This window comes from Pezoporus occidentalis, unplaced genomic scaffold, assembly GCF_034315485.1.
Source record: "Pezoporus occidentalis ecotype Australia unplaced genomic scaffold, CSIRO_AGI_Poc_V1 ctg135, whole genome shotgun sequence".
NCBI lineage: Eukaryota > Metazoa > Chordata > Aves > Psittaciformes > Psittacidae > Pezoporus > Pezoporus occidentalis.
Genome location: NW_026913157.1, coordinates 637448 through 925805, shown reverse-complemented (window position 1 = coordinate 925805; position 288358 = coordinate 637448). Strand labels below are relative to the sequence as shown.

Genomic DNA, 288358 nt, shown 5'->3' with positions numbered 1-288358 from the left:
TTGTAAAACATCACAAATTATGGGATCGTGAGGTAATCTCTTGCAGTAAAATGTCTGCTCTGCTTCTTTTACTCTGCTTTTTATGATTAATTTTGTCTGTAAAGTAGTACTGTTGATCCACACATGCTCTTTGAGTATGAACATGAAAATGTAAGTTTCATTCCAGGAACTGCCGGAGGGTGGATGTTTTTCACGTCTTGTAATCCTTTGCTCTATTAAGTAAAATACAGTTTAAGTGGTCTAACTGAAACAGATTTATGTTTTAAGGTGGGGTTATGTTTAGAGATATCATTGTTAGCTACATTACTGAGAAAAACAGAGAGTGCATTTTCTTTGATTTTAAAGCCAGACAAGACACTCATAACTTATTCTGCCTCCCTAGCATAGGCTGTTGCATTTAGTTACCTACCTGAATTGTGGAATTATCTCAGGACACTTTAGAAGAAAGGTCTGCAGTCAGTTTCTCACCTTGTTACTGCAGTTTGATATCCAGAGTATTTTAATCTCAAATTCTGTATGATTTGGTTCCCAGTGTTTGACATCTGTCATTTGAAATCATGAGTGTCCAAATTTGCTGAAAACTCACCTCAGGCCTATGCATTTCATTCTGTGAACCCTATAGAAAGACTAGGTCTAGTTTTGTGGGTTCATTACAAGGATTCTACTTTGCTAGGTTTGGTGTAAAAATACTTTCAGTTATACCCTACTTAGTTACTTTCACCTATCCAATCATTTTAAAAATTGAAGATAAATGGAAATCAATTTCATGTTACATTATATTAATAATCTTTTAATCCACAAATCATAGTTGTATAATATACTTAAGTACAAGTGAAAAAAATACTACTTTCTGTCTGACTTTTTTAATTTTGACGACATGCCTGTTTTTAGCATTTGCTTTTAGGGGAAATTCATGGCAAAAATTATTTAAGTGATACTGACACACAATGCAGAACATCAGGTTTTTCTTAACTTGGATTTATTGTTAAACATAGTCTAATTATGCATGATAATATAATTGTTTGCCATTGATATCAACTTCTATAAGTCCCTGCCAATAAACAGTAGTCCCTGCTCTGATTTTTAGAGTGTTAAATTACTGCTTTTATAAATTACTTATTCAAAGAAAAATTATTTATAAAAATATGTGTGGAAAAATAATCCTTTGCAGTTTCTCACAAATCCTGTGACAACAAACTAGAGGAATATAATTGCCCTCTTTCAGTGCTCAACATCTTTGAGATTGTAGTTCGTTATTTTATCTTGCAGCATTTTTCTGGTATATAAAGCAGGTATTTCCTCAGCACACTGCCTGGAGAACAAAATGGGAGTTTAAAGGTGAAACCTTCCATTTTACAAAATTGATATAGACTACACAATAAACAAGTAAGTACTAGAAGTACCCACCTCATGCTATTACATTATATATCAGATGGTATAAAGTACGACTTGTGAGTGAAAGTTGCCCCCTGCTGTCTGATGTAACATTTGCATACAGAATAGGAATTCACAGAATTTGAGATGAATTAATTTGTCTACTGTTTGTCTAAAGAACATATTCTAATTCTAAATTTTAGAATTTCATGTGGACATACAGTACATACAAGATCAGATGTTACAAAAAGCAAATTTGCTCAAACTGTGCACTAGTGAAAGCCGAAGAAATAAATGTATAACTAATGAAGATGTTACAGAGATACTGATTGGTGTTTCATTCTATATATATAAAATTGGTATTTAAAAAAAAAGTGTAATTTTGAGGGAATCTTTCTCCATGCTGTTGTTACAAATCTTTAATGGGATTTGGTTTAAAATATGTATGTTCAGTGTCCAGCTGGTTGCTGCAGACTACCATTTTCTGACCTCTTGTTTCAGTTATACAGTGATCATAGAGTGTCCTTCTGTGACACACCATGTGGTTGAGTAATTATTTTTGTTTGTTAAAATCATTGCAGACATTAAGAAAAAAACAAATATACAAGTTTTTAAATTTCTAAAACACAGTTTTTCAGAATACTGTAAATTTTTATTTTTTTTTTATCCCTTAAAGAGTAGTAGTTAGTTCAGTTTAACTATCCATGTTTGCTTACTGAGAATTTGTCAGCAATGCAAATTAGCAGTTCAAAATCATAAATAATTTAAAGACTGAGGAGAAATAAGTCACAAATGCCAAGCTTCTGGGATGCTTGTAAAGCATTGTCCTAGTCACAATGTGAATATGTATTCTTATTTTACACTGCACAAATGCTACTTGAAAACAGCTACTGTGGTAACAAAACAATTGCCAATGTTTATGCTTTCAAATTATGACTGTCAGAACAATTTGTATGTAAGGATCTGTCCTGGGTTCAGCGGTAGCAGTCATTATTTCTCCTTCTTAGTAGCTGGTGCAGCGCTGTGGTTTTGACTTTCGGCCTGGGAACAGCGCTGATAACACCGATGTTTTTAGTTACTGCTCAAATGTTTGGTCTGACCAAGGACTTTGTGAGCCTCATGCTCTGCCAGGGAGGAGGGGAAGCTGGGAGGAAGCAGAGACAGGACACCTGACCCAAATTAGCCAAAGAGGTATTCCATACCACAGCGCATCATGCCCAGGATGTAACTGGGAGTTACCCAGAAGGGCTGCTTCACTGCTTGGTCAGGATGGGTATTTTCAGTCGGTGGGTGGTATTGTATTCCCTTCCCTTGTTATTTCCTTTATCATTATTATTATTGGTGGCAACAGCAGTGATTTGTGTTATACCTTAGTTACTGGACTGCTCTTATCTCAACCTGTGGGAATTACATTCTTTTGATTCTCCTCCCCATTGCTCCGGGAGCGGGGGGGGGGGGTGGAAACAGGGAAGGGGGTGAGCAAGCAAGACTGCATGGCTGACAGAGTTTAAACCAATAAACGATCTTAAATGATTCAGTAACAAATGCCAAACATAGTATTTTAGCAGATTGCGACTGATATCACACTGATATTATTAACATTTATTACACTGTTGTTGTTAAGTTTTTGGTACAATTTTTGTTGGAAATTTTTATGAAATAACAGTTTTTACAAATCTAGTCTTTGATCTGCAGTTTCCAACAAGGGATCCTTAAAGGATTTTACGAACTGTGTAGCACATCATACAAATCATTTTGAAAGGAGAAAAAGTAGGGAAAAAAATGTCTGGAGGCAGTTGGTGGGAGTTAAGGATATGACAGTGGCAAAAAAGGCAACACAACTGTACAAGAACTGCAATTGCACGGATAATGGAGTGGTTTTGAAGGCAACACACTTCCTTTACCTCTCAGTCCTTCTACTTGTTTTTCCCATCAGTACTACTTAATTTCTGTTAGAAGACCTTTTGTTTCTCTTCTTGAGGATTCTCTTTGGATGTTGTTACAAATGTTATACTTCACATGCCTACAAGGGGGCAACAGGGCGAGATTAAGAAACATGCAGGCTTACTAAATACTTGGAAATCACCTGTGGCTCAGAAAAGCCTCAGCTGAAAATAGGTAGAGGGTGAGAGGATGTTAGTTATTATTTACGCACTTCTTAGACATCGCAGCAATTAGGACAATCAGTTAAATGGACATTTGATTTGACTCCATAAGACAAATTTTAAGTCGTATAAAGTCCAATTTATATTGGAACATGAAATAAGCCTTATGTGTTAGCCTCTTGATTTTTAGGCTTTCTACTTTGTGGCTCAAAGAGCTCTTAACAGTATACTGCATGCAGCATAGTCCCACTTGGGACAACAGTACAGCAGATGCTTTTAAACTAGAAAAAGAACAAAAAGTGACAGGAACTGACATTATGAAAACTGAAATATGATAGGTCATGTATGCTAATTGCTCAGGTTGTTTTTCTTGAATTCCTTGCATGCCAGAGGTTCTGAGCTGTACACAGTTTTAAGTTTGGGGTCACAGTAGACTAGCAACCAAATTACCATCCTGTGGTTTGCTGACTTGCCACTATCTCTGTTCTTCCGGCCACTATTATCATTTCAAGAATCTAGGGTTTAGTACATATGCTTTGAAGTCATTAGTATATGTCAAAATACATACTTGAACAAGCAACCACTGTGTTGCACAAGTATGAACTTCCTCTCATCTGAACTGTGATGTGGTCCCAAAATGTTCAGTTCAATGAGGTTTCACTGTAACCCAAGCATACACTGTAAATTTATCTGCATTAAATTAAAACCAAAAAGAACAATGTCACAACCATATTCATAAGAATTCACAAACAGGGTCATGCCAAGTAACAGATCAGTATTTCTGAAAGGATATAGAATGGTCAACCTAAAAAGCAGGCATCTGACAATATTACAGATGTTTTTCCCAGAAAAAAAAAAAAAAAAAAGGAAAGAAAAAAAGAGTATTTTAGTCCCAGAAATTAAAGAAAGGTTGGCCAGATGTTTGAAGAGATTTTCCTGAAGTTTCAGGGTTTTCCTTTTTGACATTACTATTGCTGTTCAGATTTGATCTTACATGTGAATGTTGAGTCACTCCTCAATTTCACTTTTACATTGTTACCTTTACATCAAATCTTACTCAGTTCATTGCTCTTTTTTGTGGCACAAGCATAATTACTAGCACATTTATTTTATCTGGTCTATATCTACCATGTTCCTGCTGAGTAAAGTGACCAGAAGTAAACCCTGCCATTAGCTGTATCCATAGCTGTGCATGTTGGAGACAATATGTTGTATAAATTTAAAGGCATGTACTAATATGCAGTATAAATGCAAACGAGATATAGAATACTGACTTTTGCATTTTCCTTTATATTTTCACACTACAGATTATCAATCTTACATATCCCTTAGCTGTTATAGCACAAAAAACTGACTAAATTTTGCTGTTGGTTGTGCCTTAGATCAGCATAAAAGCAGCAACAAAGAGAGCTATTACACTGGGCAATCTGAAGTATCCCAGGGAAAGGGCTGGTTTTTGTTTTGTTTTCAAATGCATAGCAAAGCAAAAATCAATCTTCCAAAGTAAAAGCAAGGTCCTGTTTAATGAAATAAATTCCTACCTGTGTCAGTACATTTACTGCAGTTTCACATTAAACCTTGTTTCAATTTATTTCCTTCTTCACTAGATGCAAGATTTGACTGAAAAGTAGTTGCAGTAATGTAAAGTTTTCTGGGAAGTCATGAATACCTTATGGCAGTGGCAATGTGTTCAGTTGCCTGTTGCTCGGCAGCCATTAATTTGATGAATAAAGACTTTCCACATGGGTTCAGTCAGAGAATTAACATCTGATTTTACATGGAAATATTTGAAAGAAAAAGTGCACCATAGCCTCAAGCCTGTTAGAAAGGTTTTGAGAGATTTATTTAATGGAGCTCCTTGCCTTGGTTCCTATTGTTTACTTACGAAGGAATGTTGTTTTGAAATGTAAAATGAAAGAAAAGGAAACAATTCAAACAGTGCTTCTACGGGACAAAAAAAAAAAAAAAAAAATTCCCTTACCTCAGACACATACAAAACCTGCCAGGTTTTATTACTCATCTGTTGTTCTACTATTTCATTATCTACATTAAATCAGATGATTACCCACCTCTACACTGGTGCTTTGGAGATAACATAAAGGGACAGGAACTGCCTTCATTTATCAACATGAAATAACATCAGCAGTTGTACTGGGATAGTATTTATGTCAATAATTTATTTTTAGAACAAAGAATGAAAAGAATTAGTAGTTATTGCTTCTCTCTGCGGAGATAAATGCCTGATGCAGGAGCTACCAGTCATTTGAACATCTTAAATTACAGAGCAATACTGAATCTCAGCTTGATCTTAACATGGATTCTAGTTTCCTGGTGAATTCAGGAAATCATCAAGCATAATTGTGTCCCTGCTTGCTGCTTCAGTTATTACTTCAGAATTTATTGACTCCAGGATGTTTCTTAACAGTTGGAGAGAATGTGAAATAGGTTGGTCAGCTCTACAAATTTGCTGAATATCCTTAGGAAGATTGTAAGTATTCAGCCTATGACAGTCACCTCACTGTTTCCTTACATAGTGCACTGGATGCGGATGATAGGAATAATACTTGTTTAGGATTTCCCTTGTTTCTTCCCATAATGTTTTTTAATGATGTTGCAGAGACTTAGAACATGGAGCTAACTCTCATGCAATCAGAAATTGCATTGCTTTTACAAAGAATATGTCATGCTGCATTCATATTGTGTACTTGGCTTTAAAAGCAACACTAGATGTGACACCTGAAAATATTTTTGTCTTCCCCAAATTGCTATTTAAGATCCTTTTTATCTATTTTTTTTTAGATCTAATTTTAGAATCTTTTCTGATCTGTATTGGTAGTCTTAAACTCATTTTGATACAAAATGCCGCATGAAATCATCTGTGCTGTGTCTAATGTCTTTAGTCTAAAATCTGACATTTGCTCATTTCTGAGTGAATTCAATTTCTTAGTACAGTTGTATATACCAAGTTTGGGGGGGGGGGGGGGTTTTTTTTAGAGTTAAATCTGCTGACTCCTATAGATTTTCTGCTTACAAGTAACTGTGAATTATACGTAATTGGCAGTGTCCTTAGACTGTAAACATACAACATTCATATTCTGATCTGTGCTCCGCTGCATATGTGGGGTTGCCCATATAGACCAGCTGGCCCATGTGCCTGCAAGATAAGCCAGGACTGTTTAGATAGTTCATGACCAAACACAGAGAGCCAAAGGTAAGAAAATGAAAGCTTATTTCTTTACTTTTGGCTGCTTTTATAGATAGAAAACATTGACTATGCACAAAAGCCTCAGATCCTTCAGACACTACTAGGGAAGTTTGGCTGTGACTTGTCTTCTAAAAAGCTTCCATAGGAAGGCTTCCTTTTCTTCCTAAATCTTCACAAAGCTTGCTTCAGAGCAAACTTTGTCTTCATTTAGATTATTATCTTTGGAAGATTATAAAAAGATACAGACACAGGCTGTGTTAAAAAAAAAAAGGGGGGGGGGGGTTTGCTGGCCTTCTGAAGGGTGAAAAATAAAGCCACAAATTGAATAAGAGTGGAAAGTGAAATAATGCCATTAAATGAAGTGGTGGTGGGGGAAAGGTCTTTAACTCTGGTCTGCAGTTACATGTTATAGTGCAATCTTTTGTAAGATAGCTCCAGAAGCAACTTATTCCAAATGGGCCATCATTGAATTGAGATGAAATTATTCCTATATTTCTTTTCCTACTGTCTGAGAGATATAACAATAGCTACATACACTCAGGGTGTTTTTTTTAAAATGGGATATTGACACCTATCAGCTCTTTGTGAAAACTTCCATCTGTGCTCCTTTGAGTGATAAGAAAATATGCTGTTCACAGATCATACTGTGTTGTTCTATTATGATATGATAAATGAACTTACACTTGGCTTTCCAAAAGGAATCAAATGCTCTTGAATGGGTAAAACCACTGTATTTAAAGAGTATTCTGAGTAAGTAAATTCTTAAACGTCTTAATGTATACTGTCCAGAACAATAGGAGCACATATGGCCTGGAGTTAATATGTGGATGTGTGTGGCAGATGCAAGGCCTGCATATGAATGTTAAAATCCACATCAAGGCTTGTATCAACTCTGCATGATACAGCAGTTGAGAATGGTTGTTTGTAGAGCTCTGGTCAGCATTAGCAAAAAAAAAAATAGGGTTTGCATTCCACAGTGGTGGTGTAAGTCAGCCCCTGTAAGCCTGCCTTCATGTGGGTGCACGTCATTCTTCAGGCACATCCTTGGTTTAGTCTGACTGTGACTCACATGGATAATGTGTTAATCTGACAGCTAATCTTACTAAAAAAGGGATTAACTACTATGTACACATGACAGAAAATATCTAGCAAGAAGCATGATTTTGCTTTTCAAATACTCTATTCCAGCAGACTCCTCCTTTTGTTCAAGGGGGCCATCTGCTCATCAAAAATGGGTTATACTTGCTTATACTTCTTGAAGAAAGATGGCTCCTTATTGCCATTTAACCTCTGAAAACTTTCTGAGGTTCTTTTTTTCTCCCTGATAATTCTTCTTGACATTTTCATATCATCAAAGTTAACTCTTTTGCCCATAAAGCTATTGAGGATTGAAAAACATCTGCGAACCATGCCCTGCAGTTAAATACTTCCCAAATCAGGATTAGCAGACACTGTTTTGTTTTGCTGGGGTTTTTTTCTCACCAAGGAAAACAATGCATGAGTCTTTAATTAGAGGATGGATTTCTGATTAACTGAAATGACACCTTCTAATTATTAGCTTTGTCTGTAATAAAATGTGAAAATAATTAAATCTTACTTTCAGAAGACACTAACTTCCACAGTATATTGTTTCTAATAGGCTCTGAAATAACTTGACAAGAGTCTCACAAAACACATTGTAAAATCAGAATGAGGTAAAGGTCATTCCACCTGCTGTGATGATACTAAAACTAGCCTTGTTGGCCTAAGAGAAATTCACAAAACAGTAGGTTTAGGACAGAAAGTTGAAAACAGTACTGAGGTAGAATATTCACCTTTTATTTTTGGAAGCAGCAGTATGCAAATTGTGACCCAAAAGAATGAATGGAATTAAAATTATTTAGTTGGTAACCAAAGATTCAGTCTTCGTCACTAACATTCAAAACCGTCATCTTCTAATTATTAACAATATGAAAAAGTTCCCAAGGTGTTATCCTATAGATAAATTACAAAACTCAAAACCCATTATTCAAAGTATTGGACATAGATATTGCAATAATTTTTTGATTTTATTTCTATTGTTTCAGTTGCAGTAGTTTCTGGAACCAAATAAATCCTAATCTAAATTTTACATTATCTTATCACAGTAAATGCTGCAGTGTACTGGTTTGTATTTTAATCATCAGAGGCTTTCTTGCACAAGGCTACACACCCATGTGTTTGGAAATTTGCTTATGTATTCACTGCCAGGCAAGGTTTTGCTTCTTCAATAGAGATCAGATATTAGTTCAACTGTGTGTGGAAATGTGCAGTAAATCAGTGATGAATTTTTCCATATGTCTTGCATAAAGACAAAAATGGTTGTCTAATGTAAGCCAGAACACCAGAAAACAAATTCTACTGTCATATATTAAAAGCCTTATCAGAGTTATGAAATAAGTAAGTATTGTAACATGTTGATCTTAATAATATGAATTGTTATAACTGTTTTAGTTAAAGGATTCTTTTATTTGGCTAACAAATTTCTTGAAATATGGTGTTATCTTGTTACTCCTAATTATCTATTCCAGGGTTTAGAAGCTGCAGATGCACAAATCAGTCTGTGGGTCAGAAGTATCAGTTAAATCCAGTTTCCTTACTTTCCATATGTGATCCAAGTCATGGAGTAGAAGCTCAAGTGCTTTCAAAAACTCGAGCAATAAGGGTCATTCTCTGAACAATGTAATGCTGGTTTAAATGTATTGATTCTGTCATTACAGAACAGAACTGACCTATTTTCTCTTTGCTCATTTCTTTGTTTATCTTTATAAAAAGAGAAAGTTAAATAGATCTCTTAATGTTATATAGCGCCTACCTCTATTAGACAGTATTGTATAAGTGATTATGGAATTTATTTGGCACCTTTTGGACAGGTTAGCTTTGAAAAGCAACTTAATTTTATTTAAATTAAGTAGAATCTGAAAAATTGTGTTTAAATAAAACAAAGGGACATCTATTCTATTTCATACGATATAGCTTTGAGCACATTTCAGCATCTGGATAATCTAAATTTGATGTCATTCAGCTCTACAGACTGCTTTTCCTTGAGTTAGAAAAATCATATATAAAATCTACCAGATATCTCTGTTTTATGACTAAATAAAGAAATTGAAGTAGCTGAAGATGGTTATTATTAGTCATTGAGGGAAAGTTTCTAAGGGATGAGAAGGTAACTGTTAGCTTATTGGTTTAAAAAAAAAATATACTCCCTATAGACAATTTTGCATTTTATAAATTACTAAAAAATATTTGATTCCAAAATGAGGTAAATTAACAGAATCAAGCTGCAAATCAGTATAGTATAGTATATTCTTAACCTTAAGTACATGTATAGTCTGAGTCCAACTGAAAGAAACCATTTATAATAAATAGGTTATGTCGTATTTCTCTTCTGAGAATCCTTTACCATGCAATAAACCTAGATATTCCCAAGTGGTTTTATTATTAACATAACACATTAATTAAATCATTAAATAATTTTCAATCTGAAAATAATTTTCATGGCAATGATGGATATTAATATACAATTTATATGAAATGCATAGGGTGGGTAATTGGCTCAACTAACCAGTATTTTCTATTCCAGTTTATATTCAACTTCCACATTTATATTTAAGGTACATGTATTGAACCTGGAAGCACTGGCTATTTCACACTGAGATACCTGCCCCATCATTAAGTTATTGTAACATGAATTGATAATTGTACAACTTTATTGTACAATCAGACATTCGCTTTCATGAACATGTATTAAAAAAAAAAATAGTATTTTTTTGACAATTAGTACATGGAAATCTGAGTTTCACAGATGTTTACCAGAAGTTAACCTCTGTCTCAAAATAAACTCATTTACCTGCTTGTTTGACATAAATTAAGGGATATAAAGTATTTGTGATCAAGTGCTATCTCCTCAATCACCTGTGGCTCATATGTATTTGAGTGTTGGTCAAGAAGTGTGTCACGTGAATATAGGAGGCAATACATAATTTGTAATTGCATGGGCTTGGTGTAGTACAGTGCCCCATGGTGTAGTACAGGGTCCCTATTTCTACTTTCTACTTGTAAGCTATTCTGTGCCTCCCCTTTTCTCTCTCTGGCTCTCCTGAGAGTGAGCTTTGGCCATGAGAGCTTTGTAGTATGCAGCCTTAGAACCAGAGAGATTTTCAAACCATCATATGAAATAAGGGGTTTTATTAACTTTGTGAAATCATAAGAGGAACAACTAGTATTAGTAGTGCTATGAAAGTGTTTCTGGTTGTTACAGTTCTCCATGTTCAGACCTGGATTCCAAATACCAACCCAATACCAATAGCCCCTGCTTATTTCTTTTGACTTCCAAGACATCAGTGATACCAGTTGTTTCTTAGAGCTTGAAACATGTAAAATACCTTGAGAAGTAGGAAGAAATGCATTGTTCTGTTTATTTATTTAGTGAAGGCTTGGGTTTGTTCAGCTGCAATGAATCCAGAAATATCTTGGGTTTTGAACATGGGAGTTATAAGAAAGAAAGGATTAATTATACTCATGAACCCTGTGTTTTTAGCCACAGTGGTAACTGTAGACATATTTTACTCCTATAAATAGCTTGTCTTTTATCTAACATCTTTTAGTCAGATGGTACTGAGATCCTTCCTACAGTCCATATTTCAGAGGTATGTTTTATATGTAATGCAATGAAATCCACACAATGTGGTGTTGCCTTGCCTTTTAGTACAGTAGCACAAAATTATGAAAGGAATAATGGGTGTAGGGGATGAATAAGAATATTCAGGTTTAGATTTCATTTTCTAAATGAATTCAGCTGGACTGACAAGCCTAGAGGTGCCCTTAAGCAGAGAAATTGTTAGAGGTCGGATTAGGTAATAATTGCAGGACAGAGTGAATGTTGAACTGTTTTTCTTTTGTTCTGGATTTTTTTAGGAGAACTGAATCAGTATGGAATATTGAAAAAACAGTGGGTTTCTCACATTGTTTGTCCTGAAAATTAAAACCTCAATAATGTAAAAATGCTGAAAAGCCTCTAGATGTATCTCATAAGATTCCGAACTTGTACTGCCAAGAGGGCATTTACTTATGTTAGGGCTCCATCTACAGTCATGAGGAAGGAAATCTTAACACTGATGGCAGCTATTTCTGCTCCTGGGGCTTCTTCACTGATTCACCATGTTTAACATAACAAACTCTCTCCTTCTATTTGGGTCAACATACTTCAAGCTGATTTGCCACCACAGTTAGAGTCCCGTCTTTGATTATTTCCACAAAGTAGCAAAAGGTTATATTGACTATTTCTTTATATGCCAGTTTTCTGGTAGGGGTGGCTTAAAATTCAAGTAGTTTTATTATCAAAAGGCTACCAGGTACAGAGAATCTTATCATATAATCTCGCTCACACACTTGTCAAGTTCCATTTTAAAAATTGGTGAGATTTTTACCCCCTCACTATTTCATGTTGAGAGGCTCTTCAAGAACATGGTTTCTCAGATGATGAGCACCATTACAGTACTTTCAGTCTAAATGTATTAATGGGCTTCTTGCATGCCTTTGATTTTAAGACAGTATTGACCTTGAGTCAAAGTAGATTAGATGTCATCCTCAGCCTTGATTGAAGACAACATTTAGAAACAGTTATAGTACTTAATATAACTAAATAACTGAAATAGTGCTCGTTATTTGGCACTTTTTGACATTCACATATGAATCAGAATTTTACTTAAGTCTTCCGTTTCTTTGGAACAGTCAACCAGAAGAGAAAACAGTCACTTGTGATGAAAATGGAAGCTGAGCAATATGTACGTGCAAGTATGTTATTTCTCTACTGCTGTCTGTATGCTAAACTACTGAATAATTAATCTTTTATAAGAAAAAAAACAACCAAACAAAAAATACCCAAATTGTCCTTAACATATAAAACCAGAAGGAGGAGGTAGTAAATTAGGGGAAATAGTTAAATATCAAAAATGAAACAAAAAAGAGTGATAAACATGGGACAATACAAAGCATTGGAATGGCTTAATGAAAGTCACACACTTAGGCAATACACATAAAGCTGATAGGACAAAGCTTAGAGGCACAAGGATTAGTCTCACAGGTTTTGTACGTTAGCAGTCAATCTGTACTAATAAGAGTTTTGTTACCAACTGCGTAATTCTAGCTAAGAAATACATGGAACGGTGGGCATTTGCTTGAGCATGACCAAGCATGTTAAAGAGTTGTAAGACTCTAAAAGGAGTGTTGTTTAAGAATGTGACAACATTGAACTTTATAATTAGAAAAGGAAGACTGAGTAGTTGATATAATGGATAATCAAATAGTTATTTAGTGGGGGGGTTAATACTGAATAATTTTTTCATTAAATAGCACACAAAAAAAAAACCCTAGTTCTCAATCGTCTTACAAAATAAAGCTCACACAAAGTGGATGCTTTCTCCCACCCAGTTGCAGCACCCCCCAGGCAGTTGCAGGAGTCCTAGCAATAGCTGTCTAGTGAGGGTAAATTTAAGTTGTTTACTTCCAGTCACAGAGAGTACACTACCTTCCTATTTACTGGAGGGGAGTGTACAGTAACAGAATGCACACATGGCTATTGTGGAGGAATAGTACCCTCTGGTAACCTGTATGTCAAAACAATTATTTGCTAATGTTCTTGTGGGTCTGAAACTGCAATGAGTGGTGTCTGTTTCATGGATACTTGTGAGAAGCAGGAAATATTGAGGAAAGAAACAAGAGTTGTAAACTGAGAAGCAATTCTAGCAGATACTGCTATAGGAAAATATTGTAGAGAAAAGAGAGTTGGAAGTGAGCACAAGAAATCTCTCTACCAGCTTCTTCCTTGCAGTGCTCCCCACTTAAATGAGGAACAGCAAAATAAGTAAAGAAACTACCCAGTTAAAAATCAGGAAGAGTGCTCTAAAGCAACAAGACTGAGCTAATGTGAGTTTGAAAATATGGGAGGAACAGTTGTTATATACACATATAACAACAGTTGTTGCAGTTATCTTACATTTGCCAGTAGAGCGAAGGGAAATTTCTTTACAATTCTTAGAGGCGTAAAAAGTGCTTGCAACTCAACTAAAGGAAAAGCCTGCAGTAGTAGATACTTGGCAAACTATATGAAGTTCAGTAACATAATTTTGAAGGGTCTGTGTGTTGGGTTTTGTTTGTTTGGGTTTTTTTGTTTAAATCATGAGTAGATGATAACCTTAACACTGTTGCAGGTTTCTGCTGTTCCAGAGTGTATTGTAAAAAAGATATCAGCAAATAGAAAAGTATGGAAGACAAGCAAAAGCCTGCTTACAGAGAAGGACAGGGTCTGTGGTCATTTAAAGTGATGCCTTTTTGTCCTGTGCTGTGACACCATGTTTTATAAGCTTACAGAATATTGTTGCGCTCTTTTTTTTTTTTTCAGCTTAACTAAATTGTATTTTGATGCATGCAAAATTTTGATGAGCAGGAACCAACACATTTATAAGCACAGCAACCTTAAAGTATGGATTTAAAATTCAATCTGAAGAAATGTGAATGTGTTTTTAAAACAAGCAAATTATTTTGAGTATACAATCAGTGAGAGAAATTTTCACAATGAAAAGAAAGCTGAAGTAGTCCAAAACTTGCCAGCTTTTTGGATGCTCACATATGTCCAGAGTTTTTAGGCCTCCTATTACAAAAAGTTCATTTGTAGGTTGGCCAGCACAGCAAAGCCACTACATAAGCTGGGTGAAGAAAGGAAACCATTTCAGTGATCAGCAGTGTGTGATTTAGCATTTTGAGAGTCAAAGAGGCTCTTGTGATCGCTCCTGTTTTAGTCTCCCTGTGTTTCAAAAACCCTTTCATATTGTGCACAGCTGCTAACACTTACAGTTTGGGGATAGTGTTGACACAGGAACACAAAGGGGTTGAGATATTGCTAGCTTATTACCAGGGTGGGAGGTCAGAGGGAGGACATGTGGGTGTAGGGGTTTTCCAAAGACAAATTATTGCAAAAGTAACTCATGACTTTGGTTAAAGGCTATTTTCTTAGTTGGAGATTTATGATCAGGACAGATCATTCAAGGATTCTGTAAATTCAGGTATTCTGAGGTAGTTACACATCTACCACACTGTGCTGCAGAGTTGAACACGATCTTAGCAATGCCACTGTCGCATTCCTGTGGTGTTTTGATTACTAGTTACAAGTACTCCTATAAACAGGAAGGAGTGAACTTGGTAAAAAAAATGAGAAAAAAAAAAAAGAAAGCCTTTTTTTATTCTAGACACATGAGTTCCTGAACCTGGAAGTAGAATCTTGAAATTCATGCAATATATGAACAAGTCAGAGATAAATGTCTTACTTGAGCTATCACAATAAAAGATTATTGTTCACAACATGAAATATGAAGTATTCTATGGGAGATGAAAAGCAGGTGATGATGGCAAGGGTAGGGCATTGGTGTGCACAGATAGATGTGGTGGATAGGTCAGATCACAGGACATTTGGAAAGATGATGCAATCTGGCACCTCTAAGTGTGGGGTCATTTTTAATTATGGTGTTTGGGCCTCTCCAGTGATGGGTACCTGTAACATCAGACTGTACTTACTTTTCTGAGAAGAAGGAGATAACATCATGGCTTTTAAACTGCTGGACTGCAGTAACCTTGGCATTTTGCACATTATACCCTTGGAGCTGAGTGAGGTTCTCGCAGTCTAGCTCCTGTGGACATGCCCATAAAAAAGAAAGTAAGGAAAAGCTGCTTGCAGTTGGGCTGAGGTTAAAGAATTAAATTGTTTTAGTCAGTTTGCCAAGCTCTCTAGTCTGTAAGGAAAGACAAGGTGTTTGCAAGTGTCTCAGATCAGGAATTTTACCAAACCTTCATGGACCACCTTTTGGGTGGAATCATTTCTTCCCAGAGAGAAGAAATTGAGAGAGCTTAGACCATAAGGTTAAGCAAAACCTTTGTAAATACCTTCAAGGGAAGTCATGTGGTGGTTGGCAGTGAACTGAAAAAAATACTGTTCTTTCTTATGGATGAAGTCCCTAACAACAAGAAAAGAATGGATGGTGTAGAAAACATAAAAATCATGCTTATTTCTGCAAAAAATAAAACACTCTAGTGGGTAAGGACACTTGGTTGTACCTTTTATAAATTCTCCAAGCAAGATTTTATGATCCTAGGGGAAAGAAAAGCAGGACTCCTTTGAGGGATCCTATAAAATACTGATACGTACATAAGAAGTAATGAATGGAATATATTGGGTCCCAAGACTTTATTCAGAGTTGCTTATAACAAATAGATGATGTGATAACAAGTATTTCAGTAAAATTGCCTCAACATAATGATTGTATGATATGATGGCTAACGAAGACTTTGAAGCAAGAAGCACAGAAACAATGTCCATCTGTTCAAAAACTATTGTGCATTCTTTCTACACACACAGGATTAAAGGAAAAAAACACCTGATTTCAGCATCTGTTTCTTTTCAAATGGAAACAAATTAAGGTTAGTAAACTTTTAGTTGTTTGAGTTGTTTTGGTGGGGTTTTTTGCTTGTTTGTTTTTCCAAAACTCAACTAAAAAAATGGGGTGATAGTATGTCCAATAGTAACAACTTGGTGTTGTGTTCACAGAAAAGAATTTGGATTCCTATCCAAAACATATGTTTCTCTGTAAAAGTCAGATGGGGTGAAAAAAAAAAACAACCTCAAAATTTTGTACAAAATGAACATGTCGGTGTGCTTCAACTGGCAATCAATGAGCTGCCTGTAACCTCCAGGCTGTTCGTAACACTGCATGACAATCACTGCACATAGCTGCAGTTTCACCTGATCACTTATGTGTTACAGGTGAGATCTTCACAATTCTTTCCTGCTCCAGCGTTATTTCTGTGAAAATTCTACGTGCTGCTGATAATATTCTTCTTGTGGTAACACTGATTGTGTGCTAAACTGTGCAACTGGATTAGTTAATTTTAACGCTCACTGAAAACTGATAAGTTGGAGTTGAAAAAGTAGGAAAAATTTTCTTCCTTGAGGTATTTTGCTGATTTTAATCACCATCAAAATTCACACTTGAACCAGCCTGATTCAATCTACCTTACCACCACCAAAGTGCAAGGCAACCATCTGAAGAGAATGCTTAAAGCCTTGCAAGCGAGGTGTTTGACTGGACTTCCTCTTCACTCTGCCAAACCATCCAGAGTAATGCTGCTGTACAAATGAATTCATAAAAGTCTCATGAGAAAGGTCAGTCCTCAGCTTTATCTCTTCTTTCATCTGCTCTCCTGACCTGTTGCCTTACAGTGCTAACATGTCAAGCTCAATTACTGTTGTTTGCAGCTGTCTGGATGTTTACTAGTAAGCTGTATTTGCCCTTACTGGCTTTTGTCCTCTGCAAGGAAATAAAAAAAACAATCGGTAACTGATGGAGAAGGGAGGAACATATATAGCTTTAAAATGTTGCAGGGAAAAGGGGGGGGAAGCATTACGTTGTACAGACTTAGCCAGAATTCAAGCAATTGCATATTTGGGCTTTATATTTTTAATTTGAATTTAGATTGATGCCACAGTGAAGCATAATTTTAGCATGCATATGTCTTTATCACTCTTTTCCAGTCAAATGTTTTACAGACAGAAGTTTAATTGTAATTCGTCTTTTCAGGATAAATATATATATATATGTATATAGATACAGAAAATAAAGGGGACAAAATACAGGTTTGTTATGACTGAAACCATGAGACATTTGTATCCATGGCAGGCAGAGATACTATGTACAATGTGAACATTTTCAACCTTGTTTATCAACAAACAGAAGGAAGTTCTGTTTTTAACAATACATATTCTATCTACTTTGTTTTGTGGTTGTTTTTTTGTTGGCTTGAATGTATTAGCCAGCATAAGTTGCCTGAATGATAGCTGTATGTGGTAGAGTAGAAAGAGCTAATGTAAGAGTGTGTAAACATCAGTGATGATGTTTATTTAAATTGCTATAAGTGATGAGGCTAGCAGAAAGCAGATCAAACTTGTTAAAGACAAGAAACTTTGAGATGATGAGATGTGTAAAGTTGTAGATTAAGTTTACAAATAGGGTTAGGGAATCCCCACTGCTAAAGTTGTTAAACTATTCCAAACATGATGCATGTTCTCAAGCATATTCTAGGATAGACAAAAAAGCTGACCTCTGAATGACAAAGGCTCTGACCCCATCTCAGCACTTAACATGCCACCGTATGACTTGTAATAATCAGCGATATTAACAATTTTGAGCTATTGTGAGAATTAGTTCTTAAAAATCTCTGTTGTGATTCAAATAATATGACTTTATTGCTTCTTACACTGGAAGAATCAAAAGGAATTGTTCTAATATTCCCTTAACTTTCTAAGGGTTTATTTGTGTTCTTTGAAAACATGTCTGTATTAAGAGAGTTTAAGGGCATGAACATGTGAATAGATGCTGCTCCACACTTGGAAGCTGTGCCTATGGTATTAGTTCTTGGTAAATGGAAGTAATTTGCTAAACTTACCAAAAGACCATTTAAGTTGCCCCACGCCCATAGATCTTTCAGTCAACTTCCTCTGCAGCTCATGTTATTGCATAGCAGCAGTGCTGTCTTTCTTCTTTAAACTCCATGTGTGAGACACATAAAGGTCATTTGTCCTCCACTGACAGCGGAGAGCTATTCTGCATGGGGCCATAGACTATGAGAGAGGTTGTGGTGTGGGTCTGCAGTGGAGAAGTGCACTGTTTAGGAAGGTACCGGTTCAGAGGAGTCCTTTACAAACACAGGCGTTAACAGTTGCTGATCAATGGCACTCAGCGTACTGTGTTTGACATGAAGTACAAGTGTTTGTGCAGGGAGCCAGGTCCACATCCACCTCACCTGAGATCCGGAGTAAGCCGTTCTCTCCATGCATTTTCTAGCTTAGGGAGGCTACAGTGCCCTGCTGGGGCCTAACCGAGGTGTGGTAAGTAACTACTCTTTTGTCAATTCATACCCAAGTTTACTAAATAATGGTTTTGTTGTTCAACTGATCTAGTTTTCCTTGTTGTAGTATATTTAACAAGATGATTGGTTGTGTCAAATGGTTATTTTGTCAATTGTTAATTTTTAACTTGGAGTAACTTGATTTTTGAAAGTACAAATATTGTGCTTAACAATAAAAGTTTACAATTGCACTTATGTACCTGTATAAGGTTTGTTTATTTTGGCATTGGTTTTTAAGAATTACACTGGAAGCTACTGAGCACTTACATTGCCATTAAGTAAAGTTATAGTTTTATAAGCATTTGACTTTTTCTGTACTTTTACTGTTGCATTTTTAATGAGGTCTCACATTATCTATCCAACAATGTTGCAGCTTCATTTTGATAATCATAATAAATCCAATGAAGTTGTACTAAGCTATAATTGCCATTTTGCTTGAGAAAGTTTAGCTAGAAAATAGAATGTGACTTGCCTAAAGCCACACAGCAGCAAATCTTTAAGAAAGCCAGGGCAGGTTTGGATTTATTCTATCTTTTGTTTTAAATATATTTCTTTTCCCAAATGCGGTAAGGCATGTAGGGAGAAATTATCATGGTTGCATACCCCAGAAAAGAACTCAGTTATGCAGTAGTGAACATTAGCATATATGTTTGCACTTGCAAGTTAAAATTAGTCATCAAAAAGTTCATCGGAAATGAAAATTTTAATAAGTATGTGCATTTGAACAACAATACAGCTCTATTATCTGAACTGTGGCTTTCTCTAAAAATGCATAAATATGCATCCGTTTGAAAGATTTATAATATTGTTACATGAAAATTCTTATTATCAATAAAAAAAAAAACAACTGTGGAATAACAAATGATCTTCCTATGTGCAAAAATCTTTAGAACTGTGTGGTCTAAAAATGAGACATTTCTAAATAAAATTGAGCTATGTAGAAGAAATTGAGGGAAAAGTCCTTAAGGTGACTTTTAAATGAAAATTAAATGTCTTTTAGTAAGTTTCAGAGGTACAATATTACAGACTAGTAGAATTGTATCTCATTAATTTCAAACATAGATTTTATGTGAGGCTATTTGATTATAATTTGATTATCTGACCCTGTAATTAAAGTTTATTGCCAATTTCAAAGCTTATGTGTAAAGTGAACTGGTTTTCTTCAAAGCAATATACAATCCATTGGACTCATTGACTGCTAGTTTTGCATTTAAATCGAAAAGTCTGTTACAACATGACAAACAGGTTCCGTTTTTGATCATTAATCCTGCTAAGCAATATTCATAAATTCAATTTTGAATCAGTTGGAATACTTTTCTTTTATTAGTTTCTGTGTTATTAAATGAGATTGTTTCTGACTAATATATTTCTGGACTCAAACTGTAGCTCCAAGCTGTTATTCAAATCAAATAACATGCCCCTTACTTGTGCCTAGCACTAATAAATGCCAACTTGTGATACATTTGCAGGAGACTGTCACGAATATTAAAGGAGGCAATAATGCCACTAATGTCTCATAAGTAAGCCTATTTTTCTAAAGGGCTGAAATTAGTCATCCTACTAAGGGGGGAAAAGGGGGAAGAGCCTTTAAGACTTTAAGCCTAAAGCATTATTTTACTCAGCTAAACATTATTATTGAGGAGGTAAATGACCAGGAAATTACCACTAGAGAGAATGAAAAATGTAACATGTAACTTCTGGTGCCACCCTGAGCAACAGAAACAGCATCCACTGGCTAAGCGTATGCTGGGTGTAGTAGAATTGCATGTTCATTGGTTTGAAGGCATGTTTTTCTCCCTCTGAGTGTTTGAATTAGAGAAAAAAAAAAAAACACCCTTTTACTGTTATTGTCAACCACCTACTTCAGATCTTTTGAGATATTACTGGTAATAATCAGGGGGGTTGGTATAGAACACATGTTTCACATGTTGACATGAAATTATCCAGATAGGATTGTCTAAATCATCATCCCACGGTCTGGACATCTTGGGAATGAGTGTATGGGGTAGGGCAGAGGGTGCAACTGAGACTGACAGATGTAGCATGGGCCCTACCCATGCCCATGCCAAGATTTTGACACAAACATTTTACCTAGTTTGCTTTCTTCTCTCAGAATATTCCTGCTCTTTTGCTGGAGATAAAATATTGTTAATGAATGTCCATTCTGTGGCTCTGTTTGCTTTCATATGCCACTTAGAGCCATGCATTCATCCCTTTGTTTCTCTCGCTTTACCCAAAAGTTCAAAACTTAATTTAAAAAAGGGGTAGTTGTGGTTTATATTCTGTACAGTATCAGTTCTCAGCTCCTACTTTCTCTAAAGTTCTGCATGATAACCTTGTATTTTCTTCCCAAAACCAAAATAAAATAAAAATCTCTTGTCTATTTCAGTTTACTAGTGTCAGTATCATTGAATGTACCAATAAATGATGGGTTCCAGTAGAGTGACTAATGCATTTGTGTACGGTTCACTTTTTTGTTTTTTAAACGATGATTCCCATATTAGAAGTCCATTTAATCAGAAAGGATGAAAGGGTTGAGACATAATCGGAAGCTCTGTTTTATGAGTGCCTGTCAGTTTTACAAGCTGTTCTGTGTGGTGCAGGATGTATTGCAGTTTGACTAAGCTTACAAATTACCTGTGACCACTGCATTAGTTGTTTCAGAAAGATGCTCTTTCTAACAGACATCCCTGAGAATTTTGGAACAGGCTGGAATGCCTGTACTGCTTATACATTTTGTTATGGCCTCCAGCCATACCACCTTACCTCAGGCAGTGATCTTGTCAGAGTCTGTAACCTAACAGGACATACGAGATTAGTTATGAATGGGATACCCATAAGGAGGCATTGCTTTACCCTCTGAGCTAGCAGGGAACCCCAACCAGCACTCGACTTTTACAATTTCAGGTTTTTGTGTAAATCAGAAACTAATCATGGCTTCTTATCATCAGAGATACTACTGGACTATCTGGAGTTGCGGTGGAGCTACAGTTCACAGAATACTTGCCTAAAAAGTGCAATGTAATTGATTGATTGATTGATTTCTATTCTAAAATGATGCCTGTTTAACAAAGGCTGTGATTCTCTCCAGATAGGGGAATTCATGTCAGTGCCTCCTCTATCTGTAATATCTCATGATTTCTGAAGTGCAGTGGAACCATTTGGCTTGAATGTAATTTTTTAAATGGCAAGTTTTGTTTGGCACTTGTTATTATAGACAAACTTAGTTCTTACAGTGAATACAGTACAGTGACAGACTGTCATATATAATGCAGATCATGACTGATTGCATGTGATCCTAAGCCTGGATAGCATGATGCAAAATGACTTGGAGCATATTCGTATTTCCATCTTCTTGTGACCAAGATTGTGACCAAGATTGGACCTCAAATTGTGATTTAAAACAGCATCAGCCTGCATGGTAAGAAAGACACCCATTCAGAAATGACTTTGGTATCTACCTCTTTTAACTATGTAACAGTAGTTAAGCTCTTCAGTCTACTGTTAAAACTATGTTATATACTGCCCTGGTTTGATTTTACCAGAGAAACTAAATCTAGGCCAGGATACAGCGGCCAAGTCCATTTCAACATGTAGTTTTCTCTAATAATTTGAGTACTGCTTTTCTTACTAAACTATGTTTCAGATTTTTCAATTAAAAATAAGGGGTTTTATTATTTGATACCTGGATTTAAGAACTAACAAAATTTTGCTTGTTGTAACAAAATAAGTTGTCTGATGCAGTGACATCTCTAGGGTGGAAGAAAAAGTATTGCTTAATCTTAAAGGTAAACTGCTTCCCATAGCATGTTCATCCCAATTTATATATCTAGTGTCATTATAAATTGTAAGGTATAACAAAAAAGCCCTTGACAGTTATTTTTTATATTTTTGGTTTTAAGAGTAAACTTCCTGACTTCAGCTCACACCTAATTATCATCTTCCATTTTTGAAAGATAACACAAGAATCAAGAAGTGTGATAAGGCCCACATCTAACATAGTTATATGAACAGCAATAACAAAAGCCAATAATAGTGCATCACTTGCTAGGGATTCTCAATAAGCTTTGTAAGATCTCAGAACAATTAAAGCTTTTGCTTAATTAAAAGATTAAGAATCTGAGGCCAGATGTTTTGGCAAGTTGTGGTTGGGTTTTACTGCATGTTTACTGGTATGTAATACATGGCTTTTATCTCTAGAGCCATCAATTAGTTGATACAACCATACAGCCCAGAACATGTTTTGGTTTAGTTCATATCCTCCAGGTTTTATAGAACAGTAGAAATTTGAAATAACACATAATCTATGCTTACTCTTCAATATATGCTTAAATACTTCACTGAAGAAAGGTGGGAACACAGAATGTGAAAATTCACACCAATGTGTTTTCTTAAGGGAAGTCCCTAATTATTATAATTTCTTAAGCAAATGAGTTTAATTTTTTAGAAGAAAAATGAAGCATCTTCAGATGTTTGCTGTGTGACACTTAATAAAAAATTAATTAGGCATGGCGTGATTGTTTAAACATTGCTTGGGTTCCAATTCTGCTTTGAAGCCTTATTTTAGGGAAACATTATGGTTATCTCCCTCAAAGGTTCCCTGAAAATAATTAGGAAATAATATTTTTAGAAAATAAATGTAAAGTGGTTTTCTTATTCATATTATAGCTCTGGCAATAGTTCTTTTGCAATACTGTTATGTTCCTCATAAATATTGTGTTAATAAGATAGATGAGATCTTAATAATACAAAAAATGAAGGGTCAGTGAATGCTACTTGCTACACATTTAATTTCAAGACCCTAAGTCTCTTGGATTAGGGTCTAAAATCTGTCTTCTGTTTGTTTGATTGATTGAATTTTTTTTTCCTTTTCTTTCCTTCCATGAGGGCCCTCCTTACTACACATGAGTATCAGTTCTGATTCCATAAAAGCAAGGAATGAAGACTGTATCCCCAAAGGACTACCTGATATTTGAATACCTGAAAAGTAGGTTTACAACGTGAGTCAACCTTTTAATATGCCCAGTAATTATGTCTATGTTGTCATGGCCTGTTTTTTCTCAACTCACACACTTGCATATCCTTATTCGTTTTACAGCCATATGATTTTTTAAAACAAAATTTAATTGTTTCCTTACAGTGATCAGACTTATGTTGTCTTATGCAAAATTTCAGCTCTCCACTTTAAGCACCTATATTCTTCTTTTTTTTTGTTTTGTTTTTTTTTAGAGGGATTGTAAGGCTTGAATAAAATTCATTCATCCTCAGTCATATTTCCCCAAAGGTAAAAACTTTGGGATTTTTTTTGTTTGCTAGATCTTCAGAAAAAGAACAGCTCTGTGTGCGTGTACATCACTTAAAACTTCAATTGAAGATATGCACAGCTACCTTTTCATTGATGCTGCTGAGGAAGCTTGAAGATTAAGGAGGGACATGTGAACTTCTAGCTATAACAGTGGAAAGTAGTGCTTCATCATCCTTAACATTCGGTTCTTCTAAGAAGAGGAATTACTTATTTTCATTTCTATTTTACGTGCGATAGAAGCAACAAAATAATATAAAAGGTTTGATTGTTTTGCTTTTTTTTTTACCCCACAATGGTTGGCAAAGTCTTGAGACTGTGTAGTACTGCAGCTTCAATATCTCCCCACATTGTGATGGCAACAAGAGAACTTATTAGTACGATGTCCTAATGAATTTCCATACCCCTTCCATTTCCTATAATAACTCTTTTTTGGGGGGTGTACAGTTAACAGCATCTCAGTAAAATGAACAGAGATTTATACTATTTTCTCAAATCCACTCTGTAGTATTAGAAAATATCAATGTGTCAGTTAACTTTGAGTATGTGATTAGTATTTTGTTTCTAATGGTTTAGGTCTCTTCAAAGAAATTTTTCAGTTTAGATGATACTGTGTGCTATTTTTGAGGTGAGAGTTATGATGTGACTATAATTTATACCAGAAAGCCTGCAAGCACCATAAGACAATTTATAAAACTGTTTAAAGGAGTTAGTATTTAATTTAGCTATCAAATAGTTTACTTCATATTTAAATATTAAAATCTTAAAAATTAATTTTGTGTAAAATATCAGACTTTCCCCTACAGGAAAATTAATTTTTAGATTGAGGTGGCCTGGACTTGAATTGACTTATTTGGATTTTATTTTTTTTAAATAACTGCTTTATGGCAAAAAAACCCCAGCAACTAGGTTTTGAAGATGATCAAGATCTGATAACCAGAGTATTTGCTTTTAGATTTAATGACCAGGGTGTATCAAATAGGATACACTTTGAAGACTAGCAGGCACTCTACAATTGCAGAGGTTGTACTGTTTCTTAGACCTGTTTACCAAAACCAGACAAAAATAAAACAAAAGCCAGCCCTTTAATAATATATTCCAAGTATTAAAAATAATTACAATTGCACCAAAACCACAACAATCTCAAATAGGAAATTCTTATCCTGACAGTTTTTTCCTGTTGTGTAGACAGTGCTTTCTATAGTTTTGCTTCATTTTACACTAAAACAGTGAAAAAGCTGCAACTGTATGACATTTCATTCTGATTTCCTTATAAACCACAAATTACTCATTAATTCCAACAACTGTACTAGGTTAGTCCAGTAACTTGTTTTACTGAATACTATAATTCCTTTTTATGGAATTTATACCATCTCATGCTTTTAAATGACAAATTGTAATGTTTTCATAAGTACAATTTTTATTACAGCAAATGAACTATACAACAAATTATAACAAATATTATAATAAATGTTTTTTGTACTAAATATTCCATTGTTATTTTTTTTCTTAGTTCATACCCCTTGGATTGCTCATTCGATTTTGGAGGGCTCCCATAATGGAAAACATAGCTGTCATATCTTTCCTGTAAGTAAGTTTTAGAGGGATTAAGTATTTTTCATCAAGCCTCAGCTATTCTGAGTATGTCAGCTCTTGAATGCCTTTGCGGAAGTTTACTTGCCTAGTTAAAGTTAAGCACAAAATATACAGGAATCAGCTCAGAATATGCAGAACCTTGCGAAGCTGGTCTCTTTGAAATATGTCCAAATAGCTACTAAGATCAGTATTACGGCATAAATCAGACATCCTTTCCACATTTGACAATGTACTTCATATGACAAGAACACTTCCCGTCAGATATAACTCTTTTTCAAAGAGCAAAAATCTTCAAATTGATGGTTCTTGATGGCAAAAGAATGTTGACTGAAGCGTGGCATAATCCTGCTGCTTGTTCACATTCACACTGAAAATAATAATAATAATAATAAAGAAAACTATTTATCACATGGTTTACCCACTAAAACAATTTCAACTTGTAAGCCCAAATTTATTCATAATGTTATTGCCATTACAGCACAGGTGATTTTATCCCCGCTGCTTTTCTTCCATGGGCTTTGCTGTCAAAGCTGCCCCGCCACCTTGGTTAATTCATTGCATGTGCCAAAAATAATTATCCTAAGTTCCACGCTGACTGCAGCGATGTGAAACTTTGGAATTTGTGCAGCTATGATGTCATACAGAAGTTATTAGTGTAAGAGTGGCTTATATGGAGGCCTGAAGCCCCATGCCAATTAACCCCATTCCCATATGAAAGGTATCGGTTTAATCGTTCGGATGGCAGGTCTGTCAGAAATGTGAATGTCCACTGAAAGTACAAACAGGTAAATGGACATTGCAGCAAAAGGCAGTGATCTGTCAAAGTAATGTTTTATATCGTTCAGATCACTCTGCTTGTTTTCCCTCTCCTCATGCCCCCAGCCTGAGTCTGTTATTGATATAAGGGTTGAAGCTCAGGCAGCTTAACTGTTATGTGGAATGACCTTTACTTTCAATATTAATATATTATTGTAAAGTCTATGAGACCCATAAATGCAATTTTAGAATTCATATGAAATGCCATGTGCTGAACCTATTGCAACTTTTTGTCTAGTCCTGTGGCAGGTTGCAAACTATGCGAATTAATATGCATCAAATTCTTTCCCCTTTATTTACTTAGAGAGGTTTGCCAAGCAACTTTATCAAGAGTAACATTATCAAGAGCTTTCCTGCAAGCTGCTTTATCATATTCACATCCGTGTCTGCTAGACACTTGTCACTGTCAATCAAATCGCAATAATACGCAGATGATTTGCTCATTTGGTTTAATAAAATCTCTCTGCTTATTTGCACTGCAGTCATTATGCCACATAATTGCTCTGCCGCTGAGGTGAAAGGCAGCCAGTTGCCTGGGGGATAAGAAGAGACTATTGCTATATGAAGGATTTGTTTCTTTGCCTCTGTCTCTCCCTAGTCACTCATATCCCTAAAATTAATATTGTATTTGAATCCAGTCCTGCTATTCTTATGCAGGCTAACATTGTTATTACTTATTATTTGGATGTGAAATCATTTATTTTTCGTTTTGATGTCCAAGCTGTCAAGCTAAATTTCATTGTGTACTGCCACATACAATTTTTAACTGCCATTTAAACTTGATTCAAAATCCAAATTATGAAGAGAACATGTTCAAAGGAATGGGCTGACAGGAAGTATGGCTACAATTTTTATTTCCCAGGAAATCAAAGTATAGATCTTGTTATTGTTCTGTGCTGGAGATATGTGCAGTTTTCATACTTCATAATCTTTTTTGTATTGGCTGGACACTGTGATTCAGAAGCAAAAAAAAAGATGGCTATTTATGCATATGAGCAGCCCTTAGGGTGCAAAACAAAGGCATTCACTTCCAGAAATGATATAGCATAGAACTAGCTCAACTTGGTGGTGTAAATTCATGAATGATTTCTACTCTATTTTCCAGTGGATTCTACTATGACAGATGGTGGAAGTAAAAATGAAGAATCTGTCCACATAACACAAAACATAGCTCGTTCACTGCACAGGTATCTGTCACTGCCATTTGATAATAATCATGATCCCATATTTTGAGAGTGATTCCATCTCAGTGGCATACTCCTTAGGAGCCTAAGATACTTGTATTTTTTGTATGCATTCCAAACAGCAAGTACTTAACGGTTTATTTTAAACAAAATGAAAAAACAAACTAAAATTGCCTAAAAGAGAACAGGTCTATGCTCAGCTTCCCTCAGAAGTCCTGCATTGAGATCAAGTGGGACTCTCTTGGTAGGCCAGAGGAAGTACTAATATTTTAAGGCAGATGAGGACATCTTTTCTACTTGTATAAGTTCAATCTAATGGTTTTCAGGTATAGAAGGAGAGAGTGATTAGTTGTAACATGGGAATAGTTTCTTTAGCTGTCTGAATTCAGAAAGTCCACATTTAAATAGAAGAGCCCGTTAATTCACAGAAGTCCAGAAAAGGACTAATGCATCACCTCCAGCCTTTGCAGTAAGCCATTACATTTCATCAAATCAATGTGATATTGAACCCAGTAGCTAGATAAAACAAATTTATACTGTGAATTTTCAAACTCACTTTGAAGAATCAAGAGATATAAAATAACTCTTTTCAGTAGTTAAAGTGGTTAATCTCTCTCAGTATTAAAATATTTACTGAATGTCTTGTTTGAAATTGGTTCTTGTTACGGCTTTTCACACTAAATTAAAAAGATATTTATCTCCCAGCATTTTCTCTCTGTTTTCTTTTGTCTTGTAATTGAGTTCTTTCTCAGTAGTTTTTAGCAAAATTAACACATTCCTTAACATGGCATTTTGCCAGCTTTTCATGTGTGCATGCCTCTTTCTTTTTATCAGAAGTAAGTAATGACATCAGATATCTGAGCAGTGCTTGGTCTGACATTAATCTTTATTTGGGGGACAGGGAGGCATAGCAGATGCAGTGGCCAGGTAAATATTATGACTTTTTAGTTCTGTATTAATTTTTTTCAATATAAGAAAGGACTGCACTTCTTTTCTACTTCCCTGTATGATTTAGTATTCAGTTTGCATTTTTGTTTGAATGAGCATACTTATGAAACAGTTGTGATTACCCTTTGACTATGTATCTTGATCATTATTTACCCAAATGTGAAATGTGAGGTGTAGATCTTGGGAGCACACTCTAGCTAGATGCCACAATGCTACTTGCCTAGGCTGCTTCTGCTAAATAAATTGTCTTGGGTACTCCTATTCTAGAGTACATATAGCAGTGCAGATTTATTTGAACTCAGAACCCTCATTATCCTTCCCAAATAACAAAATGTTCATCAAAGAAAACAGGTAAAAACATATAAATTTCCTTCAGCTAGTTAAACACCCACAGATGGAGATCTAGTGTATAGGAAGGGGAGATGAGAGATACTTCTCTTCAGTTCAAGACTACTAAAGACCTTTTCACTGGTCTGCATGGCTGTTAATAGTTTACACAACATTTTGTTTCTTTAGAACACAGTTCCTCATCCTGTCCTCTTCCATATTTTACCTTTCATATTGTGTGGACCCAAACAGCTGTTCGCTACAGACCAGCTGATACTGCTACACAGGTTGCTCAGAAAGGTTGTAGTGTCTCCATCTCTGGAGAAGTTCAGTACTCAGCTGGATGTGCTCCTGAACAACCTGTTCCAGCTGACCCTGCTCTGAGCAGGGGGGCTGGACTAGACAATCTCCAAAGGACGTTTCCCACCTCATCTGTCCTCTAAGTCACAGATGCAGGAGTGCCGTATGACTTGTAACAGTTCTTTATATAAATAATATAAAGGTAAAATATTAGTTATTGTTAAGGTTTAGTAAGGATAAATTTTATAGTGAGATCAAAATGTTAATCTGCATTATGAGTCGTAAAGAACCTTATTTTGCCTAATTGGTTGGGGTTTTGCTGGTTTTTTTGTTTGTTTGTTTCTGAGGTTTGAGTGTTTTTTCTCATTTTATGTCGTGGGGTTTTGTTGGTTTTGTTTGGGTTTTGGGTGACTTTTTAATTTTTTTTTAAATACTTAACTGACATTAGGCTTAATCAATTCCATGTCATTTTAGTCAACAGGAGCAGATTCAAAATATTTTCTGCTATTAAAGGGTAGGTAGATTTTGATCCAGATTTATAAAGAGGACAGCCATAGAAAACTTCAACACCAAGCCCTAAACACTGTTTTGAAACAAAATCTTACTTCAGATTAATCACACAAACACTCACAGAGGAAGGAAGGAGAGTTTCATTTTCCCATCCTTATGGCTGTTGATCCTTTCTAATCTCTAATATTAAAAAGTTCTTAATTTTAAATATGCTTATTTTGTCACAGTGTCTGATTTGGCTTTATGAAATGTAATGAGCGTTCAGAAGAAATGTTGTATGCTTATTGCTTTACTCATATGGAAGCGCAGCTGCTGTGTTACCATTGTTCTAATGTTGGCTCACTTTCTTCTCTTTGTATACAAACCATTGCATGTTCCTTTTTAAGAGCATGCTTATGCAATTTACAACAGGAAGTAGCAATAGTCTTAAAAAGAAATTCTTGCCTGTACTTTTTTTTTTTGTGGAGATATGCTAGTTTCAGACAAATTTGGTTTAGAAGCGGATACGATACTGAATCATGTATTACAGAAAATGAAAATAATGAGCTTTTCTAAAAAGACCATGCTTGGTGTGCAGCTGCCATAATTACTTAAATGACGTATTGGTGTGTTTGGACTAGCACTCTGCATTGGTATACACAGACGTGTGCATACACCTACACAGAGACTGAGGCTGCCATAAATTACACATGAGGGGAATTTCTGTCCAGCCCACAGCACCTGCCTATGTTCAAAACTTTTGTGGGCAGGAGTTTCAGAAGTACTGAAAAGGAAAATTAATGTATAATTACACAGTCTGTACTGAAATAATGAAAAGTAATTCAATTGTGACAGTAGCTCTTTACTTGGCTATTGAATAACTTACTTGACAATTTTCAGCAACATGCTCTGCCATAAATTGGAACCAATATATAAAATAACACAAAAATACTGCATCAGGGAACAGCCTATCCTGGGTTTTCATACGAGAGAGAAATCTAATATTATACCCTGGCATTAATTAACATTAGACTTACTATCTGAAAGGTGTTTAAAATTCTGCAAAATGAGACGTTTATCTTTGTATAGTCTCTTTCTCATAAACTTCATTTTCCAAAGGCATTAAGGGACCTTATATTTGCAAAATGGAAATTATTAAGGATAATTAGGATGAAAGCTTTATTTGATAGAGGAATTCTCATGATGTTTGGAAGTAATCAGTTTAAAACTAATCTCAGTTCACACTCTTGCTTTTTAGAATGAAATGCTGTGTAATAAGGAGAAACCACAAACAGCTGAACCACGTTTTGAAACTGCAGAGACACTACCTGTGTCCCTGAAAAAAAGGAAGAAAAATTAAACTTTCCAATATTTTGCGGCTTTGGTAACTGTCAAATGGCTAGAAGATAGGAGTGAATGAAATGAAAATCACAGTACCTTGAGGATACAGAAAGAACTGAACTGGAAGTACAAATTTACAATAACCTACAAAGAAAAGGTTGCAAGTAGCACAGAAAAACTACCAAAATTCAGCTTAAAAATAAACCGTTTGAAACAGATGTGAACAGAGGTATTCTACTGGTGATTTGCAAACAGAAGTTCTTATTCATAGATTAATTATCTTGACTTAAATGCTGTTGAATTTAACAAGAATTTTGTCACTATTTTGCATTAGTCTGTAATGTCCCTAAAACATTAGATTGTGACTACTTAAACTGGTTGTGAATAGCCCGAATTGGGAAGCAGACAAATTTCTGTACCTTGGTCATGATGCAGTAGAAGCTAACAATAACCTTATTTGACTCTGCATTGCTTCCTACTGAGCAGATATTTGATTTTCTATCTACTAATGTTTGTTTCTCTGTGGCTTTTCAGCTGCAACTAAAGTTCGGCAAATCCTGAATCCAACGGCACTTACAAGAAACTAGCTACCTGAGTTAAGTGTTCTCCTTTCTTCCCTCTTGCTCATTGCAAGGGATGCATTAGGAATGGAACCAAAATGTTCCTCTCTTTTTCCCAAAACACCCATCACAGTTCAGCTTGTGTTGACTAAAAATCTGAGAACAAATCTCAGACATAACCAGCTCCTAGATGCTTGTTTCCAGTGGAAGAACAACCGTGCCACATTTACGCCAGTGCCGGGCTGAGGAGGCTGTGGGAAGGTGCTGTTAGTTTTTTATTCCTCTTTGTGTTCTGTCTAGCATTAGAAAGAGCTAGAGGTCGCAGTTGTTTCCTTTATATACTGTCTACTAACTATATACTATATACTACACATTATATACTAAACTGATTAGTTTAAGCCAGAAATATATATACAGAATATAGAATAAAAAAAGACAAAGGGGATGAGAGGGGTGTTTCTGAGGTTTCAGTCAGTTCTTTATGTTTGCTTCTCTGTCCAAGTTATAAATTCTGAGCAGGTAGCATGGGCTGTAGGTTCTGTTTGAAGGGATAGAGGGACGAGAAGCAATCTTTCTCACAAACTTTTCATTTATTGGAATACTGAGGTCGTCAACCTCACATTAGACTGCCTGGCAGGGCAGCTGGTAATCAAGACTGGCTCTCCGAGGGGTTGGATGAGTCCTAAAGGATACAGGATGTTATGGCATGGATTGGAAGCATGGGGTACAAGGTGCTGCTAAGTGGCATGTTATTTATTTAAGCACATTTCTTTCTGCATGGGGATTTACTAGATGACGTGTTCATATCCTGCTTTTTTCTGCCTTCAAAGCAGAAAGCCCAGTACTGTTTCATATGGTTGAAATGTGGTTAGAGTTTTTTAGCTGAAGAGAGATAGAGGGTGTAAACTTTTAAAGTCTCATATTTGAGTTGTAAGCCTTAATTGGTCTGATGTGATACTCTTTCTCACATAGAGAGGACATTCTAAATTACTTCTCCAAGGATCAGATCTCGCTAATTCTTACTGAGGTGCTCTGGACTGGAGAGCCCTAAATCATCCCTCTTTGGAACTGTATTAGTTGAGTTAGGCAGCCACAATCTTTTTGGTAGCTTTTCATAGTTGTTTTCTATTGAATGTGATAGCTCCTTTGCATAATCACTCTCTTTCTTGAGTCTTTACTCTTCATATTCAGTTCTTTGATCAGCCATACACTAAGTTTTTTAAATATGCAGCTTTTTAAAATTACCAACCACTTACATACCTGCTTAATATGTCACTTTACCAGGAAAGTAATAAGATGATGAAAGGAGGAAAGTGACTTTTGTGCAGAAATCTGGCTCAAGGTGTGAGTGGAGAAAAAAATAGTCCTACTTTATTATGTCTTATCATCTCTGAAATTATGTAGCTATTTTTCAGTCAACAAATTAATTTTCAGATGGAAAATCAGTTATGAATTGGTTTTGGTCTGCCTTTCACTCATCATCTCATACCATTACAGCAAAAACTGGAGTTCATAATGATATTGTGGAAACCGCTGATCAAAGGTTGTTTACACGGCCTGTGTTCACTGATTTGCCAGAGTTGTCTCATACAGATGCACTTTAATGACTATTCTCTGAAAAACTGAGTTTTCAAAAGATTCTTTAATCTCATTACTCTGTAATCTTAGTTATTCTTGAGTGTGAGATTACATACATATTTTTTGAAAGTATGTTTACATGATTATTTTCCATGAAAGAAAGGCAAAAAACAAAACAAAACAAACCAACCTAATCTAATCTTATTCATAAGGAAACACCAATTACACCTGGGAGTGTAATTAACACCTTATGAAAAAACATCAAAGAATGGCTGTGAAATATCTAAAGTGAGGAATTCTAATTCATCAGTAGACATACATAGGTAAGAATTAAATATAGGCTCTTAGCCTAAAGATGCCTCTATATAAATAAGTTGTAGTTTTTAGATTAATTTCATGTGTTAGCATTCACAAGGCAGAGGATTCATACAATACCCACAGAACACATTTTGAAAACTTGTGACAAACTAAGGGCCTCTCAACCACTCACCTTTTCTGGGGTGTTTTACTCTATAAGCAAGTATTCCCATAATTAGAATAATTGGGATCTAGGACTTCTTTAATGGGATTTATTCTGACAATATAAGCCTCTAGTCAGATTCAAGTATCTAACTAAAATGGTTAATATATTGATAAAATAGCCCTTCCTCTCCTCAAAATGGGAAACTGCTTCCAAAAATCACACTGTGCAGAATCAAAATTCATTATACAACTTTTCTCACCATTCAAATAACAGCTACCAGGTAAGCAAATAAAAAAAAGAATTAAAAAAGTACTGTAAGTCCGCTTTGTAAGTTTCATTTCTGAATTCTGCACAGTTGGACTCACAATAACCAAGGCTTTCAGCTCATACATTAAGGAATCTGAAACACATTCAGATTTAAATGTTTAATATAGTATTTCCACAATGTGAGACATATTAAAGAAAGCTTAGTTAGAAGTCTACAACATGATCTTTAATTAGTCATTGATAGCTTCAGCTATACAGGAACCATTAATCTCTCATGTTGTGAAACACATTGACAGCCATACAAACATAAAAGTGTCAAATATTATATACATACATCTAGGTGGATGGGAGGCTTCCTGAGGGGAATAAGTGAATTTAACGTTTCTGCTCCTGCGTTACAATAGTGAGTTTGCTGCTGACTGAGCAAAGACCAACAGTAGATCCTGCAATTCTACCCTAAGAACTAAGTAACAAATTTTGATGATGCGGTTAATGTTGTTTTGTCTTATCTATTCCTCAGGGATAATAAATACACAGTCAAAAGCATTTTTATGTTGGTTCACTACAGCTACATCTATTCTAGCAATTTTATTGTAATAAAAACATTAAGAAAAATAAGTACAATATCTTTAACTGACAGTACTATAACGAAGTTTTCAGCTTATGTTTGGCTTTAAGAAACTGGAGAAATATCTCACTGTTAAGTGTAAGCTAGAAGAGGGTTTTGTATTTGATTTGATCTGATCTTTGTTTCCAATGTTGCTCCTAAGAAACCTGAACTTCTAATGAATCTTTTCTAATTTAAACGTCTTCTTTCTTACACTTCGTTAACAGGCTTGTCTTGTGTTGAAGTGAAACTGAGTAAAACAGTACGTACTGTCAAACAAAACTGGAGCGCTGTGCCAGCGCTTGAGACCCACACCCCTGCATGTGTGACAGCAACCATGGATCTGGACAGCACCTTCTGACAAGATATAATGGCATGCATGTGAACTAGCATTTCAGATAGTAAGTTTTGGGAAGGCCTTCCCAGCTCAAATCCCTTTCTGCATATACCTGGCATTACCTAGCAAGAGGGGCCAGCAACATTCAGTAGCTCCAGTCTCACCAGAAACCACCTGCTCCAAACAAGTCAGATATTGCTTGTACTATTGTCCTTCAGAATGATGACAGAACTATGACACAATGTATTCCTCCTCATGGACAGCTTCCATTTTTGTGCACTGGGAAATAACCTCCTTCCATTCACTGCTTCATAGATGTATTTAAAATGGAAACATTGATTTTTCTATATATTCTTGTATGTTTATTAATATATTTTAGGGATATAATTTCTCTCTTTTGGTTTACTGGAAGAATATTACTGTTATCATCAATCATGCAACTAGAGACCAGCATGGAGAAGTTTAAAATAATCCCTGCATCATTGTGCACCATTTTCACAAGGCAAAAAGTAGTAAAAATATAAATTGACAACTGCTTTATAAAGTGTTCATAGTATGTTCTTCTACTACGCAAATCACAAACGTATTGCATGTGAAAGTACAAAAACAATGTTCAGGGGTTCAGGTTTTTAACCATATTTGTTATGCTGTTTTTTAGCTTGGAAAAAGCAAAAATGCCACATTTCACCTTTGAATTTTTAGCAGGAAAAACTGATACTGGTAGCGTGCATCGAGTAAGGTACCGGTTCTGTGCAGTTATACAGGTTATCCTGTTTCTAGGCTTCCCTCGGGCTGCTGGGGACCTCAGGGGCAGCAGCCAGGGCTGCGGGCTCGCAGCAGGACCGACGCCTGGCCGCTCCTCCCTGTAGCACCGTGGGCACGGCGCTCCCGCAGGGGAGAGCTTCCGCCGCCTCCGCCCGGAGAACACCGGCGGCGGGTGGGACGGCCGCGCAGCGCCACCAAGCGGAGCCGAGCCTCCCGCACGCCTGTCACAGCCGTGATTACCGTACTCCGGTCTCTAGCTCCCACTGCTCTTCTGAACTGCCGCACCACAGTCACGTTCTGCCCCAGAGGAAGCCGGGCAGAACTACCAGAGACCCTCCCTGCACGCTGAGCAATTAAATCGGGTGAGGCGCCCATGGCAGCGGGCTGGAACTAGATGATCTTAAGGTCCTTTCCAGCCCAAACCACTCTGCGATTCTATGATGATACTCAATGTGCCTTAAACAGTACAGCCACCACACTCTACAGCCAAAGATACAGGTAGGAGCTTGGCAACTTTAGGTTTGTCATCATGGTTTGGGGGTATGAACATATGTACTGTGTGTGGAAAATTTTGGCTAATGTGGGTTTTTTTTTCCTCTGCTAGCCCAAAGCATTTTTTTCAATGAAATTCCTGTATTTGGACTTCCGGGTGAAACAAAGAATCTGAAGGCAAGGAAAAAAGAATCTAAAGGTAGGGGAAAAAAGAACAGGGGTCAGGGAAGAGGGTATCTGAACGTTACTGAGACTTGTATTAATCTTACAGTATTTTCTACAGATAGCAATCCATTGGGAAAGCAACCTGTCATAAGATAAGCAATACACAAAGAGTATTCTGGGCTAGATTATTCTCTTATATTGGTCAAAATACAAAGATTCTGTGGAGTAGAATTCGTTCAGATCTGGTATGACTAAGAAGTGAAAAGGAAATCCAGTATACCATGTAATATTTTGAAGCTTCTGTATTTTAGTTCAGCTTGCAGGCCAGCTTTCTACATTCCCCTTCAAAGTCATTACATTTAAGTTTAGGTTTCAGAGCAAAAGAGGGAATAGATTTTACTACCCAGCAGTTGTACAATCAGTGCTGCTACATGAGGTTTATGCACACACCCAAAGCTATACTGTCAGATTTCCTCACCTAATCATACAAAGGACAACATGATGCATCAAATCCAAGGACGTAAATCAGACTGCTTTGAGATTTTAGGAAAATATTTTGCATTATGAGCACAGAGATGCTATTTTAAGTGATGATCTTGTGGCCAGGTTGTAAACAGACATTGTTTCACAGAAATGATGGTGGTGTAGATCTGTGGTTCTAGTAGGAAATGACAGAAAGTGTTTTCCTCATCAGTGGTTCACAAAACATCATTTAAGAAAATGCATTAGACAAAAATTAGCTTCTTTCTTGTTGAAGTATTATTTCTGGAGTTGGCAAAACAGGGCTGTAGTGGGGTTTGGCAGAGTAATAGTGTTGTGTTCAAAGAATTGGTGAAGTATTCCTCTCAATCCTGTGTATCAAAATATTAATCACAATTGTGACATACTTTTGCAACATCTTGAACACACACACACACACACACACACACACACACATATACACATATACACAGACAACACTAAAATGTTGTTCAAGCCATGGAACTTTGCAGTTTAAGATCTGATGGAAATCTGCATAACCCATCAATGAACATGTAATGCAGTCCTCAGCAAGACTGGGGCCCAGTGCAGGCATGGTTCTCTGAGGAAGGGCTGGGTCCGAGACACCCACTGAGGGAGGCAACCATGGGAAAAGGGTTTCTGGAAAGATACCTGGCAAGGGAGGGATAATGGGAAAAGAAAGCAGCAAATAGTATATAGAGAGAGCAGAGGTTAGGAAAGAAATGGAGATGACAGGTGACCGCTACAGCGTGTGGTGCTACAAGGTAGGTAACGTAGGGTGTGAATCGTGATAGAGGCTGTACAGCACTTTGAAGGTGTGGGCAAAGACGGACGAACAGGGAATTGCAAAAGGGTCCTGAAGCTGAGGCAGTGCTTTGGCCAGGACTGTGACCATAGTAACTTGAGAGTTTGAAGTAGCATTTTGAGGACAAGGAGGTCAGAGGTTACACACTGAGAGAGTGATAGCCTCTGCATGGTGGTTTTGCTCATGGTTTAGGGACACCACAAAAACCCACCCTGCATTAACTGAGTTTTAATTTTCTCTGTAATTTTATACTTCAGCTAGCATGAGTTTTGTTGTCACCTGCCAAACCTTCACAATCTACTTCCGGCACAGCGTTTTTGAATTGGTTCTACTTGTTACAGAAAGTGTAATTACAAATAAAAGCTAACTCCTGGGTTTTGTTCTTACCTTGATCCTTCTCTTCAGCAGCACTACACAGATTTTGTAAGTATACATACAGGTAACACTGTACGTGTACCTGGCGGATCGCTTCAGGCACGCTTCCGGCCTGCCCCCCATCTCAGCCCCGCTGAAGCCCGCTCCCGCTGCCCGCTCTGGCTGGGCCAACTCTCGGACCCACGACCGCGCCCCCACCATCATTCTCGCCCCTCGCCCCTCCCTGGGGCCCGGTTCCGCACTCCTCAGCCCCGCCGCCAGATCATGGCGGCCGCGGCCTCAGCTCTCCAGCCAATGGCATGCTCCCCTGCTCCCACCGCCGGCCAATGAGAGCTGTTTGTTTCCCTAAGTTCCAGCGCGTTCTTCCTGTTGAGAGAGTGACAAGTGCGTCACAACCGCCCCATTGGTTCTGCCCCGGAGATGGACAGGCCCTCAGGCCAATCCTCGTGCCCAGGGCGGAGCACTCAGCACCGCCCACCCTGCGATCACGGAGGGGGCGGGCTTTAAGTGAGGCTCGGCGGGTCAGGGAGTAGTGGTGGCGGCGGCTGTCGGCGCGGCAGGGCCGTGCGTGCAGCGGAGCGGCGGGAGCCTCAGCGCGGGTGAGCCCTCCGCCATCACCTGCCTGCGGGCCGGGCCCGCCGCGCCCCTTGAGGAGCTGCTGCCGCGGGGCCGCTGCCGGCCCGGCCAGCGCTGTGCCTCATAGGGGAACCGGCCCGGCCCGGCCCGGCCCGGCCCTGCCCTGCCGTCCGTCTCGTAGGGCATCCGCGGCACCTCTCCTCAGGGGACCGTGCGGTGGGACGAGCAGCGGCGCTCAGGGCGCCCTGCGAGCGGCGGCATCCTGCGGCGCAGGCATCGCCGGGACTGACGGGGGAGTTTCGCTCGGGGCTCTAGAGAACCGTCTTTTTAGTTCTCCATCTGATAGCCCCGGAGAGCCAGGTGTCCGGTGGGAGCCGGCAGGTCACTCCTCGCGTCTTCTGCTCTGCTGGCTGTTGAGTAAGGGGCGGCTTCGCTGGCGCAAGTTATGGTTCCTGTAGAGGTGGGTTAGGGGATTGAAGTCACAGCGGCAGGTGTGGGGCTGAAAGCTGTAATCCAGCTGCGAAGGAAAAGTCGGCAAACAGGCTTGACTGGCCAGCGCTCCTGCTGCTGCCAGCGTGCCTGCAGCCTTCTGCGGCCGCTGCCTGTCCGGTGGGCCCGGTGTGGGCTGATGAGGTCCCTGGACCCGAAGGAGACCAGGAGTGGATGTGCTGAGGAGAAATCGGTTCTGGTGCAAACTGACAGTTACAGTTGCTGGGCAAGTAGTAAGGTTGTTATCTGGTGCTCTGCCTTGTCAGCTCTCTTTGTTCTCAGGTGTAGGGGTGGCGCAATTCAGGGAATAAAATGCATAAAAACGTACATGGAAACTTTATATTGTATGTTTATCTGTATTTTCTTGTTTGTTTTCTTCTCGAGGAATTGTTTAGGGGTTTTCCAGAAAATACTTACAAAACTGCTGTGTTCCGGGCAAGATGAAGTTTTGTCAAACTGATTTAGTGTTGTATTTAATCTAATGACTCTGCTGATGATAGGGGAAAAATATGACACGTGATATGGAAGTAGGTGTAAACAGAGGCAATCTCTGATGAGAATACTTAGTGGAGACAGAGTGTGCAAAAGCAGAGTACTTAAAATGCTTGGTTTTATTACTAATAACTTTGGTTTGTGAAGTATCTTGGAGACATGATGAAGCACTGCATGAGTTTAACTGGTGTCTTGTCCTGTGTATGTCAGCGCTGGTGAGGGTCAGCATAAGGCTGTTCTTGGTGACAAGTGGCTTTCCTGGTCTGGTTGGCAGGACCTGAGCAGTGCAGTGCTGGGTACAAGCTTGAAGGCCTTTCAAAGGAGGAGTGTTTGAAATCCACGTTTGTGTTGTCTTTTTTAATTGCTGTTGTACTAGAAGTAAAACACTAGAGAAAAAGATACCCATAAAAAGCCCATGGGAGGAGGGTTGCTTAGGAGGGTTGCTATTACTTTCTGTTCCTGAAGTAGCAGGAATTAGTAGAACACATAACTGAGTGGCACACTGTTAAGCCTCCTATTAGTTGATGCAGTGTGACTGACGACTGTGCAAGGAGGCAGGGTGGTGATTTTGAATGTATTTATTCCCTTCTCATAAAATGAGGGGAGTGTTTTGGGTTCTGTTGGGAAGCTGGTGGATTCAGTAGTTACAGCACAGTAAGATGCTGTACTGATAGGACCCTTATAGTAGATGTTGTAGCCCTGTGCAAGATTGAATGGCTACCCTGCCTAGAAATTCCAATTAACCATTCTGGGACTTGGCTCTCTTTGTCTGCTGCAGACCTTCACCATAATGAGAAGTAGGATAAGCAATCTAACTTAAATGTGTTGTTACTTGGTAATTTTTTAAATACATATATTTATTCTTGTGATTAATGCAAGGTATTAAATTGGGAAGTGAAGGCACTAGAGAACATAATCAGTTGCAGGTAAGTTTCCTGTACTGATACCATTCTCCACTTCCGTGTAGCATGGCTGGAAGGAGTGAGTGTGATTAGAAATAAACAAGCTCTAAAACACCTTGAAAGGCTTTTTAAATTACCTTCCTCTGGGAAGCTGGTACTCTGAGGTTTTTAGTTTTTCATCATAAGTAGTATTTTAACAGGCGAATGAGACAGGAGGCAGTGTTGACAATAAATTTAGGATAACACCAATGCAGGACTTATTACTGGCAAGCAGCTGGACAAAAGATCTGTGAGTAGGCAAATCTCTGGAAGTTATTCTGTAGTTGAACTAGAACTAAATCAGTGTTTTATTTGGAGAAACAAACAGCTCTTAATAGCCTGTAAGTAAGCAGCTCTGTAATAAAAAGCTTCTTGACAATGCTGGAAGTGTGCTGAGATGCAGAGCTGCTTTCTGCAAGGTGGAGTCAGTGACTGAATTCCATCTAGCACCAGTTATCAAGCTTCTAAATCAGTTCCCTGTTTCACTGGTATGAGGCTGGGCTGCTTTTTATGTACGTATTTCACTCTTTGGCTTGCTCAGACTCCTGTATCTCATATCTGTGATTCTGGAATAATACAATTTTGTATTACTTAGTCTTAAAAAAAAAAACCGAACAACAAAAAACACCCAAAAAAAAACACCAAAAACCAGAACACCAGCCCAAAACAAACAAATGAATTATACCCAAACCCCATAATCAGTCCAGATTCCAGTTAGTTGTCTTCCAACCTGTATATCAGCTTCCAGCACTTTTCTCTCTTGTCAGAGCCATAGCACTTGGTGCTCTTGTGCGTCAGCTCCTTCACCCTCTGGTTATGCTGGAGTTTCCCAAGGAAGTGTCTTGCACCTTCCTCGCCCAGCGTCTCTGCCTTACTTAGTCTGGCAGGGTTTCATGGAAGAGAAAAGGCCCAGGGCATAGCCCTCTGGCATGGCTCTGTTTCCCAGACATGAGATGGGGAAAAGTGAAAACAGCTCTCTGCTGTCACAGGGCATGGCCAAGTAGCAGCCATGCTGTGACTGATTTCAGTGGCTTGGAATGATGTGAGACTGGCTGCTGAACAGGAAAAATATCTGGAGGAATTGTGTACTGGAATGTTTGAGGTCATTTTGGAGTGGAAAAATGAATTATTTTTCATCACTTTTCTGAATGGTGCTTGCATTTTTTGAATGCTTGGCTGATTTATAGTCTAGAAGGATACCTATGATTTGTTCTAAAAAAGACTTTACCGTTGCTAGACTTTCTTTGTATAAATTGTCTGTCTTAAATTGCCATCTGTTTCCCTTTTAGGAAGATCTTTGGTTGTTACGTTACTATTTTTTTTCTATAATTAAAGCAATGGGTGAACAGGTAGTGCCTTGCTTACGGTAGAAAACCTTAGAAGCCTGTGCCATTCTCTCTCTCACATCCTGTAAATTGCATTGGTCAATGTTGTACAACTTCCTATTAAAGAAATTGAGTACACTGAATTGCTTCAAAACCGTAATGTAGCCAGAAGTAGGAGTGTAGAAAGAGGGGAATGGAAACTAGGGGAACTGGAGAGTGTGAGGGGAAGAAGAGAGAGAACAGTGGAGGAAATAGGCTGTGCTAGACAAGAGGTCTTGTAGAGAAGAGTTCTCGCACAAACAATAGTAAGATGGAGCGAGAAGAAAAGGGGAGAAAAGAAAGAGAGCAGACTAAGACCATATACAGTAGGTGGCACACTGAAACTCTAAGAACTTCAGGTCCTTGATACTGAATTGCTGGAGCAGTTCAGTAAAAAGCACTACGCCTTTGGCTTGTAATGAAATCATTAAATGAGCTACAGAAAAACTTCTGTGTTCTGTGCCTTTGTCTATTCCTGGTGGTGTTCCAGTGCAGATGAAAACAGAATGACACACACATGATGCAAACTCAATAGGAGGATCATCTCTTTCACTGGGAATGGGCAGAGATGTTTTCAAACTGAAGTGCTTCAGAAGCATGCAAAGTCAGCAGCGTGTGTGAGGGACAGCATTTACCCATGCAGCAACAATAAGCCGTTCTAGAACTGTCTGGGGCTGGATGCAAATAGTGAAGTGGCAACTTCTTAATACTCTTATGTATAGGGGATCTTTCTTGACTGTGCTGAGCCAACAGATGGTCTTTCTTTCCAGTTGACAAGACAAAACATGGGATGCAGAATCTGGAGTGTCTTTCTAGCAGAAAGGAGGCAGGAATTCATGTGTGAAAATGATTTCATAGACAACTGTGTTATTGTCGTGGAGTGTTAGATATAATAGAGCTTTGGCAGTTTTAACTGTTGTCAGTCGTAAGTGTGTAAGACTTTTGCTGAAATTACAGAAATATAAAGATGGCTGCAGAATTAGATCCAAATCCTATTTATATACTGAGTCCTGTTTATCTGTTAGAATGACTATCATTCTATGTTTTTTTTTAGGGTATAAACCAGAGGAGCCTGAGGATACTCTGAAGACACTGAAAAGTTGTGGTTCTTTATTTGGAATACACGTTATGAACCCTTTCTGGAGCATGTCTACAGGTTCTGTGCGCAAGGTATTTAATGAATGGATGGCATGAGGTGTTAACATGCATTGAGGGGTGGCAGCAGTTCTGGAAAAGACCATCAGACAGTCTGCAAATACAGCTGGAGTGTGTCTTTTATCCCCAGGATTGTGACCTCTTTGATAAAAGTGTAAGCTAGCTCTGAGCAACACTAACTGGAATGTGCTTGTGGATGGAGTTTGCTCCAGAATTTGTTGACTTTTCTTGTCTGAAGCATCTTGACATAAGAAAGATGAGACAAACTTGTTCAGATGTCCTTGTTTCTTAGGACATTTGCTTACTGTCTTCTATAGAGCTTAGCCAGGTATTGCACGTGCAGTGAGCATTGACAGAACTGTGCCTCCATAATGCTATTGCAGGCTTAGATTGTAGCAATGATAAAAGCATGATAGTTCCAGGGTTGGTCACATCTCTAGCATTCAGTGCTAGGGCAAACTCTATAACTGTGTTGATGGTGCTTGTGACATAGGTATTGTTACTAGTCTAAACCTAAACTGCTTCAAAACACTACAGCTTAAATCGTGCCTTTTGTCACCACAGCCAGCCTAATTGTGAGTCTGTAGGCTGCAGGTTTGTCTTTGCAATCCATAGAATGTTTCTGAGGTCTGTACACAGTACAGTGTTCTCTAGCACTGTAGCACTGACTGAGTAGAAATGTTTTGGGTTTTTTGTTTATATAAAAGATGGTATAGGCATGAAAATGTTCCTATATCCTAACCTCTGCTAGGATTTACACTTGATATTGCTGTCAAATGTGATTCTCTTGCAGTGGGAATGGGCTACATAAATCATTTCCAGGCAGGATGCTGGTGCCTTACGCACAGGCAAGAAGTGAAATGTGTTAATTTTTCTGTGGAAAGTTCTTATTTAATCTCAGCATTACTAGCCTACTCTTAAAGACTGGAATGCAAGGAATTGTGTCAGTAGAAATAATTTACCTTGATGCACTGTGTGCTAGAAATAGATTGACTTCTAAGCTGTTATATGTTGTTTCCAGTTTCTAGACGAATTTAAGCCTCCTTAATTGTTTGTCCTAATCTGCAAATTTCCTGTCCAGCACTGACAATTTTTGTACTTGTAGGCTAGGTTTGAATGAGTAGTCTATTTAAAACCAGAATGTAAAAGAGACACAACCCCTGCCCCAAGCACTGAAATCCAAGGTATATTTTGTTGGCCAAACTTGTAATTAGCCAGGTTGGGTTTAAACTTGTATTAAAACACGTTCAAATATTAAATGTTTATGAAATATAACCTCTAATATGTCGGTTCTCTTTAACAGAGACCTGATGCTGAAGAGAAAGCCTTGAGTGGAGAGCTACGAACCAGTCCTCTACGAGCCTCTGCAAAGAAACAATTGCCTTCTATTCCAAAGAATGCTGTGCCAATAACCAAGCCTGCTTCACCTGCCATGTCGTCCCAGTCAACAAATGGAACACATGCTTCCTATGGGCCATTTTATTTGGAGTATTCCCTACTTGCAGAATTGTAGGTTTTCACTTTTTTGTCTTTTTTGGGGCACTGGGCTTATGCTTTGGTGGGGGGGAAGCATGCAGGAATCTAGTTTTTGCATCGTCTCTGCCATAGTCCTTGAAGAAGGCAGTAAATCTTAAATTCCACAAAATTATTCTTCTGGAGCAGCAGCCCCATTATCTTGAGATAGAAGAGGAGCAGTAAGTGAGATGAGATTTTAAGGGGTGTGTTTAGATGTTATTCTCTGAATTATTATATTTCTCAGCCTTGAAGTAAACACATTTTAGGTTTAGGCATCCTGACCAGTTATCCTGATAGATGGTCAGAACTACTGAAATTTTGAAACAAGTATTAGACTAGACGTGAACAGCTGTCTAGTGGGAAGATGGTTATTAATGTATGGCTAGTGGAGCTGGGATTTGGGAACTTCCTTCAGTTATTACATGGAACACTTGAATGCTGTCTGATATGGATATTAGGAAGACTATATTGTCTCCTGTCTTTCAGTGATGTTTAACATCAAACTTATGAGGGATTTAAATAGCTTTCTTTGGATCAGCTGCGTTTGATCCAATCTAGTAGTTTCTGGACAGCTGTGGGAGCATACAAATCTGTTTGTCTGGAAAACTTTCTAGTTCTGTAAAGTTACATAAACTGTTCTGTGCTACAACGCTAAAGGGACTTCCTCTGTAATAGACATACTGGATTCTCAAGTATGTAGTGCCTTTTGGAATGAAATCCCTGGAGTCCTTATGCAATGCTAAGTCTCATTTCTTGCATTTAACCATTATATGGAAAGTGAGAACTCTTCAAACATTAATATTCTTTTTCAGGGAACTGACACTGACTTCTTAATTCAAGAAAGATGTTTTTCTTCTGCACTGAAGGAGTAGGAAAAGTGAGAGGGGAAGAACATGGTTTCACTAGTTTTCTGCCAGCTCCTGTGAGCTGTCTGCCCTTGGGAACTCAGTGTACATTTGTGGAACGAGTTAAGCTGTGTTAAGTTATTGGTAGTATACTCTGGGTTTACTGTTGTGCTTACTGCTTGCTGTGAATTTAGTGTAGTTGTGGAGCTGTTCTAAATGCTGATTCTAATTGCAGTACCTTGGTTGTAAAGCAGAAATTGCCAGGTGTCTATGTGCAGCCATCTTACCGATCAGCATTAAGTAAGTTTAATCTTAACTTTTTAAAGTTTATTTATATATGTATTAAAATTCTTTCACTCAAGCAAACTTTCTCACTTGCAGTGTGGTTTGGTGTAATATTCATAAGACATGGGCTCTACCAGGATGGTGTGTTTAAATTTACTGTCTATATTCCTGATAATTATCCAGATGGAGACTGCCCGGTAAGTGGTTGTGTGTGTTTTGAGTTTTTCTTGTTTCATAGTGTTTTAGTATGACTTTTTGTTAAAGCTAATAGACCAGTTAACTTCTTATTTCCTTGAACTAGGATTTTTTTTTTTCCAGTTGGCTGTGCTCATTTGCAATGTCTTACATGTATTTCCTAACATCTGTGGAAGGATCATGTTTCTCTGATTACTGAGGCTGGTGTAGAGTGGACTTCCTGAGGTTACATGCATTGGAGTATTAAGTAATCAACCAGTTTTTTTACCTCAACTCTTGATCTGCTGCTTCCCCAGCAAGGCAGTTAAGATTGAAACAATGAAAGAAGTATTCAGATTCTGAGTAGCAACAAAATGGAACATAAAATCCAGGCACCTTTGCTGTGCTTGCTGTAGTACTGCAGAATTTCTTGCCTGTCCCGCTTCTAAATTATGTTAAAGAAATAAAGAACTTGAGGAGAACATTGGTGAAACAAAAGAGGAGGAGATCGGTACTGTGGTGTTACCTACTTTCTTTTTCCCTTGAGGAAAAAGCATCCAAGTTACTACATCAGTTAAAAAATTTTGTGGCAATCTTACTGTACAGAGCAGAGCAGCCAGCCCTTTCAGCCAAATTTCTTCAAGAGGAACACGGGGTGTGTGTAGATGCTGTAGCTGAGAACAAGTTGCAATGCTGTGTGCTTGGTGTCAAGTTCTTTGTAAAGCTGTCATTAAAAGAACGTAAGTAGTAGGAAACAGTTTCTTTCAAAGATTAGACTTTAGTATGTCTCATACAGCCATTGTTGTTTTGCTCCCATAGGGGTTTCAAACCTTCCTGCTGAAACTAAGTTTTGTTTTGGGGGAATACACAAACATTGGAGGAAACTAGCTGTACAGAACTGAAAATACTGTGGTAGCACTGCAGAGCTTACTTAAAGACATGTAGGACAGAAAAATAATTGATTGTAGCCCAAGTATATGAAAAGCTTTCAGTCACAAATAACTAAATGATAGAAACTCCTTTAATCTGATCTTAATCTGCTATTATTACCTGTGTTGGCACTAGTGTCTGTGCAGCTGGCTGGATTAGTTTCCTGATTTGGTGATAAGCATGAGAGAGGACAAGACCCTGCATGTAATGTGGGTGTGTTGGATTACTGTTTCACATCTGATAAAAATCACTTCAAGTTGCTTTCTTTTAGAACAGTAACAATTAATTAGTATGTGGAAGCAACATCTGACTGACCATCAGCTGGTGGTTTTAGCATTAGGATTGAAGTTGTCATAATGAATTTCTTTTTTTTTTTTCTTTTCCCAATGCAGCGCTTGGTTTTTGATCTGCCTGTCTTCCATCCACTAGTAGATCCTTTGTCTGGTGAACTGGATGTGAAAAGAGCATTTGCAAAATGGAGGTTAGTGGTAACATTTGATACATGATTTGAAAGACACCTGTTCCTTTCTTCATTGTGTTTTGTTCTTTCTAGACGAAATCATAATCATATATGGCAAGTATTAATGTATGCTCGCAGAGTCTTCTACAAGATTGATACAACTACTCCCCTGAACCCTGAGGCTGCAGTGCTGTAAGTATCTGCCATGCATATAGGCATGATCTCTTAAGAGTTTTTTTGCATAGATATGCAGAAGCAAGAGGTTTGTATTTGGTTTCATTTCTGGAAATTATCAGTTCAGTCTTTACCTCCAGAGTTGGTTGCACTAGGAACTAAAGTTGAGGTTCTCTCAAGTCTTCTAGAGCTTCTAGAGCAAACATGTTCCAGCTTGCAACTACTTAACATTACTTACTGCCCTATTGCAGGTATGAAAAAGATATTCAGCTGTTCAAAAGTAAAGTGGTGGACAGTGTCAAACTATGCAGCAGTCATTTATTCGATCAGCCCAAAATAGAGGATCCATATGCAATCATGTAAGTACCATGAGCAAATTCACTAAATTCACTGTGTCGTAATGTTTCAAGGTTAAGTTTTGATACGGTTGTTGGTTTGAAGCCCTTGTCTGCCAAGTTGATTGAACTGTTTTTTTTTGTTACATTTATAGCAATACTTGGAGTAGTCCTACCTGCCCTCATTTCCTTCTGTTTAGTATTGCATAAATCTTAAATACAATCAGACACTTGATTTTACTATGTCTTTCACTAAGTAACCAGGACTTAAAAATGCCTCAGCAAAATCCCACCCCCCCCCCCCCCCCCAAAAAAAAAGCCCCCAAGCACTCCACCTCACTCAAGTAGAGATAAGATGGAGTAAATACTGCTTTTGGGCTTTCCTGAATTCAGTTTGCGTGACTGTAGCTTTGGTCATACTTTTAAAATACTTGTGACTGTATGGATGATGGGGCAGTCAGCTCCAAGGTGAATATGAATAGTATCTGATGTAATTCCTGCTGAATTGCAAGTTCTCATGGCAAACAAAATGAAAACGTAAATATTTCTTGTTGAAAAGATCCATGATAACGTGAATTTAGTTCTTAACTGTATGTTTTAACACTGAAAAGTCAGACTTGTGATTTACGTGAAAGTGAACAGACTAAGTCAAGGAAAATGGCTGTTTTCTGCTCTGTCAATTCTGTAGTCTGCAAAAATGCACAGTTAAGAGAGAACTGTTCTTTCTCCAGTTTTTCTCCATGGAATCCAGCTATACATGATGAAGCTAGAGAGAAGATGTTGTCTCAGAAGGTATGCACAAAGTCCAGATTCTCACAATAGGAAGAGTTTATTGCCTGATAAGGGAGGAAAGGTTGTTTGTGCTGAAAATGTAGTAGTCAGACCTTATTCCACCCCTCGTTTGGATCAGTAGGCATGCTGGAACTGATTTGGTCTCCTAAGTACTTACGTCACTGTTCTAACTTCAGTGTGTTAAGCAGTTAATCACTGAGCCAGCTAGAAGGCTTTGTTAGTACAGTTGTTGGCACACTTCGGAGATTTTTTTTTTGTTTAGGGATGGAAGGGAGTGAAGAATGGGAAAGAAAAGGTTTGCTGACTGCCTATTAGCTTGTCCTGCACTTCTTGTGGCCATTACTACTTCTGTGTAACCCAGCAGTCCCCAACTTTGTTCCCTTCTGCTGAGAGATCTTTTGTTACTGAAGCAAAGCTTTGGGGCTTTCTTCTCATTCCAAACTTTCTGAAGCAGAGTACCTTGCTCACACCTCTGACACTACTGATTTCAAGTAAGGGAACATCAGGGAATTGAAGGGTGCTTAGAGTGACTTCTGTCACTAAGCACTTACACTAATATGGCAAGAATGTATTGGTTCAAAGAGTTGAGGTAAAAGAGTTCTCACCTGAGTAACACCTTTGCTTTGTGGGGAGGGAAGTGTTTGGTGGTTTAGGTTTATTTTTTTTGTTGTGCTTGACAAGAACTGTCACACAGTGATCCTGAGTGCCATGACAAGTCAATCCACTTGCAGAGCCTAGTGAGTCTGAAATGGTGGCTGGTATCTTTGCTGGACTGGCAAGCAAATGCACACTGAATGCTTTAGTTGCTGACTTAGCCTCATTGCATTAGTACTGTGGGGTGGTTTGCTGCATTTTTTGTAGTTAAATATTTTTTTTTAGTAGTCCAAACTTCAGTCTTCCTCATGCTTTAACTCAAGTACTTCCATGTCTTCTGGCATGAATGGCATTTTTGAGTGTATTGATCTTAATACAATACACTGCCAGTGAGCTCAGTGTAGCTATGTTTCCAGCTGCAAGAGTCACATCAGGGCTTGAAGTGAGGTGGCCTTTCTCCAGCCTTAGAGCACAAAGGAAAATATTTTGATCAGATTCTGACTTTTTTGTGCTCTTAAAAAGAAATTTTAAAAATACTTTTGACTACTTTTCCCCTTTCTCCTTCATTCTGTACCTCCTTCATTCTTATCCTTTGAATCAAAAACATACAGGGAAGGGACAGGTTGAAGTGCTTGAAATGGAAGGGATATGATATTGTCTGAGACTGATAGCAAATGATGACTTTGTTTTTTCTTTTTGTCCTTTGGAGATGCATGTTAATTCCTTTTAAAGTGAAAACGGACATCTTCAACTACTGCATGTGTGGTACAAGTAGTTTGCTGATAGCAAGAATGGCCCAGCTTGTGTGGCTTAGGAGATTTGTACCAAACGGTCAGTGTAGCTGAGAACTTGAACTTTAGCCCAGGGCAGGCTGTGATGTCCCAGATCCCTGCTGAGCACAGGGCTTTTGCTAGATGATATCCTTTGTGTAACATGTGATAGGCAGATGCTACTTTGCCAGGTTAAAGTTTAACTGATCCTTCTCGCTTGCTGCTGTCTGATGTGTTACGGCAATTCTGTCATGCACTGTCACCTTTTACAGAAGACATTGAGAGGGACAGAAGTGCAAGATCAGTTTTCTTTCTGTCTTGATTTACTTTGTCAGGCTTCCCATAGTATGACAAAGTGTACTCAAACAATTACTGCTTTCTAGAACTCGATGCATCATTCCAGTTTGATGTAGTTGGCATCTGATGAGCCTCTAGCAGTGTGGAGGCAGGGCTGGCTCCTGGTATGCAAAAAAAAACAGCAAGCTATTCTGTTTCTTTGTGTTGGAGAAGGTGTCTTATTTACTGGTCATCTTAAACTACTTCAGATCTACAGATGCTTGAAGTTACATCTTCTTCCCTCAACTTGAAGCCTGCCTTTTTTTTCTTTGTCTTCTAAATTGCAGTAATTGGTCTGAAGTGTTCAGTGCATTGTGTTGAGTAGAAATAGTTACTGTTGAAATGTTTAACCATGAGTGCTCAGGGAAGGGAAGGACCATCTTTGGAAAGCCTTCAGAAACTCCATGATATAGGAAAAGTGTCACTTGCTGCTTTGCCGTATTAATTTGTATTTGGAGGACTTCAGTGGGGTGGAGTACTGCACAGCATGCCAGCACACTGGGCATACCCAGCATAGCAAGGTAGTATGCTACAGATATATTGTCAGGTTAATGATGGAAACGTTTTGATTTGGATTGATGCTCCTTTCTGTAGAACCAAGAAACTTGGCAAACAGCAGTGCAGTGGTGCTGGGTTATGTTGTTCAAGCAGAGGGCACTACTCAAAGCATGTCTTTTGATCCTTACGGTGTGATAGGGTAGCAGTACATGAATTAAGTCACTGAAACTCTCCTGTAATGTCAGCATGGTTCTACAGATGCCAGAAATGAAGCCAATAGATATTTTTCTGCCCTCTTTGAGGAGAGGAAATGATGTTAGCCTCTGCTATGCTTGTGTTTGCCAATGGATGGGGAGGGACTTACAAGGGACCTTACTTATTAGGTATCTGATGATTCTGACTTGAATTTTCTTCTGCCTAGAAGAAGCCAGAAGATCAGCACTGCAAAAGCATGCATGTTTCTGGCCTCTCCTGGGTAAAGCCTGGCACAGTTCAGCCTTTCAGCAAAGAGGAGAAGACAATGCCTACTTAGCTCTTCTGGACAATGGCGCACAAAACACTTTCTGTGGGTGGAGGGAATGTAACAGAAGGAGAAACAGCAAAGCAGCGGTTTCCTCTTAACTATGGATTAGTAAAAACTGAATGGTAGCAGTGACTCCAGTAAACCTGTTCATTGGATTACTGACTCTTAAGGTTTTACATATGCATTAGGTTTTAAAGGCTTGCCTGGAGTTTGGAAGTCTCTCTTGAACACTGACTGACTGCAGTGCTTCTACTTGAAGACTGTCTATGGTGGGTAGTTCCTCAGGGCTCTGAAATGCCTGGAGGCTTTGGGTTGGTTTTTAAGCTTTTATTTTTTCCCTCCAGGAATAGCAGGTTTTTTTTAAATCTTAAATTACTGGCAGAAATATTAGTATTGGAGATATGATGCCAGAGGTAAGCTGTGTTCATGTAAACTAATATAGCAGAGTTAAACATTATATTTAATGGTTTTAAATACTTTTGGTTTCTATTGTAAATATATTAGGATTTGAAATTGTAAATAGGCGGTTCATTGACTTCATTTAGCACTTTCCTGAGATAAAGCTGGGGATGATGTATGATATATTATTGATATGTAAATGATACTGTCACTAAAGCGCACATTAGTTTGATAGCATGAAAGCAGAATGACAGGCTTCTTACTTTTATTACATTAACACTAAAATCAAAGCTTGTAATGATGGTTTCTTGAGCTAATAAAATCATACAGAATTTTAGATTCCCTAGCTGTCTAGGGGTAAGGGGATTACTTAGGATAGCTTGACTAATGTGTGTTAATAGTGACATCTTAAAATAAAAAGAACTTGTGATCTTGCTTTTGTCCCTTTCCTTGTCTATGTTGTAGATCTTTAGCAAAGATGAGCTGGTACGGAAGCACCTGGTTACATATGCATTCACTTGCATTGTGCGTTCAGGATGTTACTGGATAACGGGGTGTTACATACTGAAAAGACTGGATAATATTTTTGATCCATATACAGGGAAACCTTTCTAAAGCACATGTGAGCTCAGGGAGGCTTCCTAATGCCGAAGCCTAGCATAATGCGTTATTCTTGCCTAATGGGATTTTCCTATCAAAACTTGTAATGTTAACCCTTTGCAGCTGGGCTGCCTTTCTGCTGCTCCTCATGCCCGTACTGATGGTGTTAATGCAAACCCTGCTATCTAGTAACAACTAGCAATGACTTCATGTATAAATGCGATGAGGTGTTTGGAGAGTTTGGGGAATGGTGTGCTGTGCTGTGTGTTTTGGGGGGGTTCTGTCTTTTGCTTTTATCTGACAGGCTAAATCTACTTGTTGTCAAAGGGAGAAACTTCTTAGCCCTTAAGGAAACAGTTATGTCACAAGTAATGTGCTCTCACACATCAAATGAGTAATTTCATGTACTGTTAAGGATGACGTAATTTCTGTGCAGCACTTAACACTGTATAAAAGAAGTACTTTACTCTGTTTTAGGTAGTGTTGAAATTTACTGCGTGATGTTGCTTTAAATCTTTTAGAGCTTCTGCCTTTGAGGTGCATCAGTTTCCTGGGGCTGCCTGGAGTGTCTCTCCTACTGCTGGAATTCCTCTTAAGGCACAAGAATTCAGAGGGTGTGTGGAGAGCAAGGAAGGCACAGAAGGAAGTGCATCCAGAGGTGCATTTATAGAATCATAGAATAGTTAGGGTTGGAAAGGACCTTAAGATCATCTAGTTCCACCCCCCCTGCCATGGGCAGGGACACCTCACACTAAACCATGCCACCCAAGGCTCCGTCCAGCCTGGCCTTGAACGCTGCCACCTCCTGTGGTTCGTCTTTCCTCTTTAACTCCTCTCATCTTTTATAAAGTGTCTGTTACAGGAATGAAGTTCTTGACTGAATGCTGAAATGTTCTTTCTAAACCTTCATATAGGTTCAGGCCCTATGGATTAGTACAGCAGATTTAAACCTAATTTAAACGCACTGGGGTATTCATTGTAAGCTGTATTGACCGTGGTGCAGATCTTCCAAAAGGCCATTTTTTGCCAAGTTTGAATGAATCACTGGGTAAGATGTCTGTGACTTGGCATGGTTTTGTAGGGCAATTAACTGAGAGTAAAGTCAGTTTCTAGTATCTTCAACACAGATCTGTCTCCTCTAGCTTGGAGCTTAATCCAACTTTGTTATGAGGCTGAGAAGAAGATGCATTGAGGCAGTGGCATTTCAAAATGGGTATAGCAAAGCCAGCAGACTTGGTGTAGGATGTTGTGCTGTTTGAGTCCTGAAAACAGTGGCTGCTGTGAGGAGGAGCACTGTGATCTGTTTGTGCAGCAGTGCTAGAAACCAGCACCAGCTAGATAACACCAAACTAAATGTTACTTTCTTGCAGGTGAGGATGACATGTTGGAACAAAATGTTCAACTCAAACCTTGAAATAACCTCAAATCCATGATTTCCACAGGCTTTTCTGGTGATTTCTTCTTCTCCTGTTCCAACCCCTTTGGAAGGAAGGAGCAGGAGAAGACCTGGGACTGGAAAGAACTTTGCTCTGAAGTGTTTTTGAAGGGAGGATGGGGGTGGAACCCACACCAAAACCAAATCAAAACAGAAACACACACCCCACCCCCCCCACCCCAAACAAAAAAAAAAAACAAAACCAAAGTTAAAAAAACAAATCCACAACATAATAAATGTTTGAGTCCTGCTTCAGATCAAAGCTTTCGTTCATGTTCTCTTCCCTGCAGCAGGAACTTTCTACCCCTTTATTTAAAGATGGTTTTTCTAACATTGTTTTTGCATTCTTCATCTTTCATGCTCAGGGTAGTTAGTTATTTTGTAAGAACAGGACTGGAGTGGCAGCCATAACTCTTTCCCAATTGTTTACGTGTATTGAGCACAAAAGGAAAACTGCAGATCTCGGCAGGAGGCAAGTGATCCTCAGCTGTTCTTGTTGATAGTTCCGTGGTGACACACGCAGCAGGACTTTGTCCTTCCCTCTCCTCCTTACCCACTGTGAGAAAGCAACAGGAAGCACACAACTTCCGGAGCCGTTGCTCGGTGCCACAGGTGTATCTTGAAAAGCTGGTAATGGTGCTGGGAGTGTGTGTGCACACAGATGGGTTCCCTCCTGCCTTAGCAGGGCAATGCATGGTGGGGCACAGCATGTCCCTGGTGCAGTGATCTCTAGGGCACTGGAGCAGTGTAGAACAGCGCTTTAAAACTTAGTTGCTCAATCACATGTCACAAACAATGCCACTTTTGCTGTGTTGCCCCCATCAGCAGCTGCCTGCTGTGGCCGTGGGGCTGAGTGTGCGCTCAAGGCACAGCGTGTTTGCTGCCTGAGGTCCTGATGTGTCAGCAGTACCTGCGGCACCTCCTGTGCCAGCACGGCCCTGGGCAGCTCTGCAGAGACCTCCTGCACGGATCAGGTCAGTTGTCCCTGGGACCTCTGATGAAGAGCTGGAATATCACGTCTGGCCCTCCTGGAAAGGGTGAGCTCACTTGCTGCTATCTGCTCCTTTGAGAGGGAAGGGAGTGGGAGGTGGTGTGGGGGGAGCTGGTGTCTTGGTTGGCCTCCCTCCTGTTCCAGCAGAAAAGCTGGTGCAGGACCAGGCCGTAACTGTGGCTGCCCCATGGGACCTCAGCTGTTTCCTGTGTTGAGCGCTTGGTGAAAGCGAAGGCTTTGAGTATGCATGGAGCAGGGCTGGAGACAGAACTGTCCAAAGACTCCTCTGTTCTTGGGACACTTTGCACACTTCACTGGTTTTCCCATTGGCAGTTCTCCAGCCCTGAGCACAGTGCACATGGGAATGCATGGCTCAGGCAGGAGTTCAGCTCTTCCCTCACTCTGGCTCTGATCCCTCCCATGCCTCTTTCTTGCTGTTTCTTTTTTGCCATGGTGCCTTAGGAAGGGTATGTGTGGGAAGTAGCTCCCATTCAGCTTGCAATTCCACAAGCACTTCCATTACATGTTAAGGGGGTAGATAATAGCACAACACTTACAGGATCGTTTGCAGCAGCTGCAGGTAATGTCTCATGCTTAAATCCAGCTATTTGTGGGAGCACAGGGTGGCCAACAACCTCTTAAGAACTAGCCTAGTATTTGGAAAACGTTTCTTTTGTTGCTCCCCTTACCTTTGTCTTCATTCTTGTGCATCTGATTTGCTACTTAACATCCTCTGTAGAGTTTCTGGCTTTGGTTATTTGCATTCTAGAGAACAGATTTCTGATAATCCTAAATACATTTGTTCAGTTCCAGTCCATCCTCCATGTTGTGTGCCACTGCTTGGAGAGCCTTGAGAAGTACATGGCTTCAGTCAGGCATACCCCTGCTGTTGCGTAGTTTGTGTCCAGTAGTGCTTTCTGCCAGGGAGGTCTCTAGGCTGAGGCACAGCGCAGCTGAGGTGGGATTCAACACTGTGTTGGACTTGTGAAACCTGGGGCAGCAGCAGCCAGCTTCCTTGCAGCCCCATGCAGAGGGAAAAGGCCTGGCTCAGTCGCTGGCCTGCAGCAGTGTGGCATCGAGGGCCCGTTAGCCGGTGTGTTTTGGAAACCTGGCAGGATATGAGGAATTGCAGGTGCCTGGAATTGCCGAGTGGGCACCAGAAAACAGAAATGGAGGAGCTGATCTGAAAGCTGAGCTTGTGTAGCTTGGGAAGTGGTGCCGTGGGTTTTCAAGGAAAACATGAGCCATCAGTGTTTGAGGTCTCATGTACCAGCCTGAGTGCAGCCACTAAACTGCTGTGAACATTAATTCTCCTGCTGCTGTCTTTCCTATTACACTTTTCTCAGGAAGGCTGAAATTGGAATTTAAATGCATTGGGTTGAGGGTTGGAAAAGTTTAAAGGCCTCTTGGTGTGAAGCAGCAAATGGGCCTGGCGCAGTGACTGAGCAGGATGCACCGGCTGGGCAGGGAGGCAGAGCTGGAGCTAGGCAGCACCTCCTGATTTATTTGTATGATTATTCAGAAGCCTTTGTAATAAATCAGTGACTTGCAAATTCCTAAGCCACTTAGCAAAGGGCTGATGTGTAAGTTTAATCCCTTCTGGTCTTGGGCTGCTCTTTCATCTTGGCTGCAGCTGGGCAGACACAGGGCTGACCCCACAACCATCACTGCAGGAGTAGGAAAGTGCCCCCCCACCCACGGGGCAGCCTCAGGTACAGAGCAGCTGTGGGGAGTGTTATGTTGGGACTGCTCAGAGATGAGGCTGGGGCTTAGAGAACAGCACAGAAAGAACAGTGACAAAGAGTGATGGAATGATGCATTAGAAATGATGGTTATCTGAGTGGAGTTTGTTTATCTTCGAGCTGTTTGGTCCCTCTGTAGGGCTGGGGAGTAGGCTGGGTTCCTCTAAGCTACATCCGTGCTGGGAGCAGTCTGCTGGAGAGAAAGTGATTTTATTTAGTTATAACAGTGGGGAATGTTGTTTAGTTTGGAATGAGTAATCTGATTTTTGTTGTCGTTACTAGATTGAGAAAGGGGAGAGGACAAGGACTGTGTGTTAGAAGCAGCTGTTCCAGGAACAAGGTGGGCGAGTGAGAACTGAACAGATAGCACTGAAATCAAATCCTTCCTCCCAGTGTAGCACTCACCTTTCCTGGTAAAGCTAAATCACTAAATTAAAAACTAAATCCAGGTCCTTGCCAACGCTGAGATGAGGGGGTGTCTTTGAGTATCAGCTTTCCAGCTCTAAGCTCTGTAGAGCAGGAGAACTGCAGGTGACCCAGACAGCCTTCAACAGTTAATCTGCAGCTGGAGTGGGTGGTGGCTGTAGAATCCCAGACTGGTTTGGGCTGGAAAGGACGCTCAGCTCATCCAGTTCCAACCCCCTGCCATGTTCAAGGACACCTCCCACTAGACCAGGTTGCTCTAAGCCCTGACCAGCCTGACCTTGAACACTGCCAGGGGTGGTTGTAGCCCCCTTTGTAACTGAGCTATTCTGTGCCAAGTTTTTAAATAATATGATGAAACTACTGCAAACTTTTGGGGGTTTGGTATGTTTCTCCTTTGGAGCACCTCTGTGGCAGGAGCTCTCTTAGCATTTGTTTAAAGCACAAGTACAGGCTGTACCTCTGTTAGGGATTACAGCTGCGGGTGACTGCACTTTGGGTTCAGAAAGAAACAACAGCAGCTGCTGGAAGAGTGCCAGGGCCACCAAGGCAGGAACTCGGGCACGTGCTCGGCAGTGGGAATACAGCACCCGGCTGCCAGGGGCTGAACCAGTTCTTAGCACCTTGATTAAGAATTCTTGGAACTTTCCCCGAGTTAGCTCAAATGTGAGCAGAGAGGAGCCAGTGTGCAAAGGGGTCTCTCGGCGCTGGATTACAGAACAAGACCACCAGAGCAGGGGTAGTCCAGGACCTGCCCATCCCTTGGCACTCAGTTCCAGGCCAGCAATGGGAGGAAGCATGTTCAGAAGAAACAGAACGACTGAAAGGGGGCAGAGAGAATCCCCTGCTGTGGGACTGAAGTGTATTTTATTAATATTTATTTTATTTTTTTTAGGGTGATCTTTTTTAAATTGTGATTATTTCAGTTTAGTTTAGTTTTAACCTATCATCGGTTGCAGTGTTTGACTGGAGTTCCTGCAAGCTCCAATGCATCAAGTGACTTAGGGAGCCCAGCTACAGGGCTGCCTTGGTATTTAGGTTTTGCACTAACTGGTGCTTGAGGGCCACAGCCTGTTTCTAGCTGTGCATGCACTGCTTTTTCACACAAGAACATAGAATTGGGAGCTTATAAATTCTTTATTGAAAAATAACTTGCAATATTTTCATACAAAGTAATGTAACTGATACCAAGAATTGTCTGACAAGTTCATAAATATTTTTTACAGAAACATCTACACGATTTCTTAGCTTCAGCCTTTTTGTTATGCAGGCAAGAACAAAAGATGCTTTTATTTTACTTTAACTGAATTTACAGTGGAATTAAGTCTTAATTTTCTCATTATTCAGAGGAGTAGGAATGACTTGTAACTCAGAGCTTTTAATTTCTGCTTTCTTACAAAACCTGCTAGAATCTGGGTGGGCTGCATGGTGCAGTAAAAGCACCCCTGTGCCTTGTACACCAATGTTAAGGAGTCAGTGGGTGAATGGTGCTGGTTGCTGGTGTGTTTAATACATCTTGGAACTATTTTAAATGAAACTGACAGGAAGTCCAGTGGATGCACCGCTTCCTTACCCTGCTGGAGTAAGCCTGATTTACTTCATTTAAAAACCCAACCCCACCCCCTGAGCCCTGCCATTTAGAAACAAGCAAACAGCCCAGTGGAGTTTTCCAGAGCTGGACACCACCATCCTCCTGCCGTGCAAGCCAGGGGGCAGCTCCCAACTTCCTGGGAACAATCTGGAGGCACATTACAAACATACAAAATTCCTTGACAAAAGCCAGCAGGCTGAGTGCGCTGCAGTGATTTTCAGTGCCCTTCTCTGCCACAGGGAGCTGCAGGCTGCCCATTGGAAAGTAAATACAAGAGCGAGCTCACTTCACTGCAGCGAGCGCTGCAGTCAGCCTCAGAACAGCTATTCACAGGGCAAAGAAAGCGCCATTGCCAACGTACAGCTGAAGAGTTCTGCCTCACAGGCAGCACTAATGCTCGTAGCCTGGCCCCAAGTACTGTCTGCTGCTCACATCTCAGTCCAGAGCATCACCTGGCTCAGCCAGTGACTGACACAGCAACAGCGGGGTGGCTTTCAGAGGCACAAAGAACATCCTGACTATGGAAACAATCCACTTGGAGCTTCCTCTGGAGCTCCAAAAGGCTATTCCCCATCTTCCCTCTCCAAGCTGAACTGGACTTTCTTCTGGATATCACTTTTAAGTCATTGGTTTTGTGGGGGTTTTTATTTAAAAACAAATGCACAGCATCATGGGAGGGCTGCACCCAGATCTGACACATGGTAACTTCCCAGTCCAAAGGTGAAGCACTGGTAAAAGCAGCATGAGGGGACAGGTCAGAGCAAATGTAGGTAAATACCTGCCCCAAGGTAAAGAGTGGAATTAAGGGTGTGTTCTCCAAGCAAGATAAAGCTCTTCACTGCTCTGTAGCCAAGGCCTAGTGCTGGGCTGCTTGCCTTGGGATCGGCTTGGCCACAGTGCAGAGGTGAGCATGGCTGAGGACATGTGCCATGGCCTGGTGACCCCATGCACTGGGTGACACAGCCTGGCTGGTGGAGCTGCAGGGAGGGACGGAAACAAGGAAGGAATACCTGTGCTGGAACACTGGGCTCAGTGAGAGCCTCGGTCATTTGCTACGTCTTGTAGCCGCCTTAGCAGAGCAGTGTGATTCTCCTGGCAGATGCGCTTGGCTGGTGCTTCAGTTCCATCTTCCAAGAGAATGCCTCTCTTCTTTGTTGGAGTTTCTCCAGTTCTAACCATGCTGTTAATTTCCTTTAGCCTCTGGAGGGAGAAGGGGGGGAAAAAGTAGAATTAATCTCTCATTATTGTGACTACCTGAATATAAGGTGAACTTGTTTTAATTGCATTACAGTGGGGTCACATATGCTTCATTTCTGGAGATCTACACTGCAAAATGTGCTTCCTTTGACAGACCAACCTTCTTAATCACTGTCCTGTTCTCTCCATTACCAGAGTATGCTCCTGTCTTACTCAAGGAAGGTTGTTGTTCCAACACATAGAATCATAGAATAGTTAGGGTTGGAAAGGACCTTAGGATCATCTAGTTCCAACCCTCCTGCCATGGGCACAGGGATGCGTCACTCTAGACCGTGTTACCCAAGCCTCTGTCCAGCCTGGCCTTGAACAGTGCCAGGGATGGAGTGCTGACAGGCCTTCCACCCATAGTTATGTTATCTTATACCATAGGTACATGATCTCTATGAAGACTGAAGATGCTTCCCAGGGAATATTTCTGCTTCATTTGTGGTACCCAGGGATGATAGGACTCAGCCTATTACACATTCCCTTGGTAAATCCTCTCGTGGTAAGAGCTGGGGGACTTTTTCCCCACTAGGCAGGCAAGAGGATAGGACTGTACTTGGTGTTCTCTTTGGACAGTCTCCACACCAAGGAACCCATCTGAAAGCACAGGCTACCATCACTGGCCTCCTGAGTCTTTCTTGTGTTGCAGTACAAAGAGTAACTTTAAAAAAATACACGGTACTCATGGGCACCTGATTGCTTTACAACTTCTTAGATGCAGTCGGAAGAGGGTCAGATGAGAAAGCATGTGTTACACCATGTAAACAGAAGGGTGCACGGCACAACCTTCTCCAGTTTCACTACCACAAAGAAAAGGTAGAATTAAGGATTTACAGAAGCAAATGAAGACCCTTTGGCCTCACCTTCGATGGGCTGCTGCTGAAGTAGTAGAAGATTTTCTCCTGAGGAGAGAGCGCGGACTCATTTTTGTGTGGTGAGATGTACACGGGGTATTTCTGGGACAGCTGCACACGGCGAGGGGAGCCCAACCGCACAAACGGGTAGGGCGAGAGCGGAGGGGAGTCGGTCTGCAGAGAGAGGGAAAAGCACACTGCAAAGCACAGCTTCTGTGAGGTGGTCACTTTCAGCGCTGTTCAGTTTTTCCCACTGCTGTCACACTGTACATATTTAGAACAGACCTAAGCTGTGCCAAGTGATTTGGCCAGATTGGTGGCTTTGGGGGTTTTGATTTACTTTTCTAATGCTGTCTGAGGCTGGCAGCTGACACTGTTCAGTGCTGTCTACTGCATACAGGAGGAAACAGCCAACAGGGGCTGACAGTCCTTGGTGTGTTAGCAGCAGAGTGTGTCCTTCAGGTGAATTGATGTCATAAAAATACAATCCCTGGAGTTTGCTTGCAGTGGAGTTAACTAAGAGCACTTCACTGCAGGTACAGTAAAAAAAAAATCTCGTAACAGCTGAAAAGCACAGAATTTACTTACTGCATTTGAGGTGTACTTCAGGGCAAATTCTTTGATCTGCTCGATATAGATGTTGTTATAGAACTGTATGAGGTCCCCTCGCTCCTCCTCCTCAGTGTCGCTGTTGGCCCCAGTCAGCCGGGTTGGGGTTGGGGGGGCACTGCTGGGGTGTGGGACAGGCAGGGTGCTACTGGATCGCATCACAGGGCTGGAGTCTCTGCTGCCTGCAATGAGGAGCAGCTCTTGAGCTCAGCCACATCCCCTTCACCCACTCCAGTCACCTTCACCCTGGTGTTCAGCCCTGTACAGCCACTGCCTTCCCCACCCCTAAATCACAGCATAGCGGCCCTGAATCCAGTCTTGTCAGCATCAGCAATGCTGATGTGATTCCCTTAGCAGCTTCCCTTAAAGAGAAGCAGTATCAGCCCCGTAAGAGAGTAGTGTGGTGCTGAGGACATGTACACAAACACATTTGATTTCTAACTTCTTACTGGATAAACAAGTGGCTCTTCTGTATAAGCTCAGTCCCGTTACAATACTAGCAGAGCTACAACTCCACATTTGTGCTGCACTTTTAACAGTAGTTCTTTCTTGTTGAAAACTGGCACCATTTCAAGTTGGGAACAGTATGCTTTTTTTTAGCTCATAGTACCTTGAAAACTGGTGGTAGGAATATACAGTATTACTTCATTAGCTTTTCTTTATAAAGTTTAACTCAAGGAAAATACGTGGGTTTGAATGTCAAGGAAAAGCCTCTGCAGAGCTATGAGATGTGCTGTGGGTGCCTGGTTTGTCCTTGTCTCTGGAGACAGCCAGCTGCTACAAAAGAAACTACTGCAGCTCCATGACTGTGGTAAGTAAAAGAGTACCTGTGAGTACACGCTAGCACGGATTTTCTTCCTTTCTTCAAAGGGGTGTTCTCTGTACAGACTGAGCTCAAAGAGCTCAGGCCAGCCACTGTGGTAAACTCTACAGGGAAGCGTATGTGGTGATGGATTCCAAACTGTCAAAGTGATGTAACACTAACCCTGAGTTACAGCAACTCGTACACGGTATCAATATATTCCTCAATTGTGTCCAAATTTAGCAAAGAAGAACTGTCTGGGATTGAGTGACATAAAATCCAACTCTTACTTTATACACACAGTTTTGGAAATGGAATTAAACCTAAACTTCTAGACTTCGGAATCACTCACTTCTTTCCTTATTCCTCTCTTTACTTCTGTCTGTAGGTGAGTTCTGCTGGCTGCTGCTGTCGCTGCTCCCAGAGCGGCGTCGACATCTCCTGCCCTTTATCAGTACGCTCCGATATACCTGTAGGGAGAAGGAGGAGCACAGCAAAGGCAGGATGGTCAAGTAGGAAGCTAGTACTCAGGAAACAACTGCCTGCGTGATACATGGGCTTTTTAGAAACTCATTATGGTATTGCATTGATGCTTATGGGGGAAAAGACAACCTCCTGAGAGGAGTGTATCCAAAAGGCACTACCTCTGCAATTTTAAGTGAAGCTATTTTCTATTTGAGGTTTAGTCTAGCATGAAAAGCTTTCAGTAGTGCAGGATTTTGGATCAACTGCTGTCTGGTAGGAATGGCTCACAGTCTGCATTCATTGAATGCTCTTCCTTCAGAAAGAGATCCATTCCTAAAATAGACCCAAGGCATTTAATAAACCATGCTGTTTAATATGAACTGTACTTACATGACTCTTGGCTTGTGGTTGTGTCCGATAGCAGCGCATAATGTTCTGAAAGGATCTGTCCTCCTTGGTCACCTATAAGAAGGACAGAAAAGGTTAATGGTTTTTCTGTAGGTGTTTTTAGTAGTTTGGGGGTGGTTCTCTGTGATGTTTGGTTGGTTTGGGGTTTTTCAGTTTTTGTTTTGGTTAGTTTGGTGGTTTGGGTATTTTTTAGGAATTGTAATGTTTGGAACATTAAGTCCTAGGAAAGTATTTTGTTTGTTTGGATTTTTTATTCACACCTTACCTTAGCCATTATGTAGATGGCACACATCAACAGCTGATCCAGGTGTCTGTCCATCATGATTTCAGGGGAGTGTACCAAGGAATACTCAAAACAGGTCCAGATCTTTTTCCGCAGCTCATCGGTTACATCGAGCTTGACACAAAGATCTCTCAGGCGAACGCTAGCTAAATGGTACACCTGTGGAAAGGGAGACAAAAACAGTAAATCTTTTTTCTTTTTTTTTGCTTAAAAGAAACAGATGTTCTCAGTTCTGGAATTGAATCTAAGAAAACATTCGTTTTAAGCTTAAAATCTGAGTTGTCCCAAGCACAGGAGGGGCAGTGTACAGCCTACATCAACTGCTGTGTATTTGATAAAACATAGTGTCTAAAAGGTCAATTTCTTTCTTTTCCAGAGCCTTAAAGAAAAAGGACACCTTCAAGTACCTCCTGGATGAGTACAGAATCTACCTCACAACTGTGGTCTGAGAGTCCACTCCTTTGCTAGTGAGAAGTTGCCTGCATAAGAAAACTACTCTCCAGCTATGTGTATGGATAGAAAAAAGGTACAGATTAACATTGAAATGGAATATTCCCTTAGTAGTAGTAGTAGTAGTAATTACATATTTTAAAAATCACTGAAGACTTGACAAAATACTAACTAAGCAAAGCATGAAGTGGACAGAAAATTACCTTTCTAAAGAAGAGTGAAAGCGAGCTCATCTTCCGTGGTCTGATGGACGTGGCAGTGGCAAAGGGCTGGGTTTGCCTTTGCTCTCCAGGAGAGATCTGCTGCACAGTGACCTGGCTGGGCAACTGCAGCGTAGCCCCTGTCACCTGGGTGTTCAAGGTACCTGTAAGCGCCTGGGCACTGAGGGGCTGAATGGAGCCAGGAACAGCCTGAGCCTGGGTACCCACATTTACCTGGACTGGGAAGAAAGTTATTCCTCCGCTTTCATTGGCGATACCTGTAATTTAAGGAAAAGAATCTGAAGTAAGAGGAAGTTCTGGGTGTGTAGGTGTTTCTGGATGGTTATGGATTTGTTGTGGGGTGTTTGTTTTTTTTGGGGTTGTTTTATTTAAATTTTATTTTTAAATTCAGTATTTTATAAGCAACTAATTTTATTAGTTGCTTATAGAATAATTGTTATATATATATTGTTAATAATAATAATTGTTATAAATAAAGTTGCTTTATAATAATTTTATTAGTTGCTTATAACTATATATTTAGTACATTATATATGAAATTGTTTCATCAAAATACTTTTGACATTTCGTCATAAAAAGACTAGAAGATAATGAAATTGAACCAAGTTTTTTTATACTAATTCAACCTCCATCCCTTGCCAGTTCAAGAAGGCAGGCTGGCTGAAATAACTCAGTTCTAGAAGGAATGCTAGCAGTGAGAACATCCTTGTATACATGTTCTGTCTCTAACTTCTGCTCATCTATTCAAACAATTTTTCTGCAATTAGGAATCCTTTTTCTCCACCGGTGTACTATTCCCCCCTTCTCCTTACTGTGTACTAATACTCTGATGGGAGCAAGTCCAAGTAATGCTATGGTAGCTTTTCTCTCACCTTGTACTGGTATTGTCACTGTTTGCCCGTTGTTGGCGGTTACAGTAGCAGTTGCCACTGTAACCAGTGTCTGGCCAGGCACTGGGGTTACTGACATCGCTTCAGGATTCATGTTCTGCACAGGCACCGTATTCACCACAGGCTGTTGGGAAACTCTCACTGGAGTGCTGCTCTCAGAGGTATTATCGTTATCAGCAAACAGCCTTCTCCTTGTAGGATTGGCTGTAGGAGAGCTGTATCTGTCATACAGGGTGGTCGAAGGGGATGAAACGCCTGTGCATTAAGAAACAACAAACACACACACACACATATATTTAACTCCTGTTGTATAATCCCATATTATACAAATACATGACAGAAATCTACGGAGTACCAAAACATGTCATGCCCAGCAATTCATGTGTTTGTGCCCTACAGATTGCTTTTAGAGATGACTTCATCTCAAATAATACTGTTTCATATTTTTCTAAGCTCATGAGTTATGTTTTATTTTTCAGAGAACAAGTTTGAGACTTCACATAACTAAGTATGTAAGTGGAGCTGTGATTGTGGTGTAACAGTAAAGCAAAACTGTTCAAGTGCTAGCAATAAGGATGTAAGCATATATGCTTAAGTATTACTTAACACATACGTATGTATGCAGATATACATTCTGTTCATATACATAGCTTTCTGAAAACAGCATTTTGTTCATGCTGAACTTAATGAATGCATCACATATCTATATGAGCTGAACTAGAAATGCCATGTATAATGTATTTGTAATTAACTATACCTTGACATTAAAGCAGATTCCTTGCTGTACACTACTTACTTAGATGAAAAATTAAAGCCATGGTTTAAGAAGTGCAAGTATACTATACTTTCAAAAGCCTTACCTTTCCCTAGTCCTCCAGTTTCAGCACGGACCTCATTTATTCGTCTGGGTGTCAACGGAGAACCCACAACACTGTTCCCAGCAGATCTCTCAAAATAGTGAGGTGGCATTACCTACAGTATTCATAATGTTACTAGAGTGTCTCTACCACACAGTGACTACGTAACACATTTTTAAAAGCTTCTATACTACAAATTCTGAAAAGCAAAACTGCATGGAAAAAAAAAAATGCTGGAAAACTTACCATCAGCCTAACTAAAACTTTGTAGCCATTGTCCTACTTGGGAAGATACAGTACTGAAACAATCTTTCTGTGACTAGGATTAAAACTCTACTTTTTACCATGTTTCCTCTTGTTTAGTAACCTCTTCAAGCACAAGTGACTGGTCCAGACCTTGCCTCCTTGGCCATTTTGTTCCCTGTTCCTGCTATACTGTGCAAATACTGGGTGACAATCACCTTGGCTGCATTTCTCCGTTTTGGCCATCTCTGTAGTGCTGTACATGAACAAACCAGAGCACACTACAGTTCTGTGTCCTCAGCACTGGGCACCTCATAGTTTGAAACTAAGATTTGGACATGTAGAGCCTCTTCTTCAGGGTGTAACATTCCCTCTCTACTGTCCTGTCTGAGTGGGAAAACTACGTAACACATAGAAAGAAGCATTTACCTCTTCACAAGTAGGAACCCTGTTTTCATTATCTCTGATCCTGTCCCACACTATGGATTCTTGTTTCCAGGCCATGCTTTCCAAGATCTGCTCCTCAATATGATTGAGGTGTTTTACTACTTCCCGACAAAGGCCATCCTCTGCTCTGATGAAAACCTCAATTACCTGCAAGGTGGATAATTATGATCAATGTAATATATATGTTTTATGCATTTCTTCTTGCAGAAAGATAGAACTCCTGATTTTCAAGGAAGAGGAGACTCTTAGAAACATTAACACTGCATCACTATGACTCAAGGAGATGCTAGCTTACACTTTTATCAGAAGACAGTTTTATCTTTCTAAACAAACACTTTAAGCACTATTGCAGAATCACTGCAACAGCAGCTTATGATACAAGGATAATCCAGCAATTACTATACGGATACATGGATATTGCTGCTGTGTTAAACTGCTAACACTGTGTTAACTGTTAAATGTACAAAACTCCAGACTACCTGCAGAGTGTCAGACACTTGTGTAATATTTTTTCATTATGAGACAAGGCAAAGCTGAGCATGAAGAGTTAGTGTGTACATTAACATGATTTACTCATGACTGGATAAGCATTTCTAGCTATCAAACACTTTACCTTATAAAAATGATACACTGGAATGTCAAATATTTCAGGGATGAATGGGAAGTTTCCAGGTGGCTTGTATGTGAAGGTAATGATCTCAAGGCAACATGCCAGCAGCGATCTATGAAACACATCCTGCTCCAGTATTGCCTGCAAGAGGGTGGCAAATTTTTATGCTTAATTTACAGTGTGACTATAAAATACAAAAATACTTTCTATTCTTCTTCAGCAGTGAGATTATCAAGCTTACTGAAAGAGATCGTATTTGATAAGAGACAGAACAGACTCCAAAATGAGGCATCTTCAGTCATTAAAAATACCATGTATCTTTGTCTTTACACACACAAATGATTGTGCAGTTTTCTTCCATTACTTCAGAGATTTACGCTCATTCAGCATTTCAGATATTTAACCTCATTTTACAGAGCTGTATACTGTGCTCTACACTTGGTTTTCTCTTCTGTAGGTCCAACTTTAGAAATGAGGTACAATTTCTTTAGTTTGCCTTACAGATAAGTCAGTGTCTCCCAGTCTCTTCCTCTCTTGCTCAATGATAGACTCCAAGACCTTGTAGTATAGCACCTCAGCACGACGAAAATGCTTACTGGCAACATCTGCAGGAATTTTAAGTAGAAACAGTACTGAGAAATGCAATAAAAAATATCTTAAGCTACAGAGATACAACTATTTAGTAGTCTGAGTAGATTTCTGTGCTGCTGTGGCTACACTACTTTCAGGACTAAACCAGTTAATTTAAAGATAACTTAGGAATCCCTCTCCTGTGCTGCCACTGACTCCTGAATGCAGAATAACTTTTTACTGAACTCAGATTTTGATGATGACACCGTCTATAAGAACAATCCCTAACATTGCTCTAATCTACATATTTCAAGCTAAGAAATATGTTGGAAAGTATATTTAAATGAATCCAACTTGCTGTAGGGTTTGTAAAGACTACAATTAATTACTGTCACAGAAATCCATGCCATCACAATTATCCTTATATTTGATCAAGAAGGTGCTCCCCTTAACAGTGCTTTTCATTTCTTCTGTTGAACTGAAAGTATCATCAAATTCCAGTGATTTAAGCTAATGCTGATGATAAATTTGCATGCAGGGTTGAAATTTGTCAAGTCTCAATACAGGAAAAGACAAAAATAACAGAGAAGACACTTGTGCTAAAGCATAACCTGTAAGGTAGTTACAAGAGATTAGTGTACTTACTTACAGGCATTTTAATTCTTATCTGTATAAGTAAAATGTTTCCCACCTTTGGAAAAATTACTGAATTCTCCTTCAGCCTGCGTGCTCTGGCAGTATACTTCATGCATTTCTTTTACTCTGTTGGCAATAGATTGAGAAGGATCTCTGGAACATGACCTGAAAATAAAAACAAGGTTAACATACTATTCCTGCTAAGAAAAAAACAACCAATAAACAACAACCAAACAAACCCAAACCTATAATTATTTTTACAATATGATGAAAGTTTGTAACTGTAAATATCTTGCAGAACAATATGAATACACCCATAGGTGCCCTAACTGCATTTGTCCTGTAAAAGGGCCACAGCATATTATTATTATTACTGTATATGCATGCTTTGTTGTAAATATACATATCTTTTGTTGATGCGGGACAAATATTTAAACATTTTCCACATGATATAAAAATTGATTTTTAATATATTGTACCTGAAGCAATAGTTTATCTACATGAAGAATAAATTTTATGTTGCATCTCCTACAGAGGGAAGCCATCTGCTAGGTGGTGAGATTTGCTAAGTACGAAGAAGAAAAGTCTTGACATTTTGTATTAGTAGTTTGTTGTTAGAGACACTCAGAACTGCTGGGTTTTAAACATGGTATGTTTTTACAGCCATCAGTCCCTTAAGGACAAGTGTATCTAAATAAAGAGAACAATGTCCTTGATATTTAAATATCTCTCTAGGTCCTATTTTACTCCGAAACCTTTCAAGACTGACTCACAGTTCAAATCCCACTGTTCAGCATTAACATTTGCTATTAAAACTAAACTTTTTTAAAGAATAGGTTTGTTTGGTAGCTAAACATCAAACTTACCTGAGTATTTGCTCCAGATTTTCACTGGGGGCATTTTTCAGCCCTGCCAGCATTGTGTGAAGGCGGCTTAAGCTGTATGTTGCCATTGAAACAGGTGTCACATATGGGTTGCTCTCTTTAATATATTTGCGGCCAGTTAGCGGAGTTGTAATCCTGAGTGATTTGGACTAAAAAGACAAAAAACTAAGCATATAACTGTGCACTGCCAGAAAACTTAAGACACAGGCCATAACCACAGAAGTGGCAGTCTGCATAATTCTTACCCTGTGTTAGGATATATGCCTGGGAAAAACGGTTGAGTATCAAACAGCCCAAACTAGTGATGTCTCAGAAAAGAGCCCCCAGTGACAGGTGTGTCTGTATCGAGCAGTACTATATAAAGGTGAACAGGGAGGATGTGACTTCACACTGAAATCCAAGTACTGGGTGGGAACTGAAAAAACAAGGCCAATCAAAAAACCCTAAACACCCAGCAGTCCCCTCCTACCCTGAGTAAGTAAGGCAGGTGTAGCTCATAGGTAAAGTGTACTGAGCCAGGGTTTCCTTTCAGCAGGTTTAATGCTTAACATGAACAGTCCTCCCAATTAGCATTTTAATTCATTTGCATCATGTCAAGCCATCACATCAAAACTATTTAACATCAAGGATGTTCCTTCAATGCAAACCCAATGCATCTTCTAATTATCTAACCACACAATCACTTAACCAAGAGATATTTTCCTTTTTTTAATAAATGCATTACATTTTGCCATCTTTTTAGCATGAAGTCTAGCTCCCAATGCTCCTCATGTTTTTCCTCCACACTCATAAGTGTGGTTTATTTCTGCCTCCACACCCTGTCAGAAACATGGCTCCCCCAGCCCCACCTTGGACACTCAAAGCACGCAACAGCCTAAGCACTGCAGCCGCAAGCTGCTGTGTTGTACAGGCCACCCTGTGTCAGCACTACAGAAACCTACATGAGTCTGGCATGCAGTGCAACTTGGTGGTTGACTTTTTCTTATAATAGATCAGCAGCGAAGAATTAGCTATTTGCATTATTTTTGCCGATATGGTTACTCGGACCTTTTCTCACCAGAATATTGAAAGCCATTAACTAGCTCTCCCTCTGGAAAAAGATAACATACCTATTTAGTGACCTAGGCTGTTTCACCCTTTTGCTCTACATCTTTTGCTAATACAGCTTACATCCTTCTTTATGTGCCTGTCTTGTCTCCTTCCTCCTTTAAGAGAATTTTTCCATCTTTCAAAACATTCTGATATTCTGTTTCCATAGGCGTATGTGTCTGCATTCTGCATTCAAAGCCAATGCCTGTTTTTCAGAAGCTGCTCTAGTCACATGGAGGCTCTGGTAATATTATAGGTCTTCTTCACTTTATTGCTCTGAAATACATAGTGTTCTTTATCCTCCCAAAGACCATATTCTGTGCTACTTCATTACTCATATATAAAGACGTATCTGTGTATCACACTTGTAGGCAAGTGAGGTGAAAACCATTCCCTAAGGCTGAGAACGATGTAACAGTTACACCTGAAGGACATTTGTCAAAAGAAAACATCACTTTGCATGTGTTAAGCAACTCCGCATATGAGACAGAGATCTGAGAGAAGGGGAAGCTACACAAACAAGTACAGAGAGCCCCAACAGCTGCAAGACAATTCAGTATTGATGAACACCTGTGGAGAATTGTCCCTCCTATTGTGCTTGAAAATCTTCACCTAAAGGTCTACCTAAACATCCCACTTTAGATAATTACCTAAATATTCTCTATAGTGGATTTTATCAAAGCAAGCCCAAATGCATGGAGAAATCCTGTCCAAACCGCCCCAAAGTAAACACTATTTCTGATCAATAACAAAATCTAACTCATCTTAAACAATAAATACAGTAATTTTTCTAGCTGCTTCTTGTGATGACAGACTAACTCATTTTATTCTCCATATAAAACCAGCAGCACAAACCATGTGATACTCACCCTGTCAAAGTGCTGCTGCAAGTTATGCTTCACTTGTACTCTTTCAGCTGTTTCCGTTCCTGAAGCTGTATTTAAGCACCTTGTGAGAGTTCCAATTTCTTCATCTGCGTCCTCCCCAAGAAATATTCGCTCATCAAGATTTCCTACTGACAGAACATACTCCTCATAGGCCTTGTTGATGGCTTTGCTACAGCAGGAAGGAAAAGACAGATACAAACCCCTTTTTATTTAGACAGTATTTGGTCACCTGCTTACTGATCAAACACAGTTCCAGCCTCCTGAAGTCTACTTCAGGACTTCCTTTAACCCTGACTTGCGCATTGTAGCTCTTTTAAAGTCTACAATATCTTCAACATGACAGTGACAAGGACATTATTTTCCCATTAGGTCTGATGGCTTTCCAGTCAGTATAGCTCCAGGTGGAACATAATAAAATACTGAGAGCTTATATTTGTCCTGAAACTCCTCAAAACTTACACAGCAGCACAAAATCAAAAACTACACTTAATATTTTCATACTATTTAAAAGAAAGTAAGTCTTACTCACAGACATCTCTAAGTTTATAAAGAAAAAAATGCCACCAAACCCATTTTTTCCCTCTCACTTGTCACTCAATGTGCTCCCACTGAGTTCTATACAAAAAAAAAAAAAAATACAGAAACATAGAAAATGAAGAACAAAAGAAGAAATCAAGTAATAGCATCCTGAAGAACCATTCCTGTTTCAAACAGGCCTGTAATGATGCACAAATATTCATTAATATGCAAGTCAACTAGTTGCTACTACTGCTGTTGAGACACAGATCATCCTGCAAATGCAATGTGCTACTGCACAGGGATACTGATGCAAGCCAAACCACAAACCCAGTGACTCACAAGCTATCCCCGAAGTTCCCAGGATCAAGAAATCCAGTCAGATTTTCATCTTTTCCTTTCAAAAGCTGTAAGACAATGAAAAAAAGGATGGACGTTTCAGTGCCTAAAAATGTTCTGAATGATCTGAAGAGAAATTTTTCTACATCACAAATTTACTGGCCAACCTTTTTGTCAAAAAGTTTCCGAATATATGGCTTCCAAAAATGTTCCTTTATGCCTTTTGCTTCTAAAACTAATCCGTAATGTAATGAACACAGTTCTTCAATGATGCAGGGAGGATCAGATGATACCTTATAATCCTTACTGTGAAAGTCTTCAGGTAGACCTACAATTAAGAATACTGTATTATTTAATTCTGCAAATCCATAGCCTGTTTCCTTATTAAATTCTACGCTGTGTAGTCTACACAGTGTGAAATTAAAATAAGCAAATTCATTCCCTTGAAAGGATTATTATTATATAACGCCCACTTAATTTGATATAGTTGTCAAAAATCAATTTTGAGTCATAGATTTAAAAAAATTAGATACTGAGTGATAAAAATTAAATATGTCAGTTCTAATAGCAAGTTAATCAAACACTTGTGAACTGCAATATTTAGTCAAATAAATTTGAGATAATGGTCCCAGTTCACATCCAAACCACTGCAAAGCAAATGCAAATACGGTACAGCACTGAAACTGAACTCTAAGTCTGGAAAGAATTACATAAGAAATTCAGTGGGAACTTCTCACCAGTCATCTGCAGTTGCGTTTATCAAATCAACCTACATTTCCATTCTCTTCAGAACAAGAGCAGTAGCAATCCAGAAATGAGAAACACACTGTCACTCTCATTTTTTAGCACTGGGTCTTCCCCAACTGCTGCCTCACGGGAACTCTCCAGTCTGACTGTCCCCAGCAATCCTGTGCCACTACGTGCTCTTTCACTGACACCAAAATGTCATTAACTGGCATTTTTTACTTGGGAACTCCCTTCAATGGTTATTGCCATAGTAAACTAAGTTCTTAACTTACTATATTATTAACAGAATTCAGCAGTCTGTTATGCTACAGGAATAGAAATCTGTATAGCCAGATGCAGAAAATCTTAATTCCCACATATTTCAGATCAATATTGTTAGATTTTCTCTATCACATAGATTCATACTCATCTCAGTAGCCTTAAACGTTGTTGGAGACTTTAGATAAAGACAGGGTTTTTTTCAACATACCGTTAAAATTAGGATTCAGAAGTTCTTTACGGTTTGGACACTGGAGAGCATTTCCATACACTAGATCCAACGCACATAACAAGAGATGGTACGAATTGACCAAGTCATCACTGATCATAGGAAAATTACCTTCAATATTAGAAAGACATAAACCATTAATTAAAATTAGCATAGATTTAAAACTTTTTTAACCAAGAAACTGTTGATATTTTTATTGTAATCAATAACAAGAGTCTTGGAAACACAGGCTTTGCTGACTGTAAACATCTGGATAGAAACGCACGTAGTAAAGCAGACACAAACTTGATGAAATGCAGCAAAGAGAATAGTGAAACACTTTTGTTTTCAGGAACTGCAGCAATTGTGTAGAAACTCAAATACATAGTTTTGAAAACAAACCTCCCCAAAATATTCATAAATGTGATATTGCAGACTCCTTCGCTCACGGTAATCTGATAATTCAGTGCATAAATAACTTGAAGCAGCATGAACTGTATCATGCAACTGCCTCAAGGGAGAAACAATTGTTACCCAAACAAGCCCCAGTCTGGCAGTGCTACATCCTTCAGCAGATTCTTACTCTATCTGCCTGAAGGAGAATCTTGGTCTAAAAGTGTATGACAGGGAGAAATGTGCTATGACTGAGATGTCCCTTTTCCCCAATTTTGCACTGTGCACAGTGCTGCAAAGAACTTTAACTTTTGTCAGACTACACCCTCATGTCCAGATATGCTAGAACAAGTGCTGCCCCTCCTTCAATTTCTCCCATTCTCCAGCATGAATCTATATTTCACTCAAAGTCATGAGATTATTTCTCTTTACCAACCTGTTTTCTTTACAAGATTTTGGTGGGGGCATACTCATCATAAACAGTAATAAATTTAACTTCATTTCTCTTGTGCTTTATGAAAGAGTTAAAATGTATATCTCCCATCTGGTTTACAATGTAGCTTTGTTTCATATAACTCTAAAGTGTTTTTTATTTATTATTTTCCTGTAGAAAAGAATCCTTGTAACCTCTTCACTGTCTTACCACCTTTCCAAAGGTTATATGCAGATTCATTACTCTCTACCAAACTCATTTAGGTTTATGATATTCCTTTAGAGCAATGGCCACAGCTAAAAACAGGATTAAAACAAACTGTACTATGAATTAATGCCATAAATCACAAACCCATGAATTTATATGTACAGCATGACTTTCTATCACTCTTTCAACACTAATAACTTTTCTACTCTTTCCCCTCACCCCCTAGGTATGATCCAAACCACTTAGCTGAGCCGACTATGAACAGGTTTAAATCCTTGCAGAAATCTATCATATTGTAATAAACTCACTTAGAACACATTAAAATGTATAGATGATTAAAGAATTTTTCTAATTTACTGTTACTTTTCTACCAGTAACATAGCAGCTTGTTCAAATTTATATTCAAATTTCCAATTCCATGCTTGTAAAAAAAATAAAAATTAAAAAAAATAATTTCAATGCAGATAATTGGAACTATTTAAAATAATGAAGTCTACATGAAATTTGAATTAAATATACACATTTGTCAGTTATTTCCAAGTCATGAAAGGTTCAAAACAAAACAATGGAAGTCCTAAATACAATAGCAAAATTTAATCTATAAAAATCTTAAAGTAACTCACATAACACAGGTTCACTTTCATAACCATTAAGTCTAGCATGGCAATCATCACTGTCAGTACAAAATCTAATTTTACTGTACCAGTAGTTTCATAAAAATAATTAGTGACATTTCAAACAGCTTTCTTCCACTTCCCTCCACAACCTAGTGCCAAATATTAAAACAGCTAAAGTACTGCTAACCAAACCTGCTATTTTACTTCGCAGAGTACACCAGACGTACGAATGAGACCTGCACTTTCTGCATCTGAGAAAGTGAGCACAATGATCTTCAGGCTTGCAGCAATATCACAGAGACAAGCCTGAACTTGCCACTGATGTGCGGTTGCCATGATAAGCATTACTGCCAACCACAGCGAACAAACCAGGAATGCTTAATGCCTTAAATGGTTGACATCTGGCTTCCATTTTTGTGCTGCCACATTTTAATAAATTTACCACTAGTCACTTACTAATTTTAAAGTCTGTAATTACTGTAAATTTCCCTTCTTCATGCAAAATTTAATTGGATATGTTATCAAGATGGCATTCTCTACAATGTTAATTTGTATGCCTGAAACTGCTCACTAATTAACGTGTAGTTAGTTGGTTATCTTGTTACTCAAACATATCAGCCAATAATTTAGCAATAACAAGATGCCTGAAGACCCTTTGCACCTTGTCAACTCTCCAATCAACCCAAAGAAATGGGGATTTTATAGAAGGGAAAAGCAAAACCTGTGAGTTTTCAGACTGACCTACTTATTCTCTCAGCTGCCTAACTGTGCTGAAGAAGTGAAGTCCTGACTGACTGGAAATAGAGTACAGTACCAACTCTCCTCTGGACTCAGTGGATATGAATGGGTATTTCATACTACTGGAGAGAGCTACTCTGGATGAAAAGAAAAAAAAAAAAAAAGGAAAATCATGCTGTATTTCAGGGTTTCAAGCAACACACCTCTTCAGGAAAAATCTCTCCTCCCCAGTAAAACAGAATTTCCAGCCTATTGGAAAAAGGCATCTTCTATGTAAGATAGTGTTCAGTACACTCGTGCAATACCACACGATATCTGTACAAAGATGCGATGTTGGGGTCTGATAGTATTATCAGTAACTTTTCCACAAAGGAGCTGCTAACAACCCTCTGCAATGTGGCACAGTGTAGAAAGAAAGGTTAATCTCTGTTGAACAAATAGTATTATTATTTGCAGATAACGCAGAATTATGTCAGCCAGCTCTGTCCTATCCTCAAAATCAGCCAATTATGGAAATCACAGCCCACTGCAAGGATATTAGCACCGATTCCCTTTTAAACTGGAAAAAAGCCACCCTACCCCATACCTCAAACCCAAACCCAAATTCCTTTTATCCTTTTCTTTGTAGAAATTAAGCTATCAGTTTTCTTCTACTAGAAGTTATCTTATAAAAAATATAAAGTGTCTCTGGAAATTTATCAATGGACCTGAATGTACAAAGACTTTCTTTCATTGAGGAATACAAATCTTGTCTTTATTTCCCTCAAAACACTATCTTACACAGAATTCCCAGTGAACACTCATCCATGCAGTATATGAATAAAGCTCCAGGTATGCAGAAGCTCTTTTTAAGATGCACATTCTATGAGGAAAGACTTCATACTATATGTGATATGACTAAACAACTTAAGCCTAAAATAGGACTTAATCCTGTTTCTTCCTGAGGCTTTTTCTCCCACCAGTCATTACCGAGGAAAAACTGGTGAAATCTGCTGCTATTCTTATTAGCTTTAAAACTGTTTTTACAATAAAGGTTATATATATATTACAATGTATTGTTTGTTCATCACATTATTTCTACATAGTATCTAGAAGCATATTAACAGAGGATCCCCTTAAGTGTTCCAAAGGATTCTGAGTCCCCAAGACAGTTGTTTATATATATACTGCTATGTCTAAATGCAAGGGAAAATCACCCTTGCCAGACAGGCATATGCAGACGTATTTAGTAATGCATATGTTCCGGGTGGAACTCGTTTTCTTGGCCGGTGGTATCGTATTCTCTTCCCTTGTTATTTTCCCTTATCATTGTTGTAGTTGATAGTAGCGGTGGTGATTTGTGTACATTGGTTGCTGGACTGTTCTTGTCTCAACCTGTGGGAGTTGCATTTTTTCGATCCTCCTCCCCGTTCCTCCGGGAGTGGGGGAGAACCCCAGTGGGGGGGGGGACACGGACCTCGATTGTTGTCAGCTCGGCACCACTCACTGGGAGTGAGTGAACAAGTTACCTGACTGGGTTTAAATCACGACAGTTCTTTTTGGCGCCCAACGTGGGGCGATACAGCGGAAGAAGTCTTTGAGAAAGGAAGGAAAATAATCCAAATCCTGCTGAAAGCCAGTTTTGCCATAAAACGGAGTAAGGGCAAGGGACCTGCACAGGAGATTCAATTTTTGGGAATAAAATGGCAAGATGGACGTAGACAGATCCCCACAGATGAGATCAACAAGATAACAGCAATGTCTCCACCAACTAATAAGAAAGAAACGCAAGCTTTCTTGGGTGCAGTGGGGTTCTGGAGAATGCACATCCCAAATTACAGTTCGATTGTAAGCCCTCTCTATCGTGTGACCCGGAAGAAGAATGATTTTAAATGGGGCCCTGAGCAACAACAAGCCTTTGAGCAAATTAAACGCGAAATAGTTCATGCAGTAGCCCTTGGACCAGTCCGGACCGGGCCAGATGTAAAAAATGTACTGTACACTGCAGCTGGGGAGAACGGTCCTACCTGGGGCCTCTGGCAGAAAGCTCCAGGGGAGACTCGAGGTCGACCCCTCGGCTTTTGGAGTCGGGGATATAAAGGATCTGAGGCCAGCTATACCCCAACTGAGAAAGAGATACTGGCAGCCTATGAAGGGGTTCGAGCTGCTTCGGAAGTGATTGGCACTGAAGCACAGCTCCTCCTGGCACCCCGATTGCCCGTGCTGGGCTGGATGTTCAAAGGCAGGCTCTCCTCTACACATCATGCAACTGATGCTACATGGAGTAAATGGGCTGCACTAATTACACAACGAACTCGAACAGGAAATCTCAGTCGTCCAGGCATTCTAGAAGTCATCATGGACTGGCCAGAGGGCAAAGATTTCGGAATGTCACCAAAGGAGGAGGTGGTGCGTGCTGAAGAGGCCCCACCATATAATAAACTGTCAGAAAGTGAAAATCAGTATGCCTTGTTTACTGATGGCTCTTGCCGTGTTGTGGGAAAGCATCGGAGATGGAAGGCAGCTGTATGGAGTCCTGGACGACAGGTTGCAGAAACTGCTGAAGGAGAGGGTGAATCGAGTCAGTTTGCCGAGGTGAAAGCCATCCAGCTGGCCCTGGACATTGCTGAACGAGAAAAGTGGCCAGTACTTTATCTCTATACTGACTCATGGATGGTGGCAAATGCCCTGTGGGGGTGGTTGAAGCAATGGAAGCAGAACACCTGGCAATGCAGAGGTAAACCCATCTGGGCTGCTGCACTGTGGAAAGATATTGCTGCCAGGGCGCAGAACCTGGTGGTGAAGGTACGTCATGTAGATGCCCATGTACCCGAGAGTCGGGCAACTGAGGAACACCAGAACAACCAACAAGTGGATAAAGCGGCTAAGACTGAAGTGGCTTAGATGGACTTAGATTGGCAACATAAAGGTGAATTATTTATGGCCCGGTGGGCCCATGACACTTCAGGCCATCAGGGCAGAGATGCAACATATAGATGGGCCCGTGATCAAGGGGTGGACTTAACAATGGACACTATTGCCCAGGTTATTCATGAGTGTGAAACGTGCTGCAATTAAACAAGCCAAGCGGTTAAAGCCTCTTTGGTATGGAGGACGATGGTTGAAGTATAAATATGGGGAGGCCTGCCAGATTGACTATATCACACTGCCACCAACCCGCCAAGGCAAGCGCCATGTGCTTACCATGGTGGAAGCAACCACCGGGTGGCTGGAAACATGCACTGTGCCCCATGCCACTGCCCGGAACACTATCCTGGGTCTTGAGAAACAGATTTTGTGGCAACACGGCACCCCAGAGAGAATTGAGTCAGACAATGGGACTCATTTCCGGAATAACCTTATAGATATTTGGGCCAAAGAGCACGGCATTGAGTGGGTATATCACATCCCCTACCATGCACCAGCCTCTGGGAAAATCGAACAGTACAATGGGCTGTTAAAAACTACACTGAGAGCAGTGGGTGGGGGAACTTTCAAGCATTGTGATACACACTTACCAAAGGCCACCTGGTTGGTCAACACCAGAGGATCTGCCAACAGGGCTGGCCCAACCCAGTCACAACTTTTACATATTGTAGAGGGGGACAAAGTTCCCGTGGTGCATATGAAGAATTTGCTGGGGAAGACAGTCTGGGTAATTCCTGCTTCGGGTAAAGGCAAACCCACTCGTGGGATTGCTTTTGCTCAGGGACCTGGATATACTTGGTGGGTAATGCGGGAAGATGGGGAAGTCCGATGTATACGTCAAGGGGATTTGATTTTAGGGGAAAACAGCCAGTGAACTCAATTGTATGCTGTTGCCTGCTGTGTAATGCTTTTATAGCCCATCAACTAGATGTCTTCAGGTCACCAGCGACTGGCCCTGATTTCCCTCCAGCTGTCATCCCAACAGAGAATGAACTTTGAACATCATGGACAGAATGGACTCGGCAGCATTATAGGGATTGGTCCATGCACTAAGAAAATGATCTTTTCCTCTTGGTCTGTATGTATATGGATGTATATATATGGGAGAGCGATGGTGTATTGAAAATGTGGGATCTGAGCACAACGTGAATGGTATGGAGTAAGGGGTGGATAATGTCCTGGGTTCAGCAGTAGCAGTCATGTTTTTCCTTTGTGTTAGCTGGTGCAGTGCTGTGTTTTGACTTCCAGCCTGAGAACAGTGTTGGTGAAGTCGATGTTTGCAGTTGTTGCTAAGTGATGTTTACCCTGACCAAGGACTTTGTGAGGCTCATGCTCTGCCAGGGAGGAGGGGAAGCTGGGAGGAAGCAGAGACGGGGCGCCTGACCTGGGCTAGCCAGGGAGGTATTCCATACCACAGCCCGTCATGCCCGGGGTGGGGGGTGACTGGGAGTTACCCGGAAGGACACGGGCTTCCGGGTGGAACTCGTTTTCTTGGCCGGTGGTATCGTATTCTCTTCCCTTGTTATTTTCCCTTTGGACTGTTCTTTTCTCAACCCGTGGGAGTTGCATTTTTTCAATCCTCCTCCCCGTTCCTCCGGGAGTGGGGGAGAACCCCGGTGGGGGGGGGGGGACACGGACCTCGATTGTTGTCAGCTCGGCACCACTCACTGGGAGTGAGTGAACAAGTTACCTGACTGGGTTTAAACCACGACAATACAGTTGCCACATGCTCATTTTTTAAAAAAGGCAGGGAGACAAGCTATTAAAAGAGTAAGAATGCTCTCTGTGATACTAGCATGAAGTATTCACACCCAGAATTGTATGATGAATTTACAGTAAGTTATAGGAAAAAAAAAATCAAGTATGTGCAGTACCCCAGCAAACATAAATATACACCTTATGCTAAAGGTTACATTATATTACCTTATATTAAGGTTACACCTTAAACTAAAATTCTAAGCTATCTTTTTCCCTTGGAATTACAGCATAGATCTCCACAACACTGGAAACTTTGTAAAATACTCCACATAAAAGCTACTAAACTATTTGGATGTATAACTCACTTGTAGTGTGGTAAAATATACAGCTGGGGAAATTAAGACAGAATACATTCTGTCTTCAGGCTGTTCTATGAAGGCCCTTTCTCCATTTCTGAATTCAGAAATGCCCGCACCTAATTCAGTGTTTAAGGACTGATATAAAGCAATAAATAACAAACTAGATTTGTTATATTTAATCCCTTTCAAATCTCTTACCTTTTGCATGAACAAACAGCAACCAACAAAACTGGAAAACTTCTGTCACAGTACATGGTTGTCGTCTTTTGGGGAAAAATACAGCAAGAAGACAGCCAATAAGCTCAACGAATTAAGACAGATAGAACATCATACAACATTCAATCATTCTAAAAGAAAACTAAGCTTCACTGCAGTGTGGCCAAAATCTTACACCCTTCCCACAAAAACCTGACTAAAGTTAATAAAGTAAGCTGTGAATTGGTTTAGTACGACACAAGTGGAACCCCAGTCAGCCTGCATGTAATGACCCAAATGTCACTACGACAGACCAACAGAGCAGATTCCACTAAAACCAGGCCAAGACCTAACCATTGTAAAGAAAATCATTGTAAATTTAATGTTACACATGGCTGGCCTAAATGTTTTCTTTTAAGGCAAAATTGTGATCTTATTTCCAAAGAACAGATAAATATCCTAATTTAAAAACTACAGAAAACATTTTTTCTGCTTTTTCACACAACAAATGGTACACAGAGTCAACTGAAATATTTTGAGAGCCGGCGCTGAAATTCCTTCTTCAAAAGCATTCTGAACAACATAAGCAGGTATATGTTCTTGGAGGAACACATTACACAGTGTGTTGATGTTAATACACTTGTCACAGGCAAAACTTTCAGAACTATGTGGTCACAAGAATATCATCTCTGTACTAACAAAGCATTTTGTAAAGGGTTTTATACAGTATACAGAGTTTTGAAATACATTAAATGATTATCAGAACCAAGTTCCTCTGCCGGTCTTTGTTTAAGACTCCTTCATAAATGAAATGTTTTGTACCTCTTGAAGATTTGTTATTTCTTAATACTGCCACATACACCATACTAGACTTCCTATTTCACACTTATGGCTAGCAAGTTTGCTTTGTGTTCTTGGTAACATAAAAATCTTGACAAAGTAATCAACTCATCCTAATTTTTTTATTCCACTTCCCCCACCACAACTGGAACCTATGCTCAAGTATTTACCACGTGGATTTAAAAACAAACAAAAACTCCTCCCCTAGCACCAATTTTTATGACTTCATGGCATTCCTTGTTTCTATGTAACAGGTTACTGGAAGTGCTACTTCATATACTGCAGCTCATCTCCAGAACAGCAAAGCATTAGAGCAGCAAAGGCGGCATTAGAGATACGTTGTGTCTAATATCGCATTGCTTTTAAACTGTAGTTGTTCAATGTTCACTGTGAAATAGGCATGTCAGCCTCAAAACCAAGTAGTCTTCATCACATTTTCTCTGTAAGACTGTATTTAGTATTAAATTCTTTCATTCAGGCAAAATCAATTAATGGTGAGGATATTCTTTTCAATTTCTCCAGTGTTTTGTTCAGCCTTAATCTTTTATTTTTTTTAATTTAGTCACTCCAGCAGGTTATGTAAAGAATGGTTTAAATGTCAAAATTAACATATGCTTCACCCAAAAATTAGTAAGCAACATCTTCCAGCTTAATCTTCAAGATTACTTCATGACTTACCATCCAAGCTAGCCACTAGAGGGGTTTACTCTTCCAATTATAGAATAGTATAAGCTGTATATTTTAATGAAAATGCACTCAAAATACAACTAAAAACCCCAGGCAATTTCATTACATTTTTGCTCTATTCTGCTCTAAAATCAGTCTAGAAATAACAGGAACATACCTCTGTTTTCTCCCTCTCTGTTGACGAGGTTGATCTTCTTGAGGATATCTGAAAATGTCCTGAAAAATGGGCTCATATTTCTTAAAAATGACAGCAGAAACAGTGAAGTTTCTCTCTAATCTCTCAGTTCGTTCTCTGAATTGGGCAGGGAGATTTGCCATGTCTTCCCATTTTTTCATCTTGTTAAAAAACTCGATCAAGCTGAAAACACCAAACAGATTAAATCTGAAAGTTCTGGGCTATTTTTGCAGAAATATACTGTTCGCTTTCTAACAAAATTGCAATTTCTACTTCCTAAACTACCTGCAATCATGATAACGTACTCAGAGCCCATCCTTCACCCATAAACATGACAGCTCACAAAATATTTTTAGATCTTCACTTGATTACTATGTTAAATATGTTTCACAGCTCTGTTTTTTCCTCACAAAGACACAATCAGCTACAACAGTCACATTACTCTAAAAGTAGATTTCTTTCATTTTTCTGAATAATTTATTAACTTAAATAGAACAAACTCTTAGTTCTACAATGCTGAGAAGATCCTACAAAGTATGAAAACCCCTTGAGTTTCAGCACATTTCACTTCATAAATTTGGCTTTTATTTATTTTTCAGTCCTTTATCTATCCCCACTTATTTCGGAGTTACTAATCTTTGACAGCCCATGTCACAGAAATAATTTATCCACATTAAATTCCTGAATTTCTAATTTTTTATGAAAAAGAAACATTTCTGTATTATGTAAATCAACAGCAAAGCTCCAACAGTAAAGGAGATGGGGAGCAAGACTGCATAAGAAGATTCTTTTTTAGTTTTTATCCAATCTGCTAAATTGTTACAATACAATCAGACTGCTAATAAATACAGCAAATAGTTTCAGGAACATTTTACTCAGTGCTTTATGGACATAAACATTTGATGGCAATTTTAGCAGATTCTGACATCACTTTGGTTTCATAAAGCAAGAACATGTAAAAAGTGAAGTCTTCTTCCAAAAAGTATTTTCACAGCCAATTAGAGATGGTTTCTCATGTGAGAAGTTCACACTTTGCACACTCTTCCAAAACAGACTATTTTTCAAAGAAAGGCTTCTTTCGCCTTTAAGAAAGAGAAGTAAATCTCTGATTTTGAAACCAGTGTTTTTACAACATAGTAACAACCAAATGGAATTGTTCTACTTCCATGGCAATGATCTGATAACACAAAGACTCCAGCGATACAAATTCTATCTTTAAAAGCAGGAAACAAGACAGATGTTTAGCATTTGTTCTCAATTTCTAGATTTCACAAGCTGATAAGCAGTCTTTGAGATCTTGTAAGTGTTTAAAAATGAGAAAAAAGTTACCTTTGTTCTGAACAGCGCAGAATTCTGGTTAAAGATACGTAATTTCCCTCAGCTGTCCCTTTGCTCACTGTGGGAACTGCTTTTCTGCAAGCCACGTACAAGGCACACGCTAGCCAGTGCAGATCATTGCCCTGTGAATTAAACCATCAAGCATTTAAAAGACTTCATTGCAAAGAAAAACATCCTCTTCAGCTATGCACCCAACATAAGGAAAAAGGACAGGACCGTGTCCTACATGAATGAAGTTCAAGCAGTGACAATGTTGAGCTGCTGTTTTAAAGTTGAGCTACTCTGTGATTTTAGCTACAACAAAACTAAACTGATACTTAACACTGAACTATGTCAAACCCAAAACTGCAGTTACTAGTTACCTGTATAAATGTCACTCTTGATCCAAAGTCAACAAAATCCTTTTACTGTGGCTCTTTTCCTGTCATAACATTCTGTACGGCCTTGTGTTGAAAAAAAAATATACACAACAGCTACAGTTCCTTACAATCAGAACATTTTTCCCTGAACAGACAGTAGGAACAGAAAATCATAGTTTCAATTTATTTTTTTTTTCTGTATTGCACAACAGAACTGTTACTCGACCTGTACTTCACGGCAGAAATTAATTCCAGTTAAAACTTTTTAAATCTTATGCTCTCTCTTCGATTAAAACCCAATGTTTTAACTGGAGAAGGCCAGTGAAAAAGAGGGCGTGTGGGCACAGAACACTGAATGCGATGCTGTGGGTTTCTTAAGCCTACATGGTATCCCGGGGCCAGATGACCACACACTTTAGAGACGAACACAAATGCTCTTCCTGAGCTTTCCAGCCCGTTTCCGATGGTTACAGGCAGCGTGTAACAGAGGCGCTTTCAGGCCACAACACTTCACTTCCTTCCTCCACACAGCTACAGGCACTGATGGTTCATCACCCACTCTCCGCCCTTGCGGAGCCTCCTGTAGCTCTGCGTTGAGAGCTGCCGGCTCATGGGATGGGGAACCCTGAAGAATTCCAGATGACTCCAGAATTTAATCGTAACAGCCGCCTTGATTTTGAAAAACCCACCCGGTAACAAGCATCTCCCGATCGCAGCGGGTGCGCCACTTGCGTTACCGTTTTAAGGAGCCGGCACGGGGCCGTGTGTCACGTTCACAGAACCAAATTTACTGTAACAGGGCTGAAAGCAGCTACGTGGGCAACTGAACAGCTACTGACAAGCGTTGACTGAGACAACCAAAGTGCGCTTGTAAGCGGGCAGCCGCAAGACCCCAGCGGTACGATCGCTTTTAACACCTTTTCACTGCAGTGACTCAGGATGTTATTTTCCCACTTGCAGAGCCAGAGACCGCCGCTGTGCGGCTCCCCCGCAACTCCTGGCCGCGGCCGCCCCTGCGAGTCACAGCTGGGGCCGGGAGCTGGGCAGCTGCGCTCCCCGGCGGGCGGGCACAGCAATCGCGAGAAGCGGTGTCCCTCAGCGGCGCTTGCCGCGGCTCAGGAGCCACCTCCCTGCGGTCCGCGGGCTCAGGGCCGGGCCGAACCCGCGCTGCGGCACAGGGGGCGGAACGCACCCGCGCTCGGCTGCGGGGTAACGCCCCGACGGCGCCTCAAAAGGGACAGTGTGAGGGAGAGGCCACCACGCCTCGAGGGCCGTCCCCTTCCCTCCCCCCCACTTAACCCTCTCCCTCCCGCTGGGCTACCCGCCCAGCGCCGGCTGCCTCCGCGCTGCCCCCACGGCCTGGCACGCCTCACCTCCAGGGTGTAGTTGCGCTTCATGCTCTGGTAGCTGAGCCAGGCCTCGGAGCGGGCGCGCTCGTCCATGTTGAGGCTGCTGCAGAGCTCCTCGTAGCGCTGCCGGGTGTCACCCTCCTCAGCCGGCGGGGAGGGGGCTGCGACCCCCCCGACCCCCTGCTCGCCATCCTCCTCCTCCTCGCCCGGCATGCCGCGCCCCGGCGCTAGGGGGCAGCGCTGCCTCGCCGCACACTGCGCCTGCGCCGCCGCCCCTCAGGGTCGCGACGCGTATTCGAATCCAAACACCCCGGCGCCGGGCCCCGCCCCCACCGTCCAACGCGGCCGCTCATTGGGCGGCGGGAGGACACAGGGCCCGTCACCGCCCTCAGCGTACGCAGGCGCACGGCCACAGCCCCTCGCCCCGCCCCTCTCCGCCCCGGGCAGCGCTCCCAGCAGGCAGCAGAGGGGAGCATGACGTTCCACTGACGTCAGCGCGCACACGTCGCGGAGCGCAGGGTGGCGCGGAGCTCGCAGCGTGGTGGGTGCGGGACACGCCCTGCTCAGTGACCGGGTGTGCGACACGCAGGGGCAGCACACGCATGGTACCGGTTAGCCGCTCATGAAAACCAAGCACAGTGGATGCAAGCTCTGTTAAAGGCTGCTGCGTAGAGCTTTCACACAGCCAAGTGTAAAAAATACAGTGGAAGAGTTGTAGGCTGTTGGGAAAAAAAGCAACTTTAAAACAAGGGCACAAAATAATAAAGATTGATTTGCAGTATGAATCACTTGTGTCCAAAGCTTTCAAATGGCTGTGCACATAACAAAGACAACTGGGTACGAACGGGTGAACAGCAACACAGGTGGGAGAGCCCCTGAATTTAAACAGAGGACTCCGCAACACCCACCTTAAGGAGAGATGGTTGTAGACCAGTAAAACACTCTCTACTGTTAAAAAGAGATTTACTGGCTGTTTCCTTTTGTTCTACATTTCTAAGCCACCAACCATTAGAGCTTCAGGGGAAAAAAGACACGTCCCAAATGCTGGTTTGGCTAACCTGTTTCCCAGGTCACCAGCGTGCATGTTTACGGAGCAGTGACAGTACCAGATGGTGCAGAGCCTGCACTGGAAGCTGCCGCCCCTGAGCTGCCAGGACAACCTGGGGGTCTTGCCCATTCCAGCGTTAAAAACTGATGGTTAGTTAGGCTGTAGGTAATGTTGATATAAGGAAAGCAAGTGGCTGGAAAACATAGGGTTAAGATACTTTTAGGTCTAAGACGGGGAACAATGTTTGAGTTGTAAGTCTGTGGTGTGATAACAGAGTTTAGTAGTCTTACTAACGAGAGTGAATTACTTCTTTCCATCCTTCTAATGAGTGAATTATTTCTTAACATCACTTAGTTTGGAGACAATGACTGCTAAACATCTGCTAGCTTAGGATACTCCTTGTCTGCCCATCCTGTTCTGCTTACAATAAATTTTGTAGGAAGGTCACACTGTTCTAAATCTTTGCCAGCTATCAGAAACTTACAGATATGGCTGGTTTCAGCTAGTTTCCTGATTACTGGGGCATCCAGCTCTGCCAAAGGTGAGAAGTGCACCATAAGGAAGACTGCTTACTTCATCTTGAACACCCCTGCCCATAACCATCAGAGGGCAGTGTGCAAGCATCAAAAGGGAGGAGACTTACGAAAATGAGTACCTAAACTAATTGTAATATCCCCACCACTCTCTCAGGAACCTAATAAATATGCACGTTTGTGTGCAATAAATATCTGCTTGCTTAACCCCTCAGTGTGCAAGTAATAAACATACCTACTTTATAACTCTCTTTGAGTCGTAGAGTCTGGTTTTGTGCTTCAGTGTCTTAACACCTCTTTTTTTTAACATGGAGGAGCTGTGAACTTTGCAGCGAGGCAGTGCACTGATGGGATGCCCTGTGCCACTCAGAAGTCTGTAATACTGCAGGGCTTTCCTGTAAAGCTGCATTTACAGTATTTGTTAAAGCAATAACTTATTACAGGATTTTACTTAATACTGACAAACATTAATCTAGCAAAATCCTTTGGATTAAAAAAAAAAAAAAAGAAAAATTAACAAACCCTCACAGTACGAGAAACAAAGCCTAGGTTAAAGGTGAAGTTGTTATGCTTGATTACGCCCGTATTCATCCCTGTTTATATGCATCCAGACTTTGTAAATAAATGGTTTGACAATTCTAGCATAGAAGACAAACTAAAAAAAGTTGTGTTTTTTTCATTTAAAAAATGCTGCTGAAAACTTTCACAAGGAACATTTTAGAGACATACCCTGAACGCTTTCATCCCTGAGGACTTAACTTTTTCCTCCACTTGATCTCTCGTTTTTTTTTTTCTTTTTCCTTACAAAGCTGTTAGGATTTTATTCAAGACCATAGCAATGTTCAACATCAGTACTGAAATAATGAGATATCCTCACCTGGCATGTTGATTGCTTGAATTGTTTCCACTACTGGATTCCGTAATTATACCTGCCAACACTTAACAGCCATTAGCGCTACCACCAGTGTAGAACTCTCAACAAGAATACCACAGACATCCTCAGTCAGGTCCTTGACTGCTGCTAGGCTATGCTGCAATGAAATATATTTTGAACCATTTTGAATTTTCAGAAAATTAGCTTATGAACATGCTAGGGACTTTCGTATGAACTGCAGCATCAAAGGGCTTCACGGCTACATATTTGTCTTGTGCCGCCTCCACCCAGGTAATGTCACACTGGGGAAGGCAGCCATGGGAAGCTGAGCAATTCAGACAGGCAGCACCTCCAGAGACACAGGTGCTTTTTACAGCTCAGAACAACCAGTGAACCATTTCAAAGTACGGCTGCACAAAAATACGGCAAATGGCTTCAAATTCTACCCTTGTGATTTTGTTAATAAACTGTAGTTTCCTTGCAAAATACGAGAAACAGGTAGCAAAACTTGAGGCCAAACGCTGTGCAGTCATAGCGCAGGCCCAGACTTCACTGCCTTCAGTGAAGGTGTGACAAATTTTTGAAATACTAATATTGTCTACTTGCAGCAAGATGAAGTGGCCTCCTTTTTTTTATTTTTTAAGAAGTCTGAATGTTACCTAATGTACAGAATACTGTACAAATTGAAGCTAAAATTTATTTAAGTCAAAGTGTTTTGGGATTGTAACTGTTCTGAACAGAGATACTTACCTGTGTGTACTTCCATTTCAAGACTTCAGCCCCACCCTGTTTGACAGAAATTTCTCCTTAATTCTTCGTATTTATTTCCAGTCTTCCTAGAATGCTGGGTAAAAAAAAATGAAATACAACAATAAAAATATTTTTATAATTTCTGGCAGGCTGGAACTTTAGACAGTAATAAATGATATAATTTACTGACACCATGAGAGGTATAATGCATGTCAACATCGTTCCTCTGTATATCGCCAGTATTTTCAAAGATTTCTCTCACAGGTACTTAATTACTACAAGCTAGAAAAAAATATCTCCTGAAATAATAGTTTTTCTTAGGGAAACGTTAACTGAAACTTACCTTTGTCATCAGAGACTCTTAACCATCAGAAGTCCTTGCTGTATTTTAATAGAAAAATGTCATTTTACGAATAATGAGTGATTATAAAATACAGTGATTGAGATTTTCTCACTGTTTAGTTCTGGAATGATAGTATTTTTATTTCCTTTTCTCTGACTGTTGGCATATGAATGATACCACCTGCCTGTAGAACATGAGGGACATTTAGGTGAGGGAGGAGAGTAATTTTGTAGTCTCCCACAGCTACACTTGTATAATGAGTCTCGTCCACAGAATGTTTCAGAAATGTAGATGTAAAATATGAAATGCCGGTCAACTACAGCAGTGTAAATCCCCTATTACACTGATACAGCTTTCTTATCTTGAGGATAATTACAAGTGTAAAAGAACTACATCAGAAACTGTTTATACAACTATTAGTAACTTCCGCTTCACAAGTTTAACAATATGCTGCAGATTCCTTTATATTAACCATGTACAGCAGTTACAGTTCATCTCACTACAGCTTAAATGAAGGCATTAAGAAGTACACGTTCATTCTGAAAGTGTAACAGTACTGTCAGACAGACCAAAAACCTAGAAATATATTACCAATTATGTCGGAAATAATTTTCTTGTAGACAAGATATAACAAACAGAACAGGAATTTGGCTGGGACACATTGTTAGTAATCTCATCTAATCATCCAGCTACTGTTTCCAAAAAAATTCAAAGGAGTGCAAGAAATGGAACACTAATACTGTGCCTAGATTGTCTGTTCCTTGGAAAAAGTTTCACTGAAAAAGAAGTCCTGGTTATATTTTTCATTTACAGACTAAGAAGATTTGGTTGTAAAATTAGAAGACATGATTTTCCTTGTTTTTGTTTTTTAATTGTTACTATTTTTTAATCTATGATTTTTTATGATTTTTCTAGGAGACCTGCTAAAAATACTTTAAAAAAATACTATTAGGGCACCTGCAGGACTTCCAAGGAAAAAAGAAACAGGAGAATGCGAGAACAATGCTCGTATGTGTATGTGTGTTTATATCACCTGTGTACAGATTTGAGAAAGCAGCAGCTCAGACAGGATTATCACCATCTGAAGACAAAATTCAGACAGGAGTGAGAAGGATACCACTGAATCACTGAAGCGCAATGACAGTTTAGAACAAGGCAGCACCTGACAGCCAGAAGACAACTTACTCTCAGGAGAAATGTCCAGGCCTGTATAAAATAGATGAAAAATACGAGTAGTAAGTGCTGTGTACATAATTGAAAGATTTAGTAATGCAGAATTTTAAGAGAAAGATTCAAAAGGTACTCCACTGCCAACATCCTCACCCTGGAACATCAGGTGCATCTTTATTTCACATTAAGTCAACTTTTAGACCAGAACCTAGACCATATATACTCCTTTCTGACTCTAGCTACGAAAAGGCTGGAATAACTGCTTACATTGTTTGTATGACACCAGACTAACAGGGAATTGATTCCCAGAAAAACATCCTTGGTTTGATTTTTCTAAAGTCTTAATATTCTATTTTAGAGCGTAACACTAAAACTTAACTTTTGCTGCTGAAAGCCACAGGTTTAATCCTTACACAGACAGCATTATTTTCATATATTGAGGCCGACATCATGGGTAGTCAAAGAATATGTTTAATAAAAAATAATTAAACTTCCATTTGCTCTATAGAACATCATAGAAAGTAATTCAATAAATTACAAATGACTTTTTAAGACGCTTGTTCAACTACAGAAAGCAAATTCAGACTACACAGAACACAACTGGCAAATATTGCAAATGTCCGAAAAAAACCTGGACTAAGACTTGGATCATGAAGCCTGAAACAAGGGATAGAAATACAAGGCAATAACAGCTAAGGTTCTTTTAGTAACTACCAACACACACTTTATCATCACCTTTGATATTCTTTTAACTTCAGTATTAGTGTAATTCTACTGAGGTTTCCTTATAACCCTTAACTTTATACAACCATATTTGCATATAGTTTAATTGATAGTGGGACATTTTTTCCCCTTCTGGTTCAAACCGATTAAAAATAAATCCAGTATATTAACGTTCAAGTCTACATCAGCCTTCATGACTTGAAATTGTAATTGCCTTACTACATAGAAAGAATCACTAGAATGATAACCAAACTCACTTGACCATAATTAGGAAAATACTTTCTTTCATAAATCTGATATAAATTAGGGTTTAGCCACAAGATTTAGGATTTGTTTTGAGGGGGAGGGGTGGGAAGTGATGGTATTGTTGACATACTCCATCAGCAAACTGAGTTAATAACTGTTTGTAAAACTTTGGCTATTTCATAGATGAATCCTAGTTACTTAAAAGTGCTATATTACAAAGGGCAAAATATTAAATAAGTAGGTTTTGTTTTTTTTTCCCCATGATGAAGAATTGCTACCCCCTTCTCTTGGCAGTTTTTAATTTTCACTATTGCTAAGACACTGCGTGAAGGGCCAAAAATCAGAATATTATTTGGGAAAATATGTAACCACCACAATCCAAATGGTACTTGTATAGCTGTGTAATTACATGTAATACTGCTTCTAATCATGGGGCTAGTTATTTTGCACATAAACTTATATTTCATTGGTAAAGTTCTTGATAAAAAACAACACAGTTGTTTTACTGTACAAGCAAGCAACAGAACTATATCAAAATATACAGTTTTTTAATTATTTTTTAATTTATCCCTTTGTAAAGCTTTTTCAATGAACTTCTACTAGTACCTGTATTTATTTTCTCTTAACACTTTCCTATTCTTGGACCACGAACGATGTGACCAAGGTCAACTGAAGTTTCAGTCAGTTCAGAACTTCCGTAAATGTGAATCTGGGCCTCAACTGTGTCAGAGTAATAGCAGCTTAAGAAGAAGGAGGAATCATATCACACATCAAATCTTACACAGATCTTATACAGTAAAGGGTTCTAAGGATTTGGACTTAGACAGATGCCTTATGCCCCGTTACTGTGGTTTCTAGGAATAATTTGTCTTCCTTACTATTCAAAGTGCTTTTTCTTCAGTGGGTAACTCAGCATAACATAGGAAAGTGATATCCCAAAAATGATTTTGGGTAATATTTAATAGTCAGATTTAAATCTGCAGAGAAGTTTAAACTCAAAAGGAGTTCAAAACTATCTATACTTTATTTACCATTACTAAAACTGGTAACTGCAGGAGGCTTTATGACATAAAACACAAATAGAAATCTACACAAACAAAGCAAACAAACAATTTTTACATGAAGTATGCAGTGTTGAAAGTTCTTTTCAGTGGCACTTTATGAAAGTTTGCCTCTTCTGAGTCTTGGGGAAACTACTCCTCATTTTGGGACTTGCAATTCTGCAGAGGGGACCCAAAACTTTGCAAGGTGTAAACTAAATAGATCTACATGGTGCCAAGTAGCATGAGGTAAGACAGTTTTTGCTCTAATTTCCCCTTACTGCTGTCAAAAAAGAACAGCTGTAATAAGGGGAAAAAAAAAACAAACCCAACAGTCTTATCTCAAGTAACTTAGATTTTAACATGATATACAGGATGTCTTTAGAAAACAAAACAAAACCTGAAAACAAGTAATAGAAACCAATGTAAACTTCCTAAACTAACTCAGCTGAGGTAACAGGTAGCCAGTTTAATTGGCTGATTGGGAAAAATTTATCTTCGTTTAAACACACTTGTACCTGAATTGGAAACAGCAGTGCATCACAACACTAGAGCATTTTCATGTAATTAAAGCAATGGATGGTGATGTAGATTCTACAGCTTTCATGACATTCATTAGCTGCCCAAATTATTGCTGAGTTTTGATCTGTAAATTATAAGTGTCGAGGAGGCTGTAAAACTATATTCAAATTAAATCAATAATATGCATAAAGTATTCTGTGTTCACTGCAAATATATTAAATATACAGCTCTTACTTGAGCATTATTTTCATAAAATTAACCCCCAACAAAATTATAATGCCTTTTGTTGTAATTTTACACCATTGTGTATTTGATAGTACATACAAGTTCAGAAACTTATGAACTTCAAGAAATATTACATGCAAAACGTCTCTGAAAGCAGTTTGCACTTCTAAACAAATACTGAAATGTTCGGTCAGTAAATCATTGATGCACTCAACACTGGTTATTTACAATGAAATAAAGAATAAATTCAAAATCAGTTTATAATTTAAGTGCAGAGTCTGGGGTCAGTCTTCATCGCTAGAATCTGAATCCTCAGATGAAGACGATGTACTATCAGATCCAGATGAAGCATCTGCTTTCTCTGAACCCTCATCTGTGCTGTTTTCATTGTGAGAGCTTGGCTCTGTTCCCCCTTTGTCTTCCTGATCTCTAACCCTAGAATTTTGCTCCTTTTCTTCTGTGGGCTTCGCTGAGCCTTTGTCATTGCTTTCACTGTTCTGTACATCAAAAATATTAGACTGAGACAAAGCTGGGATATGAAGATTAAGGCCTGGAGTGAGAAGCATCCCTGGGTAAAGTATGTTGGACAGAAGTAAAGGGTTTAGAGAGAGAGGATTGGCAGCTGCAGCAGCAGAGGATGTTGAGGGAGAACTTGAAACAGAATTTTCACCACCAAGATCTGTATTTTGATCTTCTGTCCTTTCTTTCCTTGTGTCTGCCTCCTTTAAATCACTTCCCTTTTTTTCCTCTGAAACAGATTCTGTAGACTTTGTGAGAAGTCCTCCCATGCCTAGCAAGTTTGGTAATCCAGCCATCCCTGACAGCAGCATGGGGAACATGGCAGCCATGTTCTTTGCTTCTCTTGCAGCAGTTAAACCAGCTGGCATTCCCATTAATCCTGCTGTCACTTGCAGCGACTGCAGGTTTTGCTGTAAGGCCTGAAGACTGGACAGATCCACTCCGGGAAGCAATCCATTAGCTAGCAGAGGGTTAACTGGTACGCCCGCAGCGGTGGCAGCTGCTGCAGCTGCTGTAGCCTTAGCAATCTCACTCTTGGGGCGCCTTCCTCGCCGGCTCACTTCTTCCCGCACAACAGGTCCAGTGAGAATACGGTCAAACATGCCTTCTGGAAGAAATCCCTGCAAGAGACACATTGAATATTTTTAGGATTTTGAGTGCTTACGAATGGAAAAGGAAGAGCAAACAAAAGACCCCAGCATGCAGTAGCATGGTCAAAGATAATGCTGGTATGTTAGCATAGCAGCTTCATCTCCAGACAGCTCACTGGAATTTGTGGTGACTCTGGGCTATCAGGTCTCAAATGTCTGAACACCCATTTCCACAGTGAGGTCTACACAGGCATCTTCTCAGACCCTCTGCTAATTCATCCCTAGAGGTTTGTTTGCAGAACAAGCCAAATACAGCTAATGACAGGAGTAATCTCAATTCAAGATCTAAACCAGAACTACTTTACGGTATTACCACACTGGAATAATCTGTCAGTTTAATGAAAAAAAAAAAAAACCAACCCAAAAAATACCCCTCTATTTAAAGTTAAATATAAATGTGTGATTCCACACAGACCAACAATCCCCGAGCTTTTTCTATTACTGCTAGTGTCTTTTTAACATCCTCTTATTTCACCTCATCCATAAACTTAATGAACACTGAAGTTCTATTAAAATAAAATTTAGAGCACTTCTTTTTAGGGCTTGCGCAGTATTACTTCACCAGTGTAAGCCCTCCTACCTAACAATAAAGAAAGATTTGTAATGGACACTAATACTCTCTTTGAAATGCACCATCTTGAAAATTTCTGTTGTAAATGGCAACAGCAAGATCAACTATTACTCACCTCCATACTACAGTAAAGATTTTTTCATCCCCCCCCCCCCCGCAAATATCCCTAATTTAAACTAGCCTAATGAAACTAGAGGAATTCACAGCTCACGCTCTGTTCTTCTGTTTTGTGGATAACCACTAAATTCTAGAAGTAACTCCGATCTTATTTATACCTCTATTCACTGCAGTCTAATCCTGTTCCTAGTTACCTATTTTCATACCAGAATGTCCCACAAGGGTACTGGAAAGACTGGCATTTAGAACTGCACAGAAAGATTACAGGTTCTGCTGACAACAAACTAGAAAAAACATTTAACTTGGTAATTTCTTTGCCAGAGGCTGAAGGTGTAGCATAAGTATATTTTGTAGCATAAACTACTACACTCGTAGACATGTTAGTAGTCTATGTCTATTATTTAGTTATTAGTTATTTAGTCTATTAGTTACTAATAGGAATATTAGTATTATACTAATAGACATAATTGACATGTAAGTAGGCAAGGAAATAGACTTCACAAGGATATTGACAAAACCATCTTCACTTCTGTTAGACACATAGAATGAAGGATTAACTGGATTACGAGAAACCATTATTATACAATATAACTTCTTAAAATTCAGAATATGCTCTTATCTTCAAAGCAAACGGGGAATGAACTCAGAACCATACACCGTATTTGAGCCAATGACACTTAAGGAGATACCAGCTATATAATAGTAGTAGAAAATAGCTGTATTAATGCCTGCTTTAAATTTTTACTGAGTACGGTAATTTATTAAAGGTGCACAATGAAAGTTAATGAATTAAAAAGTAAAATAAATATTTAAAATTATATTAATCTCCCAAACCTTCAAGGCTACATTTAAGAGATGAGAAAGTCACAGTATGATAGTGCTTTCACCCAAATCTCTAATTTGGGGTTGCCCGCCACTGTCCCTCCCTTCCTCCTACTCACAGCTGTGCCAACAACCCAGTTTAGGGAATTGAGCTGGCGGAAAAAAGCTAACCATTGACTCACAATCCATATTTAATATAATACCAGAAATGCCTTTTTTCCTGCTTGCCATGTTTTTAAGATACATTTCATGTCATTGTTATCTTGTTCTGCAAATACTCACAGACTGTTTTACAACTTCTCCCCATTCAGGAGCCACTCCATACTCTGGATTTTCTTTCAAGAACCTGCACAAATCCTTCAGAGGAGGAGCAAAGGCACCCCCAACCTGGGAAGCAGAAGACAGAAGTCAGGAAATACTCATTCATAAGAAGAAAAGGCAACAGTCACACCTGACACCATTTAATTTTTTGCCTTTTATGCAGAACAATACAAATAAAGTCTAACTTTAAATTATCAGTGAGTACAAGACAGCTTTTCAGTGATTCCTCATGGTATATGTGACATATTCTTGATTTGTTCCAAACCTACTAAACTCAAACTCATCTATTAAACTTGTACTTTGCAACTTCAATATTTCACATTCTGACTAATGTTTAATATTAGACATTATTCAGACATGGAATAAATGGAAGAACAACCCCATAAATAGAGAACAATAGTGGCCAAGTCTTAGCAAGAAGGTTGTAACTACAATCCGGTTAAACCTTTCCTTTATCCACTAAACAGTCATATTCTATCCTCTCAGTCAACTTCTAAAAATACTTAAGAGACTGTGCTTCTCTTGTGAATTTTTTTTTTTTTCATGCAAAAAAGGCCAAGATTGCTAGGCAGGATGTCCTAATGAAAGCTGACTTTCCCAGGAAAGTCAGCTTTCAAATTAATCATATTGTTAATATCCAGAAAGAAAGAAGAAATGGTAGAAAAAAAGAAAGGAAAAAGAATTCCAGCTTCTACTGTGTTCTCTCTATGAACTGCAACTTAGCAGCTCACATTTTCTAGGCCACTTCTGGTCCCCTCATTACCTGCTACTAGATGTAGAACTGAACTTAGAAAAGAAAATGAATCAGATTGAGTCTGGTCATTCAGAAAAGTGCAGGACAGTTTATAAGTGCGAAAATTAAGATTAATAAACTAACAAGATTCTCAATTATGGAATGGAGATTTATTAGAGAAGAAAAAGCCATCATGAAAACACAGACTTTTAGAGCTAGCAGGGATCAAATATCTCACTACTTGATTGTCAATTTTGAGAAGAGTCCTCAGGGCATGGCTTATTGTAGAGCAGCCCAGGGGCTGTTTTTCAAGAGACTAGCACCACACAGGTTCCCCTCTAGAGCTGCTGTCTCACTGCACTGAAGAGATGAGAGACTCTCAAAATTCTGCTTAACCCTCCTCTACAGATGCACAAAGCTTCTGACCCTAATACAGCAGCATATAAACATTTTCTGCTTTCATCAGAACATGTATTTCACTGGCCGCACCTCAAGGGCACAAATCTTCCAATATATTGTTTTCAGTTCTATTTGAACATAAACTACAGGGTAAATTTCCAGCCATATCTTACATATTTGCATAGTTGCAAAACATTTACAGAAAGATTGTGACTTTCTTGCTCTGTGCCAAAACTTTAAACCAAAACCCTTTCACTTATACACAGTATTTTAGCAAGTGTAGTATACAGGGGTTCTTCTTTTTAGGTAACTTTTCATCTGGGGAACATCAGAATGGGAACAGTAAGATAAATACCTTTCTTGCATTTCTTCTATTTATGAGCTGAACACGTTCTTCACCAGTCAAACTATTAACATCCAGTTTATTAGGGTTTCGACAACGGTGTCTTTTTTGTTTGGGCCTCCCATCATGCAGCTGCATCCTCTGTTATAAAGAAATAAAAAAGCCCTCTATCTTTCTGGTATAACTTTAAAAAAATGCAAAGAAACCCGTGCATTCTCTTGAATCAGGCATTTGAAGTCATCATTAATTTCAGAAATATTTTAGTAACAATACTAATTTACCAATCTCAATCATGCAATATGCAGCCCAGTAAACATCACTAAACCCTCGCACTGGTGCCTCTATCCATCGCTTTATTTTAGTAATTTTCAGTTTTCAAAAGTGCTTTAATTGTCAGGAATGTTGCTATTGTTTTGTATTGTAACATGTTTATGGAGAAATAAGGTTATTATTCCAGACACTGTGTACACTGTTTTCTTACATTCTGTTCAACATTACCAAATCTCAGGTTCAGAGGTAGCATGATGAGAATATCATACCCACAGAAACATCACTACCATAGCACCATAATGTAGGTATGAGATACGTCCCACAGTAAAGTCTTTAATCCCCTGGCACATCACTGAAGATGCTATTACACATTTTCAGCTCCCATCATTAGTACCAGGGTAACGTAAGTTTTCGTATCTAGATGATTTTTTTTTTTTAATCTTGGGTGACGTTAGGCAAAGATCAAGTGTCTTTGCTTAGTATTGCTTTTTTTGGCAATTATTTCTTTGAAGGTGAAGGAAGGCTTTTGGAGCTTAGACTATGTAAAAAGAAATTAACATTCTCCCTTTACTAAACAAAACAGAAGTAATTTCACCTAACATGGAATAAAATCCCAAACACATTCTGTGAAAAATGTTTTACCACTTAGCTGGAGCAGAGCTAAAGGAATACTCACAGGAATACAAGCTCCTGAATCTTCGACATACCCAGGATGCTCTTTAAGCCACCTTTCCAAATCTTTCCTTTTTGGGGCATCATCACCTGCAAGCCTTGTTCCATCTTTTAGGTTAATAACAGGAACTGGACTCTCTGCATCAAGCATGCCTTGGGACTGTGTGTGAGTGAGTGCTGGGTTTATTCCTGAAGCAACTTGACTGGAGTTAATCCCCGGATTAACCTGGAGAAATTCAAGACATTTGATAAAGTTCTCCAAAGAAAACAAACCATCACAATTATTTCATATACGATACAATGAAGGTCACAGTCCTGCAGATCATTATGCACATACTGAAGGACTGAGACTACTCGTACCATAAACAGCTCGCTTTAAGTCACTGTACAATCAGGTCCTGTGACAGATGTTAAAGATGTCAGGTGTTGCTAGGTCAAACATCAAGTTTTTAATAACACATTAATTACAGTTTGTCAAAACTAGAATTTACTTTCTAAAATTGTTACAAGTGTTGTATATATCTAATATTTAGTAAAACTCTACCAGTTCTCATTTGTGTAGTCACGCACTGTCAGTGGACAATTTCAGAAAAAAGACCAAACCCAACAGTTTTGAATAATAAAGTTTTTGTTGCATGCTGACAGCTGGTTATGCTCAGTTAAGGAATTAACAGTAATTTGTACCTTATTCTTGGATACAAAATCAAGCTTACTTACATGGTTAAGCTGTTTATTTCGGTTTATAAAGAGAACATCAACTCCTTCCACATTCTTCCTCCTTCCTCTTCTCTTTTTGACTGGAGGCTGACTGTCGGCTATGACTCCATTGGCACTGGCTGTTAAGTGACTTGAAGTGCCTAATTAATAATGTGATAAAACAAGTGTCAGATGCTTGAATTGTTCATAACAAAGAACTTGGCTGAATAACAAAAGGAAATTAAATTACTTGATATAGTGCAAGTGCATATAGTTTCTACATGTTATATATAACAGAAATTGCCTATGGTTTTATGACTGTTTAAAACACTGTTAGTATCAGGCGCTGAAAAGCCATTTTACCACCTAAGTTTCCTACTACTGTCCTTCTACCCCCTTCAAATAATCTGTACAGGGAGGAGAGCTGATGAAACCTGCTGATATCACACATGCACAGAAGCAGATAAACCTCAATATATGTTTATAACAAGTTGGGGCCTACAAGGATGCTGAGGAGGGACGCTTCATTAGGGACTGCAGTGACAGGACAAGAGGTAATGGGTTCAAACTTAAACAGGGAAACTTTAGGTTAAATATAAGGAACAAGTTCTTTACTGTAAGGGTGGTGAGGCACTGGAATGGGTTGCCCAAGGAAGCTGTTAATGCTCCATCCCTGGCAGTGTTCAAGGCCAGGTTGGACAGAGCCTTGGGCAACATGGTTTACTGCTAGGTGTCCCTGCCCATGGCAGGAGGGTTGGAACCAGATGATCTTAAGGTCCTTTCAAACCCAAACCATTCTATGATTCTGTGTTGAAAAAGAACAAGAAAGTACAAAATGCAGGTGAAGGGTAGGATATTTGTTTAAATGAAATCTCATCCATGTATGTACACAACCTTAATGAACTGCACTCTTTTAATCAAAAGCTGGCTTAAATCAAGCACCCAACTCTAGTAATTCTGAGTATTTTAATCCAAATTGTAGCTGCTTACCTTAGGTTCATTTTCACTTGTCAGTGTATGCCTACTAATATTTTCAAAGAAAATAAGATACAAGCTTTGGCTATAAGCCAAAACCTGATTCTGGACTATTGTCCCCTACTGCTTTTTTGCACAAGACACAGGAAAGAATATAAAGAGTGCAAACTGGCATGGGCATATCTTTACTTAGAAGCTAGCCACAGTGAGTTCAGAATTAAACTGATAACTGTGAGTGTACAGTGATGCACTTCATTATCCAGTCTTGTGGGAGTGACTATAATACAGAAATGAATCATTCTAATAAATGAACATTACAGTGACTGACACTGTGAGACAGTACTCATGTGGTCCAACCTCATGCCTCAACTCAGGTGCCTAGTTTCCATAACAGAATGGAGAGTATTTTTCCACACTGTGGTTTAGAGTAAGCAACACTGCAAACACCCCACTTTCACTGCCTGCACAGGGAGATGAGCTGAAGAACCCAGGAGATATGATTTGATACTAACCCTTATTCCCTCTGACATTTTACATACCTGATTTGGGGAGTGATTTAGGGAAGTTGACAAGGCTGGTTTCCGAGGCATTCTGGAGTTCACGTAGTCGAGCCAGGTATTGCTGCTGTCCCAGTGCACCTTCCTCACTTTCAAATGGCCTTTTCTGAGACAGTCCCTGCTTCTGAAAAGTCAATTTCAAACCACCTTCCTGTTAAATAAATGCCAGGGTTAGAAGAGTCTCTTCTGAAGCAGAAATGACTACTTCATAATCAGGATTCTCACATACAAACAATTACTCCAGAAGAACTGAGGAAGAATGAACTTTAAAACAAGCCTGGCTTCTCCTCCATGTAAAAAACAAATCTGAACAGAAATTCCATGGAATTGCTTCTGTGAATATACATTTTAAATTATCTACTATTGTAACTGAAAAATCCAGACACTGAACAGCTGTCTACCTCAATAACCCAGTCTTCAAGAAATGCCAAACCCAATTACAGGAGGAAATTTTCATACATTTTTATGTGCTGTGAACAGGTCTCCAACTACAGATAAGAATAATGTTTGAAGCTTCTAGCCTGCATTTAAACTGGGAAATTTACATATAAGTCTCTTAAAGGCCATGAAATAGCAAAGTGCTTGCTGGATAGGACATGCTGAAATGTCTTAAAAAAAGCCGAACAACAGAAGTAGCTTTTATTACTAACCAGACTTCTTAGAAACAGTGTAAAACAGGCTGTCTGAGGAAGCACCAGAATGACAAAATCTCAATTCAGAGAGAGAAATAATAGCGATTCCTTCCAGTGGCTTATGCAAATTAAAAAAAAAAAAAAAAGCGGGGGGGAAGGGGGAAACCAAAGCAAAAAAAAAAAAAAACACAACCAAAACCACCAAATCAAAAAAGCACCGCCACCCACCAAAAAAAAAAAAAAAACCAAACCCCAAACACTCAATGCCCAGAAGCAGCAGACCCAAATACCCACAAACAAGTGTGTGAAGGAATTGAGAGTGAGAGCAGGCAGCCACTTGCAGGTATAGCATGCCGCACACCGCAATCGCAATCAGGTCCTAGGGCAATAAAAATAAACATACGTCATTGATTTTCACTGTAAACTCCTTTTCTCGTACATGCTTCTTCACCTTTGACATCTGTGGTGATTGATCATATTCTTCTTTAACACCTGCAAGAGGGGGTGTCGATGCACTTGGCTCAATGTGATCTGCAGCAGCACCTGGGCTATCCAGAAGCTTGGTTGTGTAGAAAGAGGCCACTGTGTTACTGTCATAGCTCCTTCTTGATGAAGGCCATTTACCTTTCAACACTGTTTGACAAATACTGTCAAGTCGATTAATCATAACTCGATCCTATAAACCAGAGAAAAATTTTCTGAGTAATGCTTACCAACACTGTACATACTACATTTACGTATTATCTTCCAATTCTACAAAGAAGGGAAATTATAACATTCTTAATCACTGGACTTGGTCTTAAAATATTTCTATTTTTTAAGTTCCTGTATTTGTACCAATCCCCTGTAAAAGTTTGTGAAAGTCACCTCTGTACTTAAATTTCACCACCTGTAAAAAAGTATGCCACTGCTTTCATCACTTAGGCACTTAGTGTTACCATCTTTTCAAAGTATACTTTAGAAATCTCATTAATTTCACAAATTCCCTCATGGAATCGTATAGTTAAATTTTAACACAGAAGCTGTTTCACACCAGTGCTTCAGCTAGCCTATACTTTAACATGACTTAAGATTTTGCAATGTATCTGAAGGAGTCCTACTACTATTCAAGAATTTTTATTTTTTTTTTTAATATTTAGCTTAACTGATTTCTTGCTACTTCATTTTTACATTCTTCTGGATTACACTAAACAATTCTTCTCACAGACTTAAGATCATGCATCTTAAATAGGCTTCCTTTTCAGTTTTGTTTCCTATGTGCACATTCTTTTACAGATACACCTGTACAACTGATGAACAAAATGCTTTGTGAAAATTTTATTGTAAATTTTATTGTAATTCACCACAAACAAAATCCTGTTTTCTTTTTCCAAGATCTTTCTACACCTCAGTGTATGGTTTTAACATATAATGGAATACTAATGTCACATCTCACCTTCACCTACAACTTTGGTTTTCAAAATAGTACCATAAACTTGCCTTTGGCCAATAGGATGCAGCCAAAACGTATCCACCTTGTAGGAGATAACTTGAACTCGGTGTCCCATTGTTCATCTGGAAACTATCCTGTGTCTCATCTTGTGTTGTACTCAGAGAGGCTACACTCTCTTCATCATATGCTTTTATATGTGGGGTTCCTTCTGCTAAATAAAAACACTAACATCACTTGATGTCATAAGGAAGCTAAACACTCATTTAAGAAGTTCAGGTGAACGAAACACACAACAATGTTCAGAGAGAGTCCAAACACAAGTGAAACTGAAGAACTAATCTGTTAGGTTTTTCAGGATGACTGTTGATCCTTTACTAGGAATTTAAATTCCACTCATACGCCTGTTTATTTGTTAAGAGCTCAACATGTCATAGAATCATAGAAACATAAAATAGTTAGGGTTAGAAAGGACCTTAAGATCATCTAGTTCCAACCCCCATGCCATGGGCAGGGACACCTCACACTAAACCATGTCACCCAAGGCTCTGTCCAACCTGGCCTTGAACACCGCCAGGGATGGAGCACCCACAACTTCCCTGGGCAACCCATTCCAGTGCCTCACCACCCTTACAGTAAAGAACTTCTTCCTTATATCCAATCTAAACTTCCCCTGTTTAAGTTTTAACCCGTTACCCCTTGTCCTATCCCTACAGTCCCTGTCAAACATTTATCTATTTGGAAACAGACATGCTTCACAGTAATCTGACAGACAGTCCTTACTTACTTTAATATACTTCCTTTGTAAGCCAACATGCATTAAAATCACAGAATCATAGAATAGTTAGGGTTGGAGAGGACCTTAAGATCATCAAGTTCCAACCTACCTGCCGTGGGCAGGGACACCTCACACTAAAACATGTCACCCAAGGTTCTGTCCAGCCTGGCCTTGAACACTGCCAGTTACAGAATAAAACTGAAAGGAAAGATGTCTATCACCAGGAGATGGCAAATCAATTGGGATGCTACTTTAAAAAGATATTCAGGATAGAATCCTGGATATTCCACGTCTTGGGACACTTGTGTTCGTATCATTTCATTTTTAAAATGTTAATGACCAAGGATTTCTTCTTAGCATCCTTCCAGTGTATCCTCTGTTATACTTCTCATTGCTATTTTACTTTTGCCTCCACCCAGAGAATAGTGCAAGTTTCACTATGACATAGGAGAATAGTCAGGTGCTACCAAAAAATGTAAGTACTACCTCAGCAGAGTACTAGTACTGAGGGACATTTCTATAGAACTCAAATTTGCCCTTAACAGTAGCTAAGTATTGAGCCATTTGATATAATTCAGCTCTCGTTAAAACATGTTTCAAACGTGAGAAGTATGCCAAGGGTCTGTTATCATCACTGTACAAGTTATGAAATAAAACCTGGTCTTAAAATTAAGGTGCAGATGATGTTAAGAGAGTTTTCCAGCATTTGCCAATCTATTGTCAACACCAACTTACAGCAAAATAGCCAAAAGAAGAAGGGCTGACTGATTTGTAAGACACTGCACTCTGAGGATGGCACAATTACTTGCCTGAACAGACTGAGCCGGCAGAAAGTAAGCCTAATATTTGGACTTGTATCACATGTTATAGTACCCACCATCTAGATCTAAATATTTATGTTGAATAAGCACCCTTTTTCTCTCACTGTTTTAATGTTTGCATATGACTGTTTCCTCTGAAAAGGTCCTTACACTGCTACAAGCAGTGGCATCTTAATTATTTTGTTTCAGTGGCATTTTACTTGCCCAGTAATCATTTTCCAAGTAATTAACCCTATAGTTTCCATTTGTCATTTCCACAAACTAGAGGATCCATCTGATTAACAGAATGTTTTTTTCCCTGAGATAGGGGGAGGTGGAGGGGGGAAGATTATTCACTTCTGTGTAATGTCACTGCCTAAACTTTCCTCCTTCTCCTTTTTCTATTCCCATTTTTCATCACAGTAGAGAGATCTTTCCACATTCTAAGTTTCAAGGGGCAAGAGTAGAGGAGACTTCATAGACTTCATAGAATAAAAATAAGGTTTACTAAAAATTTTAAATCACTTCACTGATGACAGGTTTTTGCTTCTACTTTGAAGCTTTCAAGAGCAGTTTCTGGGTTTTTTGGTCCTGTGCTCTACAGTCACCTCAGTCTTTTCTAGCCAGGTACACAGTGTTTGAAAACACTCAGTGCAAGTAAACTGCTTGGCCACTTCCAGTTTACAAGAAAAAGCAGCTCGTGTTACTCCATAGCCTGGCCAGCAGGAAACCTGCAGATAACATGAAAGCACAATGAGTAAGCTCCAAAGACAGGTGAGCAAAAGCAAAAAAGCAAGGAGGGAAAATCAAAAGAATCTCTGCATTTAAGAAGAAAAATAAATGGGAGTAAGGAATACACACAGAATATATATTTCCAGAAAACACAGCTGCTCAACTGCCCTCCTAGATGTGAACCACACGCATGGTGAGCTTGCTTAGAGAATCAGTCAACAGATCTCAAGTATCTCATCCAAGGCGCTGATATGAAGCAAAGAAAATGCTGTATCCCTCAAATTCTTCCAATTCACTTAAAGAATCAAGAAAATATGTTTATTTGTTTCCTTCTATGGGATTCAATATCTTTTTTTTAGACATTTTTCTACTAAGAATAAACTTGTTCAGTTTATACTGCAGAAGTAAGACTACATACACACATACCATGTTTTTGTGCCTCCTCTTCATCACTATCACTCTCTTCAGACGATGATGATGACGACGATGACGATGATGAGGACGATGATGATGAAGATGAAGATGCTGAAGAACAAGATGAAGATGATGAAGAGCTAGAGCCTGATCGGGAGTGTGAACAAGATGATGAAGATGAAGAGGATGAAGAAGATGACCTGGAAGAACAGGATGATCTATCTGAGTCAGAGTCTGAGTCAGAGCTAGATTCAGATCCCCTTTTGCTGACTCTCTGTTTTTTAGAGGCAGGGTTTGGAGCTAGAGGCTCTGTCCTTGCTGCCACCATGCGCCTGTCTGTTTCAGTCTTTACACTAGGTTTGTGGTCTGTATTTTGTATTGCTGTGCCGTTCCTTGGACTCAAAGGTTCACATTTCATTATTGTTTGTGTCTCCTCTGTAGACATAGATTCCTCTTCAGAAAACTGAGGATCCTCTTTCGGATTGTCATTTTTAGCTCTTGTGTCCTCAAAAGCATTCACTTTAGCATCTGACAATCTTGACTGAGGTGTAAGAGGAGAAGCAGATAATGCCATCTGGTACTGTTGGAGAAGTGGAGTAGAAGTCCTTGAGAGTGTCACTTTATTTTGATTATAGTTCCTCTGGGCAGACATAAATGAGAGTTCAGGATCACGGAGAATATGATAATCTGTCCTGCTAACTCCATGTTTAGCAGCTCCAATAAGTAAATCCCTATCATGAGTCCCGCATTCCCACCAGACAGGTAAGTCTGGGTTTGGCTGGCATAGTTTTAGCCGTTCAAACAACTGTGGGTGTCTAAGGGCCTGTTCCCGCACTTTCCTCAGGAGTTCAATGCGATACAAAGTCCGAGAAGCACGCTCCTCTGTAATTGGTTGGATAAAGACGTTTGGGTCCACGAGTTCTGTATTAAAACAAAGGAAAGAAGACAATTTGGAAAAAGCCTGCACTACAAATCAGTTCTAGGAGGAGATGGCTTTAATTGGTTAATACATGTCTCCCCATTATAAGCTTTCAATTTTACACTTAACGTGTTTCCTTATTTCCTTCCTCCCCTTTTTTATATTGGAACACATGAAAGAAAAGCCTTCTGAAAATAAGCCCTGGCAAGAGAAGTTACAGATAAAACTAGAAGTAAAATATATAAACCCACCTTCTTTTGAGGGGAGACGACAGACCCTACGGCACATTGACATAAATGCATACAAATACTTCTCTAAGCTCTCATCTGTTTTCTTATGTAGTCTAGCCATTGCTCTAAATTTGGTCCAATCAAATCGCCCCCTTTCTGGATCAAACACGACTCCAAATGTGGAAACAACTCTGTAGAAGTCAGCTTCTTCTCTTCTTGTCCATCTTGGTCAGCAAGAAAAAAAAATAATTGAAAGTTGCGTCATTTTCTTCACTATTTCACACAACTAACAACTGTTATTTGTTTGCTATTTTTAATTTAAGTATGTATTAAAAAAAGTGTATTTGCATGCTGCACATACCTTTGCTGTCTTTCAATCTTAGCAGCCATCTTTGGATTTAAAGCAGCTTCCTCATATGGAGGCTGCATCATACTAGGTTGCACTGAGAATGCTGACTGGATCTGCTGGGCCTGCCTATTTTTACTTGTTCGCTGATAAGCTGTTATAAGGCGGCGAAGACGTGTTGTTAAGGCAGACTGAGTGGGCCAATAGATTTTGTCTCCTTCCATCATTTGCCCATCTATATTAAAACAAAGTCACAGCAAAAATAAACAAGTTAAACACTGCTGGTTCCTATGGCTCTACACTAAGCAGTCTGAATACATTTTAGATTAAAGTCAGCAAAATTGAACAATTCAAGATTGACTGAATTAGCTCAGATTTGAAGTTTTATGTCTTTACCTCCATCTGCTATTACTAGATCACCTGGGGATGAAACATCATCCTGTAGGAAAACAGAAGTAAAGCAAAACTTAAAATGTAGCCCTCTCCAGAGGTTTAGGTTAAACTTGCATCTTATAGTCAATTTACAAATATGACAAAGAACAAGAGTAACAGACACTTTGGACAAATGGCCAACAATGCAAAGAGAATTACACAGCAATTCCCTCCCATGTCTTGCACCCACACAGCTGAAGAAACACTTGGAATAAGTTCTACAAATTTAGCTAAATATAGAAAAATGTAGTAATTTTCTCAATGGAAAGGTGGAAGAATTACATTCAAAGAGTGTTAAAAGGAGCTGTTAATAGGTGCCTACTATACCTCTATGTCATCTTTAAACATTGCTGGTGCTGGTTTATATTCTGGATCTTCTACATCCCTGTTAGAATTTCAACACAAAAAAACATCTTAGTAATATTTCAGAAGTCCTCAAACTCTCTTCAACTAAGCAAAACTCATTTAAATTTAGCTAGATGGACTGTACTTCATTTTCCATTTGATATTAGGAGAATACTTCATGGCAGCTTTGGCTTGAACCTTGCCCCCTGCCCCCCCCCCCCCCCCCCCTTTCCCCAGTTCACTGTCTCATTCAAAGATATTCTTTATGACCACAGCTGCTAACCTCACTGATGAACCAGTGAAGAAATGCAGTTTTCTCATTCAGTAATTATTAGTGATATTCAAATTGATCGACTGGGGTCACTGGTTAGCTATACATGCCAAGCTTACTGACCTGAAGTCAAGTTAAAAAGGTCTGTAGTGCTCCATGCCTGGGAAGGCTTTTGCACTTCAGTGTCTAAGTAATACTTCTGATACAGCAACACAAGGTAGAGTCTTTGTTAACAATTAGTTGCTCCATTTTGTCTTTTAACTGTGAAATCCCAAACTTCAGTGGTTCTGTTACACTGTTCCTAACTCTCTTCCACTCTCTGCAAGTAAAATCAAACTAGAATTCTTCACAATGACATCAAACTAGTATAAAACCACTTCAGGAGAGAGTAATGTTCACCACAGAAATTCAGTCTTGTTTATTTCAAGGTCCTGAAACATTAATGCGCAATTTAAGTGCTCATACCCATCCATATAATCATTTGCTCTTTGTTCGGCAGCAACAGCTTTCTCATCTGGCTTGCCAACCCTTTCCAAGAAGCACAGTGCTGGGTCTGCTCTGATAGTGTTGTATTTTTCATAACCTATTAAAAAAAAAAGGTGGCATAAGTTCAACTTCCATAGTAAGTTGTAAAAAACTGAGCGTCGGGTGTTTGTATTGAGCAGTGGCAAGCACACACGTAGTCATCCATGTTACTTACCATGTTTAAAAACGCCAATTAGAAGTGATTTATCTGCATCTGCATCCCACCACTCAGCAGGAACCTCAGAGTGATCTGGCTCAGGGACCCAAACATCAATTTCACTAAGGAGAATCACCAACAGCACAACATCATCAATAATATTCAGAGGAAGAAATGAAGTTTTATATTCATTTTGTACATTTCTACTTTATGTGGGATTTTTACACTTCTCCAAGCATACATATACAGTAAGACCCTAAAAATAGCACTACAAAGCATCCAGACAGCTTTATATTTTGTATTTGACAGAGACCAGTAACAGGGAAAAAATACGAAAGCAGAACCAGCATAAAATACTCTTCCTCTCTCAGTAAACTCTGGCAACTCCTGCAGTTTGTGCTTGCAAAACTTTGCAAATCAGGGATTATCTGTGTTTGTGTTTAACAGCACAAGATGGGATTGTTCTTCCACAAATGTCTGTAACACTTTTATAAATCAAATTAAAACTTTCTATCCTCCAGAAGCTCCTGCAGCAGAGAGGTAAAGAATTTCCAAATGGCAATACTTCCAATTAAAAAAAATTAAATAAAAATTAATGGAACATGCAGCACTTAACCAAAAGCATATATAAAGAGACGGAAAACCCCGATAATTAGAATGTAAAGTAAAAAATTCTGTTTTCTCACTCACTTATACAGTCTATTTGACTTAAATAATTTTACTTTATATAACTAAAGTCATAAATATGAATCAGGACTTCCCCATGTTGAATCAATACAAAGCAAACAGAGTAAACAAAAACATTTTTCTCACAGCCTAAGGATACAAATATTTGGGTTTAACATTTCCTATTTAGGTCCAGAAAGATTTCAAAGTTTTCATTTGATAGTTCACATTTGAAATAAGTAAGCAAAAAACTTCTCTATAGTTCACCTGGCATCAATTCCATTAAACACCTTTTGGAATTCATTACCAATGACTTCTTGTTTTAAGTAATACAGCATTCTTACACGAAGTAAGACCCTAAATGAAGAAAAAAGAAATACAAATATTAGCACTCTAAAAGCTTTCAATAGCTGCGCAGGTGGTTGCATTCTGTTATGATATCATAAAGCTTTCAAGTGATTTTCCTAAAACTTACTTTCTCCAGTTGTAAGAGGACATAATCCTCAACTCAGGTCACCCAACACCCTTTATTGCAATCCCTTTTACAGATTGCCTCATTGTGAATTCTAGGCAAAGGCCAGAGCCAGCACAACACTCCTCACTTGCTTCTTAAAATACTGCCAAGAACAAACTGCTATTTCCCTTTTCCTACTTAAAAGATATCTTCAGAAAGAATTGAGCAGCCTGACAGCATCTTTCAGGTCACCTTTTCATTCATTCTCAATTATAATTTGATGCATGACCCTGATGGCTTCGCCATGCTCTATTCCAATTCTTGACTAGTCATATGAAATTTTTAGGCAGAGTATGAGACGTTTTGCTGCAGAAAAATGATTTCTCTAAAACAAGCTCATGGCTATGAATGGGCTTTCAACAAGCTAGTAGCTCAGATTCCCAGAAGCCTAGAAAACATGCTAGGTAAAACAGCACATAAGACTGAGGGGGCAATGACTTTACTGCTTTCTGTTTCTTTGCTAAGTGTTCCCAAAAAACTTTAAGTGCTTTGGCTGCTGCAAGACTCCCCAAACATCCTTGCATCTCTTTCTCTATATGGGCACACACATGCAGAATTATTTTAAGTATTCTGAAATATTCAATTAACCTCCTAATATACTGCAACCTATTTATTCTAATCAGGCTAACACTATTAAACTTGTTTCTTTATAGTTCTGCAAGTATTCTGAAGTCTAAGAAAATAAGCAATTAGAATAAAAGAAGAATCTTTACATAGACATTGAAAGACATCCATGCTTCAGCTACTGCTTACTTGTTGCAATGGTGTTTTATGTGCTTTTTGTATCCTTCATCTTGCAACAGATGCTCTGGATTGTATTTTCGAAGCCATTCTGCTTTGTGTATATCAAAAGTGCTAGCCTGGGTCTTCACTTTTTTTCCTTTTCTTCCTCTAGGCACAGGGGCTGATAAGCCTGTATAATTTAAAATACAATACAGCAACAGGTAGGTATAGATCCTATGATACTTATATTTCCTATATCCTATGCCAGTATTGGGACCTGCAGTGCAGAAAATATACTAGTGTCACAGCGTCTGGATTTGAGGGTTTTTCCTCTGCTGTTTCTTAGAGCATCTCTGGAGTACATTTCATCAGCTAAGGACAAAGCAGGAGAGGGGGTATGAAAGCAGAGTGTGATCTCACCTACTCTGAAACAGAGCAGGTTCTTATCAACTGAAACAGAAATAAAGCTTACACAGAGCACACCAGTCCATTTGGGTAAGCTATCAAACAGATATCCTATCAGTTGAATTGCATAGCTGGAATATACTTCCTTTATTCAAATTAGGACACACAGAATTCTTAGCTAATTTTATCTCAGTGCCACAGACATACTATATGAAGGTACTTCACTGCAGAAACACAGAAAACCTTACCAAGGTGATTCTGCAACTCTCGTGTCTGCCCGTCCTCTGTTGGTGTAATAAGATCCCATATAAAACTTTTTATTTTCTCATCTCCTCTGTAGTGAACGAGACAATAGGCTAATAGAGCTCGGCAGATTATCTCCACATCCTGTTCATTCAGCTGTCTCTTGAAGCGGCCATGTGACAAAATTTCTCTCCATCGACCCCACCTAGTCCAAAGTGAAACACAGATCAGCACTTCAAACTCAAAAACGCTTGGACAGCCTATGTATTTCTATTACAAAAGGGAGTCTCTCTGTAAAATATATGGCTTTCCACTTTTTTTCCTTCACCTTAAGCTATTGAGTGGAAACATGAAAATAACATTTGTGACAAAACTCCGACATATTTAAACAAACAGTTTCAACAAAACCTGCCTGTTAACAAGAATATGGATTACTGTAAAAAAAAATATGGCTTCTAAGACCCCAAACTGATGGGAACTCATACTGATAAGCAAACACAAGGTAGGTAAGAGAAGACCTAAGATTTTATTTCCAACACAGCATGCCCAATTTAAGCATGTTTAAAATAACTGGTTGGGATTTCAGTTCCTATCTGCATCTCATGGGAGGGCAAGATGTTCTACAATTATGAACATTAAGTCACCTCCCAAGCTTTTATTTCAGATGTTTACAGTTCTGAGCCTCCTTCAGCATTTACTGTAATGATTTTTAGAGAGACTACTGTAGTGCCCATGTTAAATATCATTATCTCCTTTGCAGAAGTTTCCACCTCTCTTTAACACTTCTTCAATTGCAAATTGTCAGAAAGATTTATACAGGATGCATGATAAATTCACATAAATTTATATTCTAGATAATTGTCACTATAGCTAAAAGTTACTCCAAAATAACAGTCAGGACATAAAAAAATAGTACTTTTTAAGAACTTCCTAGAATGAAGAAGGATGTATACAATACCCGTAGACCAGCAAGTTTTTTTCCACCCGAAAGCACTCTGTTCTTCCATATCCATTGGAACGGTCACAGGGCCTGCGGAGTTTTGGTTTTTCATCACCCTCACTCTCCACCTCAGACAACTCTGCCAGCTCATCCTTCGTAGCACTGAAGGGCCGTGTTTGTTTCCTAATTCTTGGGGTATCAATAACCAGGCTGTTCTGCAAAATTTCCAACAAATCTTATCAGAAGAAAAACTTACCAATTGTTTCTAAGCAGATGGCTTCAATTCAATTTCAATCTAATGTCAATAAATACTGATATTATTGTCAATATTCGACAATTGAAAAATTGGCATTAATGTCAGTAAGTATTTTGTAAAGAAATCACATTAAACACCCATAAAGCAAGTAAAACGTTTTGTGGTATTTAAGGCAACAAAAATCAAGTTTCATACCATGATGCCAGTACATTAGTTATAAGCAATACTGAATACCTCATCTGAGCTTAGTATTTACACAGACCATGCTGCAGTCTCTGTAAATAAAAAGGGGCAAAACCTTTTTAGAGCCAACTACATGGGAATGTCTTAAAGTATAGCACACAATGTCCAGTATTGTAAAACTGACAGAATTATTAGTCAGCTATTTTGCAGATTCCAGCACAGAATTTACAGACAGAAACGGCAACCAGAACATTTACACACTTTCAAACCATTTCCAGTCCTTCATCAACAACCAAAGACCCCCAAACTCTTTCAGGACAGGAAGTAGCTAGGAAATACTAAAGCTCTCAGCAGGTTGATTACCCATGCACCAGCTAACCAGCACAAGAAGTCTGATTTGTTGAAACAGTAAACAAAAAGCACCAGAAATTCTATACCTACTATTTCAGAATTCAACAGCAAGCACATACTTGAAAAAACGTGTTAAAAAGAGAAGTACTTACTCTACCACTGATGGCATCTATATCTATTTCTGCTTTTTTGGCCCATTTCTGCCAGAAGTTGGGATCATCTAGTGAAATGTCAGTCCTGTTTCCAGAGGCAACAAAACTAGCCTGTAAGAAATAAAAATAAATCTTACGAACATCATACACCAAAAGTTTGTCAAGTTTGAATATTTTGGTGCTGTGAAGACTGTATAACCTTATTTCATCAAGTCTCTCAAGCAGCTGTTAAGAGTTCAGACCCTACTTACAGTGCCAAGAACTCCCCCTCCCCCTTATATTATGCATCTGATTTAAAAAATTATCAGAAAAATCTAATGAACTCTTATGCAAAATCAGGAGAGAACATTAAGCAGCAAGATTCTTCTAAGTCTGAATCTAAATTACTTCAATGGAAGAAAACAGAATGTTTTGAAGAGGCTTATCAGCATTTGGGGATTTCATCTCATGCAAAAGTACTCGCTTGAGGGAAATTTCAAAGGAGTGTTTAACCCACCAACAATCACAGCCTGAGAGCACAGAACAAGCGTAATTTCAGAAGGCATTTTAAAACCCTTAATTCACTGCTTTTGGAAAAGAAGTAGAAACATGTAAAAATTCCTAAGTCTTCTGATAACAAAGACAGTGATGATGATCATCTTTAGAAGGCTGTTTCTTATTTAAGCCACAACAGGCAAGAGACAAGAGAATCTAAGTTATAAATACTATTTTAAATGTGATAAATATACATTGCATTCTTACAAGGTTTTTTTTTGCTTTGCCTTTGACAGGAGGTAGAACTGTCACAACTGCATTCATGAAGTACCTCCATTACAAGCTAAGTTATATTTTTTTTTATTTTATTTTTTTAATTTTCATTTACCTGAATTTGTTTTTGTTCCGATTCATATTTATAATTACTTTGGGAATTAAGGAGTCCAAACTTACCTTTTGTTCTGTTCATCCAATTTTCCAGCATAGGTTTTTTGAATGCTATGATATTACTGTTTTTCTCCTCCCCAACAAAAATTACAAAGTGTCAGTCCAATTTTATTCTAGACTATTGCTCCTAAGACCTTACACTCTCAGCCCTCCCCATGCACACACACGTATATATATATATATATAATATATACGTATACACACACTCTCTCTACCCTTTACTATTTCAGAAGCTTTTATATTTTGCTTTTCAAACTCCTACCACAAAGTTCAAGATTCAAACTATATCCAATGCGTAGGCATTTCTAAAATAAGCCTGACAATTTTTCATCTTATTATTGTCTTACATACATTTTCCCCTACTTAATGTACTTGAATAAAAACAGATCTATAAACAAAGCTGTTTTAATAGTCTTGGTTAATGCAGTCCATTTTATCTAACACAAATCCTAGCCTTTTCAAAAAGCAGCACATCGCTATTACTCATCTTTGCTCAAGTGTGCTCTTTGCATCTGGCATTTACATGATCTGTATGTGCATCACTGACTTTGCTATGTGCATGTTAGTATAAACAGATAGTTGTAAGAACGCAAAAAAATGTGTTTTCAACACACACACACACACACACACACACATATATATATTAAATACAAGTAAACATGACTTTTCTTTTTCGAAAGCATAAGCCTTACAACATTGGTTACATTTACAGCTCTGTACTGTCAAAGAACAACTTGCTGCTCCCACACCTTGGCAAATGTGGAACCCCTTCCTTCTGATTCAATCGTGATAGTTTTAGTACGACGCTGCAGAATTTGGTCAATGTCTTCCTCACAAAATTTAGAGCCTTCATCTTCTTCATCCATAATGGCACCATATGCACCTCTTCGAAGCAAGTCTTCAATTTCTTTTTTAGAGAGTTGTTGGATCTGAGCAAATAAAATACGTTTTAGACAGTTAGGAAAAAAATTCCCCCCAGTCTTTTCTATTCCCCTTTTCACTGCTTCTGCAACTGAACTCTGCCTTACAATTTATAAACTTAAAATCTGGATCATTAAAAGCTAAGAGAACAGTCTGGTTGGCAGCTGAAATAACTTCTGTGGTTACAGTTCACATTTTTACAAATATGTGTCTTTTTTGTTTTGGCTGTTCCAACACAAATTTAAGAAAATTACCTATTAGTACTAGATGCAAATCTCATCTTAAAGTAACATAGTATGTTAATATGAGAAGATACAAGGAAACAAAGCAAAACTTTTCTCCTTGTTTTTACTTTGACATTATCTACATTGGACCTTAAGAAGCAAGAAATAGCAAGATTTATCAGAGTAAGTGACTACATATAAAATTATGTCAATTACACTGTTAGTCTGCATAACCCAAATGCAAATGACAGAGAAATGGTAGCTTTTGTAATTTAAAATAGTTCCCACATGATTACCAAAGCAAAAAGAAAGTTATTTCAAGAAACATCTACATACACCACCAACACTGTTTTCTCTTCCACTCATACTCTGTAAGACAGCTTTATCCAGTCCCAGTTTCAGACTCGCTCTGTCAAACATCTCTCTTTCATAGGAGTTCCGGGTTATCAGTCTGTAGACCTTCACTGCTTTGTTCTGACCAATCCTGTGACAACGGGCTTGAGCCTTTTGAAGGGAGAACAGAACGGCAGCAAGAATTTAGACTTATCTAGGAATAAGACACTATTAAGAAATTTTTTCTGTTGTAATGCAGATGAACATCTGATGAACAACAACATGAACTCAAAATGAAGACAACTCACATAAGTACATGAAAGCTACCAGACATTTTCTGCATTGTGAACAGTTTTCTAAAAACAGTGCGATAAGTAAATGCAGATAAATGATCTGTGCTGAATGCTACTGGATGGTATTTCTCTTGCAGTAACACTACATAAAAAGACATGCTAGTTCTTAAGTTATCTGATCTCCAAATATAAATGGTAAAGGAGTTGTGACTTGAGATTGGATTCAATTTCAGCAACCAACTCCTAGATTTGATTAATTCAAATTATGTTTCTTAAAACATATTATTCCTATATTTTAACTAAACAGCTCTATTTCCACGAACTGTGTTAGTCGGTATATGCAAAATCTAACCCCCCAGTTCAAAGAGTCAAAGTCTTAGGGGTTTTATCAACTCACTGACTTAGTTTACCTGTGTTGCGCTTTCCCAGAGTAATCAAAATGAAAGAAAACGTTAGAATACAACCAAACCAAGAAGACATCTCCCATCTAAGCAGAAAGTATTCATCAAGAAACACTAAACATGGGCCTTAAAAACCCTGAACGTTCTAAAATGATGCTTGTTCAAAATGGAGACAATATTCCAAGTGACCAATTTTTGTTTCAACTTTTTAAGCTTCACTATTACGCTCAAAGGAATTTACCTGCAGATCATTTTGAGGATTCCAATCAGAATCAAAAATTATACATGTATCTGCTGCAGTCAAATTAATGCCCAAACCACCAGCTCTGGTACACAGAAGGAAAACAAAACGGTCTGAATCTGGTTTGCTGAACCGGTCAATGGCAGCTTGTCTGAGATTGCCTCGTACTCGCCCATCAATTCGCTCATATAAGTATCTGAAAATTGCCACAGATACACACACACACAAACACACAAAGAGGGATTAGAACAGATCTCCTGCTTGCATATTTATTCCTTACAGTGAATAAAACTGTATCAACTAACTCTGATTATCAGAGGGTAACATAACCAGGAATCACGACAGAACTTGGATGTGTGTAGTACCAATACACATCAGCATGTCCAAACAGGGAGCATTTTAAGAATAGTTCTGAACTTCCTTCACTAAAGTAAGTACCTGATTAGACATACTAGGAAACACATATTGACAGGCTAGTTAACTGCATTAAAACACACCATCACCTGAAGTCCCATGTGGACACTTACAAGTTTTTCCCATGCTGCTATGATTAGATCCCCCCACCTTGAGATCACGCTAGCAGAAAAGTAAACTTTTGTATTATATACCAAGTTGTCTGCATGTGTTAGCAGTAGCCAAGTAACCAGCTGAAAGCAGTCCCTAGTGAGCTGTCACTGGACAAACTGCATATTGATTCTGTCAAGATTAAGAGAAATGGAACAAAAATGACATGACAGCACCTCTAACAGCCTTTATGAAGGCATCAATGAATCCAGAGCTTCCTAAAGTAAAACCAGTAAATTTAAAAGCCTGAAATAGAACTGTCATTTTTCTTATCTTTGATAGTTACAGAGACTCCCTTGAAACTTCTGAAATCAAGTGAAACACTTAAAAAGGGAGCAAACACTTCTGTAAATTGTATATGGAATAAGATGCTGAATGTGTATCTACTGGTCAAAAAGCCTCAAAACCATTTTCCTTCTAATCTGCTAAAAAATGGCACAGCATCCACAGGACCACAGGTGTTCTGGCAATCAGCCACCTCCTACAGTCATGAATTCTGTTAAGGATGAAGTCTAATCATGTGTGCACTCTAACATTTCTAATCAAACAGTAGCACAGAGAAAGTTTTACCTCCTATGGATTTCAGAAGATTCTACCTGCAGATATGATGCACTAGTCTAGATGTTACTATTTTACAGAATATTTTCCATACTAGACACTACTATAAAATTAGTCTATTAAAATCAAGCATACAAAACCTGTTGAGCTCACAGTTGAAATAGACTGAAACAAAAAACATAGAAGCATAGAAGTTATATACATTCTTCACAAAAGGAGATTTTACTATAATCTACTAATACATTCCAGTATCCACTGCAGGAAGGCTTGACATTTTCACTGACTTTTATTTTTTAATGTGTTAACTCTATATTACTAGGTAGTTTACTGACAAATACACACTTCAAAGCAAAATGTACATTCCAACAATTAGACCATTAAAAACCCAGAACTGTGCCTTTTAATATTTTTTTCAACTGTTGATATAGCAACAGTTGATTCTAATCAAGGTTAAGGTGAGATTTTACATGCTAAAGCTTTACATGTATTATTTAGTCACGTGTTTAAATTTAAGCTCTTAGGTTTCTATAGAGTCAACAATATAAACAAATGGTGCTATTGTATGTGACAGCAAAAGCCAAGCTAAGGAGCTGCTTTACGGCTAGCAGTTCAGTTGTGCTCCAGAATTCAAAGCAGTAATAATTTAGGAGAGTTGGGAAGCAAAATTTTATTTTTACATTAATAAGAAGCAAGCCTCCAGTTGTTTACCATTTTGTACTTAAATTCTGCTAGGAATAAGGAGCTGCATTACCCCTGTTTGGTCAAAGTTCAACAAGATGTAAATGAAAAATACATTGTATGCTTTCCAGGGTTTGGATGAGCAACCCTGAGCTTGGACTTACTTGCCTTCTGACAGGCAATGTATAAACAGTACATACATAGTAAAACATTTAATAGAAAAGGAAACAAACTGACGGTTTTGCAGATTATCTTAAGTTTTACTGCATCTTTCTATGTTTTGTGTTTGTTACAGTTATCTAAAGGAACATCTTGATTGAAGAAGTTAGCCTTTATATCAGCATGGTGTGCTGTGTTACTTGAAATCAGATGCTGTGTTGCTTTAAGTCCCTGCTCTCTGTGATATGCTAGCCTTAGTTCTTGCTCTCTAGAGCATAACCGAAGCACCCAGAGTCTATTGTATATGAGTTATGTGACAACCTGGCAAAGTAGAAATCTAGCTAGCCAACTTGGCAACAAAACTTACTTTAAAGGTGACCTGATGTAAGCCGCCTTCATTATACTACTAAAAAACACACCCACAGATTGATTAGACCCTTGCCCAGGTGAAGACCCTTCCTGTGCACAAGCGTAGTAACAGAATGATGCTACAGATATAACTGTATGCAAATCACTAACCAATCATTGTAACTGGGAGTGTACTACCTTGTAATTTTTGTGCATAAACATAACAATGAAATTGGCACTGGGTGTGCCTGATTTGTGGAAATTCCACCTAGCACCTGACTGCTTCTACTGTTACACTGGTGTTAAGGAGTTTTATTCTCCTGATGTGGAGACAAAGGCACATAGTTTACTCAACAACCTCTCTTTAGTTTTCTGAAGTTTTTAATTTGTTGGTGAAAAAGTGGGAAGCCCCTACAGCAAGTTAACAGTGATTAGTCAGAAAGAAAAATTTCCCACCTTTGGTGTGGTGTAATCACCGATCCTGCACTAATATTCAAAGATATGCCCACAGAGAACAGTATAATATAGGAGACAGAATATGCAGTATCTTACCTTTTATGTATAAGGTAATCCTCCAATATATCAAGGCAGCGTACCATTTGAGAGAAGATAAGGACTTTGTGGCCTCCTGCTTTCATTTTTGGAAGAAGTTTATCAATAAGAACCAATTTACCAGCAGACTGGATCATTGCTTGCAGATGGAAGTCTGGAGCACTTGGGCTGTATGTTTCTTTAAACTCCCCAAGGATTTTCTCTTCAGCACCTATTAAAAAATTTATTTCTCTATCTATAGGTGTATCTACACAAATACTCCATATATTTAGAAGGCTAGGTTACCTAAATCAGTGCTTATACTCTAAATATCATCCTATTAGTCACTGCTGGAGACAGAGCAAAGTTCTGGATGGATATAAAATCTAGCAAGAACACCTATTTCTATAAGTAGTACTTAAGTAGTCTTTAAGTTTTTAAGCAGAGCACCACAGAGCATGTTCTACTACAGCTAGAAAGAGGTAACCCCCACAACTACAAAAATGAAAATACTTGTTCTTATGCGTTGTATAAAAAAAAAAAAAAAGAACCACAAGTTCTTTTGTCTCTGTGATATTTTAAATGGGACCTGAATCTTAAGACAATATTTTGAATACTGTTGGACTTCATGATCTTAAAGGTCTTTTCCAATCTAGTTTATTCTATGATCTTGTGATTTTTCTGAAGTCCTACTACAACTGAAATCATAGCAGGAACTTCAAGAGCTTAAAGTATATTTTCTTGCAAGCAGGAAAACCACACAAATTGGGAAAGGCAATAAAGACAGACACAGACCATATCACTTCCAAGAAGCATTTAAAGTTAGCTCTAGGAATTTTTCATACTGCTTTCAAAGAGATGTAATATTTCCATGAGATAACTGCTTCTAAATATTCTGTGAAGTCCTACAAAACAAGTTCACATTTCAGGCTTCGAATATGCAACTGCCTCACAACTTTGCCTTATGTTTATAAAAAACATGCTTCCACCTAATCCACTCCTTGGAAAGTCTGATGAAAGCATTTAAGAACTACAATAAAAGTTCTGATATATTTTAAATGAATGTACAAAAGTAGTAAATTCAAAAATAAATAAAATAAATGAACTCCATCAGTCTTTAGCATGTATTTACCTTTGATGAGATAAGGGTGATTACAACACTTTCTGAGTTCCATCATGGTGTTAACCAGGTTGGGTACATTTGCTTGTCCTGCTCCTTTGGATAAGAAAGCAAAATTTTTCTCCAAAATCGCACGATAATATTTCTTCTGAATGTTAGTTAGTTCTACTTCAATTATAGTTTCTTCTTTAGGAGCCAGCTTTTTTTCTACATCTTCCTTTAATCGTCTGAGCATCATAGGTTTCAGGATAGCTTGTAGTTTCTGAACCTAAATGAAATACAGCAGTTTGTCAGAACATGAAAAGTAATAGCGTAGTTTAATGAAACATTTTGATCTCCATATCATTAATTTTTTTCCTAGACTTGCATAAAATAATTGCCAGGTGGCATCTTACCTTATTTTTAACCTCAAATGACTGAAAAATGTTTTCAATGTACTCAAAAAAATGTACCTTTTTAACATTTGTCTGCAAAGGCTCTCCCTGCAAAGCAGAAAACTTCAATTTTTATTATTCTCACTAGTTGCCAAATTCGCAAAACTGGCCCAAAAAAGTAAAAGTAATTCTTTAATATAAAATACCATACTTCACTGATTTCTACTGCCTGCACAGTTTAGAGGAACTGCATGACAAAAGATCTTACAGATGACACATGGCAAGTGAAAGGGAGGGTAGGAATCAAGAACCATTACTATCCAGAACAAAACTTCTGCCTTCAGGGAAGTCACTTTTACACACTGAAGCTCAAAGTGAACTTATGCACCATGCAATACCTGTTCTTCTGTTTTAAGGTCTCCAAATTCTTGCATGAATGTAGATTCAGCAGGAAACCGCAATGGTTCAAGAAAATGAAGGAGGCTAAATAGTTCTTCTACTGTGTTCTGCAGTGGGGTACCTGTTAACAGCACTTTATGCTCCTACAATAGGAAACAAAAAACTTACATGACCATACGTGCACATATTTGCAAAAACTTCTGTGTTAAGTCTGAGTGTCAAAACCTGAAAATACCAGTTCTGCATGTAACTAAGTACACACATAATACAGATAAACAGACTTATCAAGAACAACAGTATTTTCTACTAGCTTTTCTTTAAATCCTGACTTCCTACATCTGTAATGAAGAAATGACTGAACAACTGCACCTGTAATATTCATGTATGTATAATCCTCCCTACTGTGTGGAAAATATACATGCCAAGCATGTATCAGAAAGCAAACAACTACTGAGAACATTTAGCAACAAGTGTATCAAAGTAATAAAGTCAATTAAACAATGCAAAACTAGTCACTGTGGATCCTGTAGTAATGCAACAGAAGCCTCAAGATTCATGGCAGTATCTGCTTTTTTAAACATTTCACTAAGTTAAATAAAACCTTAACTACAGGACTAGACAATAATTCCTCTTTAAACTCTGCTACTTGCTTTTATTGTTAAAGAACTTGTTTAAAACTTCCACAAAACTTGTCATTTATTATCATATTGTACTTAACAGGAATCAAACCCCAAAAGTGAAATGTTACTCACAAGGTTCATTAATTTTAGTCCTTCCAAGAGTTTGCAGTTTTTGTTCTTCAGTCTGTGAGCTTCATCAATAATAACGCACCGCCACTCAACTGCATTTAACTCTGGGCACCCACCAAGAATCATTTCAAAAGTTGTGATAATGGCTTGGAATCTGTAGGTACCTCGAATGATACGTCCCTAGAGATTCATCAACACACGGAAGTTGTTACATTACTTCAAATGTATTTAAAGATTTTTGTTGTTGAAGTTTTATCAACAGATGTGGGATTTTATAAGTTGTTTTGTCATTCCATACACATGTATTTTATCTCTGTAACTCTGTAATTAATACTAATGAGTAATTATCCAAAGCCACAAATCCAATATTGTCTAACCAACCATAAACTTTTAAGCACTTTTAAATTACAGTTACAACCATCTAATAGAACTGTCTCAAAAAGGTGTACGTAAATAATATCACTTTTTTAACCCTGGGAAAATCTGAAAGACTGTATCACAGGAAAAGCCTTACATTCAATTGAAACATATGACAGTGATACATTTAGCATTCATACAGTAAGTAATATAAGTATCACCTGAGGACTAAATGAACGCTTTTTACCCAGCTTATTCGACTTGGTTGGTCTGACAATGAGAATATGTAAGGCCTTCAATACGGCAGTACACAGTACGTCACTGGAGAATGAGGATGTCGTTTTAATATTTAGTACTACTTAAAAAAGAAGAGCTTTGAGTGTTTTGAGCCCTATCAGTTCTGTAGAATTACAATGTTTCAGTCATGATTTATAAAACCTTTATTTATACAGAGTATACAGAATGGGAAAAAAAAATAAACAACCAAAACCAAACCCCCAACGTTTTAGAAGAGTCAAATTTCAAGGGGTTTTCCATGTCATTTAATGTGAAGTATTCCAGGCAGTAAAGCAAACTGTACACAGACAAAGACAGGAAAAGGAAATCAACAGCTACATAAAGGTGATGTACAGCTTAATCAGCTGTACTTCTGCTCTCACTGCTTTTCATATTCAGGACCCAACTGCAACCATCTGTGCACATTTTAATCTCCACACAAGTACCAGCATCACTGCTATTCAGTTGCAGAATTACTCAGCATACTAAAAACAACCTGTATCTTGCTGCAACCACTTCCACAAAATTTACTCAGTAAGGATATGCTAAAGATTCTGGCATGTAAAAAGCTTAACTAACACATGTAATATAAAATGACCTTCAGTAAGACGTATGTACGGATAACGTAAAGTATGATTTCACTACTACTACCAGAAACAGGTTTTGGGTAGGTTACAGCGTCCAAGTCTCATTAGATTACCTGTGAATCCCTGAAGTACATTTCATACTGCTGAATCATCTGCCTGCTGATCATGCTTCCATGATACACTACAACATTAAGGTCAGTCCACGTGCGAAATTCTCTTTCCCAGTTTGCTATGGTGGAAAGCGGAGCTATGATCAGAAAAGGCCCTCTTATACCAGCCAGAAGGATTTCATAGAGGAATGTAATTGACTGAATGGTTTTGCCAAGACCCATTTCATCCGCTAAAATGCAATTTCGCCTGAAAACAAAATATATTTGTGATTAGCATCAGAGAAAGTACAGACACTAAAGATATCACTCAAATGGGCAATTTATAAAAACAAAGTCAGGTTGTCAAATCGTCAAAATTGGGGCACTATAAAAGATGCTTGCAAACTTTCCCTGGTTAAGTTAACTCAGCACACAAAATTACAAGTTTTCAATCATGTTTAGCACTGGCAAAACCTGAGAATATTCCATTAGGTTCTCCTAGAAAAAGATTCAAAAAGTATTCTTTCAGAGCTGTACTGGTCCTAATTAATGGAGTTCAAATCAATCAGATTTCCTATCTTTAACACTAACCTTGACAAAACTGCTAGAAATTAATGAAGATTCCCTGAAAGTCACAGATGGAAAGTATTTCAGCTACACTCATGTAAAAGGAACACATTATAGCATTACTGCCAAATTTCCCTTCTTGTTTCCGGAACTCAGACAGATGTATATAACCAGATTACCGTATGAAATACCACTAGGTGCTCACCCTCAGCCATACGTTCCAGCCCTTCAAGCTATTTGCACACCTGCTCGCACAGCTATGTAGTGCCTGACTAAGAATTAAAATAAACAGTATGGTGAAATCATATGCTCTCTGACATCATCTCTACAGAGGACAGGCAACTGATATTTAGAAATAAAGCAAGCAGGAAGATTCATGAACAGAAATCCAATTTAGATACAAAGAAAATACATTGTTCTGGGAAAAAAAAATCTTGAAGGCTATTATATTCCTATTAATGTATCACAGCATTATTTAACAAAAGTTACCTTTAGTTTATAACATAGAAAACACAATTATTTACTAGCCTTAATTTTGAAGAAACATACCTTTATTTGGGTAATTTTGAAGAGAGATAACTCTATTAGAACTTATCCTAGAAATTATTTTGAAATACACAAGAGTTTCCTAACTGTTCCAAAAATTCTGAAAGCTTGTACTTTGGTGGAAGTTGGTTTTTGCTTTAATTACCTCACAGGCCTTGAAAATGTATTTTCAATTATGTTATAGTCTTTTAAGATTTCCTTTTTGTTATTCTTGTGGCTCAAAACATACTTGTACACCCAAAGGAACAGAAATTATTTTTTTCCAGTTACAACCTTTGCACTGTAACACAACCTTTGAGCTATAAGCAGAGAGGTTACGATAAATTTAACTCAAGCTGTACTCATCCTCCGTAATACTGGTTCACACCATGCGGTTTAAAGCTTACATTAAAAAACATTCCATGGATATACCTATTGTACCAGTTGAATAGGAGCCAGTTAAGTCCTTCCAGTTGATATTCCCTGAGCTGATTGCCATTTTTATATTCCCTGGAGTGTTCTATCTTCTTCCAGGAGTTCGGAGGTGGTCGGTCCTTTAAGGGAAAGATTAATACATGTGCAAATTGGTACATGCTTTATTTTCCAAAATGTTTTAACCCATTATTTCCAAAGTGTAACAACTTAGATTTAGAATGCAATTATTCAACCTTAAAACTGCAAAGGTGTTAACATTACTTACTAATTTAATAGTCTGTGGAAACCTGAAATTTGCATTTATTTATCAATATAAAGTAGTATTTTTGAAATTAATAATATCAAGCAACTTTCTAAAACTAAGAATGCAAATAGCTTGGCACTGGCAATTTGAAACACTAATTCACCTATACAAGAAACTTCAAGAACATATTAAGTTTCACTCTGGAAGCTCTAAGAAAAGCTGTCCTATAACTGAGTATCTGCAACTACCAAAATCCTCAAAGTCTGAGTAATGCTGGCTGCTGGCACTACCCTGAAGCTGTATGGGCAACCTGCACCGAGTTGCTGTGATCCTGCCCTTTCTTTCTAGCACTTGCCATGGTCACTTCTGATCACTCCATCTCACAGTCAGCCGATTCAGGAAGCCAACACCAAGAATATAAACAAGTATACTTGTGAGTGGTTTAGTTCCCTGAATCTACTTCACCGTGAGACTGGATGGAAGACGTTATAAGCCCATGTAAGATCATGATGCAAAGGACAGGATGAAACAGACTGTAACAGTATCACGGTATATCATCATAATGTCCCTAGCAAGCTAACAGAAAGCTGAGAAGCTATATAAACACACACAAATTCCCAAGCCTGGAGACTCAACTGCCTGGCCATTAGCTTAGCAGGCAACTTAGCAGAGAAATTTTGAAGTTCTTGACTGATATTAGGTACGATTTCTAGTGGAAAACACTCTCTTGGAATAGCTTCTGCTTTGTACCTTGAAGAAACCCACACATTCAAGAGAAATATTTTTAGTTATGAGCTTTTATGATCAGCTGCACTCCCCCCATTTCTCAGTTTTTATAAAGGCTTGCATTCGCTCTAGACTCATGTGGCCTGATCTGCCAGCTCTGAATTTCAGAGTTTTATACCTCTTTCTTGCCAATGTCAGCATCACCTGACACCCATCTCTGAGCTGCAGCTGCCCCTCCCTAGCAGTTGTGGCTTCCTCCCCTCTCTCAAAACACCCATCTGTCCACTCCCCCACATCAGGAACAGCCATGCTCCTACTCGCACAGCTGCTGACAGCAAACACTTTCTTGTAGTTGCTGGAGCCTGGAACAGAAAATACTTGTTGTTGATGTTAAGATGACTGTCAGTTGTACAGGTGCACTTTAGCTCTTTAGTCATCTTTTTCTCTCAAAGCCAAATATGGCAACAGAGAGGTATAAAAAGCCCTTCTTCCCACATGCCAAAATGGCAGGATTTAAAATAAATACTAGAAAAATTAACTAAATATAATGTGAACATGTTAGTCGTGACTACTGTCATTATCCATAGATGCAAAAACTTAAAAAAGCCGACAGATGAGAACACTGTGAGTATTCAGTTGTATAAAGTAAGTTAGAACAAGTGTGGTACTACACCACACACGACACTCATCTCACTCTGGCAATGACATACAGGACTTCAAATAGAAGTATTTTGTTTTCTCCTGCTCTGTAAGACAGAAGATTCATAATTTAAAGATAAAACACATTTATTAGATGCATTTTTCTTCCTTTCAGCTAGCCATTTATGACAAGAAGAAAAAAACAGGAAGTAATTACGGAATCTGTTTGACAGATCTCGTTTGCCAATTTCTTTCAGTGTCAAAGCACAAGACTTAACCCTGTTCATTATGTAAAGGATGTTTATTCTGTTTCCTCATCTTAATACTGTTTAGAGTCTGTGATAACCAGTTTCAATGTACTGCTCCTCACTCAAAGTGAGTTATAGCTATATAGTAATATTTTTTCCTAAACATTAACAGAGTAACAAATTAGAGTATTTATCTATGCATACCTGAAAATATAATTATTCATAAGTAACAAAGCACAAAAAACCTTTACACAGAATGCCAAAAAGCCTGATGTTTTAACACAGAAGCTTAAAGTTGGAAAAAACATATCCAATTTGCTAAGACAGACAAGTAAATTAGGTGTAATTTTACCAATCTCCTGGAGTCAGGCCGGGAAGCTTGCAATTGTTCAAATTCTTCTATTTTTGCTTGATCTACATCTTCTTTCAGCTCCCACGTACTGTCTTCATATGGCAACGAACACCATTTTACTAAATAGTAAACAACAGGCTGCAGAAGAAAATTCTGAATGTTATCAGCTTTTAATTTAGTATACAGACTGTTAATATGCCTTAGTATTTGAGTAACTAGCTAGCATGAGAGCTGGGGACAGAAGCACATTTCTGATAATATTTAAAATACTGTATCTTGTTATCTACTTACTTACGCTTAGTTTCTCTGTTACTTGTTGTAGACCCCTGCAGTACTTTTTAATTCCACTTATCCACAAGCAGATCTTAGTCTTAGGAAAGATAAATTACTACATTTGTGATGTTTTCCACATTTCCACAAACTAGAATTTACTAGACTAGAGAGGTGCTACCCAGAACACTTCCTCCACTGTTAAAACCAACCTACCTAAACCAAAGAGCTTTCTTAAGTTTCAAAAACAAAAGTCTTCTCGACAAAATAGAAAGCTTTACAGGTCAGCCAGAATTTCGGAAAAGTCTCAAAAGATGGAACCAATGCAGATTATTTTATTTAGATTCAGTAAATAAAATGTTTAAAAATTAAACAAAATTTGAACTTCCATGATCTTGGGCAAAGTCTTACGATAACAATACACGTTTTCCTAAAAAGTGTAATAACAGCAAATTTGCTGCATACAATGAAAAATAATTTCAACTCTCAACCCTGCTTTAGGAAGATTAACACAGAAATCACTGGATAAAAATCTATTCATTCTGCTGTCTAGAAGAACAAAATAAGCATCATAGCTATTCCAACAGGCTTAATCAGCAACTGTCAGTTTTGTTCTATGCCTGCTTCAGACTCTTTCTGAATTTAAGCAGTTTATTTGCTTGATTTGCTTTTCTGTTTTAATTTTCTGATCTTATGTGTTTGTTCTGTAATAGCCTTCCAGAAGATGTACTTCAAGTACTATTGTATGACCTATTAATACCAATACAAATACAAGCTGATTTCTATTGCAAAATACATGAATAGCATAGCAAATGGGAAGATTGTCATGTATCATTAAAAATATTATGGAAGCTTGAAATCATTAAGGTGCTACTCTGAAATCTGCTAGAAAAACCCCACTGTTATCAAAAACTACTTGGAGGTGTACCTTCTTCACTTGCTCTAAGATTTATTTACCTCACCAGTGTCCTTATCTTCACAAAGAGATACTTCTAATACCCGATCTACTTCAACATAGTCAGGATTAAAAGGTTCTTCTTCCATCTGCAATGCAAGAGCAGTAAGATCAGCAGAGAGAAAAAAAAAAATGCTGGTATATGACCAAGTCTCATCGTATGCAAAATGAATTTGGCAGTTGGAAACAACCAAGGCTTTTGCACTTGCATTTTTTAAGATACTCCCTCCTCAGGGCTTTTTGGCAATGGGCACTGAGGAGGTATCTGGCATTGAAACGGAAAATGTAGTCATTTAGGGATTAAGTGCTGTCTTGTAAAAGTCTTTCTTGTAGAGAAACAAGCCCTACTAACAATCTTCCCCTCCTTATCGCTTTTAAGTAGTTACCCAGTCACAATTTTAAGCATGCATGTCAGAATAGTCCAGCAACTCCAGAAAATCCTTCTCTTTTACTTGAAACAAAAATAGCTCAACCGGCTGCAACCAAAATCAACCCCAATGGCTAATTTCTACTGATCAACATCCAGCTGTTCTACCTAAAAGCAAGCCCTTAATCACAATTTTACAAGGAAAAAAAGCTTATTTAGTTATCTATTTCATACTCACATCTGCAAAAAAGTGAGCTCTTTGTGCTTGCCTTAGTTTGAATCGTTTTATTTTCTGCTGGATTCTTTTATCCTTTAAAAGCTGTTGTTCTGTGGCCCACTCACAGTGGAGATAAGAGCTAAAATTAGATTAACATCAACATATTAGTGAAAGCAAAAGCTTACTATTTTTAATATAAAGTTAAAATAATCTATTTTATAAACCAGATTTTCACTGTAAGAACATTCTATCATTTAAGACAGAATTCACTGTAAACATCAAAGATTTATTCTTCCAAATAATTGTCTTAGAACATCTAGTTAAGGCAGTGCTTTTGGGCTAGGATCCATAGAACTCTGTGGATTCACAGATTTATTTCATGCGTCCTAAGCAGAGAAACGAGTGTGAGCTTAAATAAATCAAATTTAAAATTTGACAACTCTATCAGAAAGTAGCCAGAGATACAAAGCACTTAATATACTGGATCTTTTTCATATACTACATGTGAACATCTCTTCACAGGTACTGCTGCACTACATAGATAAGCCCATGGCAAAAAGGAACAGGTCATAAGATTGGGCTGGGAGAGAAGCACAAAGTAATAGTCAAAGGAAGGAGGGAAGCATGAGCACCAGTACCTACGCATCTAACTGCATCCAAAGCAAGCCTTCCTGAAGTCAGATTGGTTTGCCAGAAGTACAGATCTCTCTCCCTCACCCCACTCTTTTTAATATGTTTTCACCACGTTTTAAGCTTTCTAAAGGTATGATAGCAATAAAGAAGGGCTACTGCTGGGTGTTACCTATTCTCAGATGGAAAGACAGGCTTTACAATTTCAGAAAACAAGAGCTAAATGGTCTCCAGAAACATGTGAATCCAGACTCTCACAAAAATCACATTTATTAGCAAGAATCCAATGAAATTACTCACATATGTAGAATTGAAAATGGGCTTGTATTTTCAACATCAAGAACTGAGTAGTGACAGCAAGTTAGGTATAAAATTTAAAATAGGAAAACATGGCAAAAATTCCTTTTCTTTATTCTATTTCCTGTTTCTGACATAAAATCATTTCTATTGTTACGAGGTTTTTTTCCTTTTTAAAACGGTAAGACCAACTTCTACATCAACCTCTCCTAAATGTATGACACTAAATCTAATACAGGTTCACAAAATAGCTCTGATTTAAATTCATGAAATTAAAATTAGCCTGAGGCACATAGCCGCTGATGAATTTAATAAAATTGTCTTCTCTAAAAATTCTGTTGTTCTCGCAGTAATGGCTGACATCTTATTGGTCAGCGCTGGTTTCACAATCCTGGTAATTCTGAAGGTATTACTAAGAATCTAATAAAGATTCTTAGCAATTTTAGGATTAAATTTATAAAGAAAAAGATCTAAAGATGACAAAATCTAGTTATAAATTAATCTTCAACAATACAAAACTTTAGAAGATGTGTAAGGTACTTATTTCAGACAATACCTCCAATGAAACAACTTTTTAGTACTTACTAGTTCTTGTATTTTACAAAAAACTCTTCTGTTTCTACTGTCATCCCAGCAGATACCTAGGAAAGCAAACCCATGGTAAATGTTTAATGACAGATACAAACCGCTTCTTCAAATAAGCAGTTTTATCACATGATAATCACTTACTTCTTTTTTTATTACCCTGGAGGATAAGATTTTGTCTACAATTGCTGCATCTTCTTCACTTGGATTTTCCTGTAAATGCAGGAAGCAATAACAGAAATTGCAGTAAATGCCCCCTCTTCAAACCATTCAGGCTTAAACCAGGAAAAAAATGACATTATAAATTGCAGTAAATGGCCTCTCTTCAAGCTGATCAGGCTTAATACCTTCAAACACAAGTGGCTTGTTGGAAGATCAACAATAAAGTTGACCAGGAGTGTTCTCTTTAACAGTCTGGAAGTAAAATTTAAAAGCCGGGTCTATATGCATGCTAAAGTACAGTAAGTCTGGCACTTCCAAAGAGCACCAGATGCAATAGTCACCGGCCAAACACAATGTACAAGCAATGGTGATTGATGCTTTCCAGACATAAACTCACTGTAAATGACCTGCTGAGCTGACCTGATGCAGTGGACACAGCTACAATTCCATTATAAAGATATGGAAAAATAAGGATTTTGGCAGACAGGCTAGAAAAAAAAAAAATTAAAACAAAACCAGCATGTGTCAAACTCAATGCAATAGGTTTACTCTGAACACAGATAACAAACACGCTGCCAAATCAGGTAGATGAGGTCATGCCTGCGAATTCCAGTATGGCTTAGGTGTGACACAGATAAAGGTTACTTGGCTCTGCCAAGACTGAACCTGCGGCTCCACATATAAAGAGCTGATCTTTAAAGGTTGCTTCTAGTCAGGAGTCACCTTCCCTCTTGTCTGATTTGTTCCCAACCATGTTTTCTCCTTCCTTAAAACTTTGGCACTCCTCCTAACATCTCATGAACACTTTTTCTCCTGTTTCTTACCTGCCACTTTATTTCCCTATAATGGCTCAACAGTAAGTTTGATTATCGTAGGTGGAACAAGCTGAACAGTGAAGTGGAAACCCAAAGGTGGCAAAAAAAGAGAGGAGTTTCCTTTTTAAAAAACCTCAGTAAGCAGAGATCCCCATAGGCTCAAAGAATTTTATACTTCTGAAAAGTCATGATAATAGTGGCATAGAGCTTCTTCATATGCCTACACAGCCTAACACATTATTTAAAATATGCCTAGTCTTAGTCTTATCCTTAACTTTGGGTAGGTCAACAAACGTTTAGAACAGAAAATCATAAAAAAGTAACAAGTAATTTCTTCCAGTTTTCAAGCTCTTAGCAAGATGACACATTAAATAAACCATTACTTAGTAATCGCAATGTTTTCCTTCCAAGTTACGACCTTTATTCACTGAACTACTGGAGACAAATGTAAAGTTCCCACTACAGACCAAGCCAATTTTCACTTACAACAAACAACTGTAAAGGCTGTTCAGCAGGTAAAGGGGCAGAATTCTTTTTCATTTTCGCAGAAACTTTAGCTTCTTCTTCTGATTGTTTTCCTTCTCCTTCTTCTGCATATTTTTTCCTTTTAACTTGACGATTTGATCGTCTCTTCTGCAAACAGCAGGGGAGAAAAAAAAAAAAAAGGGGGAAAAATAGGTTTTACCAAAAAATGCCTCTAACATGAATTGCAAGTCTGGGGACACTCTAAGTAATACTTTAGATACAGCTAAAACCAAATGCCAACATTTGGTAGAAAACATGAAGCATGTGAATCACAGAGGGACAGAAGTAGCCATATGCTATTTGTGATAAACAAATCCCCCTCCCCTCCCATTCCATATAAACATTTGATGCTTATAATTTTTAGAGTTCAAAAGTAAACATGGACCAATGTTTTCATAGTATGGAAACAAAGCCGATACATAACAGATTTCCTGTAGCATCAGTAGTTCAACAGCAATTTCATAATGCAGTGTAACAGCAGTGTGTTAACATCCAATTCAATTATCCCAGTGAGTGACAAAACATGCTTAAGTGTCTCTACTAAACATCAGTACTATTAAAAAAATCATGAACATTTTCATTAGATCATATTGATCAGATTGCTGATTTGATGGCTAATGAAGTTTGTTGCTTGTTAATGTATTTGTTTTCTCCTCCACCTTAATCAAGCTTGTTTAACAGCAGTATTTGGCTTACTTTGCGGTTTCTCTCTAATCTTCCACTCTTATTTCTGCAAGAATCTGAAGACACCAAGTTCCAGCTGGAGAAATAATGTTCAGTCTAAGAGAGCAATTCCTCCTGACTCACTGTTTAAGTTTCAAGAACTTAGATTATTAGGAGACTGCATATCCTTTCCACTCCTCAGTACCAATATATTTAACCATGAGATTAATTCATAAGTCTGTTGGGTAAGTAACGATAGCAGAATCAAACTAGTTAGCTAATGCTTAAAAATACTGCAATCTGCTTTAGAGAATTATCATTACAAAAATGCAATCAGCAAAATAAAACAGTCTATAAAATAAATTAATTCTACTGTGTTACACGGCAAAGCATATTTTTGTTTAAGAAAGCACCGCTGCTGGTTGCAATACACTGTAGTAATCAGTTGGGAGAAAAGTTGTGAATAGAACCAACCCCAAAATCCTGTGGTCATACTGGCTTCTGCAGAGCAGATATTAAGTAACAGAAAGACTGCAGCAGAGGAACTTTCTCCCCGACTGTTAAATTCAGCCACTAGCCTGGCTATGTTTTAACAACTACAAGTAGGTAGCTGTTAAAACAAGCGGAGTTGTTAAAAAAAAGTAGAGTAGTAACAGTAACATACACAGTAAAAATCAAAACCAGGCATCACCATTCTTATGTAGAAGCCGAATAAGTGAAACTACTCAACCAGCTTTCCACAATAATGTAGCCAGACTAGCTCTTCTTCACTAAAAAGTGATTGTCACATTACAGCTAAATCAACAACAGTTTGCTAACAGTACATTTTAATTTTTTAGATGCCAGCTAATAGGAGCAATGTAAAATGATGTATGAATTACGAAAACAAGGATTAAGAATCAGGTTCAAGTTTTATTCATTATTTACTGAATTTTTCAAAACCTAATGAGGCATTAACAGGTGTTTTCAATCCTTCTCATTATGTCTTGTCTCGAAGTATGAAGTGTTAACAAATCATCAATAGCTGTATGTTCTCTGACATATTAATACATAACCTGAGTTGTTTGAAAAAAAAACCCTTCGGATTTCCCTAAGCTAAGAAGTGTGGTCATAAAAAAAAAAAACGCTCCAAAGCATACAAGAAATAAATCAATGTATTTAAGGAAGACACTTCCTGTGAAACTAAACATACAAAACGAATTACAAGAAAAAAAAAAAAAAAAGAGACCTAAAATTGCCCCCCTGAGCTTAGAAACAACTACTTGCAATAGGAAAAGAAAATAATGAAAATGTTCTAGAACTAGAGGGAAAGAATCAGTGAAACACAGCAACTTACAACTTTCCTCTTACAACTCTGCTTCACTCAAACTCCTTTGAAGATAGGGCAGTGGTATGGTATTTGGCAGTGTAACTTTTTCTATCCCATGCCACCCCGTATTATCTCTACCCACTGTTGCCTTCACACCATGATCATGCAATTTGATGATATTCTGTGTCTAACCACACTAGAATTAAAAACTACCCTTGTCATGCTAAAACTCAAATATCCAAAACAGCACAAGCGATGAGAAAAAAAAAAATTATCTTCAGTCTTTTGTATTGTATTTGTTAGCCTACAAATTTATACCTCATTACAGAGCACTACTGATAAGTTACAGCACTTCAGAACAACCAAACCTGCTGTCAGCTCCTTCAGTGTACTGAATAGACTTTCGATACCAAGACAAACTCCCTGAGAAATAAATTCAAGAATCCTTTCAGTAACCTCTACCTTAGAGAAAATACCCCTTAAGTTAATATAAAATCATTCTGGAAAATGGCTTCTGATCCTTTTTCCTCACAGCATTATCATCTGTGAAATAGTAAAGGTCAGCTTGGTATCTTGTAATTGTTTTCTGACATTATAATCAAATAAAGGAATTAATTTTTACTCAACCTTGTTATGAATATTGATTTAATCTCTGCGGATGTCACAGGATATAAAACTGTGCACTTACATGCATAACCTTACTTTTAATGGATTTTGCCCTAAAGGAAGAAAGCTCTAATTATGCTACTAACATACACATAATAGGAAATAATCTCATATTCATACTTTTTTGTGCATTGTTTTTGTAAATAATTAGCTAGGCTACTATTATACCAGAGCAATGTATAAAATAAATGCAGGAAAAAAGTTACAAGACAGATATTCCTCGAGGGAATGACTCTATCACTTTGATTCTTCATCTGGCACTTATCCTTTAGAAGATTCCACAAGCAACTAGAGCCTATCAGTATGTTGATCACTGCTCCCTTCAGATCTAACACTCCAAGAAAACAGTTATGTTTCTACAGAAGCAGAGCACAGAAAAAACAGTAAAGTCCGAAACCAGCCTTTTAAAGTGTTCTCCAGAGCCAGTTTTAACTGAAAAATGTTCCTTCTATTAGGCAATCTCTGCATTCTCCCCACAAAGTCAACGAAAGCAAAGATCAGGTCTAACTACCAGCTCAACAGGTATTTACTGTCTCAAATCTATGGACTTCTGTACTAAAATTAAACAAATACAAGCAGGGTGTTGATGTCCCATCACAGACAGGGGACTCTAAACTGTAGGATTTTCTGATTTTCAACTGGGAGAAGTAGCTTATAATGTAAATGTCTACCTATGAAAAAGAGATAGCAGTGAGAGAGGAACTGACACTGCGTCAAAAGGAGCGTAACTTTCGGGAAGGGAGTGGAGGACAAGATCTGTAGAAGTAACACAGAAATTTAGAAGGGAACTGAGTACTTACCTGCGAGTCTTCATCTTTCAGTGCCCGCTGCACAGTCTGCTTAGCATCAGACAACTCATCTGAAGATTCGTTTTTTCTTTTCTGCTTCTTACCCAGTGTGATGATTAGCTTTCTGTTAGGAAAAAAGCCCAACATCTAAGTGAATGCATACACTAGTCTACTTGACTTCAAGATTAAAAAGCAACATCACATCCACTAGCAATTCCCTTATTCTTCTTAATGTAAAACTCAGGAAGCACCACTATCTGAAATCTGTGCCTCACAACAAAAGCTACAACTTTACAGAAGGCAGTATTTTCTACCACTGTTACTGAGTTTCTCTACAGGCAACAGTTAGCACTGAAAATTCTTCTGCTTCGTACACATTTTAAATCCACAAATGCACAAGAGATGCCAAATCCAGTATTTAAACTAACTGACAATGGTAAACTATACAAAGTTAGCATAAACACCATCGGCAGATGAGGACAGTGTATCATTCATATAAACCATTTGCCAATTGCAAAATACACCTCTTACACAAAACAATTACCTATGGACAACAATCTAACATTGCTCAGAGCTTTCTGACATACAGAACTTGCATGTTTAGGTAAGTCACTCAATGGTAAAAATGAGAGAACTGCATGAATCCTTTAAGCCCTTAAAAAAATAAAAAGTCAAAAAGAACCTATTTTCAAAACTCCGTAGTTTTAGCTTCAAGAAATCTTAGAACCTCTCAGAATAAATTAAGAAGCAACAATGTGCTGAATAGTTATATTCTGATGAAAAAGCACTAATTATCTCTTGTAAAGATTTAAAGGTTACACTGTAAATCACAATACCAACAATTTGTTTTTAACTAAAGAGCATCAAAATATTTATTTTTTCATATTTGAAATGTGCCAAATACGCCTTTTGAAATATGTTTTCAGTGGCTTAACTGAAAAATGATGACAAGCTATCCAGTAAAATCACAGATAAAGTGCTGTCCTTAAATAGGTATTCTATACAGTATCTAACCATCAGATCTGTGAAAGAGAAAATGCTGCATCAAACAAACCTCTTTTGCCATTTTACAGAACAAATGAAAGTCTTTATACAAATAAGTTCTTTTACACCAAAGCAGCATCAAATACACTGATCACCTAAAAACCCACTGATGAGAAGGTAGTGGTTGAAACACTTGTATCTCATTTGCTTCTTTTTGGGCATGTTCAAACAGAACTATCACATGCTACATCCAAATGAACAGTTCACACAGAAAAGGAAAATCTTAAATTACAGAAAACTTGGGGATACTTTAAGCAACATGGCCTACAGAAGACTGTAGGCATATTTTCAGAAACAATTACCATTTCCATTGGTTTTTAACATTTAACCACTAGGTATGTTCAGTGGAAAGGCTTAAAAAAAAACCCAAACATTTTCCACTCCTACATTTTTTACTTCTAGTACGAAGTGAATGGCACTGGCAAATGCAAGCTGAAATGAAGCTGCAGTAAGCACAATCACAGACCTGCTTGTTCACAGAGCTGCTAGTTCAGAAGTAAATTCTGATCCTCAAGTCCTTACTAGGTGTGTTCTCAGTTTAATTAGTCCTCAGAAAATATGTTTCATAATTGCAGGAAATACAATTAACACATTGGTTTCCCTGCTGTCTTCAGTAGTTTGTTGTCTGTCCCCCCACCCTCATTTTAAAATGTCCCATTAGTTGTGTTTTTTCGATTGTTTTTCAGTTGTGGTTTTCGGAGGGTTTGATGGTTCCTTTTTTTCTTTTTTTTTTTTTTTTGACTAGGTTTTTTTTTTTTACTATTGGAATCTCAGGTATTTGTCTAATATGACTCTGGTGATGGACTTCAATAAACCACTTTTTTGATTTTTATCTCACTTGTTTCACGGAATATACGTGTTACATTAGCACTTGTCACCTAACCTGTTTTCCCTGCCTTGAACTCCTTCCATTGCAGCTGCTTCTGGCCATTGCTGGAGAGAGGACACTAGGTCAGATAAAACTCTGGTCTCAGCTGGGTAGGAACTCCTCTAAGCTTTGGACACATGTGAAGTGCAACAAGCTGTGCTTATCTGTACCTGTCCCTTCTTGATCTTTTAATTTAAAGAACTGGACATAGAGCATATTCAATCCAGTGAACTCACATAATTTAGTTTTTCAATTATTCTTTTTTGACCGATAAATAAGGCTCAAAGTCTTCTCTGATTTGGAGAAAAGTCATTAAAGGTCTGATGCACATATGGCATGTAGAGATGACTGTGAATGTGACACACATTTTGATTTTTAAGTGAACAAAAAACTACTAGCAACAAAGAAAAAGGATCCTTTCATCAAATAGGTGTTGAGATGCAAGTCAAGCTGGAAGGGATCTCTGGAGGACATCTGGTCTCTACTCAAAGCCAACTTTATCCACCACAGAATTCTTTTATGTTGCTGAATTCAGCCAAGCTCTGCTTGTCTCCAAGGCTGACACCTCCCTGTGCAACCTATTCCAAATTTTGATCCTCTTTTGCGTAATGGTGTATTAAAATGCTTCATAAATGCATGGTGCTATGTTAAGCAATTGTATCCGTGCAACCATAGTTCATACTCATTTCATGCACTACTGCCTAATATTTTAGACTCAGGTTCCTTTTGGATTCGAGAAACACAGTATTAAAGAAGGTCATGACTATTTTTCTATGGATTGCAGTGGCATCCACTGAATAGCAGAAGATTTTAAGGACCTTCTGTTTTAAAGCAGATTGTGATTGTAGCTCTAGCTACATCTTTCTTTGCACGATTTTTCCTCTCCTCTGTAGTCGTAATCTCTTGTGTTCACCTCTCGCTCTGCCCCTGAAGTCTTACACATAATATTCCATTTCCCTGTCAGCTTTTGTGCCTTATCTCCATCTTGTCTTCACTACCCCAAACACTTCTCTTCACAAGCATCTCCCTGAAATTTCCTTAACATCTCTAGATGATGCAGATCAGAATGTTTCATCCTCTATATGGATTATGGTGCCAGTGAGAGGAGTAAATGCAATTTCACTTCTTTCTGATCCAGTGCCCAGAACCACAATGCTCCTTGCTATCAAAAGTGCTGAAAAGCAGTATGGTGCTAAAGTCACGCATTTCTATTAGTAAAAATGCAATCTGCTCATATTTTGACCAAAAACCTCTCAAAATCTGCTATGTGAAAACAATAATTTTCAGAAGCTTGTAAACTGGATCAATTCTGTGAAATTTTTTTCACTGGAAGAGCAAGTTCTCTTGCCAGTTTATAAATTTCTATACGGAAGCATAAAGATCTTGGCTAAAATCCCTTTTTCCTCTCTGAAACAAACTGTTCTGAACAGACACTATCTATTCTGTTTCTATGAAAAGGAAACAGCACGCTGTAGACACAGAATAAATAGTAACACTAGACTCCATTCCAACTGCACTTACTCTTGCCTTTTAAAATTTAAAATGTATCTCATCCCATATTATCTAGAAATACTTAATTAGTGTAGACTTCTTCAACATATATTTCCTTCTTTTTTAACAACAAAGATGTTGAGAGACTCGCATAAACAGAAAAGGCTCTAAAGAAGACATCTCATGAGCCATTAGTGGTTTTGATCCTTAGTATAAGCTTCCTAATATGGTTTAGATCACAACTGAAAGAACTGAAAGGATCAGCAAGACCACCAGGAATCACTATGTGATGAGCACTGCAATTTCTCTGCTTTAAATTAAGAATCAGTAATAGCAGATAGCAGAGAATGTGATGGGAGAATTGTCAGCAATTTGAACACCTTGAGAATTATAAAGAACAGTTTTCAAAAACCTTCTAAGTTAGTGAATATGAGGAAGGATTAAAGAGGAGGAAAAAAAAAAGAAACCCAGCTATTATGAAATACACATCAGGCATGCAAGAAATAGTAAGTATTGCTGGCCTTCAATGCATACCTTTAACATTTTACTCCAATTTTCCCAAAACAGAGGATACCAATTGACTCTTTATTAGTGTCCAAAGCCACTTCCCAGATATTTTAATTTGTAGTCAAAGCATTTTGTTATATTACCAGCAATAAAACTCCTATGTCACCAACAGTGTAAGTATTTATCACTAAAAACTTAGCTAAAAATCTATTAGCAAAATACAAAAGTAGGCTTGCCCTTGAAAAGACTGCTTATCTTCTTGGAATGAGAGTTGAACTGGTGCTATAAAAACAGTTGCTCTTATCCTTTGAGCATATGTGTAATAAATAATACTAACACAGTAATATTAGCTACTGTCTCCTTCTCCAGTTATATTTCAAATTAGTAATTGCTGGATTGTGCACAGATTTTTAAAACACTCCTTCAGTCAAGAGCCATTTCATGCTCATACAACACTGGAATAATAATGCAAGAGAATAAACAAGTGTTTGGTTAGCTGTTCAGTAAGACCACACTACTTTGCATTCATATATTTTGCAGTAGTAACTTAAAATTATGTCACTTAAGACCTAACTTATGCATCAAAACTAGAATCTGAGAGCAGAGAAAATGCCATCAGGGAGTCACAGCTCAGGGCATGAAAGATATCATAGAATGGTTTGGGTTGGAAGAGACCTTAAATTCTATTTAGTTCCACCGCTGTGCCACAGGCAGGGACACCTTCACTAAACCAGGGTCCTCCAAGCCCCATCCAACTTGGTCTTGAACACTTCCAGGGCCAGGGCAGCCACAGCTTCTCTAGGCAACCTGTGCCAAGGCCTCACCACCCTCATAGTAAAGAGATTTTCCCCAGAATGATGATAAAATTTGGAATTTGTATGCCATTTCTGATCATGACAGAAGCTGTTTATGATCCAACAGATCAAAAAGATTCAGTGAGCATCCCTTTCCTTTTGAGTACAGATCTATTAGCCAACCCCTGCCTTACTTACACAAAACATAAAAGACAACTCACAGTGCCCTGCCTTCTGCGAAATCCACTTCAAGTTCTAGGCATTTAAACTTAAATGATACAGAGGCAGCAGAATCACCTCCTTCCCCTATTCTGTCAGGGTCCTGGGTCCTAAAAATGCTCTTGTAAACAAAACATGTGAGACCTACTCCAAGTCAACAAGGACATTTACTCATTCAAACAGTAAACGGATCATACACAACTGGCTACATAATTTAAGGGTTAATAAAAAAACCAAACGCCATCATTGTTGTTCTAGCACATGAAACAACACAGCCATTTCTGGTAACAGGAAATGGTTTTGAACTTAAGGAATACCACCTGGAATTAAACTGGAAGTCAAATTCTTAGGATTTGTGTGATTTATTTATTAAAACTATGTGGTGATAAAAAAAATCCCCAAAACCTAAATCTAATCTACTGATACTGTCCTTTATATCACCAGTGCAGAGCTGCTGCTTTTCATCAGAGCCATGATATTTAATTTTATGTGTGAGTAGGTGGAAATACATCGAGAGCTATAAAACCTAAATGCCAATCTACTTTTTTGAACAACAGAACGTTCACAAATTCGTAATTCTTCTATCCTTCACATCAAGTAGCAAGAAGTAGACTTTTTAGTTCAAATATGCATCACCTTAAATGGAAGAAGTAGAATTACAATCAGTTAGAAAAAGCTTATAAATGGAAACATAGTTCTATGCAAAAATAGGGTTTAAATGGATTCCTGAACACCAATGGATCTTGGTAAATAGCCAGGATATGAAAAGTGGTTCTGCAGTCCTCAAAAAATTGTAAAGTAAGTTAATTTTAAAGAATTAACTTGATCAGTAATCAATGCATAAAGCAAACCGGTTAGTCTATAACGCTGAATACAATACACATGCATTCTCCTAATAATTTCTGTCATATGCTTACAATGCTTTTGGTAGTAAAAGGATTTAGTCACTGATCTTTACCAATGCTTATGTCACAGAAATCTTACCGATTAGTGAATCCAGTTCTAAACTATCTGACTGAAATGAACAGGCATTAATTCTTTTGAGTACAACAGGTCAGAGGATTAAAAACCTCAATGACCATCACAGCCTGCCTAGAAAGTAACTGCTAGTGATTTCTAACAAGCAGTAAGCTGGAAAAAATCACGCTTTAATTTTTTTCTGTACATACATATCAGAAGAATCACTAAGGAAAATGTAAATAGTTAATAACATGAATCCCCAAACACATACCTATCATATGCAGTGAGCAAGCAAAACAATCAAGATGGTTTTAAAATCATCTTGTCCCTTAAACTGAGATACAGAAGTGAAAACTCATCTTTATGCTAGATGAGGGCTACTCAGTTTCAGTAAAAGCTGTATGGTAAGACATTTAAAAGGGTTTTTTTGATTGATTGTTTTTTAGCTGATGGCTACCAGGCCATTTCATCACGGTCTGTTCAGCAACTAGTGTTTTGTGTTTCAGCTCCATCAGAGCAGTGGAGTAGATCATTTTCACAGATGGGCAACTGTGTAGCTCTGCAAATCCTCCTCAAGAGCAACACAGGATGTGCTAGACAGATGGAACCCTTGTAGGATCCCAGCAAAGTTTATGATCATGATTAAGAATTTACTGTTTGAGTACACGACCACAGAAAGCACAGCTGTGCTAACACTGAATAGCCTAGGTTTGATGCTAACAGAGATGCGAAAGATCAGATTAAAACCAGTCTCCAAAACTTCTCAAAAATGTATCTGTTCATAGTTTCTGCTCTTGCAGCTCTATGCTTGCCTGCAACTCAAACAGGAGTCACCTGAAACATTCATTTGACCTCAGACCTTCCAAAACACACATAATGGACACCTCCTGAACTGGGCTAGCTCTTGGAATCCAAACTGAACCAGCATATTTAACAGTTACTGCGAGTTAAATGTGCTTGCTATAGAAAGCACTGAATGAAATTAATCATCTGGGATGGACATACCATAGTGAAACTCCTTCTACAAAGGAAAGCAGATGCAGCCAAACCAAACTATCCACCACTGTTAAAAACACATACTAAGCTTATGCTTTTTTACTGTAGATTTTTCTTGGCTGTAAAGTTTCAGTCATGATTTTATTGCTTATAGAAGAACTACAGTTGATAACAGTTTAGAACAATTGGAAACTGATCTTTTTAATCACAAGGAGGGAATTTTTACTTTCTGCTTAAATGCAAGCAATGTCATACATACAACTTTGCTTTTTTTCTTATTTCCAAATTTTTCTCCTTATTGAGTAAAAAAGAAACATAAATAGTAATTTTTTCCTCTTCCAATTTTAAACAGATCTTAAACCTCCCGATTTCCAACATAAACAAAAACTTTTCATAGAACTGAGGTCCTCCTTTTCCCTTCTTCCCCAATACAAGCACTTAAAGGTATTGTTTTAGTATTGCAAATTTTTTTTCCCAAGATTTCTTCCCTAAGACTTAGAGTTTGCTTTAAGATAAATGAGAAAACCAACATAGCAACCCACACATTTAAAACCCCAATTCTATTTTGACATCGTAATTTCCAGGATATGCTAAGATGCATTAAGAAATATTTTCTTAGGAATGTAATTAGAAAAAAACCCTTGCAAGAATTATTTGGCTTTCTAAACCCCTTATTAGCTCCTGGATTTCATTTTCTCCTTCTCTAAATAAACCAGATTTTATCAATTGCATGATTTTTCTTAAATCATGTTCGAAAATGTAAGTATAGCCATTCTCAAGTAAATATTCTTCTCGTGTAAGATCAGTAGTTACATCTGCATAGAAAACAGTCTGCTGAGATTATTCTTTTCCAAAAAAAATCAAGGCCTTTTTTCAATTACTGCTCTTCAAAACCACTGTAATATATTCTTCACTAGATAGGCAACATTCAAGGTATTCACATAAATAACATAAAATAGTGCTAACACAACATAACAATATGAAGCTGTTTGGATACAAAAATGAAGTATGTGGATGCCTCAAAGCACTTGATTTACTGCTGTGCATCAAAACACAGAAATTCTGTGCAACCTGTAATACGTGGTTCTAGAAGACTCCCTCCACTGCTTTTTAACAGGATCGGACTACCAAATCTTTAGGTATGCATTCCATGTAGTTAAAACATGGTAAGTTAAAAGCATGATTAAGCTAACAAATGTGCTACTGAGGCATTAGCTAATTAAACCAGTAAATAAAGGGGAGGCAAACCTCCACAGCCCAACACAACATTATGACAAGCTGACCATAATTAAACAGGAGTCTCCCTACTAGCTTCAGTGTACTTGGGATCAAGAACAACTATTATGGTTTAAAACACAGTTTGAGAAAAAGCTCTTTCTCAACTGATGCTGTGTCATGAAAACTCGAAAACTGATCCTAACCCATGTGCACAGCTAAGCATTTCATGAAGACAAAAAAAAAATGTTTAAGTATAAATCAAAAGTAACAGTTCATTTCACTTTTCTGATTAAAAACAGTAAAAATACTAAGGGAACTATGTCTTATAAGGATAATATTTTGGCTGGTTTTGTAAATTATCTGAAAGAATGCATAGGAAACACACTAAGGGCAATTCACATGAATCTTCAGGAAACTGACCCTAGATGACCAACAGAGTGTAAGTTTTCTGCTTAGACAGACCCACAAAATATTTGTTATAGGATGTAAGTAAATTCAAAAACATGAAAGTGAAATCAGCCCTGGAAGTACACATCCAAAACTCCCCTTTAAACAAGATGGAGGTAAAAAAAAAAAAAGGAAGCAGTATCCAGTGCACTAAGGAATACCACTAGCAGCATTCATATGCCAACCCATAGCCAGAAAAGAAATAAATCAAGGCTATAAAAGTTCACATTAAGTGTCAAGTTTAGATCCTTTACAGTACAGGACAACTTCTCAAGGAAGTTGTTTACTTCACACGTATAAGAAAAGCACTGATGTCTAGGAAAAAAAAAAAAAAAAAAAGAAAATGCAGAGAAATGGGCTGATTAAAAGAGCATTCATTTCTGCTCTACATACATGAGAATATACATATGTATATGAGACATTTAAATTTGGAGAGCTGTGCCAGTTAATATTTCTGCTACCGCAAAAATAGCATGGATTTAAAAAAAAGAAAAGTCAGACTGTAGGTAAGATTTTTATTTCAAGTTCTGACTGACATACTTAACAGTGGAAATTAGGCACTTTCCTTTGTAAGTATACAGGAGAACTAGTTTAGATCTGGAGTTAGAAAACGTGACACCTACTGAATCCCTTGGAGCATTCTAGCGCCTAATACCTTTCAAAAGCTCCTTACCCGACAATATCCACCCAGTCTGACCCAGCTGAGTCTGCAAATTTTTTATGAGGGCAGATTAAATTGCTATGACTGAAAATAACAAAATGCTTGTAATACATTTTTTTTAATATGCACTTAACTTTTATACATGTGGTATCTATAGGAATATTCACTTGCTAACAAGTTCATTTCAGTTTCATTTAGTTCTCCCTATGCAGTTTATCACTGCACACTTTCTTGAAGACACATGCCAAAATTGTTGACAGCAGCATATATAGCACAGATGAAGTTAATTTGGGGTCAGAACTCATAACAACACTAGATGAAAGATATGTTGGTCTTGTCTATGTTTCAGAGTAAGCACAGAATATTTCAGGATATGAATTTAAAATAATTCCTTTAAGAAGGATAGTCCTAAAATGATTTTATCTGAAGGAAAAACAGAGGATTCTTGTTCCTGAATGAGAGAGTCCACACATGGACTTGATCAGAAAGAATTTTATGTAGGCAGTGGAGGAGAACAATTTATTATCAGTAACAGTTTTCATTTTAATCAAGGACCTACAGTGTGAAAAGAAATGAGACCTTTTAGTCTACTTACCCAATTTTTGTTCTCTCTTTAGTTTTAGACAAGGAACCAGTTTTCGGTTTTTTGCTCTCCTTCTCCTTTGGTTTGGATTTAACTTTTCTACCCTTCTTTTCCTCTTTACCTTCAGCTGAAACACTGGGGAAGTTTTCAGGACTCATTACCCGTGGAATGTTTCTCTCTCCTCTCTCTTTTGCTTTTGCAATCGCTTCAGATATTATGCGATTTGCCTTCTCTTGTTTACTTTCCATGTCTGCTTTTTTCTTCTGCTTCTTTTCTGACATTGCCTTCACCTGTGTATTCTGCAACTTAGTATATGATCCCGAACCAACAGTCTTCTTGGAGGAAGGAGGCTGTAGCAACAGACAAAAGGAAATAAAATTACCTTATTTTAACAATATAGACATTTCCTGAAAGTGCAAAAGTTTTCGGTCAGGATATGCATTTACAAAAACCACATGAAACTGGCAGGGACTCAAGCAGACACAAAAAAAGAAGGAATTTTGTTGATCCCACAGAATGGCGTGGGTTTCAGAATAACTGTATCAATTGTGGGTTTTCAACAAGCAAGCCACAAACTGAAAAGCAGTAAAAAAATATCATTCTAAAATTCTCTCAGCCTTCTTTCTGTAGTTAGAGAAACTAATCCTTAACCTTCCCAGCATTCCCATACATTTGACATATACCTCCAATAAATGCTGTTCTCATAAAATCTGAAAAAGCAAAGAACTCCCGAAGGTAACAGCATCAGTACTTCACCTTTTGTTAGATACCAGCACCACAGTTACCTTAAAGCAGACAGCACATCTTACAAGACTAATTCACTGCTGAACAGATTTTTGAACAGAATCAAGATTAAAAAACCAAACAAAAGATAAAACCAAAACTATATTCACAAGAAATCAGAAAGCACTATTTCTTTCATTTAGATCAATGTACAGTCAGTGCCCTAGTCAGAAAATGTAACTTGTCCAGATTTTCGGGGTTTTAATCACCATTTTATCGACACAGGGTTGTTTACACCACGAATGCAACGTTCGGATTATCAGCCTCCCTCTAACCCTGCTAGGTGACATGTTTTTGCTTCCCTCCCCTCCCCCTTTGAGGAACGGGAAGAATTTCCTACTCAGACAAAACCCAGCAGATAACAGTTATGTTACGTTCTCACCCGTACACGCGCCTCTGCCTACAGCATGAAGAAGAGCCACTGGGGATTTCCAAAGCCATTTTGTGGCCAGGTCCGGACCCCCTTGGTGGGTGCATCTCCTGTGGGTGCTGTGGCGGGGCCTGGCGGCAAGCACGGGTCCCCATATGTGCAGAGCAGTGCACGGCCTGCGGGTGCTGCCACTGCCGGACCCGCAGCACAGCAGCCAGCTCAAGATGGCGATGCGGCGCGGCTCCCACAGCAGCAGCCAGTAATAAGGAAGGTTATTCAATCCCATTAGCCTTTTAGCCCAAAGAACCCCTCCTCCTCCCACTCATTCAGGCTTCCACTTACCCTTCCCCTTGGCCTCTTCACTGAAGACATGTTTGGCATCAGACAAAGGCTTGCCCTCTGCTTTTTCAGCACCCCGAGCAGTGCTCAAGAGAAAAGCATTGAGAGAAGATTGCTAAATGGCCTATTTAGCGAGCTGCAGCCAAGAGATGTACAACCCTCCACAAACACGCGTTGTGATTTATCAACATATTCCTCCCTGGGCGAGCACAGGTCCACGGGTGCCAGCCAGCTGCCTCAGATGGGGAGGGCTGCCTGCTGCCACAGCGGGGCTCAGCACCCACCGTAACCGCGGAGCCAGGTTCCAACAAAGCACGGGAAGAAATGAATGCACAAAGCATCAAAATGCATCAGCATGAATATTAGAGATGTCGTTAAAAATACTGACTCCTTCTGCGGAAGTAGGCCAGCAGATGGTGCTACCCGTTATTATTCCATTAGGCTCTGCAATTTAACCCCCAACGGGCCACTCTCCCCTGCATGCGGTGTGGGCTTTAACTCCTTCCTGCTCCTCCACCAGCGCTGTCAGCAATGCCTACTCGCCAGGATGGAAAACCCTGGTTGTTCAGCGTCCATCTGGCTTGACTTCACTGCTACTCTGCTGCTCCATTTCCCATGCTGGAGCGAGGCCAAAAATACCAGAGGGGAGAGGCACCAAAACACAAGCCCATGGCCTCAAACCCATCTTGCTCTCCAACACTATTTCCTTTTTTTTTTTTATTATTTTTACCTCATTTCTATAAACTAGCAGTAGTGACTATACAAACTCACAGGCTTGCCTGCTTCCTACAGAAAATGGAAGAACTCCTGAACTTAGCTGTAACCCCCTTCACAAGGTCCATGGATGCCTTGTGGTGAAGACCTGGGGACACATCGCAGTGGTAAAATCCTCTCCATCACAATACTGATTCAAAGTGCTATTTTCAAGTATCAGTCAAGTTTTCCAAGTATGTATTGTCAACATATCAAATAAAACCAAAAAGCAGATATGATCAGGTTCTTGAAAGGTTCTTAAAAAAAACAAGAAGCTTTTGACAGCATCAGTCCATCTAGCAACACTCTTAAGTCACAGAAGCCCATTAAAGAATGAAGAAGAATCAGGATTTGATTTCTATTTTGCTTGATGCATACTTTATACTTTTGTGATAAGTACGTTTTTCCATAGAAATTTTTAATTTTTGCAAGAACGTTAAGATTAGGCCTTACACTTACTCTGAATTTCACTTCCATTTAATTTCAAAATGAAGCTCACTGTCCATTAAAAACACTAGCAATACGAGTATATCAAATAGATTATTCTTTTGACAATGCCACTTAAAGATCTTTCTGTAAATATTCCACTTCATAACAAGGACAATTATTAAATTTTAGTTTTACTTTTTGAGAACTCTAGCCAAGATGCTGCTACACCATAGTTACAGTTATCTGTAACAAATGGCAATGATTTACCTTTTAGGACTATTATTTTGTAATTTAGTAAAACTGCTAAATCACATACTATTTTCCACTTTGAGATCAGCTAAACAAAATATATTCCTGACATACTCTTGGTGTAATGTCAGCTCTAAGCAAAACGCTACTAAAGCCAGTACAGTCTGAGGAGTCTTAAAAGAAATTGGTACATCCTTGAACATTCACGGGCCAGAAACAAACAAAACCCACCTAATAATTAAGTGGGCAATACAGAAATTGTGGCTTTTCCCTGATTCTTTTGCAATAATCTGCCTAGTTATTTTATTCCTTTAAAGCAAAGTTTCTTACGCTACAGAGCATAAAGTAGTTGAGGACAACTTGGGAAGCAGCTTTATCACTCTTATTGTGAAACTGTGAGTATGCTGGACAAGGCTAAGCTATGTTTTAATTCCTCAGGCTGACCCTCTGCTTCCTGCACTGCACTACTGCTTCTGTTTATAAGTAGTGTCTCCAGCACTGCACAAACAGTAAGCTATTTGTTAGGAAACCAAGGACATTTTTTTTTAATTTTGATATCACATTTCTAACCATATGGAAATGACATTCATCAAGGCGCAGGAAGGCACCAGCCAGCCATTTTAATCTAAATAAAGCTGTAGTGAAACCTTCAACAAGGAAGTCACCATTGTCACAAAACCCAAAACTGGAAAGCAACACAAGTGCTTCCAGATTAGAAGAACCAGTACAGAGGACAGTATCTGCATGTACTTAGCAACCAAAGCAACACAGATCATGTAATTCAGCAGCAGTCTTTCATTCTGATAATCATTTCATACTGCCAAAAAATGCACGGCCATAAAATAAAGTTAGCTCTAAATCATCATGCACACCAAAAAGAATTTCAAAAACTACACGGCAGCTACAACAAAAAGGACAAAATCTTTTGCCACAACAAAAATACCCCTCCCTTTTACTGCGCAGGGATCAAACATCCTAAGGAACATATTCTTCAACTGCTTACAAACCTATTCCACCTACCAGCAGTACGAAAGCAACTCTTAACTGACAAATGCATAGGAGAAAGTGGGAAGAAAACCGTGAGGCAGCCATGTGTTTAAAAGCTAGAGATTTGGAAAAATGTGTTTTCACTTTCCAAGGTTGCAAGGATAATCATCCAAATATAACTGAACATAAACCAATGAAATGTTGTCTTGAATCTGCACAGAGAGAGCTCCAGGGTATCTACTCCTGCTAATAGCTTTGCCAAGCAGCAGCCAAGTGCACCGAACAAGCCTCCTGTCCCTTTCCCACTGCTCCCCACAACCCTGTGAGCAGCAGGGAAATTGGCAGGAATCATATCAAACTCGTGCTGCTGCTGCTGCTGCCTGCAAAAGCCATTAACAGCAGCAGGTATCAACCATACTGCTGCTCACATGGAAGAGCTAGCCCTAAAATACGAAGGGTGGAACAGATAACAGCTGTAGGCTTCCTCACATATGCCCTTATTCACAGCAGCCAGGGGAGCATCTTCTCAGCAGCGTTCAAAAGAATTTGACATGCTGTCTTGTAGGAGGCAAAGGTGCACTACAAGTCTGAATGACATCTTAATTAATGTAAAAGCAATCAAGTTAACAGACAACATCAAGAGACAGAATCATGATAGCAGCGTTCCCAAGAGCTCCAGTACTTTGCTGAGCAGGCTTTTCATAGAGAGGCATTTCTCCAACATCCTGTTGTGGGTTTGCATAGGACATGCATTTGAAGACCTTCACAGTACTTCCCACGGCAAGGACAAATCACTGTCATCAGTGCTTACAGCTACTGGGATTTTTTTCCTTCAAGGCCTAAACACGTTTTAATTTGCTCCACAACAACTAACAGTTTCTTCACATGCTTTGCATACCACTATACACGAAGCCCCAAGAAGTGAAGTTCAGCACAGAAAAAGCTTCTACCTCTGAGAAGACACCTTCCCAAATCCTGCCTTATTTGTTCCTAAGTAAAACATTGCTTCTAAGGTTAAGAATGCCTTTCTTTAAGTTGATACAGTCATTCATGATAGAGAAGTATTACTACCAATTTTGTGTGCGCACAAAATCTTTAAGACTCTCCCAAGTTGCATCCATTCTTAATATACTCTAAGGACTGGTAATGCCTTTCCCTTGAATTTTAATGAGCCATATATTTGTGAATTAATTACATAAATCACTTTTAAAAAGCACTGATTTTCACTTGTGGATCTACTCACCCAAACACTAGCTACCAATAAGAACTGTATTCTGACCCTTACTAATCTAACAACAGAAAGCTAAGGTTTACGTCTTCAATGCCTTCAACAATTCTTGACTTCTACTGCTGGTAGCGCACCTCTGCAGGAAGATGCACAGATTAAGCACCATATGCCTTAAGAGCGTAACAAGCTCTTGCTTGTCTACTAGGTCCTTACAAAAAATCAAGATGACCTTAATATCAACTGCCCTGAAAGCACCTAAATCAGCCACCTGGAAACCTGATCTTCATGCAATACCACATCATCTTTGTCAACGTTAATTACTAAACAAGAAATTCCTTTGTGTAAGTCAAATCACCAAAACAGTCTCAATATCGCAACTATAATACAAATAAATGAATCATGTAACTAATGATAATCAATACATTTCGGGTTTTGTCCAAACTAGGTTCTAATTTTTTTGCATTATAATCACATCAGAATTTGAAAACTACAGTTGCTTTTAAGGAACTGTAAGAACAAGAACAGTGAGAAATGTTTGAACTGTAAGAACACAACAGTGAGAAATGCTAAAGGAATTCATCATCTGAGTTATAAAATTGTATTTACGAATGCAACTTTGAAAAAACAAATGATGAACCCAGTGACTTCTGAATTCCATTCTAGTACTCTGAACCTTTTTCCTCTAGAACAGTCTGCATAAATAACTCTCCCAGTGATTTTTTAATAGCAGTTTTATAATTAAAAAGTGTACCTACTAAAAACGAAAAAGGTGAGCTCACACCCCTGGAGCTCACACCCCTGACAGAATCAACCTGTAAAAGATTCCTTACAGTATGAGTATGTGTCACACCACATTCATGCAGAAAGGAGACTCCTTTGCTGAATGACAATCCCAGCAAAAGAAGCTATTTTATTTGGATTATATACTGAAATAAGGCTTCCATGGTTAACCAAGCTGTTTCCTCACAACTGATGGGAAGGTCACCTAAACATGCAACATTCTTTTCTCCAGAAAGTATCTTCCCTTCCCCCCCCCCTTCTTTCAGATTTACTTCTGAATTGCTTTCTACATTCTTTTGTTCAACAGTTACCCCACTCCATCTATGGGGGCTAATCTACAAAGAGCACTGGAAAATGAAGATCCATCAGGTTCAATCATTTCTCCATTCTCTTTGATGCACTATTTGGAACTATTAGGAGAGCCAAAGGATCATCCCAAGTTACAGTTCTTTCAATATGCTAATAATATTCTTCCTTTTTTTCCTTGCTTATTGTCACTGCTAATGAATGTTTCTGTGTTTAAGAGACAGAAAATCTCACAACATACATATGTGAGACAACCTAAATTAAAACAGCTATGCCACAGATAGATTAAAAACGGAAAAAGATATGTGGGGGAGGGGAGAATATCTGTCTTTTCCATCTCCCATATTTCTTATCTGTAATGTTAGTAAATTAATGGCTTACAACTACAGCAGCATGGACAAGCAACGGTTTTCATCTGTGTAACAGTCACTTCAGAACGTAGATTTGGTTACTAAGATTTGTACTCAACAAGGTATTTAATGCTAGGCTTATGGCCAAATTTCAAATTTCTGTGGAAATGGAAACATTAATGTAAAGGTCAGCAACCTTAAACTAGTCATGTTTCTACGATGAAATATGCACCTGCTTTGCACGTCACACACTCAAGTATGGTTTTGTTTCTCATCTAAATGCTACAGAACCCAGTAATATCACCACTAAGCGAGTTTCACCACTTCTATAGCTAAGATAACATAGCTGTGATTAGTAGCAGCTGCTTAACCAAGCCTCTAATTTACCAGACCATTCACTGGGAGAAGACCAAGTCATTGCCCATTCAAGCCACTGTAAGCAGATGCCCCTAACCTGGGCATGCTGCAAAAGCAACACTGGATGTCACAGAACGAGTCCATAGTGCATGTAAGCTTCTGTTTGGAAGCCAGTCTCTGATACTCATACGTTCTTTGACTGAAGACTTGGAAGAAAGATTTAGCTTTAAAATATTCCGCTAGCTTGTTTTTCATCTCTCAGGTTACAGTTATCCGTGTACAATAAACTACAAGTGACAGCTGTTCAATTTTTATGCAGCTTGCTTTAAAAAATACAAACAAGGCTATACAACCATGCCATACAACTTGGTGCATACATGCTTCCAAGCTCCTACTGATTTCTAGGTCAAAGACAGTTAAAATAGAAGAACAAAAATCTGTGAGTTCCTATCTTACAGACTGAAATGAAACATGAGCTCAATCCTTGTTGGACCTCTGTAAGTCTACAACAGACATGACCACTGCAGTAACCACAAGCTGCAAAATCCAACACTTTGACACCACATGATCTACTAATACTTTCTTTCTCCCTACTTACATAAAGATTCTCATCTGACAAAAGAAAACCCAAACAGAAGTTCCTTCCTGTTCCCTACCTCCTCCCTTCCCTGAAGGAATTCAATGCCTCAAAACCAAAGACCTGTGGAAATGCTACCGGCACCCCTATCTCTTCAGACGAAATAATTTCTTTTGATAAAGTGGCCAAAATATCAGTTTCTTACACCTCCAGTTTTATTATTCTTGTTTTAAATTAATGCTTAGTATAGTATCTTGCCTTGTAACTGCTACTTTTTTCATTCCTACGTGTGCATCTGAGACCCTTAAATGTGCACCTATTGGCAGGACTCCTGTGGCAAACTATTACATTATATAAAGAAATAGCTGAATAATTATTCCTCTAAAAGGCAAATGCTGTGGAGTGTACTTGTACTCCATTTATGACAATACTAAAACTGTTGTTCCTCCACTGAAGCCTACACATAATATTGTTCTCAAGTGTTAAATTATGATTGAAAAATAATTTTTCAATGTATAAATTAAAATGTATTTATTTTGGAATACATAATCTGAGGAAATTATGTATTTGCGGAAAAGCGGGGTTTATCATTCTTCCCTCCTCCAGTAAGTTTAATATAGGAAGTTTAAATTTTAGAGTAATATATCCTGAAAACATTTCACTGTGCATCCATTCTGATTACTCAAGCCTGCCTTCAATACCCTATGCATAACAGAACCAAAAAAGAGAAGACTGCTGTAATAGTTTATATTTCTAACCATCAATTCCAGAAACTACTGCTTAATTTGCATACTTTTTTTCCTTTTGATATTTTAAAGCTCCTGTCCTGAAAGACAAATTCACAAGTTTGGTTGCCTGAAGTCAGTAAGATAATTCACATACTCAGGCTTAAATGTAGAAACAAATCTTACAGTACAATGGTCAAAGTAAAACTTCTAAAACAATCTTTTCTACTGACACAAACAAACTTAAGTCTCCAATGGGAAAGTTTCTTTCAGAAACTGCCTGTCTGGTAAAGATCAAGATTTGTAGTAACACAGCAGCTTTACTTTAAAGCCTTATGAGTCACAAAAGGAAGTCAAGTATCAGCATTTTCCCAAAACTGCAAGCATGATAAAAAAAGCAAAACAAGGACCACATAAAATCCGCGCTTGTGTTTGCTTGAAAATACAGAACATTGGAATCTTCTAATCAGAGTGGTAAGAATCATAATTCAAATCTGTAATTAAAAAGGTGAAAAAAATATCAGAAATTAAATATGCTCCACCCACAAAGTAAGTCAAAAGAAATTAATTTTGCATACAGGATATATAGAACTTTTCATTGCTGTTTTCTTAACGTATGTATTTTTTTGTAACACCTGAAATATACTTATTAATACACTTACTAATCCAGTGGAACTCTGTTGCTAATTTGAGTCAAGTACACAAATATTATTAAATGAAACTCCAACAAGCAGATGCAGACTAGGAGTACAATAATTTAAGGTGTACAAGTGATGAAACAACATATGTATTTTGTATACACAACAGAATGCCCATACTGACCCAACACATTGAAGTGCTATTTGTCATCCAGAAAGCAAAATAACAGCAAACATCTGTGTCAATTACCTGATACTAAAATAAATACAAACTGCAATGCATTGTGAAACAAATACTGTGAAAACAAACCACACAGCCGTGCTTGATTATTACAGCTATATGCAGTTGAAATACCATATCTATCAGTTGCATATACAAAATCACCTATTAAAAATTGGAAAGGGGGAACGGGGTAGAAGCAGGTGCACAAGCTCAATCTAAATAAGTTAAAACTTTAGAAGCCACATTTTTCCTACGTTACTACAAAGTCCTTCACACTCAGAAAAACCTAACAATTGGCTGAAGCAAACATGCAGCCATTTCACCTGCCACCTCAAACTGCCAGGTTTGAGCTCACTAGGAGATACCAAGACACGGGACAACTCTTTCACACAGTAGATATAGACAGAAGATTCGAAATAAAGGGTTTACTTTAGAAGCTGCATAAAGCTTTATACTCATAATGGCAGGTGAAATTTGAGTTTATTAAGGACAAAGGAACATTTAAGTAACATCTACATGCCACACAAACTAGAGGGGCATGAAGTTAATGTGTTGAGATAGCTTTTATCCAACTTCTTCCCTACACCCCCAAATTTAAATAACATATGCTCTATTCAGATGTACAATCTTCAGTAAAAGTCTATATTATTTTAAAAGCATTCACGTTTTAGCTACTCTTTTCAAGTAGTCTTAAATTAAGTGATTTCATTTACCTTTTGGCAGCAATCATGAGTTATACAAGATGACAAAATCCTTAGAGAGTGATTTTTGCATGGTCCTTACTACCAGAGAGGAATACCCAAAGGACACTCAAAACTCCACTAGAAAGAATACCACAACAAGGTACTTTCTTTACACCTTATCCAAACACCCGAGATCAGCTTCAGCTTGCCTTTTGCAAGTCTGCTAAAGCCAGCAAGATACATAATCTCTGAGCAAGGAAAAGCAATGGGACCTTAGTGGTAGCTAGTTCTTGTCAAAACTTAATTTCCGTTCAAGTGCTCCTCATACATCCCTCATAGGAGTGGTCTTGTTAGAAAACATTTGTATAATAAAAACCAAAACCCCTTTCATCCTCATGAAGTTTACTACTGTCACTACTTCCTTACACTATCCACCTGGAAACCCCTGGTTTTTGTCCCAGAGTCAGCCAACATTATAGTTACAAAGAGTTGCAAACTGCAACCACCGTCTATTTTTTGTAACTTCTGCTGCTTAAAGGAATTACTTAACCTACTGAAGTGATGAAAGTCCAGGGCGAATATGCAAGAACTATGCAGAACTAGCAGGAACCTGCCCACCTTTTGTCTAAAGGCCTTGCTTTTGTAATTACCTACAGAAAGGACAGCAGGGCTAGCTCAGAGGAACAACCACAGATTAAATAAAACAGACGCATTCTCTTGCACACCATATTTTAACAGCGCAATTTAACAAATTCTACTCTAATTTTGTAGTACATTGAGTGCAATCGTAACATAAAATTTACTTCATCAGAGTATGAAGGCTCCTGGAACAACATGCTGCAGCCAAACATTGTCATTCTATGCCAGAACCTCCAATATAAGAGTACTTTAGCATATATGCAAGCTTATTGAAAACACTCCTGCTGAATATAGTTTTCTCAATTGAATATTCCTGAACAAAATCCTCCCCACAATGAGAAGGAAAACCAGACACATAAAAAAAAAATAAAAATCAAAAAATGTGATGGTATGAAAATAAACGTCGCAAGTCAGACGACAGCTACTACTGGGGACCAACAGGACTGAATTTGGGGCAAAGGGAAAAAAAGAAAACAAAACCAAAAAACCCAAACTGCTTTTTCCCAGAAGTCTCCTACAAACAGCAGGGAGCATAACCTTTTGGTAGGGATCAAAGAGAAAAAGTTGCAAAAGAGGTCTCCAGAAACAAAAGCAGAGCAGTAGCGTTTTATCTCAGCTATGTCTTGCTACTAGCAGCAGAGGCAGGAATAGACCCAAGGTAAAGTTCAAGACAAGAAATTCTAACAATCTGTAACAGAGTTCAGGTGAACAGAGCCTGCTATCAACACAGAGCAGAGCAAGTCAGGTTAGAGACCACAGGCTGTTGCCAAGGATACCCTTGGGCACAGCCAGGAGCAGAGCACCTTCACACCTCTGCCCCCATCATGCAAGGCTGGGTCACCATTTCCGAACATCTCCTAAAATAGCTAAAGCCTATGCACATCTGCGATTGAACTTACATTAAGCCAGAAAGCACATTCCTGTGTATTATCTGAAGTTGATGAGATTTCATAATACCATGTGCCTGCAGGTCAAAGAATCCTCCAGAGGATGATATAAATAGGGCCTACAACACAGACACATCAAAATAAATTTGCCTGATCTTTTGAAAAATTGTTCTTACTGAACTCAAAACCAGTAAGACACATGTCCAATTCAGTCACTCATATGTTCCTTGAACTACTTGACCTGCCTTCCCCGTGACAACCTGTGCTCTGCCAACAGCTGATCACTGCTTTTAAGACTTGCAAGAACCAAAGTTCTTGCTATAACAAAATTTACATATCAAGCTAAGCCATACCTGGGCCTCATGAGCAGCTGCTACCAAGATTTAGCAAAGATGAAAACCAATGCAAATGTACCGATCTTCTGGCACTTTTTCTTACATGACGTATAAAAACAGGTACTGTAAATCATAGTGGCTACAAGTCATGAAAAGCACAATAGCTGTGTTTTTCTAGCAAGTTTCTCTAAAATACTATTAAAGAACTCTCCCCCTACATGTACAGTACTCAGTAAAAAAGAAGGTACAATGGAAGAATTGCTTTTAGGGTTACTCTTGGGATTATCCTAAAAACCTATCTATCAGAGCTCTTTCTAAAGCAAGGTTTCAGACTGCATGAAAACCAAAATGCTCAGAACCAAACTATTTGCAATGTCTTCTTGCAACTTTTCTTTCCAACATAGGAACTAAAACTAAATTGTGAAGTCATGACTGTATCTTTAAAGAGGCTTTCTTATCAATCTATGAAACTGATTCTGATTTACAATTCAATATGCTATTGAATAGCATTATATCTATAGATACCTAATGCTACTAACATTAAAATTGCTTTCAAAAGCAGACTTAATTCCTCAACAGGCAGTATGTAAAATAGGGGAACAATTTCATAAGATACAAATTAAAATGCTAGCCTTCACAGTAAGGCATCAAGAGAGCAGAAGCCAAATAACACACACAAAAGAAAACTTAACACATTTATGAAAGAAAAAACAATCTCTACTACAAATTACACAGCCCTCAAAAGTGTAAGACTTGTCAACCACTTCTAGCCTAAAGCAACATTCCTAGCTTCATTTATCAAACTTATTCAAATCAATGTAAGAATTCTCAGACACATCATCCTAGAAATCCATGATTGTATTTATTAGCTTTAAGAGTTCCCAAATTCATTCCACTCAACACCTGAAGATAAACACCGCCTTAGAAATCCATGTAACCAGGAACTTTTGCAAATGTTTCAACCTCATAATGAACAAAGAAAACAGTATCTCTCTACATGTAGGAAGCTGTTAGGTGGACAAAGTGCTGGAAATTATTTTGATCTCTCTATACCTTTAGAATTAACATTACATCTAAAAGAAGCTGTAAAACCCGAGTGCACACAGACATCTGAACAAAAGCCACGTGAATTCCAAATGTACTTTAGATTCTTTGGCTTCAAAACCATACTACTGGTTAACATCTTTCAAAGTTCTGCTTCTCATTCAGTAATAGCACTTCACTAACACTTTTAAAGCGCTGATTTTCTACAAAATGTCTAAAGATGAAGCACTGTTCTGGAAGTTTTAGAGGCAATGCGATGTTCAAAGCCACTCAAAATATCAGAGTTTAGGTAACTGTTTTAGACAAAGCAGAAGAGTGGTTACTGGTGCCAAAGGCCAGTCCTATACAACAAGCCCACTTGCACTCTCTTTGCATTTGAGGCTGTGGTTCCATGATTTTGCGGGACAATGATTTTGCCTCTACTGCAGCAAATGATGCTTTCCACTCGTTCCTCTCTCCCCACAGCAGACTCCATGGTACACAATTCTGTGCAGCTAAAAGGAGAACTAATTCAGGAACCTGTATTCCTGAAAAACACCCTCAACAAAAACACAGAAAGTTTCTCTCACCTGAGTTTCCCAGTTCAGTTCATCACACAAATGCTGCATTAGCAGCATACAGTGGATAGAGGCTTTTTTCATAAACTTTTTTTCCCCCTTAGACGAATTACAATTTAGGCATAAACTGAACTACAGATTTAACAGTCTATAGTATGGGTTGCTGTCTTTAAAAGACAGTTTAAGGTTTGTCTTCTGTTTTCTCTGTAGTTATGTACCACTCCTTCCCAACACTAAGCTTGCACAATTGTATCAGTATTCTCACATTACTGAATTGCTTTATAGTTCTTCAGTGTTAACAAGACATCTGCTTGCAAATAATTAATTATTCAATCACACTTGATCTGCAGTATCATTAAAAAACAGTATCTATTTTACTTGTTTTTGTCAACTAGTCTCGCCTTGATATCCAATAGAATCACTGCTGTAAGTTGACCCCCAGCCAGAAGCTTCCTTTCTATGCCTGCCATGTTAACTACTTTTTACAAAAATGCTTCTCTTTTGGCACATTTTAAAGACAATTATTGCAGTCATTTAATGAGTGTGCAATTATCTCAGGAAAAATTATATTCTTAAATTATAACTATTACAACAGCAAGTACTTCATTTTAAAGAGGAAGCATACACAAAGAATAGGACAGCCTAATTATTTGACAAATGACAAAGGGTTGAGACTTAAGGAAAGCATTAGTGATAGCAAAAAAGATTTAAAGAAAGAAGAATGATGAAACAATTTAACTGTATCCAGAGATGGTAACGAGTAACAAATTCATAAATCTTTTAAAACAGTAAAGCAGAGAATCTGCCGCATTTTCCCTGTTCTTGGAAGCCCAACAGTTTTTGTCTTTCCCTTACTATACAGCTATATTTTGAAAGTAAAAACAAGGCAAATAAAAAATGGTAGAGATTATAAATTGCAATAAATACCCATGAGTAAATGTGTTACAAACTAATTTCACAAATATGTACTTCCCTTCTTCAATCTTTGTCTTTTTAAGAGACAAAACATACAAAATGCTTACATAAAACTTAGATCAAAAAATAAGCAAAAGGAAATGCTTCATACACATTCAACTATAAATAAAACTATCTAAATATTGCTATTTTCAGTGATGAATCCATCTTTGTCAAAAAGCCATAGATTTGTCATAAGAACATTATATACAGCTCTAGTTTAAAAGATTTAGTTCATTCCAGGAGCTACACTACTCAAGCTCAGAGATGCTCTCCTCCTCCCTCTCATTAACTGCACACAGCTTCACCATTTGGACTCCCCCCATCCGTGCAGGCCTTTCTGAAAAATCACAGAATCATAATAAAGACAGCAAAAAAAAAGCTGCAAAATATGGCACAAAGAAGGTCAGTGGAGAGCCTGCTTTCCTTACTTGTACACACATGATAGATAAACCTGTTAGGTGCTGGGAGATGACAACTGAATTCTGCTGCCTCACTGTGGTAGATAATTTATTAAGCTCCTACAAGGAAGGTGAAAATTCTTCCTTAAGCACATATAACTAAATCCATACAAATCCTAGAAATGTTTAAAAGGAAAGCTCAAAGATTTACATTTGCTAATATGATGTCACCCATAAAATTAACCATAATTAAAGAAACAATAACAGTATCGATACAGTGGATATGTTTAATGCGAGCTATACCAGCACTATTAAGCATTTTAGGAAAAAGAACAAGGTTTTAGTTGCTCTTTTAGTTTGGGAGTTAATTTGTTGGGGTGTGTTTTTGTTACATTTCAAGATTTCAAAATAAGACTTTTCATGCTTCCCCCCTGCTTACTGGAACAGATGTCTAGATTGCAGTTTTCAGATGATACAAAGTAGGGCAAATTGAGGCTCATATCTTACTATGCTCAGTCCCACTCAAAACTGTCATCCATTGCTTCACAAGCAATATATAACAGCATCATAATTTTTACAATCTTGTATCGTAACAATACTTAGGAGCCATAACCTATATACTGCAAAACAGCCTGGCACATTTACATAGAATTTGTATGTAGTGTGATCAATTTATTACTTTAAAATATTTCTCATTACAGGCTCACTTCAAATTAAACTACATAGAACGTATGAAATACACTCTGACAAATACTATCTCCTTGACATTTATACACTCTCCATAACTGCTTAGATCAACTAATTTGCTTGCTCCCATAACTAGCCAAGAAAACATATCACTGCATAGTATTTGTCATAAAAACTTTACAGCTCAGTATTTCCTCTACAAGTAGAACAGCAAACAATGGCAGAGTAAGAGGTTTACAAGAGGAATAATCCAAGGGATACTTGTCTACAATGAATTTAGAGTTGATAAAAAGAGGCATCTGCTAAGAGAGTCAGAGTTGAAAGACCTGTGACAATTCAAGGCATGCACCTCAGCAGCACAGATGCCTGGACTTTGATGAGGTGAAACTTAGTTCCATCTCTGATGATACGCTCATATAGGAGGTTATGCCATCCTGATCTATACAGATATCCCAAGGCACACCACCACCAAGCAACCATCTACGATATTCAGACTTTGCTAAACTTTCAATGAGGGCAAGACAAATTCTCTCCAAAACCAGTCTCATCTCTTGGTATAAAACAAGTGGTTGGAAACCTCATGCTTCCAAGGGTAAAAGCAGGTTTCAAGCTGGGTTTTACAAAACAAGTCAGACACGAGATACTGGAATTTACTGATATCCTTAAGGATCAAGTTAGGTGCCAAACACATAGTCACAAAACAGAAAAGAAGATTCATCAAAGTTAGGAACTAACACTACCACCTTGCCCTACAGCACACAAGATTATTAACTGAATATTACTTTCCAGTTTAATCTCAGTTATTCTGCTTTCATGTATGTAGCCAGAAGAGGTTAAAACATTTATTACAAAAAAAAAACATATACAGCAAGAGGGTTGTAAACTTCTCTTAGGACAGGTTATAGTTCAGATTATCTTCCCAACTTTTTTTTTTTTCCCTAAAGATGCTGAACTGAATGTTGAAGTCTTTATTTTTGTCATCTTTTTTCAACTTTACAAAAAAGTGAATAAATTATTTAGCATTAGCAAACTTAAAGCAGTTTTAAGTGGAGTTAAAGGTTACAAATGTATTAGTCGAAGCTGAGGCTACATGAATCTTCAGTTTACTTCTCCACTTTGTTCTCAAACTAACTCTAATGAAAAATGCATGATATAAAATTAAGAGGCACAATTTATTTACCACTATAATCTAATTATAGCAGGCACTGCAAGTGTAACAGCAGTATAAGACATTCTAGATGGTTTTTATTTCTGCAGCATTGTTACACAGAATAGATATATTAATTTTGAAATTAATTTCTATCAAAAGAATAGCTGTATAAGTAAAAATGTTTCATTATCTGGAAGCAAGCATGCTCATCAGAACTGTTTAATGCTCACCCTTAATTTCAAATAACCTCAACATAACTGTAGTTGAAGATCTCTGGTTGTCTAATGTTGTGTTTATTCACATAGCTACAGTTCATTAATTATTTACTAAAATAAAAAGGTTTCCTGTCTGAAATAACACTCAACTGTGATCAAACTAAGATTGATGAAAACAATTTAATCCACTGTTTCCACAGTGTGTACAAAAGCTGGTATGAAACACTGCCTTGTTAAACAATGAAGATTTCACCTTAATTATTCCAAATTAAAATTATCAAAATCCCTTCTCACCTAACTCAGACAAAAGACAGATCTGAAACACTTAACTTCAGTAATTGCCATACATTTCTGTTACTATTCATATTACATAGACTACTGACTTAAACAGGCCTCTCTACATCATATGCTTCTGCACTCCCCCATCAATACATTCCTGTCAACGGTTTGACAGCTACCACTTCACAATGAGTTTCTGATGAAAACATGAAACATCTGTCTGATTAGACAAACTCTATGTCAGAATCCAATTTATACCATTTATTACATACCCTGAAATAATAAAAACCAAACCAAGCAGTTTTTATCCATTTTCTGTCTCATTTCAAATTTCCAGGGTAAAAAATGTAAAAAAAAAGTTTAAATACTGGAAAGTTGCTTTGTATTTACACAATAAAAACCAATCCCAAACCCCAAGAACCTTAAACACTCTCCACAGGTCTCAGAACTTTCCCTCTATTCCTAGCTACAGAACAACTGATGTAGCAAGATGGAAGTAAGACTTAAATAGTTCTCTTGAACACAACAGAAAAGTCACAGCACCGGAGAATTTTCTTAGAATTGCTTTTTGCTGCCTGGCTTGTATCCCAAGGCTCCTCACAATGGCTGGATCCCAAACCCTGGATTTCTTGCCACCCCCACTTTTCCCGGAATCCACTTCCTCTTCACCCTTCACCCAAGTATGCTCATGGGAGACCAACAGTCTCAATGCTACTGTTTATAGCTTGTGGTTCTGCTGCTCCACTTCCTGGCAGGGAATTTGGGTGCTGTTCCCCCTGCATTACTGTACACACAGTAATAAACAGCATCAAATTTCACTAGGAGCTACTACATGTGTCTTTAGGTTGCAGAGATAACTGACAAGTAGCTACTTAGGCTGTGCCCTCTTCTTCCCCTTCCCCAACCTAAAAAAATAAGAAGTGTTTACCAAAACCAATGGAGTGCATCTACTGCATCATTCACTTCATCACGCTGATGTCAAATACACAGCTGTATACATCTCCATTAATGTCACACCAGTTTTACAGGAAAAGTTTCACTGGTAGAAATCTACAACCACACACTCCAGAACCATAAGCCGAAATAGAAATGGAGAAGCAATCTCTACTGAACCAAGACTGAAGCTTAAATGTATAAAACTCTTATCTCTACACTAATGACATAAAATTAAAGAGAGGAAAAAAGTGCTAGACTGCCTCCTTCACAGGCTTGTGTCCTGCAAACTGTGTCATGGTTTCAGCCCAGCTGGTAACTCAGAACCCTGTAGCCACTTGCTCACTCCCCCCTTCTTCCTCCTTCGGCTCTCCACACCTCCCTCCAGCCCCAGCTCCAGGCAGGATGGGGAGGAGAACCCAAAGAACACAAACCCCATGGGGGTTGATAAGACTACTACTATTGACATAGTAGTTGACAAAACTACTACTACTACTATTAACGATAAAGGAAGTAACAAGAGAAGAGAATATAAAGTTAAAAAGGAAAGGGAAGAGAACCAATAAACAGCAGTGATGCCGAATACCACTGCTCACCACCCACCAACCGATACCCAGGCTGACCTGAGCAGTGATCTGGCCTTCCGGGTGTCGTGGTTTAAACAAAGTCAGGTAACTCGTTCACTCACTCCCCCCCCCCTTCTTTCCCGCTTCCTACTCCAGAGGGGCAGAGAGGAGAATCGAAAAGAATGCAACTCCCACGGGTTGAGGTAAGAACAGTTTAGTAACTAAGGTATAACACAAATCACTACTGCTACCACCAATAATAATAATGATAAAGGATATAAAAAGGGAAGAGAATACAACACCTCACCACCAGCCGACCAATAACTCCCTCCCCCCCCAGCCCGACCAAGCATCGACCGATACCTCCTCCAACCCCTCAGTCTCCCAGCCCTTCCGGCTAACTCCCAGTTACATCCTGGGCATGACGTGCTGTGGTACGGAATACCTCTTTGGTCAGTTTGGGTCAGGTGTCCCGTCTCTGCTTCCTCCTGGCTTTCCCTCCTCCCTGGCAGAGCATGAGGCTCACAAAGTGCTTGGCCAAACCAAAACATCGTTATCAGCTCTGTTCCCAGGCTGAAAGTCAAAACACAGCACTGCACCAGCTACCACGGAGAAAAATGACTGCTACTGCTGAACCCAGGACACCAGGTAACTCCCATCAGTTTATATACTGGGCATGACATGCTGTGGTATGGAATACCTCTTTGGCTAATTTGGGTCAGGTGTCATGTCTCTCCTTCCTCCCAGCTTCCTGTGCCCCTCCTCACTGGCAGGAGACTGAAAAGTCCTTGATCACAGTATGCAATACTGAGCCACAACTAAAACACTGGTGTGTTACCAGCACTGCTCTCAGACTAAGGCCAACACACAGCAATGCACCACGTACTATGAAGGAGAAAAATAACTGCTACAGCTGAACCTAGGACACTAAGTAGAAGCAAGTCAGTAATTAAGTTCCTTTCTTTCTAATTTTTTTTTCCCCAACAAGACAGCTTTCTATATTCTCAGGTAGAAAGAATATTGGCTGCAAGAATATACAAGTAACACAGTAATTACAACCTTTTTCAAGATGTCTGCAGGTTTACATTTGATGTCAGAGTTGCCTCTATTTTGAAATGCAGATTGAAAATTAGAAAAAATTTCTATTTCATCACCTTTCTCAAATACAAGCTAAATCTCTACTGGAAAAAACAGTTTAAAATAAAGATTCCTACTTTCAACTGTTCGTATGTACATGGACTTCAACAGTCTCACAATTTTGAAAACCCCAGATAACCAGCCATGACAGCTGAACATGAGCATTTAGGCTACAGCAGTATCTCCTTCTGCCAAGCCATTTTACTGAAGACGTTTCAGTCATTCCTGTCAAATCAAATACGGACTGGAAGCTACCGAACAGATAAAACTATGATAAGATTAAGGTACTGCATTTGCTGACATCACTTTTCAAGCATTAACAAAGAGGACCACTAAACCCATCTCGAAAACCACAGCAACAGCTTTAAAGATTGGTAAATCTTAAGAGCTGAAAGAATAATTAATTGCATTTGATTAAGTCTTTTCTATGTTCAAGAAGTATTTTCCTTTGATTTAGGAACTTTTTACACTGAAAAACCTGCAAGAATCTCACATACACTGAGGCTTCCAGCTTCTGTAATAAAAACATCATTTTTGCTGGTTACAATGTTGTGGGAAAAAACCAACTTTACTTGCACCATTTTGTTTGGTTTTGAAAAGCTTAGCTAGTCTTGTAACAGACCAAAGCAATCCAAAAGTGCCAGCCTATATTTCAATTCATTGATGTTTACATGCTTCCTATAAAAGATGATGATATAGATGAAGATAAAGGTCAGGAATTTTAAAAGTACACTTAATATTGAGTGTTGTTCTCCACGTGGAAGGCTTAATACTTGCAGATGGGCACATTACACTAAAACAACTGCAGTGTTTTTTTGTTTAGCCAAAAGTAACAAAAATTAAACAACAGCATAGCATTTTATATGTTTCTATTATTACTAAGCACACCAAAACCAACAACAAAAAGACTGTATTTTTAGCCAATTAGCATAAGCACAAAGATACCAAGCAAAGGACCAACTAACAACAAAACCAGTGCAATTTCTGAAGTAAATCATCTACACAAGCCTTATCAAAGCTCTTAAAAATATGTTGCTGTAAGTACTTAAAAAGACAATAAGCCATTGTATTTGCACCAGAATCACAAAACAACCAATTTTCTCTGCTGTACTTAGGAAATATAAGCAGCAGAAGGACTGGCACCATTTTCTCTAAATATTTCAGGTCATGTACATCTTATTTTCTACAACAGTAAGAAAAGGAGACAAAAAGGTCTGCATCAACAGGTTGTTTTTTTTCCCCCTAAAGTAGCCATCACTTAAGACTTCTTCAGAGTCAAGTAAGAACGGCTGAGAGATTTAAGTAATCATGCTTTAGTACAAGAACCAGTCACTATTATTCATTTCACCAGATCAACCAAATCAAGGACCTCAACCTCCACCCCCAAATCCCTACACACCTGTCCTTGTAAGGCTACACGACTTCTGTCTTGCAGATGCTGATTAGAAACTGGAGAATGCCAAGGACGGATCTGACTGTGAGACTGTGCCCGAACAAGGTCAGATGACTGTGTTACTTGCTCTGGGGTTATATGGTGTTCTAGGTCATGCTCTAAAACATGGCTTGTGCTATCCTGAACAAATGCAGAATCATCGAACTGTGGCAGAAGGTCTTCCTGAAGAAGGTCATCTGGATCAAGTCCTGTAAATGGTTCATTATGAGTGTCGACTTGATGAAGTAAGTTCTCATCTAAAGATGTAAAACCGTTGCTTTCAATTGGGTCAGTGAAATGGCTTATCTGAGATGCAGAACCAGTAGAAGCCGAAAAACTAATATTTACAGGAGAAAGTTTTGAACTACTAAAGTTGCCCTGAGGATGTGCAGAATGCAACATTTGAAAAGTATTTGAATTCAGAGGTGTATTAGGATTCAACATGTGATTGGTTGTTTCTTGCTTGGTCCCCGTTTGAGATGTAAAGGCATCGCTTCCAGTGAAGTCAGAGATAGAGTGTGTCTGCTGGGTAGTAGAAAGAGCTGTTGTAGACCGAAGAAGGCTCGTAGGGGAAATGTGGTGATTAGAGTAAGAAAAAGGAGATGAAAATTGTTGGCTATTACTGACAGAACATGGAGTAATAGTTGGAGACTGTCCATCAAAATTTCCTTCTTGATTCCCACAAAAATGTAGTGAAGCACTTCCAGTTTGAGAAAACTGCTGAACAGACAGAGGCTGCTGTGAAGTTGATGGATTAGAAACTGGAGATGGGTGGTTGACACCAACTCTGAGAGAAGTAGATACATTAACTTCCATGAAGTCTTTTGGCTGACTCAGAGCATCTTGCCCCGTGTTGTTTCTGCTTTGTTGTGACTGTAGCGAGGCACACTGATGCTGCGGCTCGTTAGCCTGAAATAAGGCAAAGTCATGGTGTGCTACAAAGCTTTTATTTTGCTGCATAGACTGAGAATGTCCTTGGTGAAAGGGGGACCCATTCTGATTTGAAACAGTTGTGGCAGTTTGATGACCCCACATAGGACTACCATCAGCCACATCTGGAAACATCCCATTAGACTGGTTCTGTGGATGAACTGGTGAACAACTGAACTGAGAGTGTGGTGATAAGACATTGTCAGCTGGGCTATTAAAAGACTGATTTACTGAGTGGAGTTTCAGTGAATCAAACTGATTCAGCTGATCAAAATCACTCATCTTTTGTTGATTTTGAGCATCTTGCACATGGTTTAATGAGTCTATGTGCAAAGGTTCAAATTCTGCACCCAAATTCAATTCATCAACAAGTGAAACAGGTCCAGGTTGAACAAAGGCATCATCTGACAAACCTTCTAAGGTCTCACTAAAAAGATTGGCATCATCAAAAAAATCCATCATAGGATCAGTCATTTTGGTAGGCCTGTACTGCTTTTTCTCTCAACTCCAAATGGAGTCAATTTTGGCGCTCTGCGGTGAACAGAAACGAATGACATCCAGCAGTCACCAGATTATCCAAGGCATGCCAACGTCCATTAGTGCTTCTGATGAAACGTTCATCTCAAAACGTTAAAGGATCCTACGGGAGAGAAAAAAACAGAGAAAGAAAAAAAAAAAAAGGAGAAAGATTACTTTTATGGCTTTCCGCATTGCTCCTTCACCTCCACAATACTTTTCCAGATATGTGGTATTTTTTTCTTAACATCAGAGTTTAGTTAAACCACAAATCAACTAAGTCATTTTTGCTTCTACTTGATGCTTGGGTAGCATTTATCCTCTTCATGCTTACACAATTAAAGTAATATTTGATGTTTTAAATGTAATGGTTTCATTTTTTCATTCAGTTTCCTCAATTACCCAAGTTTTAGATTTTTTCTTTACCATTTTCATTAAAACTATTGAATTGGAACAGAATTGTGGCTTTAGCAGTCCAGAATTAAACTGGTTGTAGGATAAGAAATCAGACATAGCACATAAAATGTACACAATTCTGTAGGTCTATACAAGAAACTTAACAAGGTTATAAACTACATTTAAAAACAAAACTACCTTGACTTCACTGGAAAACGCTGAGATACTCCATTTCTTGTATTTATGTTCAATTAAGGAAGTTTCTGAAAAACTGTATTTTACCTCACTTAAGAGACGTAACAGAACTAAAGGCATCTCCATGTAATAATAATTCCTTTGTCCTGTCAATACGTATATCCAATTAAAAAAAAAAAAAGGGAAGGAAATAAAACAGCCACAGCTTTTAATTCCTGACCCTACTACTAAAGCTCACCTTCATGCCCTCCTCCTCCATTTGAACTGCAATTCTTCATTAATGAATTCTCCTAAGAATAAAATGAACATGGGATCCTTGCAAAAATGGATACCCTGAATGGAAATCTAAAAATTTCACTGATGAACAAGGTTCACATTGAACCTATTAAGTACAAACTAGTCTCTGACAGGCTGATGAAAACCTGTTCTCATAACCTACAGATGGTGTTGGGACCATAGTCAGAATAATAACCTAAACTAATAAACCTGATTGAAGGTTTGGGTATATAACTTCTGGTCTACACAGAAAAAAGATAGATGGATCCTGTATCACACTCAAAAATCACCAGTCGGTGACATCTAGCAAGTATGGATTGGTGTAAGTGTTAATTACCATGACTATAGAGCACAAGCATGCTATAAAAAAAGCACAGAAGCTTAGGAAGGTGACAGCTTAGCATAGCAAAACAGCCATGGTTTCCAGGTGACACATGTATAATACACTGCTTGAAGTTAGGACTTCCTGAAGTCCCAAGTTAAAGGAAGCACTAACATAAATTAGGCCCCATTATCTTCTAGCACTGATTAAGTTGCGTGCTTATGATTGAAAGCAACAGAATGACTTTCCCAGTATCAAACACCTTCCAATAGACAATAAACCAACATCAGGATTCAGGTAGATGATGTGGCATGGGTTTAGTTTTTTGTATCATTTCCAGTATAATCATCTCCCACCTTAGGACATTTTAACTCAAAACTTAAGTCAGGGAAGAGCTATTATAGCTAAGAGAAGACAATTAAGTCAGAATAAATACAAGGACATAATACTGCTGACCCAGAACAAATGATCTAATTAAAGAAACCCCCACGCAGAGGGTGGAAAGATTAGATGAAAAGGGCAGCAGCCATATGTAAAATGTCATGGTCCAGGCAACCAAGGACTCTACTGGTAAAAACTGAAATTTGAAGCCTTTATCAATAGAAGTTTACCTAGAGACTAAGTACAATTAGCTCAGCAGACTACAAATGGGTCCTTGGTTATGCTCAGCGATAAACTGTTATTTCACAATGACTCGTAAGGGAAGCTACTGAAGTCACGCTATCTTGAAAGGCAGAAAAAGCAGAGCAATTTCTTCCATCTTTAGCAATACAGATACAATAGGATGCACCACTTTTTTCAAATTTATTTTTTTTTTTTTTTTAAGTGACATACAGCCAGCTACTCTATGGAAATTTACTGCACACACTCTTGATTTTGACTGCATAGTAGCCTAGAAATATGGAATGAGGCTACAACTGTCCTGCACTGAAAAACACATACTAGAGAGCCTCTTCATATTTGATTGTGTACATTTGTAATACAAAATGGGAAAAAAACCCACATATAACAGCTGTTATCACTGCAGTCATGGAACTGTAACTCTGAGCCTCACAGGAATTTGCTGCCTTGCTTATAATCCAAGAAACACTTTTCGCCTTAGTTTTTCCTACTTATTTTCAGCATAAGGAAAAAAGAAAAAAAAGGCACAAAATAAGAGACCCTCTTATTAAAATGCAAAGGCATTATAAAAGCACATAAATCTTAGTAGGTTTAAAAAGAAAATATAACCTGAAGATCTCAGCTTCACTTCAATAATACCAGCACAGATGAACTTGTAAAATGAGACATCTGAAGGCTAGACACGATAAACTTCCTAAGTATACCAATACAAATTTGTTAAGAAGAAAGCTTAAACAACCCAAGCCTCTTTTTGAAAGGACACCGCTGTCGATAGCCTGAGCACAACTGCTGCAAAGACACCTTGCTTTTTTGTCCAGAGAAGTACTTTTACCTCTAGTCTTTTACTCTAGTGTTTACAAAATCCATGACATATTTTCAACCCAAAGAAAAGTGTAACTTGGAAATACAAGGAGATTTGATTTGGAGAAACTAGACTTTCACACAGTCATTTTTCAAATTCATTGAGCAATTATGCTTTTTTATTTCTCTCTGCTGTACTTGATTATGAAAAAGTTAGATGCTCAGCCTGGAAACTGTGAAGGCGTATGAACACAAGATTGTGACACATTTCTGAACATAACTGAAACACACATATTATTTTCTGTCCCTTCCTTCAAAAAAAAAACCAAACAAAAACCAAAACCAAAACCAAACAACAGACACAATCCCCCCCCCCCCCCCCAAAATACCAAACCACAAAAAAAAGTGCTCACCAACCTCCCCCCCAAAAAAACAAAACCAAACCTAAACCTACGTCATCACATCCAACTTAATTAAGCAAAATAGTTCTGATAAGGAAATTTTTTACATGCCTTCTGTATGTGAGTCTCTTTTCCACATCTTTACTCCTACTTATACAGAAAATGATGGCAGCTACAACTGTATTTTAACACAGTTTTACCCAGCTTTCTCCTTCCCCAAATAGATCTGTGGTACCAATTCAAACTTTGGACATGCTTTTACCTTCAGACAGCAGAAAAGCATTCAAGCAAATAAACATTTGGAACACTTTCATCTATTTGACTTGACAGCTACAAGTTTAACAATGCAATGGCAGCCAGTGTTTTATAGTACTAGTTCCAAAATACTTCTCATGGAAGCTCCCACTGAAGTGGCATTTTAATCAGAATGGGAATTCTATTTCTCATGGCAAATACAACTTGACATTTGTGCCCTTTTGCATTGAGAATTTGTGATGAAATTAGACTTCTCATAAAAAATAAACTACTTTCTGTATAAAACAGCATGGTACCAGGAAGTCCCAGGGCATATGTTTGGGCCGTTTACTATACTTCTTTAAAGAGATCTATTTTAACATTAATTTTTAATTCAAGGTAAATTCACAAAGTCTCAGAATAATATTTCAGCAAGCAGTGCTTAACATATAGAAAGAACACATTACAATAAATTCTGTAATGTATTAAGTTAGCTGATTTATTTAGAGACCTAGAAAAATTAAAAAAACAAGTAGTATTTAGAAAAATCCCTACTTTCTGCTAAGATTCTTGTGGTTGTTTTGATTCTACTGTTTTGAGGTGGGGGTGTGTAATACCACAAAGTTGCTTCAGATGAAATATAGTTTATACTCTTGAGGAAAGTGTTCAACTGCACAAATATACACCCTGCCCTTTTGTTGCTTTCCACAACAGAATTTCTTTCTTCCCAAAACTACCAATTCAAAAGATGTATGATGAGATGCACAATTAAGCCTATGGAACTGTTGTATATACCAGAAAAGGAAACTCAAATCACAGACCAATTTTAAAATGATCTACCTATGTGAACAACCATGCTGTTTCTTGATCTGTCACACTAAAAGACAAGAGCTATATAGTTACAACCTTGATACTTAAGATACATGAATTACAAAGTTTAATAATAAGCTTGGGTCAAAATTAAGAGATACTACAAGCATCTAAAGGACCCTGTACTACAGAAGTACCTGATTAACCTATAAAATATAAATTGCTGAAATCTCCTAAGTTAAACTGTATCACAAGATATTTAAGAAAGGGGTCAAAGATACATAAAAAAATGACCTTACCCATGAATAAAGAACGCATCTCTAATGAAGAATTAAGAAGCTCAGAGACATGCTTTAAATCCAGATGGATATCTCATCATCAGAGACCTGAAAAGGAAACATGGTAAGACAAGTCACACAATAACCAACTTCAGGAGTGTACATGCAACAGTTTAAACTCAAAAATCTGATACCATAAAAACAAGAACACCAGAATTAATACACAATCACTAGCAGCCATGACACTATAAATGTGTGACAAATAGCCAAGTGAAGTGCTGATTTTGTAGGACCACTGAAAAACAACCCAATCTTACAAACCTCTCAGGTTGAAGGGTAGACTGTGCAAGAAAGCTGAAAGTTTTAGGGCATCTTTAAGATAAAATGAAGACTAAAACCAAATGTTTTGAGGTTAAGTTTTAAACCTGTCAATACACAAAGCTCTGTAAATATTATCTTTTAGCAGCAACACGCTTTTACATACTGACAGATGTACTGGCCAATAGGAACTGACTCTGCCCTTCTAGGGAATATACTTGTATGACCAGTTTTATCCTACTCCTTGCCATAACAGTAGTCAGAGGAAGAAGTCTTCAAAGCATTATACAGTTTAAGGGAAAACGTGCAAGAGGCAAAACTAAAGGCTTCTTGGGGCCTGTGTGTAAAAGCCTCAAAGCAAACAAAACCTCCCTCCAACACCAAAAGACAGACATCCTATTCCAGTGTGTTATTCCAAAATTATGCCACCCTTTCAGAAACATCATCTTTCTCTCAAAGGCACAGAGCATCCTCCAATGCCAATAAACACAATTTCCCTGTCCCTAAATACAGTTTATTAGTGACAAACTCTTCAACATCTTTCCAAGACTATTAATACAATTCAACATTTAATCTTTATTAAAATATAGAATGGGATATAGAATAGAATCATAGAATAGTTAGGGTTGGAACGGACATTAAGATCATGCAGTTCCAACCCCTCTGCCATGGGCAGGGACACCTCACACTGAACCATGTCACCCAAGGCTCTGTGCAACCTGGCCTTGAACACTGCCAGGGATGGGGCATTCACAACTTCCCTGGGCAACCCATTCCAGTGCCTCACCACCCTAACAGGAAAGAATTTCCTTCTTATATCCAATCTAAACTTCCCCTGTTTAAGTTTGAACCCGTTACGCCTTGTCCTGTCACTACAGTCCCTAAGGAAGAGTCCCTCCCCAGCATCCTTCTAGGCCCCCTTCAGATACTGGAAGGCTGCTATGAGGTCTCCACGAAGCCCTCTCTTCTCCAGGCTGAGCAGCCCCAACTTTCTCAGCCTGTCTTCATACAGGAGGTGCTCCAGACCCCTGATCATCCTCGTGGCCCTCCTCTGGACTTGTTCCAACAGTTCCATGTCTTTTTTATCTTGAGGATACCAGAACTGCACACAATACTCCAGGGGAGGTCTCATGAGAGCAGAGGGGAAGGATCACCTCCTTTGACCTGCTGGTCACGCTCCTTTTGATGCAGCCCAGGATACGGTTGGCTTTCTGCGCTGTGAGCGCACACTGAAGCTGGCTCATGTTCATTTTCTCATCAACTCCCAAGTCCTTCTCTGCAGGGCTGCTCTGAATCTCTTCTCTGCCCAACCTGTAGCCGTGCCTGGGATTGCTCCCACCCAGATGTAGGACCTTGCACTTGGCATGGTTAAACTTCATGAGGTTGGCATCAGCCCACCTCATAAGCATGTCAAGATCCCTCTGGGTGGCATTCCTTCCCTCCAGCGTATCAACCAAGCTACACAGCTTGGTGTCATCGGCAAACTTGCTGAGGGTGCACTCAATCCCACTGCATTAAGCAGCAGATTTTAAGACAAAGGTTATTTCTTCTCCTCACATCTTTGAGACAATGTAACATCTGTCAAAGATATAAACTGGTTATAACAGCTATCAAAACCCTGCAATGTTCCAGTAAAAAAATTATTTGTACTAATTTTGTACATAAATTATTACATTTATTCTAATTTTATTATTCAAATAACTTCCAAGACTTATGCCAAGATTGCTAAACTAAAATGCCTCTGCTCTGCATTAACAGAGACACTGAAATACTATGCAGAGACTTCTTTTTAAAATTCATAAAAAATAAGCATGTACCCAAACACATACTTAGGTGAAAGCTGCTAATACTTCCATCTTTGCCACCTATGTGGTGAAGTGATACGAATTTTGTATCAGAACAGCCAGAAAACTTCCTAAAGTTGCTCTTTTTTCTATACTGAACTCCTAGCACACAAATAGAGCTCCCACCATGCAAAAGTCCTCTTCACACCCAGAAACTAGAATCAACTTTGAAATTATTTAACTGTCAGGTTTTATGCAGCATTTCAGTATTTTTAATTCCTACACTTCTGTTTATTTAAAAGTTCCTTGCTAACTAAACAAAATCATAGCATACAGGTTTTTTTATAACATATATATTTACTCAATAGAGGCAATCCAACATTTAACTTTATTTGAGAAAAAACAAAACAAAATCAATACTGAATTAAACATAATATTTGAAAACTTGCAATTAGTAATTTATCCTAGCTGTGAGTGTTCAACAATAAAAAAAGAAACATAGTTCCTCTGTAGCTACCATATAATAGAAGCACTATCTGAAGTTCCTGGCTATCCAAAACATAGCTATTTTGGATCCTTCCTCAACTGTACCTTTGTGAATCCTCAAAATAAAGGGGAAAAATAAGTTTCTAACTCTTTAGGACAGTGTACGCTTGCTTCCAATATGGAGACAATTGTGGAGTACCTATAAGTTTGCAAATACCTGTCGTAAAGAAGAAAAAAAACACCACCCATATATAACTAAATAGACATTCACCAGATCAACAATGCATTATTCTAATGTAAAATACACAAAGTACTTCAGGCAGCAGAAGAATCACTGATGATTATATTAAGTGCCAAAGAGACATCCACACAAAAGGAACTTGAAGCGTTCTCATGAAGCAAAATGGGATCTATCTCCACAGGTTCTCAAATAAGCTATATGGCATGTGACCTTTTAATTACATATATATAAAGATGTGTGTGTGTATCAGTTAAATGCAGTATGTTTGAAAAATGTTCTGTATTTGTCCTTCTTTGGAAGAGAGCCTTAATGCTTGCTTTTAAATCCTGAATTGGTAAAACTCACTGATATACAACAAAGCTTATCCTTTATTAAACTGAACCAGAACTAAATTTGTTAGAAGCATGCCTGGTCACATAATAAGCGTAGAAAAGTTTTTAAAACTTATCTTCCACAGCCTAACTAATATAGTATCGTCTTAAAATGCTTCAAGAAAAATACACATTTCCCTAAATGCACATGGATTTCCTTGCATTCTTGATGGATTCTAAAGAATTACTATTATCAATAAAAAATTCTGAACTGTAGCAATCTTTCTCATTTTGGACACTAAAATGAAAACTTCTGTACTTTATAGGGCAGGTTTATATTTTTTAGTGTTAGTAAAAAAATTAGGAAACAAACTATTAATTTCAATTTATTTAGAATAGCCACTTTATCCTAATTTTTATTTTTAAAAACTTCATGCAAATTTATTAAAAAAAATAAGTTTTGTGCAAAATCCTTGTGTGCTTTTACATCTTCAGTGTTTTCAAGTACCCTTAGAAAATTTAACAGCATCAGTTTAAGAAGTTATTATTTTCAACTACCTTCTTCACCTCTCTGCCAAAGGTTATTGCCCTCAAAGCACAGTCTGCAGAACAAGACATGTAATGTGCATTCTCATTTTAATTTTAACCCTTCCTCTTGTTTCATCAAACCGACCCATAAGACTGTTCATTAAAATGGATGAGGTGTGTACATACATTGTATTTTTGTGGGTGTTAATTACAATGAAAAGAAAATAATAATACAGATAATGACAACTGCTCAATTTGCTACATTTGATTGTGATCTACAAAGATTACAAAAGTTTGGAAAATCTTTCTGAAAAGAACAAAGTTTATCCCCAGGTCAGTTCATTTTAGTGAAAGTAGCTGTTAAGAAGTTCAGGGGAGTGGTCACAAGGCTACTGAAGGAAGCTATACTTCCAGGTAGAAGCTTGTTCTGCTCTTTCAATATTATTGCTATTTTACTTCTCCAAAGTGTATCTGTAAAGACTTTCACAAATTTCAGGACTTCAGTGACTTCCTGATTATTTTTCCTATACATGTACCAAAATTTCCCACTGTTCTTTTCCCTGGGTCTGCATACCTCTAAAACCAACTGTACAGAATATGAATGCCTCTTTCTAGCCTCTTCAGTTGTCAACAGTTTGAATAACATATTCAGTGCATTTGTATCTGTAACTTAGAGTTTACTTCTGGTCACTACAAAGATGGGTAGAAAAGCCTCCTTGCAATTTTAAAAAGAAAATCCTCCAAGTGCTGTTCAGATTTCTGATGCAAGCGTTATAGGGTTTCCATACTTTAGTCATTAATTTCAGCGCTACACCTTAAATTAGACTTACCAAATATGTTTCTGAATTCTGGTATCTTTCCTGAGGAACTACACTGCCATTTTAAGATGCAGAGAAACATCTGCACTGAAAACTAGAAAAAAACCCACCCCATTTTCACATGTGGCCTAAACCAAGATTTCATTATAAAACATCTGAGCCAAAAGACTTTCAATTCACAATCTGGTAATACACAACTTCCAATAATTCTCATGTTCTAGTCTGATAAGCATCTTTGTGAACTACTGCAGATTTATAATCTGGAAGTTATCAACTACAGCAATGCAAAGGCTCATGCCTATTTTATAGATGCTTAGGGACTATGATCTAGGAGTTCAGACTACCAGTTGTGAAGACCTGACACTCACAGGTAGCAGTCTTCTCTGTGAAAAAAGGAGCACAGCTTCAAGTCTTGACAAAATCAGATGAGGATACCAGGATGGTACTCTACCGAATGGAGCAGGTTCAGACTTCCCACTCCATACTAGATTAGCTGGCACAAGGTATTTCATCAACAGAAGTCTATACCTTTCTGAGAAAGGTGCATACAATTTTTCTCTTGAAAATAAACCCAACCTATTTCTGTTCTGAGGAGATTTGATATCAAAAGTTTCTCCAAAACTTTCCTACCAAGCACATGATAAGCAAGACACTCTGCACTTGCAATTTCTTCAATGTACTCTTCATCAATCAGGAAACCAAATAAAGTGGACTTTTAAAAAACCTTGCCTAGCCAAACAGAAAATACTAAGTTCCCTCAAGGGCTATCTATGAAGTAGGTATGTTGAAAACTTACCTAAAAAGCTGGCTCTGAAGCTAAATTTTAGTTTAGCTTCTGAAAACAAGTAAAACCAAGCAAACAGCAAAACCACACTCAAAACTACATGCTGAAACCAGCAACATCATATCATATGGCATCAGGCCCCTTGTCTTACCTACCACTGTTCTTGATGTTGGTGGAGCCTCTAATTACAATGGCTTTACTACAGGGTAACTGAAAACAAAAATATACCCTATTTAATTCCCAGATTTCCTCTAACTTAGAGAATATCAGACGGGTAGATTTTCTTGCCATTATACATATGTACTCTTTCTGAAACTGAAAAATTTCTTCATTAGGGCATGAAGTACAATTATTTACTCTTCAAAAGCCATTTGCACAATAAATTTTAAAGGAATTCCTGAATTTCAGTGACCCTCATAAAAGAGTGAACCAACCTTTTAACACTGCTCATGCAACATAAGGAAAATAGCCCAAGAATGCATTGCAGAAGGAAATAATCTGGTAACCAGAGTTACATTTTCTGATATGACTCAGATAAAGAACAAGGTAAAAATTACTATTTGTTTCAAAAAAAAGATGGGAACATTTTTCCTGTGAATTTTAACTGTTGATTTATGTAATGGATGGGAACCTAGCTGAGAGCTGATTCCCTCTCATGACTGAGAGCCATAAAGTACATTTTTTTGTCAAAGTGTATTTCGTAGAGTATATATGTTTATGTTCATTGTGACTGTTGGAGAGAGGTAAGAAAACACAGGTGTGCAGCTGTTCTATGACCTTCATACTTGGCTGCACTGGGGCACCATGCTCTCGGCATAGACAATACCAAGATCATGAGAAACTGCAAGGCCCCACGAATAAACAATTACAGAGCTGGCATAAAGCCGGCTATTTTTCTAAGAATATAAAAGCAGGACCCTCTTGTGGCCAAATCCAAAGCCTCACCTATGGGTGGATACACCACACAGCAATTTTCTCAATTACCTGAGGCTCCTGGCATCGGCTGCAACTGGGCTTCCTAGCTGGAAGCCTGGGCATGGATGATGATTCTGTGGTATCTGGTCATGTATTTCTTCATAATCTTTGTTCTCTCTAATGCAGTAATGATTTGATGCATTGCTAATTTTCCTCTGTATTTCACCGTCTCTATATGGAGATCTCTGTTTCATTGTACTTATTTACTGTATATATAGAGATACACACCTGATTTGTGTTAGTGTGCTTGTTTGCTTTGGTGTGCTTATTCGCTTTATTGTGCTTGTTTTATAAACTGTGCATACTATACAGCTAGTATGTGGTCACTTTGAAGCACACCCTGCCTGTGAGCAGAACAATTTCAGATTAGAACAAAAACATGTATCTTCAGAAAGAAAGATGCATGTACACTGATGGCCTAAAGACATCAATATTTTGGTATCTCTTTGGTAATCTGTATGAATGAAGATCTCAACACATCTGCTCCCTGACAGATGCCATACAATACCAATGTATTTCTGCTGAATTCCAAGTTTAAGAAAAAAAGAAAAAGCTTCCTGCCTTGTAACTTCTTTGTTGCAGTTTAGCAAGTGAATGTAATGTAAAGGCAGCACCAAAAGAGGAACTCAGTTCGAAGGTGCTGCCAAAAATAAATTTTATTTGATCACTAAAGCTCATTCCTACAGGTAGCTGTGTATCCATCTGAATACTACTACATACATGTTTTGAAAACACTATTAGGATGCTAATGCTTTTTAAGTCAAAACAGCTTCACCAACCACACTGTTAAAGTCTTTGATTTAGAGCTGGTCTCCTTCAAGTCTCCAACACTGAAGTTGCTCAAAAACATGATCACTGCAAACCACATTACACTTTTTTTGCATAATACTTTAGAAAAAAACTCCTCACAGCTTAAAATAAAATAAAAAAGAATCTCCTCCCTGCACAAGAAAGTCACATGTTCAGCCTCTTTGACTTTTGGCCAGCATGCCCTCTCATTTATGAACTGGCCAGACAGATAAAATACGAGAATCCTGATACTCCTTCAGCCAAAGCAAGAGCTGCAAACTCTTTCTGGCGGCTGTTTTACCAGCAAAAGAACTACTCAGTGTCATAGTTTCTCTGCTGGAGGGGAAAGGGAATACTTCAGTAATATCCTAAAATATTTCCAATGCTGCTTATTATTAGTCCTTGAATGTTTGACTAAACGACCAGATGGTTTCTACATCACCCCTTCATGTGTGTGCAGATACCTGGCATTCCTGAAACACCTTTTTTATATACAGGAAGAGCACCAGAAAATAGGATAAGAGTATGTGAGCCCAAGTAAATGTGAGATTTCAAAAGTGTTCATTAAGCTCACAGCCCTGTAGTTTGATGGAATCAAGACCATTAAAAGGACAAATATAGATAAGCCAGTGGAAGAAATTAAAGTATCCACAGAATTTTTTTTGTTAGAATAGAAAGAGAGTGCCATGGGTCATCAGATTTCAGTTAAACACAGAAAAATATTTCAACTGGATGATCTGTGAACCTAAGTACTGAATATTACTGAGAATTTAGTACATATATAAGGTGGAAAGTATTAGAATACTGCAATCCAATGATGAACAGGATCATGCCATTTTACTCCATCAGATCCAACTTATCCTCACCCTAAATTGCATGAAAAGTATCAAAGAAAGACAGTGAAGCCTATTTCTACAAGGTAACACAAAAGAAAAGAAAATGTACCCTAAGTAACCCTCACCCATAACATATACAATTGTCCAGCTTATCTGTACTTTTTAAGTGTCTGAAGGGCATGTATACTCTGATTATAAGGAAAACTTGTAAAATCACAACATATGCCAAAAAAATACATATTCTTACAACTAGCCCTATAAAGCAAAGAAGAACAAAAGTGTAATTATTTACTTTATAGGTTCCACAAAAAAAGGAAATTTTCAAGCAGCATATCAGTCTTTTTGGTTTAATCTGTCCGCATCACTAATTTGTTTCCTTTTATGAGAGCAAATGCCTGGTTTAGGGCCTCTACAGTCTCTTAGTGGTTCATGTCATACAGCTTTCAGATAACATCACTAATAATACTTTTTAAAAAACACACTGTACTTTTATCAACATTTCTCCATACTGAATTCTTGGACTAATCTTCAGGAGCACTTAGCACCAACAGCTCACATGAAATGAGTAAGTGCTGAGATTCCTCAAAATTCTTGAAAAGTTGCAATACTTAAAATTCCACTTTTTTTTTTTTTACCGTAAAAATGACAGCTTTACTCAGCCTGAAATAAGCTAATACATCTTTATCATGAAGAGCAGCATAAATTCTTAGAAACATAACTATTTGATTAAACAGAAACAGGTAAGTTACCACAACAAAAACCAGCACAGAGGCCTTGTAACTACCTGTGTGCTTGCCCTTATCATTTTATAAATGCTTACTCACCAACGGAGGAATAAAAAGAGAAAGCTACTTCATATTTACTTTAAGGTTAAAGAGTTCATAATGGGCAGTAACCACAGAGTTGTTGATACCTGAAGTTACATCCTACCTTACTCCCCACCAACTTCTCTGTGTGGCACTGATTTATACATAAGGCCTGGCACATGGACCCCTGAATTGGCAACCTTCAGGAACATGTACATTTAATTTTTGCTTTCTGGTTTACAACAGCTGGGCACTGAAGTCCGTGGGTATTCTGGAACCCTCATCTGCCTCATAAGATGCAGGAACAATGAAAAAGTCATTATTAGTTGGTGGTGCGAGGGGCTGGGTGTGTAACAACTTTGTGAGTAGGTAAAACCAAAGGATACTAATTGCTACCCTTTCTTTAACAGCTAACAAAGTGTAAGACAGGAATAATTACTAATTTTTAAATATCCACCTTGTGACATAAACTAGCAAAAAGTTGACCTATGCACCAACTGAAACTTGGAGCAAGGCTAAAAATCCAGATATTGCTCAAAGATGACCGAATGTAGATATTCTGTCTTGAAAACTATACACATGCATAACTGCATATAAATATTACATGTAAAACAAGGTGAAATCATTATTTCAGGCCACACCTGCCAACTGGGAACTCGATGGTGTCAACACAGGTTTAAAAACAGATGCAGACTGCTGTTAAGACCGATGGGCCTAGTTTTCCTGAAAAAGGAGAATCACTTTTTACGGCTGCTTCTTACAAAGTCTCAAAAGACACACAAGAGAAGAGCTGGGAATCTTACCCCTTTCCACAGACTGTTACTTTGTCCTCCATGAGCATGTACTGCAAGACTTAAGGGTTCAGATCTCTTCTACATAAAGGACAGAGACTGAGCTGTGTTTTCTCACACTGATGAAGTTAAACAACTTTCATGAACTGAAGGAAGCTTGTAGTTGCTAAATATTCAAGGCACTTACATTACAAAATCAGTGAGGAGCGCAAACTATCTCTTATGTACTCAAAGTGCATGCATCAACCTTAATGTCAAATGAGAGAATTCCAAACTCTTGGCTTGTTTTTTATCCCTGTTCACAAAAATTTGTGTGAAGAGGCAATAAAAAGGTTTTACCATTTCACTGCTTTAAGCCTCAGCAGGAAACAGCATAATTTCTCCAGTAAAATAAAGACGCATGCCACCTAACCACCCAGCATTACACAGTACCAAACTAGCCTCAAAATCGTCTCCTGGTCATTCCCAAAGAACATCAGCTTGAAGCCCCTATCTGGAAAATGCTGGTCCATAAATTCCCACCTTGCTCTTTCACAGTCAAGTCCCTGTTTAAGTCTCCACCCATTCAGTAACATTCTGCAGCCATGCGCCACCAGTTCTCCTTACCCCAAAAATCTTTCAGCCCGGAAGAACAGCAAACTGCATGCCCATCCATCTCCACCTCTCCTGGACACACCTCACCCAGTGCCAATCCTCCCCTTCTATATTCCTTTCCTGGACTCCCACGTTTTCTCTGTTATAGATCGGTGACAGTGGACTGCCAAACTCGGCTCCTCTTCTTCCTTCTGCTTCGCTTGCCCTGGGAAATTATTTTAATTCCTCTCTCTGCCCACCTGTACTATCTCGCGTAGTGAGAAACCAGGTCTAACATTCCCACCTGCCTACTTGGGAGGGTGCCACCTCCTCTCAAGGCCACGCAGCCCCCTTCCTTAAGGACACAAGGTGGCTAGGCATATTCTTGGCTCTACGTTCCTCCACCCAACCCCTTCCTCCCACTGCCACCTCCTCGCTGGGGGCCAGAAAGACATGCAAGCTCTTTCTCTGACTTTCCCGAGGAGACCAGCCCTCTTTCCTTCTCCCTGCCATCTTACTTGAAGGAGGCCGGGGACACGACATCCAGCCTCTCCCCCTCCCCATTAACTGGGAAAGGCCCAATTCCCCCCCTCCAAACTTTGCCCCACCCGACCCTTCGCCCGAGGGCCCCGCGCCTCCACCTCAGCTTCACTGCCGGGCCGGGGGGCCGGGAAACCACATCGCCAGGAGCCTCCGCCCGCCCCATCTTGCCCTGCTGCACCCCCGCCGCCCCAGAGAAGCTCGCCTAGCCACCGCCTCCCGCCCTCGCCCTTCCTCCTCCCACCTCCGCCGGAGAGGTGCGAGGGGCCGGCGAGCAGCCCCGAACCCCCGGCTCCACCGCCGCTGCCGGCAAGGGGCGGAAGCAGGTCGAGGCGCGGCGGCGGGGAGAGCCCGTGCGGCGAGCAGGCCGCGCCGCGCAGTGCCCCGGCGGGAGGAGGGGCGGCGGGTGGCTGACGGGGCGCCGAGGCCAGCCGGTGCCTTCGGCACCTGAAGCGCGGCCTGCTCCGGGGGTGGCGGGGAGCAGCCCGTCCCTCCGCACGTACTCACCGCCGGGTTCGCCATTACGCGGCGGCAGCAGCAGCACCGCCTGGGGCCGCCGCCGCTGCCCGGCAGGAGGCACACGCGCGGGAGGGAGGATCGGGGGGGCAGAGGGGAGGAGGAGGAGATGCCCAGCTCCTGACAGCTCCCCGCCGGGGCGGCCTCTGGCAGTCGCGGCTGCTCTGAGGCGGCGGTGGCTTCCCCTCCCCCTCCAGGGGATTCCCCCCTCTGACTCCCCCGCCGGGCACCCAGGGAGCCGCTGGCCGAGGGCGACACTTACCGGGTGGCAAGGCGGCTGGCGCAGGCCGGGAGAGGCGGGCGGCGGCGTCGCGGGCGAGGGCGGCGCGGCGTGCCGAGCTCTCCTCCCCCGCCGCCCACAGCGCAGCGGGCCAGGGCGGGCCGCGCCGGGCGGGAGGGCCGGCCGGGCCCCGGGCGAAGTTTCACTCGCGCCTCAGCGCGACCCCAGCGCACCCGCGGGCAGAGGCTGGGGGGCGCATTTGCATATCTGTCACCCCCGCGTTGATTGGCCGCCGCCGCGCGCTGACACGGCGCCTCGGGCAGCGCGGCGGCGGGCGGCGGTTGAGTGGGGAAGGGGAGGGCGGGGTGAGGACGCGAGCAGGGGAAGGGGCGTGCGCTGGAGGGGTGTGCGCGGCAGGCGGGCAGGGGAAGCGGGAGCGTGCGGCTTTCTTGCCCGAGACACCTTCACCTCCCGTAGCAGGCCCCGCGGGAGGGGGCAGCCGCTGAAGTGGTGTCTGTGTATGCGCGGCAGGGCCAGCCGAGCCTATCCAATATGGCCCCTGCGCCGGTAAAAGCCAATCCCGGCCGCGTTTACTCTGGAGGCTCCAGCGGAGGCCAGGCCCGGGATGCTGGGCTGGCCGCCGCGGCGCTGACCGGAGCGGCGGGGGGAGCCGGGATTCTCTGGAATCTCCAGCGCGTTTCCGCGAGGCGCGGGCGCAGCCGCTGCCGGCGGTTTCCTCAGGAGCAGCGTGGCGGGCGGCCCGGCGCCGCGGGGCACGGCAGGGCAGGGCACAGCTCGCTTAGCCGCCGGGGCCGCGGTTCCTGGCGCGGCGCTGCCTCACGGAGGAGGATGAGGAGCAGGGGAAGGGCTCCCGCCGCCGCGGTCCCCTTATTACAATAAAACTTCTGGCGTTCGTGTAAGACCTCCACCGAGATACCGCTTGTGGGCGAAGTCCCTCCGGGGAGAGCCCCTGGGGTCAGCAGCTCAATTACTGAGTTGACCTATGAGTGGCATCGCAAGATGTTGCTTTGCAGCCCCAGTGCCAGCAGGGAGAGCAAAGAGGAAACCCGCCTTTCAGGTAAATAAAGGTGGACACCAGGCAAGGCGAGCCCAGCCTCAGGCGCACCATGTGAAGCCATTTCCCGGTGGATCGCATGACTATTTTTACAGGGAACAGATTCCTACAAGTTAACTAGAAGTCTTTCCCGTTGCTTTTGCATGTTTTTTTTTTTTTCTCATATAAAGCAAAGTGCTTTAAATGCCGACTATTAATTTTTAAGGTAGAAATTTAGAAGTAGCCGTTTGCAAAACTTCACATTCATACTCTCCGAGTTAACGTCTGTTAAAATTACTGAGCGACGAAGTTCCCTGTATCAGGAGACCACAGCAGAAGGCTGGAGGAAGAAGTTCCTAGCTTGGTTGCAGAGAGCATCACTGAAGGGGCTTGCATGCAGTTTTATCTATAATTACATATAAATAGAAAGAGCTCTTTAGGTTAGAAGTTACATAGCTCTTGCCGAGTTGACCTAAGGACTAAATTAGAATTCCACAAACATGAGAGGATTCCCACCCAGATTTCCCTACACCTGGATATTGTGTCTGGGAGGACTGTATGTGCAGCGGCAATGAGAAATCCCATCCTAAGGCTTCCTGCTGTAGTTTGCTAGCAGGGAGCTAAGAATATACTTCTATCAACCTGTTGCTTATCTATTTAGCATACCATTTAACATAAGAATTTGTCATTTTAACCAATAATAAACTTCTTGGGTATGGCATGGGGGTTGGAACTAGATGATCTTAAGGTCCTTTCCAACCCTAACTATTCTATGATTCTCTGATCTTGTATACTTAATTATACATTGCAATACATTAATTGATTCCAGGATTTCTAAATCACTCAACTGAGCTATTGTAGGTGCAAGCACAAAGTAGATTCTTACTCCACCTTAGTTCTGAAGGCAAGCCTTTAAGCAGGCTAGTTTAATGTTTTAGATTTACAGCACTTTTGTCTTCCTCCTTACCTCTTAACTCTTTCATGGCTAAAACTTGTTCAGAAAGTCTGCTGTTAACAGTTATGGTAAAGTTCCTGTATTAATTCTTTTAGCCAGTCCAATGTTTTTTGTTTGTTTTTTTTTTTATTTTCCCAATCTTTCACTAATAACTGAGAACAAATTCAGAAAATGAACATACCTGTGGCGGTTTGTTTTTTTTCCACCCAGTGGTATTTAAAGGAAAAAACATATGTCTCTAGTCCTTCAACCTCCACAGACAGAGTAGTAACTGCTTTTATGGAAAAAAGGCCACCATCACCCTTTGATTAGAATTAGCCACCCAATTGTAGTACTTCCCTAATAAAGCTATCAACACTGCTGTAACATTGTGAAGGGCTCTCAGCTGTAGATGTATGAATGGCAGTGCCATAAGTTGAGAACACAAGCTTAGAATGATAATATCACATGAATGGCTGAAAATAGGACCATGTGACTGGTTATTCTGTTGCTCAAAAGGACATTGAATCTCATGAATGCTTAATGTCTGGATGGATCCTCTTAGTCTTTAAAATACAAACAGGTTGATTAAATGTATGGAATTGCTTTTTGTTTGGGGCTTCATTTTTTAAATGTGTCAATATCGCATCAGTTTCAGTGATAGCTTTTGCAGTGTTGAATTTTCTTTCCATCAAAACTTCTGCCACTGACCCAAAAATCCTACTATTGTTTCAAACAATCGTAATTGTAATATGTTTTACATATTTTATGAGATCTTTGTTTTCTCAGCACTGCTGCCTCGCAATGTAATTACATTGCCTTGATCCATCATGGCATACAGATGACTTTTCTAAAATATTGGATTTAGTAAGTGGCAGAATACTTTGTCTCTCCCCTCTCTTACTTTCCATAAATATCTTTCTTCAGATGTCCCATGTACAACAGAGTTAGAACACATGCATTTTTATGTTCTTCACTCCCACAGCACTATAGCAATTTATTCTGCCTTAGGATTTACCATATGCGTGCCTTGTAACACATTGTAGTCTATAGAGGAAGAACTTCCGTGTACTGAAAACAAGAGCACTCATCCTGTATCCTTCAGTGAGCATGGGGCAAAATTTTCCAAGAAAAGACAACAGAGGAAAATAGTGGCTGCACTTGCCTCGTTTCCTGTGCTTTGATTATCCATGAAAGTTGCTGCAGGGGTATTGAGATCAGGACTGGGATGACTCATAGAAGGATTAAGGTTGAAAAATACTTTCAAGATCATGGAGTACAACCCTTACCCCAGCATTGCCAAGTCCACCACTAAAGGATTACACTAAGGTCTACATCTACGCATCTTTTAAGTAACTCCAGGGATGTTGACTCCACCCCTTCCCTGGGCAGCCTGTTCCAGTGCTTGACAACCTTTTTGGTGGAGAAATTTTGCCTGATTCCCAGTCTAAACCTCGCCTGATACCCGGTCTAAACCTGGCCTGAAACTTAAGGCCATTTCCTCTTGTCCCATCACTTGTTACTTGAACGAGAGACTGACCATCACCTCTTTTCAGGTAGTTGTGGAGAGCAATAAAGTTCACTGCAACTGAATCAGCTGCTGAGATTCCACTGTTGCCACAGTGACTGCTTTGATTCTTCTCAGTAGCCGCTCTGCGGGGCTTGGGAAAGCAAAGAGCAGCTGTCTGCACAGATTGCTGCTATTAGAGCAACTCTTTGTCTGTCTTTGTAGATACATTCTAAAAGCTTGGTAGGAATCTGTGGTGCAGGTGAAGACTTGTAGTGCCATGCAAACCAGACACTTGCTGAGGTGTTTCTGTGCTTGGTGCATTGCCTCTGTGATATGCAGCATGAATAGGGAACAAAATACTTTTGCTGTATGCCTTCTGGAGGCATTAACAAATCTGCAAGGTGAGGGAAGCTCATGTGGTTTAGCTCTGAATATATTCAAAGTCGTAGGTTCCCAAATTGGTAAGCTTTGCTTGTTGTCAGCTGTTGGCTGGCAGTTTGTAGGCTGGGTTGATCTGGAATATTCACTGGAACTCCTGCAAAGAGTAGCTATGTGGTACACCTGCAGATGTGAAACACTACAGATGCAAAGTAAGTGCACGGAAGCAGATGGTTTCCCTCATGGCCTAGCAGAGGCAGGTGTAAACAAGGGTAGGGTTATAAATCCTTTTAGATTAGGACAAATTTTAATGTGTTTGAATCTCTGGGCACAATTGCATCCCAGTGTATAGATTAGAGATACTGGAATTCTGAACCTTTTATATTGTGATAAACAACTACAAATAAAAAGCTGAGTGCTAATTAAATGTGCAAATAATCTACTTGGTCAGATGGAAATCTCTTGGCAGGTGGAATGTTTTACTTGCAGGATGAGATTTCCTTAAAGTGTCCCTGGCAGCTGGATACTGTTGATGTAAATGGAGTAAACCTGCAGTTAGGGTATCAAAATGCTGATTTCTAAAACTGCTTCTACTGGTGTTTACTCAAACACCTACACCTGTAATTTGATTGCCTGCTTGCCACAGTGACAGCCACAAGTATGTTGTTAACAGATAAAACTATATTGAAAGCATTAAAATGACATCTGCCATGAAACAGGCAGTGTGCAAAGAGAACATTTAAAATCAGATAACTGAAAAAGTTTCCTTTTTTTTTTACTAAATTGTGTTTTCATTAAGAAATTTTGAAAGTGTATTTTTTAGGGGATTGCTGGCATTAACCAGTTTTAGGTTTTGGTGACGTTTTGTTATATTGTCTTTTGAGATAACAGAAGTTCGTATCGTGATAGGCTGAGGCCAGTTTGTGAATCTGGGTGCTGAGGTTTAAGAGATCTATGAACGGGACTTTAAAGTGTTGTCTGTAAAGATGAGGTTTGAAGAGCAAAGGTGATACAGAACTTCTTTAAGCACTTGTGTTAAAGAAAACAGCCCTTTAAGACCAGTGTTGGAGGTGTTGATGACTAGAGGAGGTGCAGAACTGAAGGTCATCCTACTGTCATCACGTTATGTAAGACAACACTGAAGCCTTGCCATAGTTTTCTGCAGAGTAGTTGAATGTGGAGGAGTTTTCACAAAAGGAGGAAAACTAAGTTTTAGAAATAATAGGTAAGAGGTTTTAGTAAAGAAAAAATACATTGGAGATGTTTTGCTGGTTCTGAAGTGTGAAGGAAGCCTAGAAGTGGCTTAGGTGATCTGTTAATAGAGTGTTTTGAGTTGTGCTTGTAAGTAGGATGCCAAAAGTGAATGTGCTAGTCAGCCTTTGAAAAATGTATCTGTTTTCAATTCTTTTCTGTTTGTTTCTAGCTACAGAAATTGAATGGATATGGTATTACTTTATTTTTTTTTTTCTGGTCATGTAGAGCTTGATATGAGTATTCTCTTTGAAGTTTTGTGCTGCTAAATGTTTCTTTCAGATCTATTTACTATAAGAATGCTTATCTGTGTTTATTGTTCCTGTAGCTGGAGTTGGGAACTGCTTTTTGATTTGGGATAATTTCTAGGACAGTTGTAATTAAGGAGTGAATAGCTTTGAAGAGGAAGAAAAAGGTTAATATATGAGGATTCTGAGGTAGAGGAGTACTTCTTGGGTTTTTGCTAAACAGCTTCTCTGGAGGTGCCTGGCTCCTGACTGTGAGACACTAGTGGGTCTGCTGCTAAAAATGAGTTCTGTTCTTTGCTGTTGTTGCTTTTTCTTTTTTCTTTGATAGCAGAACATGCAAAGAGCTGTGTTTGGGTGTTATTGAGATAAGATTGTCTACTGGAAGGGATACTTGAGGAGCTACAGCCATGGAATTTTTGTAAATATGTATAGAGCATTAGTAATAATCTCTATTCTCTGTTGAAGGTTTTTGGTGCTGTTACTAATGTGAAAGTGATAAGCCCATAATATGGGAAAATTTTATATATGTTAAAGATTCAAAGTATCTGGTAGAAGTCTGGTAGGTAGTAGGAAGGAAGAGTAGCATTAGGGTGCTGTTTTAGAGTCATAGAATCACAGAAGAGTTAGGGTTGGAAAGGACATTAAGATCATGTAGTTCCAGCCCCCCTGCCATGGGCAGGGACACCTCCCACTAAACCATGTCATCCAAGGCCTCGTCCAACCTGGCCTTGAACAATGCCAGGGATGGAGCATTCACAACTTCCCTGGGCAGCCCATTCCAGTGCCTCACCACCCTAATAGGAAAGAATTTCTTCCTTATATCCAATCTAAACTTCCCCTGTTTAAGTTTTAACCCATTACCCCTTGTCCTGTCACTACAGTCCCTAAGGAAGAGTCCCTCCCCAGCATCCCTATAGGCCCCCTTCAAATACTGGAAGGCTGCTATGAGGTCTTCACGCAGCCTTCTCTTCTCCAGGCTGAGTGGCCCCAACTTTCTCAGCCTGTCTTCATATGGGAGATGCTCCAGTCCCCTGATCATCCTCATGGCCCTCCTCTGGACTTGTTCCAACAGTTCCATGTCCTTTGTATGTTGAGAACACCAGAACTGCACATAATACTCCAGGTGAGGTCTCACAAGAGCAGAGCAGAGGGGAAGGATCACCTCCTTTGACCTGCTGGTCACGCTCCTTTTGATGTAGCCCAGGATACGGTTGGCTTTCTGGGCTGTGAGCACACACTGAAGCCGGCTCATGTTCATTTTCTCATTGACCAACACCCCCAAGTCCTTCTCCGCAGGGCTGCTCTGAATCTCTTCTCTGCCCAACCTGAAGCTGTGCCTGGGATTGCTCCCACCCAGGTGTAGGACCTTGCACTTGTCATGGTTAAACTTCATGAGGTGGGCATCAGCCCACCTCACAAGCGTGTCAAGGTCCCTCTGGATGGCATTCCTTCCCCCCAGCGTATCAACCAAGCTACACAGCTTGGTGTCATCGGCAAACTTGCTGAGGGTGCACTCAATCCCACTGTCCATGTTACTGACGAAGATGTGGAACAAGACCGGTCCCAACACCGATCCCTGAGGGACACCACTCGTTACTGGTCTCCAGCCGGACCTTGAGCCATTGACCACAACTCTTTGTGTGCAGCCTTCCAGCCAGTTCTTTATCCACCGAGTGGTCCATCCATCAAATTGATCTCTCTTCAATTTAGAGACAAGGATGTCGTGTGGGACAGGGTTGAATGCTTTACACAAGTCCAGGTAGATGATGTCAACTGCTCTACACCTGTCCGTCAGTTCTGTAGGCCCCTGTCCTGGGTTCAGTATTAGCGGTCATTTTTCTCCTTAGTAGCTGGTTCAATGCTGTGTTTTTGACTTTCAGCCTGGGAACAGTGCTGATAACACCGATTTTTTTAGTTGCCGCTCGGTAATTTTTAGTCTGACCAAGGTCTTTCTGAGCCTCATGCTGTGGCAGGTAGGAGGGGAAGCCGGGAGGAAGCACAGGACACCTGACCCAAGCTACCCAAAGGGGTATTCCAGACCACAGCACGTCATGCCCAGGATGCAGAACCAGGGGCAGTTACCCAGAAGGCCTAGATCACTGATGGGTGGGGGCGAGGTATCGGTCGGCAGGTGGTGGGCAGTGGTATTCTCTTCCCTTGTTATTTCCTTTATCATTATTATTATTGGTGGTAGCAGTAGTGATTTGTGTTATAGTTACTGGACTGTTCTTATCTCAACCTGTGGGAGTTGCAGTCTTTTGATTCTGCTCCCCATCCCTCTGGGAGCAGGGGGAGGGCAAGAAGAGGGGAGGTGCTGTGAGAGAGAGACTGCGTGGCTGACTGCTTTTAAACCATGACAGTTCTTTTTGGTGCCCAGTGTGGGGCACGAAGGGTTGAGATAACGACAGATCTGTCCGGAGTGTGTTTAATCATATTTGTGATAAGCATTCATTGTTTTGTATTAATAGTCACTTGTCACAATGCTGATTTATTGGCTCTCAAAGTTGTTTCTCTTGATCTCACAGTTTCAGCATGTAGTAACTTACTTACAGCTGGTATTTGATGTGTTAGAGTTTATCAAGTGTGGGGCTTGAGCTAAGGTTCTTGTCTCGCTGTACTTTATGGTAATGAATTGTAATAGGGGGGGCTTTGGCAGCAGGGCGGGATGGACGTGGCCATGGACTTGTACCTGGCCGTCCGGCTGCTCTTCATCATCCTGGCCCTCGTCCTCGCCTCCGTCTTCTTGAGGCTGCGGGGAGCCGAGGAGGGCGGCTCCGGGAGCCGGGGGCGGCCCCGGGAGCCAGCAGCGGCCGAAGTGTCCCGGGAGAGCGGCCCTGGGGACCAAACAGCGGCGGCAGCGGAACCGAAGGCCGGAAGGGAGTGGCTGCCGGTGGAAGAGGTCTGGGCGGTCGAGGAGCGGGGGGAGACGTCAGGGGAGCCGCGGCCGAGTCCAGCCCCACGGCAGCAGAGCGCATCCCCCGGCAGCTGCCCGCCGAGCCCCAAGAGGATGTGGAGAGCAAGGTACCGCCTTTGGGAGCCTCGGCTGAGGCCAGCCTCGAGCACCCGGGACAAGTGGAGGATGCAGGAGACCACACGGCATTTCCCACCAAAGCAGAGGAGGAAGATCTGGACTCAGAAAAAGAGAAGCTGGTGGTGGGAGAGCCAGCAAGCACAGGAGCTACACCAGCCCCAGTGACAAGTACAGCAGCATCGTTTGAGAGTGCTGAAGGTTTTGAATGGCCTTTGGGTACACCCTTGGGACCTGCCTGCTGATTGTGATGGGGATCAGCATGGTGACTCACATACAGAGTGTGTTTTACCCACTACCATTTCGTCTGATCTCTAGAGTTAAGCACAGTCGGGTTTGGGTCTCGTCTTTGGGTGTGTGGGGGGTGTGCTGTGAGAGAGAGACTGCGTGGCTGACTGTGTTTAAACTACGACACCCCCATAGAAGGCCACCAAATTGATCAGGCAGGATTTCCCCTTAGTGAAGCCATGCTGGCTGTCACCAAGCACCTTGTTGATTTTCATGTGCCTTAGCATGCCTTCCAGGAGAATCTGCTCCAAGATTTTGCCAGGCACAGAGGTGAGACTGACTGGTCTGTAATTCCCCAGGTCATCCATTTTCCCCTTCTTGAAAATGGGGGTTAGATTTCTTTTTTTCCAGTCGTTGGGAACTTCACCTGACTGCCATGATTTTTCAAATATGATGGACAGTGGCTTAGCAACTTCATTTGCATTAGCAGCTTCATTTGCCTGTTTTAGGAGCTTTAGAAACTCTTCATGTAGTTTGAATCTACAAAATAAAATACAAGAGTAAGTTACTAGTTTGTCAGATGCTGTATTCTGGGTCTGTAGTAGGGAAGGGTCCTCTTGAAGGAAAAAATTATAGTCAAGAGCTGCACTATAAATGGGGTTGCTAATCATAATTAAGAGATTGTGGGTCTTGCCCGTGTACCTCTGTTAAACTTCTTTGGGTTCTAGCTTCAGGTCTAATTTCAGTCCCCAAGTAGCTGTGAAATCAGGTAGTGTTTTAGTCCCTTCAGTTTGTCAGAAAATGTAGTAACTCAAGAGTATGATTAATGTACTGGGTTTTTTTAGGTGCCTTCGAAAATTTGGTTTCAGAAACTGGTTTATGTAAGGTGGATGTTAATCTTAGTATGTGTAGTGTCATAAACTGTGAGCAGCATATGTAGTAAATCCCTAAAATGTTAAGTTTTAATGTAGTACTTTAGTGTAAAATGCTGCTTGTTTCCTGACTTTGTATCATGTCTGCTGCCACAAAACAGGTAGCAAACTGTTAACATTATACTCTGCTTTACTCTAAATTCCCTTTTACTCTTTATGTGATAATAAGCTAGTGAAACAAACCCTGGAAAGTCACTTGCTTCAGCGTAGCACGCATGTATTGCCTCACAAAGAATCCTATCATTGCAGACAGGTGTTTGAAGAGTTGGGGTTTGATACCTTAGTTTTGTGTGAGGCATTCATTTACCTGATATGACTTGATAAAGCAGAGCATTATCTGCTTAAACTGCTTTCATACTGCTCATACTCAGTGAGCAGTATGAAAGGGTGCTCAAAACCAGTCATGCAAGGCTAAACTTTTTTCTACCAAGTATAGAAAGCTTCTGCTGCCCTCTTCTGGTGTTTCTAGATGTATTTTTCCTCTGAAGCTGAGCATTACTTTTCCTTTAAAGGGGAATTTTTAGCTGCCAAAGCTAATGTTACAGGATATGGAGTGTTTTTCTATGATAAAACTACTAGCTTTGTGGATGACAGGAAAACAGCGCATGCCAGTTATCTCAGTTATTGCAAAGCTTTTCACATCTTCTCTCGCAGTATTTGTATGTCCAAGTTTGCTCTGAATGGGTAAAGAGGCGAGTGGGAGATTGGATGCTCGGGTGTGGAGTGTGTAATAGTCTGTACAAATGATGGTAATGGATAGAGTATATCACAGGGATCTGTTCTGAGACTAGTTCTGTTTAATGTCTTAATCAATTGCTCAGATGAGTTTGCAGGTGCCATGAGAATGGGGGAGGACCTGATGACATGTTTAATGACAAGACTGCCATTCAGAGATCTAAACAAGCTGGAGGGCTGGTAGGAACTGGCTTTCCTGAAGCTTGCTTTTTAATACCAGATTCCTAAAATGTCTTCAGAAATCTCCTCTGCAGTCTTGGACATATTCAGAAATTTGTTTTGTAAATCTAAATAAGGTAATGTGCCAAACAAATGAGTCAACTTCTTGTCTGATGAGAAATGTGGATTATCATTGGTTGCTTTACAAAACTTAAAGCTATGAAGCAGTGATTCAGTCTCTTATCTGTGTTTGCTTCAATAAGTAAACCTTAAATTTGTACTGAAGTAATAGCCAAGTGATCATGAACCTGAAAACATGGTTGTGTTTTTTACAATTCTGAATTATTAACTTGGACTAAAACGAATCTTCTCTTAGCTAAATTTTTAAAAAAAAACAAGGTTAATTTTTTTGGTCAGTCATGTGTTGTATTTTTAAACTGAGCCATCTTCCTTTTGCTTTCAACTTGATATATGTAGAAGCAAGATTTGCAATTCATGATCTGTGTAAAATGAATTTGGAACTGTGTAAACATTAGTACCATGTAGCTTGTGCAGATTGTTGTCTTGTGAGTTCTTAAGGTATTGTGGAGATACTCCTAATACTACTGATTTCTGTAAACTGTGTAGTCGAGCACTCAGTATGTGCACTGCAGTAATCAGCTTGGAACATCTGCTTTAGGCCAGAGGTTTTACTGGTCTGTACGGTACACCTCTGTAGCGGCTTTGTGTCACTGCTGTGCCTGCCATACAGTTTTCAGTGGGGTTTTGATTATCAAACTACTAAACCAAAGGAGCTTGTTATCTGTGTGCCCCGAAGTATCTTCTTCTGAGGACAGATTCAAGGTAAACTTTGTGGGATTCAGCAGTCACTTGGCTCAAGTGATTTGGACAATCGCAAGTAAAGCCGGAGTACTGCAAGAGCCACACTGAGCAGGCTGCTGTCTGCTCTTCTGCAGTACCAAATCTGTCCGACAGGGAGCTATAGGCAGAACAGATGTAGCTGGCTGCCGATGTCTTTAAGAAGTCACAGGGGAGAGGTTTTGTTTCATTGGGGTTTGCAGCAGTTTGGACCGGTGTGCCTAAATTCAGTTGAAATAGTTCTTTAGATCTGGGCCTGAACAAATGAAATTCCTTTGGACCGTGACTGTATGGGCTGAAGTAAAATATTTAACATCTGCTTACAAGTGATTTTTTTTCATTGTAAGATGAACTCTTAAAGACTTGGGAATGTTCTGACTTGCATTTCTTGTGTTACGCTTAATTTCTGTGTAAGTTGTTTACCAGTCACAAAGTGCAAGGAATATGGTGACATTAAAGGCCTTTTAAATATTTCCTGTGGAAACCTGACTGAAACAGCCATGTGCAGCTTAGCCTACTTGTGATTGTCTTTGTTCGGTGGTTGGCTTTTACTGCATACAGTAAACCCAGATCTGTGGGGCAGAAATGAGAAATTTGTGTCTTCTAACAAAATATTTATTGGAAGGTAACACACTGTCACTTCTCAAAGTTAATTCTAACATATCCTTCCTAGGCAACAGAATCAGTTGTATAGTACTGTTTCTGATCCTCCTGTGTCATGTGTTTAGTTTTTTATCAGTGCCATAAAACCTTAGTAGATTTCCAGGTATTTGTAACTGATCTTGTATTTTGTAATGCTGCAGGATATGAAAATTAACCTTGGGATGACTGACAGCTAAACTGCTGACTTGAAGCTAACTTCTAACTGTAGTTCACTAAAAATGTAATCTTAAATATGTGTTCTATCCAACTAGCCATGCATTGCCTGTGCAGAGTTTTATCACTATCTTCTGATTGTTCCTTGTGGACGTCTAGGAATTAGGATTGCATTTTGGCTATACTGTTTGATCGTCCAACTGCATTATTGGTTTCCCTCTCCCCTGTACAATCAGTTTTCCTTCCTTTTTTAACTTCCACCAGTAGTAACTGCTCCCTCCACTCCTTCTCAGCCTAGATACTTAGTTGTAGGCCGGTTTCTTCAGTGTGTGTACGCATATATGTAGTTTAGTATATGGTTTGTTTTTTTTAGTAGCACTTAATAAAAGATAGTGATTCATGATAATGGCTCTAACAAACTGGTTTCTGGTTTCACCTATATGGAAGTTAGGAAAAAAGAAATTAGTCAATTTCCATTTCGACAGATTTAAATGGAATTTAGTCTTTCATCAATTTTAGAAATTACATGGAGGAGGTGTGCATATGTATATATATATATATATATATATATATATATATATATATATATAAGTAATCTTTTTACCAAGTGCCACACTTCAATTTAAGAAAAAACACTTAATAGCACAAATACTGCCCAACCCTCACATCAATCCTAAAACTACTGCAAAAATGAGATTTGGCACTGCTCACAAGAGGGCTCTGCAACTTTGTGTATATTATTGTGTGCTATGAAATCTAGCAACAGAAAGCCAAATAATAGTGTCACTTTCCAGTGTAATTAATTTCAAAACCAAGCTCTTATGAGTAAGGATTCCCAGCTCTTTTTTATGTTTTAGATTAAATTATTGAAACTAATACAAAAATAGAGTTGAGAGCTTTGAAATGGAATGTCCTTTTGTCAGCTTCAGGTGAAAGTATTGTAGCTGGTCATGACTAAGGCAAAATAACGTGAAGAAACCCGTGATCTCATTAAAAAAAAAAAAACCCACAACAAACAAAAACCACCAAAGAACTGGACACAGTGAACTAATATATTTCCTTAGCAAAGCCTTAAGTGTCATTAGAAAGCTCAGTAGGCAAGTCATGGTAAGAGGAGTGTTCACTTAGTAAAGATTAATTATAGCCTCCAGCATATCAAGTTTATTATGTCCAATAAGTATGGCAAACAGCTGGAGGAACATGTTTGTGTTTACACTTGATAACATACCTCAGGGTCTGACTCCTGAAGGAAAGATTAGTTGTTGTAGTTGAATTGTTCCCGATTCTGCAAACTGCTTTTTTTTTTTTGATATGTTTAATTCTGTGCTTTAAATAAAACAAAATGAAGGTATTTGATACTGAAGTTGTCAATACATAATTTACTAAATAGTGTCTAAACTCTAAAGCAGAGTGTGTGTGGTTTGGTGGGGTTTTTTGTATTGATTAATCCATGCATTATTGGATTTAAATTTTGTTCTAGAATGGTTTTTCTCAGTGAAAATGTGAAAGACAGGTAACCTACAAATGGTTGGACTTTTAAGGGTCTATCTGCTGAAGAAGTTATCATATGCTGGCTTTACAATTTTCCTTAATGGCTCTCTGTTCTGACATTACCTCCCATTGCATAATATTGAAACTCATTAACTCCAAAGTTATATAAAAGCATATATCAAGGCAGGTTTGCAAGTAAACCCTGTAAATAGCTAAAGGCATCACGTACCTGGCTCAGCAGCTTACCTGTTTTCTCCATTTTCAGTAGTTTTGCCTGTTTTCCCTTTTGAGTTGTCTATTTACTTCTGTTTTGAGAGCATCTCTCCACATCCTAAAAAAAATGCAAAATGGATTGTGAAGTGTATTCTGCTTGGCTCAAAGAGCAAATATACATGAACAGACTGTCTGCCAAAACGGGGTTCCTGTGCCTCATGGGAAAAGTCTGTTCTCTAGAGAAAAAGATTAAGGACTTAAACAGAAGGTGTTTCATTGAGAGCTGCATACTGGGACTTAGATTTTCCAGTTTCTATTGACAGAATTAAGTAACTGGACTGTATCTCACAGAAAAATACGTACATTTGAGTGTAACTGATGGGACTGTTTTTTTTACCTAGGATTTTTTGCAGAGTTAGGGTCTGGTTCTGCACAGCTGGAAAGACTGATTCACTGCATCAACAGTCTACTACAAAATCTGTTGGTCACATTATGTAAGAACTTGCTAGGAGATGCAAAATTACTACTAAAGAAGCTAATTCTCAATTGTCTGTGTCCTCTCTGGTTGAAGGAAAACACCCTATTACTTTCTGGTAGTAGTGTGAAATCACTTTCTGAAGTTTATATTTCTGAAGTTGGTAGGTCAGCTGGAGCTTTCTTCCCCCCCAGTACTTTCTGGTTAAAATATGATTATCTCTGAAGTAGTTACCCATGTGGTGATAGAGCTTTATTGTATCATTGAAAAGTGAAAGAGGTACTGTGGCCGTAATGGTTTTGAACTGCTGGTTGAACTAATGGTTGAACTAATGGTTGAAATGACTAGCTGGATTTATTTTTAAGAATTAGTCATACTTCAGAGTAACTGAAGACCCTTCTATCCTGGAATACATTGTTTATAGCAGCCATGACCTGTCACAGTGATAAAGGGCTTGGCAGCAGCGGCACACTACTGTTCTGTTTGTTTATCTGACACCTGGAGCATGTCACTGAAGCACAGATTTCTTCCTTGTCACAATCTCATACTGCAAGCTCTTCTTATGTGACCTTTGCAATCCAAATTGCAGACCTCTTTCAGTAGCTTTATTTGAAGAATTGTTCAAGGTTGTCTATGGCTAGAATATGTCTGTATTGTAACTTCCCCAGCGGGAAGATAGAATGACAGGACAGTTTTTCTTTGAAACTTAAGAGATACAATTAGGGACTGTTAAAAGAGTAAAACTTCAGAATGCAGCAAACACGCACTGCCTTGTATGGCTTTCTGCTTTTTAGCTGTGCTGTTTCTGAATCCAGAGTGTCAGGCTGTCATTGCTGTCTGTCATACCTTGCAGACAGGTGGTTACTGGCAGGTGCAGAACTTGTCTTCTCTGATGTCAGAATGGGATTCTTGCAAGATTCAGAACATACATTCAGCAGAATTTCTATGTTTTATCTTCAACTGACCATATGAATATAGCAACCAATAACACCAATTAAGTAATATCAAACTGTTTTAGTTGCATAAAGTTGAAAGTATGAAGACACAGAAGTACTTTGCTGTGTTTTATTCTTATTCTTTGAAGTTACTTTCTGTTCAATTTTGTAACAGTTTTAAGTATGTAAACTTGTTTTGTAGCTCCTCTAAATCTTTGCATCTAACTTACAGAATCTAATATGTGTAATAGCACTATATATCCAATCGTCTTGTTAGGATTCATGATAAATAGGTATAATTCTTATGGCCAGTTGAAGCTTTTGCATGTGAAAGAGCAAAAGGTGGAATGTATTATGAAAATAGCTACATGAGACCAAGCACAGCAGAATGTTCTGTGAGGAAAAAATGGCAGTGGGCTGAAAAATATGGTTGGATAACTCAAAGTGGGTTTTCAGCCTTGCCTTTCTGTTGTTTATGAAGACGTAAAAGAAAATAATCCTTTGTTCAGAAGGGTATTGTTGACTATGTTGACTTCAGTTTATTTTTTAACCTACATTGACAGCACTTCTCTAAAAGCCTAGTGTATATGTCCAACATATGTGTATTTTTCTTTATTACCAGTCTCATTGTGAGGTTTGAACTTGCTTATTTATTTCCAGCTACATGAGTTGACCTCTTTAATTCAGAAGCTGCTCCTTTTAGAATAAATTGGATTGAATACTACCCTGTTCTAGCTTTGCCATAAAACTGCCTGCCCCCCCAAAACAAACCCACCAACCCCCCCCAACCCAAACAAACAAACAAAACCTCAACAAAACCCAACAACAAACAAACAAAAAAACAAAACAAAAAAAAAAGCCCAACCCAAACCCAGCAAAACGTGGAGAAAAAAGATGGTTGAGGTATTGGCCTTGAAATTAATTTGTGGATGTTTATCATCTTGATACTGATTTTTAAGGTACCTCATCTTGAAATGAGGGCAAGGATACTGATCCTTATGTGTGTTTCTAGCTCCTTAAATATGCCCAAATTTGACTTTGCAGTTTTGTTTTTAAAGTTTAGTTAACTTACAGCCCTGTGAGTTCATGGCCAGTCTTCTGATCTCTGCTAAGTTAGTTAAAATTTCTACTGTGTCGAAATCTTAGGTGAATGAATACGTGATTCTGGATCTTGGCTACGACTCGGAATAAAAATGATGGCCTTGATAGGAGGAATTCATGGGTGCATAGGCATTTAAATAATGGATTACAGTGGCTTAAAATAATGAACTCCAAAAAAAGCTGATGAAAATAGAGTCGAGATAGCTGATGAGATGCAATGTCTGGAGTGGCTGCTGTAGAGTAGCTTATGTCTGATCTTAAGTTGATGAGGAAGAATTATTTTCAAATTACAAAGGGTATTTTAAGTTAGATGCAGAACAGTGAAGCTTTCAAAATACTTAAAACCTTGGTTCACAGTTTTCTGGTAGCTTGGCTGTATCAAATTTGGTGGCTCCATTTGTTTATGGAATAGTGTGGTACGATTTTTTTATTATTACTTAAAGTTTTTCATCAGCTGATGGGCATCTGGCTGTGTAGGAATGCTGCTTCCAAACTATAGGTAGTATGTTTCATACAGCTGTGTATCTTAATGACTAAAGCTCAATCTCTGTAATAATTTGAAGTAATGGAGCAACTGGAGCCACAAATAAGCCTTCCTAGATAGCATACTAATATTGAGACCAAATTTTAAAAGCTCTGAATAGACTAAACTTGTGGAATTGATCAGTTGCTTGTCCTAATGGTTATCGAGTTATTACATTATTTCTGCAGACTGTTAACTATATAGGCCTGCCAGATAATGCTTTGCAGCACTTTGTTAAAAAAAGTGGGGCTTGTGGATGAAAAGACAATAATTCTTGCTATATCTAAGGTAACTACAGCAAAACTGACATATGAAATAAAACTGGGAAGTTGCTAGAGACAATTATGTGCTTTTATTAGAACACAGAATGAGAATCCTTGGCTTATGAATATGTGGTCAAAGATCCTGGTATGAGTTTTTTGGGTCTTAAAATACTTGGGATTTGGTTCTTCCCAACTGGAATTGGTAAGCTGCCCAGCTGTTGCATGAGCCATAGGAAAAGATGCTCTTCCCCCTCATTATAGGTAAACGCTTTAGCTTGACCTTTCCACTCTGAATTCTGCTTTTTTTATCCTTTTCATTATTTATTCGGGCAAAACTGTCTCTGATACTCAAGGACGCAGAAGACTCCTTGTACTAGTAAATCTAGAAGGAAGCTGTATGTGATCTGGCTGATAGAGAATACTTGTCAGATGCTTAATGGAAATAATTTTTGTTTTGCAGTTTAGGCTATGAAACAAGACTTCCAAAAAAACCCAGAAAACAAGTTATGGTAGATGATAATTTCGTATAAGGAATTTCTAGTGTTTGTGATTTTTTTTTTTTGTTCTGTGGTTTTGGGTGTCTTTTTATGAAGAGTTAACCTTGTCTTCTGGTAAGATACACACAAACTTAGAATCATAGAATAGTCAGGGTTGGAAAGGACCTTAAGATCATCAAGTTCCATGGGCAGGGACACCTCACACTGAACCATGTCACCCAAGGCTCTGTGCAACCTGGCCTTGAACTCCGCCAGGGATGGGATGTTCACAACCTCCCTGGGCAACCCATTCCAGTGCCTCACCACCCTTGCAGTAAAGAACTTCCTTCTTATATCCAATCTAAACTTCCCCTGTTTAAGTTTTAACCCGTTACCCCTTGTCCTATCACCACAGTCCCTAATGAAGAGTCCCTCCCCAGCATCCCTATAGGCCTCCTTCAGATACTGGAAGGCTGCTATGAGGTCTCCACGCAGCCCTCTCTTCTCCAGGCTGAGCAGCCCCAACTTTCTCAGCCTGTCTTCATACAGGAGGTGCTCCAGTCCCCTGATCATCCTCGTGGCCCTTCTCTGGACTTGTTCCAACAGTTCCATGTCCTTTGTATGTTGAGGACGCCAGAACTGCACACAATACTCCAGGTGAGGTCTCACAAGAGCAGAGTAGAGGGGCAGGATCACCTCCTTCAACCTGCTGGTCACGCTCCTTTTGATGCAGCCCAGGATACGGTTGGCTTTCTGGGCTGTGAGCACACACTGAAGCCAGCTCATGTTCGTTTTCTCATCCACCAACACCCCCAGGTCCTTCTCCACAGGGCTGCTCTGAATCTCTTCTCTGCCCAACCTGAAGCTGTGCCTGGGATTGCTCCCACCCAGGTGTAGGACCTTGCACTTGTCATGGTTAAACTTCATGAGGTTGGCATCAGCCCACCTCAGAACCGTGTCAAGGTCCCTGTGGATGGCATTCCTTCCCTCCAGCGTATCAACCGAACCACACAGCTTGGTGTCATCGGCAAACTTGCTGAGGGTGCACTCAATCCCACTGTCCATGTCAGCGGCAAAGATGTTGAACAAGACCGGTCCCAACACCGATCCCTGGGTGAGGGACACCACTTGTTACTGGTCTCCAGCCAGACATTGAGCCATTGACCACAGCTTTTTGTGTGCGGCCATCCAGCCAGTTCTTTATCCACCAAGCGGTCCATCCATCAAATTGATGTCTCTCCAATTTAGAGACAAGGATGTCGTGTGGGACAGTGTTGAACGCTTTACACAAGTCCAGGTAGATGACGTCAACTGCTCTACCCCTGTCCATCAGTTCCGTAGCCCTGTCATAGAAGGCCACGAAATTGGTCAGGCAGGATTTCCCTTTAGTGAAGCCATGCTGGCTGTCACCAAGCCCCTTGTTGTTTTTCATGTGCCTTAGCATGCCTTCCAGGAGAATCTGCTCCAAGATTTTGCCAGGCACACAGGTGAGACTGACTGGTCTGTAATTCCCTGGGTCATCCATTTTCCCCTTCTTATAAATGGGGGTTATATTTCCCTTTATCCATCCAAGGAGGTCTCCTGGCCCTCCTGATGCACTTCCTTCTAGTCCAGACAGAGCACTCCTGAGCTTGTAGTAGGTGATCCTTGAATATCAACCAAGAGTCTTGTGCCCCCCTGCCCTCTAGGGCTATATCTCATGGAACCTTACTAAGCAGGTTCCTGGAGGCCAAAGTCTGCTCTCCTGAAGTCCAGGGCAGTGAGCTTGCTGCACGCTCTTCTCACTGTCTTGAGGATCTATGAACTCAACCACCTCATGATCGCTGCATCCAAGGCTGCCCTGGAGCGTCACATTTCCAACGACCCCCTCCCTGTTGGTGAGCACGAGGTCAAGCATGGCACCTCTCCTTGTCGGCTCCTCTATTACTTGCAGAAGGAAGTTGTCTTCTACACAATCGAGGAACCTCCTGGATTGCTTGTGCCGGGCCGTACCGTCCTTCCAACAGATGTTAGGGTGGTTGAAGTCACCCATGAGGACAAGGGCTTGCGAGCGTGAGGCTGTTCCTATCTGTCTATGGAGTGCTTCATCCGCAGGTTCTCCTTGATCAGGCGGTCTGTAACAGATCCCCACAGTAATGTCTCCCATAGCTATATTCCCTTTAACCCTGACCCACAAACTCTCTGTTCACTGCTCACCTGTCCCCAGACAGAGTTCCATACTCTCCAGCCTATCCCTAACATAAAGAGCAACTCCCCCTCCCCGCCTGCCAGGCCTGTCTTTTCTAAAGAGCCTGTAACTTCCATTCCAATACTTAAGTCATAGGAGCCATCCCACCATGTTTCTGTGACGCCTATTATATCCCCATAGACGTGCACACATCTCTAATTCCTCTTGTTTGTTCCCCATGCTACCAAGAATCTCAGGTCCTTACCTCTTAAGATGTCATACTGTAGGCATGCTGTTTCTCTGGGTCTTCCTCATCCGGCAGATAGCAGAAATTTTGCATTCACCAATTTAGTGAGATACATTTCTTAGTGATGTTAAAAGAGCATGCACACGAAGCTTAGTGATGTAATTCACTGAAGAATTCAAAAAGCTTGGTTTTTAAACTTAGTTCATTAAATTGTGAAGTACTAAAACATGTTTACTAGTTCGACAGACTTTTTTTTTTTTAGCCAGTCAAGCACAGCTTGTGTTTCTAAAGAGAGCAGATTGTCGTGGTTCCTTCTCCTTATTGTACAGAAACATGGGTGTATTTGACAGTAACTGAGCAGCACATTAAGATTGAGACACAAAGACAGGCATATATGGATGAATTTTCTGTTGAGCTATTTACCACCTTAGTTTTTTAGGTTAATAAATAGCAAGTAGACGTTACTTTGAGAGTATACTACTGTATTAATCCTGGATATCTACAAATTAAAAATGGCTAGAAAATAGCCCCTTGTCATATTGCTATTTGGAGCTTAAACAAGGGTGACTTGACATATATTTCACAGCAAAATCTATTAAAGTTACTTATCTGAGGTAGGTAGACCACTTTTCAAAGAACAGAATTACTGTTACCAGTTGCAAATCTAGTTTAGCCATTCAAATAGAAGCCTTTAAAGTTTGTTTCTTTTTCTTTAGACTTGTAAAAACCATGATCAATTAGAACAAATCCCACTGAGAAAAGCACATATGAAAACAATCATATAGGTCACTGCAGGTTCATTAAGAAATGGAATCTATCTAAAGCTGTTAAGATTTGCAGAAGAGATGTGCTAAGTGAATCTCAGAATCCTAGACTGGTTTGGGTTGGAAGAGACTTTAAAGCTCATCTAGTTCCAACCCCATGCCACGGGCAGGGACACCTTCCAATAGACCAGGTTGCTCCAAGCCCTGTCCAGTCTGGCCTTGAACACTGGCAGGGACACTCCTCTGCTGCTTTCAGGGTGCTTCTATAAAGGTAATTGGCAAATAATGGTTTGTCTAATAAGAAATAAGTTGTCTTTTAGTTCATTTATAGGAAGTGTGTTGGTTCATTTATTCAAGCATAGTGGTGTACCTCATGGTTAAGTTTAGAATATGTTCTCATTTGTCTGGCTATGACATGCTTCAAGTTTTGAAAAAGGAAATATAGGATGAAAAAGCTAATATTGTTGCTATGAGAACAATAATTTGCTGCAAATAAATTAGAAGGCAATTGTTGCTATTTCAGTTTAGGCAGCAGCTAATGAACTGATGTGCTACAGCTATTAAAACAAAGTGCAGCTAGGCTGTAGTAGAGGGTGATCAGAAACTTTGAGAACGGATGTAAGTATAATCACCGTAAGCCTTATTCAAACATGTGAAGTGCTTCTGCATATATTGTCCAGTTTAATATATAACACATGCTGTCTGAGTTGCATCGAATCTTATGCTGCTAATACAAGCAGGGCAATTAGTACTTAAGCTGAATGATTTTTTTTTTTCATTTTGACGAAACCTGTTTTGAAATTTTTCAGTATTTTGGGGGATGAATAAAAAGCCTTACAGAAAAATCATTCTCCTTCAACAGAGGAAGGAAATAAATGTGTTAAATGAAAAGACACTAATAGAAAAACAGCCCTGTGAAAGCTGACAATGTGTTTGCCCACTATTGCAAACAAAACTGAACTAAGTGAATGCAGTGAGACCACAGTAGTCTTAAGTAGTCTTATTTAGGTACCTCTAATCTTTAAAAACTTAGGCATGGTCAGAGATTACACTGTTTACTTTTATTAAAAGGTACTGTGATTAATCCTGTAAACCTGCAACATCAGGTGCAGTGCTTGTGGCTAGCATAGACTATAATCTGCACAATCAACATGGTGTTCAGCTACCATCTAGTGGGGAATTTGAGATAGTGTTCTGAAAATGCACACCGGTACGTATTCATTAGTGCTTATACAGGGAAACCTTGTACTTTAGGGAACTGCTGAGATTTTTGTTTATCAAATAAAAAATGGTCCTTACAAGTAAGACCATTCTGCCTCTTAATGCCTACCTGATTAAAATGAGGGTGGATGAAGTGGATGTAGCATACAAACGGATGAAATGCAGAAGCATAGAATTGTATTCCTGGGTTTTCCTTATAAAACCAAAACCACCCATGTCCCTTCAGAGTATGAATGCCTCCATCTTCCTCTGTTTTTATAACAGGCATGCTGGGTTAGGGCAGTCTGACAGATCCAAATTCCAGAGTTCAGTCACAAGGTGACAGTTGCTTTGGCATCTAGATTGTACATACCATTAAATGCAAGAGTAAAGCAGTATGAAATAAGTTTCCCAAACAGATATGTTGCATAAACCTGTATGTTTTACAGGTATTTTTTTAGTGAAGTATGGAGTTTTTTCCTTGCTCCGTTTACTTAGCAATACTTATAGAGGTAAATGGTTGAGTGGGTGTTCCTAATGTTAGTTGAATAAAATGGAAGGTAGCAATGGTGTTAACAAAATGACTCTTTGTTAACAGCAGCTATGTTTTAACAGAGAGCAAACAGCAAACAATGTGAGCCTCAAAGCAGAAAGTGATGTTGCCTCATGTTTTAACTGGACAGAGGCAGCAACCCAAGAAGCATTAGGAGTTAGAGTCAAACTCAATGTGGACCTGTTTTGACTTCCTGCAAATTGGTGATCCTCATTAATTTGGGACAAAGAGAGTGCCTCCTTCACAGAGTCTTAAACATCATGCAGTAAATTCAGTAGTCTGTCCCTCAGAAGAATTGTGTTTCTCTCTTTATTTCCATCGGACATCTGAGGTACCTGTTGATTTTGTTCTTCCACATGGACTTCAATCTTCCTTTCACACTAAACTCATCTTACTGTACCCTTATAAAAGTTCTAAAGTGAATGTAGGGAAAAGTGTCCAGTTTAGTATCTAGTGATGAAGTTGACTGATACCTAGATAAGGGCCTTCTTAGTCCCATACAGACAAGCTAAGTCACTAATCATCAAAGAAGCAGTGCATGTGTATGGCTACAAACTATGTGTAACTTTATGCCAAGCTAACTCCCAAAAGTCCCTTACACTGGATCTTCCGTTATGGCCAGTAATAGCCAAGATTGCTAAACCGAGGTGAAACATCCGGGTTTAGACGGTTTGGCTGAAATGCACTGATTTTGTACCGGGAAGGAAAAATGTGGTCCTGGTCTGTGTTTAAAAACAGTGAGGGACTAATTATAAAATGTTGCACCGCAGCTACAGTTCTCCTCTGCTTCCACCCCACACTTCTATTAATTTCTCTCTTTTTTTTTTTCTTTCTGGAGCTGGTGGGTGCTGCATGCCTATTGATTGACTGAGATTAAACTACCTCTAGCCTTAGAATGAAAATTATTCTGGACCTTCCCCCCTAAATTCTTTCTCTTCTACTTCTGGATGGATCCTAAATATTACCAAGTTCTTCAGAAGTTCTTCTCTCTTGATCTCTGAGTACACTATGGAGAGTTGCTGCTCAACTCAAGTGCATTGCTGACTGAATGCTGTGTGGGAGGGAAGATGTTCCTCTATCAAATATGTGTTTGTGAAAGCCTGTGGGATATGTGTATGACTATAAAATCTGGTACTGTTTGAGCACTTGTCCACTATGCAGTCCTGTGAAATACTGGCATATTTTTATCTAGCTAAATATCTCTGCAGTTAGTGGTCTGTAAAATTGAGAGGGTGTTTTTTTCATGGGGAAACAAATAATTGAGGCCTACCTGTATATGAGGGTATTACTAGCTTGTAGTTAGTTTGTAGTGGATAGGTGATAGTATAGCCAGTCACAGTGAACTCATCATACACCATTTAGAAAACTTGGCTGGGTTAGAATGTAAGGTGGTTTATTGGTCTAGAATCTGGTATTTGACATACTTAAGTTCTGAATTTATGCATTGTCTTGCTTTTCAACTGAAAACTTCAAGCTGTTCCAGTGTTGAGAGATTTTGGGGGAATTTTTTGGGTTGTATTTTTGAGGTCTAAATTTCAAGCTGATACTTGAAGAGGGTTTGGGCATATGGACTTCTCTGACTTTTGAGTGTCTCTTGATCAAGGTGTCTCCCTATTCTTGGGGCTTTTTCTTGTGGCTGGTAGTAAACTTGAGAATATCAAAAGTTGTTACATGGTACTAAAACAAGCTCTATAAAATCCCCTGTTAATGATACGTTTAGTAATCCTTCTGCTACTGTTTCTACACAGCTGTGTTGAAATGGAAGCTTAATTTTTCAACAGGAAATACATGTTAATAGTCTACACAATAGTTTTTAGCTACACAACTCATATTTAACATGAAATGATAATTTCATGACTTAAATGAGGAAAATGGATTATATGAATTGAGCAAACTATTTCTCAAGGAGTGATCAAGGAGTTAGAGTAAAAGTAGCATTGGAACTTGAAAGTTACAGACTCAAAACTATTAAAGCAATAGGAACAAAACCATGGAGGTTTTGCTGTTTATTTAAAATACTTGGTAGATGTAGTAGTACAGATTGTGATTCTGAAGATGTTTAGATGATTGTACAGTCTTGCTAGTTTAACAACATAGATTTTCCCTGTTTCCTACTACTGAGCTTTAGAACGGTTAAAAGTTACAACAAAGCAGACTTCTTGGGTAAGGCAAGAGTGAGTTATTCTGTTAGAAAATAAAATTCTAATGAAGAACCGTTTCCTAGTCTGAAAGCTTGCCTTCTGCTGCCTGCAGTAAGCCATAGCTCTTTATGAGCCACTGCTTGATTGGCAGGATCACTGGGTTGTCACAGAAACCAAACACACTTGCTCTTAACAATACAATAGGGAAAGCTATTTAGCTTGGAGTTCCTTTCCTTGTTCTTCATTCCTGCAGTGCAGGGAGCCTTCTGTAGACATCTATAGAAAAAGGAGAAAAATCCTTTCATTAACTGTTTAAAACCGAAATGGGCTGCACCAGTAAGAGCACAACAGTTCTGGAATCTGTCCTTAAGCCTGAAGGACAGCCTGAGGAAGAAGGAGAAAATGAAGACCCTGGCAGAGAAACAACTGCTGATGCTATCCAGAATTTGGCTATAAAGGACAATGCATGTGGCAGACCTAGCTGAAACTGGATGTCGATGTGCTCCAAATACATATTGTAACTATGAAGTAAGCTACTTAATTATTGGCATTTGTGCTTGAAAGGATTGATCTTTGTGTTACTGACACTGTGGACCTATAAGCTAGTTTCATATTGGATCTAAAGGAACTCTGCATTTACAAACACTGGTGTGAGATTGCTGTCTTAGCTTATGACTTCCCTGTGTGAATACTGAAGGAACATGATATCTGTTGCATGAGAAGCCCTACTATCAACATAGCCTCCTGGAAATTTGTTCTGGATTCAAAGTTATGTCACTGAAGTCAGTGAAGCCCTAACTCTTACACATTAACTGATTTAAAAACAAAACCCAAAGTGTTCATGTATGTATGTGTGTTAATTCTCTGAAATAGTTTCTATTGTGATGACTTCCAAGTATAAATAGCAATTAGATGTGTTGAGTAATCTGAAAATGTTATCTAAGAAACAACACGTGGTAATGTAGTATTTAAACTGAAGTACTTATTAAGTTCTGTTAATTCTCAACTGTAAAAGTAGATCCCTTGACTTGTCATCATAGTTAATATGTAACTCCCATGTATCTGATCATAATGGACTCTGCTGTAGCAGTGTAAGAATCCTAATTATAATCCATCCTGACTGCTCTTGATGCAAAGACTTGCAACACTTTTCTGCAGTTCTGTGCTTAAAGTCATAACTGAAGTAAATGACTGTTCTAATAAGGCCTGTACCATTTGTATTTTAGGTTGGTGGGAATCTGGCTAAAGTGTACATGTTAGATATTTACTTCTCCCATTACTAACATTTGCACTAGAAGGTGCATGTATGCCAAGACTGTCACTGCTAGGCGTATATATTTTTTTCTGGACCAACCTATATTTCTAATTGATTCTTCTAGTAAAAAGAAGTCTGATGGTTCTTCAAGCCTGTTCATTAAATGCTTGTGAATAATGCTTATGTATATTTGTTTTGAGAAGGTGAAATCTGATTAGTGTATTAATTAAAAATGTTGAATTGTTACCTCAAAAGTCAGTCAGAGAAACTCTTTAAGACTCAATTTGGAGTTTTAGAAAGCAGGCATTCTTTATGGCAGCTCTGGGTGATTAGTTCTGCAAAGGTGAGTGCACCTGATACTTGCTGCAGCAGCTCTGTATTTATCATATTTGTGCATATTTACAGCTTTTTGAGGAAATTATTTACATATTCATGAGATTTCCAGGAACTAATTATGCTATTTGCATTCTAATTACACATGCGCTTTCTTGCTGAGTGGGGGTCTCTGCTGGTCCCCGATAGTCTTCCTCGCTATGTTTACTGAATGACCTCAGTGCTTGTGCACTCCATGTTGGACACCACTGTTATCTTGATGGCCAGCATCCTTTTCTGTCTCCTTAGTTGTTATCAGTCCCATGATGTTCCTTCCCCTGTCAGCTGAACATTCCTTTATCTGTTAGCAATTAGAACAGTTTGCTGTATTTTACTGTTAGTTTAAAGCCACACACACTATTGCTAGTTTAAACCTATGATTTAAGCCTACAGAATGGTGTGTATTTCTTTAATGGAGACATAAAACTCAAATATATAACTACAGCTTTTAGCTGATGTTTTCAGAGCTGAGGGATTGCTCTGTAATAGCACTGAAATTCTGTTTTTTTTTCTGATAGCTGTATATACTAACTCAAGAACAAGAAAAAAATTCTGGAGACCCTGTTTTTATGAGTATGGCTGCTTTTGTTTGGGTTGCATATTGTTTACCTGAGGCTGGTGTCTGGTAGATAAGCTAGAGTGAGGTAAACCTATCTTAATTGCTTTGAACTAATGTAGGAAACCTGCAGGGCAATTAAAAGTGTAGTGAGCTGTAAACAAATTTGTAGCTGTTTCTGAATTCTGAACAAGCTCTAGTTCAATCATGGGACTATGTATCTTTGACTACCGAACCAGCATATACGTAACATGCTTGGCTATCCACTTAACTATTTGAGTTATTTCTGAGTGATGGTAGTATATTGCCTCAAACTGAGCAGAGGACAAAGCTTGTTCTTTAAAAGACAGGTCGGCTTGGCTGGGAAGAGGTTACTAAAGACTAGAGGGTTTTTTGTTTATCAGCTATTGAGGATTTTTTTTTGGGGGTGCCCCTCTTGATCTGTCCTTGAATGATCTATCAGTTTAGAGGTAAAAAATGATTCATTGGGTTAAGTCCACTAAGAAGTAAAATCCTATAGATGAAAACACTGCTTTTCTTAAATACTTTTAAATACTTAAGAAGTGCCACTCGTTTGCCAGACAGAATAGTATTTGTCTTGTTTTCATGTATCCAGACCTCATTAACTTATATATGTAAAGGACAAAATCTGCCTTTGGATAGAGAAGGGAGATTAGAAGGTATGCTTCTCCAAAGGATCTGTTTCTTGCTATGCTGGATATCTCACTGCTTACTCCAGTAAGCAGTCTGTGTTCAGTAAATGGTAATTTAGTACACCTGTTGGAACTACCTCAGTTTGCACTGAAGAAGGGATGAATAGGAATGAGAGATCACATTTGTTTCTACTTACTGTGACTTTTTTCATTATACTCTCTGCTGTGGTTTAAGCCCAGCCAGTAACTCAGAACCACACAGCCACTCGCTCACTCCCTTGCCTTCCTCCCCCTGTTCCCAGAGGGATGGGGAGGAGAATTGAAAGCATGTAACTCCCACAGGTTGAGATAAGAACAGTCCAGTAACTAAGGTATAACACAAATCACTGCTGCTGCCACCAATAATAATAATGGTAAGGGAAATAACAAGGGAAGAGAATACAATCGCTCACCACCTGCCGACCAGTACCCAACCTGACCCGAGCAGCGATCTAGCCCTTCTGAGTAACTGCCCACAGTTTATATACTGGGCATGACGTACTGTGGTATGGAATACCCCTTTGTCTAGTTTGGGTCAGGTGTCCTGTCTCTGCTTCCTCCCGGCTTCCCCTCCTCCCTGGCAGAGCATGAGACAAGTCCTTGGTGAGAGTAAACATTACCGAGCAGCAACTAAAAACATCGGTGATATCAGTGTTGTTCCCAGGCTGAAAGTCAAAATCACAGCACTGCACCAGCTACTAAGGAGGAGAAAAATGACTGCTACTGCTGAACCCAGGACACTCTCAAAAGCCAGTGAAGAAAGTAGAATTTAAAGGTGGATGGTAGTTCCAAATGAGTGCTTGTCTGAATTAAGGTGTAATGATCAAATGTAAGAGCAGATTTAGAGCCTCTCTTGACTCAAACGCATGTTTGTTGGTGATTTTTTGTCTGCATTAGGGCATCTTGTTCTAAATGCTGGCGACATTGACTTGGGATATGAAATATAGCTGCAATCTCTGTAAACTGGAGCAGCCTAGGTGTAATTCTACTGCTAGTGAATAGGGTAACAGATCAGCTGCTACACATCTACCTATGTATACATAGCAACCTGAAGCTCATGGGAGTTGAATCCAGACATCTGTAACAGGAATTATTCTGTCACTGAATAGCTGCCTAGCTATTAGTTTTCATGAGGTAGCTGGTATCTTATTTTAGATAAATATTGGACAACTAGTTTGAGACGTTAATCAAGTGGCGCAAGTGTTCCTCATCCAAGTAACTGGTGTGAGCCCAACTGCTTCAAGTTTTGTGCAGCCTGGTTGACAATTGGAAGTGGCTGCTGTTAGCAAAGCTGCTTCTTGCTGCTGATGTGGTATGCATACATTCTTTCTTTCTGTTCTGAACTGGATCCTACTGTTCTTAGTTGTGATTTGGGACATCAGGTATTCAGTCTGCACATGTCAAAGAAAGTTTGGTATCCTTCTCTTTCACTGGGGACCCAGTGCAGGATACACCCTAGTGTATTGAGAGCTCCACTCCCTTATGGGAGGAGAAAGCTGCAGTTCCAGGAAAAATTGTACTACTTGCTTTTGACGACCAGTTTAGTTTCAGCACTTTACAGCTGGCAGCTCTAACATGAATTTTTAAAATGGCACTTGATCCTCAAGTGCTTAGCTTAAGGCATTGACTGGATAGTTATTTAGCACTTCTTGAAAGAGACTTGAAGTCATGGAACTTAGTAGTTTATAGTGTATTTGTAGTAAGAATAGATATTGTTCTAAGCAATTTTTTTTTTTTTTTTGCTGTTTTGTTCTGTTGGAAGTTAAATAGAAGATGGCTTAAGGTCTAAAGCTAGTGGTACTAAAGCTTATAGTATCTTTTATATATTGCACACAAGTCTCTTTTTTTCTACTGTTTTCAAGAACATAATCCTACGAGCTGCTTTTTGGCTTCCTTTAACTCAGACTTCTGCAGTCTTCATCAGTCTCTTCCTTTACCTACAAATAAGGGTTATCTAGCATTCATCCCACTGCATTCTTCATGACATCTTCTGCCGTGGCTGATCTGTGCATGTATTGGAAGTACTGCTCTTTGGACCTCGGGGGGTTGGGTCTAGCTGTTTCAACAGATTACCTCTAGAGAGGTAATCCACTAGAGAAGCAGATGGAGGTGCAGATCAGTTTGTTCATATCTAAAGCAATGTTTTAAATATGGCTCTACTAGATCCACATGCAGCAGTGATGTTGTGGATCCCTGGACAAGGGCTAGTAAGCTGTGTGTTGCTAGCTATCAATGTGTAGATCTAACTCAAAAGCATGTTATAGCACAGTGCTTCACAAACACTACAGAAATGGAAAATAAGGTGATAGGCACAGGCTGTCTTGGGTCTTCTGGTGTGAGAGTATTCAACCTCAAACATTGAGGCTTTTATTGTGGGTTTTTTTTGCTTGCACTCTTCCTTTCCCAATACCCCTGTTCTATAGCTTTTGTTTGGTTTGTTTGTTTGTTTTGGTTTTGGTTTTTGGTGTTTTTTTTTTTTTTAATTCTGGAACGTTTTACATGCCCTTCAGCTATCTTCTTTTTTTGTTGGCTCTGTGTGTGCCTCTTTTGGGGGAAGAGCAGTTGATACCTTTTATTCAAAGGAGGAAAACCGTTGCCTCTGCAAAAGCTGCTACATAAGTATTAAGCAACTTAAATATTGCAGAGTCCTGGTAGTGCCTGTTCTATTAAAACAAAACAAAACAAAAAAATCAACCAACAAAGCAACATCTTTTGAAACGTGGCTTTTAAATCTATCATCCAGACATCCTTAAAGGAATTCGCTAGGGGCCTGGAAGGGATTAGGCTGATGACTGAACTGCTGGGGGGTACTCGTTTCTAGCTTTGTGGGATACAGTGGGACTCATGTTTAGCGCTTGTTTTCTCCCCAGACTACTTCTGGTTACCACTACCATTTTTCAAGAAATTACCTCTATCTTGAATGCTTGAGAGGCTGCATGTCCATCTCTATGTAGAAAATTTATTAATAAATAAATAAACCCTTTACTTTTTAACTCAAAAGTGCTCTATTCTGTGAGAGAATTAAAAGCAACGCTTAAGCTGCCAACAAATTTGTGATATGTATCTTATTCTCCACTTCAGCAAAAAAAATGGAGCGACAGAGGTAAATCAGTAGTGTGAACTGATTTACCTCTGTAAATTTGTAGCAAGGTCTGTGCACTAGGCTTTTTTGGAATGAACAGTCCTTTCCATCTGCAATTAAAAATACTTTTTATAATTAACTGAAATGCCAAGAAGGTTGGGTTAGATGAAATGAGACCTCATCTGCATATCCTCTCCTCCTCTCCCAGCTGTAGAATGCTTTTTGCATGCAAAAATGCTTGGTGAGACCTATTACCTTTTTTTTTTCGTTAGTACTAAATCTCTGACGCAAAGAAATCGAGCTACTGTTAAGGAAAATACCTGCAGGAGAAACCCACTAGAGGGCAATGTTGTAAAAGGAATGGCGAGACGAGACGGGACTTGGGAAATGTGGGTACCCAATTTTTGGCGCTGGTCAGGAGGGAAGAATGCAAGACAGTGATACTACATAGCTCTCTTAAATTTCCCAATCAAAAAGGCTGTATTTTTTTAACTATCCAGGCTTTTATGTGATTTTTTTTTTTCTCTTATGAATTGAATGCTTAATTTTTTACCTAATGTTTACTTTCTAGATTATTTATTGTTGCTGCTGTGTAATGAGTGCCTGTTGGCTGTGCTTGGGCATCTGCAGCACTAGGTTATGGAGACTGGCTGTAGGGGCAGACTCCACTTCTGAATGTGTGAGAGGAAAATATCCTTGAAGTACAGTTAAAAATCATGAGTTTAGGCTTGCTGTCACTAGATGCTGATTCTTTACAAATTGGAAGCAAAGAACTTTAGGCCTCCCATTTAAATTTTAAACTTTTTATTTCACTCCCTTACAATGCAGTAAGAAAATTAATTGTTCTTCAGTATATGGAGATATTGTATGGCTAGATGATACCATTGGGAAGATAAATTCTTCAAATGAATTAATTACGTCAGAGGAAAATCATTTTGTTTGTGGGTTTATGCATGTAGCTCTAGAAAACTCTAATGAATCCTTGAAGCAGACTTCCTGACTGAAAGCTATTTCCTGTGTCTGTTGCACAGTTCTGCAGTAACCAGAAGTGGTCTCAATTTAAATATTTTTTAGTCATGTACTCAGTTTATGAAGCCTGTCATGAAATATTTTGTTGCATCCTTGATTCTTTCATGTAGTTAATTTCTGTAGCTTTGTCATGCCAAAATTGCCACTTTCGGATAATTTTATTCTAGATTTTCTACCAAAAATGTCTTGGATAAACAGATATTTATAACATCTGGTTAAATTCCTAAGCCCTGCCTTGATGGGAACTTCTTATTCGAAACAGGTCCTTCAAGAGAAGCCTGTATAAGACTTTGAGTACTATGTCTCAGCTGCACATTTGCTCTTCACTAACACTGATATTAGCTCCCAATTCCTGGCATCATTTTTGTCTCTGTAACTGTCTGCTTCTGGTTCCTGATCTGTCCTGGAGTTGGCTTCCTAGACCTAGGCCGTTTTATTTAAACTTTCTGGAACTTGTGCTGACTGCCCCTCTTTCTGTCACAATCCATCTTACCGTATGTGTATCAGAATACGGCAGTCTCTTGGCTTGTACTTTTTTCACTTGACTTGTTCTGGCTGTTTGCTATCTGCACTGCTGGCATCAGATTGCATCTGGGTAAGCTTAAATCTTCTGGCAAAATAATGTTATAACAAAGCATTGTTTTCTTTTTTTGTTTTTACTCAAGCTGGTCATGTGTTACAAAGCATTTGTTTTGATAACATGAATTTTTGGGGTGACCGTCACTTGAAGATCAATAGGTTAGGACTCTTCTGATATCTAAAATGTGAGGATACTGGGTGATTCTTTAAGTGCAGTCTTAAATGCACTGAAAAGTTTTTTAAGATTGCAGTGGAGTTTATGGTTACTGCCAGTTTCAATAGTAGTTAGTTACATGGTGAGAATGCTGAAGATTGTCCTCTGTTTTGTCTTCTCTTGCAGCTAAGAAAACATAACTGCTCTTCTTCCTATTTAAGACCACTCTTTATAATCAGGACCACTACGTTCTACAGGTAATAAAATATGAAACATTGATTTTTTTTTTTTTTTTTAATAAAGTACCAATTATTTTCACACATCATAGGTGCCAGCTTGATTAAGCACCTGTGCTCAGTAGGGGGCCAGACCTCTGGATTCACATGAGTTGGGGCCAAGCTTCTGTGCTTAGTTTTCTCCGAGTGTATAGCAACATTTATACCTATATTTGTATTTTAATTCATATCCCATATTTGCATTCTTCCTTTTGTAGTCTCTTGGTACTGAAGCAAACAATCTGTACCCAATTTTCCTGGTCCCTGCACTGTGTCTGGTATTTGAACACATGTTCAGAACACAATGTTCTTTTCATTGTTCCTCAATTATTATCACTTGAAAGACTTAATTTTGAACTTAAATCTAATCACTCTGAAATCTAATCACTCTGTTAGTTCAAACATCTGCTAGAAGATTTCAATAGATAATGGTACTTTGAATTTCTGCAACTTGGATTTTGTTACTGATAGCTGGCAAAAGTCTTTAATATATTTATTGACTAACAGTCATAGGTGAAGAGTTTATACAGTTGAAGAAGTCCAAGAGACTTGCTTAAAAATTATTCTGACTCTTCTGTGTTTTAAAGAGTACCTTCTGTTGACTATAAATTTTAAAGTTTAATAGAAGTTAGAAACTTTGGAGGGTTTTAAATTCTGCAAAGCCATATTAAAGCTAATCAGCAGTCGGGGCCAAAATAATATTGGAAAATCATTCTTATACAAATGGAAACTATTATAATTTTAAAAGGTGCAAATGAAATAACATTTTTCAGAAAGAGATCAATGAAAAGGACTTTATTAGAAAATATAAATCACTTCTTAATTTTAGGTGCAGTAAAGAAAAACACTTCTTCAGTTTCACTAAAATTGATTGGTACACCTGCTGAGTAAAGCAGCTTTATCATGTCATCAGTTAATTAATATTCAGTTCTAAATGTGACTACTGTTGCAGTTAACTGTAAATGAATGATTTTATTCAAGTCTTAATAGATGAGAAAAAGTAGGCTTCTGCTGTGCTAAATGAGGTCAGGTGGGGAAAACCCACGATTGGGTTTTTTAATTCTGTTAGGGATTAAATTTTTTTAAGTGCTTTCACTTTTTAAATGGACCGTTGTTTGAAGCAAGCTTCCATTTTGATCATATTGGGTTTCCTTACAAACACTAAAATCCCTTATACTGGTAACCCTCCATGCTTGGAATTGCTGATATTTCAAAGTGTAAAAGAATTTTCTTTGAGTTGGAAGAACAGATTTGCCTACACTGCACTATCTAAATGTTTATCAAACTCTTGTACTTGAAATTGACCTTGGACTGTTCTTTCTCCTTGAACACATGCCTTGATAGCATTTTTCTGGAATAAGTGAGAGGAACTTCTGATAGGGAAGGAAGTATGGGAATGATAAAGTCTTTGTTTACCATGGAGTTAACATTCTCCTAAACTGCCATACCTTGCTTCAGTTAATCCTTGAAAGTTGTAATGGTATAAAAAGGGAGGAAGAAGTCAGCTGATCACAGCTACAGTTTGGCTGTTTCCCTGTAATGCAGTTGTTGTCTTGGGCCTGGACATGAATTTGGCTTTAAGTTAGTGCTTTCAGTGGGGTTGAAGTGTGATAAGATCTTTTTTTCCGACAAAAAAGGGGTGAAGAGCAGATGTTGTAAGGATTTAAAATGGAATTACTTACACAGGAAAAAAACTATTAGTATCAGTTTAGGTAGAACTTTATGGAGAATGCAGTTCTTGGATTTTCTTTTATAAACTAGTATAGTACTTCTAGGATACTAAATGTTGTGTGTATGTAGGACAGAGCATTACCCTATAGGAGGGCTGGAGCTGCTTCGAATTTCAGTAACTTTTGGTGCACTTGGAAGTCAATAAATATGTAGTTAAGGAAGAAAGAATTCTGCTTGGGATAGAAAATGACAGTAACACTCAGCTTGCTTAAGTTGTAGTGTTCCTTGTTCATTTAAACTTGTTGCTAAAAAAAGGGGAAGATATTGGCAATGAGCATTTGATTCAAAACAGCTGCTCTGGAGGTTCAGAATGCACATTGTACTCATTGTTCAATAATGCATAGATGATGACATTATTGTTTGGCTAACTGCTCAGTAAAAGCTTGCACAACAAAAAAGGAGCTTGCTAAAGCATAAGTAGGAATCTTCTTGCACTCCAAGATCTTCCATTATGGGCGAAAGTATGGGGAAGGAGATAGTTATCTGCTTGGTACCACGTTTGATGACAGAAAGAAATTCTCAGACACAAATGATGGGAATTGGTATGAATTGTTTTTAGGTGACACCTCATCAGGGTAACTTGAAGGGTTGAGTGAGTGCCTGCTTTTGATTTATTTTGTTTGTTTTGAAATAATAAGGAATAAATAAAATGTTCTTTAAAAAAAAACAAGCCCAAATAAAAAAAAAACCACAACACTAACACCCTCCTCCCCCCCCCCCCCCAAAAAAAAAAAAACCAACAAAAAACAAACAACCCCAAACTCAGGATGAACAGTGAATTTTCTAAGATTTCATAATAATCAAAGTAAAAGCACTGGAGTGAACAGATGGCTCAAATGATAATTGTAAGTTAACTTGCATTTTTTTAAGCAAAAAACTGTTCTGAAGCACCAAATACATTATCTTAATCTAGAAAATGTGGAACTAGTTTAAAACTTTATAAAATTCAAAAGTAGTGTTCTAAAATGTTTTTCGGGAGCAAAAAGTTTCTGTTGGGGAATTGCCAGTTATCTCCATATTTTATAGTTTTCTTCCTCACTTCCCCTGTGATTTAAAGCTTTGATGATCAACCTATACTGCTCTCACTGTCCCCCCAAAACACAAAACACCCCCCAGGCTGCTAGCAGGTTATTTCAGCTGTGTTTCTGTGGGCACTGTTTTATAGTCAGGAGGAACCTAATTTGAGAATATGTGAGTATTAACTTCCTACACCTTGTTTTAGTTGATTACTTTCAAGTGGTTAATGAGCTGGAAAGCCTGCTCAGGTACTGCTATTACAAAGTTGTCACTTGACTTCATACATTCTGCCCAGAGAACAAAGTATCCTGTCTATATGCTAGAAACCCATGGTCTTACATATTATGTATAGAAGAAACTGATCCACTCTTTCAGTTAACAAAAAGAATTTACAAGTAAAGGCTTTTGCGACCCTATGAGCAACTTACTGTCTTAAGGGGAACGTGGTTTAGTGTATGATGCTCTTGAGTCATTGCAATTTATCAATACATGTGTCAGTATGACTACCTGTTTGTTCTCTAGGGTGCTTTTATATTTGAGAAATATATATCCTTCTGCTGAAAAATCAGTTTTACTGTCAATTATTTGAGCAGATGCCTGATATCTGCCAAGCAGTGTATGTTGGCACTAGTTATATTTCAGATATGAAAAATGTTAAAAGGGAAGGCAAATTGCTCATTGGAATATAATGATTCACAAACATACAACTGCAGATGTAAATTAGGTAGAACTGAAATGTGTGGAAAGGGAGTACAGAGAAGGTTGGTTTGGTGTGTGCTTTAATCATTAGCAAGCTTTTCCCCATGATCCTTAATTATCTCATTTATCTAATCTAGTGAGGCATAAGACACTAACTGCTGCAGAAGGACCAAACAAACATTAATAGTCAACTCCTATGGATAAGATAGGTGGAGTAAGAGTATGAACTCATAATAGCCCTTTTTAGAGACAACCTCGGCAGTCATCTGCTTAAGGAGACTATTACTGCTGATACTTTCCACAGCTGCTTTATTTTTAAATTGCTCCAGCAAATCCAGTTATTGATTGGAAGTTCCTCACACTCTGTAGCTCTATTGAATGCTCATCAAAGGGAACTATATCATCTGCAAAAGATTTGTCTTCATGTTTTCTTCACTTGAAGCTAAGGCTTTGTTGTCTTTGTGCTGCATTTGGTCTGACTTCTGATAACCTGAATTTTTTGCACCAGACTAAAAAAGCATCCTATACCTGATTTACCCATACATAGAATGTTTGTGCTTTTCTTCTATTTCCTTTTCCTGCCACATGACTCAATGTTACATGGCTAGATCAAGTGACTATGTCTCAGTCTTGTACTAGCTGAATACTGAAGATGAGATAAATATTCCAAATTCCTCCGCAACTGTGAATAGGATATTCTGTACAAGCATATTTTTCTTTCATGTAAGAAAGTGAGATGTTATTTGAAATATTAGTATTCAATGTTGGTATCTGGTCATATTTAGTTTTGAATGTTTGAGTCTATAGAGCTGTTTCTCTATTATATGCTATCCTTCTGTCAAAAAATCAGTTCTAAATTCCTTTATCTGTAGTATATTTAACAGAGTTTCAGTGTAATTCTGTGGAATCTGAACCAGCAAAAAAAAAAAAGAGCCAGGGGCAAGACTACTGTTATTGTTTGCTTACTAATTAAAAGCTCTCTTTAATGAAGCAACAGTGAATGAGATCTTTGATTCCAGAGTTCTTGTTTGTCTTTTCATTTAAATGCAAAGGGGATGTTCCTGTCATTGTATTAGTAAACATATATTTACAATTCATATCTAATGATTTTCAATAGTTTCACAACTGTTACTTGCAGAACTAAATAAATAGTCAAGAGTTTCTCTTGGCAGCAGGAACTTAGGGGCCTACAATCACATTTCCCTTTGTCCCAGGCCAATTAAGTGCTTTGACTAAGTAATATAGGCAAAGCCAACTTTTCCTTTTAGAACATTTCTTGTGTCTATCAGCTGTAAGTGGGGGAAACCCCAAAACACAAACACAGAGGCTGGTGCATGGTAGGGGATGTGATATACCCACTCAATGCCGTGCTCTTTGGCCCAAATATCTATAAGGTTATTCCGGAAATGAGTCCCATTGTCTGACTCAATTCTCTCTGGGGTGCCGTGTTGCCACAAAATCTGTTTCTCAAGACCCAGGATAGTGTTCCGGGCAGTGGCATGGGGCACAGTGCATGTTTCCAGCCACCCGGTGGTTGCTTCCACCATGGTAAGCACATGGTGCTTGCCTTGGCGGGTTGGTGGCAGTGTGATATAGTCAATCTGCCAGGCCTCCCCATATTTATACTTCAACCATCGTCCTCCATACCAAAGAGGCTTTAACCGCTTGGCTTGTTTAATTGCAGCACGTTTCACACTCATGAATAACCCAGGCAATAGTGTCCATTGTTAAGTCCACCCCTCGATCATGGGCCCATCTATATGTTGCATCTCTGCCCTGATGGCCTGAAGTGTCATGGGCCCACTGGGCCAAAAATAATTAGAATCATAGAATCGTAGAATAGTTAGGGTTGGAAAGGACCTTAAGATCATCTAGTTCCAACCCCCTGCCATGGGCAGGGACACCTCACACTAAACCATGTCACCCAAGGCTTCGTCCAACCTCGCCTTGAACACTGCCAGGGATGGAGCATTCACAACCTCCTTGGGCAACCTATTCCAGTGCCTCACCACCCTAACAGGAAAGAATTTCCTCCTCATCCAATCTAAACTTCCCCTGTTTAAGTTTAACCCATTACCCCTTGTCCTATCACCACAGTCCCTAATGAAGAGTCCCTCTCCAGCATCCCTATAGGCCCCTTCAGATACTGGAAAGCTGCTATGAGGTTTCCATGCAGCCTTCTCTTCTCCAGGCTGAACAGCCCCAACTTTCTCAGCCTATCTTTATACAGGAGGTGCTCCAGTCCCCTGACCATCCTTGTGGCCCTTCTCTGGACTTGTTCCAACAGTTCCATGTCCTTTTTATGTTGAGGACACCAGAACTGCACACAATACTCCAAGTGAGGTCTCACAAGAGCAGAGTAGAGGGGCAGGATCACCTCCTTTGACCTGCTGGTCACGCTCCTTTTGATGTAGCCCAGGATACGGTTGGCTTTCTGGGCTGTGAGCGCACACTGAAGCCGGATCATGTTCATTTTCTCATCGACCAACACCTGCAAGTCCTTCTTGGCAGGGCTGCTCTGAATCTCTTTTTTGCCCAACCTGTAGCTGTGCCTTATGTTGCCAATCTAAGCCCATCTGAGCTACTTCAATCTTAGCAGCTTTATCCGCTTGTTCGTTGTTCTGGTGTTCCTCAGTGGCCCGACTCTTGGATACATGAAGTCTTGGATACATAAAGGTACACATGACGTACCTTCACCACCAGGTTCTGCACCCTGGCAGCAATATCTTTCCACAGTGCAGCAGCCCAGATGGTTTTACCTCTGCATTGCCAGGTGCTCTGCTTCCATTGCTTCAACCACCCCCACAGGGCATTTGCCACCATCCATGAGTCAGTGTAGAGGTAAAGTACTGGCCACTTTTCTCGTTCAGCAATGTCCAGGGCCAGCTGGATGGCTTTCACCTCGGCAAACTGACTCGATTCACCCTCTCCGTCAGCAGTTTCTGCAACTTGTCGTCCAGGACTCCATACAGCTGCCTTCCATCTCCGATGCTTTCCCACAACACGGCAAGAGCCATCAGTAAACAAGGCATACTGCTTTTCACTTTCTGACAGTTTATTATATGGTGGGGCCTCTTCAGCACGCACCACCTCCTCCTCTGGTGGCATTCCAAAATCTTTACCTTCTGGCCAGGCCATGATGACTTCTAGAATGCCTGGACGACTGAGATTTCCTATTCGAGTTCGTTGTGTAATTAGTGCAGCCCATTTACTCCATGTAGCATCAGTTGCATGATGTGTAGAGGAGACCCTGCCTTTGAACATCCAGCCCAGCACGGGCAACCGGGGCGCCAGGAGGAGCTGTGCTTCAGTGCCAATCACTTCCGAAGCAGCTCGAACCCCTTCATAGGCTGCCAGTATCTCTTTCTCAGTTGGGGTATAGCTGGCCCCAGATCCTTTATATCCCCGACTCCAAAAGCCGAGGGGTCGACCTCGAGTCTCCCCTGGAGCTTTCTGCCAGAGGCTCCAGGTAGGACCGTTCTCCCCAGCTGCAGTGTACAGTACATTTTTTACATCTGGCCCGGTCCGGACTGGTCCAAGGGCTACTGCATGAACTATCTCGTGTTTAATTTGCTCAAAGGCTTGTTGTTGCTCAGGGCCCCATTTAAAATCATTCTTCTTCCGGGTCACATGATAGAGAGGGCTTACAATCAAACTGTAATTTGGGATGTGCATTCTCCAGAGCCCCACAACACCCAAGAAAGCTTGTGTTTCTTTCTTATTAGTTGGTGGAGACATTGCTGTTATCTTGTTGATCACATCTGTGGGGATCTGGCAACGTCCATCTTGCCATTTCATTCCCCCAAAAACTGAATCTCCTGTGCAGGTCCCTTGCCCTTACTCCATTTTATGGCAAAACCGGCTTTCAGCAGGATTTGGATTATTTTCCTCCCTTTTTCAAAAACTTCCGCTGTATCGCCCCACACAATAATGTCATCAATGTATTGCAGGTGCTCTGGAGCTTGCCCCTGTTCCAGTGCAGTCTGGATCAGTCCATGGAAGACAGGAGGGCTGTTTCCACCCCTGGGGCAGTCACTTCCTAGTGTACTGGACGCCCCTCCAAGTGAAAGCGAACTGTGGCCTGCACTCTGCTGCAAAAGGAATTGAGAAAAATGCATTGGCAATATCAATTATGGCATACCCCTTGGCTGCCTTTGACTCCAGTGCATACTGAAGTTCTAGCATGTCCGGTACGGCAGCACTCAATGGTGGTGTGACTTCATAGCCTACTGTTAGTCTTCACTCTTCGTCAGACTTTTGCACTGGCCATATAGGGCCACACAGGACGGCACCAGCTACTAAGAAGGAGAAAAATGACTGCTACTGCTGAACCCAGGGCAAGCATCCAGCTATTGTAAAGCCAAATTGTTATTGACAGCTTTTGACTTGTGTTTTGTGGCTCTGTACATGGCTTGTTTTGGTCCAAATTCAAGTTTTGGAAGTAAAAATCTTACTTTTTTTGATGGTGGTGTACTGCTCTTTACAGTTGACTCAGGAGAAATCAGGGATAATTTGTTTTAGTAGCCAAGAGATGAAGCAAATGTGTTAAAGGCAGGCTGTCTGCAGCAGTGGCATTTATGTGAGATGTACATCTTGGAAATGTCTTTTAAATTTTGTATTTTGCTGAAGTTGATTATTTACTTTAGAGAGCTTGAGCTGTTAATAGATCTGATATGTATTTCACAGAAGACTTTAGATTACATCTCTTGAAGTTTATACATAGAGTTTAGGTGAGAGAATGTTTCTGCTTCTCTTATTTAATTTTGATGGTTTCAGAAAATGTTTGTTTCCTCCTCTCTCTCATACAGCAGATAATCTGGTGGTAGAAATGGATATTTTCTGTGCTAGGTATAGGTTTGCATATATTTCCAGAAGCTCATAACTGTAATGGTTACTTTATTCACCAAAAGCAAAACATACTCTTTTTTTTCCAAAAATGCTGCCTTAGTTTTCATTTCTTATTTCACTGTCAAGCAAAAAGATAGGATAGGGGTGAGAATTTGATAACATGGTATTTAAGAGTTGTATGACAGATGAATATCGGTGAAAAATGTAGCATGGATGCTTAGAGGTTTATCAACTGTGAGGCATCCATTTATTACTTTAATGCCTGATAGAAAGGTGTTAAATGATGGGACTGAAGTATACTTAAAGAATAAGACATCTGTAGGTAACTGGCAGAATATTAGACTGTTTAAACAGAATGAAAACAATGCTATTTGATAGGACTTCTGGTTGTTATTGTTGTATAGATGCAATGAATTTGTTCATGCTGAGGAAGAAATCATCAATTTCAATGCTGTATGGTTTTATGTGGATGTTAATAGTGTGAATCTTGGCTCTGATCTTTACTTTTGCAAATTTTGTATTTGCAAGCAATATAAAATTAGTCTTAGCAGTTGAGTTAATTGGAATGAAAAATTACATCAAGCCCAGAAATAAGCCTAATGAAATCCATTAAGTAACTTAATGATTACATAATTATATTCATTTAAATTCAGGAACTGATCCCTTCGAAATTAATTTTTGCTATCTTTGTGCATGCTTAGCACACTTATCTTTGAAGTGGGGGATCACTTTCATTATATTGGCATTTTGCCTTTTATTTTTATAAAAAGAATATTATGTTTTGAAGTAAAGTTATGTGACTATTATTAACCTTTTAAGGAAAAGTCTGGTCAGTGGGGAGATTGCTGCAGTTTAATGGACTTGACAATAGTGACCTGACCAAACCGGAAAACGGAATGAGCCAAAATGTATGGATAAAAGGCCTTCAGTGCTTATGTTTGAATAATTGATGCCAGACTTTTGGCTGACCTCCAGCTGTTCTCTAACCGTACAGATTTTTTTATATGGGTAATATCAGGCACAATCCTGTGTTTCATACTTTGATTATCATTCTGTTTCCATTATGTAGTTTTATTATTAGTGGCATTTTTGTATTCTTTTAATAAGTTGATACGGAAAGATTTTCTTTAGTTTCTTTAATTGTAGAGGTTTTGTAATGCTCTAAACGTAAGATCTGATTAGTGTAAGATCTCTCAGTGTCATAATGACGTAGCACAAGAAATTTTAACATGGCTACAGCCCATGTTCTCTTGTATCCAGCACATGAAGGCCCTGACCACCTCCGTTCCTTGCCTGGGTTTAGCTGCATGTGCTTGAGGCCAGCTCTGATGTGGTGTGACTCTGGCCTTAAATCAGATGGCTACATTAGCAAGGGCTGTGTGAAGTCTACTGGGGTCTGATTCCTCAGCCTCAGAAGCAGCACTCAGATTCAGGTCTTGGCCCTTCTTCTGTGCCCTGACTATGTTGCAGGTGCGGTGGTACCCGGCTAGCAGACCTGAGCTAAGGTTGGTTGAGGTGGTCTGAGGCTGACTACCCTGACACCCATTGCACTGTTACCTGACCACAGTTACTGTTGCGAGACCTGCTCTGCTCTTCTTTTTGACTCCTGAGGACTTCAGCCTTTGATGGTGAGGACACTGTCCTGTGCCTGCTTTGCTGATGTGCTTGTCTTCTCTTGAGTAACGGCCTGATCCTGCTGCTTGCCTACTCATGGGTTCTCAGTGCAAATAAATAATGACAGCTCAAATTGTGCTAGATAAGTAATGGTAAGGGGTGGGGGGGGAACCATCCAAACCTTTGTGAGATTTCTTTACTGGCCTCAAAAGCTTCAGCTAGGCTGAGTAGAAACTCCCAGAATACATGTAACAGAAACTGTGTGAGTTTCTCTACTGTGCAGGGATTTTAAATAGTCTGTCAAGCCTCACCTTAGCAGATGAATTCTACAGGTCTCAAGAGGAGTGAAGAGAATATGCCTGAGTCAACTAGCAAGTTCAGTCAGAGGAGGTGTTAGTAGATACTGGACTTATTTAAATGTCAGGTATTAATTAGCAGAGGTTTCTGACACTGTCCAAAGAGCACTGAAGAATTAATGTAAAGTGGATTCAAATTGGGTATTATTTCACAATCTTCTCATACTGCTGTTGTACTTTTTGCCAGAGCAGTGTTGTCTACAGTTTTAGACAAGGGAAATGCAGAGTATCTTAGAACTCTTTCAGATTTGAAGTCTGCCTCTTCCTGTCATTGATGAGGCAGCTTTTTAGAGGAATAGAATTTCCTAGAAGATGATTTCCTAGCAGAGGTATAATTTAGTGCTGTATATTTAGCCTCCTTGGACCTCTAAGCTAGTATTGTTGCAAAAGGTTGCTGAGTTGGCTTTTTTTTGTTTGTTTGGTTTTTGTTGTTGTTGTTTTAACATGCTAGCATGCTGTACTTTCTCAATATCCTGTTTAGTGCAATGCATATATCCTTAACTTTTAGTATTGAGGCATACAAAACAAATCCATCCTACTTTAAGGGAGTCTACATTGCAACTGCATCATAATGCTATATTGCTGTATTATGGTGCAGAATTATCATGGCAGAGTGACTTAAAGAGAAAACAGACTAATGTGATTCCCTTACCACACCATTAGTAGTTAATTGTGCCAAAACAATGTCAGCCCACCTGCATCGAGTGTGAAACTTGTGTTGCCACTTTGATACATTACAATTTGAATTAACAGTTGTAAAATTACTTTAGTATAACTTACTGATCAACTAGTGATAATGTCTTTTCAATTATCAGATGTGTTCAGTGACAAGTAAACTTAATTCAAAAGTAATGTCATTGTAATACAAGGATGTGGGAAGCATGTTGTGGTAATACCATGATTTCTGATTTGGATCAGGTCCATCACAGAAAAGTAAAAGTAATTTCTAATTTGTTAGTGCTTCTGGGGAGTTAGTTTAATAAACGAAATCAGAATGCCAAATGACTGATGGTGAGATTTTTGTTTTTAATCTTAAACATGGTTTAGGAATCAGTAACTTAATGGATTCCACTTTAGCTGTAAGAACAGCATATTTATTGTACCTTTTTGTTTTACTGTGTATTAAAGTAGTTATTTTTACAGAGTATGTAACTTCTGTTATAAAACAACAGAAAAGCACTTGTTAACTAGTTATCTGGGATTTTTCACCCTTCTTGTGGAGACACCTAATGTGAAGAGCTAGCAAATGACTTTATGTTGTTGAGTTGGCTACTTGGCAGAAGGTCAGATAACTTCCACAACAAGAGCTCTCTGCACTGAGATAGAGGGGGGCAGACCAAGATCAGAAATTAACATTCTCAGGGGGCATTTGTTAGTGATCAAAGAGGAAGCACGGTAAAATGAAGATACAAATCTAAACTAAGCAGGGAAGGCTCTGGGCTTCTCTGCATTGCACTTTAAATCACTTTGCATGAAAATTGCTGTAAGTAGACAGAATTGAGGTGAAAAATTCAAATAGTTCTGTGCATTCTATGCACAGGTTTAAGATTTTTCTCTGGTGAAGAACTTAGTAGTTCTTGTATTTTTTTTTTTATTATAACGTTGACTCTTTAATGGAAGACTCTCAAAATCCTGAGACATAAGATTTTATAAACAAAACCAGAACTTAAGTTATTTTCCTGCATGCATGCATAAATATTTTTGGGAGGGTATGTGTATAAAATTGCACTATTGAAAATGTCAATTTTGAAAATTGCAATATTGAAAATGAACTCATTTGTTTAGATGTTTCAGTTTTCTGCCTTCAAGACCAGAACTACTTCTTTCTCCAACACTGCTTTCCATCTCTCACTCTATTCCTATAAACTCTGTTCCTGTGTTGTGAGGGTGTTCCTTTACTATCAGAAAGTCTCTTAGGACTGATGTTTTCTTTTCTCCCTGTGATTTCTCTCTTACCCATCTTCTCTTTTTCTTTAAGCAATTTTTCAAAGCAGTACAGTACTGCTTGTCTCACTGCCCTGCTCAAAGTCTAGGGCAGTTGAGATGAAATTTAAGTCTGGTTGAGGCTTCAGAAAATTTTTTTCTGTCCTCATAACAGCAGGAAAATTAGCAGTGTTTGTTTAATGACCCTCCTCTCTTCTGGAGCATCCAGCACTTCAGTATGTGATATGCTTTGATTCTTGTGCAAGGGGCAAGGTTTAGAGAAATTACTATGGAATGGAAGACCCTTTCTGTGGAATACCTGGAAGGAACAGTGTAAAGCTGCCTTTCACTTAAGGGACCTTGGCTGCTTCTATCCTTTCACTAACTCTGTTTAGAAAAGTTGCACGTTAGTGTGTATCACTTCTGCAGTTTTTGCTGCCTACACTTGTCATTTTTAAAGCAGCTGATAAGGATACTCTGTATCAAGGCTTTAAATAATTGACTCCGCAAAAAAACCTAAGCTGCTACGTGGAAGTATGCTAGTCACCTGCTGCTTCATCACCTCCCTGTACAATGTGAAACTGAAGCCCACCTGCATGTAAGTGAGAGATACCCAATGTCATCTTAAGCTCAGGGAAGAGAGTGCTTTTTTTTTCTTAGGTTTCAAAGAGCTGTTGAGAGAAACAGCGATGCATTATGTTGGGGCAGGAAAAGGCTTTCTGCTCAGCCAAAATCTGTGGAGCAGAACTTCAGGAACTAAATAGAACCATAGATCTCACTGTCTGATTTACAAATGCAAGGAACACCTCGTTTCACTTTTTCACAGACACAAGTTTATGTATCTGCAATATAGTAAAGGCAGAAAATGCCACCAAAATCTATATTGCTAGTATAGTTTACTCCTTGAGTAACAGATGAAACAAAACAATTTCTTCAAGAAACTGTTTGCAGCATATTTTGCTATGCATAACCATTATTTAGTCGTGACAAATTCAGTATTTAATGATACATCATGAAATCATCATGTATTATGGTATTAGCCAATTGCTAGCTAAACATTGGTAGTAGTGGATGCTTCATTCTGGAATTAATTGCCTGTGCATCTTCTGTACCTCAGGTGTGAAAATATTTGTTTCTCATCCAAGCTGTCAGTTGTACTTTTTCCACAAATTCTGCCTCAGATGTTTTCTTGAAATATTGACAGAAGGTTGAGCTGAAATACTTAAGATTTTGATCTAGGTAGAAGTGGTTCAGGGGAAGAATTCAAGGCAAACTATGGCGTTTTTTTTTTTTTTTTTTTTTTTTTTTTTTTAACGTCCATTCTATCTCTTAAATAATAACATGAAAAAAGAGAGACCACCTTTACCTCTTTAGTCTAAATGTTTTTATTCAAGCAAAGTAAAGTAGCAGTTAAAGCAGCTTCTCTGCTGTTTAGATGACATAAAATATAATGAAGCCAAAATCAACAAAAGCACATAGTCAGTATTCTGAAATCTGCTGTTGTTTAAAAATACCAGACTCTGTGTTTCCCTTAAGCAGCACTAGCAATGAGATTGTTCAGTATTGTGAAGAATTCTAAAATAAAATGCTACATGGCACTCAGCATTGCTCTACCTACAGTGGTTAAGCATATGCACAGGTACAACTATATTGTATCACACCTGTTTAAAAAAGGACAAGTTAGTTGCAAGAAGTGTTCCGAGGCTCAGTCACTACCTCTGTGATACAGCATTCACTTCTATAGAATTTAAAATGGAACAAAGTGAATAACTCTCAAAAGAATAGTAACTTTGTGTTGAGAGAAGTAAAACTTGCACACAATTTTGCTACTTTAGAAAATTGGACAGCTGGAAAACAACAAACTGAAGTAAACAGCCTCGTCTTTCAAAAAGGAAACAAACGTGGAACGTCAGCAAATGTCCTTCTGTGTAGTTTGGAACATTGCTGAAAATGGCCTAATGCCAGTATAAAGAATTGCTGGAAGTTTGAAAGTGCCCGAGCTATTAAGTTGGATGTATTCTGAGCATTAATAAGATGTAGGAGATGGAAGTAATGAATTCAATATTGACTGAAATACAACTCTGAGTCATGCTTTGGGTAGCCAGTGCCTTTGAAACTAGTCTGTTTTTTATCAAATTATACATTTGAATGTTTCCATCAAATGTTCTTTCAAATCAATATAAATTATTGTATATAGCTTGTATGCCTTGATCTTTAGCCTCCATGACAACAGGATACAGATAAATATATTTCCATAACAATTGAAAACAATGTTTAGTATCATTGCTGCTTTCTGTTAGTGCTACTTGCTGCAAGAAGAAAATAGCATCACTTCAGATGACTTGAAAAGAACTTTAGTGGTAATTGAAGAAAAATGTGCACAAAGATGATAATTTAGGGAAAACTGAATGACAGTAAAAATGATGCAGAATAGGAGAATGCTATTTTGTAGTGATTTAAAGTTGTTTCTCAGCCAACTTAATTGGTGATGTTGTTTGATAGACTTGAAGGAAACTTAATTTAACTGATACAATACTGAGTATACACATTGGTTAGTATACACATTGGTGTATACTAAACATCTGAAATGGATGCAAGATAACCTCCTAATAAACATCAGCCGTTAGATTTTTATTTTTTAGAGAGCTACAGTAATTTTCAAATTCAAGAGCCACAGCCTTCAGTTTATTGGATGTTACCTAAACTGGTACTTGCACAGTAATGAGCTGTTCCATCTCACATTCAAACTATGGAAAAAATGCAATCACATATTAAAAGTTGTGTTTAGGAATACTTATATTTTATACACCTTAAACTGACCCATGGTTAACATAATGCTGGTATAGTATTCTGAAATTGAGCATGTTATAACAGTATATAATAATCTGAAACTGGATTGTACCTTGTAGGTGACTGCATGCTAAATTCAATGTGTCTGAATTAGAGGCCAAGCACTGAGCATTCACTGTTTACACAGGAGGAAGCTGTAAATTGTTATACAAATTTACAATGATATTCAAAAACAAAGCATGAGATTTAGAATATTTTTGTTCCTTTGTGATTTTTAAATTGAAACAGCTCTTACTTTAGAGGTACTACTAGCAAAGTAGCAAAAGCTGGGGATCCCACATTTCATCCAGTCATGATTGGCCGATGAAGTGAACTTGTTTTTTTTAATGAAAGTACTAAACAAAAGTTTTTGCTTTATGGATAAGATTCATTATTCTTGCTATGTCTTATAAGCAACCTATACTACTTATTTTCTTAAAGTTTCTCAGTAAAACTGTCTAGAAAAGTAAAAGTTCCATAAACAGGCAGTTTTCCTCAGAATAAGAAGTGCTAACTCCAGCAATTTTAATAAAAAAGTTTTAACGGGGCTCTACAACTCAAAGGGTATGTTATTTACTTGTAAGTCTTTCATTGTTGTTCTGCTCTTGTTTACTGTTCTGAAAAATAGATGTTGATGTCAGCTTCGTGGGCAAATATCTAGCAACTTGATATATAAATATGGACCTTGGGTTTATGAAATGTAACAGGTTATTACTGATTTATAAGTACTGATTATAAGAACTCTGTGCAAGTAATTAATTAATTTTCAAATGTTGAAGCTTCATATAATTTTGTAAATGATTTGGCCATTGGAGTCAATAAACTGAAAAATTTTTTCCAACCTTTTCTTAGGGGAAAGACATTTTTTCACTGAAATATAATTACAAGACTTCTGGATGTCTGAAAAAATCTCAGTGCTAATATGTTCAGTAGCTTTCTCTTGGTTAGTATATCTAGGTCTCAGCCATCTGAAAATGAGCCTTGTAATGACTTTACTAGCTTTTATCAAGGTTTCTGCTTGTTGAAAGAAAAGTAATATGAACAACTTTTTTTTTTTTTTTTGCTTTAGAAAACTGGTCTGTCACCTCCTTGGATTTGTGTGCTTGTGAAAATTGGAGAAAAAAATTTTTCTTATGTTTGTATTCTTATAATGAGAGCAAATAATCATTACTATGTGAGCTAGTGCTTATAAAGAGAGTAGCATCTGAGGTTAAACTATTCCATATCTTTGTAATACTCATTGCTTCCTAAAATAAAATATATTTTAATTCAGATTTGACAGTGTTATTCTTAATTTTAAGTACTAGCATCCATATTTCAGAATTTTTTGTAACATCAGTGCTTCTTGCACAGAATGTTATTTCAATGACTAATATTAAAAAAATGCATCTCCTTGTTCATCTGCAGGTCTCTTTTTCTAGGCTCTTTTATAATAACCTTGGCCTTTTCTGAGAGTCAGATGTACATTTGCAAGCACCTTAAGGTGCTTACAATTTGCTCTGTATTTCTATGTCGCTTATAAATCTTTGGAAGTTTAGAGGTGTTTTTGTTTCTCCTACATGCATTTTTTTTTTTTTGTGAACATTGAAAGATGAATAAAAAAATACTATAGACTTGCATTAACTTTCACTCTTACCTGTTAGACTATTATGAGGCAATATTTCAGTCTTTTTTCTTCAGATAAGTTTGGGAGCTTTACTGATGTGTTTGTATTCTAAATTATTTTCTTTGTGATGCAGTAGTACTTTGTGCTCTGCCCGTATGTGCTTGATGCCTCAACAGCTTAAGGGAGAATGGTATCTACAAACATGCTCATAAATGATAAATATGGCTTTCAATAGGAAAAAAGAAAAAAAGATATTTTAACTGTTACCCTAAGCATTCCTTGTAAATATTTGAATGGCTGCTTTAAATGGGCTTTATAAGATCAGACTGACTAGCTTCAGTATTAGAGTGTATTTATTCACTTTTAGATAAGTTTCTCTACTCAGTGAAATAATCTCTATTGCTTCTTATGTGGTTCATCCTTTACACATTTTACACTTGCAGATAAGTGAGCAGCTCTTTACAAAAGGGAACTAACTGATTTGTTTTAGTCGAGTGAGTATAGCGTTCAAATAACAGATGTGTAAAACGTGGTTAAATTGCTCAGGGGATTCTATGGCTTAAGTGAAGGAAAAATGGAGTCTTGTCATTGAATTCCATATCATGTGAGCATAAACACTGAATATGTGTAATATTAATACTAAAAACCTGAATTATCATCAGAAATAATTTAAAACCACATAAAATATTTCACTCAGTAGCTAAGAATGAAGCAAGTATGTAGTACTACTTTTGTGTAAATATAGTCATGTTACAACATTGAGGAAATAATATTTTAGTGGAAAATACTCTTAATTACCTGAAGCTGCAAAACAATGAAGCAAAAGTGGTCTAGAAAGATAATAGTTTGAGAAGGATGAAAAGCTATCTGAAAGTATTAGTACAGCTTGAGGAGTGGTGCATTTACTTAGCTCAACAGTAGAAGTATTTGAGCCAGCAGTTCATTGCGAGGATTGGGGCCAGAGGTAATCTTATTTTTTGTGTACTGTCAGATTTCCATATGCATGATATTCTTGTGTAAACCCTGCACATTGCTTAAACTGTGGTGGAAAAATCTGCTTGGTAAAGAATCTAAACTTCCATTGATGGAGCAGGATGGTGGACTAGACTTCATATAAGTGTCCTCAGGTGTCCTGGGTTCAGCAGTAGCAGTCATTTTTTCTCCTTCTTGGTGGCTGGCGCAGCGCTGTGGTTTTGACTTTCAGCCTGGGAATAGCGCTGATAACACCGATGTTTTTATTTGCTGCTCAGTAATGTTTACTCTCACCGAGGACTTTCTCAGTCTCATGCTCTGCCAGGGAGGAGGGGAAGCCGGGAGGAAGCAGAGACAGGACACCTGACCCAAACTAGACAAAGGGGTATTCCATACCACAGTACGTCATGCCCAGTATATAAACTGTGGGCAGTTACTCAGAAGGGCTAGATCGCTGCTCGGGTCAGGTTGGGTACTGGTCGGCAGGTGGTGAGCGATTGTATTCTCTTCCCTTGTTATTTCCCTTATTATTATTATTGGTGGCAGCAGCAGTGATTTGTGTTATACCTTAGTTACTGGACTGTTCTTATCTCAACCTGCGGGAGCTCCCTCTGGGAGCGGGGGGAGGAAGGCGAGGGAGTGAGCGAGTGGCTGTGTGGTTTCTGGGTTGCCGGCTGGGCATAAACCATGATGCCAGCTTAGCTGACAACCCCATTTCCCTCCATCTTTATTGTACTTTGTTTCAGGCATGACAATGTAAATATTTTGTGCTATTTGTTTTAGTGGTCCTCTGTATGTATGTGTGTATATATGTATATGAGAAGCTGAGTATATATACTAGAATGTGTATATACTTGTGTGTGAGATATATGAAAAATATATATGGAATAAAAATTACATACTCTTTTATGTACATTACTTTGATAACTTGAGAAATCATCTTTGTATTAAAGTGGATAAGATGACATTTTAAGGTCATGCATGCATGATCAAACATGCTGCTGCTATTTACAATACATCTCCGTTTTTGGACTTGTTCTTTGAGTAAACATGGGGTTTCTCAATGCTTTAAAAATATGTTGATTGCTATGATTGTATAATTTGGGTTTTGAATGTCACTTGTTTGTACCCTGTCTGTATAAATATATAACTAGTTTTTAAAGGGTGATGCTTATCACCTCATTGTTTTATTTTTCCACTACTTGTAATATGAACATTAATATAATATTTGCTGTAAGCTATCCCTAGTACTTTGCACAGAATGACAGTGGCTTTAACCTAGATTAACTGTATTAATTCAATGAAACTGACACTCCTGTTGTTTAGAACTTAACTGGCAAGAGCCCTATAATTTAGATATTCAGATCTTTTTCTGAAAGCTGTAACTGCTTTCGAAAATTCAGGTGGTTCTTTAAATTATTTTTGAGACCAAAGAAAATTGGCTTTAGTTTTACTTTAAAAACAAACATATTTTATAGCAATATTATAGTAGCCTGCATATAGACAGATTACTGTGTTCTGCCCCAGTTGTACTTAAATATATTTTTTAAAAAATATATCTGTCCCCTGACTTTATCCATTCTATGTGTTGGTGCTAATAATGTGTTTGTTTTTGTTGTTGTTGTTGTTGTTTTGTTGTTTTTTTGTTTTGTTTTGTCTTTTTCTAATTACAGTAAGTGAAAGAGAAACAGCATTAAACTGCAGGGAATAAAGATGAATGAGGTAATGATACTTTTATTTAGATCATATAAATGTACTTTGAGGAAAACATTTGTCATACACTGTGATTACTTATCCAAGAAGAAAAAATTGTTGAGAAGGCATTCGCTTTCACTGACTGGGGTTGAAGAAACTGTAGTATATTAAGTCTTTCAATATAGACTGTATTGTTTAATCAATGTAACTTTGTTTCTAATGTGTTGTTCAACAGTAACTGTAGCTCAATTAGAAAACATATAGAACATTCAGTGGCCAGGCGTTCTGCCAAACAGAAAGGAGAAAGTAAAAGACTTTCCTCCTTGAACAAAATCACAGTCCTGCTTCCTTACTTACAGAAGGTGATAACAAACTGAGCTTCTATCAGGAACAGGTCATGGACCGAGTCCTTCAGGGGGCAACGTCCCAAACTTCTCTTCCCCTGTTGGTGCTGCTGCTGAAAGAAAACACTGCTTTGTGAAGTTGTTTGTTTGTTTTAAATTATTTTTTCCTCATTTCATTCAGCTTAATTAGAATTTTGGTGTGTTTCCTGTAAGGAGTCTTGCTCTGCAAAAGAGGAAGTTTGTGTGTAAAAATGATTCACCAAATTGCTCCTGTAACATAATAATTTACTGATTAGTATCATTATTTCTCTTTTTACTCAAATATTCCTAGCTTTGATACAAGTTCGTCACCTCAACTGTTCTTTACTATATGAGGGGAGGAAAGGAAAATTCCAGAGCAAGTAATATCTTTACTTCCAGGGCATATCCTACACACTGTGTCTTTGAAAAATATTATATTAGCTATATTTAAGAAGTTCCTTAATAAACTCTCCAGTTTGGAGGAAGCTATTCATTATCATGCTTTCTCAGCTTGAAAATTCACGTGTGGCACTGTCAGTTTTGATCAATAGAATGCCCCAGAGGTCAGTTAGCACTTTGCTTCCACTGGTATACAAATTATTTTAGGCTTTTTTGATCCACTATCATTCACAGTTAAAAATGTCAGGGAGATTTTTGTCCTTAAGGAGGATTTTTCTGGCTTTCTAGAGTAAACCTTTAAAAGTTAATGTGTGCTTGAGTTTTGGTGAACAATTTCAAGGAATTCCAAAATAACAGGCAAAAGCAACACTTAAAAATACTCAGTGTTCCTCATATGATGACACTTGTGTACACTGTCAAACAGTTTCTGTACTGTACCAGGTGAGTTTCCTATTAGTTTCAGTCATTGCTTTCTTCAGTTTTTGCTGTTAATGTTTTTAAAAGTACTTTCACAGTGTCCTGGAATTTAAAGGGCACAGAGATGCTAAAATGGGATTAGAAGTTATAACCATGCGTACTGTGGGATTACTTCATCTTGCAGTTACACACCTGTAATGCTTTTTCCCTTTTCTTAAAATTTACTCCTTTGGTGATGGCTCAAAGTATCCTGACAGGAGTGGGTCCAGTACTCTTACTGTACAGGTACTGGGAGAGTTTAGGGTTAAATATTTTACTTAGTGCCTGGTGCCAGGCATTTGAGTGCTTTTGGTAAGAGAGACCTTTCTAAGAGTGAAGATTAGCACAGTCTAGATTTCTTCACATTCTGAGGCTTTCCTTATGATATCATATTAAGATTGGCTTTTTTTTTTAAACTTATTATTATTCTACCTATTACAAAAGAAGTAGAAGATAATGTTGAGAGAGTTTAGCTCATTTTCCCCTTCAGCCATGTGCTTGTGTAATCAGGACTCTTGTACTTGCTTATACTTGTAGGTTTGTGTTTGAACAAATATCTGGCTCATAATAATGGAATTTAGGTGACAGATTTCAATTTCTTTATTTATAATTCAGCGATTGACAGTCTACTGGGCACAATCTAAAGATGGTGAAATAGGGATTTGTAAGAAAAGCAGCTTAATGGAAATTGCACCAGATTACAGTACTGAATGTGACTTCTCTTTCACAATTTACACCATGCAAAACTTAGCTGTTTATTTTTGATGTGAAATTATTAAGTGCTCAAGAGGTCATATGTTTCATGTGATTGCTTTTTTTTTTTCAGAAACAGATCATGATTCTTAGGAATTCTCAAGTCTTCTGTTTTCCAAATATGTTCTGTGAAGCTGTTTCTGTATTTGTAATATCTGCTGTATTACAAGAAATATTAAGGAATCTTGCACTGCAGCATGTTTTGTTTCTTGTCGAGAAATATTTTTGTATCATTGCAATAAGACAATTTAAAATGGCGAGTTATAACATGATCGCTTTGTTTGACAATTTATACTCATCATTAAGCTAAGCTTTTGGTGTATTTGAAAGGAAATGATTCTGCAAAATCAAATTAGGGGAATTTACTGAGAAAAACATACATTTCTGTTGTACTACCTTCTTGTTTTTCAGTTCAGCTTCAGGTAATATATATATTCAACTGTTATGAGTTCAGATGTTGCTTGGTGTAAGAAATTGGCATTTCTGGATTTCTATTAGGCTATTATTCTGGAGCCCTGCAGTATGTTTCTGCAATGCTAATTTCGATTGATGGACTTGTGGTATTTTGTTCATTGCATCAGAGCATTGTTTCAGGGTTTAACTCCACTTGTTCTCTGTATTAATCCTACATGTGTTCAATGTGTGTGATTTCACCTACTTGACTTCTAATATTCAGCCTCCTGCCTAGATTTTACATGAACCACTTAGCTTTAAGCATTTGGAAGTTGTCATTAGCCTGGAGACTAACAAGTTGAGAGACTTCTCACAAGCAAGTGATTTTTTAATATGGACTTAATTTTTCAAAAAGTTTGGAATTATTCTCATGCTCTGTATTTGACCAAAGTAATTCCCTGTTACATTTTGAAAGGAACCATGTGTATGTAAATCAGAAGGGAATATGAGCAAAAAACCTGAGTGGTATGAATGTAAGTTCAGAAAGAACATGTATTTAGCATCTGTCCTCTCTAACTTTTCCAGCTAATTTGTTTGTATGTTCACCAATGAGAAACTTCTTGTCTCCATGACAAATCTTCCATTTTGCCCCTTCATTTCCTAATGTGGAAAACAAATTTTCATGTGGAAAACGGGAACAGAAAAACAAAACACACACCTACCATTCATTTCCTCTTTCTGTTCTCTCTGCCTATGTCCTTACCTCCAAAATCTGTGTAGAACTGTTTGTCTTGAAATACCTTCTCTTAGAGGTCAAACAGCTTTATGCCTTAGATAATGTAGATTTTTTGTATGCCCTCACTTTGAGTTGTCTCTTACCAGATTGAAGGTCATCTGTAAGAGGCTTTGAAGAGTGGAGCCCTGAGAACTTTTCTTTTGACCAGCTTATCCAAAGTAGAAGGTAACAGGATGTCCACTTCCTGCTCCCTGATACCTAATTTGTTGGATTTGTACAAAACCAGTTTCAGCTAGGGTTAATGCATTTGTAAATAAGATATAGCGTAGTTAAATAACTCAACATGTATCTAGGAGATAGTGCTGTTAGAGATTAATCTCTATTTCTTTTCCTTAAGGGAAGTCTTCTCTTCAGTCACTGAAGAGAAGAAACGTTAGGAAAATTTGTTACTTTTTTTGTAACTAAACACAAGGAAAATATTTTCTGGTATTCCTGTGGCAGTATCATAGAAAATAGATCCATGTGTTTTGTACTAAGTCATGTATTTTCACTTTCATTTAGACAAAAGCTTTTTGATCACCCAGATGCTATAAACAGTTTACATTTAAATGTATATGGGATAAACAAAACGTGATTGTTAGAACATTTTGAAGATGTTCTGTGCATTAAAATATCCTGAATAAAGTATTCTTAGGCCAGTTCATGAAAATCTTATTTGGGTTTTGAGTAGGCTTGAAGACTTTATACTGAATGAATTAATGTTATATTTATTTTGTATATAAAGACTAAAGTCTATCTGACCTTCTGATATGTAAGCTTACATAAAGAGCTTGTGTTTAGGCACTTGCCATTTACTTCATGTAGGGTTTGCATGTAATAATCTCATCCTAAAAATTCATAGGGTCATTGGTGGGCAGGGGCACTGAAAAAAAACAACAAACCAACAAAAAATCCCCCCACAAAACCAAACCAACATGCACAACAAATGAGAAAGACCCAAACACTCTAATAAACCAATTCCTCTGCTCCAAACCTAAGGTGTCATTTTGTGTAACAGTCATCATTTCAGGTGAGAAGCAAATTACCAAAGTGTATACAAAGAAGTAATACCTATGTAGACTTTTCTATCATATACTCCTGCCAAGGAATTTAAATGTTTTGAGAGAATCAAAGAAACTAGTTAAAGTAGATATGTTCTATGGCAGTTTCTGTACTGGGACAGATCTAAAACTCCAGAGGAAGATATCCCCAGTCTTTGGAAAAGCTCATTTTCTGCTTGTGTAGTGTACCTGCAGTTGGGGTTTTGATAGGATTCAGTATTTGCTACCTGTACACCTACAGGAAACCTTCTAGTCCTGCTCAGTGTTTTGCTTGGGCATTCAAAATCAAATGGGGTATCTGTCATGCATCTCACCTGGGTGAATTTTAAGTCTTGAGAGTGAGAAATTTGGTCAATAAATGAATCCTAATCCTCCACTTGATACTGTAATTCAGGTATCACATCATCATATTTTTCCAACAGACTGGTGGTGGGTGTTTTTGACTGGCTCCAGCATCACTTTCCCTGACAGCACAAACAGTTCTTTCTAAGGAGTAGCTAATTTTGACCCAGGTACTTTGTAAACCTCATTTCTACAAAGCTGGATCACTGCTTTATATCAGGCCTTTGAAATACAGTGCATGTATACATGGCTGACTTCTTGTGTGCTGATTTTCTTGAGTTAACATTTTTACTTGCCATTTGTGCAGTTTTCTCCTGCTGCAGTTCCCAAACAACTTAATGGCTCCTTATTGACTGAAATGACTGCAGGTTTTGCAAGCATCTGTTGTAAAATGATAATCTTGTAATTCTTACAAAATGCCAGAGTCTGCAGTTACAGACAGAGTAAAAATGTCATGTATGACTAGCAGTCCAATACTATACCTTGTAAACCATAACTACTTGTAGCTTTTGTGAGGGGAGATAGAAAATAAGGGAGAATCTCTTGAAATGTGGTCCACTATTTTCTTTGAATTTGTAGAATATCTGGGTTTAAAATGCAAGTATTGTTGAATTAAGTGTGAAATGGCAATGTCTCTAGTGCTTTGCACCCACCTGGATCCCAAAGCATTTCATGGTGATTGACACAACATTTACAGGCAAGTTCATTCTCATTGAAAACCAGCAATTATGCATAGCTGACTTGGTTCTGAATAGGATTAGAATATAGTGGACCCTGATCTTATGTTCTGAGTTTTGCTAAATCGCTTTGGCTCTATTTACACTTGTTTTCTATGTTGTAGTAATAGGAACATCATTCTTAACTCAGACTAGGGAGATAACCTTTTTTAATGTAGTATACTTCTGTAAGTCCAAGTATTTGTAAAGGTCATTGGTATGTAAGTGTGATAAACTAGTATATACTTTGTGTACTTTTTTCCTTCCTGTGTGGGAAACGTAGACATACAACTTGTTCATTTTTGCTTAAATAACAGTGAACTCTAGCTTCATTTAAGCTTATACCTAATATGGTCCAAATGTAGTTAAAATAACATAACTTTAAAGTCTAGATAAGGAAGAACAGCATCCTTGTGTTGTGAGAGCATGGGCTATCTGCTGGAACCCAGATTTTCTTCAGCATTCCTCTAGCATACCTAAATCGTGCCAATGATCCAAACGAAAGTGATGATGCTCAACTGAATTCAAGTTAATTTCTTTCCTCTTTGAAATAACTTTTTGATGTGAAAGTTCAGTCTTAAGTGAAACCTCTAAAGCTTGAGGTTCCACCCCTCCCGTCCCAGTTTGTGTATATGCAAGTAACATTCTCTTTCTATAAGTATTCTTGTTAGGTAGTTTTCATCTCTTTTCCTTATCCACACTAAGCCCCCGAAGGAACCATACAGTAGATTGAAGGAAGGGTTTTGTAAGAATCCGATTTAAACAAATTTTCAGACAATTGTTTTTCAAGTGTTGCGTCATCACAAGTACTTCATCTTGGCAGACGCCCTGCCTTTTAAAGATGAGAGCCCCTGCCTTTGAAAGATCCCATCAAATACCATGGCTACCTGTATTTCCTTTCCATGAAGCTTTTTTTGCACATGTAGGTGCATATGAACTTTTTTAACTTCAGATTTATGAGCTAGGAGAAGCCACAGCTAACTGGTTGCGTAGTCCTGCTTTGAGTGGGAGGCTAAACTCTGTGAGCTGCTCTTGTGTCTTCCTACCAGAGCTTCTAAACTGAATCCCCAAGCAGCTCTTCCTGTTCATATAGCCAAGTACCATTATCCTCTCATGCCCTACAGGCAGTGTTTTCTTTTAGTAAAACTGTGGTACCTGGAATTCTGTCTCTGAATGTCCTAGAAGTAAGTGTGCAAAAGGGTGACTTAGGATATTGAAAATGTGATCAAGGACTTAAGGAAAGAAACAGCTGGGGACATACTGGGCTTGCACAACAGAAAGGCCTGAGTGCCTACAACAAAGATGCCTTGAAGAAGCTGAAAGACACCTGCCTTTAACAGGCCCCAGTTCCCAATTAATGATGCTCTGCTTGCATTTCATAATTTTATTTTGCTCTCTCCTTAAAGGGGCTTGTTGGAAGGTGAATTCAGAAGTTGATTTTTCTGTACAATGTTACTGGGTTTTGGAAGCCTCATGATCCTAGTTTTGCCTCTGCCTTGAAGGCCTAACTAAATTGAAATCACAATTTTAAAAGTTTAGCATATGACCGTTCGTTCTTACTGTGACAATTTTCTGAGAGTGCTCTGCATTTGATTGTACCACAGTTATTAAGCTTGTCCAGTACACTATTGAAGTAGCCTTGCTTCTTGATGGCTATAAGCTTGTGTTGTTCCTTAATATGCTGAAAAATGAGGTTTTTGAAATTTACTCCTCTGCTATATATGCCTTACATGGAGGTAGTTTAATATGTTACTACTCCTTTATTAGTGTTTCTGCTTTTGTTGTCACTCTTCACTCTTTTTCTATTATTTCTGAACAAACAGTTGCATCTCTACTAAATTCTGTAGTTATAGGACATGGTTGCTTCAGGCTATGTGGAATCCGTTACATGTCCTCTTCAAGGGCTGTGCAGGTGACGCTACCCAACCTGTGCCCAGCAAGCTGAGTGTGAGCAATGACGCCAGCAGGCTGGATTAGTTTGTGCAGGTCACAGGATGTCTGCGGCATGGCCTAACTCTAAGGCTGCTAATTCTGACAGCATTCCTCAGCATTTCTGTTGGAACCAGGGCAAATGGTTATTCCCCACCAAACTTCAAAAAACGTCATGAAAATGGCAAGATTTCTTGTAGTTCCTGTTAAAATATTTTTAGACATGGAATTGTGTTTTATCCTAAGCCACTTAAATGCCAGGCATCTCCAGCAGATGGCAGTTTGATCCAATGTGTGTTGATTGGATTCACTAGGACTCTAAAAATGTTTTCTTGAATTTGGATAAATAGTTAAACTCTGTTCATCAAGTCATGTGCTTACAGTTCTTTAGCGCAGTTTCAATGTACTGAAATGTAGTCTAGCTTCCTATAGTGTTTGATTATATAAAAGCTGCTATTTTGAGTCTTGACTTAAACCTGTAAAACTAGGCTGAAAATTTACCAGTTCTTACAGGTACACTTAGGGAGTCTAAAACCCTCTTAAGACTAAATAGTGCAGTTTTGTTATGTCTTTTACTCAGTATTTGTGAACTATGTCTTCTTGTACAAAAGCCCATTTGTATTTGGGATAGCTAAAGAACAGTCAGAAAGTGAGTTAATTCCTGCATATATACAGCTACAGATAGCTGCATGTTTGTACATGTAAAGAAGTACAAATTATAGTATTAAAGCAGTGACTGTTTCATGCCTATACCTCTCTAGTATAAACTGTGAAGAGAACTCTTCTTGTATCATTTTGCTATAGATGAGCAGAGGTGAATGTGGTATGCATACTGAAACTTTAAAATATGAAACAATTCATCTGCAACATGTGGTTAAATACTCTACTGAAACTCTGCACACCTGTGTGATTTGATTTTTTTTTTGTTCTTGTTATTAATTACTATTTTTTCTGTCCATTTTCCACTTAAAAAAAACCCCAAACACAACAACAACAATGCTGCTTGCTCTTGTGATTCTTGTGAGAATGCACATAAGTTTCTGTGTATGTACTCGTAAACCTCATAAAACGATTCTTATTCCATGGTCACCTAGTAGACAGAGTTCTACAGTGCTCTTTGTGATCCTATTAGTAGTTACTGAGGATGTGGAGAGGAAAATGATATAAAAACATAGAGGCAGAGAAGCTACGTCACTTCACTGTAATGTGGTGCATTGTAATTATTATAAAAGCAGTACAGTATAATCAGTGTAGCAGTCAAAGACTGTGAAAAGCTGTTTTTTAATGAATGCTTCCTTACCTAACTGTAGTTTTAGAATAAATCAAAGTAGTTAATGTGGTCACCTAAATATTTGGTTTTCATTATGGTCAAACTGTTTCTCTTTCTTAACAACATCAGTTTTCACGTGCGAATATTTTAAATTCTGAAAGTTTCTTATTCCTTTGTAGAAGTCTATCAAGCTGAATTTACTAAGTCCTTTAGGATGTGGCTTTGTATGGTCTGTTTTCTTGGGTTCTGTGTTTGTTTCCAAAAAACATGGTGTTTAAATATTTTCCTTAAAACTATTCAAGTATTTATTTAAAATAGTTCAGTTACTTAAATGTAAGAGGCATGGGGACCCCTGAAATAAACACAGGTCCTTCACCTGAAGAGGAAATGTCACACTTTTTAGTAGTTGTGGTATTCACCCATGGTCCTACTTGTGCATAGATGGGAAACATTAAAATACTGGTTTGACAAGTATTTTTTAAAATTATCACCAAAGAGGACAGTAATATTGGATAGGGTTTTTATTCTCTGTTTTTATTTGCATGTTATTACTGAGGTACAATTACTGTCCAGGCCAGAAAGGAGTCTCTGCATTCCTGCTGGGTTTTCTAGAACCTGGCCAGGAAAACCCAGCCTCACCTCTAGTCATCAGTTATCTGGATATCTTCCTGCTTGATGCTAGGCCGCTAGATTAAAATGTGCTTGGGGGAAACCACACAGATGTTTTTATTACCTAATTTAATAGTTCCTGGCTAAATGCAAAGAAGAATCAAAGGGGATATCCAATGCTTTTATTTTCTATTTTCTATTTTCTAGCTGGAATTTTTCTGCCATAGAAACACTTCCAAATGCTGCTATTTCAATGGTAGTTCTTCAGTTTTTATGGAAAGACTCAAAATCTTCTTAAAGCGAAGAGGAATACCTTACTTGTGTTAACAGACTCCTGGACTGAAGCAATATTGTCTGTTGTGTTACAGTTTGTAACACTTCCGTTTGGCACAAGAGATGTTAATATCTATTATGTGAGTCTTACACTTGCAGTTTGTGCCTTGTATTTTGTTAATCCTGCACAGTTTCAGGGGATGGAAGGGAAGGGTTTCATCACTGGAATACATACAGCAAAGTAATATGGTCATACTCATGCTTGACACACTGAGTAATCTGTGATATGCTAACATTTTAGTATCAGGTTAGTATTGCATTAGACTATGAAACTAATACAAAATGACAGGAAAAATGACTAATACAATAAGACCTTCACATATTACCTTAGGGCTGCCATATCTGTCCTTTTTAATTCACCTGAAACCCTGCTTAAATGCAGAATGACTGCTGCATCTACAGCATAGCTGGGGAAAAAACCCATTTTAGGAAGAAGGCCATTTCAAATATTGTATAACAACAAATCCAGAAATAATCTTACAATACTTGTGCTTTATATACTAAGGATGATGCCAGTTTTCCAAAAAAGATGCAATACAGCAGTGAACTGGAATAGTTTATTTGAACTGTTGGTGTCTGCAGTGATGATGGACCAAAATTCCCTCTCCATTTTAAATGGATGATAAATTATAATTTCAATAGCAAGGACCCAGGATCCTATCCTGTGTATGGAAACTCTCCCATGAAGGATTGGTTCTTATAATGAGGGCGATTTTGTGATTTTTTTTCTTTTTTTTTTTAGTGCATGCAGTTATGGTGAATAAAATAATCCTTTTCCCAAATTTCCATGCTTTGATAACTATCCTGCAGAACTGCAGTTCCGTGCGGTTTTATATTTGCAATGGATTATCTTAAGCAGCTGCTGATGCATATGTTTTACTGACTTTACTGCTCTTGCCTGTGTTGTTCTTATTAGAATGTAACAGTGATTATTTTTGAAACTTAAATGCTAGGCTATTAAGTAATAGTCACATTCAGCTAGTTTTGCATGTGTATATATGTGTATATGTCTGAGTAATTGCATAATGAACTGAAGTGGAATTAAAAAGGCATTTAAAAAAGAGATACATCAAGTCTAAAAATCTGTAGGTCTTGGGGTAACACAAGAAGAACTTCAGTGGAGACCACAGAAAGAGGGAGGCATACAGGTTTAAAATTAGAACACTAGGTTTGTCCTCTCTCTTTGGGTGTTGCTTTTGTGGTCATTAGAAAGGTGAATGAAAACCTTACAATCTTTCAGGGAACTTTCTTGATGAACTCCAGTCCCTTACTGCTTGCTCAGGAGCAAGCACATAATGCTGGAAGTTGTCCTTGGGATCATTTTCAAATTAAATGAACCCTGAACACAACTGGATGGCCAAATGGAATGACAGGACATTCGCCATGATAGCAAGGCTTCGAAGTCTATTTGAGCAGTCCCTGATACTCATCTTCCTTGCTTCCTGTGATTGACACTTTATTTTGTTTACTAGCTGAGAGAGCATTATCAGTTATTGTTTTGCCATGACCCTTTGCTCAGAACGTTTAGGTAAAAGCAGCATGGGGGTAGAATTTTACTTTAATGGTAATGCAGACCCAAGTAAAGTCATGTTTTTCTCTCAAAGACAAAGTAATAAGATGAAAATATTTTAAACTATTTAGTGTATCTGTTAAAATAAGCAAGTTCAAGTCATACTTCTATTTTTTTTCATATTTAAATGTTGCAACAGACTGATGGTATTGGCAACAGAATAAACCAGCATCCTGCTATGAAAAGTGCACTGTCAGGACTAACATAAACCATGTGATGGTTGCACTTGTGCCTGAGATGTTCTATCATTCTCTGGCTGTGCCTTTCCCAGCTTCCCAGGAAAAAACATTGCCAGTCAGATAACATTACTGATACAAAAAATTCTGTTGTGGTGTGAATAGAAAGGGAGAGAATGTGAGGGGGGCAGAAGCTGGCTATTAGATGGTCTTAAATCATCAGTAAAACAGCACATTAAGGAGATGAATGAGGTTCTTGAATGCACAAGCAAAGGCAGTGAAAACAAGAACCTAGCTAATATTACTGCTGTAGATTATGTTGCAACCACAATAGTGATGCTGGTTTCCAGTTCTGATGTTAAAATGTACAAATGATGTTGGTGAATTGGATGAAGTTCAGAAAGTGATAAGAATAGTTGCAAAATAAGTCTTTTGAATGAACTTATGCCTTACATGTTTCTTACATGCCAAGTGCAAGGTCCTACAGCTGGGTGGGAGCAACGCGAGGCACAGCTACAGGTTGGGCAGAGAAGAGATTCAGAGCAGCCCTGCGGAGAAGGACTTGGGGGTGCTGGTCGATGAGAAAATGAGCCAGCAGTGTGCACTTGCAGCCCAGAAAGCCAACCATATCTTGGGCTTCATCAAAAGGAGCGTGACCAGCAGGTCAAAGGAGGTGATCCTGCCCCTCTACTCTGCTCTCGTGACACCTCACTTGGAGTATTGTGTGCAGTTCTGGTGTCCTCAACATAAAAAGGGCATGGAACTGTTGGAACAAGTCTAGAGAAGGAGCACGAGGATGATCAGGGGACTGGAGCACCTCCTCTATGAAGATAGGCTGAGAAAGCTGGGGCTGTTCAGCCTGGAGAAGAGAAGGCTGCGTAGAGACCTCATAGCAGCCTTCCAGTATCTGAAGGGGGCCTATAGGGATGCTGGGGAGGGACTCTTCATTAGGGACTGTAGTAACAGGACAAGCGGTAATGGGTTCAAGCTTAAACAGGGGAAGTTTAGATTGGATATAAGGAGGAAATTCTTTCCTGTTAGGGGGGTGAGGCACTGGAATGGGTTGCCCAGGGAGGTTGTGAATGCTCCATCCCTGGCAGTGTTCAAGGCCAGGTTGGACGAGGCCTTGGGTGATATGATTTAGCGTAAGGTGTCCCTGCCCACGGCAGGGGGGTTGGAACTAGATGATCTTAAGGTCCTTTCCAACCCTAACTATTCTATGATTCTATGATTACTTAAAAGAGTAGGAATAGAAGCCAAACTTCACTAAGAATGTGCTTTCTGCTCTCCTGAACTCCTCTTCTGCTCTGTGTGTGTGTTTAAACAGCTGCTGTGATCAGGTATGAATCATGAAGTAGAAAAAAGGTTGTCAGCAGCATAGGTAAATATCTATCTATCTGTATATCTACTTCTGCAGTTTTGCTATGTTAACATAAAGATTAGTGACTTAATTTAGTTTTTTTTTCTCTTTTTTTCAGTGTGTTTATTTGTTGAATATTCAATATACTGATCAGATCATAACAGCCACAATACTTTTGTCATGCTTACTGTACTGGGCAGTTTAAACCTCACCATAATCCAGAGGTTAAACCTCTAAATTTAGGACTGATGTTTGTCTAAGCTACTCTTCAAGACTTGAAATCATGGAGACTCTGCAGTCTCCCCAGGCAATCTCTTCCAGTCTCTGCTTATAGAAGGGTTTTGTCTTTTGTGTTGAAGCTGATGCTTTCTCATTGTTATTTAGTCCTGCTCACAATGGCATGGAGAACAGATTATTTTCTTCTCCTTTGTATAGCAGTAGGGGGTTATAAACATGTCCCTTTTTGTAGAGAAGCTTCTGGTGAGAGTTTGAGAACCCTGCAGTCCTGTTCATGTGTACTGCTTATATGAAGCTACAGGGAAGTATCTTTATGCTGTTCTCATCAATATGTAAACTACGATTCCCATCTCAGCGTGAAAATACTCACAAGAGAGTGGTGAAAATTAATGTGCATTATCACTTCTGGCATTTTAACAGGGGGCTCCCCATAGTACTTTCTTAGTCTGACAACCCTTCTCAAGGATAGGAAGACTAGGAAATGGAGAAGTGTTTTTCTGATCTTCCCAGTTAAGCAATTTGTCCGCAGTGAGTACTATAGCAAAAAAAAGTGGTTTGAGCCAGCTGTTCTGATACCTTTGCTGAGACTTGGTTCAAAACCAGCAGAGATAGAAAAACCTTTTTCACAAAGAATACATTGGATGATGTGATAGCATAGGCTTGCAGCTACTTTGTATAGTATGCAATTGAATAGGAAAAGTTGTAAACCTTGTAAAGGAAACTGTTTGTTTCCAAAGCAACAGTTGTAAGTTTTCAACAGGCTGTCAGGGTGTTCTTGAAACTCTCTAGCAGTCACTCAGTCATACTGCAATTACTGCCAAGATAGAGTGTCTTCAGAGATACTGCTATTTTACATGTATTCAAAATGGAAAAGACACCTAAGTATTTCTTGTGTATGTGTTGTCTAGAGTTTCCACATTGCAAGTGTATTCTGTATCCTGTTTTACTTTTGAGACCAGACTGGGGCAGTTTCCAGGAAAGCCAACTATAGACTCAAGGTCAGAAAAGGTTCTTGTCAAATATGGAGTGACAATCCAGAGATGGTGATCATTAAGCAAGAGATGGGTATGTGAGTTATGACTAGGGAAAGATCGGGTGTCTTGCTAAGGAACAATGTGCAAGGTCTGCTGTTTTGAGGCTAATTGTGCAGGATGTGACCTAAATGATATTAAATCATTATTAGACCTATATCATGTGGGGTAGTGGCTCTGATGGGCTTCTCACTGTTAAGTTGCCTTTGCTAAAGTCAGAGGAACAAGGGTTGTTCAAGTAGTATACGAAAGAAAGAAAGGTCCAGTATTTCTTTTCAGAGATGCCCACCTCTGATACACAAAGATGGATCTTTCCCAAAGAAAGACTTTGTTGCCATGCAGAGAATATAGGTACATCTAAATTTTAATCAACTTCTATGTTATGTTACTCTAATGATTTTTTTTTAATAGCTTTTATATATAATTTTCCACGTGATATCTTTTTTTCTTGCATACTTCCTGTCCTTCTCAGCTTTCACTTTTAGAAACAGCAAAGAATAGAACATGAATAAGCTCCAGAGATCACAAGTTCTAAAAACTAAGCAGTGATTGACAGAACAAAGCTTCCTGTCTGTATATTCAGTTGAAGAGCGTATACTACTGCTATCATGTAGCACATAGTTGTTGACTAGAACTGTATGGATAGAAGTTCCTCCAGTGTAAGTGTAAATATTAGCTTATCTGTACCTAAATTCAGAAGGGATTCTATTATGAAATATGAGAACCAAAAGTTAATTCAGGTGAACAGATCAGGGTCTGGACCTGAATTTTAATATCCATGTGTATCCTCAAGTAACTAGACTTGAACTATTTATTGGAGAGAAAAAAGACACAGTGTCTGATTTTAATTTATGTTTACCATTGCAAATTCTAAAAAATATGCAAGTTAAGTTAGTATCACTGAAATTAAATTAAGAATGTATTCAAGGCAAAGTAAATTCATGTCATATTGATTTAAGCAGTCGAATTGATCAAATCACCAGGATAGCAAAGAAACAGTCATGGAGCTTAGAGAATGGATCTTTCAGTGTTCTTTTGATTAGTTATAAAATAATTTTGAAGAAAAAACATAATTTTGCTTAATTTACCCTGTGTTTGAATACAATATATTTTATTTTTTTTACATTATTGAACCCTTTAGAAGGAAGACTCAAAATTTTTTCTTCAGGTCTAGTCTTCTGGATAGTGATTAGTCACCTTTTGCCAGTATTCTGCTTCCAGCTTCAATTGCAGTAAACAAAAATATAACAAAAACTGAACACTTGAATTGGGTATGATAATTTCAAATATTCAAGTTTTGATCTGGAATTTAAAATATGTGGGAATGTAGGACCTTTTCTTTCATCTGCTTTTGTTGCATAAACGTTTATAATAAGTGCACAATTGCACTTATTGTGCACCTGTTAAACTGCCTGTATCTGCTGAGTCCTCTCCAAGCCAAGTGGTTTTTAAAAGTATATAAGACAACAAGAGAATAAAAGCTTTACATCTTCTACTGTCTTTTCACCCTTCTAGACTGGGAGCTGCACATGCTGGTTTGTGTCAGAATCAAAGTCTTGAGACTGTTGATTGTTTCCCAGCAACCCCGGTTGCTCATCTTCTGTCTGTTAATGTGAAAAAACTTTGTTATATTACCTCTCTGCTTTGATTCAGAGCTATAAAGTGAGCACTTTTTTGGGACATTTGTCTTGGTGGCATTATCAAGATGAAACTACTTTAAGATAATTTTTCTAAAAAAAGTATTCTCAATATTTAGACTTTTGTCCTCCCAGTTTTCCCATTTATTGGCTGGTTTAGTGCTATACTGGATTTTATTTCGCCTCAAATTAGAGAACTTTTGAAGGACCTTTATCACAGAGGAGGGGGAAAGAAGGATCTTAGAACTGGCTTCCATTACATGCCATTAAAAATACTTGCTGTTTGCTATGTCAAAGTTTTCTTCTACCTGCCATTTCCTTTTGCTTTTGTAATTATGTTTTTATTTTGAATTCTCTCACCACTTTTCATCCAAACCTTCTAGCTTGTGACTTTGAAAGCTCAGTTTGTGTTTGATGAAAATGTATTGCAATGCAAGATATTTAAATGTTATGGTCATCTTATATTCTATGCCCAGAAGAAAGGGGTTAGTGACTCCTGAGTTACTGAGTGGCTGTTTGTTGCTGGTACAAAAGAGATGATGTACTTAACTGCCAGCAGGTTTCAGTAACTGCTTCTTCCTCATATACACCTTGCCCATTTAAAATGATTAAAACAAAGTCCATGTTGGCTGGTGATCATTATCAGTGTTTGGTGCTTGCTGTTCTGCATATTTTGATGTGCTATATATGTAAAAAGTAGCATTTTATTTGCAAGAAAAGAAAGGCTTTTAAGGTTCCGATTTATTCCTTTGTGAAGCTGTTTTTGTGATACATCCATTTACATTGATTAGTATAACACTTATGTTGACAGCTAATGATTGACGGTGTCCCTAAGCTGTTAATTTCAGTGCTTTTAAGTAGACAGTTGTTAAAGGATGTGCTAGTTTAGTGTGTTGGAACTCGGCAGCCTCAAATAATTTTTGAAATATGTTTGCTTATAGAACCTCATGCTTGCATAACACATACCAAAAGGCATGTAGAAAAAAGAATTAGATGGAGAGACTAAGATTTGTGATCTCATGTTTTTCATAAGTAAATAGTTTGTTTTCCTAAAAGCCAAGCTGATGTTCTTGCCAGTATATTTGGAATTGTCTTTTGATTTGTCATTGATGTTTGAAAGTTAGACTATCATGTTCAATTATGTGAATTAACTCCTGTAATTCCAGCAGAAACCTCATGCCATCTCTAATCTAGTGTGCAGGTTCTAACCAGGAAGCTTCCATTTTATTTTTGTGCATTTGTCTCTTCAGGTTCTGTTTCACAGAGAAGGTCATTGGCTGTGTTTTCTGACAGTTCTATATAATATTGTATGATTGAACAGAAGAGCAATGTTTAATATGTACAATGAACCTTGCAATGGTGAGCTGGTGTCTTGTTCTAGCTGTCAGTAGACTTGGAAGTACTTGAAAAACTCTATTCTTCACTTTGCAGGCCATTTAATGTTGATTTCAGAGCTTCACGTGTGTAGTAATTTCAAATAACTGTTATCTGCTTGCATTTTAGAAAGGTTGGTGTTCTGGGGTGGGGGCAGTCTGCTTGTCCCTCTGCTAGTAAGCATTGTTGGAGTCCATGGGAATAATCTGGTTGATTATGTTGTAGAAAAGTAATGCTTTTCTTGCTGCAGCTGTAATGGTGTATACATTAAAATGAGGAAAGGCTTGAAAAGAGAAAGAATATTATTAATTAGGCTATTTGGAATGGGCAGCAAACGCAAAACTGCTCTCTGGAATACAGAGCTTTTGCTGGGGCCTAGGGGAGGGCTGTTTCCACAAAACTTGTCTATTTTAGCTGTACTAGTTCGTGGAGTAATAGCTATCACTTTTCATTATGAATGAGGGGAGAAAGGAGCATAATTAGTTCACAGGTCTGTAAGTATTTAAAGAAAATTGAGGTTACTTTCATGTTTAACGTTAAGGAGGTAGCTATATTTTTTTCCAATATTAATGCCTAAGGCTTCATCATGCTGATGAATAAAATGGAATTTTGACATCTAAATCATTAGTAGATTAATTTTACTTTATGATTAATAAATAGGCCAGGAAAAATATTGTATTTTGTCTGAAAAATAATAAAACCTTGTAAATTAAAAAATGTTTGCTTTGCTGAGGTACTTAGTGTTTTGTAGCCCAGAAGAATAATGCTGCTGGAAGAATAAATAGCAAGTGATAAGTGCTTAAGTGGTACCATAAATCACATTTTAGAAGACTGCCAATATGTTTTACAAAATGGACTTCTATGGACAAATGGAGAAAAATGTAAAATGAAAGAACATACTGAAAATTGCAGTGTGAGAACAACATCTTAACTGCAGTACATTGTGCAACTTAATTTTGAGAACTATAAAATGCAGTTCTGGTGACAGCAGCTCTATGATAGTACTGCATGTTTGAGAGGTATTTTGGTGCAAATGGGCACCTGCCTCAGCAAAACAAAGCATTTAATTATTATTACAAATACTGAGTCACAAATTCATAGTAACATTCATAAAATGCAGACTATTGCTGGAATAGGGGCCTAGTTTTGAAGCAGTACTGGAGTCATATGATATCTTAATTTCATTCTTAAAAACTAAACAGATGGAAAGTAGTGTTTAATCAGGAGGTAGATAGGACTCCCACGCTCTACTCCTAGCGTAGTCTTTTGATTGTCATATGATATTTGACATATCATTGAGTTTTTGTTATTTGGATTCTTCATAAGCCACTGGAAAAGGTAATGCCTAATACAGATTTCTGGAAAGCATTATCTTTTTGGTACGTTTCCTCAGGAGAGGTAGTTTAACATTCTGAAGTATGGAACAATCAAACAGTAACTTCTGACTCCTTTGGAAGCTGCACTCTTGTAGATACAAAAACCAATAATTAACGTTAATGGATGTCTAGAATTTTACCTGCTGTGTAACGTCCTTGTGACAACTTCAGTGACAAGAGATGTGTAGCTTACTCTTTGAATTTAATTTTTTGCCATTCCTTTTATCTACCTTAAACACAATTGTTGTTTAAACATAATCAATCTTGATGTTATCAGAGAATTTTTGGCAAGAGCAGTTTAGGTTCAAATAAATATGCCTGGTTTAATTCTTTAGAACTTTTTTCTGTCTTCATAAATTGAAGCTTGTATGGAAAATTTCTGAAAGAGTGGTGGCAAGTGTCTTCATATTTACATCTGTTGCTGATGAAGTTTCTTAAAAAAATCAAATAAGTGTTATCTGACTGAGTGGATGTTAATTGGTACACTTAAAGTATTTAATTTAACCTTCTGTTTTAAGAGATTAGTTTTCAAAGTTTCTGCATTCCTTGCCAAATAACAAGCTGGGTATTTGCTTATGGGTTGGGTTTATAATTTAAATCTGTGGACACTTCTATCCTCCTGTGAGTCTTTAATTGAAAGCTGGTTTATTTATTGAAGCTTGTTATTGAGTAATTTCACAGAACAGCACGAGTAACAAAAAATGGGGGAAAATAAGAGTTTTGCTGAACAGTGTCTGGATTTTAGGATTTGGTCTACCTGGTTGTGAGCTGTCACTTCAGAATAAAAACTAAGTTCACTGGTTGGTCCTAGGATTCTGAGGTTTTGAAAGGCATTAGTATAGCGTTGACTTCATAAAGACGTCACCTTCCTTTTTCAAATATGGTTAAACGTTACTTTAAATCCTGTCATATCTAGTGATGGGAATGAACACAAAAAGAAACTGTGCCATCAGGACAGACTGTTCTAGAAGGATGAATTAACAAACTCCCTATTTGATAGAGACACGAGAAATGCACTATTTCCTTGAGAAAATTAGTCTCTCTATTCTGCACAATGGTTTTAAAATTCATAGGGTGAAAATCGCCTAACCACAACAGAATTACTTCAAAATATTTTCAGTTACATCTGATGTTTCTGAAATTTAGTTGCCTGTTTGTCCCAGTTTAACGTCAGAGGAGCTATTGTAAGCAAACATTTTGTTTAAATGTTCCTTGTGAATGCTAGTGTATGTACATCTACACCAGATCAAAAACCGTGTATACACTGATATGTAATCTATGTTCTTTGTAGAAATTTCCTCTATAACTGTAATACATGCCATGGGGAGGAAATAAAGAAGACTTTCTTCTTCTCTTAGAACTAAGAAGTTCCTCTCTGATTAAATGCTGTTAAAGATGATTGGAAGCTATCATTTAATTTTCTGTAGTTACTAGTTTTCCAGACTATTCAGATTATTGCAGTCTTGTACAGAAGAGCTATAAAAATTTCCATATTTATTAGGAAAGGACACAGCTTCCAGTACAGGGTGAAGCTCGTGTGAAGACAGCTTTGTGGGACTGAGCTTGAGCCCTGTGGTGCAACCCTTCTTATTGGCTCATTTGACTTAAAATAGTTAGACTTAACACCACTTGGGATTTCCAAAACTGTGATTGCAAAAGAATAGTGAAACTCACTTTCTCTAGAAATAAAAATGTAACTTTCAAACATGAAGTAATAGAAATTATACAAAAATTAATATAGTAAATGCAAAAAATGTCTATATTTAAAAAAACCACTAGGTGTCCAATTATTACAAGTTCAATCGCTCTCCAAGCAAGTCCACAAGCTCCAAGGCACAAGTCCACAGCTCTCCAATTATTAAAATTTATTATTAAAGTTACCTGGTCAAAGTCTAGTTGTATATTTACATCTATAAACTTAGATTACATATTTTATAATTTATTGTCTAAGATGCTTACACTTCAAAAGAAAAGTTATTAATAAATTAGACTTATTTTAAACCCTTATGAACAACTAGATGATCTTAAAATCCTTTCCAACCCTAACTATTCTAAGATTCTATGATTTTATGTCTTTTTTGTTTATATTATAATGTATTTCATGATGATTTGTGTTTCAATGTATTTAGGGTATTCTTGTTTATACAAAAGTATGCAGAATGAATCCTCATCTTTATATAGCACTGTCATAAACCTCCTTCCCAAAACCAACAAATCCTTCTTCACAGTGATGGTGATATTAGGAGCCCAGAAACTTGTGATTCCTTAGTTACTTAGGATAGTGGTTTTTTGTTATCTTGAATAGCTAACTTCACTCACCTCTTAGTTTTGCCACCTATGAAATGATAAATATATATCAATTGCTATTGTGGTTGATACGTAGTCTTTGCATAGTACTTTAACGTATGTCATGAATATTAGCTATGTGGAATTTTTTTAAATGAATTTTGGTTTATAGCTAACACACTTTCCAAATTCTGCATTTAGTTTAGAGTTGATGAATCTTAAACTTTGGTGGGATTTGTTTTTCTACACAAAATCTATTACAATGAAAAACTGTGGACTCTTAATATAGCAGCTGGCTTATTTTTATGAATTTTATGATATGTTTGAACAAGATCCTTCGGTGGAATAGCAACTTGTGGCTCTATGTTATACATAAAGCTCTTAAATCTATTTAATCACTTTTATTTTCCAGTTTAATGGTAGTACACTAACAAACGCACACTACTTTTTCTTTGAAGTCTTTCATGCCACAAGAGGAATCAGGAATCCTACAATAAATCATCTTGAAATTTTGCTTGTTGTAATTTTTTGTGGGCTTTTATAGTAAGTTGTGTTATTATAAGTGTGTTAATGTAGGTTTGTTTGTTTTTTTTTGGTACTTTTTTGTTTGGTTTTTTTTGTTGCTGTTTCTTCATTTTGGTTTGCTTTTTTTTTTTAATGTACTAAAATAATGAGCATATGCACTAAGATAATTCTGCAGAGTAGGTGTGAATACAAGTAAGTCCATCTGTATTGCTGTGAAGTGGAACAAAATTCCCACAAGGGTATAAACTCATGAGTAACATGATATTCCAGTGAATAAATAATACAGGTTAGAAATCAGAAATGGTCAAAATCTGCTTGGATTCTCCAAGTACTAATTTTGAAGGGTGGGTGCTATTCTGTATGGAAATACAGAATGTTTTTGCCAAAAATACATCAGAAGATTGACTAGTTAATTTTCAAGTTTTTCTCTCTTGTCCATTATAGTATTTTTAAGTTAGAAATAACTGAGTACTGCTACTTGTTTATTCTGGTTTTATGGTTCAGGTTTTTTTTCAGTTCTTTCAAATGAACTTAGATTAAGAACTGCCATTATTTAATATCCTATTTTTTTCCATAGTAAAGAGAGAATATGTTAGTTGTCGTTTCATGTTGACACCGCATTCCCTAACTCAGACTTAAAGAGGTGACATTGAATATAAAGAGGGTGTGCAAATTCTGTTATTATCCCTCAGTTTCACTATTTCAGTGTTTTGTACTACTTCAGACTTTTTTGGTGCAGATCTTAATGTGGAAAAAATGGACAAAGACGCAGGGGCCCTGCCCATGATGTCCATTGAACTTAGGAGTATGAGAGATGCTTATACTGCCTGGGAACTAAAATCTGTCCCCAAAAAGCACAAATAATGTGGAGATATGATTGGTACAGAGCATAGGCATATGCAGTAATGAATTAAGAAATGCCTTATTCATCCTTTTCCTGCATGAGTATTTAAGTCAATGAGTCCACTTAAAGGAGCAACAGAGCCAGTCATCAGTCTGTAGACACAGACAGATCAAAGGTGGTTATGAAGTTCCAGAGGTTTTGCAGTGGGTGAGAATTTCAGCATCCAATTTATTTTAATGTACATTGCTACTTTTTATAGTCTGTGGGATTTAGACTTACCCATGATTTAGTAAGTGTTTTCCTTGTGATTATGGAAATCATCAGATTTCTAGAGAAATTTTAGTGAATAATGTTAGTAATTAACGTTAAGTGAAGGCTGTGTGAAGAATAGCAGCCTTCCAGTATCTGAAGGGGACCTACAAGGATGCTGGAGAGGGACTCTTCATCAAGGACTGTAGTGATAGGACAAGGGGGAATGGGTTTAAACTTAAACAGGGGAAGGTCAGGTTAGATCCTTTACTGTGAGGGTGGTGAGGCACAGGAACAGGTTGCTCCAAGAAGTGGTGAAGTCTCCATCCCTGGCAGTGTTCAAAGCCAGGCTGGACAAAGTCTTGGGTGACAGGGTCTGTATGACGTGCCCCTACCAGTGGCAGGAAGGTTGGAACCAGATGATCTTAAGGTCCTTGCCAACTGTAACTATTCTGTGATTCTATGATTATCAAACTAAAACAGTTCCTGACTTTGATCATATTATGAAGAGAATTATTCTTAATGGGTAAAAGTAACAATATTTCTTGCCATCATGATAAAACTGGCAAAGACAGGTTAATACTTGTAGGGTTTTTAGACATAGCGATTTGTAGAAGAGTACTTATTTCATTTAAAGAAACTATTTCATTTCTGCCCCTTTACAAAAAAACAAAAGCCTCTATCTTATTACTTGGTATTTGAATGTGTTCACTACAGAATACTACACAAAGTTTGCCTGTAGCTTATTTAAATGTGAAATAACATGTGGGTAGCTGGGAAACACATTTTTGCAAGCTATTATCTTCCTCTCCCCAATTCAGTAATTCCAAATACAAGTATGCTTGCGTGCCCCTAGGTAGCATTGATATGTAATTGCCTTTGACGGTTAGTTGTATTTGGCATTGTCATGAAAAACAAATCTATGAATTCTGTATATTAATTATAATATTCTTAGAATAATTTTTCAAGATCAATATAAAGAAGCTTAGCTACAGTGTCTTTGCATGCATGTAATCGTCTACATCAGAATCCTTGAGGAATCACAATAACAGTGATTCATTCATAATTCACAATTTCCATTATCTTCTTTCTACATTTAGTATGTGGTAAAATTTATAGCTTCATTTACATTGTGTTCTATGAATAATAGAAGAAATACAGTGAAGACCATGGGAAATGATCTTGTTGCTGCAGATGCACTCTTAAGCAAATCTGCATTACAATACAGCATATTGCCTCCTGCACGACAGTTTCTACAGAGCCTGCAGCTGCAAAGGGGATATTTCAGATGGTCTTCATTAAATGTAAACTCTTTCATTTTTATCTTCAAAGCAGAGTGATGATGAAACCTTGAATAAATTGCTGTAGGTAAATGATATAGTTGCAGCCTTTGGTTATCTAACTCCAGTATAATATCTTCATTTGTGCACACTCACAGACGAGTAGAAACAGGAGTGCTTAAGTAAGCACCTACAATCCACTGAGGCAATTAATATTTTGAATCTTTCATAAAAAGCCATGATAATCTATTATACATAAAAGCTATTTTTTTTCAAATCGCGATGAGATCATAATACTGGATTCAGGATAATAAAGATGACTAATCTATTGAAAAAACAAAAACCCTAACACCCAAATAGCCAATCCAAAATTAAGATATCAAGAAATGAAAGCAATTTTTTTTTTTTTTTTTCTTTTTAGGGAACAAGTCTGAGAAAGCTGTTCAGTGCATTGTTTTGAATAAATTGCAAATTTTAATTGGGTTGATTTAATTTGTATCCCTTTTTTTTTGTGCCAGCACTCATCTAGGCATACTTTAATGAGAAACACTCTATAAGGAGAGTATATACTGTGCTATAAATAACTGACACTCTCATCCAAAAAAAAATATTGACAGTTAAAAGGAGTGGGATATGTTTCAGTTACTGAGAACTCAATGTTTTCTATGCTAAACAGAACAGCAAGGATTAGTTCTCAGAAATATCCAATGCAGTATTCAGATGCCTAAGACGATATGGGAATATATCTTTTTAATAGCTGGTTTCCTACCTAAACTGGCTTTGTCTGTGTGGAGTAAAAGCCACCTTTTCTCTTTTTTTTTGGAAGTCTAACGTAAGGGTTCACAAAGCTGTTTCTTAGGCACTTCAGCATTTTTTTTATTGCTCCTTCCCTGAAAGTGTTGAGACTCAAACTATCCTCTTATCTCTAATATTGTGCAGTTCTGCTGGTTATGGTTCCTACAGTACCAGCCTTTATCTAGCTTTGCAGACATGTCAGATGCATACACACTTTCTCTTTAACGTGCCAGTAGCCAGGTTACTTTAGTTTTCTTTGATAATTTTTTGCAGTGCAGTTCTTCAAGACCAACGTGACCTAATGTACTAGTGGACTCATCGGGTAAAATCCATGCTCTGCATAGGTCAAAAGGAGCTTTTCTACTGGTGTCAGTGAAGTGACCATTTCTTTCAACATAACAGTAGTGGCAGACTCAATCTGAGAGCCGTTTTTCCCAACTTTGGCCTTTTGGATATCACCGTTGCCATTCAATGAGGTTTAACTGGAAAAGAAAAATGTATGTTTTTCATAATCATACATGAAAATGTATGAAGTTCAACATAGCAAAGTGCAAGGTCCTACACCTGGGTCAGGGCAGCCCCAAGCACAGCTACAGGCTGGGCAGAGAAGAGATTCAGAGCAGTCCTGAGGAGGAAGACTTGGGGGTGTTGGTCAACAAGAAACTGAACATGAGCTGGCTTCAGTGTGCGCTCACAGCCCAGAAAGCCAACCGTATCCTGGGCTGCATCAAAAGGAGCGTGACCAGCAGGTCGAAGGAGGTGATCCTGCCCCTCTGCTCTGCTCTCGTGAGACCTCACCTGGAGTATTGTGTGCAGTTCTGGTGTCCTCAACATAAAAAGGACATGGAACTGTTGGAACAAGTCCAGAGAAGGGCCACGAGGATGATCAGGGGACTGGAGCATCTCCCATATGAAGACAGGCTGAGAAAGATGGGGCTGTTCAGCCTGGAGAAGAGAAGGCTGCGTGGAGACCTCATAGCAGCCTTCCAGTATCTGAAATGGGGCTATAGAGATGCTGGGGAGGGACTTTTCATTAGGGACTGTAGTGACAGTACAAGGGGTAACGGGTTAAAACTTAAACAGGGGAAGTTTAGATTGGATATAAGGAAGAAGTTCTTTCCTGTTAGGGAGGTGAGGCACTGGAACAGATTGCCCAAAGAACTGGAGAATGCTCCGTACCTGGAAGTGTTCAAGGCCAGGTTGGGCAGAGCTTAGGGCTACATGGTGTGGTGTGAGGCATGCCTGCCCATGGCAGGAGCGTTGGAACTAGATGATCTTAAGGTCCTTTCCAATCTTAACCACTGTATTATTATTTATGAGATATTATTGTGCATTTTATTTCTTGTATGTTTAAAATTATGATTCTACCTGTTCAACATGCTTCCAGTTCTGTTGGCCAGACAGGATGTACAACTTCTCTTTTTTCTCTTTTCTGAAGCTTTACAGGGAGGATGTGATGGGTGTACAAATGTGAATGGTGTGTACAATTCAATGGATTGGATTGAGTTATCCTGGGATGGTTCGACAAAGCAGCACAGAGAAATTGTAGTTGAACCTCGTGATTCTTGTTCCTCCATCTGCATCCAGCCTCAAGGTGATTTTGTCAGGCAAATCAGACTTAAGTGTCAACAATATGAACATGAACCATACTTTGTCTGTTTTTATTATGTGTAGGTCACATCACAGTACTTTGACTACACAGCTCCTGACAGAAGTCCCACTTCAAGCTCACGATCTCTTATACCACAGCAAAACATGTTACTTCATCAGTGTCAGCAAGCCCCACTGTACAGTTTCTCCCCACTGTGTATGGTCCTTTAACAGCTATATGAGCCTAAATATTAAATTTCTTCCCTTGGCCAGAAAATCGTAATACAGCACATGACCAAAGCAGGATACTCAGGTGATAAAATGATAATTGCTGTTCTAAACCTAGCTGATAGCAGTTTGGCTGGCTCATTGATAAGAGTTTACTCTTAGTCTTTCATTATCCCTTCCGTTACTGTAAATGCCTTCATGTTCAGATGCATGTTCTGCAGATATATGGAATACATATTTTCTTTAGAGTATTTCATACTTAACTTTGCAAAGAACTCTTTTATGAACAATCCTTTTCATTGCTGTGTAAAGGTTGGCAATAACAATTCTAGACAAATTATTAAAACTGATATACAGTAAAGCTGTATATTGTCATTCTTCTTTAGAATGATAAATAAACAGCAAAAAATTGCTTGCTCCCTATTTACTAGAATGTTTCCATAACCTACATCTGTCTGCCAATCTATTTGCCAAGAGATAACCGTCACTATATAGTAAACATGTAAATGTTGAGTAGCGAGAATTTCCCTATGGTATACAAGAAAACACTGAGGGGGTTTAAAAATTGATATAGTAACAAATGCAGGTACTCTGTAGAAATGTGTATGTAATGCTGGTTTATGTAATGCTGAATGTATTCTGCACTAAGCAGAGGTATGCATAGTACAAGAGGCGAAATGCTGTGTCAGTTGATAGAGAAAACCTTATGCTACCAATATCTGGAATAACAAAGTGTGAATGTTTTGGAAGAAAATCATTCTAACAGTATTATTAATAATTGGACTGGAAATAGAGTTGATAATTCTATATTTATGGCTAGATGTTTGAAAAGTTAATCCGGCTAGATTGTTTTCTGCTTGGTCAGAGATGAGTTTCCATGCTTTAAAACTGGAAATATTAAGATTCTCACATTAGTCTTCCATCTCCAGAATTGGGATGTAGATAGGGTTAAGCAATAGAGTGGGAACCAGCAAGGATTGAATGAGATGGAGCTCATATAGGAACTGGGAGATAAGAGAGTTAGGGGATGGCTGGTAGTAGAAAATCTACTAAAAGGCTGAGTAGGTTTGCTGGCATCATGCAGCTAGGACTGCCAGAGCAAACTCGAGGTATAATGTTACTCTTGGGCTTTGTGTTACAATATTTACAGTAACTTGTCCTTTGACACTTGTATTTTAGCCAGGTCCTCTCAATGGCTGAGTTGTTTGGAAAACTGTGGGGTTAATTCAGTTAAAAAAACAAAACAAAACAAAACAGAACAAAACAAACAAACAAAACCCACAAAAAGCTGCATAGCGTTGTTGATGCCATTTTGCTTGCTTAATTTAAGGCTATATTTACTTCTGTATCATTTATAGAAATGCATTGTAACCCAACCATGTACTGCAGTACTGCTATCCAGAAAAGTGTTTAGATATTCATCAACTTAAGTGGAATACCTTGAAGTAAATTGTCCTTCCACTTTTCCTCACAGGAGCAAGGTGCCTTGCTCCTGTGCCTACAGTTAGACCATAAATTTGTGCATTATCGTAGTCCTAGAAGATATGGTCTGAAAAGCCTTCTGACTTTTCATTAGAGAGCACATAATTTTTGTAAGTTGTAAAGGTATTTGCGCCTCTCATATCTGGAATTTTTCCAGCTCTGCAATGAAGTTCTGTAATTATCTACAGCAATTTGAAATGAATAACAGTAATTTTCAATGTTCCTGTCCTAAAATCTGATGTGTGCTGCTGAATTGCTGCTGCATTCCAGTTCAGAAGTGGCTTCATTTCACTGATATGTTGGATTACATCAGATCTACCTTTTTTGAGGTCCTGAGAGTACATTTTGATGTTGATGTCTTAACATATGAAACATCTGTTTCATGCTGATTTTTCTATTGATGCCTTTCTTTATTTCTGCTAAATCATACATGGATATGATTAAAACCAAAGTATACTGGTAAATAAATTTATCATTCTTCTTTTTTACTGAAGATATTCTATTGCTTGAGCAAGGCATATTTACTGCCACTTTTGATTTTGACCAGCTTAACCCTTTTGACTGCCATTTCAGAATGTACCCCTGTGTCACTGGTGGAAAACAAAGGTTAAAAGATGAATGTTTAAAAAACAGTTGAGTATGAGAGTACTGAAATTATTTGCTGGATCAAGGCTAGAACATACTCTTACCTAAATCAGTTTACTGGTATGTTCTAGAACCTGAGCAGAGATTTAGAAATAGTTATCTGCTTTCTTTCTGTGTTTTATAGCCTTTTTGCTCTTGGAATGAGGCTGTTTACTTCCCTCTGAACTCTTCTGCTTCAGCTTTTCAGATATATTTTTGCCATTTGCAGTTAGTTGCTTTATGGTTTGAAAAAAATTATTGACTTATTCACCTGTTTGACCCATAATAATATTACCTTTGGAGTCCACCTTAGTAATAAATCTGATCACTCTGTTCCCCAGAATAAAATAATTAACCCAAAAATGGAATGTGCCAGTTGCTACAACAAACCAAATGGAATTGTGGGCTGTAATCTTGAACACTTGAGTTAGTGTAATGATGTATATCTTGAGAACAAGAAGGATTTTGTAATAAGGCTGTATTTCACAAGGAACTTAAAATTTTCAAAAGCTTTTACTTGGGATAAACGGTTGCACCTAGTCCTACTTGATAAGACTTAGTGTCTTATCAAGTAATCAAATTATTAGTAATCAAATTATTTTATTGCTCTAATTTTAAGAGGTGAGCTACCTACATGAACTCTACCTGTGGAACTAAGAATGTACATTTGAATGAGGTATGGAAAAACTACAGGTCTGGGAAAACTACATCTGCTACTGGAGATCAGCATATTTACATTTGTGTTGTCACAAGAACAGTTCTAAGTATTTTTTAACAAAGGTGGTATAGTTAAACTTTGCCTCTTCCATTATTGAATCTTAAAAAAAGCAAACATACTACCCCCTCAACTAAATGTGACAAAATACCAGAATGTCTTTGTGCTCCATTTTTCACTTTATACTCCTTTTTTAATGGTAATCTGATGCCTGTGTGGTACTTCTGATGAAGGATAGGTGTAAAAAATCTCCAAAAGTTGTTAATAGAAAAACTACATTTTAACTTGTGTGCTTTATTTTTTTATACAGTTTTCCATTAGTTGGCATTATTGTTAAGTGCTAAGTTACATGACAGCACTACTGTAAACAGTTTCTTCTTCAGAGAATATTGAAAATATAAAATATTTTTCAAATTCAGGATTTTCCCTCTGACTCCTTTGAAATGCTATATTTACTTTGTAATGAGCTGAAATTATAGAGTTTTTTTTTTCACCTAACGGAATTTACTAGCTTATTCTGTGTTCATGAGCCAGTAGCACCTTTCGCAGTTGCTTCCTTTATTCCTTGACTACTCTTTTCTGTGACCTTTTTGAGCTACAGTTTACTTTCAGGTAATAAAATGTTAATCCATATATTCATAAATAAAGATATATCTTATAAAAGGCAATTCTGTTGGTATTTCTTGTTATGTTACAGAATTGTGTTGAAATCTATTCTTTATGGTGGGATGAACAACATGTGCTTATGTTTCCAGACTTGTGAATAACACAGGAATTGTTGGAGCCTGTCCTTCATCTTTTCATTCTTGAAAGAGTAAAGGTGCATATAGTAGGTAATGCAATGCATTAACCTGTTTGGCTCATAACAGTTTTAGGGCGGGGAAAGTCTGTCTACTAAACTTTGCGTTAAGTGGATGTCATGGGTTTCCACTGGTCTTGAAAGACCCTCATAAATCCTTACAGAGGTGGTATCACAATTATTGTTAAAGCTGTAGGAGCTAAATCTGCTCCAGTACTGCTGATATTTAGCAAATTCTCTGTTTCTTCTTCTGGAAAGAGAATGACTGCTTCTTTTTTGTTAAATATGAGCCTATTTTCAATAACCTGGAAGCACTGGAAACAAAGTCTAGTTTTCATAAGAGATCCACAGGCTATTCAGTTTTCTTGTGGGCTGTGTGGGCTCTCTGGAAGAAAATGTCTTATCACATGATCATGATCATGTAGGTATATAATTAATGTTATATTAAAAAAGGCACAGTCTGGAGGATAGAGACAAGGACAAATTCTGGAGTGACACAACTGCAGGGTCTTCTCAGAGCTGTCTGTACCTTTCTTTTAGCACTCTCTTTTGTTCCTGGTGGAAAAGGAAGAAAAACCTATCAGAACCTACAATTTACCCTTTGTCAAGAGCTACAGTTGTTAATAATAATAAAAATGGTTCTTTAAAGGAATAGTATTTAAATTTACAAACAGTTCCTGAGTTCATGTAATTCCTTTATTAATTCCTTAAGTAGAAAACAATAAACTGGCTTAATGTGAACTATGACTAGAATTTCAAAAGGGCTGATCCATAAGGGACATTTTTTACATGTGCATCTAGTAGTGCTAAACATGTATTTAAAATCTCAGTCTTTTGGTACTACTTTTTTCCTCACTTTCTTCCAGCAGAATGTGTACAAAATAACATTGTTTGAAACTCTGGGACAATACAGCATTGTATGTACTTTGCACAAATTCTGGGCTAGTTAAAAACATACATTGGTAGCCCGGAAGACAATCCACAGGGTAAAGCTGCTTCTCCAGGTGGGGGTTAAGTGACTTTTTGAAGGCTACATGATAATACTGGCAGAGCTAGGATTACAGCTGTGGTAGTCTGTATTTTTGTTCCAGGCTCTGTCTCATCTTTAATCCCTATTTAATATGCTTATTCCATCAGCTTCTGAGAACCTCTTTCCAACTTGAGTCACACATTGTAAAACTTTGTTTCCATAGGTTGTGCAATTTCTATTTGTTTACCCAAAAAAGGGCAAATTTTTTTTAAAGTCTTCATTTGAGAAACTTGTATATTTCTGTCTTCCCTGGTTTAGTTTTCAGTACCTTCCCAAACTCTTTTCAGGCTGTTTTAGCAGTATTTCTTATCACAGTACTGGACATACCATGGAGCAAGAAAATCTGTTGCTTCCAAATGTAGGCCTCTATCTGCTTGCCAGTGTGAGAGGAGCACTGTGGAGTTTGCATGGTCACTGACACTGCATTCCCCAAGTTTAATGTAATTTTGAAGGCATAACACCTGGAAGATAGGACAAGGTGATAGCAAAGCACCTGAAAAGTTAATTATCAGACACTCTAAAATCATTCTGGGCAAAAATTGATTTTCAGAGGGGATATGTCAGAATAGCTCAGAGTGCATAGTGCATATTCATCTAAGAGACTGTAGGTGAGTGTAAGGAAGATCTGTAAGTATAGTGAAGTGCTTTTTTTCCCTGCTGTCTGATATTTAATGGCAGTGCAGTTCTGCTAGGGTGGGAGACTTACATCTTTCAAGGGCTTATAACCAATCAAATAAGAGATTAATTGAACTGAGCAGTTAATTCAGTCAGTGAAGAGGAGCAACTGCTAGCCTACAGAAGCATGTATGATCAAATCACAGAGGAGTAAGAGCAGGATAAGCATCATGGCCACAAACCGTGTTTCTTACAAGCTTTGAATGTATTTTGTGAAGTTATGCAGGGTTACATTTCATTCTACTATACTGGGAATGGTGATAATGTCTGATTTTAATACAACACAAATATAGAATGTTTAAATAGCCCATAGAGTAAACCAGTTTTCAATAGGATAAAGCTAAAACACATATGCCATTGATCTATTTTCTTTTATGGTTTGAAATCATACTGGATTGGTTCTGCTAAAAAGCACACAGAATGTTTTCTTCAACAAGTTGCATAGGTCTAGGCACTCATTTCTAAACTTCAGAGAGGAGGAAGTGTTCCAAAGGCATTGCTGTGGCAAGCGAACTGTATTAGATCTCTGCAACAAGTTCAAGGGAATTTGCACTGTCAAAGGCAGAACAACCTTATTTTGCAGCAGTCGTCAGTCACATCTGCATCAGGTGTTCTGGCTGCAGGGTAACTATAAAGGGTTGGTGATGCTGCCTTTATCAGGCAGTCTGGAACAAGTGAAAGCTACAGATCAACACAGAGATGATAGATGAGGGGGAAATCAATCAATGTGTCACAGGATTATATTCTGAAATATGACTTAATTCACTTAGTTAACTGCTTTTGGTGTTCTATTGAATTTGCATGATGAGATGTTTTTGCAAAAGAAGGAATCTTATTTATGGTCTTAAATTGGACAGTGTTTTCTTAAACCCAACCCAAACCTTTTTTCTTGCTCGCTCTCGGTAATAATTGATTTTTATTTATTTTTTTTATACAGGAGATTGATATCGTGAACAATACTGGGTATCACCACTGGAAATTGCTGCTTGCTTTACTGTTAAAGTTTTCCACTGACACTAAGTGTCTCCAGGATGCTGAGGTCTATGAAGAATTTTTCTTTAAGATGACATAGTTTACAGTAAGGACACAATTGCAGAGGAGCTTAGATCTTTTAATAGTTACTGGTAAATAATGCCATGAGAGCAGATTTTGAACGGCTAGCATTTGAGAATCCAGTTTTTTTACTTGTAGGTTTATTGTTATATCTGTAAAATTCTCCCATCCATTCTTAAATCTTGCCTGTGGAGCATTGATATAAGTAGGTTAAAATGAATCTCTTCACTTTTGTGAATTGAACTGACACATTTTCTTCCAGCTCAATTTGCTATTGGAATATATCTTTCTGAGATGCCCTTTGCCTTCTAAGAATTGTAGATGATGCACTTCATGTCTCTACTGTATTCTAACGAAGGTGAAGCACATACCAAATGAAATGCCTGTAGAAAAATATGGGCACATACAATATCTAAACTACAATTTTCATGAAGTAACTGGGACAATATTTGAAGCTAATTTGATAAATAAGTACATATTATTTCACTGTAATTTGAAATTGTACTGTCTCTCTTATAATTGCTATGAGATTTTGTGTCACTTTTTTATGAAATAAAATGTGTTTAAAGCAAATAATGTACTTGTATTTTTAGAGAGATGAATATATTTTATCTGTTAGATCAATACTACTTTTTTTGCATAGGTTTTGCATGAAACAGCTGAAATTACAGCAATTTCAACAGTGGTGATATATGTGAAAGCCATTTTCAACTGTTGTAGCCAAGAGTTCTGTTAAATGCTTTTCCCTAAATCCGTTCAAATGTTCCTGATTTTCAAGTACTCCCCCAATTGTTCATTCAAAATTATTTCTGTCCCCTTTTCATCTGTGGTGACTCATTAAAAACTGGGACTTGAGCTGGATATGAGCGCCTCAGACACATTCAAAAGTACTTAAGTGTGCCACTTTCTGAGTCTTTATTCTTTCATTTCAAAAGGTATTCCTAATTGTGGCCTTTTTCTATTTTTTTTTTTTTTCATATCTTTTTCATGACAATTATTCCTTCTACACACTAAACCCCTGAGTAATGCCCTCATATGGCTATTATAGGTTCTCTCATGCTGGTATTATTTATGGTCCCATGCTGCAATATCATATGTATAATGATCAATCATGAAATTTTTTTTTTTGTTATTAAAATAACCTTTTGGAAGTTACCTTTGTCCTTCGTTCACACGAGACTAGTATTAACAGCAAGCTAGACCTAAAGTAATTGCTGCCAGTTTTTTCATGGGAATAGAAAAGGTACAATTTTAAATACTGTTTTTAATATGAGCTCAAAAAAAGTGTAAAATCATAATAACTATTCTTTAGAGATGCATTGTTCAGGTTCCAACTTCAAATCAGGCACTTGTGAATAAGTATTAGAAACCCTTTAAAACAAATGAAGCTGTAAAGATGACTCATAAATATGGGGATGACAGGATAAGTCACAGGCCTGGGTAGTGAAGATGTTCTAAACTTTCAGAATTAGAAAACAATTTATTACTTTCAGGTAGCATTCTTTTCAAGGGTAAATGTATTCAAATGTCCTCTAAATCGAGCTTTTACTCTTTCAAGAACATTTTTGTCAAGTGACCAGTAGGTCTATATACTTGCAAAATCTTGGACAAGTTATAGGGAGATGCTGTTTGATTCTGTGAAGAAAGCAAAGCTTTTGAAAGAAGGTATGACAGGGTAGTTTGGATTTCTTCTACCTGTGTGAGCTTCCTTTGCACTAGTGCTTCTGGAGGTTCTGTGGGGGTAAAGAGATCCTGCGTTTCACCACCATAAGGCAATGCTATCATAAAGGCAGAATTCAACTTAAGTAAATAAATACAACTGTTCATTGTTGTTATACTTGTTATCCATCCCCTTATGAAATTACCCTCAAAAACATTTTAGCTGTGTATTTTCCAATTAATTTAGCTTTACAATTAACATTAACTTTCTCTGTATTGAAGCAATAGCAGAAGATAATACTCAGCATATGTAAAACTAATCATATTTATTCGCTCAACTCCACTCCTGTGCTTTCTTTTGTCCTAAGTGGGCTTACTGCAATGCATCACTGTATTGTGGGATTCCAAAATGTTGTCTGTGAGATGACTGAACACAGTAACTATTCTGTGTTTCGATATAAGCAATAGGGAACAGGTAATACCAACTGCGGGCTATCAATTGTATTCGTTTTGTTTATATATTGAGTAAGCAGAGGTTTAGTTCTCATTTTGCTAACTTTCAGTGTAACTTATTGCTACAGATAGTACAGTAAAGGAAAAAACTTTCAAAAATAGGATTATTGTGAGGTGCTCATATGGATTTGAACCTGACACAAAAATATGGTAGAGTGGAACTGCAGAAACAGTGTGTGTCTTACCTTGTAAGGTAATAGAGAAATACCCCTCACACCCCCAATTACACAGAAACTCACTTAAGATAGCTCCTTGTGCTATTTTACATAACGATTAAAGACTATAAAAAGGGTACGTGTTCAGAAATTTAACTGGTGCAAATCGTCATCTGTGATGAGATTTGCTTAGGAAATCATGATGAATAAGAAATTACTGTATTACACACAAATTGCTTTAACAGAAGACCTTAAGGAGGTGATGAGAAGAAAAACAAACAATGAGTAAACTGTTTCCTGAATGAAAAATAAACCTATATGCCTGTGCTGTTTTCATAGGGCTCCCAGGGTGCTTTTTGGGAGGCCTAACTATGTTTTTGAAATGCTAGTCTTTCATTTTGATACAGTTGTGTCACAAAAGAAAAATGTCCTTTTTGTCTCTTTAGTGTGTATGTGTAAGGCAATACTTAAATAAATCCCTTCATGTGTCCAAAGGCATTTTTATTTTAAGTTTGGATCCCACCAATGCATAGGTCTTGTTAAAATTTTTAGTTAAACTTCTTCTTGGCCTGCTTTTAATGAGGTGTTAATGATGGCTAAGCACAACAGCAGTTCTCTGCCTTCATATTGCCTTAGGTTTCCAGTGTATCTCCAACCACAGTTGTACCACAGGACATAAACTTCAGCCTTATAGCTTTGTATAGAGAAAAGTTCAGTTGCTGTTTGTGTGGACAGATCCATGGCACTCAGTGTAGCTGAGTTTTTAGAGCGCTGAGATCTGGTGGTAACACCAAAGTAGTGAGAAAATGACTGGGTGCTTCTGAGGGCAAGTGGCTCCTTCCCCAGCTCCCACACTGAGAATGGGGGTTTTGAAGACAAATTTTGAAGACGTGGTTTCATTTTAAGAGGAAAGGCAGAAGAAAAAGCTGCCCTGAAAAGGTGAGCAGGTTGTAGGAGATGGGAAGGAAGATGGTTATGATGGAAGCATAGTGTGTGGATGTGTGGTGTTCCATTAATATATATGTAGAAGGAGACAAAAAAGTTACATATATATGCAGTGTGTGTATATATAAAAATCCAGGGAAGGGGAAAGACTGAGGTATGCCTGCTGGTGGAATGTTTATGTCTGACAAGGCAGAAGCTGACAGACCCTGATTTTTGTGGGATGGGTGAGCTGTGAGTATGTGGTACCTGGCTGGAAGAACTGTGGTTTCAGCAATGTCTGACACTGCTGTTGTCACACCTACATCTGTCTTCATGTTGTGCTGAGACTCCATTCAAAGTTGCATATTTGCAATGTGGTAGGTTGTATGTTGGCTGAGTAAAACTATCTTTAGCACTGAGTGGTTGCAGATGCTTTAATTTTTCTTCACTGTCCCAGAATCCCACATTTTCTTGCCTTATTTTCAAACTTTTTGGATCCTTAATTAAGAAAGCATGCACTTAAGTGCAGAAAGAAGAAGGTTTAGTTGTTGATGTTTTCCTTGAGGGAAGGAGTAAAAGAATGTCTCAATGCTGCTAAACATCAAAGACAGAGACAGTCAAGAGCTGTTATTTTTTCTCCAAGTTCAAAACAAAAGTAATAGAAAGAGTCACCTAAAAAAAACGATTGAGTGAGAGAAAAAATACATGCCACAAGTGATTTACATAAATGCTTGGTGTGTTGTTACAGGAAAACTGTAGATGTATATATCTCTTGGGGAAATCCATAATTAACAGTTAAACTGAATCAATAGACAATTAATATAAACAAAAGCAAGGGAAAATCTCAGTAACTACCTGAAGTAAATAAGGACCCAGGTAGCCTCCCTAGGCAAGAGAAAATAGTCAATAGATGGCAAAACTCACTCACCAAGAATATTACTGTGGCATCATCAATAAAAGACTAATTTGAGAGTCAAAAAATGCAGTTCTCATGTAATGGGACTGGAGGAAAAGAACTTATGCCTCATCAACCTAAGATGGACTTGAGCAGGATAACATCCTACTGCTTGCCTTCCTGTTTGCAGCAGCTGCTTTTCAGTATCTCCTTGAAGAAGCTCTGTCTTCATGTTTGTTACTAATTCTAATTAAATGAAATTTACAGTAACAGACATTTCACTTTTTGAGTAGCAGATTCTTAGAACTGTTACCCCTTCCCACCTGCCTCTATTTAAAAAAAAAACAACAGTCAAGTCTTTGGCTCCAGAGAATGAATGTTGCAGCGAAATGTGGGCAAAGACTGGCTCCCAGTCAGGACTGCTAAAAAATACTTGGAAGACACTTGTCTTTGTTGAAGTTCCTGTCTCTCTGTACTTGTAATGAGAACATGTTGCTCAGTGCTGTTTTTCACACTGGTTGCTCACCTATATTTATGATAGCTACAAGGCCTAATGCTTGCAGCAGTCTTACAATTTGTATAAACTTAAACTTTGAAAAGTCTCTAGTGTAAGTACTGTGACCACTACATATAGACCCTGATTTCCTGATCCATTGGATGTCTTCTATTTGGGGACATAAGCTCTCTGCATGATGAATCACATTTTTTCATTGTTACTATTGCAAGCTGCATTTAAGTTGTGCAGTCAGTTTTCTTTGTTTCTAGGAAATTGGAAAACTGCTGGTCATATGATAAAAAGTGGAGGTTTTAATTGTCAGTTTAAAGGCAAATAATGTCTGCTTCTTGAGTAAAGGCGTGTGGCCTAGTGTCTTGCCACTTATTTCTGTAGTGTGTTTATAGAGCTGTGAAATTTATGTTTTGGTTTTCACTTTGTTTCCTCGTAACGTCTGCACAGGTGATATATTCTTGGCATTGTCATTTTTGTGGCTTGCGAGTTATTTACAAGTTTATTAAAGGATTCATCTTTCATAGAATCATAGAATAGGTAGGGTTGGAAGGGAGCTTAAGATAATCCAGTTCCAACCCCCTGCCATGGGCAGGGACACCTCCCACTAAGCCATATCACCCAAAGCCTTGTCCAACCTGGCCTTGAACACTGCCAGGGATGGAGCATTCACAACATCCCTGAGCAACCCATTCCAGTGCCTCACCACCCTAACAGGAAAGAATTTCTTCCTTATATCCAATCTAAACTTCCCCTGTTTAAGTTTGAACCCGTTACCCCTTGTCCTGTCACTGCAGTCCCTAATGAAGAGTCCCTCCCCAGCATCCCTATAGGTCCCCTTCAGATACTGGAAGGCTGCTATGAGGTCTCTACGCAGCCTTCTCTTCTCTAGGCTGAGCAGCCCCAACTTCCTCAGCCTGTCTTCATACAGGAGGTGCTCCAGTCCCCTGATCATCCTCGTGGCCCTCCTCTGGACTTGTTCCAACAGTTCCATGTCCTTTGTATGTTGGGGACACCAGAACTGCACACAATACTCCAGGTGAGGTCTTACGAGAGCAGAGTAGAGGGGCAGGATCACCTCCTTTGACCTGCTGGTTACGCTCCTTTTGATGCAGCCCAGGATACGGTTGGCTTTCTGGGCTATGAGCGCACACTGAAGTCGGCTCATGCTCATTTTCTCATTGACCAGCACCCCCAAGTCCTTCTTGGCAGGGCTGCTCTGAATCTCTTCTCTGCCCAACCTGTAGCCGTGCCTGGGATTGCTCCCACCCAGGTGTAGGACCTTGCACTTGGCATGGTTAAACTTCATGAGGTTGGCATCAGCCCACCTCACAAGCATGTTGAGGTCCCTCTGGATGGCATTCCTTCCCTCCAGCGTATCAACCGAACCACACAGCTTGGTGTCATCAGCAGACTTGCTGAGGGCGCACTCAATCCCACTGTCCATGTCAACAATGAAAATGTTGAACAAGACTGGTCCCAACACCAATCCCTGAGGGACACCACTCGTTCTTTCACACGATACTTTGTAAAAAAGGCCAGCTCCTGCTACAACATTCCTGTTATCTTAAATTAATGAAAGAGATTGATTTGGAATTTTATTACTGGAGGAGTTTTGAGAAAGCTAAAGATTTTAATCAACTTAGCAGCATATTGCAAGCTTGGTTCTGTGTTGTGTTATACACAGTATAATACATGGCAGTATGGATGCTTCACTCAAGATGGATGAACTCTCGTATACGTCATACTTATTGCATAGTATTGGATAATTTAATCTTTTAGTTGTCCCTAGCAGTTTTGTTCTTTAGTTTAGCAAGTATTTAACAAGATCTGAAGATGGGAAGCCAAGACGAGTTGAATTCAGACCAGAAATGTATATATTTTGGGCAATAAATGCTATGACTCCCTTGTCAAAGGACTCTTCCGTCTTTCAAAGTGTTGACTTGTTAGGTTGCTCACTCATGTTTGTTATGAAGATTTATAGACAGCTTTAATAACTGTGCCTTCCAAGAGTCATGTGTTTCTGCATGATCCTTTTTGTGCAGAACCAGTCAGAAAGATCTTTCTTCCCTTGGGTACAATGGAATGAGGTGTGTGAGCATTTTTAGACATTCAGTCATGCTTGCAGCAGATGCGTGTATGGTGCACTTCAGGTTCTTGTGCACGCTGCCCCAAAATTATTCTGCACTGAATGCTTCTCCCACTCGTCACAACTAAGCAATGGAGGATGTGATGAGGGCTCTAGTGCTGTCCTTTTCTTGGGATCTCCTGAAGGATTTCTTGAATCTTCCACTCAAACAGTGTAAATGCTGAGATGTTTTTTATGGAGGTAGAGGAATGGTGTGAGCCTGTAGAAATATGTATTATAAAAACATGTTGATGCAGGCATAGCCTTTGTGTAAGGGGTTATGATGTATTAAAAAAGTAAGTAGAAATGCAATGAATTTCTGGATGGTCTTAAAGTAAAACCAGTTTTGTAAAAGGACTAAAGAGAAGTTGAATATTTGTAGAGTAACATGTCAGGGAGAACACTAACTTGGTCAATTTTCACACTACTTAGTCAACTATTATCACTTGTACGAGATAAACATTTTTAAAATAGAAATATTTCTTTTCTGTATTCCACTAGAGTGTTAACTATAGCAATATTCTACCCCATTCCTTTTCAGAGCCTGGGTCACTCTGCACGAGAAATAAATTGAAGCTGTGATGAATGAAAGTCATGGAGTGATCAGGGACTGATAGGAGGTGCTAAACCCAGCAGCAGCAATTGCGTCGATCAGAAGGTCCTGGCTCTGTAATTTGGAGATGAAATTGAAGACATGATGAATAAATATAAGATGAAAGCTGGTAGTAGTACAATGAAAACCACACAACCTTTCTTTTAGCCTAAGAGTACTCCAGTGCCCAGACTGAATAAAAGGAGTTTGTTCTGGACAGTCATTAATCTGAAAACACTTCTGGACTATCTGGATGTAGGATAAGAAAATCTTTATAAGCAGAAAGTTGTGTGCTTTGTGAGTGATATAACCAACTTTGGACAGTGAGAAACTGTACAAAATTATAGTCCACAGAGGCTTATGGAGAAATTTTTTTGAAAGTAATTTCTCCAGCTTCTGTAGCTTTCAGCTGTGGCATGTAGGTTCCTGGGCATCTGGACTGCTTCTAAACAGTGTGCAAAGAATAAAGGGGACTTAGCTAATTCACAGTACAGGCACATGTGCACTGCACCTGGAACACTGTTTTAATCTTTTTCAGCATATCCCCCTCTGTGAAGGCTGGATAAATGCTATGGCTGTTGTCCTTGCATCATAAAGCGCAAGGATCAAGGGTTATTACCTTGTTCCAACTTATGTTCGTGAATGTTTCAAGTGAATGGCTTTCCAAAAGCACAGTTAAAGTTGAATTCTACACCACCACTTGACTGATAAGGAGCAGCAGCAACCTTTCCAGGAAGATGCCTGTTTTCAGTGCTGCTTATTATCAAGCATGTAATATGCTGTACTGGTTATTTAAAAAGAGTTATCATATTAAGGGTAGTTTAAATGATTTGAGTCCTTTCTTGTTTCATTGCTATATTTTTCTGTAAAATGTTCTGTTTGGTCAAAACCTGTTTCTTTCTAATTAGATGCTACTACTTAGATCTGTGCTGTCAGATAGATACATATTTGTTAGTAGAATTAAAGCTATTTGTTTTTCATTGGCTTTAAAAGTGATCTAGGCTTTTGGTAGGACTGAGAACAGCATCCAATCAGGAATAAGTTCTCAGATGAGCTAGGCAGAAGATGCAGTGAAGGAAGCATATGCTTATTTTGCCTTTGTCCAAGTTGTGAACTGGACTGGTATGTCCAAATTCAGAACCTATATACCATGCTCCTTATACAAATAATATGTATATGACACAAAGCTGCAGATGTTTAATTTTAAATTCATTAGAGCTCTGGCTTATATCTATACCATGTAAGCAGAATGAAATACCCTGGTGAAATTTAGGTAAGTAAAGATGTTTTAAACTTGTCAGTCAGCTTTCTGAGACTGAGGGGAAATATCTGTGCTACACAGTATAATCACAGAGGAGTTGCACAGGCCTGAGGACCAGCTTGATAATAAATTAATTTCTTTGCTTAGTTGCATTCCAGAAATAAAAAGCAAATCTGAATTTCTTAGTCTAAGCTCCAAGACCATAAAACGTGTTTGTTTACCATCTGCACCATCCTTTCAGTCCCTGGAGTCGTATGAAAAGACAGCTATAACAATGGAGTGCTGGCTTGCTGAAAGCGGCATCAGCAGAACTCTACAGACAAAGCAGCAACTTTCTGAACAACAGATGAAGTAGAAGCAGCTTGTCTTTCTCCCATAGGTTTGAACAGTTGACACATGTTTTCATGTTTGAAAGTGGAGGGGAACATTTCTCCTGAGGACAGACTCATGGCTATATTACAGCAACAAAGATGGTGATTTCTCTATGTCCTGAGAAGTTTCTTAATCCTTTCAAATCTTTTATAGTCCAGCTCAGAAATAAATCATGCTAGAATTCTAGCATCTTGACAGAATTTAAGATTTGACATTCATGACTTTTTGGTGTATGCTAAAGCTGAGTTCTAATCCATATTGTCAGTCCTTGAGTCAGCAGAAAACACTTTAAAATAGATTTATTAGAAGCTTGAAGAACAAGTGTCCTGTTTTCCAGTGTTTTGTATTCAGTCAGTCTGTGCTCATTATAGTCTCCCATTGAAACGGAATATTCAAGAACGCAAATTTATTTTCTGTGTAACACTTGAATTCTTAAAGCTGAGCCAGCATGCAAGCACAAGATGCTATCACAGCTACTTTAGATGGGTATTCTTTATGGCTATTTCCTTGTCTGATCAGGCTTTAAATATGTATTATTAAGGTCCTAAATGATCTTCTGAGCAAAAAGGTAAAAATTCTCCAGCCCAGTTAGTGTAATGACTGAAAAGCATGACTGTAATGCCTGTGACTTTTCCTGTAAAAAAATCCACTTGTTTGTAGACGAAACAAGAAATCTTCATAGATTTGAAGATGTGTATGAGGATTGCTAATATGGGAATCTTGGCCTAGATTCAGCTATTGAATAGATGTAAATCTTATGCTGTGGTTTTGCTCCATAACAGCAGGAGGGTTAGATTAGTACAAGGGCTGATGAAGAAAGCAAGGTATCATGAGCAGCTGATAGGGTCCTAGCTTGTGTTCCTAACCCAACTGCATTCTGGATGCAAGAAGCCCTTGGAGCGAATGTTCTCTCATGCTAATGCACCCAGTCCTCTGTAGCTCTCTGCCATACACAATGTGTATCCTGGTGGCACAGGAGTGCTTAATTTGCTGCCTGCAAGATACAGACAACTGCTTAGGTTAAACTCAGTTTGTCTTCATGTGGCTGTATTGTCACAGGAAGGATTGTCTTGTGGTTAAAAGACATTAGGTGAATTTAGTGGCCAGATAAAGCTTCTGGTGCTAGTTTACTGGGAGACAGTGATACTGAGCAATGTCCCTGATTGACACTGACACCATTATCTGTTCAAGAATTATACACTCTTCCAAATTTAGATATCCCAGAATTGGTAATTTCTGGAAAGGTCATGGAGTGCTCACGTATGCTAATAGTTCTGTATCTACTTAAAGAGATTTCCTTAGTATTTGAAGAAATACTTGAACACGCAATTCTTTATTGTCTAATTCCCATTATATGTCCAAAATTATAAAATGATAGCATTTTCCATGAATATTGTAATAGTGAACTCAGTTTATGATAATTGTGATGTCAGTCATCTACAGAGTCATTAAACTGCTTGTTAAATGTTATAAGCTGAGTCAGAAAAATCAGATTTATTGTTAAATACCTACTGGGTCCTATGTTTTGCTGTACAGAGTTTATTACTTTTCTTGTGAAGAGTTTTATCCTCCAAGGAGGACAAGACAAAATTGTGTAGTTGAAACAGTACACTGTATGGTGTCCATGGTCAAATGAGAGAACGGTGCTGGGCTGGTCATTGATTTTGGAATACAATGAAGAGTAACTGAGGATCTAGCATATTAATTTTAATAAAAAACATGCCATAAAAACCTGAAAAAAGGTCCAAGGTGTAATTTGTACTCTGAATGGCCATGCTCAGTTTCCAAATAAGCACCTTATTCCCTGCATTGTTCTGGTTCTGTATCTGTTGATCAGCCACATGAAATGGCTTAGTAATGAACTCTTTTTCCTCCTGCTCACTGGTTATATTTGGGAAAGGGTCATGATTTAAAATGCTTAAATTGCATCTTCTGTTCTGTAAGAGTAACTTAAATGACAGTGTTGTGCCCCTTCTCTCAATGACAGTAGTCAATGATTTTATGTGGCTGGAAATTATAGAGTTTGGAAAAAATGCCCAAGGATTTGCCTGTGTGAAAGTGAAGAGATTCAGAACCATCTCCTTCCAGTCTGTGGCAATCATACTGGAATATTTAGGATGCAGAAACTAGATTTTAACATCAGTAGGACAATAACTTGTTTGTAGCAAGATGCTGTTCAAGTAATGGTGCTGAATAATTTCTACTGAATAATGTTGGGGAATGTGGTGAGCTGAAGTGACAAAAACATCTCTCATTTTTGTAATCTTTTTGCCTAATGGAAACATAGTTTCTGGTAATTATTGGCTAGGCAAAGTCATACAATAAAAGTGAAGCAAGGTTTTCTGAAAGGTTCGGCAATTGCAGCAGCACTTCTAAACTTAAAAGTAAAAACCAAAAATAGGTGGTGGAGGGAAAGGTAATTCTTGAATAACGCCATGCAGTGTTGCTCATTTCTAGAGGAAAAAAAAAGTGCTCTGATAATGCAGGAAGCATTAGTATCATTGAAATTAAATGAATTTAAGAAAGAAATTAACAGGGGTTTTATTACTCTGATTATTGATGCCAGGTGGAATCATCAGTTAGTAGTGGCCTTCGGGTGTGCTTAGGTTTTGGAATGCAGGAGGATACGGCATAATTGAAAATACTGCCACAGAGGGTCATGTGGTGTTATAATGTATCACAGCTTCCTGCTGTGGAGGGTTGACTTTAGAAACCTCCCACATGCCATTCCATTCTTGGGAGCAAACAGTCTCTGATGCCTTTTCAGCTCTACCTAGAGGATAATCAGGCCCATCAGCACTGCTCCAGATACACTTCATATTGTTGTACAGTACCAGAGCAGAAATTTTGCTAGCCCTCTAATTTTCTGTGCTTGTGAAATAACTTGAAAGTGCTGCAGATAATTTGTTTTGGTTTTGGTATGTTAAGGTTTGTGTGCTCATACACACAAGATTCATCTTCTCCCTCCCCTGTTTGAAAGTACTGCTGCTTAGTCTTCTAGGAAAAAACCAAACCCCAAACACCAAAAAAGATAACTCTATTGGGAGATAATTTTAGAGAACAAAAACATATTTAAAAAGTCAGATATGACCATGGCCGGATATAGGATAGGAAGAAGAAATCTGTGCAGCCATTAATGCATGTGCATCCAGCATGACTGTGTTCAACTCTTCAGTAGTACGTTCCTCCTTTCAACCACAAAGAACTTTCTCAGCTACCACATGATATTTGTGGTTCAAAATTCAAATATGTCTTCACAGTAGGACTGATATTCAAAGCAGTCAGGTATGTGTTCCAGAAGGATCACCTCACCTCTTGCATAAAGTATAATATTTCCAACTTTAGCTATAACTTAATAATAAGGTTTTATATATTATCATGTTTAAACATGTGCAATACTACCATCATCATAGGGTGATGTTCATGGATGTACATGTGTACATGTGTACACAGTATGTGTGCATTTCTTGCTTGGGGTCTCGACTGATTACTAGAAAGTTCTTGAAAATGCTTTTTCTGTATTTATCCAGTTGTTACTGTTATGCTCTTTTCAGGAAACACGTAAGATAATTGGAGTCTCCTGGAGTTTCCAGTGAATAATCAAGATATCAAATTAAAGTGAATAGCATCTACCCATAACAGCAGGTGCAAAATTGTTAGTAATTATGAGTTTCCTGGGTTTAGTAGTGACTATGCATGAATTATGCTGCATTCATTAAGAGAAACATCCCAAGCCTGGTCAATGATAAGAGGAAAAAATATCATTAGACTGTTTTTCCAAAATGAATTCATATTACTGAGATTTGTAAGTGAAGACAGCAGAAAGACGAAGTATTAAATACTCTGCCTATGTGCCTCCCAAATGCTTCTGCTGGAAAAGCACTTGTTTTTCTACTAGTTGAGAAAACATTAACAAATTCCAGCACAAATATTCTCTCATAGTTTCTAGAGAAAGAGGATTTATAAGTAGGATTTGCACCTTAAATATGTGAGAAATCTGTATGCACGTGTTTCCAGGAAGAGTGGAAAACTCTTACTTTCAATACCCTTCTTTTTTCCTGGTTACCCCCAAACAAAAGGGAAAGATTGCATACTTTTAATATGCATGTTTTAAATTGTTTGTAATTGATTTTTTTCATTAAATGAGAATATAAGAAATAAAGGTAGCACACAAACTAACTGTTATGTATTCACTGCATTTGGGATTATCAGGATTTAAAAAATTAACACTAGGATTCACCAGATTACCAAAACAATAATTTTCTGAACCTGAAGAATTATCATAGAATCATGGAATAGTTAGGGTTGGAAAGGACCTTAAGATCATCAAGTTCCAACCCCCCTGCCATGGGCAGGGAGACCTCACACTAAGCCATGTCACCCAAGGCTCTGTCCAACCTGGCCTTGAACACTGGCAGAAAGCCCAGGAAAGGACTGTAATCATTCTGGAATCTAACTATGTACTATAATGGAGTAATTGTTTAAAATCTTGGACTTTGCTCCCTCCCTTTGTAAAGTTTTTTGTTAGGACAAAAACATTGATATCCTAAACATCAAGTTTGAAATGGAAACAGTGTGTCCATGAGGAACCTCTTTGTCTCCTGTTCTGCTTCCTTGCTGCTGTGCAAGTCTTGTCCTTTGTATTCTCTTCTTCTCCTTGAATGTCAGCAATTTGCCCAAGCCCCTGTGCACCTTAAATCTGGTCAGCTGCGCACTCTTAGTCTTTCGTCTGGTAGATGTTTCTGATTATGCTGTCAGGGATTGCTGTGGTTGGGACTTATGTTTTGGTACATGTCAGCATCGTCATTGTGACTACTCATGTGGCACAACTAGGCCTGAAGTCCTGTCTTCCATGCTGTCATCTTTAAGCAGTTGCTTAGCTCTAAAGCTCATTAATGTTTCCATAGTCTTCTATGCAACTATTCATGAGATTAATGTTAAACATATGTGAAATGTTTCTTATGTTTGGGGGTGGGGGATATGGGATTAGCACTCTAGAGAATTGAATGCCTAAAAAGCAGAGAAAAATCAAATAGGATAAGTACTAACAGTGCTCCTAATATTTCCTATTTGGTGCCTACATTTAGCATGAAGCAAAAATCTCATTATTTTGATTTTTTTAGTGAATAATTTTCAGTGATCCATAATTTGAAAGTAAAATGGGATTTCAAGACTTATATTTTTTGCTGGTGAGAACTGAACCAGTGACCAGTAATGTTTTTTCTGTATCTATCTATTACAGCAGTAATTCCTTGCTCTTTGTTAAAGCAGCTGTCCTCCATCTGAGACTATGAGGGTAACTTTATTTGTACGTTTAGCCATTTGCTAAATGGTCTCAAAGCCTTCTGAAATATTAGTGCATTTTTCAAAGATAAGAGTTATTTGGTAGGTGGTGTTAAACCTACAAGAATAAGTTTACTGTCTTTCTACAGGGAAGATGAAATAGTAAAATGGGCTTATTTTCTCCTGCTGGTCTATTCCCTCATGTTCAGCAAGTATCTTCGATGAATTTATGTTCTCAACTGATTGCTCGCTTTTGCTTCAGATAAGAGCTGGTAAAATAGCTGCATGTAATTATGATATCTTCTTAATAAGACTTCCATTTTTTTAAATTTTTAAAAGGTGGCTGAGAATATACTGTACATTATCGTATGAAAGAACTGCAGAAAGCACTTCTCTCTTCAAAATGCAGAGTGGACTTGTATCAAAGTGATTTCAAGTGAAGTGGAGGTTAAAAAAGAAAAACGCCTTTATGACCATGGGCACATTAAAAGAAAATTTTTATGAAAACACATTTAATCATTTCTACTTGAAAACATTTTAAAGTACCTTGAAGCCACAACCAATGTACTTTATCAATTTTGTATTTACTTTCATTAACTCAGTGCTTAGAACAGCATGGACTCATTTAGTTTAAATTGTTTGGCTTTTTGTTTTTAGCTGGTGACACAGGGAAGACTTTTTACAGGAAGCTCACAGGAATGTACTACAGTCTTGCTTCAATGTTTCTACTTTCCAAGCCCTCCATCTGCCTGTAATTATACATCATGTGTATAAATCAGCCTTCCTTGTACTTCAAAATTAAATAATGAAGGGTGACAATGCTAACTGGGGAGAACGGCAAGAAATGCTGTCAAAACTGAAAGTGTGTGCCTCAGTTTCATCCATGAACAATGGCCTGCTTCACAGAACAAAAGGCTTGGACAAAAGACCATAGATTCTGTTCATTTTACATGAAAAATAAAGCCCAGAAATTTTTCTAAGATATGGAAAATGCAGGCAGACTTGAAAAATATGTGGAGAAAACATCCCATGAATTTTAATTGAAATGCAGGAAAGAACAAAGTGCTTGTGAACGTAACAGCAATGAAAACAAGATATTTTCTACAGCACTATAACTGGAACCTGCAATCTCATTAATTTTCATGCTTGCAGATTTTCTGTGCTTATGCAAAACCCTTTGAAGTTTTCATTTAGTAACATTAATTTAGAAAACTTTCCCACTACGAATTGGTGCTACTTTTAGGAGAACTGAGCTCTGGTGCCACTTGATACTGGTTCTCAGTGGAAGTCAAAAGCTTCATGTTCTAGCAGTTACTTAGCCAGTTGGGTAAATGGATATCTATTTTAATTTTAAATGCAGCAGTTTGCCTTCTGTTTATTCACAGAATAACTATTAAGATGATTGAAGTATAAATAGATAGGAATATTTCTATCTAGTACTTGCCTGAAAACACTGATTGGAAAACAAATGCTAATCTCTACAGAACATCAAAATAAATGCATGTAAAACTATACAGTCCAGGAAAGGTGTAAAGACAGTTGGCTTTTAAGTCAAGGGCACTCAAGTGTAGGCATGCCTGAAGTTATTTCATATGTGAAGTCATCAAAACCTTAATCCAAGTTTAAGTAAATCAGTGGAGATTTCAACATATTGATGCCTCCAAATGATTGAAAACTGGGAAAGAGGGACCCTTTTTAGGAACATCTGGGTGCTAGCAGACCCAAGCAGATTTTTTTCTTTTTTTTTTTTAATATCTTTAGTGTAGTTAAGAAATTAAATATTTTTGAAATTATAAGGATCAATAAAATATCTTATGGAAAGTCAGGAGAAAACATGATATTTAGTGTTTCCTCTTTACCCCCCATGTACATATGCTGTGTTGTATTTGGTTTGTTTCTAAAGCAAATGGGTTTAATCTAAGAGTTGTGAATCTAACTAGGATTTTTTGAAGCATCTAAGGGCATCTTTTCTCATGTGTTTTAGACATCATGGAAGCCACCTATATCCTTAAGGACCTAAAGGACTCTGACAATCTGAATTCGGGTAGAGGAGTGTATTGGCTTTCAACTGAAGAAGTGTTTGGAAATAAGAGTGCTTTTCAAATGTTACAGAGGTCCAACAAGAATTGTTGGCTTTGGAGTTAGTCTGAAAATTGTTTGCATGAGTTTGAATGACAGTCTCATATGCCTTGCTTCTAATAATAATTTAAACACAAATACATTGTGCTACCAGCAAGTGTCTTTTCCTGTCACTTTTTGCATTTATACAAGCACAGTGATTTGTTGCTTTGATATGTGCGTGGAACCAATTCCCATATTAGTGGGAATTAGTTTAAATTGTATGAAAATAATGTTTCTGTAAGCAATGCTCACAAAGAGAAGTTAATGCACATATTTACATTAAAACATGTATTTTGTGCCAGAGAAACACAAAGCTATTAAACACCAAATCCTACAATTCGAGATGGGGTGTGGGGAGGAATTAAATTGGCAGTGGAATGCTACTCTAAAGTGCAGAGCTGCAAGTTTACATTATTGTGGCAGTATCCAATCAGTATTTTTAATTCTTTCAATTACTGAAATCTGTAGAGTACATAATGGTGTGGAATATACACATGTATCTGTAATAAACAATGTGTATCTTGAAGAAATGGATTTAGTTTTGGCAACAACGTGATAGGGAGATCAAAGAGCTAGCTGGCATTAAAATGATTTAGATACATTTGTCATAGGCAGCTGTTATGCTAATCTCATTTATGCAGTTGTCAGCTGATAGGTTCTGATGAGCCAGCTTAGTGCGAAAATCATTAGTAGATCCCTATTGTGATAAATGTTATTTATTACTGTCAAATGGTATTAATGTTTGATTCAAAGATGGGAAATGGGCATCATCTACATGAAGTTCATCCATTCATGGTCTAGGATGACAAAGGGAGCTGTTGAATTCCAGCCAAAGGAACTTCATTTCTGTAAGAAAAAAGAATAATGGATTTAATTTGCATATGTTTTAAAAGGGTAATGAAGTAATATGATGTTTATCTTGGTTGAAGAGTGGTAATTTTTGCTGGCATCTCTCCAGCAACATTTGAGTCATTGTGCAGCATTTGCTGTTCAGTTGTTGGTTGTGGAAGGGGCTTTTCAAAGCAGCAGGTGCATAAGGGGGGAGGAAACTAAAATGATTTATTCATTAGGCCAAAAAATGAGCAATCTCTGTGTCTTTCTCCTTACCCTCCAGAAATATATTTGCAACCATCTTTATTTTTCTTCTGCTACATCAGTATCTCTTTTTCTCTTCTTGTCTGTGGCATTGCTTCTTGAATTACACATAGATCCACACAGATTTCCACTCTGTCTTTTTTGTGATTTGACTTTTCTTCCACTTAGTTTAAATAGATAAATGCACAGAGATAGTAGCATCCCATTCCAAACTATCCGGCAGATAGAAGTTGGGAGATGGTCACACATGGCTGTAAAATGGAGTACTATTTATTTTTTAAGAGGAAAACCCCCATTATTTTGGCAAATTAGCTGTGCAGCTGGTTTTTAAGTTGTTGAAAAGTGTTCCCTCTGCTTGTGAATTTGCATGGAGACACCCCTCTTGCTTCTCTCTATTCCAATACAGCTGCAGTGTTGTAATCTATTTCAAATTTTTTAAATAAAAAAACCCTAACCGAAATACTCCCAGCCAAAACCTAATTATGGTGCAACCAGTCATACAGAGACTAATTTTAATTACTCGTTACCAAACAGGCATCAGAACATTTAAATTGTATTGCAGTCTATATTCTGCCACTGTATTTATTCTGCTAGTATATTTATTGCTTATACACATAGAAATTAATTCAGAGTACTCTAAGTTTTAAATAATTTTGTAGAGTAAGTAATTACTAAAGTGACAATGGTAATCTAAGGAAGAACTGACCAAAAAAAGTACTGTAGTTAACATTAGCAGAAGCTCTCAACTTGATTCTGTCCTGAGCCACTCATTAGTAGCCTTCATATTTGAGTAATAAGAAATTCCTGATAATCAAGGCACTCTTGGTCTCTTGAAAGGCAGGTAGATGCAATTTTAGCAAGAAATGAGTGATGATCTTTTCATCTAGACATACTCAAATTCCTATGGAAAACTATTTTTTGGTTTTCCATAGGAATGTTTTTGGTTGCTGATAGTGGTGTTGAAGCATGGATGGAGATAGGTACTGTATATGATTCTGTAAATTAAAGCTAGTAAAACCTGTTATTTATGTCTTGCAAATTAACTGGTAGCAGTTAGAGCTCTGTAAAACATGGAGACAATATACTACAGGGAGCTATGCATGTCTTGACTAAAGAATTTGGATCATGTTTTAGTGATGTGTATGCTCTGTATAAAAGTTTCCGGGAAGTTTTTGAGGTTAGCTCTAAAAAAACATCTGCAGTATTAATTTTTTGAGGTTATTAAAACACGTTGCCAATCAGATCTGCAAAGAAAGCTTGCAAGCAGTGCTGCAAATAAAGTCGTCCTTCAACTGCTGCTGTTCAGAGGTTTTCTGACCCGCCTCAGTGCTGTGTTAAAACATCTCATGAGGCTGCCATTACTATCGCTCTCAATTGTCTGAGGCAGAAGTCTTTTATGAGGGCACCTGGAGTCTGCCATCCAGTATATGAGATTGTGCGTATCCAGTGGGTTACTATGCTACCAGGCAGGGTTGAGTGGGCTGGTTTTGTGTTCTCTTAAGTGGCTATAGAAGCAGATGTCTGCTCTATTTCAAGATGTCTGCTCTATTTAAGCTCTCAAAAAGGTGATTTTTCAGAGTGGTGTAGATATAGCTGCTAAGTGCTTGAGACTTTTGCCTAGCTTTCAGACCCTGTAAACAAGACCTACCAAAGATCCAAGATCCACAAACTACCAAAACATGAATCTTGACTTACTATGAATTACCACACCACCACTGCCTTATGATCCATATCATGATCTATCCTATTCTTAGTACTGTATGAGAATCTACTCTATCTTCACTGTGATTTTTAGACCAAAAAAATGTTTCAATAAATATGTATAAGCTATGTCTCCAAACAGCTGCATCTTTTGGAGGCCTGTTGCAGCTACCTCTCCAAGTTTTCCGAGTTTGGATTTGAGTCCATTTTCTTAGCTACCTCCCCTCCATGTATGCACTTATCTAAGTGGTTAAGTGGTTTCCTTGGTTACTTCTGGCAGAAATTACAGTTGACCATAACCTGCTATTAGGATGCTATTTAGTACATTATATGGAATGTAAGACCTTGGATCTTTCTGTTTCATAATTAGTTTCTGGCACTTCTCAGGATATTTCATTTTATTTCTTTTCCCCTAGCTGTGAACATACTAGTTTGAGTTAAGATAGATTTAAAAATCTTGCTGTGGAAAAGCAGATATATCTTTAGCTTACTTTGATAGCTCTCTGAGACTGTTCCTTAAAGTAGATAGATTTGTCTCAATCTGCCTTTATGTTGAGATGTGCTGGGCTTGCTCCATTTGTTGTGATAAGAGTTGCTTTGTAGGTCATAGGAGATAAACGTAGATCTTGTTGAGAGATTTGCTTGTCAAACTGTGTGATATATTCCATGACTACTAACTTCTGGAGAGTGTGGGATTGTTATGACATGTATAATATATTGTAGGATTCATTCTGAAACCACTGAAATTCTTCACTCACTCACTGGCATCTTTAATCACTAGTTTATCAAGGATACTGAAAGTAGGTAAAATTGCTTTCGGCTTACTAATAGTAACTACTACTAGTAGTTAACTACTAGTTAACTCTGACATCAGGATTGTCTCTGGAAAGGGTGCAAAAATAATAAATGAACATGTTTCAGTGTGTTTTTTTCATTTGCCTTTTTCACCTTTCCAATGCTGCTTGCATTTGTGGTGTCACCTTTTGTGTTGGGGTCAATACTGTCCTGCAGCACTATGTACTATATTTGTAAGGCAAGTCACTTTCCAGTTGGCAGAGTGTTCTTGTAGTATTTGGTGAATTCCAGGTAGAACTTGAATTTCTGTAGAGTCTTGTAGCTGTAATATGGAACAGATTTGTGCTAGTTCTCTCTACTGTAGAGGATTAATCAGTGTCTTGTAAAGCCATTCTGAAGCTGACAAAATGTATTTTTGCTTGCAAAAGAAAAAAAAAGTCATATGCTGTAGCTAAGAATTTTCAAATGTGAGATGAAACTTTTCTTGGTTGTGTGCAGTTTTTTGCAAGGACATGTGACATAAGTTATTTGCAGTACTTAAGGAAGGAAAGAAAGCAGCTGTGCCATCAGGGATTTGCTGGTTTGACATTCAGAAAGAATCCTCTGAAAGAAATTGGAGGAAAACAATCTGTAGGATCAGCCAACAACAATATGGGGGTGGAGAAAGGAGGTGCTACCGTGACTTCTGTAGAAAGCAGTAAGGCAGTGGAACTTCTCTTTCTGTCCAGATCCAGTCTGGTGGTCTGAGGGTGGTGAGGTGGGATGAAAGGAAACATATCTCTCAGCAGCCTGATGCTGTACCTTAAGAGGGCAGCTCCTTTTGCAGGCTTTCACTGTGACCCTCCTTGCACCTCCCCATCTGGTGTGGTAAAGTGAGGTGAGTTACTGAGAGGCTATTGTTGCTTGCAGGGAGATGTAAAACAGGAGAGCAACAGCAGCAGTTAAAAAGAGGAACTTAAAGGCAGATACTAGGTATTTTTTTTTGTAAAGACTTAAGACATACATGAAAGTAAGTGTCCATTTAGAAATTAGTTAGATAATGAATACTTTGATATCAGTAATTGTAGGCATTTACATTATGTGATGAAATATACAGGTAGGGAGTTAGGGAAATGTATTATTGACTTAAGGATCTGTTGCAATAGAATGAAGAAATTTTGTTGTCTTACAGGAACTGTAAGGAAGACTGAAAAAACTAAAAAACATCTGTGTTAAAACTGCAAAGGTTTTTTACTGCATTTTTTGGAAATACTCCTTTCCTACTGTATTTGGCGTCTCAAGAAGCATTTCAGAACAGTTATCATAAGCTAATTCACCAGTTTTTGAACAGGAAGTAGATGACAAGTCTCATCTGTATCACTATTCTCTGCTCTGGTCTTTTAGACCTCCTTGCC

The 288358-nt window shown here is 38.5% G+C and overlaps 3 protein-coding genes across 13 annotated transcripts; 1 reads left to right on the top strand and 2 right to left on the bottom strand.

Moving 5' to 3' along the window:
- Nucleotides 1–38409: 38409 nt before the first annotated feature.
- AKTIP (AKT interacting protein) lies at nt 38410–51958 on the top strand. Of its 2 annotated transcripts, XM_062609131.1 has the most exons (10): nt 38410–38477; nt 42795–42910; nt 44199–44404; nt 45491–45555; nt 45637–45737; nt 47037–47125; nt 47198–47296; nt 47530–47637; nt 48345–48405; nt 51025–51958. In XM_062609131.1, exons 2-10 carry the CDS (start codon nt 42869–42871, stop codon nt 51133–51135), a joined length of 882 nt encoding a protein of 293 aa, XP_062465115.1. In that variant the 5' UTR covers nt 38410–38477; nt 42795–42868; the 3' UTR covers nt 51136–51958. The 2 variants fall into 2 exon arrangements, with proteins under 2 accessions (XP_062465115.1, XP_062465116.1); XM_062609132.1 differs by lacking the exon at nt 38410–38477 and having other exon boundaries at nt 51028–51958.
- A 5876-nt stretch (nt 51959–57834) lies between these two features.
- On the bottom strand, nt 57835–85477 carry RBL2 (RB transcriptional corepressor like 2). 3 transcript variants are annotated; one of them, XM_062609122.1, is made up of 23 exons: nt 85142–85477; nt 83401–83531; nt 82054–82254; nt 80373–80437; nt 72826–72954; nt 71777–71937; nt 71613–71677; nt 70737–70923; nt 68761–68927; nt 67950–68059; nt 67190–67293; nt 66692–66829; nt 66061–66225; nt 65392–65503; nt 64514–64786; nt 63855–63898; nt 63624–63767; nt 62953–63129; nt 62670–62741; nt 62167–62284; nt 60992–61194; nt 60413–60577; nt 57835–59507 (listed from the first exon to the last, which is right to left on the bottom strand). In XM_062609122.1, the coding sequence occupies exons 1-23, from the start codon at nt 85328–85330 to the stop codon at nt 59337–59339; spliced, it is 3291 nt and encodes a 1096-aa protein (XP_062465106.1). In that variant the 5' UTR covers nt 85331–85477; the 3' UTR covers nt 57835–59336. The 3 variants fall into 3 exon arrangements, with proteins under 3 accessions (XP_062465106.1, XP_062465105.1, XP_062465107.1); XM_062609121.1 differs by having other exon boundaries at nt 63624–63898; XM_062609123.1 differs by lacking the exons at nt 72826–72954; nt 80373–80437; nt 82054–82254; nt 83401–83531; nt 85142–85477 and adding an exon at nt 72347–72751 and having other exon boundaries at nt 63624–63898.
- Nucleotides 85478–90288: 4811 nt separating this feature from the next.
- CHD9 (chromodomain helicase DNA binding protein 9) lies at nt 90289–182803 on the bottom strand. 8 transcript variants are annotated; one of them, XM_062609113.1, is made up of 40 exons: nt 182707–182803; nt 171370–171456; nt 165536–167138; nt 144588–144925; nt 134800–134911; nt 131323–131469; nt 130004–130072; nt 129860–129915; nt 128369–128486; nt 127766–127852; nt 126539–126676; nt 124327–124448; nt 122827–123070; nt 121497–121673; nt 120744–120887; nt 119984–120239; nt 118873–119083; nt 116014–116209; nt 115082–115249; nt 114350–114529; nt 112680–112790; nt 111756–111952; nt 110803–111002; nt 110180–110339; nt 109180–109269; nt 108265–108368; nt 108030–108147; nt 107276–107333; nt 106913–106955; nt 106532–106751; nt 106192–106394; nt 105034–105942; nt 102348–102511; nt 101272–101544; nt 100219–100387; nt 98726–98865; nt 98013–98234; nt 97079–97207; nt 95553–95657; nt 90289–93730 (listed from the first exon to the last, which is right to left on the bottom strand). In XM_062609113.1, the coding sequence occupies exons 3-40, from the start codon at nt 166970–166972 to the stop codon at nt 92876–92878; spliced, it is 8670 nt and encodes a 2889-aa protein (XP_062465097.1). In that variant the 5' UTR covers nt 166973–167138; nt 171370–171456; nt 182707–182803; the 3' UTR covers nt 90289–92875. The 8 variants fall into 8 exon arrangements, with proteins under 8 accessions (XP_062465097.1, XP_062465099.1, XP_062465096.1 ...); XM_062609115.1 differs by lacking the exon at nt 182707–182803 and adding an exon at nt 182436–182505 and having other exon boundaries at nt 100219–100360; XM_062609112.1 differs by lacking the exon at nt 182707–182803 and adding an exon at nt 182436–182504.
- Between the last annotated feature and the right edge of the window lie 105555 nt (nt 182804–288358).

Excerpts from the sequence above, each read along its gene's own strand:
- AKTIP (XM_062609131.1), top strand. The coding sequence starts at position 42,869 with ATGAACCCTTTCTGGAGCATGTCTACAGGTTCTGTGCGCAAG. Across the intron at positions 47,638-48,344 it reads GAGGATCCATATGCAATCAT|TTTTTCTCCATGGAATCCAG; the intron begins GTAAGTACCATG and ends TTCTTTCTCCAG. Across the intron at positions 48,406-51,024 it reads AGAAGATGTTGTCTCAGAAG|AAGAAGCCAGAAGATCAGCA; the intron begins GTATGCACAAAG and ends TCTTCTGCCTAG.
- RBL2 (XM_062609121.1), bottom strand. The coding sequence starts at position 85,330 with ATGCCGGGCGAGGAGGAGGAGGATGGCGAGCAGGGGGTCGGGGGGGTC. Across the intron at positions 70,924-71,612 it reads GGGAACTTCGGGGATAGCTT|CAAAGCCATCAACAAGGCCT; the intron begins GTGAGTCACTGG and ends TTCCTGCTGTAG. Across the intron at positions 59,508-60,412 it reads TCAGCAGCAGCCCATCGAAG|AGGCTAAAGGAAATTAACAG; the intron begins GTGAGGCCAAAG and ends TTCTCCCTCCAG.
- CHD9 (XM_062609113.1), bottom strand. The coding sequence starts at position 166,972 with ATGACTGATCCTATGATGGATTTTTTTGATGATGCCAATCTTTTTAGT. Across the intron at positions 131,470-134,799 it reads TGAAAGATGAAGACTCGCAG|AAGAGACGATCAAATCGTCA; the intron begins GTAAGTACTCAG and ends TGCTGTTTGCAG. Across the intron at positions 112,791-114,349 it reads GGGGTTCCACATTTGCCAAG|GCTAGTTTTGTTGCCTCTGG; the intron begins GTGTGGGAGCAG and ends TATTTCTTACAG.